The sequence below is a fragment of the Rhamphochromis longiceps genome, linkage group LG17 (genome assembly GCF_057381845.1).
Source record: "Rhamphochromis longiceps isolate RC_006_pf linkage group LG17, R_longiceps_female_GT1.1, whole genome shotgun sequence".
In the NCBI taxonomy this organism is placed as follows: Eukaryota; Metazoa; Chordata; class Actinopteri; order Cichliformes; family Cichlidae; genus Rhamphochromis; species Rhamphochromis longiceps.
In genome coordinates, this window is record NC_140573.1 from 29,947,578 (window position 1) to 30,184,464 (window position 236,887).

The following is a 236,887-nucleotide window of genomic DNA, read 5'->3' on the forward strand; positions in this document are numbered from 1 at the left end:
CCCAGTGCTAGCAAATGAGCAGTGAGTCGAGGTTTCATACTACACCTCGACAAACAAATGTATCATGAATGTGTCTCTTCAGCCAGTACAGATTTAATCAGCACAGATGTTTTCTTTTTCTACTTATCCATGATCCCCTGCCTAGGCTTCTGCCCGTCAAAAATGTGCCTCTTCAAAGACTCAGTCAAAAATATTTTCTAGCATTTGCCTTTTATTAATAAACTCTAGCAGTAATAATACATTCTTTAAAAACGTGTGACGTTTTTGGCTGCAGAAACGGACAAGTGGGATTTCATTTGGACTAAAGGACTGGCTTTTTATTGAGCAGCAGCGATGGTCTGCTTGCCTGTCTGTGCTGCCTATGTTATCTATTTCTGTGATGCAGTAGGTGGGAATAGCAGACCATCAGGACAATCGGTGACACTTGGGCCCAGTGTTTCCTCAGCTCCCTCCCTTGCTTAATCTGTGTTTTCTTTGTGCTATCCAACATCTCGCTCGTCACTAATCCACACTCGCAGCGCCTCGCCACTGACTCAGAATCTCAAGATATTTTCCTTCCCTTTGTGTGCCTTTCCATGGCTTTTCAGCCAGGTCATGACACAGTGATTCAAGCTTTTTCTAGCGCTGGGAATAATGTGGCCGCTTGTTTTGTGAGTTATTTAAACACTAAAATCTGCCCTGAAAATAAATTCCTATGAAATTCAGTGAAAGTGTTGATTTAAAGAGAGCGATGAGGTTTTTTTCTTATGCAGGTCTGGATGCACTTCTTTTAATGACAAACAGAGCTGTCATTAAAAACTTGTAAACCGAAGCCCACTGGAAATCAAGTGTCTGCTTCACAGTTTTCAGTGTGTTAAATACCTATTTTGTCAGGGTGACTGACCTGCTAATGCAAAGCGCTGCTGAATTCTTATTATTGCAGTATCCTTGCTAGGTTTGCTCTTCGGGAAATAGGCTTTAAACCATATGTATGGTGATTTGAGGAGGCAATGATGTGGTTTATGTAAGATTTGGCAAAGCACGAGTGCTTTATGACTAACAGTCATTTAATGTGGAGTAGAGCATTTATTTATATGGCAGGCTAAATTAAATGTTTATGGGCACTGTATTATAGACCCTTTATATTATTTTTTGTCAAGTTGCAGGCAAAAGCCGATAAAGATAACCTCAAGAAAAAAGATCAAAAACAAAGAAGAGTCAGATGAGTATTTCAGGGAGTTTACCGCACAACAACCTCCAGGATTGACAGAGAATTCGCCGAAAAAGGAAAAGAAATTCTGCGTGTGACAGGTGTCTGAGTGGTTCAACCTGCTGCTGATGGTGTCCAACCATGAGGTATACCGACTATTATTTCAATTGTCTATGTTTATATATGCTTTTACAATTTCACTGACTTATTAATGTGGTTTCAAATAATTACGTTGGCATATTTACACTCAAGACCTGTTGTTTTAAGTCCTTTTAAGCATCCTAATCCGTACGTGGAAACTTTAGATGAAAAGAAATGGTTTTCTTCCTTGTGTTGGATTAAAACTGCTGAACTATTGTTACCCGATTATGTGCACATTGATAGCGGTGTTTTTATATTTTTTGGTCTTTCATTTAAGAGATAATAATGATAATATTTGTATTTTTTTCCTTTAGATAATTTTTGTCCGTTTACTTCATGTAACTGTTAATAAGCACACTTTTATTTATTTATTTTGATATTCTTTACCGAAACAGAGTTAATTTAATAAGGGGAATGTAATTTTCTATTTAATTAGTGCCATATATTAGGCATTCTTTAAGTGCATGTGTAATTAATCATTTTAGCTGTTTAGCTCCTAGTAATGAAAGACTAGCTCGCAAGCGCCCCCAGCTGAATGGCAGCTACAGTTATGTGCAATAGGATTAAAAGGGAGTGGAATGACTGCACTGTTTGTGGAAGCCACAAAGGCAGGGTCCCCTTAAAGATCCAGAGCTAAAACTATGAGTCAGGCAAAGACTTACACTGTTAAGAGTCCCGCAATAAAAATAAAAAAGACTATATGGAGCTGAAAATTAATATAATGGATCTACTTTTATAGAAACCTCTGCCTCAGCAAAGATATCAAGTGTTACCTTCATTTCCCATTTAACTCAGACAATTCACCTTTGAACTGATTTTTATTTTATATTTATTTTCAACAGAAGCAGAATATTGTTAAGAGTTTAGTGTCTAGGCTCAGAGCTCATCACTCCCAGCAGATACTTTAGTGACTGATGAGTAAGTACCCCCCCTCCTGTCATTTTTTCAGTGTAACAGTCTCCAAACCATAGATCTTGCTGGCCCCTGTTATTTTACTGCTACCTCTACTTGTGGCTTCCCTGTTATATCCGTCTCGTCTTCATTCGCATGTTTTTTCTCTTGGTTCTGACCTTTCTTCTCTCTCCAGAGCATACCTCCACCTTCTCCCTGCAGGTCAAATGTCACCTGTAAACATCATTATCCACAGACACTCCTGCCTGACCTAATCTGTCAGTCTGTAGCTTAACTTCATCCATCTCTTCTCCACTCTGTCTTCCATACATCTCCTGCACCACCCTCACATACTTCTCTGCCACTCCGGACTTCCTCATACAGTTTGGGTCTTGGCAGCTCATCATATGCTTTCTCTAGATCCACAAACACACCTTTCTGCTTCTCCATCAACTCTCTCAAAGCAAGCATGACATCTGTAGTGCAGTTTCTCAGCACAAAGCTATGCTGCTGCTCTCTCTTTTTTACCTAGTTTTATTAGCGCTTTCTTGTTGTGAAGAGACAGACAGCGCTAACCACCCTGATGTGCTACTAATTTAACTCAAGTAAAACAACAATTTAGAGGTTTTAGTCAATTTTGGTCACATCTGACAAAACACCATGCCTGACGAGGCTTAGACGGACGTTTATTGGAACATATTGGGTAAACTCTTTGTCTAAATTCTGCCCCTGACAAACACCCTCCATGTTCAATAATGAAGAAGAATAAAAATAATGAAAGTAAAATAAAACATTTTAAAAGGATAAAAAAAATAACTTTGGCCTTGATTGTAGATAAATCTTCAAATTGGACTGTTGTCGCAAAGAGGCTACAAATTCTCTTCCAATACAGATATATTTTGTTTCAGCCAATGGGATGGATCCAATCCAGTGCACGAAAAGGTTTTAGTTTAAAAATTATTTTTGAGAATTGTTTTTTGTTTTTAAACGGGCAGGAAACACTTCAAACCTGTACTTAAAAAAAAATCACTTCATGTAAATTCAGTAGCTGTGCTTCTGCACGACTTACATAAACTTTAAACTTTTAAGTGAAAACAGTTGATTTTACAGCCCGTTTGTTAGCAGTAGCTGAGCAGGAAGTGATACATTTGAAAGATTTTGGAGGTGAATGTTAAACAAGCTCAAGCTTAGACAAATTAGCATCGCTAATTGCAAATTTTGTGGTTAAAAAAAGAAATTAAAAAACCCCAAACTGTCAAGCTTTTAGTGAAAGTGGTGTTTTACAGGAAACAAAACCTTTTATCTGCATTGAAGTGCTCTTAAATTTTGGCACAAGTGTTTCATAAAAAAACCTGAAATCCTGAGCTTTATGTCTAAAGGACTTTGTTTCAGGTTGCATTTTCGCATTCTTTCATTTTTATTTGAGGAAAACATAACAAAAACCCACGTTTAATTTGCTTATTTTTTATTCATCAGATTTTTAATAGAATGCAAAGGTCCATTATGTGGAAACAAATTCAAACACTGTATCTGCCATGGCATACAGAGACAGGAAGAGAAGAGACTGCCAGAGACAGGATCATTACCGTTATCAGAATGTAAACTTTACAGAAGAAGAGATGATAAAATGCCACGTGAAGGCATCGATATTTACTGGTCATAAAAGTGTGACAGTGAATAAACGACGAAACACTCCCCACAAAAACATCTGCAAATGTCATAATCACACAGATATACACTGAAGACAAAAATAATTCATCCTTTTTTTTTTTTGTTTGTTTGTTTTTTTCTTTTCAAGTCTGTGTGGCTTCACCTACAGCACTTTTCTAAAACAAAGCAATATACACCTTTCAACATATCCTCACATTTACAAGAAATTCATTAGGGAAGCATTTGTTGCTTAAAAAAACAAAGATTAAAAAAATTGAGCTTTTTCCTGCGAAACAGACGTTCCCTTCCGAGTAAAGAGGAAAGCAGGGCTTGGGCTAGAGTGTCAGAGAGCAAAGTCGATGACTGGCTGAAACACATACGTAGGCATCACTTATTATCATTCACACAGGTACTGCTGAGAGGATAGTGTGGCAAATAACGGACCGGCAATAGTGCAGGCGCTGATTAGGGAAACTAAAGGACGAAAGGAAAGTGATTCTTGCATGATAATTATTTTTTTCTTATAGCTTTGCTAGCATGCTCTATATGGAGCTACTGGGGCTAGCAGGAGGACAAGATGTAAGAGAAGAAGAAAAGCCAGATGGGAGGGTTGAAATGCTAAATATGAGGGAAGAGTGAGTCGCGAGCTTGTTGTTTAGTTCGTCTTCTGTCCAAAGCATCACTTGCCGTCCACGTTGGTCTTTGGAATGGTGTTTAATGGATGGTCTGTTCTCTTTTTTGTGCATCTTCTTTTATCTTTCCTTTCTTTAACGGCTGTAACCAAACTCGTCTGCGTCGTCGGCACGGAAGTCTCCATAGCGCCAAATGTTGAGCTGATGGGAGGACAGAGACAGATCTCATTGACCATACTGACACAGATAACTGCACAATGTGGTGAAAATGCCCCATTGCTTTGAATGGAACTTCCAATAACCTCTCCAGCACATTGCATGTTAAATGGACAAGAAAAAAGAAAAAGAAGCTAAAGGGAAGAGAGAGCTACAGTGCAACACACAGAGAGAGCTCAGTGCTTTCACAGACCAGTGCGAAGAGCCAGCATCATCATCATCTCCATCACCATTTAATCGGACCTGCGTATCCAGGAGGTTCGCAGTGCCTCAAACGCCACCACGTCTATTACTTCTCCTATTCCATTACACTGACAATCCTGCACTGCCCCATAAACCATCTCGTTTGCCTGAATGTCGGCTTTACCGCGACGTGGTTGGCAAAGAGTGTGCGCACTTTGGAACAGCACCCAGTTAGTTACTGCCTTTTTAAAAGCCGTAGAAGCCGTCCGGTCTGGAGGTGTTTGTGTGTATATGTGCAGGTCTGCTGTCTGGGATGCTCCTTTTATGGCTCTCAGAAGCATGCGCGTTCAGCTGTTAATGCTGTGATTCATACCTAATTAGCGACTGTGCTAATTAGCAGTAGTTATTAGGATGAATGAAATGAATGAAGCCGTTTCCCCGTTTCGCACTCCGCTGCCTTTTTTTCCTGCTCCTCCCTGACACCCTGAAAACATGGCAGTAACTCCGATTGTGATTACAGTCAATTCCACCTCTGACTGACTCATTGTCTGGACATGCTGTATAACCGCCGGGTAGCTAAAGCGGCACAGGAGGGACTGATTCTTTTAGAATGTAGAGCCATCATGCTTCACAAGAGTAAACAAAGCGACATCCAAGTGTCTATTGCATGCTCCTGGGGCTCTTGTGAAAGGCTTTTTCTTTTTTGTACGATCCTGTCAAAGTCTCCAGGTTTCAGCCCTTGTCAACAGGACTTATCTGAACAGACCTTTATTACTCCTCTATTATTTTTACATAATGTCTTTTTTTTGTTACTCCTCAACATAAAGACCATAACCATAAATGTGTCCAATTGTTCACATCTCTGTCCTGCTACTAAAAATCAGTTTATTTTTCTTTTAAAGGATGGCCCCGTAGAGCCGTGTTTGACAAGTGAAAGGGTTGATGGTTCAAGTCAAGCTAAAGACACTAATCCCCTTTGCGGTTGTGTCAGGAAGGGCATCTGTTGAAAAACGTGCGGCGCTAACCGCTGGGACGACCCCTTGTCACAAGAGACGAGGTTCAAGTGGCTTCTATTTATTTATGTTTTAAAGGATCAGGATTCAGATTTCCTGAAGAAGTTGGGTAATGTAGTTTAAACTCTTTAATCCTTAAAAATAACTTACTAGGAGAAACCATAGAAGCTCTTTTCTGAATATTTCAGGCCTGCTTATAGAACAAAATGACCCAGTGCGCTTCAGAGATTAGTGACGGTGGTCTCCGCCTGTGCAAACTGTCCAAATAATCGTCAAACCACATATATCTTTGATGTGCTGATATATATGCATTAAGGTACAGGGCAGGTCATCACTCTTATGGAGGAACGAGTCATATATAGTGCACTGGTGACTTTTAAAAGCAGCAGGATGAATATGTTTTAGTTCATTATTGCCAAAAAAAGGCAACGACTTTCTAGTTTCTTGTGCATATTTATGATATCATCAGTACACAGATGCTTTTGGAATGGAGGAAGTAGAAACTTCAGTAGAAAAGGAACCTTTGAGCGTATACAGCACTTGACCTAGACACAAGTGTGGCAATTTGGACATGTTATGAAGTCTAAACATCAGCTGTGTAAGGGGGGAAAAAAACACAACACAACAAAACACAGAAATGAACCATCAATGGTTTCCAGGCTTTATATGTGAAGGAGGAAGTTCAATATGATGTTCACTCTAAGTGAAAATCCCATTTCCACTCACTACCTAAGGAACCCCACACACAGTGAAGCGATGTATAGAGAAAAAGAAATTGAAACAGTATTACGAGAAAGTAAACAATGGCACTCGCAGTGCGTCTGGAGAGCTGGACTCTCGCAGCCCTCCCCGTCCATCTGTGCTACACATAGCGCGAGATAGCACTACACATTAAATTGTAACCCCCCACCAACTAGTCCCTAGAACTCTCTGGTCTGAAAGCACTTATTGTTTTTACATTTCCTGGGTTCCTTTCCAATCTTTTGCTGCCAGTTTCACTTGGCTGGCCGCACAGTTTACTGGTCACAGAATAAATACATTTGCGGCGGATTGTTATGTCAAAACTCCGACTCGACTCATTCCAACATGAGAGCCCAGTGTGCTAGACCCTAAATCCTATTCATTCCTTCCTCACTATCCCCACTGCACTCTTTTGCACAAATCCCCACCCCCTACTTTCAAAGAACGGACCTGCACAGACTGTGGGCAGCAGTCCATATGGGACAATGCGGACTGCCAATGTAATGTGTGACATCTTGAGAAAGAGAAAAAGCAGCGAGGAGAGGATACACTTTCTCTCTGATAGTTTCCAAGGGAGAGTAATTAGTGTTGTAATGTATTCTTGTTTTGGCATCAGTAGATTTCTCAAAGAGGCAGACAAACTACAGGAGGAGGCGACGGAAAAGTGGAAAAAGAAATAGAAAACGACAGACAATAAGATGGTGGCTGGGATGAAGTGACTTACCCTGGCACTCTTGGCAGATTCTTGACTGTTCAGGTACTCTGTCACCTGAGGCAGAAAGAGACAAGTCATTAGCATATCACATCCCTGCGTCACCCGTCGGATTTTAAAGGATTAAGGTGAATCAATGCATCCTTTCAACCTGTTCTGCCCCTGAGACATTTATTTTACCTGCATACATGGAAATTTACAAGTTTTTTTTTTTTTTTTGCACAAAGTTCACTTTTTATAAAGAAGGGTACTCGCTCACCCTCCCCTTCAGCACTAGATGGAAGGAGCGCAATGTTCTCTGAAGATCAACGAGATCGAAACAACACGCAGACACAAAGTGGTTATGCTACTGCGGGCGATGCAGATCACACAAACATGCAAAGGAAGCACACGGAGCTCCCGACGTCATGTTCCAGTGCAACGCTTTCTGTAACTGAGTTAATCCACCAATGGGAGTGGCATCACTTCATGCTAAGTCACTCAAGATAAGAGTGACTCTCATACTCATGCCTTCCAGCCTTGGGCCAACACGTCGATGGTGTGCAGAAGATTTTTTTTTTTAAACAAGTGCATTTGTAAGACACCTTCAAGGTGTTCTCCTTTGGTGTTTTTTTCCTCTTTTTGTACAAAACCAGTTGTCTTGTTTTTGTTTTGTTTTTACAGTAAGGTTGTGGAACAGTGAAAACTAACAAGGAAAGAGTCAGCTATGAGCAGTACTGTATAGCTAACTATAGCAACTGTTTGCTAAACAAAAAGCATTGTAACGGATACTGTAGGTGCTGTGCAATTAATCAGCTACAACTATAAAAACAACACTGCACGGCACTTTGTAACGACAGCCTCACTCACTGACTCTCCGATAGGCTCCGGCAGGTTTAGTTGAATCGAGCTTTTTCTCAACCAGAAGCGCAAAATCAATTCAGCTAATTAGAAACATACAATAGTGTAAAAAGGAACCGAAGATACAGATCTGCTGTTTTCTTTAAAAAAAAAAAAAAAGATGAAAAGGTATCAAGTAATCATAATTATTTGTTATCTCAACTTAGAGCCAAGAGATAACATTGAATCAACTTGTAAATAGCAAATACAGCCAACCTGATGTTTATTCACCAAAGGCTATGCAACAATGAACTATCAAAGTCTGCAAATGAACTTAAATGCTAAAACCCGATGCCTTAAAAAGCGGAATTAAGCTATGACATTATGGTAAAGCAACTGAGTCTAGGCTAGAAACTTGAGCATGTGCCATCTCAGGGTGTATTTTTTTGATAAAATCTTTAAATCTAAACTTTCTAATCTGTGATAAATAAAACTAATATGAAATAAAAACAAAGAGTACAAGTTTAAAGTATTATTCAAGCTGTAAAGTCCCCAGATAGTTCTGCCACATACTGTATATAGAAACTCTTTCCACGCTATCCATTTGCTCAATAGAAGTGCTGCTTTAAAAACATCTACTCAAAGGTAATATGCACATATTGAGAGTATGGAGAGGATTATACAGGAGTTGGAGGAGAGAAGAGCAAACCAATGTGCAGTGTTGAGCATATTGACTGCTTCTGCTAGAACAGCCATTTAGCCTCATTGAATGAACCAGTGATGAGTCATGGGGGGGGGGGGGGATAGAGAGCCAGTTTGCTTAGCTCAAGGAACAGACCCCTGGAACGAGATGTCCTCCACCACTCACAATATTGGATAAAATTATGCACGAGGTACACAAACACAAATAAGAGGTTGCACCACATCTACCGAATAAGCACTATCTGTACGATGCATGCATGAATTTGTTCATTCCTGTCTTTTCTGACATAGTGGCAGACATAACCATGACAGTAAAAAGAAAACAACTTAAATGAAAGAACACAAAGAAATCAAAAGTCAATTGAAAGAGAAGTCATTGTATTTCCACATAAAAGACTCCGTTTTTCAGCATGTTTTGAAGGCGATTATAAGAGCAGAAGAGCTGGTTGGCACATACACATCTAGAACAAGGATGCCAGATGTTAAAACAGTCGAGTGTGGATGAGGCTCTGGAGTTTAATTGCTTAGCTAGCTTGTGCACATAGGTTGATTTGATAGCTGCGCTGCATATGGCACAGCCAAGATAACAGACCTGTCTGTCTGTGTGAGCGCGTGCACATGTAAGTGAGCGGCTGAGGAAAGTGCTGTGGCTGCACAAGTCATCCGTCAAAGCCAGCTAAAGGAGAGATTTTTTTTGTTTTTGGAAGGCATTGGGATCTGGCATCTTGGTCCCATCAGGCAGATGTCACCATATGGAAGACCCAGCCGAAGATATTTCACAGACACAAAAGGCCAGTGATGCCATTTGGGCTTTGGAGGAGAGCTCTCAGTGCTCACAGCAGTCTTTCCCAGTGCAACACTTGGACAGCTAGGGGAAGCTAACATGATGGGGAAGAGGGTCTCATACGCGCCAAAGTAGATTAGGCAATATATAAACACAAAAGAGAGAATTGCATTTGTGAGGACAAATGGCAAACCCCAAAAAGAGCTCAACTTTAGAGGAAATGTATTCCATCTGCACTTTTTCCAAACTCCATAGAGCTGAGAGGCTGAATCCAAATGCTAAGTATTCTGTGAAAGATGCAAAGTCAAGAGCACTACAGCACAATATGCACAGATGATATGCTGCCATACTGAAATGATCATGGTGGGCCTCTTTGTACAGTGGTCGGGAGGGTGCCTTTCCTGGCTCACCCTCATCTTTCACTGTTCCCCTCACTTCACTTCACTGAACACAAATGATGACAGACTTTGGATTTCGAACGGCTGCACGTATCCTGTCCCGGATCCTTCTTTTCATAGCTTTTCTATTGGCTCCAGTAGAGAGGCACAATGGCTCATGTAAAACTCGTCTGGAGAGGCAAAGAAAGGGAATATTTATCTTTATAGCAAACAAGGGTGTCATCATATAGATGGAGGAGGAAGGGAAATGTGGAAATGATGGCAGGGAGGTAGAATAAGTAAAATAATGTGCACGTAAAGTAAAGAAGTCCAATAAGAAAAGGAAAGAAAATGCAGAGTTTGTAGAGGGTTCAGGTAGCTGAAGGCTGCGGGCGACAGTGAGCTTGTCTGGATGACCCTACAGAGCTCCCATATGCCAGACAGATGCCATTAACGGTGAGCAGTGGCTATGGATGCTGGCACCAGAGAATATGTTGTTGGCTAAGGAGGCTGCAGCGTACGTGGGAGTGCTCCTGAATGCATGTGATTTCATTCTTTGCAATTACTTGCAACAAGAAAGTTCTACTGTAAAAGACTGAGACTAAAAACATCTATCTGATACTCGCATTCGCACCAAAGGGGAAGGATCTGAAAATACGTTTTTGACTCAGCGTTAATGTATGCAGGTAACTTTCTCACGCAAGACTTGGTGGGAGACTTTGTGTAAGTGTGATGCTTCTCGTAAGATGAACGACAGGTGGTGTCGGTCTGGCGGTTTGGCACTAATCTGTGTATCTGACTGGCTGTGAATCTGCGAGAGTGAGAGAGGCAGCGAGGGAGGGAGACCGTGCATTTCCCCGCACTGGCCAGCATGCCATGCCCAGGTGGTGTTCTGCTAAATGCGGTGTGAAAGTGGTGGATCGGAGCGAGCGCTAACGCGGCACTTTTGTGACAGGTTGTGCACGTCTGGTGCGTAGGTGAGCTGCGTCGACTTTGAATTTCACAGCACGTGAAAATGCTAAAGTAAAACCAGATTTAGTCAGATTTTTGGATGGCGTGTGTATGAAAAACAAGTGACTAATCGACGTTTCGGTGCCCGGTTGTGTTCACGTGGTCCTCGCTGACGATATGGGATGTCACAGGACTTAAAAACCACCCGAGTGGAAAGGGAACAATGAGGCGTGTCCTCTGTGCATGTTGCACTTTTCTCATTAGCAGCAATGATGATCAGGCGCACAGCCTCTCAGACACATGCAGTCAAACTCCAACATAAAAACTGCCACTAACAGCCTTTTGTCACTATTTCTTTGTTGCTGCTTTGCTCGTTTTTTTTCATCCCACTCTATCAATCCTTATTTCGTCTTGTTTCATGTCCCCCCCGCCTGCCATCACAGCCTCCTTTTGACTACACTGCAAACAAAAAACTCTGCAGCAGACGAATCGTCGTCAGAGCTTCTTCCAGAAAATAATAGCTTTCATGTCCGCAGCTCAGGGTGTTTCCAGTTGAGAATGCTCTGTTAAGCAATGGACTGTCCTATGAGACATCTTTCAATCAACATGTCCACGCATAGCTAACAAGGGAGGGACTCCTTGAAGGTTTGTCATGTGTCAGGACTGAAGGAATACAGTGGTGCTTATGTAAAGACAAGATAGAAAGACACTGAATCAGATTTTTTATTTATTTTCTTAATAATGGATGTAAAACAAAGTAGATCTACAATGTCTGGCAATTAATTTTTTGTGTGTGGCTTTTATTTCTCCTAATCCTTTCTTTACTTTCTACTAGGGCTGCACAAATGATCAAACGCTTACAATTAACTATTTTTGTTGGCTTATTTGTTTATTTTGCCCACAAAGTGAAACTCTTCAGATTCAAATCCTGTCTTTTCCGTGAATGCTCTGGCATTAACTAAGCAGGAGAAATTGAAGCTTCTGAAGTAGACATAACCCAGCTGGGTATTTAACTTAGGTCCCTCATGCTATGAGGCAACAGTGCCAAATAATGAGCTACCAGACTACCCTTGTTGGCCTGCAACACTTATTAAAACCTGATAATCGAGATAAAATGAAATTAGCAAAACTCCATTTTGCGATGACCCATCGTTTTATCTCGTGTTAGAAATCACAGCACACCGCTTTCCTTTCCATCGAGTGCATGAGTGTCATTGCCCCTGTCTGCTGCAAACTAAGACTACGTCCTGTTACATGCTGGTCCCCCCAGCATGGCTGTCGGATGAGATCAGATGCTTTGTTGGGAACGTGGCATGACAAGCCCACCAGCGTAGGTTCGTGGAGTTAAAGAGGACACATTCGTGTACCCCCAGCACATACAACAAATGCAAATGCAAACAGTGTCTAGTGCTCACCCAGATGTTCTGGAAGGAACTGCTCTTGTAAATATGCAATAACACCACTGCATCTCACCCTAACGTGCAAATTTACTCTCATAAAAGTTGTGCAAGAACATTTTGCTCTTCTCCAGTACCATTTTATTTTATATTTTATATATCACAAAACAGAATAAATTAAAACAGCCTGGTGCCTCTGCTCCCCTCCTGTACTCACCCCGGGGTCTTAGGAGGGAGGATGGCGCGTAACAGTGTGTGTGTGTGTGTGTGTACACATCTGCAGAAGGAATGGCATCTGTGAAGTGGCGCGTGTCAGTTAGGACATGTACAAAAAAAAAAAAAAAAAAAAGACCCTCAGAGCAGTGCCAGCAGGGGAGGAAAGTGCATGCTAGTGTGTATGCAGTCAATAACGGGGAGCAGAAAATGTCCATTAAAAGGCCCCATCTCTAACTCTACTTGTAAATTAGGTATTGAGCCATTGGTGGAGCGCGGTTATGCTGTAACACACCCGTGACACTCAGTGGGGGGGTGTTTATGTGTGCCCTGTGGGTTTTGGGGGGATGAAGAGGCTCTTGATGGGCTGTGACAGGCGTTGGGGGTTGAAAAGCGAGGGCATCAACCTGAAAAATCAGTCAACTGGTGGACTGGATATGGCTAAAAGCCATTTATAAATGACACGGTGACGACTTTTTGGGTTGGGGGCGGAGGCGGCGGAAATCTGATACACTGTGGGGTACCTACTTTCTGTACTCGGCCACACAAACTCCAACCTGCTATTTTTTGTTATTCTTCGTTTAATCTTATTGGCATTTTTATTACAATTTCACAAACACAAATTTTACTACATTACTATTTATCTTTGGTATTCATCACCCAGGTTTGCACTTGTGTGTTTTACTATTGTTTTCCTCCTTTCCTCCATGTCAAATACATGAGGGACAGCTACATATGTGACTCCTGTTCTTGGGGAACAGTGTTACATGAAACGTGGTTTGCCCACCAGGCCTCAATTTGTTACAAAGAACCTACTCTACAGAGGCAACAACACTCCCAGGAGGCATATCTTCAATGTCCAAAGCAGTGCCTTAACAGCATGGCAGCAGAGGTGCTCACCACATGAGACCCTTGACTGGAGACTAAAGGGGCAATCGTGGTTTGATAAATGGAAGAGGCGATCCCTGGAGGCAGCCCTCTGCACGTGTGACCCTCTTTCCTGATTTCCCTCTTTATCTACATTTTCAAACTCCATTAACACAATTATTCTGTCCTACTAGCTAACACTGGGGACTATAGCAAGTTGTAAGAAAACTACACTACCCAAGAGGCCCTTTGTGTAAGGAAAAGGGAAAAAAAAAAAGTCTGAATAAACAAACCTCACATCATGTGAGCTTCCGCTTACAGGCGTCTCTTCTGGGCCATCAAAGCTTTTCACAACTATAAAGTCAGCTGCTCAAAATTCATACGGTAAAAGCAAAGCATCAGTGTGAATACGGCAAGAATACAGAGCAAGAAGATAAAAGGCAAAAAATAAAACCATATTTCCTGAGGGGTTCCTGGTAATTATAGCTTTCACTTTGAATAGTCCACCTTCTGCCGACACACTCACGAAAACATTTAGGTAAAGATCTTCTCTCCATCTTTATATACATTAGGTTAAGGTATCTTAATCCTTTCTGTGGGGAACAAGGTGGAAGCGAAGTCGATACTCCAGCTTGGCTGTTGGTGATTGATAATAATTATGGTGGTGAAGGCAGACGCTTCCGTATTTGTAAATGAGTTGTAATTAGTAAACTGGAGATTATTAGCTTGTAACACTAATGAACTTTGGGGGCCAGCACAGACTTCGGTTAGATGAGGTGACCGAGTGAGACAGTCGGCACCGTGGCCCGCCACAGTTTGAATCAGTCATATTTGTTGGCAGCTGCTGACAGAAAACACTGGTGAAAAGCAGCAGAGCACAAACGACAGCGCTCCTAACCACACAGACATCTTCCACTTGAGCTGCCATGACAGGCTCATTACAACTTGGATAAAGAAATATTAAGTGCGAGTGTGAAGTTCTGTGCAGTAGCTAAAAATATCTGCTCCAGGCACTTATTACTTGTGCGCCCAATCAGGTAGAAAGAAAATAATATATCTGTCATGCAACTTGTGGGCATTATTATCGACCTTGTGTGGGTTTGAAGGACAGAAACATCTGAGGTAAGTTGCAAATAATTGCACATAACTGCATTTTGAATCACAGCTCATTATGAGGCCACCAGCAGGTTTGATCTGAGCTCTTCTCCACTATAATTCCCGGGGATTCTTGCTCATCATGACACAGCACTGAAAGACGAAATGCAAATCAGCACATCAGCAAAAGCCAAATGAGGCACCTCGCCATTGACATCTAAATGACATGGCTCGGGCCCAGGATAACATAAATATACTAAAAGTTGAAAACAGAACACATGGGGAGAAATATGACAATCAGAAATGAGGCACTGGTATATACAAGAATTCAGAGGAATGGACTGCGTAGGTGTGGAACAAGAAAGAAGGGATGGAGTGGAAAAAACTAAAAAGATAAGGTGAACAGTGAGTTGAGAAAGACAATAAAAAGGGTGAAAAAAGAAACAGAAGTCTGTTAAGTGGGCACCAGTGTGGAAAGCTGCCCTTCTGCGAGTGGATAGTTGATGGTGCCAGGACGATTTAAGGCTGGCTAAGTATATCTCTTGTGCCTTGAAGTCTGTGTTCAAGTCTCAGGTTAGCGCATGAGAGAGGATCTAAATGTGTGTTTTTTTAAAAAGTCACTTTCTTTGTACACAGAACCTTCCAACAGGACATTTGGCAAACATTCATTATCTCTTGTTTGCCAACGTGAACAGCATTGTCATTCTTAAGCGTTTATAACTGGATGGAAAATTGTTTTCTCGTGCATCCCGATGCCTTTTTCCCTCTACACTTTTACTGTCAGAGAAAATGACACAAATGCTCCATTTTACACTGAAGTAAAGAGATACAAATTTTCTTCATCTCAATGACAGCAGTTGCCAACAGGGGCAATCAGACCAAATGACACATCGCTCTAAATATTGCTACCAAAGGCAACCATAACGTGGCTGTTCAGCTTTACTGCTCATTAATGATACTAATTTGATGAAAACATGTACAGCTGGCTTCTTCTACGAACTGTGGCCAAATTTACCTAACAGTCAGAGCACAGCAGTACACAAACACCTCTTTGTTACCACAGAAGCGTGCACAATGTCGAGCTCTATAGCTGAATTTAAAATGTCAGAACAGTGATAGAGTCCAAGAACAGACAGCTACAAAGATAATCTAAATATAAAAGCTTAATAAAAACACATGAGCAGATGGACTACACATGATATGCCATATGCATGTGACAGATTACACTATGAGATTAAAATCTCTTGATTACGCACATCCAGTATGTTATGAGGGTGAATATTAACAGTTGTTAACAGTTTAAAATATTTACAGCTGTTCTGATTCAGGTTAGTCTGTCGCTTTGGATCATTTTCATATTATATGAATTGGTGCTTTATTTTCCAAGGACATCAGTGGGTAAGTTCTTTATTAAGAACTTTCTATTGATCATAATTAGGCTCAGTATCTTCCATCTGATTTTCCCATTTCCTCTTTCTCGCCTTCCTTTAAAGTGGAACTAGAGATTTAAGATGAAGCAGCTGGTATATGATCATCATTTCACCTACACTTTCACAATGTTTATACCTTTTCATGACACTGCTATACAGCAGATGTGATAGCTGTCCATATGGTGTGCATAGTGAGCATCTACTAAAGAAGGGCTTAAGGCAGAGAGGTATTTGAAAAAAGAAATAAAGACCCAAATGGATGAATTTTCCTTCCTGCTTTTGCTCTATTGCGACACTGCCATCCTCAAAGACTGGTGTTAACCTTCCGTGCACTTATGACTGACTATTAATGGTTGCTGAAGTGCCAGTGAACATTACAGCCCATCTGTTACGTAATGCTTTAGCACTAGAGTACAGATTACAATGACCGTGTTCCAATGCCCAGGCATGGATAATGACTAAAGAACAGAGACAAAATGGAACAGATAGAAAGGACAAAAGTCATTTTTACAAGGAGGCTGATAGTCTAGCTGCATGAAAAGGCAGAAGGGAGGAGTAAAAGAGCACAGAGTGCAAAGCAAGAATGCTTGGATACTACACTACTGAGCTTTGGGAGAATTTCTATATAGGGGAAGAATGATCCAGAGGTCACCAAGAAGTTGTACTTTAGTACATTTTTTTGGCTCTATTGCACCTTCAAGATAACGTTTTCTGTTGTCGTGCTAGCAGCAGGCACAGTTGAGCTCATGAATCTCCCAGCCACAATGCACCTTGCACACAAATTACTCTCCATCAACAGTCCAAGTTCACTGCAGCAAAATGTAAAGTAAGGTGAACACATTCATCCTGAGCAGCCTACAAGAAAGAGGGAAATGGGAACTGTACAACAGTTTGACTTTGAGCAGCTTTGATTTGTGATTAAAACTATAAAAACTAATGGTTCTCTTTCAGGCTAAAACTCATTCATATTTTAATTATCAATTCATTTCCACAATATTTGGTTACTTAACACGTTATTCTTTTTGGCTAAAAAACAAAACAAATGGCCAACCAAAGACATTTAATCAATTGTTGATTTTCTGTCACCCAACAAACCGATAGATGCTCATCATTTCTAATAATGCTATAAAGAGCAGAACAACAAACAGAAGTCTAGCAAATAAGCCCACATATAGTGTGACTCAGACGCACAATTCACCACGTTTAGATGTTTCAGAGGTCGTCTGATCCTACTCGAGTTTGTTTTCACGAAGAAGAGAATGTGGAAGATGGCTTTGAGCTTGGAAGCCGACTTGATGGGTGGAATTATCAACAAGAAAGCTGTAGAGCTTTACTTAACACACACTTGTAAACACTTTGGCAACACTGCTGCTTGTTAGGCTTTCTCCACATCAAAATATTTGTCTGAAGCCAGCACAGAAGAGGCAAATGCATGTGGAGGCACAGCTGTTGCATACTAAAGAGGAACTGTTTGATCCAACAAAACCTAAATCTGTGGAGTCTATAAGCCTATTAGTTGAACTGCTGGGAGGTTTTAATCACCGTCCTTTGTCTAAAGGGACCATTAACCAGAGACTGCATTACGGCTGCTGGCTATTCTTGGGAGGTCAGAGTTCAAAACACTCTCACAACAATGCACAGTGCTTTATTGACTAAGGCGGGATGGGAGAGTAAATAAATTGTTTGAAACACTGCGTTGACAAGTCTCTTCTTCCCAGTAGCTTCTAATTTAGATTAATATAGAATCTGATTATATTTATGAGCGATTACACTCTGGTGGACACATTACTCTGTTCCTTTGTGAGCTTTAATTTTGAAATAAATAAGAGTGACTTCTGCGCTTGTGCAGAAGGAGTAATTGCAGCAGGAATAAATATCCTCCATGTTTCTTTATCTTTCATGTACAGAGTGGCTTTGAGTCTACGAGGAGAATTAGCATAATGAGAGAAAAGCACATGAGTGATGCTTTGTGGTTTGACAAAATGGCCACCGTCTGAGGCAAAGTGTAGGTGTTTTAATGTGTATTGCGAGACTTGCGTTTGACAAGTGAGATGAGATAAGCATTAAGTCCTTTGTGCCACAGTGTTTACATTTAGAAAATCTGCAGCCTTCCAGTGTAGTACTAGCTTTCATGTATCGAGAAATTCTCCATGACAAACTAGCACCAAAACGTGGTGATTACTTAACTGCTAGGAAGCAAAAGACCTCGTAATGTGAAATAATATGCAATCGGGTCATTCGCCAGTGAGAACGCCAAACATTCACTGTGTATCTAAAACTGCAGTCCAACAAACTTGCACTATTGTCAACAGTGAACACTGCTGAGATCCAAATTCAGTGACATCATATTTCTCTCGATGCCTTGTTTCCTGGGAGGCAGTCCATAACTGTTAATTCATCTTAAGCAAAAACACACAATTCACATCTCACCCAAACCACAAACTATGAATAACTGTCGGCCGCTGTTTGCAAAGTTGAACTGCATTGAAACAATTAAAGATGGGCAGCAAGGACTAGTTTTAAACAGGCACAGGGGCTAAATTATTTAAGACTGTATTATTGAAAAGTGGTTCAGATGTCAGCCATGGAGAAATGATGATGCGTTTTTGCTATTCCCAATCTTGAATGGTTCTAGCTTTTTTAGAGAGGTGAAGGCGGCTTTCGGTTTCACATGCTGCGGGATTTTACAGCAGGAAGAAACAAACATTTAAACTTTACTGGCAAAACAAGCAGCCTGTTGAAACACCTAGTGAATTACATCCAGGTGGATAAACGCAGTTTTCAACTGCCTACCTCATTGAATATGGGTAACTAAAATTAAAAGGAACCATTAGTCAGCTGATTATTTGGCTAGAAGTATTTTCAGAAATTCAAATGTGAAAAGGTCAGAGTATCATTCAGCGCGTCAGCTCACTGCACACAAACAGAGGCGGATTTAACTTTTTGATTTCAAACAAAGCTCTTTCAGGTTCTCTCTGTTTAACACATCATGAATGTCTTATTTTCCACAAGAAGAAAAAAAAGTCTAAAAACAAAACACAAACTCAACCCAAACATTACAGTAGTGGAACTGATAAAAGCAGCAGTACTATAAATCTTAACGCTACCTATAAATATCAGCTATGTAATTACACGACTACCACATCTATGGCCCTGTTGAGACCAGAAGACTAATTAACTTAGACTGAGAATAGGTCTGGTTGCCTAAACATAACAGCAGCCAATTCACCAAGGGAGAGAAGCAGCATGGAAACAACAGAAACAACAAGGAATTTGTTTTTTTTTTAATCTAACAGTGAGAGCTTGCGTCACCAGCATCACATCTCCTCTCCTCACTTACCATCTTCTGCAGATGCTTCTCCTTACGGACATCCACCATGACTAAGCCCTCTTTGACCAAGCCGAGGCCCACGTCCTCCTTGGTGTCCCCAAACTGTATTGTGACGTGTGGGCAGGTGGCACCCGAGTACTCCACATTCAACAGGCACTGGCTGTTCTGGATGTCTCGCACCACGCAGTCCACCACATCAGCACGGGCGTCCTCCTGAAGAAGCGAGAAGATTTTAAGAAAAGATGAGGAAGGAATGGAAGGTGGTGCAAGAGGGAAACAATTGGGTAGAAATGGATGTTGGATTAAAGAGTGAAAAAATGAAAATTGAGTTGATAATAGAAGAAATGAATAAGAGGGGACAGAGAAAATAAAAGAAAAAAAGATGAAAGAGATAATTAAGTAGGTTATCACTACTGATAGCTCACAAATGCAATCTAGAGACTGATTGAAGCAGTGTAGATGTGCACCAGCCAAACTGTAACATCATTCTGTTGGAAACAAACACTGGTAAATGGGGGGGAAAAACCCTACTGGACAATAATAACACCACCTCATTCATGTCAGTTATACAAATGACAGTTATCTACTCAACCAGCTGAAGAGGCTTTAGTCTGTCTGAAGCATCTACGGTTAGACTCCTATTGAACCTTTTCCTCATCTAGATCAGTCGTCTTCTCCTTTCTTCTTATTCCTCAGGTAGTTACCTCTTCTAATTCCTAACCTTCTCAAATGTGAAAGGCCAGCATTTGTTTGAACATATGGTAGAGAAGGAGGTGGAACAGCTGCAGATCAATCCTGACCTCACGTCCTCCAGCAATCGGGGTGGGGGGGGGAAAAAAAAAAAAAAAAAGGAGCCACAACTTCAAAGGCAAGAAGACACTTAGAAACAAAAATCAGTCCCTGGCTATCATCCATCTCTCCCCTACTCCATCCATCTCTTCGCTTCCCTTCTTTCTCGCCCTGGTCTTGTCTCCATGGCAACCCCCTTCGAACTAGCCGCCCTTGGGTTATGTGCGTGTGTGTGAGTGTGTGCGTGTGTGTGAGCAGGGAAGCTTGTTCTAGGCACAAAACTAAGGGCCTTTTTTGTCCCCGCTCTCCCCCTGGCCAACTTGTCACAGGCGCTGCAGGGAAGCTCGAGGCAACATTGAGAGAGGGGAAAAGAGGAAGAGCGAGTCAGTGTGTGTCAGAAAGTAAGAGAGTGAGGGAGATAAGAGAGACAGCTGATACAGGAGGAAAGGGAAAAACGCAGAGAGAGACTACTATAGAAGAGGAATTGCACTGACACTCGTGAAGAGACGATACAAAATTAATGAGTGCCTTTCAGTGACCCGCTCTCATCCACTGTGTGTAGAACAGACATTTCTGAAGCACTTGAGGGCAACAATGTTTGCATTTGCACCTCAGCTTACATTCGGATACCAAAACACTTCTTTTTTAAAATGACTTGCTTTGAGCGATATTAAAATGCTATGAAGAAAATGTAATTTTTAATAAAAACAACACAAGCCAAACTTCTCAGACAAGATAATGTTACATCTTGTCCCGGCACAAAGCACCTTTTTTTTCTTTTTTCTTTTTGAAGCAAAAATTATTTGTCTTCTTTGCGAAAATTTTTTGAAGCAAATTTTGAAAAGAATAAAATAGATGCGTAGTGTCAGCAGGTGTTCTACAGTTTTGTCTAATGAGCTTTGCTTTGGAATTTTAGCTCCCCCCCCCCAAAAAAAAGAAAAAGTGTATTTTTTCCACCGCTTAATTTGCACATCTGTTAATGAGAAGAGATCGATAGCAGTCCAGTGTAAGCGATGCAGTTTAGTACGTGATTGAGTAATTGGATGGAATAGTAGGCTTGTTTATAAGCCACTACCATTAGAAAGTGGCTATTTTGGTTGGAGTGCTTCTTTCTGGCATTTGTTAAAAGAAATAACTTGGGTGTTCATCTTTTCTACAAGAACAGTCTTAGCAAAAAAAGTTTTAATTAGCTGAAAAGGCAAACTAAAGAAAATGGCAAGGCAGCTGAGAGTTCATGATGCACACGAGAAAACTGGATTAATTACTGATAAATGTGTGGTAGATGCTGCTGGAGTGAGATGTCATGGAAATAACACGCTGTGCCTCTTTCCAAATAAAAACTTTAAGTTAGAAGTGTTATTCCTTCATAACAGCAGAACAGTGAGAGTGTACCTTGGCATTTCCCCCCCTACAAAGATATTTTCGCTATATGAAAAGGCATTAGGAGGCAGGAGAATGATCTTATGCTACTGGCAGAACTGTGTTAAGAAAGATATACGACTGACAATGAATGACTCGGGATGGTGAACATCTTGTGTAAAGGTGTCAGGTTGCAGATTGCAAGACAAAGGCAGCAAGCTTTTTTCAAGTGCAGCAGCAAAGGTGTGGTACAAAAGGGGTTGTGGGCTGTCACGTGCTGTCAGTTTGAGTGACGTAGTAAAAGGCTTCAGAAAAAACAGATGGCGGACACAAGAGAAGAGGAAAATGAAAAGAGAAATAGGAAAGAACAGATGCAGACTGACAGAGAGGGGTAAGGTGCATGTCAACCTCCAACATGTGGTTTAGCTTTGTGCGCGTATGTGTGTGTGTCTGCAGGCTGTAAGGTGTAGGTGATGCCTCTGTCCCCTGGGCTGGATCAACAGATGGGCCACTTCATCACTGACTCATGAGACAGGTGACAGCATGCACCCTGGTACCACCTGCTTGTGAACACATGCACTTTTTCTTCTTTTTCTTCCTTTTTAGTGAAAGTGATTCTGTTTTCACATCCAACGATATATTAGGTTACGCTTAAATATTGACGATGCCAGGGATATTAAACAAATTTGATACTGTAGGCCACGTCCAGCCCACAGTATAAACAAGTTTAACTACAAATTTAATCCCTGACAAAATTTAATATATATGAAAAAAAAAAAAAAATCAATTTCACACAACGTCTGTTTTTAAAAATTTCTAAATGGAAAAAAATGTTGTTTTGAGCTTTAATTGTGAGGAATAAATATGTGACATGACAAAAAAGAATCTGTTAGCTCATTGCACAGACCGTCCTGTCATTGTATAATCTCTTTTTCTTTCTTTATTTCTGTGAACATTTTTTTTCATCATTTATCTATTATGAGGTTACTTTGGTGAGAGGTCTTCATCAGCAGGAAAAGCTCTAAAACTTTAAATTTTAGACTTATTTATAAACTTATTGTAAACTGTATTTTTATCAGATGTCCACTGGGCCAGACTAGACTATTTGGTGGGTTGATTTTCGCCCCCGGGCCTTATGTTTGACATCCCTGTGCCAATCTATCCAGTGGTTTTTAAAGGGGGTGCCGATGTGGATTTGATTGATACTCTGCTATTTGACTGCTATGTTTCCTCACATTCACAAGCCCATTAAAAATACTTTACGCTACATTTTCAAACATAATGATATCAAATTTGCAATTTGACTGTATAACGCAACAGGCTGTCTCACTGATGCACAAAACAAAACAGTTCCTTCAAAGGGTTGCCATGTTTTAGAATAAATGGAGCCTCTTTTGCTTACACTGTTAAGTGCATTTGATAATCTGCGATGCACTATTAAATGCAAATGCATTTAATAGTGCATCGCAGACTACAGCCTCTAAACTGACCGTAAAAATGATTCCACAGCCGTCCTAAACATTTAGACTCTGTTTACTGTAAATGTGTGTGATCATATTATTTTGTGAAAACACGCAAATGCTCCGCACACTGAGTTAAGTGAAATCCAAACCCTGTAAACACTCACTCGAATGCGCCAATCGGGCACATATCAAACGAAAACATGCTTCTGTTTTATTTCTATTTGGGATGCTGCTCGCTCAAAACGCTACCAATCGGTTGACCCCCCATGACACGCGCAAAACACAGTCACTCACACACATACTGAGACATAAACACACACCAGTGGTCACTGGAGGTTGAGAAAACACACTCAGATGTAAACAAGAAGATTAGTGCCGTGGAGGAGAAAAAATGCACTGGTGCTCTGCTATCAGATGGTCAGATGGACGTCCAAGTACACAAACACACAAAGCAACTGGAAGGCTTTTAATCGCTCTGTAACATGAGAAAGTTCGGGCTGCTGAAGCAGCGTGTATATCGAAATCCATCCTATCAAACTGTTAATAAAACCATGTCTGGGCACCCAATTATATTCAAATCTGGTGCAAACAAGTAAATCAATGACTTGGTGTTTGTCATTGTTGTGTCTGCTTTGTACAATATGCATTATGTATGAGCATAATTTTCACTAACACTCGCCTGGAATGACAACTCAACCCCGTCTGTCAGTTGCAGACTTATCGCCCCGTGTGATAAGTGAAACTCAAACAGTTGTCATGTCTTGCCAGGAAAGTCGACTTTCAAACGCTGGCAGAAAATGAGACTGAAGAAGCCGATATCTCAAAGTTAATTTTGAAGCTTTCAGCTGCGACACATATCTCAGCTCTGCGCGCGTGCTCGTCTGTGCACTTACGTCCTGGGGGACCTGGATGAAGGCGAAGGTATACTCGGTGGCCTGTACTGGCAGGGTCCTGGTGCTGAAGGCCGGAGGTATGGGAGCCAGACGGGTGGATGACACAACTTCCCTCTGAATATGAAAGAAGGACAAAAATAACAATCAATACAAAACAAGTTCATTACAAGCTGCCCCATCAATTGCAATCACATAAAAATGGAGTTTGTTTTATTTCCATTTTTTAAGAAATTAGGTCAGTTACAGGATCAGTGAAGCCTCAATGGTATTTCCAAACAGTACAGATTTTAAACCTTAAACTGTTTATGAGTTTCACATTTTGAGATAGTGAACTGTTACCTATATGACCCACACAAAAAAACATAGCTTGTTATCATTGTCTGCTTATTAATTTCTGGCATTCCAGCCCCCATCTCTCAAATAATATTGTATCAATTGTGCCATCTGTACATCTGTACACTGCAGGTCTTAATGCTCAATTCCAATTTTTTGATCAAATCCGATTTTTGTGTCTGCTTGTTCACACTACAAATAAAATGTGACAGCAAACGCGCCCTAGTGCGAACCCTCAAAGCGGCCCGCATGCGCAAAAGAAGACGTCACACACAACGCGCTCTGTTTAGACCCAGAGCAAACAGTATTGTTTGATAGATGGCCCTTAATATAAAGAGTTCGGACTTTACATTTCCCAATTTTTGCTTTAAGTTATTTTGTTATTTACATAATAATGTAAATAACCTAATAATTATTCTTATTGCTGTTTAAGAGAGGAGCAGGGCTTCAAAGGATAGTTGCAGATTTCTGTCAGAATCTATAAATAAAATGTTCACGTTTCTCCAACGTTGTCTTCCCAGCAGTTTCACTGACATCTACGCTGGATGGCCAGGAAGCGTTCGCGATGTCTTCTCGGGCACTTCTCCAGAGCTGATAATTGGCGTCTGTCTTGTGTCAGTGACGTAAAAGACGGATTTAATGCGACTTGACCGTTCAAACAGCAGCCGCTTTCTAAAACATCGGATATGTATCGGATTCAGTACCACATACGAAAGTGACCCATATCGGATTTGTGCCGTTCACACTGTCATACCATGATTGGATATGGGTCACATAGGGTCAAAATGTAGCGTGAACGTAGCTTAAACTAGATTTGCTCTCTAGTTTAGCTACGAGCTAAGAGTAAAGAAAGCAATACATGTCAAATTGATTGTCACCAACAAATGCTTCCAACACCAAATCACAAAAATGAATCTTTAAAGTGCCTATGATAGGCATTTCAGGTTGAATTCATTTGTTTTGCACTGACATTACATGGGACCTGCTGTATTCATTCCCAAAACCAGATTTTCTATTCTTGAACTCGACTCTAAGCTACTATAGTGGAGTATTGTAAAACAAGCCATTTTACCTCTGTTCCCCTTGCCTTTAAACCAGCTTTCCCCTAATTGGCTAGCCTTCAGAAACAAAAGGTTTGAAGAGTGGGTCGGTGGGGCCAGAGCTGTGCGTGGGAGATCTTTATTAAGTGCATTTGCTCTCACTGACATCATCCAAAGCAAAAAGTAATAATAAGTTGTCTGAAGCCTGAGGTTTTGGCTCACAGTGACTGCTTGTAGATTATTTAAAAACTTTGGCCATGTTTAATATGAACATCCACTAATGTAACAATACATCTATGACAGAAAGCAAGTACAATAGGTCCCCTTTAAAATGTCACAGAAAAGTCCATAAAAACAACAGTTTTATGCATGTTCACAATACCGATTGTTAGTTCAGTGCTGTGCTTTGACTTGGCTCCCAGATCTTTTTAAAAAATGTATAAAAATTAAAAGTATGCACTGTATGTCAATGTTATGAAGCACTAAACTTGATATATCAACACAGGTAGGGCACACGTGAGCAATAACCAATCACTGATCACCACAGGCTACACTGTGGTGGAAAGTCAGACAAATATGGCCGTTAGAAGTGGGGAGTTAATTTAATGACCCCCATATCTTAGGCTAATGTGTTCACTGGTCTGTACAGTCTAGACAGAGAAAACCTTGAACATTTATTATGGCTAAAATGTTAAGATTTATCGCCGCCATATTCTGGTTTGACAGCACTTTGAACGCGGGCTTTAAAAATGAAATGCCAAAAGTGTTCTGCTGTGTTTTCTAATGATCACATAATAATTCAGGTACTGACCTGTTCCCGAGCGAGGTTGCAACATTATCAGCTAATAGCCTGAGCCATAAAAATCAAGGCCAGATTGACCCAAACTGAAATGGCGCAAAACTACAAAGAATGAGGTACATAGCAGCTTGATTTTTTTCCCCTTTCTGTGTGCCGGGTCAGCCTCGGAGAATCACACTTTCAGCAACATGCCAGGATGCATCACATCTGCCAACCAAACCTCGATGTGTCCCCTGCTCTGAGGTCAGTCACACACTGTGCCGCTCCACTGCATCATGGGAAAACTCCGCAGGGTGGTCGCGGGGGTGGGGGTTGGCTGAATGAGCCACTTGGTGGTATGGTGATGCGAAAGCATGTGTACGCACGTGGGCAGAGACGCAATTGTAACGCGTATGTGAGGATGTAGTGCCTTCGTCATCACGGAGTCACTGAATGAGAATCCTCAGAGAGGGGGGCAGCTCTGTTTTTGTCATAGTTACAGAATGAATAAAAGCAGTCTGCTTCAGTCACATCAAAAGAAAAACTCCAGCTGAATAAATATGGGAACAAGCAAACAACTGGTGACTGAATAGATGGATAATAATGGGAAAAAAATCCCTCTTCAGTTACTAAACTCCTTCTGGCTGTTGGGTTTGGCCAGGAAAAAGCACTGCTACTGTGCATATGTTTTGAGCCCTGAACACCAGCACTTTGTTTTATATTCTAATGATGATAATCCATCATTAAGGGACAAAGACAAGAATGTACACGTCAGTCAAATTCATCGTCACAAAGTTACTCACGTTGCCATAGTCAATGTAGAAGACATGGACCTTTGCCGGTGACTCAACTTTCTCCACTCTGGCTCTGTACCTGTAACAGCAAAAAAATAAAAAATAATTGAGAGAGAGACATAGGGAAGGGGTAGCGGGGAGCAGAGAGAGAGAGAGTATACAGCACAGGGGAAACAGATGAAGACAGAGGGCACAAGAGGAAAAGGAGATGAGTAAATGATTCTGTGCTTATTTCCCTGGGGAGAATGTGTTGGAGGATCTGTCTGTTGTGATCGGAGGAGAGGAGTGGAAGAGGAGGCGGGGTGAGGTGGGACAAAGGGGATCTATCAGGACATAGCAGGGCTGTGCGAATTGCACGGGGGGCTCCATGCAATAAAAGAGAGAAATTTAAACCTATTTTTGCCTTGTAGCAAATAACGTCAGTGCATTAGTGCTAATCAAAAAACCCAGCAGTTTCACTTTGTAACGGTTATATTTTCAAGCGTATCCGACAATCCGAATGAAAATAAACTTGTTATTACAAGGACATACTAATCAGGGTTAAATTAAAGGGGGGAAAAAAACCCTTGAAAACAAAACAACAAAATGCCTCAACAGTGGCTAAATCCTTCCTGTGAATTCTTCAATTCATACAGACGCAACATAAGAACTTGTTTTCCCTCACACTTGTGTCGTTTCATCTGACCATCGCTGACTCTTAACTTTAACAAATGAGCGTGAGGAAGAAAAATTGGCTGCACACCAAGGACAGCAGGAAAAAGTCAAATAATTAGGTCCACATGGGCAAAGACAGAAACGAGAGCACAAAGTTAAAACTGAATAAGTGATTAACAGGAAGACAACAGCAATGGGCACAAAGAACAGGAATGAGAAGAGCAAAAGACAAAGTGACGAGTGACTAATGAACAGTTTTTCTTATTCGCTCTTTTTTCCCCCAATTCACTTTGACTCTGTGGTATTCCGAGAGGCCTTGTAAGGCGACAAATTTCTAATTACTCCCCGAATGAAAGGAGGACATTCCGCATGCATCACAAAATACTTCGATACGGATACAGAGAACAATGAATGTAATTAGCTTGCTGATAAATAATAAAAAATGACAAAGATATCAGATATTTTCCACCTAAAGTGGGGTTCCTGACAGACTTTTTTCCACAAAAAACAGGTTAAAGAAGTGAAAGGTTTACAGCAGATGGTTTGCTATAAATTTGAGCCCTGCCCCGAAAAAACAGGACAGGAAGATGGAAGGAGGGATGGAAGAACGAAAGGACAGCACCTGGGTTGGGGGAACATTTGGTTTTTAATCAGTTTTGTGGTCTTTTTTCACCGTCACCTTCTTGACAGACTCCCTCTCCCTCCCTCGATCACTGTGACTTCTATCTGTCCCATAACCATCTGTAAACTACGAACATCCAGTGAGGAGATGATGAAGAAGTGTGTATGTGAGCTACTGTCAAGCTACTGCTGATTCTGAAGGGCCAAAGCAGTGGCATTGAACTAATTACACCCTGTGGGTGTCTGCAGTCGACACAGGCTTAAATAGAGACAAGGTAAAAATGAAATGTCAGGTGTTCCTGTGAGGGAAATAACTACAGTGTGCAAGCACATATTGTACCTCACAAAAATGTATAAAATAAATGTTTAGTTTCGAGTTTCTTCCCTCAGCTGATAAATCACGCGCCACCATCAAGTTCTTTTTTTCTTCCCTCGGGGCATCTGTTGATACCGAGTATTGTGGTAAAATCCATCAATAAGTTGGCCATCCATTGTATTATGTGATGACCGGTGCTGTCAAAATTGGGTGATTATTCATTGAGAAAAGAAAACCTGCACCGATCGAACTATTTATACATGCACTGCATCATTCATATCACTGCCTAGAAAACTGAATGTAATGTTTTTTATAATACTGAAGAACAGCAGCTAATAACCCTTGTGTCAAAGGAGAGACGTCTTAATCCTTCCTGTTTGTCATAAGATGACCTGACAATGTTGATAAGGTTGCTATGAGGCTGCTAACGTCAGAGGAACTATAACGCATGCTCACCATTCACCATCAGCAAACTTGGCTATGCAGTAGTCTCCCCGGCGTGGAGAGTAGGATCCTTCCACTGGTGGCTGGGCGGCGATTTCTGCTCTCATGGTCTCCATCAGATTCTCCAGCTGACTTCCTGATAGGAAATGCATGTGAGATAACAGGTGAGGACTGGAGTTCAACTTACAATTCCAAATGTAATTTGAGTTTTCTTCAAATTATACTCATTACATGCAAGTGGCCAGTTTTTAACATTGTTGTGGTTTCAATCTTTTCTCCATTTGCATTTCACCTGACTAAAAATGGGACTTTCCACTCTTGATGCAGCAGCAACTAAAAATATGTAACATCTGTGTGTAAAATGGACCTAAAATTCATTCAAATCCTATACAGAGGTGCTGTGATTCCTCCCTTCAGCTGCTGGCAGTATGTGACTGATGGAGGGTGGATCCTGAGGCAGCGGCAGAAAATGAACACGTGTATCTTACCCCATGCAGGGCTCCTAAATAATTGTATGAATATAAATGAAATCAAGTCCGGCGCAGCTTTGTGAGGCATTATGATGCTTCTTGTGAGAGTGAGTATTTTTCTGTCGGCTTGTTTATTCCCTTCATAACCGAATGGTGCAACTTCTAATAATCATTTTCCTTTTTGTTATGAATAAATTAAAAGCATTCCTGCATGCTCGAGTACAATAAGATACTTCAGTTCAAGTTAAATTAAATCACTGCTTTAGAGAATGTACTTTATGCCTTGATTCATATAGACAGACACAATAGGTGTGCTCAAAAAGTTCTGAAAACACATAAGACTTTCAGAAATCTTGACCTCTGACCTTGACCTTGAGGTTACCAAAATTCAAACTTCCCTGAGATTTCTAGCAGAACAGATTCTGTATGAATCAGAAAAATAGATGGTATCAATTTGAAAATTGTACGTTGGCTTGTTCTCGAATTATCGCATTCACAAACTTGGGTGTCTGTGCCGCCTGCCTGGCACGACGACGACAATACCGCATCAGCCTTTTTACATTTGAGGAATACAAACAATCTGATTATGGTGGGTTCCAGTCTGCCATCCTATACTCTGAATGCACTGAAAAAGCAGGAATTCTTTTGGCCTTTCAAATGCAATCTTTGCTTCCACTTCTTCAAAATGAAAATCAAGTTGAAGGATAGCCCTTTTTTGACATATTGGAGGTGAATCACAGAGGCAGAAGTGCAAGGGGACATGACTTCTACTGAGAGATCTAAAAATAATAGCCACGCTGAAACCCGTCCAGAGGTGCACAAGACGATGACCTTGAATGTAAGATTAGTCAAATTTAAATCAGGCTTATTTTTTTCAACACTTAAGCACGACTGGTGGCTCAGTGGGGGAAAAAAACAAAAAACAAAAACAAAACATTAACGCCTTCAGATACAGATACCAAAACAACCCAAAAACAACCTGCTTCTCTTGTTATGCCTTGACTCTGTTAGAGAAACAGAATTTTAAATTAAGCAAGCCAGCTCTCCCAGTGGGTCTTTATAGCCTATCAAGCCATTATATCATGCGAGGGAGACCTATTATGGTGGATTCACGGCGAGAATGGGGCTGTCGATATGGCGGGAGCTTGAGAAATCAGATTATGAGTCAGGGCTTCATGGATCCAATGACTGCAGTAAGTGGCAGCCTGATTTGCACCCATCAGTTGCAATTGGGGAGCTGATTGTGAACACCACTAAGTATGTGCATCTCCAAGAGAGCCACTTTTCTGGTGTTTGTGTATTATGTACAGTATATTTATTTGTGTATTGCAGAGCATGTTTACACACGCATGTCTATTAGTGTTCGCAAGTGGCTGTGCGTCTTGTGTGTAGAGCTGTATGAAGAGTGTGGAAGCAATTACAGCAGCTAGTTTAGTAAAGTGGCCCATATAAATTTCCATGGTGGTATTTTTAGAGGCCATTTTCACTGATCTTACCACCTGGAGGGGGTTTGTGGGCAGGAGCACCAGAATCATGTGCAATGGAGCATCTTTAAAAACATAAATTCATACAATGGGAAAGGAAACTGAGGCAAAAACAAAATTGCATTACACATACAGCACTGTGAAAATGTTGGAGGTTATTCAAGGAAAGCAGAGATGCTTTCGAAAATACTGCAAATAGCTTCCTTTCCTCCCCCCAATAAAAATCACGTAGTAAGCGGTAAACATAACATTCATATCAATATTTTGTGTGACAATACTGCATCTACGCATACACTTACTCCCAGTCTTACAATAGCAGATCCGGATATTTTTAAACCGCATGGATAGAAGAACCTAGCATGTCAGCCTTGGGTAGAAACCCAATTTCTCACCTTGTACATGTGTACTTTTATTTTACAGTATAACTGGGGTATTACAAAAACATGTTTTCTCCCACTAACCTGTTTTCTTGTGTGAAAATAAATGCAGTCAGCGTGTGCATGTATCTGCGTGCAAAATTAGTAGGTGCTGCTTATGCATGTTACTATCAAACAGCTTGGAGGCAGGCACTGCACGCACCTTTTTAAAAAAAAAAAAAAATTATTTTTATTTTTTTTTTTTACTTATGTACTGCTGCGAGTTGTCATTAACACCTAAAATTATTTATGCTTGTGGAGAACAAGAAAACACAAATAATGATGCTGTTTTTCCCACGGTTATCTGTGCCGAGACAGGCAGGCAAGCTGCAAACCAACAGCAGACAGGAAACCTTCATTTGCATGCTGTCAAACCTGGAGAAAAACACCAACGAGGGATACAAAGGGATTGTGGGAGTGTGTAAGAAAAGTTGGGAGCTCAGTTTGATTGTGAGGAGGGGGGGTGGGGGGCGGTCAAGGTGGGGGTGTCCGACACATCACTAGCCACCCACTGGTACAGCAATTGCTAATGAATGCAGCAGAGAGGTGGGGAAGAAGCATCAACACACCAAACAGACCCATCCTCAGCATTTTGTAGAGAAAGCAGTTTTTAGAAAACACATCAGATGAATTGCTTTCTAAACAACTTGCATCATATGGACCAAACACACACGCACGCACACACTGTGGCTTGGTGCAGAATAACTAATATTGCAGTGGACTACAGCTTCCACAGTCAGCCACCTCCTTGATTTATTAAGCAAATTAAAAAAGTTAGTGCGTGCGAATGTGTGTGCATTTAATTGAAAATGCTTTATTGATGTAAATGGTATTTACAATACCGAGCAACAGAATGGATTATTTACAGTTTGAACTGGAAGCTGGAGCTTATGAGACCACCATATCACAGATTTTAGCATGAGCATAATTATGCAGACTTCCTAAACAAATCTCACTCTGCAGGTGGGCCTTTTAGTGCCCATCACCTTTATTTCCTCGTGTACACTGCTGTTTGGTACAGTTTGAGCTAAGGGTTCTATTTTCCCTGATGTTTGGAAGAAGAAGAAAATTAACATATTCATATTCACCTCCTGATTCTTATCCTCTAGAAAGAGAATAATGAAGACTATAATACATCCTTATTTACCAGATGCATTTTCTTGCATCACAGTTGAGCTCCAGAACTTTCTTATCTCAGTCTCAACCTGATAGAGTTGCAAACTGACACCGACAGAGCACTCAATAATGTTCATTTCCACATCTGCAGACTGCAAGGTGTGTTCAATTTAGTATGCAGTGTGGGACTCGCGCATTATCATTATTCCGTGTTTGAAGGTCTAATTAGGAGTGCAGAATTCTTGGATCTAAGTTCAGAAACACTCCATCCATATGTCCAGGTTTAAGTCTATGCTTGTCCATAGAAGAGCATCAGTGTACTGTCAAGGTGCAAATCACAACACCAATAATAACAAAAGCAACAACAACAACAACAACAAAATGCACATGGAAATAAGGTGGATGTGCAAGGAATTACACACAAATACCTATAATTAGGTCTCCTCTGACTGCAATCAGTGTGGAAGAAAGCTAAAATGAACTTCATAAACTGCAGGTGAGCACTGACAGAAGTAATTTGCCATCTGGGGTGAATTGAATAAAAGCTTACGCAAGTGCGGAAATTCTGAATGAATAGGAAGAGTCGCATTAGCATGGAAGGACAGCGAGGAAACGCTGCATTACAGCACAAGATTCCCATTTTACGTTGGCATGAAGACAACTAAATATCTGCGTGCAGATTGGGTAAACCATGTCAAGCGTGAGTGCTCATTTTGCGTTGAATGGAGAGCCAAAGTGACGATCTAAAAAGCAGCCAAACCACTGACTGTGTCTTATGGCGGCCAATTTCTTTCTGTCTTCATCTCTTTATTCATCTGTTGTTTATTTCCCACCCCCTCCCTCATTCTGTAATTTGTTTATTCACCGTTATGGATGCAGCTGTTTGTAAATCATATGTAATTACATTTTGAATGCCCACAGAATAGCGAGGGAACAATTAGGCTTTAAAACAAGAAAACAACCAAAAAGGTGAGCGAAAAAGAGAGAGGGGAGAGAGACTGACATGTTACAGGTTAGTTATGATCATATTTTATTTTTTTGTGGCACACGGTGTGTGAACAAAGGCGAGGGAAAACAAAAAACAAAAAAACAAACAAAAACAGCAAATCAAGTGCCCTTTCACTACGCATCCCAAGGCTCCACTGAATTCTATTAAGCTGTTTACAAAAGGCATTAAACCCACAGAACGGTAAATAATCACAATATGAAAGGAGCTCAGGCCAGGAGAGCAATGGCTACCTATGAAAGCCTTCCAATTTCCTGGTTTATAAGAATGACAAAATTAGGAGTCAAAGCCGAGAGCATCTATGAAAAGATAACTGCCAGGGAAATAACTGACTGGAGGAGATCCAGACACATAAACCTAGCTACAGCTCAGTCAGATTTATAAAAGCAAAATGGATGGTAAGATCTAGAGGAGACACACAATTACCCCAAAAGCCTTTTTCCCCCTCAGCATTCTCTTTTTTTTTTTTTTTTTTTACATCAGCATTCTCGCTCATGTTGAAAATGCTGCAGAACCTTTGTTGTGCCCCCTGCCTGGCTAGTCAAAGACTGTGTGGATACATGGATGGTACATCATCTACCATCTGAGAGATTCACAAACACTGAACGGAGCTTAGTTTGCGGTGTTAAATATGCATGAGGTTTGGACAGGCTTCATCCTCTCGGGGTAGAGGAATGGCTGTGTTTCAGGACATGCGAGCAACAATTTCAAGGTAAAAAGGCAGCAATGACAAACAACAAAACACAGCCTCAGTATACAGCGTACTGGCTTGGAAGGCCTGCAGTGAGAGCAAGCACACTGCAAAGCTGTTATGAGATCATTGGCCCCCGTGTTTGGTCAACAAAGAACCTGTAAGGCAATCACCTGCAGACAGTGTGTAAAAGAAAGGCAAAATAGGAAAAAGGCCATTTAATCCCCTTCCTGGCTGATCTTTAAAATATTCTGAGCATCTGCAGCATGTCGAAGGAGGTCAAGCTAGAAAAACAAATGATCGCCCCACCTGACAACTGCTGCTCCACTCCCTCTAGAACGGGATATGGATTATGTCTTGTGATACTCCACCAGCAATAACTCTCTTCCATTTTTCACTTCCTGCCAGACTGGAGTAGTTTTTTTGTTTTTTTTTGAACGGCAAATTACCATTTCTGTAATTGGAAAAGCCATCACTGAGAGAGAAAGCATCTGTGGCTCTCTTTTTGCATCAGTCTCTTCTGTTCTTCTCTCTACCACCTGTCGAGTCTCATTGACTGCAGCTAATGCCTGGATTTGATTGTGGGGAGTTTATATAAGAAGGTCCTTATTCCCCAAATGTGCACATATTTGCACATTTTTGCCCACATTTGGTAGAGTTGATGAGATCCAGATTTAGACCTGCAAGTGGCTCACCACTGTGAAAAGTCCCATTCTGCCATTCGGCTTTAGGTAATCGACCTCGAAGTTGACATTAGTGCAAATCGTGCTTACTATGAGTGTGGACAAACATGCTTATTTTCCACCTGAAAAGCAAATGCACCCCACCTCAAACCGACAGGTGAGCTGACCTTTTAGAAGCTAAGTTGCGCATCTGATTTAATAATGAATGCCTTGGGAGGCGGAAGATCATCTTGGCGGGACTTGACCTCTAAATATTGCATCTGCTGCAGTGGCAGGGAGCTGGAAAAGTGAAAAACAAGCCGCATCGGGTGCTTCTTCTCCTGCAACTTTCATTTCCTAGCTTGGTTACTTTGTTCAGTTTATGGTCGAATTGGACTACAACAAGGTCTTGTACACACTTCAGCTGAATTAAATATTAGACATAAAAAGGGAGGAGAACAGGGATACAGAGGCCACAGAAATAACTACTTTTCTTTTTTCAGAGTATGGTCCATTTTGTTTTAATGGCAAAACTCTAATTAGACTGAATTTGAAATTAAAGCTAGTATTGTATTGGAAACAAGTAGCTGAAGCTCAAACATAGTTGTAGTCACATACACTTAGTATAATTATAAAATCATTTACTTTGTAATTTTATTGAACCAAAAAAAGGTTTACTACAATCATTAATGTACCCATCAGAGTAATGCCTGAAAGTTGTTATTTTCCACTGCTAAATTTCTGCAATTTCTCTACTTCAAACTTTAATAAGACTGTTCAACAGAGAACTCATGCTTAACAAAAATTACTTTGTTAAATCTAATGCTTTGGGGGGGAAAACCCAAACAAACAGTATGATATGGCACTGGCACAGAAGTTAATTATCTTAACCCCTGGCTGACTCTGGCACACAGTGTTAAAATTAGACATTTCATCCAAAACACACACAAAAACCTTTTTCAGTGCACTCTTGCCTTTTTTTTTTTAGTAAGCTGTACTCTGTAGAGTAGTCATCACTTGGCTGCCTTGACATGACATCTAATTATGAGGCCACTCACCCTAATTCATATGAAACGCTATAGTAATTCTTATGTTCTCTTATTGAAATCAACACAGTGAATAAAAAGGGAACTAGCCCAAAAAAAATCTACTTGAACTAAAAAAAAAGCAATGGAAAAAATAAATTGAACCTAAATTGTAAAAATAATGAAATTCCATTTCAAAAAGCAGGAAAGGACTTGGTCTGAAGTCCAGCCAGACAGTGTTGTTCTGCCTGCATTGCTCCAACAGTAGCTGGGTCCAGCATCATTAGGTGATGAACAGCTGCTGTGTGTAAAAGGTAGAAGTGTGAATAATGTGGACGGAGTGGCACCTGGTTGGGGGGAACGACTCCACTCATTATGAGGCTGTATGGGTGCCAGGAAACAAGCGGTAGACAGGATGTACCGCCAACCGCGCTGCAGCTGAGGCTTGGGGTGAGCAGAAAATGTGTGTTTGTCGGTCGGGGCCAGGCCTAGCAGCCCAGTACCGTGGATGTGACAAGTGCGTTAAGGCCAAATCAGGGGGAGGTCACTAGCTAGGCAGAGACAAGTCTTTTGCCCAGTAACACAATCTGTGGCTTGGGAAAACCAATGCAGTAATATTAAACAGTGTGTCACAGATTAAACATCTATTCTACACAAGTTTACAAGACAGAATAAATGGTGTTGTGGCAGCTGTAAGCTGTATGTTCAGGTAGACCCCAGCTTATATAAGCACTGATTTGAAATAACTGTACGGTTCCTGGAATGTCACCTGCAACTTGGCAGCCCCTAAAACTGAGCTCGGTCTCTCCAACACTGCAGTGAAGCATGTGCAAATTTTTCACAGATCATCAGAACTGTCAGCTCTGCTGGATAAAACTCAAGTCAGCTTGCACTTCGTAAAAGGATACAGGTGGAAGACCCAGGTACAGAGTTTCTCCTTCTACCCAGTTCACAAAATCTAAGGAGGAGAACCTGATGACATCGAGTATGATGAGGATGTCATTCTCCCTGCTGCACAGGCGTCATGGTCAGTGGCAGTCCCATCAGTAAGCCGCCGTCTTTCCCAACACCCCATGAAGCCCGCCCACATGTAGTAGTGTAGCTGGGGCTCTATTTGAGTGTGGTTTGGAGAGATGAGACATTTCTGGGATAAACAGTTTGCCACAAAGTTACTGTCAAAGGTTTTAGGGCTGGTTGTGATTGTAGCCTCTTCCATGCCGTGCTCCAAGTCTGGCCAACTGATATGAGCCGATTCATCCACGGCCAAAGACACCGAGATCTAAAGAACCCATACTGGCCCAGTGTGCCACAATAAGCGAGAACTAGCTAGAAATGCCACACTTAGATGGACAGCTTCAGCTCTCTGGGTACCATAGTGCTGATATAGTGTTTGAGAGATGGCGTCATTTCATTGCAGTGCTCTGTTTTAGATGTGTTATGCATCCTACACCATTTGCTATATAGTGGTAAAACATTTTTCACTGCCGATGTGCGTTTGGCTTCAATTTTGGCTGGGCAAGTGGGCTTTGGAAACATGCCAATTGGTCAGCATAGGCTTATGAGAAGGTTTATAAAGGAAGCCCATCAGCTGCACCCTGCTTTTAAGCCTCTAGCATGCCTCCTGCAATTTGCCCATCATTTCAGAGGCTCTCAGGGCTCCTTTGAAGTGTGCTGACTTGAAGGCACATTCTCTCAAAATTATCTTTTTTGCTGGCTTTCTCAGAAGCAAAAGGGATGTGTGAACTACATGTTGTATCTGCCATAGTTCCTGTTTGAAGTTTTCAAATCACTATAGCTACAGTTAGCCTGCTTATATATGCCCCACTCTTGGGGGGTACTGGCTTTTCTCCCCAGCTGTTTGTTGATGAGAGTAGCTTAATTCACTTTGTTATGTACAGCCTTTGTGCATCCAGTTGGATTGGAAAGAAAAGAAAAGAAAAGGAGAAAAAAGGAAAGCAGCTCTTTGTTTCCCAGGTTCCCACTCATTGAGGGAAGCTTCTTACCTTACAGCGGTCAACACAATGGGTGGTGGAGGCTATTATGTTGGCACATTACTGCCGAGGACTGAAGTCTCCTACACGCGCAATGCCCCAGACGTGCAGCTAGCGTATGGGCCCCTTTTCTGTGAAGGATATCTAAGCAGCTGCTGACTGGCCATGGCTACAGATGTTTATTAGGATCTACCAGCTGGATACGCCTGCTCCTTGGAACACTCAGTCCTTAGTATGGGCACTTAAGGTCTCGTTTATGCCACTGTGTTGGTAGAGTGCATTATAAACCTGAGCAGAGCTTTTCAGATCCATGTCTACATCTCCACTTGGTGTCAAAAATACATGGAACAACCAGTAACATGTGCATTTTCTGCTCATGTTTGTGTTTTATTGCTTTTTTAGTTTTGCCACTGACAGAAGTCATATCATGAAAAGGTCTTTGCAATGTAGTGAGTGATAGAAACACTTCAAAATGTCTACTTCTGTCACCATCTTGGTTATGCACATTTGGCTTATTGGAAACCAGCATACAAATATGTCTTTGTAGTCTTTGTATTGCTTGTAATCACATCAATTCCTCTCACTGTGAAAGCTATATGAATGGACAACAATGTAACCAACTTTCCTAGGCTGTAGTGTTTTGGTCAGGTAGATTTTCTGTAAACAAGGTTTGAAATGAAATATTTAGTCACTACGGTGTCCAATATACATTTATACACACATGCCCACTTCATATTCATACCTATCAAGAGTGCAAGAATATATTTAGCAAGTGTTTAAATTACATAGACTCTCCAGCATAGTGGTAAACTAGCAATATTGTACGGCACAGAGTCACTTCCTTCCCCTGTGCCTGGAGTGGCCTTTGTCTTTCAATGTCCAAGGTCACACAGATCTATGCAGGCCCCCCTCTGACAGTAATTACATATAGCCTCCGGAGAGGAAGCAACATGCACAAGGAAAATAGGGGGTGGGGGAAGACACAGCAGTACAAAGCAGAGAGATGTGTGTGTGTGTCTGTGTGTACTGGGAGAGGTGGGGGGCACGAAACAATGAGCGATAAAGACCCTTAAAATAAACTGAGGATTAAAGAGCTTCTTGCTCAAGCTTCTTGGTGACTTGGAAAACCACTCCTAACGTGAAATTAATCACTTATCGAGTCTGTGTAAAGATTTTCATATACTGAAAAGGAGAGAGAAAAAACAAGCCCTTATATCCTTATTTAATTATAAATGGGAATAATTAAAATGGGAAAAGGGGTAAAATACAGTGCAGATACAGAGGGGCCCAGGAGAATAAAAGGAATTATAAACCAAATTTCCTTCGTTTAGGGAAAAAAAAAATCTATATTATATATACACACACATTTTTTTTAAAGTACAGCAACAGCTGTGAAAGCTTTTCAATACCCACTGATCACAGCTGGCCACAATAAATAAATAAATACATTCCATCCTATTAGATAGCCACAACTCCCACAGGGTTAATGGTTTGGAAACTGCATCTAAATATTAATGACTGTAACCCGACCGATTGTGTGTGTGTGTGTGTGTGTGTGTGTGTGTGTGTGTGTGTGTGTGTGTGTGTGTGTGTGTGTGTGTGTGCGTGTGTGTGTGTGTGTGTTCTCTTTCTTTATCTTTTTAATACATGCATCATCTTCTCATTATATTGGACTTAAAACATCTTTTTCTGCCCGACTGTTCATTGGTATTAATATCTACACTACTGCTAAATACTAAAGTCCTACTAGTCCTACTAAAAAAAAAAAAAAAAAAAAAAAAAGTCCTACTAGTCAAAGTCAAAGTCATGTTGTTTTACAGCCCCTGTTATAAAAACGTGTGTGAAACGCTGATGGATGGGAATGTCAGGTATACTACTATGTTAAATTTTAAATACATCTGTTGGTATATATAAATTCAACTCAGTGTTTACTCATCCGGTTAATTCCTGTTTCATATGACCTTACTTGACACATGTTATTACCTATAGATTGGAATCAGGGCAGTAGCGAGCACATATGTAGAAAAAAGCCTGCTATTCCAGATGTTTTCAGACATTGATAGTGGGACAGATGCTATAATCACTCTTTCACTTATGCATTTATGTTAGGTGGTATGTTGTCATCAGTTGCAATCACAAGAATATTAAAAAATTCTGCCTCCACTTCCAAGCTTATCTGAGTATATAAAAGTCCTTTTCAGAAAAATTTTTGGGGTGGAAGTGGGGGCATGTAATGATAAAGCACTCAGCTTGTATGATTTTACAGGCCCTAACACTTTGATGTTCTCTTCAAGAGGTTGGTATGACTTAATGTAGCTTTGAGGGAGCGTCAGCGAAAATGAAAGAAACCAAGGGAGAAAAGGAGATGGAGGAAGGAGGGGAGGGGCAAACAACATGAAGGAGAGGGAGATGAGGAGAGGAAAGCAGAGGGTGAAGACCGGTCAGGTTTTTCTTCCCTGCTGAGAATAACATTTTTTTTAAAGTAGCACGTAAGTCTCTTGGTAGAAGAACACGAGCCAATTAAGAGGGAAAAAAATAAATAAAAAAAAGCCCTAGCACTGCTGGATCATCTAAAAATCAAGGCTTTATATGAGAAAAGATTAAATAACTCAAAGCTCCCCTGTCAAAATGCACTGAGAGCAGCAATGTTTAAAAAAAGAAAAAAGAAAAAAAAAGCAGATTGTGTACAATTTCTTTAAATGCAACACTTTAGATTCTACCCCGTAAAAAAAACGTTGAAGTTGTAAATACCTTGCATCTTCCATTTCCCCAGGTTCGTTTATAGGTATAAAGAACTTATGAGAAATATGCTAAAAATCAATAAAAATGCTTTGATTTGCTCTTTTATGTGTAGCTTGAGTACATTCTGTTTCCCACAAGACCATGAACTCCTACTCAGTTTTAGATATTGTGTAATATATTTTTGCTTCTATCCCACCCCACCCAACTGAAAATAAAGGATGCTGAAAGCATTAACCCTAGTTTCAGGTTAATGTGCCATGTATCATATATTTCAGCATCTTCACAGAGACACCCAATTAAGATCAGTGATAAACAAAAACCCCAAAAACAACTCACTCAACCTGAACATTAGTCCTGACTTGCAGGAAAGTGAAGCTGAAGTAGCCAGAGGCAGTGAAAAGGCTTTAGATTTGAATCTACAGCTGATAGAAAATATTGTTGAGCGCATGTCACAATACCCGAAGCTTTCAATGTACAGAAAGGTTATACAAACAATTGTGAGCTAAATGTTTTTCACAGTCATAAATGATTGGATTATTAAGATGCGTGTGATGCTTAGGCTTAGATTGGCAGTAAATGAAGGCAAATTAATTAATGATGACAGTGAGGCAAATTAAAAGGTGGCCAAAGTCAATTTCATGGCCTCTACCAGGCGACTGCCAGTGAAGACAGATGTGGGGGGCGGCAGAGAGAGAGAGGAAGACCTCAGAATCCTGAGTTGCTCCTACAAACTGGCAGACGATGAAGGGATAGTGATTGGCATAAAGGATTCAGATCTGTTCCAGCTAGTTTGTCAATGCAGCTTTTAATGTATTTGCATGTTTCTAAATGCAAAATTGTGTCATGGCAATAATTAAAGCTACATAGACAGAATTTAAAATAGACAACCCACCCCTGAAGTGCTCTCGCCTCTATTCTAAACCCTTCAAAGCAGATAAGCACATACTTACGTATTTCAAGCCTTTTTTGTGTTTTGATTTGGATCATTATGGCTTATACCTCATTGTAGCCCAAAAAAATGAACTTTTTTGAGATGCACAAGTACAAGTGCCGCGTTTCATATGAACTAAAACAAATTCCATGTTGTTTTTTGGCTTCACACAAGACTTGAAACCCACTACCTCTGCTCATCCAATTGAGCATGTATGCCTTACTTCCTATTCAGACTTTTGTGTTCACACTACTCATCTGATCTGATCTCAAGAGTTCTATGATTGGCTGGATTTTCTAAAGCCCAAAATCAAAGGCCAGCAGGTGTGCTGGAGTCTAGTCCCCCCACATTGCTTCACGGTGGATCATCATAAAAAATTTTTTTTAAAACCACAAAAATTTCAAACAAATTGCCTATCCGAGCTTTAAATGGCAAACTTTTTGTTATCATAGAGAGAGTAGATTAGATTGTAAGACTCCATTTGACTTAAAAAAAAAACTGCAAACATCAATGGTGACAGGAGGGGATGTAGTGATTTATTCCTATCATTTAGTAGTAATAATAAGCGGGACGTCCTTTGTTTTGTCTCCTGGTGGGAGGGATGCTGCAGCAGGGGATGAGCCGAATGTCTGAGTAGTAGAGATAATTGTCATTCATAAAGTCAGTCTGGTGTTAAAAGGGAATAAAATGCAAAGTCCTTGCTTGCCACCGCTGTTGGGAGCTGGTGTAGATAGTGGTATTTAGTGTGAAGCTGCAAAAGCTGACAGAAAAAAATCTGCAGCTTGAAGTAAAACAGCATGTTTATAAAGCAATTTCAACTTTTCTAAACGAATTCTCATTGGTTACTCTATCAAATTTTATATTCACTGGAGTCTGTTTGTCTGGTTTTGCAAGCTGCCGCTTTAGGCCAACTCGAAAATTATATACTTGGAAAACTAAGTGAACAAAAATGAATTTTCACGCACTCCCTCACTCATGCACACGACCATCTCGAGGTACCTGTCTCTACATCCTGGGCGTAGAAGTGCAGGGTGTCGGTGATTTCAGTGACATAGACTGGTTTGTAGTTTGCCACGCGCTCCTTCTCCTCTGAAAGATGCACGACCTCCTCCACTGGTTTCTCCTCATAATTGGCCCAGACCTACAACACATACAAGGAGTAAAAAAATGTTTTAAAAAAAGACATGTCAATGCAACACAAACATGGAGATCAGATAGGTCAAGCTTAATGTGCCAAACATTTTTCAGGGATAGAAATTCATGCAATGAGAATTCGTACATGCTGCACCAGTGGCCCGAGATTTATAACAGCATGAGACTACTGAATGAGACTGGAATGTCATGCTGACATACCCGGTCTTGGTGGCATATTGCACAAGCAACAGCAAAGCAACATTCGTTTTCACTAATTATTTTTGGTCCAATTTCAAACCCTTGATGCTGCCAGCATATGGGACAGTCCATCACTCCTATGACAGATTTCTGACCTCACATAATACTACAAAGATGTTTCTGAACACATATTTGCAAAGATCTTCCTCACGTCTTCCAGCAGTTGTTTTAGGGCAGGGGTGGGCAATTCCAGGCCTCGAGGGCCGGTGTCCTGCAGGTTTTAGATCTCACCTTGGGTCAACACACCTGAATCACATGATTAGTTCGTTACCAGGCCTCTGGGGAACTTCAGGACATGTTGGCTGTATCCCAATTCAGGGTCTGCAGCCTTAAAGGCTGCATTTTAAGGCCAATTACATCACAGCGACGCGACGGAGGCTGTCCCAATTCAAAGGCTGCTCGAAATGCGGCCCTCAAATGCGTCCTTCATTTCACTGAATTTTAAGGATGTGGCGGTGTAGACTTCGTGGCCCAACATATCCCAGAATGCATAGCGCAGCGGTGGGTGTGGATAATTTTTCCGGAGAGAAAAAACGGCGGAAGACGGGCAGCCGAAGAGTAAACTTTTAAAAGTAAGTACTGAATATTATGTCACTTATTTATGTGCGAATGTTTAATAACGAAGAACATTAAAACATTACTGTTGGCCACATGTCAGCAAAGTTATGTGACATTAGCGACGTTTGTACTAACTTGGTTTTAAAGCCTTTACTTTAAAATATACGCCGTTCAATAGTTGATGTTAATCTTACAGAGAATGTGAGGATTTTATGGATATTTAAAGTAAGCACTGAGACAAATTTAGTCATGCCAACATATTAAAAGAACAACATTTGTCTCTCATATATATAACAGTTATATACACAGTGTCAAAGAAACCTGTCTTTGAGTGAAGATTTAAGGTGACAGGAAATATAAATAATATAAATAAATGCAGCTTGAATCTTTACTGAAGCTCAGGATTTGAAACAGAGTTCATTCACTGCTGTAATAACTAATAATGATTGAAATTGTAACTTTAAAATTGGCCATATTAGATTTACATTACCAAAGTGAGATGACTTAAGTCTCATGAACAACATTAGCTAATTGTTATTTACTAGCTAATCTTAAATGACTGTTCAGTACAGAAGTGAAGCCCAATAATCATGATTTCACAGTCCCGTGGTCTCAGCCTCAGATACTTATCAAATCAAAGCTCATGTAGAAACAAACAAACAAATGAACAAAAGATTTTGTCCTTCATTTCTGTCAAACAAAGCTGTATGAAACGTTTCCAGCTGTTAGTGTCATGGTTGCTAGGCAACCTGGGCAGCGCGACAGGGGCTAGACCGTCCCATTTCACAAGCCTCTCACTTCCGGCCTTAGCGGTCTTTGAGTACGCGGCCCGTGTGGACCGTTAAGGCTGCAGACCCTGAATTGGGATACAGCCGTTGAGGAGCTAATTTAGCCATTTAAATCAGCTGTGTTGGTTCAAGGACACATCTAAAACCTGCAGGGACACCAGCCCTCGAGTTGCCCACCCCTGTTTTAGGGTTAAGGGTTAAAGGTGGACCGAGGATCAAGTTAAGATTAGCCATGTAATGTCGGCGATAATATCACTCCCTCGGTAAAGAATGTTGTCAATTAGGTTCCTTCACGAGCACAGCAATTTATGAGGATGCGTGTAAGCAGGTTACATCCTTTCTAAGCTGCATCAAGGTTAGTCCTCTTTCGGCTCCCCAGGAGAAACGGAGGGCAGGAGGCTCATTAGAGAGAAGTGCTTTGCCTTGGGCCACATATCAAACTGCATGGATGTCAGCAAGCCCGCGCGTGTATGTGTGTTTACATAAAGAAGGGGATGCACCAGAAAGAGCAGGCGGCTAAAGGGAAAAGCAGCATGTCTGTATACAGCTTCAGGTACAGTAATAGCATTAAACACATGCATAAACACAAGACTGTTAGGATGAAAACGAGCTAATAAGCTCCCTGTTGATGGATCGTTGTGAAACGGGAGAAGAGGTTACGTGGGGATCTCAAAAGTCAACAAGTACAGCTGAGCTTCATACTGCTCCAACTTCTTGTATAGCTGTAGCCCGACTGCTTGTTACTGCACATTTCTGCAGGCTATTTGGGAACTGTTTACTTTTAAAGGTTACTGAAAAAGAAGAAAATGAAGCAGGCAGATTTTTAACAGCACACTGATATCAGCCAATTAGATTCTGGCTAATTATTTCAGTGCACAGTATCTTTCAGCTAATTAGATTAGCTGGTTTTACTGTTGTCATTTTTTCCACTCTGTCTTGGCTCATCTGCCAAGATGCACGTGGTAATCACACCTGAGGCTTTAGTATAACATGCGCTCCTCTGCGCGCTAAGATGATCCTGTACCTCGTTGATATGGCCCAGGTTTTATTCATGCCGAGGGGACCTAAATCTGTTCACACCATCATACTGTGGGGGGCACATGGTTTCTTTATCGTCTGAAGGCATATTTTAAGGCTGGGGCAATTGATGGTTTTGTTGAGCAAATAGTAAAGGGCCTGAAAAATGGAACATGCAAGTGCCAAAACTGCAGCTCCACGAATGCCCCCAGAGTTAAACTGCCCAACTTGACTGCAGAATTGATGTATTTGCAGCCTGCCACCAGATAACAGTTTTGAAGCACCACACAGTTAATTGTGCATAGCTTACAGCTTTGCAGCTTTGGGAGAAAGGAAATAAGACAGAAAGAATGTAGACAGGTAGAAATTCTGGGGGTAGAGGTTGATTAAGGCCACTTAGGGCTGAAAACAAACCCCCCAAGATCAACCAATATTAGGATAGCATAGCTATTTTAGATATGCAGACTTTATGTGCACACTTACAAATGCTGGAATACACAGAGTCTAGTAATAAACATGATTACCATATTGCAACTGAGCTAGCATGACTTGGCTTTTGATCAAACCTGCAGCACCAATTAGGGAAGACAAAGATTAGAGTGTCACCATTCATTAGCCTGGCAGATGTCACTGCAGCAGTTTTAGGCTGATAGCAAGTTACGGGGGGACTGGACAGAGAGCACAATGAGAAGGCTTCATGTCGACATCCGATTCTATGATGTGTAGAAGCGCAAAGGTTCAAAGTTATAAACTATTAGAAAAAAACATGTTTTATTTAGGATATCCTCAAAGAAACAAAAAGCCACAAAAAAAAAAAATTAAATAAATAAATAAATCGCAACCCTGAGTTAATTAACTGTGTCTCTAGTTTTGATCTTTACACTTCTGATCCTGGTGTCCACTTCGGAAGCAGATTTCTGCTAAAAGAAAACATCAGATCCCCGTTTTTCCCTTTGTTGCTGCATAATTGAATGAGGGCAGAAGGTCATATGTTAACATATTTATTATTTGTGGCCAATACGGATAAAAGACACGAGTGATCAGTGTGATTACAGCAAGATGAAAATTTATTCTGCATCATTCGAGTACATCATTAGAAAGAAGAAAGAGCTCTGTCACTTTTTAAAGCCATAAAAAAATTTTTTTGAAATATATGCACACAAACACACAAGCGTGCACACACTGTGCCCAGGGCTGATGACCTTCCGTGAGCAGCCAACCATCCTGTTTGTTCCACTTGAATGCAGGTATGTGACTGCTGCTTCTGCTGCTGCTCTGCAACTGCAGCCAGACGCTAGAGCCACCAAGCTGCCACAGACAATGAGAGAGTGAAAGAGGGGACGAGAGGAGAGAGATAGAATTATGGGGAAAAGGGATAAAAAAAAGAAAAGAAAAAGAAAAGCGGCAGGCCATTTAGCTCATGTTGAAAGCACAAGTCCTAATAATGGAGCCCAAGCTGAGAGATGGAAGGTTAGGCTGACCTTCACAACTCTTGAATGACAAAACACACTTACACCCAAGTGAGTGACAAGTGAGTCCAGTGGGGTAATGTGGTGATGGGGAAAGGTTGCGCTCAGAGTGACTATCAGAATCACATTTAAAAAAAAGAAAAAAAAAGCTGGAAAAATTGTTGAAGCATGTGTGTTAGGGATTAGCTGATTTCCAATTTCCAGCTGGATTTTTTTGTTGTTTCCTCTAACTTTCATTCTGTTAATCTTCCATTATCCTGCTTCCTTGGTTTTGGCTACAAACGAATATGCCAACTCTTTTATTTTTCTATTCACTTTAACCGCACATGATAAAACTGACCAAAAAAATAAAGAAATTCTGCTTATCGAGCTGAGAAGCTTTGGCATTAGCCAGTGTAATGTTTAATTGCCAAATGCTGATTAAGTAGCGAAAGGCTGTATAAAAAAAAAAAAAAATAACAAAAAGAAAAACCCAAAACGAAACCCCAACAGCTCCGAAGAAAAATGAGCTGTCATGGCCAGGTTTTTACAGCAGTGCAATAGTGGCAAGCCTTATTTTCTAAGCCTGGCACCCAAGACACCTCTCTGGCTGAAGAGTACCTCTTTGACAGTTAAGTGCAGCTCTGCTCTGGATAATTAAGAGGTCTGCTGATTAGCTTAGAGTCAATTTATCTGAATATTTCTAATCTGAAGAAGACTGCCGCAGTCCAGAAAGACTAAGCAATGGTGCAACATTCATAGATTCACACATTCAAGCACAGGTGGATGAATACACAGACAGATGGATGACTGAACACACACGTAGTGCCAGAACGAGGGTGTGAGGGCTGGTTTGAACACTGATTAAATGTGGCAGTGTGTCAATTGTAGTAGAGTGTGTGTGTGTGTGTATGTGATTGTGTATGGTCTGTTAAGACTAAAATCACCATTGCTACAAAGTGTACACTTTTTTTACGCAAACAAACACCCCAAATTTTTATCATAGCAAGGGTCTAATACGCCAGACAAATGCAAATACAAGATTGAGAAGCAAAGAAAAAAAACAAGGCCTCACCTCCAGATGTTAGAAGAAAACAGTGCAGTAACATTAAAAAGTAAACATCTCAAATATGCCTCATTTAGATGCAAATTGCTTGGAAACAAATCTCTAAGAGAAAAAAAGTGTTTCATTTCATACAACTCACTTTCTCCACCAAATTGAGAACATCACACTTATTTGAGGCATAAATGCAATCACATTCGAAAAGAATATTATCTGTGCAACAAATTCAGTAGCTTTACAAGTCTTGTCCTCATATATGGCACTCACAAATACATGACACTCAGAGGAAGCACTGCCATCTGAGTCTAACACACTTCAGGAGACTAGAGGGCTCAGCCCACGCAACCTGGAGCAAACAGGCGTCCCTCGGAAAGAATGCTGCAAACTAGCTGAAGCTAGGGCTAATGTGATTAAGATAATAAAATCTTGGTGGTCTATCTTATTACATGTGTTTTACAAAGTTTCATTATTTATTCATTACCCAATCAGACTTGAAGAACAATTGAAATCAATAGGAGCACGTTGTTCATGCAAGTGCACTTTGTGAATCAATTTAGCCCCATTATATCCCTGATGAATCTCCCTTTAGCGACAAAGGTTCATTAACTCAATTGGAGGGCACGTTTTTTCTCTTTCACATCAAAAGCCTTTATGCTGCACATAAGAAAACAGTTTTGCTTTAAGATTCATTTTCATTTCTTAAGACTGTCAAACAATAATACGTGGATGGTTGTTACTGGATACTGTATTAAAACGAAGAGCTAGATTGTGTTGACAAGATGTTGCCTTAAAACTCTAAAAGCTTGCTCCTAAATTAGGAGCAGAGAGGAATCTGATTTGCATAAAAAGTGAGAAAGAGCTCATTAGAAATCAGCAACAGTCTTATGTTAATGACTGGGTCAGGTTGGCAGAAAGGTGGACAGGCCTGGATTTTCTGTTCTTTAACAATGTTTCTATATTGACAAAGTCATTAGAGCTGGAGAATGACCAACAAGATGGACAGCCGCCACTAGCCTATTCAAGGTGGGGCTGTTCTTCCTCCACCTCGCCGCTTCTGTGTAAAAGGTACTGGGATGGGATTGGGAAGGGTGCTTTTTGTTGCGCCTTAAAGCTAGCAGCAGAGGCAGTCACAAAGCGGAATCATTGTCTGTGTGAAAGGAAAAGCCAGCATGGCAGGACACGCCACACTAGACACCAACACTGTTGAGTTACAATGTCATGCTGGCATGCCATCTTAGGACTGCGGCGGCATTATGCCGGCATCATTTGTGCACGAGCAAAGGCGCTGCAATGAGGGGGTCTTCGCAGCTGAAGTACAGCATGATATGGGGGCAACCGAGATGCAAGCTGCCTCGTCGCATCTGCCATAACTAAACAGAATCCTCCAAAAGAGAGAAGTGAATTTTCAAAAGTATCTAGTTTATAAGCATAAAACGTGTAGTTTTAACCCAAGTTTGTTGTTGTTGTTGCACTTATAGAAGTAAATCAAGAGCAACAAACTCGCATGGTGGTGCAGTGGTCAGCAGTTTGCATGCTCTCCCTGTCCTTTTGTTCACTGGGTAATTAGTATAGCTGTAGTATAACTGGTGACCCTAAATCAGAGTAAATCTGCACATGAATGTGCGTGGTTGTCAGTCTCTGTGTCAGCCTTGTGAGGGACTGGCAATGTGTTCAGCTCACTGCCAGTCCCACTTTTACCTCTATGACAGAATCCTCCTCCATGACCCTGACCTGCACACGCAGTTAAGAAAGTGGATGCATGGATAATGATAATAATAATAATCATGTTTAATACAAAAGGTGAAGTGATGGTCTACTATAGTTAGAACAATCTAATGCCAGTTGGAGGACTTTAAAATGATCTTGAATATGTGTCACCCCGACTTCTTTCCCAGCAGCTGTTTTTAAAAAGACGACTTTACTCACACTCTGAGAATCATTTTGCTGACAGCTGACGCAGTCATCTTGAGCTCATCATCTGTGACAGCTGTAATTCTTGGCTGTCCGACAGATTTTCTGTGGTTGGGAGATGCTATGAATTTGTTCTCATTTGTCACAAATTTCTTTCCTATGTGGCAGCGGAAACAGACTTTCAGAAAGTCCAGCAGTTTGAACTGGGCTGCCTAACACTCTTAGGGCTGATTAACTGTGAAACACCCACTTTAAACAAAAGGGAACTTTAAATACTGGGCTAGCCTCACAGCACAAGACCACAAACATTTCAGCACATTCTGCATAAAGTAGGGTAAATTTTATAGTTCTCAGGAATCTGACAACCCTCTGCTTTATCAAATGCAATCTCCAAATTAAGAAAACTCTTGTTTAATATTGATCTTATTTTAGGGCGACTCCCCCAAAACTTGTACAAAAGACTTGACTCATTTTACGATTATTCAAGGAGAGCAATTTATTTTTGGTATCACTGAAATGGTGAAAGTGCAAACTTTTTTCACTTCTCTTTTCAGAACAATGTCTAACAAGGAGATACTCGGAGCTGATCAAGGTAGAAAACAGCTCGACTGACGGGCATTCTACCAGACTCCACCACTTTGATTTACTGACTGTTTAAGAGTTCATTTGTAGTGCAATGATCATAATGTAAGGCAACACTACAAGTTCAGGGTCACTGCTGTGTCTCTGACAACTTCCAATTCAAATGGAGTAGCCTCCACATGAAAAATGTCATTATTGATCTTGACTGGACAGCTACTTGACTGACAGGTGCTGCGAAAGCTCAATTGCTCTTGAACACTAAACTAAAAAGACACTAACCCAATACATCACATGGAGCATAAAAAAAGACAGTGTTCAAGGTTAAGAGGGGTTGTTGATGGTACATTAACCTTCATGGCTCACCTTGTCTTGGTGGTCTAAGTAAGCAGGACAGGAGAATAAAAAACTGATTTAGAGGTTGAGGGACTTGCTTTGCAATATTCCTTGTCATTTCTTCCTTGCCATACTCAGACATAATACATGACTGTAGCCCTGGGAAAAATTGGTCCAGGTTAAGCTACAATGTGGTAACAACACCGTTTCTGTCACAATGGGCTAATGCAATACGACTGCTTTTGGGCCTGCAAGGCCACGTAAGTGGGTATGGTAACAAAACATGTCAGCTGCATACAGGCGTATGACAAGCTGTAAAAACTGGAGTCATACAGCACCAGTATATTAAGATTGGAGACATATCTTAATATACAATAGTATAAAAGTATAGGAGTCCAACAAAAGTATTCTGCCTTAGGATTCGACATGGCACCTCTTGCAAAGGTTGAAGAATAATCAATAAGATATGTAAATCGATCGTCTAGTTGATGCTTGCCAATAAAGAGGTCAAAATAGGTGTTGCGTGGCTTCTTGTTCTGCTGCCAGAGGTGAAACTGAAGTCTTGTTAAACTGAAGTTCCAAAATTCTTCTTGACTCGAGCTGACACTACTGGCTGCTGATTTCAACACTTGGATACACTGCCCACCAATGAAACCTAATCAATCCTAATCTGCTTTAACGGGAATATTAGGAAACCGGGGTCCACGTCGACATCCCGAGCCAAACCTCAATGAGGGCATAGAGGGAAAGGATGAGACGGATGGAGAGATGAGTCTCTCGGATGTGGTTACTTAGCAGATAAATTATGCATTAAAACTGCACAGGTGGTCTGGGACAGGGTTTTTTACGTGAAGGGAGGGAGCCGAGCAGCTGGGGAATTCATAACAGAAACGGAAGAGCAAGTGAAGGAGAGAGGGAGAGAGAAAGAGATACTCCCAAGCTTCATATCACAGCCAACAGATGTTCTCCCATCAAAGAGGCAGCAGGCAGGCGGCAAGGCTACTCAACCCCAGCTTTACACGGCTAATATGACCCCCACACATACACATACGTGTGCACGGACGTGCAAACAGCAGTCAAGGGCTTGGAGACGACCTAAGGCTATCATGGTGGCAACTTGTTACACTTTTTAAATTGACACAAATTGATCCACTTAGACGTGTGCGTGTGTGTTCGGGTGGGTGGTGGGAGTAGGTCTGTCAGACCGCTGACAAAATACTATTAGCAACAAACACCAAGTTACACCTGACAGAGATTGGTGGTATGAGCATGTAAACTGAAGGGGGGCATGGCGTTACCATAGAAACAGAGGATGTGGGTGCATATGAAATCAAGAGCGATCTGCGTGCACGCACAAAAACCTACACCTGAGCTACCCTACACACGGGTGCCACCCTACTCACCATGTATGAAAAGACAGACAGCTGCGAGATCGATCCAGGCGTTGTTTACAGATGACATTCACAGAAGCGTGTTCGCACACACGCACACACACACACACACACACACACACACACACGAGACGACAACATCAACAAACCCATGGTCCCTGGAGATAGTCCCTCTAGTATATGGAGCCTTATGTCAAGTGGGCTGTTTCTTTAACTCGAGCAGTTTCTGTGTCTTTCGGAGGCCATTAAAAGATGATCAAGCCGCACAAGATCAGAGCAAACAAAGGCATCGCTGGGGAACAGGCATGCAATTAAAGTCAACGAGCTCCAAGAACATGATACAGAAAAATCTTCAAAGGTTTAGACAAAGAGCGAGAAGGGACAGAAAAAAGGGAGTGATACAGTAATTAAGTTGTGAGAAAGACAAACACTTTGTCTCACTATTTCATGATAACTTTGATTTAAAAAAGGAAGAAGTGCTGCTGGAAAAGAGGGCCACAATTACAAATTCTGAGGTTTTGGTTCAGTAAGTTGCCTGAACCATGAATCATGCACTAATTTTGCAATTGTTTGCCAAATGAACTCTGCATCCTCCACAGCTGCCCTGTATCCTTAATGTTGGCTCTATAAAATAGTCTTGTTAATTATAATGAAAAACAAAACAAAACAAAAAATTCCTTCAATAACAATAAGGAAATAATGAGTAATGGTATTTGTTAGTCAAAGACTGGTATTTTCAGGTTGGCAATTTGCACAAACACCACACGAGTATAACAGCATCAGGGTTACGGAGTGGGCAAGAAAGAAACAAACAAGGACAAAGTTACCACGAGGAGGACCAGATAAAAGAAACACATGAAAAAGAAACTGTTGTGAAGACAATGTAACAGTGCCAGCACTGTGCCATGTGAAGCTGCTGGTAGTGCCTTAATGAGGCACCAGCAAAATGGGCATAGTGCTGGATGTAGAGATAATCAACTTAACGATGGAAAATTAATTTATTTTCAAATTATAACAAACCTTTACTTAATGCATCTGTTAACACTAACACTTGAGCTTATACCAAATTTATAAATTAACGTATTACCAACCAAAACGCAAAGTGTTTGCTTTCCTTTCCCTACACTGAACACGCAGTGCTATAGCTACATAATTATGAATACTTAGTAATATAAAATAATATTTTCTAATATATTATATATCTCTAATATCTCTTCTGGCCAGCCCTCCCAGGGCACACAGCTTTCACCTCTCTGTGTTGATTTCCCTAGTAACTGTCCTTGGTATGACCTTGAGGCCAAATGTGTCAAGTTTACTTTCTATAGCATTACCTGCATGGTGCTTCTGTGTGCAGGAAAAAAAAAAGGTGGGGGGTGGGGGTTGAAATTAACAGTGACTGCACATCCTTTCAGCTCATCCCCTCTCCCTGCTCTGTCTTTCAAGCCTCCTCCATAAGATGTTTATAAGCTCAACTGGATTACTGTCCGTGAGAGCATGCTCTCTGCCTGATCACTGGAAACTAGAGATGGCACGATACCACTTTTTTATGTCCGATACCGATATCATAAATTTGGATATCTGCCGATACCGATATGAATCCGATATAGTGTTTTTTAATCAACAAAACTGTTTTTTAAATATCTTGCTGCATTTTGTATAAGTTCATACTCAAGTTTAAAACAACAACTACACTAAAGCTATTCTGTTATACCTATATGCAAAAAAAAATGTTTCATAGTTCAGCAATACTGATCAATCTAATAAACTTAAGCCTACACCATCCTCCCTATTCTGGTATTTTAAAGAGTACTTAGCGTAAATATTGAGCAACCTAACTAATAGGGTTCCAACTCCCAGCAACAAAAATAAATAAATAAAAAATAGGGAACCACCCCTCACGCTCCACCTCATGATGCTTAATCGACGTAATCAACCTTAATTTGATGCAGTGTGAAAAAAAAATGCACAGAAATCAATTATTTTTCAAGAAATATTAAATAGATTCAACATCTTTCTTCAACAAAATTGCAGACTGCACAGATGGTACCTTCCCAAAGGAAAAAGTGCTATAGCTTACTAGGGTATATATATTAGACTTAATAGTCACTATATACAGTAATTGACTTCTATTCATTTTACATCAAATTAAAACTTTGGGTGTAAGATAATTATTTATTAAAAGCTCGACATTTTAAATGAGAATAAGAAAGAAAAGTATGTCTTTGTGCCCCCTTTTCCCTGTTAATGCCCTATCGGCCCCCCTGGCTAAACTTTGCTAGATCCGCCCCTGCACAGTTACCAGCGTCAGCTACGTAGAAAAAGATCCTCGAGTAGAAAGTAATATTAAATACATTCTAACAATAGCTGATCAAGCTTAAACGTGCTGCTGTTGTTCAGCCGCTGGTTTCCTCTTTCTGGTGCAAAGTGGGCCAAAAACAAACCAGAGAGACGGACTCGCGACAGAAAAGCCGATCAGCTGATCATTAAGCAGTTTCACGATTGAAGTAGCAGCAGGAGAGGCAGTCGCTCCATATATCGCTTGTTAAGCTTAACGCAGGAATGCTTTACAAACATTCAGAGATGGACTTACACACTTGCTTTACTTCTCTCGGGATAACTTTGTCGGAGATGAAATGCCGGGTTGCTAGCGAAGCTCCACATGCTATCCAGACCACCGACAGGTCCCGCAGCCGCTCTATCACGTGATGCATACTGCTCCGACGTGCTAACTTTCTGAGGTGAGTTACGGCGTGTTGCAAGTTTTGTGAGGTGCTTTCGTGATATTTAATGGATCGGATTACATTTTTTATTTTTCTCCGATATCCGATCCAGTAATTTAGGTCAGTATCGGACCGATACCGATACGTGATATCGGATCGGTCCATCTCTACTGGAAACTATAGAAAAGCTTAAAGGAACAAGAGCAAGAAGAGAATAAGGAAAGACAAGTATAGAGTGATTAAGAAAAAGGACTACTTTGGTTTTACAGTGTACAAGTATGCAATTAAAAGACAATTAATCAACTTTTTAATTAACAGGCTAGGCCGTCCTGGATTGCCAAAGTGTTGCCATGACAACTGCCTTTACACAGGGTGGCAACATCCTCCCTAGTCTGTTTTTCTCTGTAGAAGAATCCTGATCATTGTTAGTGAGAAATAAGGGAACAGGAGTAATGTAGAGTAGAGACGGAAAGGCGGCGCGGTGAGGAACAGCAATGGAAAGCAAAAAGAGAAGTAAGAACTAGACAGGAGAGAAATAAATTGAAAGGGGGAGGATATTAAGGGCATAACATTCAGATTTGAGTGAAATCAGAGGTAAAAAACGTAAATGTCTCTGAATAACTGTTCTGATGTTGTTCCCCTGAATATCTGATGTTCCATTTACAAAAGTGAGATTATGAGCACTTCTATCAGCAGCGCCATGGCAGGCATTGTCATCTGCACGTGCCAGAGCAAATCTCCAAGCTGACAAAGTGGTAAAAAAGGCATAATACACAACATTCACAGACCCCCCCCCCCATATCTCCTCACATTTTAAACGGGAACGCTTAGTGATTAGGGGATTGGTCAAATAGATTCTGTTGTAAATTCCTTGACTGCATTTATAGCAGTGGAGAAAAAGAACCCGAGTGGCTTGGCCTGATGGCTTGCAGAACACATCACCAGTAAAATACTAAGTGAATGAAAAAGTGGTTGCTAAACACTTTATCTTGTACTACACGACAGGGTTTTTGCCTAATATAAACAAAGCCCGTGCATAACAGCTGAAAATCTATCCTGTGCGTTGTCTGCTCTTTTGGAGAAAACTGTTCATTTGAAGAATTTGGCAGGAAAACTAAATGCTACACCTAAAGCTGACATGGCTGCAGCAAAATACAATTTTAAAACATCATGAAACATTTCTCAGTTTGTGCTCAAGCTACAGAGATCATTCCCATATTACAGTAATATAAAGTGTACGCTTTCTCAGCAGCTGTATGTCTGAATTCCAAGTATACTTTTGAACCATGCAAAGAGCTTCAGGGTGACCCTTACTGGCACACTGAGGAAGTAGGAAATAAACACATAGTGTGTGGAGACATATGGTGAAAAGTCAGTAAATAATTGAAAACGGGAGAGAGAGAGAAAAATGCAGTATGAAAAGAGGCTGGTACAACAGCGGGAATCAAAATGTGGGGATGACAAGAGCCTGTTTATGTAACAGTCTCTCCCTAAGGCAAGAGAGGAGAGAAGGAAAAAAACACACACACACACACACACACACACACACACACACACACACACACACACACACACACACACACACACACACACACACACACACACACACACACACACACACACACACAAACAGCGGGTCCGTAAAATGCACAAAAACTCACTCCCAAAACTAGCAGAGTGTTCCCATTCTCTAGATTTAGAGGGGTTTTCCTGCAGGCTGGCAAGCAAGGATTCTGAACACAGTAGAAGTGGACAGGCCTAAATTACAAAGGAAGACTACTGAGAATTATAATAATTAAAAAGAATGTCCTGGAATGAATCAAAAATTATTTCCAACCTGGGTCTCAAAAAAAAAAAAAAAAAGGTGTCAAGTCTGTAAAATCAGGCAGCAAAGCAAGGTGGGAATAAAGTTATTTCAGGCACCTTGCACACGCTCCAATCCCACGCCTAGTTTAACTGATGAAGCATAATATGCCAGTCATGCCCCTAAGGGTCAGTCAAAGAATAACTACGTGTAAATGCATAGAAAATATGGCAACATTCATGCTCTTGACAGTCATTTGAATAATTATGGTGGTGACATGGATGGGTCTATCAAAAATGTAACACATGGGTTTAAAAAAAAGTTGCTCACAAGTGACAGAAAAGAGGGTGCAGAGAAATAATGACTACAAAAATTTATGAAAGGCGAGAGCAACGGAACGATTATGTTAGGAGTCAATCTGAAGCCACTGATGAGAGCAAAATGCACACAATACCTGGTCTGATAACCTTCAACTTCCCTTCCTATAATTGGTTGCACAATGACAATCAGTATTCATTCAGACAGTCTTAGAGCTGGTAGCGGCAGAAATGTAGCTCAAATTGGCCCTGTACTGATACAGCACAAGTGACAAAACATACAGGAAGTCAACATACAATGGCAGTTAGAGAAACTGTAACCTGGGAAGTGTAGGGATCCAAAATAATATTGTTAGAAATCATCACACATCAAGAAATTAAATCAATTAAAAATAATAGTAATAATGTACTTTGTTAGAGTACGGGTAAAGTAAGGGAGAAATGACAAATAAGATATCTAATTCAGAGCCTAGATTGCAAAAAGTCAAAAGGGGAAGAAGGAAGTCAAAGACAAACAGGTTGAATTAAAGATGAGAAAGATGGGGATGATAGTGTGTAGGCACTGAGGCAAGAGGAAACTACAGACTGTACTGTGAGCGGAACACGTTAGCTGCAAAGCCAGTGAGTTCTTCCAACTCCTTTGATCTCAGTTACACACCTGAAAAGTTTTCTGGTCATCTTGCACAGTACTGACTGTACTGCATTAAGCAAATGCCAAAAGAGCAGTAATTCCCAGTAAAGTAGGTGCCTGTAAGACCATATTTGGTCACAAAGACAGGCTCAGAAATTGACAGTAAAATCAGCTGTGCTGTTGTCGCTGGAAATGAATCAGTGCAACAGAAAAGGAGTAGAAGAGGGGGATAAAGTGAGAGAAATATAGAACTGGGGAGGCGGTCATGAGGCAAATGGAGAAAAAGAATAAGCAAATTCATTTAGGAACAGAATTGGCTGCTCAACCAAGGGGAGTATGCCAATGTGTAGAGGACTCCGTGTCTGTGTGCAGGTAATAAGGAGAACTGATGAGGCGTTTGCTTCCACAGCGGCTATACAGTAAGCTGCTTCTCTCCATTTGTGGCTGAAAAAAACAAAACAAAGACGGCTCTGATCCGTCTCATCCGAGAAGATGCTAAAGGAACACTTTGCATATTGGCATGACAACAGCAGCAACGCAGTAATCAAACACTGATCAGCCACAACATCGAAAATACCGACAAGCAACACGTATAACACCGATATTCTTATTACATTGCAATGTTTTGCTGCAAAACCCTAGTCCTAGCATTTGTGTGAACCTCTGACACAAAAACAGCTAAGGAAAAAGAAAGAGCTCAAGGCACTGACCCTGACCCCAAACTCCCCAGATCCCCAACTTATCAAACATCTGTGGAGTGCACTGAAACCAGCACAACTCACATACCCAGAAGGATCTGCCTCCTGCAAGACACGACAGGACGGGCAAGAACTCCTCTGGTGGAACAAGGGAAGTATTTAGGCAGGTGTTCTTGTTGTGGCTAATATGTGTAAATAGAAATGCAAATTCAGCAAGTCAGAGGTGTCAAAGGGGACAAGTACATGTCATAACCTGTTTGTGTGACAACAAGGCCAGCAGGGAAATGTCAAAAAGTCTCATCTTAATGCTTGGAAACTAATATAACTGGAACTCATTAAGTGGAACAGGATATGCAGATCCCAACCAGCGCAGGACCAGCATTTAAATGCTACCCTCAAGAAACAAATATTTAGCATTTCATTAGACAACAGAAAAAAGCAAGGGAAGCAGAGAGGCAGGCGGGGGGAAACGTAAGGGAGGGGTGTTTCTCTGCCGACCCATAGTAAATAGAGTTAAGTGTGGCTGCGAGCAGGGGCCCTAAAAAATGTCAAAGTGTGTGTAAATGACTATTACTTGCATGTCTTATTTTTAGTGCGATCGTAAATAGCCCACCCTGTTTTGCTCTTTTTCCTGATTAAATAAGGACGATTAGAGAGGACACCTGAAGCGGGGCAAAAAAATGTGCAGCGTAAATCTTTCTGATTAATCTGCCTGATGACTCCCAAAAATACATAAATGTCAGTCATCTACGGAGAAAATGCCAGTGCTGCTAATGGACGTTCAAACGAATGGCATTATCAAAAAACACGATAAGAGTGGTTTGTACAAGGCACAGCAAATCCATGCTCACTTCGGTTATCATCTAACTGAATCCAGTCCTCTAAACTATTCAAAGTATTTAAAGCCTAAAGTTTCTCAAAGAAGACATTTAAAGGGTTCTATAAAAAGGCATAGTTTTACACACGGGTAGTTTGAAGTAAATGCGTAACAGTTAAGGAAACACTCATAATACTGCATTAAGCACAAAGGAAGAACCTCTGCTGCAACTGACCAATCAATGCTCTCCAGTCTAAGGTCAAATATGTCTGCGTTAAAATTCAAGGCTCATTGCTCTTATTGCATGCACTCATTCTGGTGAAGGTAGAAGGCAGTCAGCCACAAGTAGTGCTCGGCAAATCAAGTGGAAAAGTGTCTCCTTACAGTGTCCCAGGAGGGACTAACCCCCCCCCCCCCCAAAAAAAAAAGACAGCAAATAATTCAGTAGCCCAACTGAAGTCAGTGCATGTCCTTCACACTTACTTTAATCAGCAAAGATGGCGGAGTAACTGGGGCAAAGGAGAGGGGAAAAAAAGAAGGGAAGCCCCAAGATATAAGAGGCAGGGAGAGTGCAGAGAGGCAGATGGGTAGACCTTTGTGTTTTTCTATTGCGGGTGACAGAGCTGAGCATGTGTTAATCAGCCATAATGCAACGCACTGTGTCATATCATGTTATGCTCTCTGTCAGTGCATCACCTCCACTCTCCCTTTTGAGCAACCCTCTGTGATCTCATGGCCTCAAACCTTCATCCTAAGACTAGAGCGAAGTGATGGGAGGCTGGGCGCCTGAGTCATTTCTACACTGATGAAGCAGAGGGAGCCGCAAACCTGCCTGCGAGGTCCTCCGCTAGGAGGGCATAAGTATCTTGTGCATGACTGGAGAAAGAAATCGTGTGGCCAATGACACAGAGACAGACGTACATAAACAAATGTATAGGATTACATGCAAAATAATCATCACGAACACAGTTGAAGAAAAGATGCAAACTAATGAAATCACGTGCAGGCTGCTGGAACACAGTTGCACAAATACACATAGAAAATGTTGTGCGAAACAAAAAAGGCCCACTTCCTGTTTATATGCTTCATCAAGTAGAATATTTCATATGAGGGTGTGGGCTCCTTAGGATTGGCCTGATGTCCTGGATGCATTTTTCAGATGACATTTTCAAAGACTGCGTGTTATCCTGCAACTCACGTAAATATATAATTCGCCAAGCAGAAGGTGGGACTGCTCAGATGTCACTGGGGTAGCTTCTTGCTCATTAAAAAAAACGCGAGGGAAAAAAAAAGAAGAAAAAGAAGAATGTGAGCACGGGGTGCAGCCTTTGTGTCAAATGGAGAATGAAGCAAATAAAGATGGAAAGAATGTTAGTATGTGATTTCACAAGACTGCGAGCAGAGCTGACAGAGTGCTGAATTTGCAGCTTTGAATTGGGGAAAAGGAAGATGAAGACCGGGAAAATGAGAAAGAGAGTTAGAGAGAGAGAGAGAGAGAAAACTGGGAGTTGGGGTGTAAATAACACACACATCACTGGGTCCACTGATCTCTTCTTCTGTCTGTCTGTCTCTGCCTCAGGGCACCGAGGGTCCAGCTTGCCGACTAAAGTGGGGGTGGTGTCTCCGGAGAGAGCGTGCATGTGTACATCTGTGCGTGCACCGTCTGTCTGCACGGGCTCAAAGTGTGTTTGACTAAGCAGGAAAGAGACGGTGAGAGTATGGTGCGTGCACGTGTGGCACCTCCCTCCATCTGCAACAAAGTTTGTGTGTATGTGTGCAGATGTGTACACAGCACACTCAATCATATTATGTAATCTCTTAGCTATACAAAAAAAAAGAAAGAAAGAAAGAAAAAAAAAAAGGCTCTGTCAGCTCTTTGCTTTTGTGTGGTAGGTGGTTCATTTTGTGCGTATAGTGCGGAGAGGGAGGATGAAGGCAGCCGTGCACTCACACGGGCATACACACTGGCTTACAGTAGTAAACAAACAAAAAGGAAATGGTATGCAGTCACATTCAAAACGCACATCTGCACACATTGTGCACGTATGAATGTGAAGGCACAATGCAGACAGAGACGGATGCCTGGGAATCTGTAGTAGATAATAGAATGCAAGGTTCGCTCCATCTTATCCAAAGATGGGAGGTCTCAAATGGGTCACTACTCCCATAGTAACCACCCTGCAGGGAATGATGTCCCCCCTGCTGTGATCTTACTGTCCTTTCACACATGCCACCAAAGCCTTCAACCTTCAGTTTGCTTCTATACTGCCCAATCATTTCCAGTATGTGAAATGATATAATAAGTAATTAACATAAAACACTTATTACAGTTGAGTACAGTATATAGTTAAGAATCTGCCGACAGAGGTTGTTTAAAACATGCTATAAAATTAACTTTGACTTGACTTATTACAAACACATTTTTTAGTGCTCAGTTAGATTTATGCAAACTAACACAGAGATGTCAAACTAATAGCTCGGGGTCCAGAACAAGATCACCACAGGATCCAATCTAGCCCACCTGAAATGTGAAACTTCTAAGAGTAAAGTGCAAATACTGGATTTTTCCACAGTACTCTGACCTTAAAAACGAATCACATCACAAGAGTCTAAACAGTTACTTCTATTTGAATCAGTGGTCTGAATAATTGTAGGTTTTACAGCCTTCCTACAGATAAACACATCACCCACACTACACCAAAGAAATTGATAACATAATACAAATAAATAAGTTTTAATTAAAAGCATTAAACATCACAAGTTTGCCTCCCGCACCACTCACTCTACATTTTTAAATTATGGCACAAATTCACAGTAATGAGCTGCCAGTACTTTTAAATGTAGTTTTACAGATTTATTTCTTAGAGAGTGGTTAATCCCAGGAAGCAGTGATGACGGCTTCTTTGACTGATTACAGCAGGATTTCTTTGTAATGCGAAAACACTGAGATGTTTTCCCTTTCCAAAAGAAATATCTCAGCCTGTTTATCTTGAGTTTTATAAATTAGAAAATAGTTTTACTGGTCTGGTCTACTTAAGATCAAATTAGGCTGCAAGTGGACCATGAACTAAAAGGGGGTTTGACACCCCTGCTCTGAGGCCTGTTTATATGATTCCAGTTATTATCCAAGCACACACTTGGTTAGTTTTTAGTACAGATACATTGTGGTGTATAATAAACATGAACACCTTTTGTGAATGGAGCACAAAACACATCTGATTTCCTGAATGAAGACACAAAAGGTGATTTGCCCACAGTAGGCTGAGGACTGCTGCACCATGAGTCATCAAACTGTACTAACTTGGTCATTGCTACTTGCAGCTATGACACTGTGTTCCAAGCAACGGACGTGATGGTGAGGGAAGCAGGGTCCTTGGGGTATAGCAGTTATCGGACAAGGGAGCGCTGTTGTGCTGGACTTTCTAATTCTGTGGACGATATATTACCAGCACAAGCTAGACTTGCATCGATAGTTTGCCCACGGGTGAGATGATGCACTGTGACTTTTGGCACAGTTTTAGCTACTCATCTCTTAAAGAGCAAAAAAAATGCAAATTGCCTGTGACATAATGGTTTCCTGGCCCTCTATCATTGCGATGTCACCACTTCCCCCCCCCCTTTCATTTTTCCATTATTTTTTATTTTATTTTTGGGGGTGATTAAAAGAGCCTCTGTACATTGCTTCATGTATCATATAAATAGAAAACAATACTCACCAGGCAACTGTATATAGATTTTAAATGATTTGTAAATCCCTGCATTCTGATTGCTTGTACGCGACATCCCATGCTCACATTCAAACAGCACTGCAGATTGAAAATGTACTGTTCGCCTCTGTGATTTACTGGTACATAACATGTCTGGGTGCTCACGCAGGTCTTTAAACACCTGCATTATGCATGAGCTGCACATTGTATACAATGCGTTCCTCAAAGTCTTTAGTATAAATCTGAGGCCTTTAAATAGAGTTTAAAAAAAAGCAGAAACAATAAAAAGAGGGGGGGGGGGGGGGGGGGGGGGGGGGGGGGGTGTAACTGCCTCGTAACCAACACTGCCTGAGGTAAAAATGTCTCAAATTAAGATGAGGATGTTTTCTGGCATTTGCGGCATACGACCAGACAAAGTGCCTATCATTCAAGTTCACCCATTGAAATTCTCGTAATGGACTCTTCTGAAATCGTTCTAAAAGCAGCCGAGGAAATGCAAACAAGCTGTAAGCGCTCATGACCTTCACCATATCCCACAAGCTGCAAAGATATATTACACAGCGCTACATAAGTAAAGATTTTAAATTATTTCATTATCATATCGCAGTCTCGAGGCACAAAGTATACTGCACACAAAGAAGACAAGAAATCAGAGAAGAAGAAATGCAAATCCATATGGTACGAACTAAAGTCTTCAGGTATAATCTTTAATAAAACAAACCTTTGTGGGATTACAGGAGACATTTAGAAAAGAAGAAAATTCCATCCACCGAGACAACAAAGAGTATGGATTTTAACATAATTAAAAAGAAGAGACTCAAAAAAAGTGGCGAGAAAAACTTAAAACATCAGCCCGGTAAGAATGACTTCCCTGAAACACAGGTATGTCATTTCTAACCAGGCCCGAGAAGCAGTTTCCTCGGCTGCCATTCTCGTTCCCTCTCAAGTGGTCTGGACAGGTGTCGAGCCCAGTCATTAAGGAAGTATCACTTTCTGTGATTGCCCATGTCATGGTCATTGTTCCCGTCTCGACGCCACACAGCCTTCATTTGTTAAATCACAAGGCAACAATGACAGCAGTAAGCAATACATTGGAGAGATATTCGAGAGGTATGCCTGGAACGGTAATACAGTTGTGCAATCATTCCATGTGCCTCCAAATGCCATTATATTTTAATTCTTTACACACTCTAATGCAACTTGTGAGAGGAATGTAACGGCACTAATTATTTCACATTAGCCAAAAACTCTCTTTGCAGAGACATGACAGCCAGGGACTCGGACCAAAAATGGCTCAAGTTAAGAGGAAATAATTTGCGAGAGCAGCAAAGGGATTTGGCAAAAAAAAAAAAAGACCCAAATTTGAGAAACAATTTTAGAGTCAGTCATAGAAAGAACCAAATTTATTTCACTTCAAGACTCTACAGATGACCTTACTTTAATGTTAATCCCCAGCGTTTTTCCATTATATTGCCTGGTGGCTGCCATAGGTTATTTCACTATGAGAGGCCGAGAAAATGTGAAAGGATAGAGGAAATAAAAAAAAATTCAACCCTGGAAGGATTTCAGTGGCTTCAGGGCTTAAGAAAGCACTGAGCGTGGTATTAATAGAATAGGGACTGTCATCCATGGAAACCAAACAAAGACGGCAGTATGAAATTTTATGTAGATTATTAACAGAAGACTGAGAATTATTATGGTACATAGGTGATAAAAAATCCTTCACACTACAGCAATTTTTTTTTTTTTAAATGCACACATTTTATCTAATTTCACTGAAGGGGAAATATACAACAACATCTAGAATTTTATGCAAACAAACGAGAGAACGCTAACCATATAAATCCTTTGAGTGAATTCAGCCAACTAGAGGTAAACTTCCTACAGCATGAACTCAGGGACAAAAGCTAATTAGCTTTGCTAAAAGCCCAATTATCTTGATTCATCCACAGTGTGTTCCTGTTTAGCCAGGTGTGTGATGTGCTGACTGCAGAGAAGACACAGCTTAGAAAGCAAGACAGGGACAGGTTTTTGCACCGTCTTTGAAAACAGGAGAAAAAAAACAACTCATAAAAAAAGCACACTGAGATGTTTGGCTTCCACTGTGAGCTACCAACTGACCTTTCAGAGTAAGCAAGAAGCAACTGAACCAAAATAAAGATCTAGAAAATTGCACTGTACCAATATAATCAGACATGCAAACAATGTTAGTCAGCCAATAGCAGCAAACTCGAGTTCTGTGATCTGCTTTGCACAGTAAAAACGGATGACCTGGGTCATGTGGTAATCTATACTTGTGAACAGGGCCTTTGGCAAAGTGACAGCTAAGTCGGCTGGACTTCCAAGTCTGGGGACCACTTGGGGTAAAAAAAGAAAAAAAGAAAAGAATGCTGAAACAAGATTATGTACGTCAATCAGGCTGCTCCAAGGACACGTCACCTGGCTCACTGTCAGAATGATGCCGCTTCAAGTGCTTTTGACGGATGCTGTTGATGGACGGGTGAAGTATTAGGAACGGCAGCACCAGATCCTGGGTTTATGTTTCCAAAGGTCCCCCCCCCCCCTTCGAAAAGGGTACAACTGCTGCAGGTCCTGATTCATTCTGAACAGAGTCCAGGCCAAGGAACTGTCCCGCATGATCCAAAAACTGTAAAGCATCTAAAGATGCCAGGGGCATGACTGGAATTTGATTATTAGTTGAAGGACAGAGACGAGAAAAATAAAGCAGAAGGAAGGGTAAGGATGTGAGAAAACAGAAGAGATTAAAAGAAGGAGAGTGGTCTGTGAAGAGGGCCAAGTAGGACTGAAGGAAAGGGGCGGGTAGTGATGAAAGGAGAAGATTCCTATGACATGAAATATCTTTAACAGGGTTTGTCATATCCTCTTTTGCCCTTTTTTCCATGCCTTTTCTTTTCCATCTTCTTTTACCCACTCTGAGAGCCATCGGAGTGTATGAATCTCCTTCAAGGTTGGGTAATTATAGCAGCAAAGAAAAGGGGGGGGAAAAAAACGCTTGCCCAACAGAAAGCACACTTCTGTTTTGTGAGCACCGATTGTTGATTCATCTTTTCATAATGAGGCCACTCCAATTACGAACATGTTTCTGTCCTCGTCCAATTTATAGCTACTTGGTTGCCTTAAAGGTAGGCCTTAATAGAATATTCACAAATAAATACACACACAAAAAATAACACTGCACATCTGCGAAGAGCTCTGACTAGCAGAGCACAGCCAAGAGCTTCTGGGAGTCTAAATTGATTTCCCCTCTCGTGAACCCATCTCTTAATTTCTAAGTATTTTATTTCATTTTTCTGTTTCTGAAATCGGAAAGTCCCGAGGCACAACTACATATCGACGAGCCAGCTCCCACACCTGTTCAGTCTTTAGGGAACTTCAATGAAAGCTACAGCCAACATTTCCCCTGTCAAAGACTCTGCTGTTACCAATCCACCGAGCCAAACTACCATTTTGTACAATTCATTTCTCTGAGCTGCAGAAAGATAGTCGTGGAACATAATATGACTAGCTGCAAAGAGATCTGTCTTATTACAAAGACAAAATGCACCCTCTTTGCAATGAGTCTTGTTTACACAGATGACTGCTGAGCGAGAGTTTGTTTTTATAACCAAAGGAGATTTTGAATATACACCAGACTACTTTGTTAAACCACGGAGGAGATTTAAGGAGGGGGCGTGACCATGGCTTGGCAGCGATCAAATCATTGTTAAAACACCACAAGATAAGTTTATACTGTGTCCCTGGGTCGGTCTTTTTCACTGAATTATAGGAATGTTAGTGCTGATAGCGTGATGATCATTCTTACAGGGGGACACACTTTAGAGATTTATGTAAACAATAGTCGAGGCACAGATAAATGTAATGGGGAAACAGGCTTTGGAGCAATTCCAGGTCTACAACTTAAGCCTTCTGCATGTTGTGTGAGATGGATTTGCTCCCAGGACTGCTCCAGATATTGTTCCAAGAGATGCTGATGTGCAAGATCAAAATGCGCTGAGCTCTGAGAAAAGGAGTCTTCTCCAAACCCTTTGGAAGGCTTCATTTAGAAGACAATCACTTTGTCCCATTGGCCTCATTGTAGCAAAATCTCATATTCGCTTAAGTCACTCGAACTAAGCAGTTTTGGTTCAGGATGCTACTGCAGCAAGCCTGAGTCCCTCCCCCTCGATGTCCTGCTGGACCACCGACGCTTTTCTTAATGAGTGTGTGCATGCATACACGCACACATGGGACCCTCTTCATTATGACAACCTTGTTTTCTCAGAGAGACGCCTGACGCAGCAGTACCAATGATGTCTTCCATATCTACTGCCGCAGGGACAATAAAGAGAGGGCAATGAGAAAAGAGGAAAAGAGGGAGGGTGATGGGAAGGGATACAAGCTACCATACTGAGCCTCAGCCTACACACAAAGACCAACCACCTTAACTTCAAAAGAGAAAGAAAGGCGGGGAAAAAAATGCATGCTCTTAGCTTTTTTTTCCCTCAAGATGGTCTCTATGGGTTAATTAGAACACAAGTCCCACCTTATCTGCCTTCAAGTTGCATAGTATGCATTCACACACAAATACAACTAACTGCCCCGTGCCCTGCTAACACAACACACTTTCCACTACACACATGCACAAACAAATCAGGCTGAGGTTGATTTGTCCACCGGTGCCTTTGGCAAACTAACATCAAACATAATCACCGTCTGTCTGGTCAATTCAGGCCCCATTCTGTTGCCTTTCCTCACGGCCCTGTCCGCGCTCAGGTTAGCTCAAGTCAAAACCTTGTGGTGAAAGTCAATCTGTCTCAACACTGCAAGGGGGTTTGGAAACCGGTAGTGAAATTGTTATCGGAGGTGTCAGGAATGCGCCTTCATGCTGCAGTTAGATTTAACATGGCAGCGTCTGTGTGCTCACATCACTGGCAAGATGTTTTTCCTTTTTTTTGCCTCTTTTTTTTTTTTAAATGTCAGACAAAAGGTTCACCTGCGCACCACTCTATTCAGAGTTGTGAGAAATGGAAGACCTAGACAGAGAGTAATTGGAAGAAAAAGAGGAGAGCTGAGAGCAGGGAAGACACAAGAGTAGGAACACACTCACTGTGAACATGATAGATTCAGAGGAGGGGAAAAAGAACGCAACCCCTTCTTGGCTCCGGCACTACATCACATTTATATGGGGAGAAGATGCATTTGTGTCTCCTCAAGGACCCAAATGGGTGGACGCAAGTGGAAGAGCGAGAGGAGGAGAGGCATGAGCAAAAGAAATAAGTTACACAGATAGAGAGAAAGAGGACAATGATGACAGCTGGCTGGGCACCTCGTGTATCTGCCAGGGGTGAGTCGCGGAGCCATAATGAAAATGCAGGGCGAGATCAGGATCACTGTGAGAGAGGCCTCTATCCATCACAGATTTCCCACTGAGAAAAGACAGCTTCAATGATAACTGCAAATATGTGGCTATTTGCAGAAGCAGACGGAGTATTTTCAGAACACTGTAACTTTAACTTTTAGCACTGCATCTTATTAATGCACTTTAGTCACATTTATATTGCCACCGGGGTGACTTAGTGCAATTTCTCAGCATTATTTGAACAAAAAGCTTTTTATTTTTCTCCACTCACTTCTGAAGGATTATCATTTCTCCAGACAGCACCTCTACTAATAAATGTATTACTGGCACTGATGTTGAAGGCGGAAAAAAGAGCTGCTGGATCTGCGATGGAAGAAATAGCCCACACATGGACACAGGACAATATGGCCACAGGCAGGCAGACCCTAAGTCACTATGGCTCAGAGATGGGAAAGCCAGTAAATCAAGCACTGATGCTGCTGCTAAGCCAGATGACATCTTGAGATTTACTTCCATCAGCAATTTTGAACCTAAAGATAGCTAGCTTTGGTTAAATGAAGTTTACTGTGCAATTAACATTTGAAAGCTTTTTGAGGGCCAGTTTAATGCCATTTGGGACTCATTGTTTTGTAGGTTGTGCAGTAGAGCTCTTGTAGCATTTAAATCAAACCTACCTTCTCTTTCCTCTGTCGGCACCCCTCCTCTGCTGCAACCAGGGTTTTGTAGTAGGCACTGCGCTCCGCTGTGAAGTGCACCTTGGACAGAGCATTTTCTACCAGTGCCACAGACAGATTCACACCTTCAATGTGCAGCCAGCCAATGAAGTTCCCTGCTTTGTCCATGCTTTCCACTTCAACTTCCACCTGGAAAACCACAAGAGGAGAAGGGGGGAGGGAGGGAGGAACAAGAGAAAGAAAAGAGGCTCAGTTAATGTTCTGTATCAAGATTAAGTTTGAGATTCGTTTACAGCAATAGGAGGAAGGGGGTCCCCCTGAGGAGACATCACTGTTCTTAAATAGAAACATGAATGAAGACCTGTGAGCTTTCTATTGATTCAGTACCACACACACACACATATGCAGATCCTGTTTCATTCCACTGTTGTGGACTTCCCAATGAATCTGGTCTTGGTCAGTACTTTTATAACCAGAGAAAGCCCCGCCCGCACCAGCAGCGACTGCTCGTCTAAGTACACTTTCAGAATAACTTGAGTGTTTGACATTTTCAATTAAGCATGACTGTCAGCTTTCAATAACGTGTCTATTTAGAAATCACTGGGCCTGTGATTGGCCTGCACAAACAGTGGAGGCTATTAGAGGCTTTAAATTAGTGTTGCATATGCACTTCAACCTTAATTAAGAGCCCACATTTCTTCATCCTATTTTTTTTTTAAACAACGCAAATCATTTTCAATTAGTGACAGCTAAGTTGCCATTCCCTTAAGTAAACAAATGAGGGCACCCAAATTAGCTAACCCTGCTGACAAAGTAGGAAAGATTTCACAACATTGCCCGTGATGGACTATAACCAAATTCTGCCTATTCAGGCTAATTATCTATTCATTACTTTTTGTTTCATAAATGATGGACGACCAGGAGGCGAAAGAAAAAGGACAAAAAAAAAAATCAATAGCATTTTTCTTTACTCTAAAGCCTAAAGTCAGCGAGAAAGTGAGAGGGCAGGTGTGCTGAGGAGATAGGACGTAGTCAAGCGATTAAGACTTGGACTGCTTAGCCCTGCACTCACAAGGGAAATCTGAGGGGAATTAAGTTTGTAAATTGCTCTGCCTTGTTCTCAGCTGAAGTTAAAAAAAGAAGCTTTTATTACTGAATGTATAATCTGTTCTTTTATTAAGCATAAAATTGACAAGCATTCATATAACAGTGGGACACATATTTCCACTTTCTGGATCCAGTTATATTTGGATAAAGCGTTTTCATCAAGGGTTTGTTCAAAAGCGATATAATGTAATGTAACACCACTTGGTACTAGAGATGGCACGATACCACTTTTTTATGTCCGATACCGATATCATAAATTTGGATATCTGCCGATACCGATATCGGCAGATATAATCGACGTAATCAACCTTAATTTGATGCAGTGTGAAAAAAAAATGCACAGAAATCAATTATTTTTCATCCATCCATCCATCCATCCATTCGCTTCCGCTTATCCTTTTTCAGGGTCGCGGGGGGCGCTGGAGCCTATCCCAGCTGTCATAGGGCGAGAGGCGGGGTACACCCTGGACAGGTCGCCAGTCTGTCACAGGGCTAACACACAGGGACAGACAACCATTCACACTCACATTCATTCGCACATTCACACCTAGTGACAATTTGGATTATCCAATTAACCTATCCCCACAAGCTGCATGTCTTTGGACCAATTATTTTTCAAGAAATATTAAATAGATTCAACATCTTTCTTCAACAAAATTGCAGACTGCACAGATGGTACCTTCCCAAAGGAAAAAGTACTATAGCTTACTAGGGTATATATATTAGACTTAATAGTCACTATATACAGTAATTGACTTCTATTCATTTTACATCAAATTAAAACTTTGTGTGTCAGATAATTATTTATTAAAAGCTAGACATTTTAAATGAGAATAAGAAAGAAAAGTATGTCTTTGTGCCCCCTTTTCCCTGTTAATGCCCTATCGGCCCCCCTGGCTAAACTTTGCTAGATCCGCCCCTGCACAGTTACAGCCGTCAGCTACGTAGAAAAAGATCCTCGAGTAGAAAGTAATATTAAATAAATTCTAACAACAGCTTATCAAGCTTAAACGTGCTGCTGTTGTTCAGCCGCTGGTTTACTCTTTCTGGTGCAAAGTGGGCCAAAAACAAACAAGAGAGACGGACTCGCGACAGAAAAGCCGATCAACTGATCATTAAGCAGTTTCATGATTGAAGTAGCAGCAGGAGAGGCAGTCGCTCCATATATCGCTTGTTAAGCTTAACGCAGGAATGCTTTACAAACATTCAGAGATGGACTTACACACTTGCTTTACTTCTCTCGGGGATAACTTTGTCGGAGATGAAATGCCGGGTTGGTAGCAAAGCTCCACATGCTATCCAGACCACCGACAGGTCCCGCATGCCACAGCCGCTCTATCACGTGATGCATACTGCTCCGACGTGCTAACGTTCTGAGGTGAGTTACGGCGTGTTGCAAGTTTTGTGAGGTGCTTTCGTGATATTTAATGGATCGGATTACATTTTTTATTTTTCTCCGATATCCGATCCAGTAATTTAGGTCAGTATCGGACCGATACCGATACGTAATATCGGATCGGTCCATCTCTACTTGGTACAGTGGCATATCAATGAGGCTCTTGTTTTCAAACTTGGCAAACTATGCTGAACAATTTCATATTTACAGAAAACAACCTGTTTCCTACCAACTAATAAAAACACAGCAGTACTTGTTTTTAACATGTAAAACAAGCAGCTAAAACATTGGCCTGCCCTCCCAGGACAGCAATGGAGTCTAAATTCACTCGTACCTCATCCGCCTCTGTAAAATCTTCATTACTGTCTTTCTGTCTTCCTCGCTGCCATCTCAGATACTAACCCCATTTTATCTTTTTTTTTCCTCCTCTAAGTGGAGAAGCAGTTACATAACTAGGCTATAAGAGCAGCACCGGTCCTCCGAGTATCCAAATGTCAAATGGGGAAGTGGGCGAGTGCTGGAAGAAAAGAGCCAACTTAACTGTTACCAGCTTCCATTAACGCAGCAAATGCAAAAACAAAAATAAAACAATGCTGACAACTAAAAGCAACACTCATAGCTGGGAAAAAATCCAATTTGAAGGAAAAATAGAAACTCGACTAGAAGTTGTCTAGAAGTTATGATCGGAGCACGCAAAGCTCCAAAGCAAAAAGTGTTTATGCTCGCTGTGGGGGGCAAAAAAAACCAAAAAGCACAAACCAGGAGATACTAGGGCAACTCTAGTGTGCTCAACAGAATGAATGAAAGCCTTTTGGCTACCCATTTTTCTTTAACTCTGACCGGTCCTTTACTTGGCAGGAGATTCTAGCAAACATTCAGTTATGAAAAAAAATATCTCGATCTGAGCTATAAAGACAGGCACACTAATAGATGGAATAATATTTCCACGGGGGGAATTATACACTGGAATGTTCTATTGCCTCAGAGAATCATAATCCACAATTATTCTCTAATTATCATATTTTGGAGGAAAATATAATTCTCCAGGCCGTGTAGAAACTATTAAATGTGATGAATATCACCAACGTGAGGAGAAAATACGCAGTCGAGTAAGTCGGATCAACCATCTATAACGAGAACTGATGTTAAAAAAAAAAAAAAAAGCAAAAGGAAAACAAAGTGATCCTAAGAAAACACTTTTTCAGTCACAACAACAAATTCGTCTGTGTGCTTTCCTGGACCACTTACATGGGAAACTTCATTTACCACATACTGCCAACCTTATGCAAAGAAAATGAGCCTGCCTGAGCTGATGACGACAAGATGACTCTTGTCTTTGCCTACAGGGATGCTGTAACAGCACACAGCATTAATAACCACCAAACAGACCTACTGAGAAATGTCAGTAATATTACAGGATACATGAGCTGAATGGAAAGCACCAGCAAAGACAGCAGGCTACAATCACACACGCCAGCCTGTCATAATCAAAAGGACTATACCCGGACAGTTCAACTTTAATTAGTCAATCAATAGAAAATGATTATTAAGAATGTTATTCCCTGACTGAAGTCAAAATAAACAACAAATGCGTATATTGAGTGACCACAAAAACATGAAAGCATATGTAAAACTGAACTGACATTTCACCAGGCAGATCTAAAGCATCAAGAGTTTCACAAAGACACAGACAGAATTCAAAGTTCTTCTTTCCTTCAAAGTAAATAGCTTTGGTCACAATGTGCAGAGGACAGGGGAGGCGGAGTGGAAACTGCTTTGAGTAGAGCCCAGATGGTTCCCAGCGGAGGCCTCATCTGAGCCAAGATGGCTCCCGTCGGAACACAAATGGGCTCTGGTAATCTCATAAACGCTGGGATTGTGTCGACACAGTGGACAGAAAAGAAAAAGCAAACTACGCATACGCACAAAGCTAAGCGTGTGTGTGTGTGTGTGTGTGTGTGTGTGTGTGCGCGTGTGCAAGTAAATACACATGTGCACTCGTTGACCAGTACAAAACACAAAGCCATTTGGTACAACTGAAGTGAAACCATGGCCCAAGGGCATGTTTTAAAACTGCAGAAGATTGAATTCACTTAGCTGTTTGAAAGTGAGGAGAAAAAAAACAACAAAACTAAACCGCAGTTGGTGACACATCATGTCAGGGCCAAACCCACACTAAAAAGAAAATGAAGGAATACAGTGGGCTGGCAGTGTAAAACCTGGCATGCAAAGGGATCCAAACAAAAGATGTTTTAAACACCTGGAGGGAAAAACGCCAGTGGCTAAATAAGCACAAGGTACAGAGAACAGGGTGTGCCCATTTCTCTGTGAGCCGTTTTAGACCCTATGAGGTCGAACGTGGCGGGTAAAAAGCTTGTTTTAGCAATGCATTATGTGCTATGCATCCAAAACAGCTTCCTGTAGGCATTTATGCAAGGCACACAAGAGAATAATCTACTAATCAGAGCTTTCAATCATCACTGACAGCAGCTCTGTCACAACTTACATCTCAGTTTTAGTGCATGATCCAATTACTGAGATCACAGTTATCACCATAGAGATTTACATTTATGAGTGAAATTACCAGTTTTGGTCATAAAAGTTTAAAGCCCGAGGCTTTGTCACTAACAAATATAGTGTATGTTCAGAGTGTACTCTAGGCCGCCGCTGCTGTGTGTGAGCGGCTGCCAGAGAGGAAAATGAGTCAAAAAGTCTGTTTATCAAAGAGGGCTCTGTAATGCACAGAACACCGGAAAACCAAACTGGCAGACATTTAGGAATGTCTTTCTTTATTTTCATTGAGCCACTAGAAGGTGGTTGCTTTTATAGTGGTAGTACTCTACCACTTAGCTGCAGACTCAAGTCTCTGAGTGTCTGTATCTATAAAATATATTCATTGGGGGGGTGGGGGGTGGGGGGGGGGGAGTTAAAAAAAAAAAAACAACCAACCAGAGAAAAAACAAAAAACAATCAATAGTTCTTAAGTAGCAATTCTACTGTAACGTTGATTAATAGCATCACTTTTTGTCCACATATCTTTTAATGTCCCTCGTGACCTTGACTCATAAAGAATGAGGCAAGCAAATGGATAGAATCTGTGTTAGAAACAAAAAGGAACGCTTAAGTCACTCCCACATACCCTTTGCTCATCCAGCAGAATAAGCCATCTATCAAACTGAGCCTTGGTGAAGATTGAAGAAGTGATGTGGAGGTGTGTAATGCGCACGTATGTGTGTTCTCCTTTGTGTGCAGGGGCAAAAACATCAAACCTTCTTAGAGCAATGAGTTGTCCTAAGCCCTACATTGAGGTGCAAAGTGGGCAGGGGGGGAAAGGAGTAATCAGATAATCCCTATACCTTATTTCATATTCCAAACCTTCCCTATTCACTTAAAAGAAATCACAGCCTTCAGACACTTAATTCAGAGTCATGAATGTCACATGAAAAGGACAAACTGTCCTTTTCATGGACACATGAGGATTTAAGGAGAAAAAGCCAAGCTTTGAATTGGTCAGCTTCAGTGCTCCGAGCCCACTCTTGCGTGAAGACTCCATTTGTGGGTAGAGCACCCCAATCCAACAAAAGTCCATCATCTCTCAATAATTCCCCACGCATTCCCGCTTATATTGATCATTTTTCTAAGAGGGCACAAGGAGCTTATATGGCACATGTGCACGGCCAAGCCAGACATACACACAGAAATTTGTTCAGATTTACACCTCAATTAAAGTTTCATAAAGGTATACAGTTTGAGCAGGTCATTTATCAAAACTGCTAACTGAACCCAGCTGTCGACAAATAATGAAAAAGCTGCTACTAAGTTAAATTATACATAATATGTTTTATAGTTGTGATTACTTACTAAAGCAACAGCATGTAAAAGGGAACTTTAACATGTGCGAGCGCAAGTAAGTATGAGACACCTGGGATTAGTATTTTAGTGTGGATAAGCTGTAAACGTGCTAGGATGTGCTAGCATCATGTCTCTAGTGTTGTGGCCACCGTCGACCTGTAAAAAATTATTCCTTAGTCCATTACTGTTAGTACAGTAATGGAGGTCCATAAACTGCTGTTAATGGGAAACAGTAACACAGCATGCCTGGGAAACAGGGGAATTTGCAAAACCCTCAAATTAAATTCTTTTTTTTTTTTTTTTTTTTATTGGCAGGCAATCCTACTACAGTTCTTTACAGATAAATGAGGCAATTTTAAGAAAAGACACCTCTTTTTAGTGTTTAAAACCTATCCACTGGTGAAAACAAAGGTTCCCTGAGTTTAAAACAGGTTATGTATGTTAGCAGGTTACTGTGGTGGAATCAGGAGAGGAAAAAGCTAACTGGTTCCAGGAGAAATCTATAAATATAGATCACCTTTAAAAGAACGACAGCCAGAGAGAGAGAAAGAGAGAGAGAGAGAGCAAGAAAGACAGACAAGAATAAATGAATGAATTAAACAAACCACTATTGATTGCTTAATGGCACCGATCAGGCAGAGATCTAAATACTTTGTTAACGGGGGCCTATAATTTAAAAAAAAAAAAAAAAAAAAAATCGTCACATGGAAAGAACATCAGCCAATTTCAAACACAGGTGAGTGACCAAAGTGATGATTTATGTAGTCCACACTTCATAAAAAAAAATGTAATGAGAGGAAGAGTGGGTAAAATAGGTCTCCAACCATCAAATGTCGGAAACATATTGATGTTACTTCTGTTCTTTTATTAATATCTGCAAATATTAATAGGCTACATTTTTTCTAAACTTACTCTGTTTATTATTTTTTAACATATCCACGGCTGTAATACAGACAATGGTAGCCTGAAAACAACAAACATTTTCTGATGTGGGATGCCTATGGCTGTGGGTTATTGACTGTACAGCTAAAGCTCTGGCACCAACAAATTCCAAACTAGGTTAGTTCAATAATTGTCAGATCACAGGGTCAGGATAAATGGGTAAGAGGAGCATGACAGAAAAACGATTCTGTATTATTAATTGTTTAAATATGTAAACATATCTGTAGTATAAAGGGATCAAAAAAGGAAGGGCTTGTTTGTACAGCTATAAATGACTTGTTTCTGTGCAAGAACTTCAAATAGGTGGAAATGTTAAAAGAAAGAAAGAAACAGTCAATTTGCTGTATGGTGAGGATTGGCTTCACCCTGGCAGGATATTGCTGTCCAGAGTGCTCACTGCAGAGCTCGAGTGAGTCTCAATCTGGCTGTCTAAACAATTTGGTGCCAGAAGGACTTTGGGGACTCACTCACTCTACTTCCTTACATGCCCAGCATCTACAGTTATAGACATAGCTGCTTTGAGGAAAACAAATCTTTTACTGGCACTACAGGAAATCAACTAGCGTACGCTCCGGTCTTTCAGATTTGAGTGCTTCACCCTGGCCTGACATCCTGTTCCTGAAGCAAACAGTCAATTTCTTTCAAATCTAAGGAGAAGCGGGTGAACTTGTGATGCCAGATTCTGAAGCATAAAAGGACACGATTACGACTCCCCGGTGAAAGAAAAGACTAAGAAAAAAGGCCAGGCATCAGCAGACTTCAGAGGACCTTTGCAGCCTTTTGGCTGACTTGGACAGAGATTTTATCATTCGGCCGAACTGGGACTGTGAAGACAGGGTTCACAGAGAGGCAAGTATGAGAAAAATGCATATTTTTGCATGGCTCTCTTCCTCATCTACTGCGTATATCTGAATTAAACCGTGAAGTCATTACCGTAGAAGAATGCTGTCATTTTAACAGACAAGTGAGGTACATGTCTGAAAAGGGCTTTATGCTGCTTTACAATGTCAATGTACAAACTCAGCATCCTGTAGAAATAAAGGTTAACATTTGTTCTTTGGGAGTTGTGACCTATTTCTGCAACGGCTGGTGTTGCTTGCATCGAGCTATAACATACCAGCTGGACAGGAATGTGTTTGTGTGCGTCTTTGTGAGTGTATTGACTCTCCCAAGGGTGATCAATGTGACTCAGGGGGTCCCATGCATCACTGTCAGTGGCAGGCTGCTGTCTATCGGTGAGGAGGTTGGGGAAAAGTCAAACAGTTTTTCAAATGGCCAGAGCCATTAACAGTCAAGCAAGCAAGCATGATCCCCATCATTAAAACCTGCCTGATGCCAATTAAAGAGTTTTCCTTTCATCAATAGATAACTGACATTTCCCATGCATCACTACTCTAATGATAGACGTGAATGAAGGAAAGCTGGTGGAAAGAGTTGAATAGGAGAAACAGAAACATGGGAATAGTAAGCCACGTGATACTAATACTATTCAAGTAAAAAAGATGGGAGAAACGATAACATAGAAGTCTTACATGTTATTTTTTAATGAGTCTGTTATTAGGCCCTGGCATCACTTGCCTTTCAAGCACAGATCAACTCTCTTCACATCATGTGGTATTTGTTGAAAATGGAGAAAAACAAGAACACAGTTTTAACCTATTTCATAAGTAGTCATTTAATAAGGTGATTCTGGATTGTAACTATAAAGCCTCGTGGAAATATAGTAGATACAGCCAACTGAGAAGAGAAGAAGGAGCAGACCCAGGGTATGTTGAAGAGATTATATCTCTCAGCTTGCCTCACTTTCCCCTGAAGAGCTGGAGGCATCTCAACTTAGACTCCTGCCCCCTACCACCTAGATACGAATAAGTGGTAGGAAATGATTTGATTAGCCACAATATAAAAACCACTGACAGATAACATGTTAAACATTGAAAATGTAATCAATGTAAACCTTGATCCAACTTTAATGTGGATCTAACTTTAACATGTTCCACACTTCTCCAAACACAGGCAGTGTCAGCCTCCCCCAGATGGACAACGTGCCCCATCATACACCAAGAACTGCTCAGAAACATCTACCCTCTACAATCCCCAGATCCCAATCCAACTGAGCATACGTAGGATATGCTAGAACAAGCCTAACCCACAGTGGACGTCACCAGAGCAAACTGTTAATGTCTTGGCACCCAACAATACAGGATGCTCCCAGAGGTCCAATGTCAATGCCCCAAAGGGTCAGAGCAATTCTGCCTTTGCATGAATTTCACAAACAATGCATACAGACCGCATTATTGTCTTTGTTTTGTCTACTATACCCCAGTTTAAATGCAGATGGTTCTGTCTATCGTGCATCTCGAAAGGGGAAAAAAAAGTGGGGAGAAAAGGATTAAAGCCAGAGTTCTGTTCACAGTCTAAGTGACTGGCTGCACTGACAAAGTTAATTATAAGAAGAACAGCTTTTCTTTTTAGAGAACGGCTTTGAAAAACTAAGAGTTCATAGAAAACGTGTCAGAGTAAAGACTGAGAGAAAGAAATCAAAGGTCAACAAGGAATCGATCAGGGCAGAATCTGCTGCTGTCCTCCAAAACAATCTACTGTAGACTATCATACTGTGTATTGCTGACTACACATAGCATTTTAACTGAAGTATTATCAAAAACAAATCCATCTTTTTGCCAGCGACTTCACATGAGAAACCAAAGAATGACTTGAATCACTCTATCATGGTGGCAGCTACTTTGCCATAAAGAGCCCTTCAACAAGTAGTAGATCTTACCATTGAATTTAGTGAATCTAAGACCGAATAGTGCCTTTTGTAACATTAATCAGATTCATGAAAAGGTTGTAGTAAACTGCATGAAATTGAAATGCAGCCTGGTTGGAACCTGCAGGCCTTCATGATGCTCGTTGATCTTTGTGATGGTTTTTCTTTGATTTCACCTCAAAGCCAATACATGTGCAACAGTTACAAATCACAGAACCCGTGGCCCCAATACAATCAAAGGGTCAGCAATACTGTGCAGCATAAAACCTTTGCCAGAGTAATGATGACCCAAGAAGGTGCAGCATCAGTGTATGTTGCCAAATCTGGTCTGATAGCTCAGTAATGTTGTCAGGATGGTTGATCCCTTGAGTAACAAACAAATCTTTCAAAATCCACAATCTGAAACAGTTACAAATGAATATTGCATTACTTATAACAAAAAAAAACCATTTTGCTATGAAATTCATTACATTTTTGAATGGAAGGGTTGCTTTTTTGAATTGTGTGTAACGGGGAAAAAGGGTTAACAAAGTATATATGATAAAAGCGACAGCTTCAAAGAGGGCTTGAAGATAAAAAGGTAACACTGCAAGGGTCAGGAAAACTAATCATGCTAAACCTGTAGCTAAATTAGTTTATAGATTATTTGTTATCCAGATGAAAGAACAGCACAGTCCTTGCATAGCACAAGACATAGCTGAGAAAGAGCAAAGCTCCACACTGGCCCTAACAGCCTGGTTATTAAAATCAATAACAGCAATAACTACAATCCATCTCATTTTTAAGGAAGGGGGGACATGGCATTCGGGTCGATGAATATTGAGCTACATTTGTAAAATTGCTAATATCATATAATTCCCCTTAACTGGGTGTCGTGAGGGTACAGGTGGGGAAACAAATTGAACTGAGCTCTAAGTTATTGAATGGTTGTTAAAAGCACACACACACACACACACACACACACACATCTGTGAAAATCATTAGTTTACAACAATTTTCTTTTCTGTCAATATAACACCATGATGTAGCTACCATAGCTGTGAATAGATACAAAGGGGTTTTACAAAAAAAAAAGAGCCTCTCTGCCAACACTGGATATTGTCCTTTTGTTTTTAAGCATTTTTCACTTAGTTCCCAGAGCTACACTGTGCTGTGTGTTGAGATGCTCAGCTTGTCAAGACCCAAGGGTACAGGAAACCCACAGCAGTTCAAATCTTCAAGTCGCTGCCTAAAGCAGTGAAAAGCTTGGCGGGAGCAGTCAAGCCGCATTGAGCACATTCAGGGGTGGTCAAAATGATTGGAGACCACATTAAGCCACATTACCTCAGAAAATGACAGCGTGGTTTTTCCAGATCCATTCACACGTACACCTTTGACTGCATAACCAATGAAGTAAAGCCACTATTCTGCAATCAATGAGCAATGAACAGTATAGCAACAAAGAAATATAGGAGGTTCAAAAAAACCTATAACAATAACAAGGAGAATAAAAGGTAAACGCTAAAGTGGTAGCTCATATTGTTCAGCTGACCAGTGCAGCTCATTGTATAATATAAACTGCAGGTAACGGCTCTAATCATGAAAATGATTTAATGCAACTGTAATTTAATCACATGGAGGTTTTTCTTTTTTTTTCAGCTTTCAAACACACAATTGTAAAGCTGCTCGCTTTACAATGAAAAAAAAAAAAAAAAAAAAACACTCTTTCCTCCACTACATTACAAAACTATGTTTTTTTCTCCCCAGTGTAGTTAACAGTGGATACATTCTCATGGGGGAAGAACCCCCCTACCCCCCACCATAAAAGAAAAAGCCTCAGCACTGGCTCGATTTATAAGCGTGATGTACTCTATGGGGTAGATGACTCATTAACAACACTCAATCAATCCCATTTACTATTTCCACCCAATGCGGCTTATCACTATGGGCGATGACATACATGTAAAAGTAAAAGACAATGACTTATGAAACATCTCTACAGTGATACTCTGCAGTAATATCCATCACACGAGCAGCTGTTTCTTCACTCCACTTGCAGCAGCTTTATGAATCAATTTAAGATTTCATAATGGAATTTTAAATATTTATGATTCTGTGGCTGCAGTGACCCAACTGCAACAGAGTGCAATGATAGTGATCTGTCAGGAAAACAGTGGTGTTACTGGACATCTTAAAGCACTGCCAGTTGTAGACGACGACAGCCTTAAAGAACAGATGAACGGAGGCTAGATGGAAGACAGAAAAAGAGTGCAGACTGACAGCAATAGCAACATCCCCACGAGACCAGGCAACACTTAGACATGGTGATCAACAGAAAGAAATTGTGAGGCGGTTTGGTTCATTATTTATGACTGGCCCAAAGTACCTACTTGAATTTCCTCTCACTTCAAGAGAGATATAATTTCCAAGTAATAACTGAAAAAGTGTTCAGCGTACCGACAAAAAATCTTTAATACAAAGTTATATTGCGAGTGAAGAAGGGAGGGGGAAAAAACCCAACAACAACAACAAAAAAAACCTTCCAAGGCACTGAGACAAACACTTCTACACCTACCGGCATAGTGGCGACGTTATTATGGCTCAATGACCTCAGGGGGGAAGAGATGGCAAGTGACAGAGAGATGGGGCACGGGGCAATCACGGCCAGGCCATCATCATTTGTCTCTACCTCTTTTTCTATCCTCTTTCACTAGTTGACAAGGCAAATGGCATAGCCAGCCTGTGTCACTCAAAAAGCCATTTCTGTCCTCCCAGACCATGCTTGTGCTGACAGAGTATAAGAACGAGAGTGAGAAAAAGGGGAGGAAAAGTGCCGACAGAGGATTTTTCAACATGGCTTTTTGTCAATTTCTGTGTGCTTGTCAAATGGAGAGGCAGTGCCTAGTTGCGGGGCTGGTTGGAGCGTTGTTAGGCAGAGGTTGAAGTTTGAGTGCGAGAAGAGTGGTAGCGATGAGCTGCTGAAGAGGTACTCCTGTTTGCTATAGACTAGTGTTGCATTAAAGAGTCGACATTACAGGTTGGAGGCCACCAGGAGTTGGGCAGAAGGAAGACGTTCCTGCTCTGAACACGTTTATTCTAGATTCACATGTCATTTCTAAACGGCTGCCATAAAAGCACAGTCAGGTTTAAGTGGAAAATTATACACAAGACTGCAGTGTGGCAACTATTAGAGATCACATTAAAGCCAGTTAAAATGAATCTTTCGTGGAAACAGGTAGCCAGAGATCACATATATAAAATCGGAAATGATATGACGCCATTCAGCCGCATAAAAGAGAGCACCTCTTGAGACAAATCATTGCATAATCATCCGTCAGTTTTGCCAATCCAATTCAAGCTCGTCGCATATTCAATCACATAAATGGCAAGTGACGATCAAACAAATTAGATAGGGAATTGAGGTGGGTGTTGGTGTGTGATTGTGTGTGAGCGCAAGATGGAGGGGGTAGGACAGATTGAATCAAGTCATGCTTACTTATGAGCCATGCAGTTAGTCTGCTGCTGGCCTGCAAACGATGATTCATTGGCAAATATAATTTGTTCTCAATTTTCCATCTTCAGCTGTGCGGTTTGACCAGTCTGACTAGTACCCTGCACACAGGAGTTTATCTAATCAGCGTGTGTCAAATAAATGAGATAAGAGCCACCCTTGCACCTGGACTTCATTAGCAGTTCCACCTTTAGGTACACAGTACTCAAAGACAGATCAGCTAAATGGAAGGTTAGGTTATCTCATGCTAGTAACTTTGCTCATATTGAGTTAGCACATATAGTAAATATTTGGGCCATACTTGGAAAAGCACAAATTCTTGGACAACAGTGCTTTTTTTTTTTTTTTTTTTTTAAATCGCCAATTTGAGTTTGAACCCGTTACAACTGCTTACCGCCTGCACTCCCGAACACACTGCATAGGGAACTATGCAACTATAGCAACTATATCCACAGAAAGACAATTTAGCTTCTCCGGGCGATTCTTAATATTTAAGGTAAGTTTCAGGCTGACATCATTTTATTGCTGTGACTTTTGTCCAATCATCACTTTCCTCATTTTTTTTTTTTTTTTAAACTGCTATAGGGGAGACCGGGGATAGCCCAATCAGGGCTAAGTTTCAAATGATGTGACTCATCCTGTGCATGCCCAACTCAGTTCTGCTATCACATGTGAAAAATCAGCACATTTTGTCAAACACAGACAATTTAACATGAAAAAAAAAGTAATTTGTATGCCAAAAAGTAAGTTTTTCTACTTTATTTCAATTTGTAATAGCATTATCTGCTTTGCAGCTAAACTCATCAAACTTAAATTATGTTATTTGTATGTCTATGGGGATATATTCTGTGTAGGTCTTTAGTGCTAATGTTTTAGCCATTGGCTGTAATGTTAGCTAGTTCATGGCTATAGGAGTCTGGGTCAGTTGTAACAATAACGCAGATGTTAAAACGTACCACACTATTACTTTAACTTCTATTAAACAAGTTGGGGCAACGACATCAGCAGAGAGAGGTTCACTGGTCGCATTTGTATATGCGGTTAATGCCATTGGCAAGACAATTCCTCCACTGTTTGTGTTCCCACACATACATTATGCAGACCTCTGTGTCAGAGATGGACCAGTAGGAAGTACTGGTAATGGAAATAAATCAGGATGGGTGCAAGAAACAGATTTCCTCATCTTTCTGAAGCACTCTGCAAACCACACCAAGGTAAGCCATGATAAAAAGTAATGGAATTGCGATGCTGGTGAACAACTACATTTTTTCAGCTTCATTGTTATGTTCAAAATTGGTGCAAGAGTTGTAGGTTATAATGCCCACTGAGCCAATGAGGCCAAACTCAAGGAAGACCAACCAAAATTAATGAAATATTCAGTTGCAGAAAATTCCATAATATGTATATATGGAATATGTTCAAAAGCTAGATTTCTGCATTCTGTCACACACACACACAGAGCTACATAAATGGATGTAAGTGCATTCATGTGTTGAATAAACAAAGATTACATGTTAATGTTTTGTTAGTACCCTTATTTCATTGTGTTACATTTCACCCCAGGATATGTTACAACTAACCCAGACTATGGGGTTAATTGTAACATTTCACTCTTTGTGTTTGAGACCATACCATGCAATGGGTAATTGTGTTGCAGAGAAAATAGCTGCACCATTTAATAGCAGAGACATGTAAATACTTTGCATTACACTTTGAATCCACTACCTTAAAAGAGCTTCAATTTACAGACAGAAATGTCAAAAATGTTACAACTATCCCCGGTCTCCCCTATTCCATATTCTTTCGCGATATTTCTTTTTTTTTTTTTTATCATTGCCTTACATTATATCGGTATTACCGTGAACGGTATAATATGGCCAGGCCCTAGCTGGTTTGACTTAAAGTATATACCAGAGTATCAGTAATATTACTATTATTAATTATTAATCAATTTTAAATCATGCTTTTTATTTGTTCTTGTTTCTAATGTCTCTGTAAAGCACTTTGAATCACCTTGTTGTTGAATTGTGCTATACAAATAAACTTGCCTTGCCTTGCCTTATTAGTAATATATAGCATGAGTTTATGGACTGCACATAGTTCAGTTTAATATACAGCTGTTAGGTATCAGAAAAATAATAGTGTAAAAAATTATTATTATTATTGTAATTCCATAAAAATGTATGCTGTACTGTCATTTCACCCTGGAAGAACAACAGTTCAAAGAAGTGATTAAAAGCTGAAAATTACCATCACATCCATGTCCATGATAAGTGTATGTAAACTTCTGACTGCAACTGTATGTTTAAAAAAAAAAAAAAATCCATTATTTATAGTAAAAATCTATTAAACTCTGCAGAAAACAATACGAACAGCACACAATTATGCACTTTGAAACACTTGGCTTACAAGGTACCATTTCCAGCAGAAGTGCTTTTAACACCACCAGGTGTGTGATATTACAATTATGCTTCCAAACAGGATGGATAACACTTGATTCAAAACAGACAGTAGTGCACACACTCTTCAAATTCAATTTCAACAATGCGGCCACAGGCAAAAGCAGACACCAAACTACCATTCCACAGTGTCAGAGTCACAAGCAGTGTTGGGATGGTTACTTTTAAAATGTATTTCACTCCAGATTACAGAATACATACCTCAAAATGTATTTTGTAACATATTCCGTTACATTACTCAATGAGAGTAACGTATTCTGAATACTTCGGATTACTTAATATATTATCATGCTTTTTACAACTACATGAATGTACTCTTGCTGTGTAATTTATTACTATTACTGAAGGTTACTTGCCATACCAATACCAACTAGATTTTTAAATCTTACTATAATATGAGTAACAGTGGGGTGGACATTAGGTAAGGCTGCACTTTTCTCGCGCATATATAAAACAGGTCCGCAGCTCCGAACTGTAGTAAAGGGACCTCTGGCTGATAACTCGGGTCAGGCTCGTAGCCAAAAACTAGCTTTACTTTGTTGTCTGGGTCAACTTTGCTAGCGAGAGAGAGAGAGGCGTTGAAAGGCTGCTCCAACCGAACTTATTGTTTCGGAGGAAAACACGAACATAGTATACAATCGAGTCTTAATAGCTTACTTACAACTGGACTCATCAGGCACTCTTTTTGGCTGCAGTGGTTATTATTATATTTACATGCTTGCTCTTGACATGGGCTGTGAGATTGAGACCCAGGCATTAGAGCCTCTTAATGCGTGTTTTGTTTGGGTTTCCACCGGCGTGTTACCAAAAATAGAGAGGGCATAGCCTAACATATGAAACAGGAAAAGACCGCCGTGTAATCCATTTATTTCAACAAAGTAACTGTATTCTGAATACCACCTTTTTAAACAGTAACTGTAACAGAATACAGTTACTCATATTTCGTATTTTAAATACGTAACGCCAGTCCATGTATTCGGTTACTCCCCAACACTGATCACAAGCTATTTAGGCAATTTTGTGGCCAGGTCAACACTCATGCTTCCCAGACTTACTGGTTGAGCTACATTTTAAGAAGACCCCATGTACATAGGCATTTGGTTTATGTTATTTTTAATTGATGGGGGGAACAAAAGTGGTGAGATCAAATATTTTCTCCTAAGAAAATTAGAACTTCGGCATCTTAGTGGCTTTATTCATTTTATTTACTCAGTAATTTATTCCTGAGTAAAGCTGAGCAACAAACTAATGGATGGCAGAAAAGTGTCAGGAAACTAGAGCAGTTCGAGTGTCAGCAAAGCCATGTGTGGAAAAAAAACAAAAAAACATCTGCAGGCCCCTCATTTAAAACTTACATACATACATCTGAGTTAACATTTTATAGCCAGTTAGATGTAAGAGAGGTCAGTGGCATGTGCACGTGTTCCTTTATGGACTGTGATAATGACATTACGCATCTCAAAAGCAGAAACTTACTGAGAACCCCTGTAGCATTTCTAATCACTACAATTTTTTTTTGCCCTTATCACTATATGAAATTCAGATCTTTCATATTATACAGTAAATTAAAATAATAGAAAAAGGCCTGCTTGGAATGAGGTAAATTTTTCAATTCAAAATGATAACTTTCAGCGAGATGCCAAACAAAGAGAGACGAGAAAATGAAAGTTAAATCAATGTCCACCTTGGGAAATTACCACTGTTCATCCATGTGTCAAACCAGGTCTCTATGTTAGTGTAGTGTGTGTGTGTGTGTGTGTGTGTGTGTGTGTGTGTGTGTGTGTGTGTGTGTGTGTGTGGTGGGGAGGGGGGGGGGGGGGGGGAGAGAGAGAGAGAGAGAGAATAACAGGGCCACCCACCAATAAACACAACCAGGGTGTGAGTGACCTAGACTGATGCTATCATTCAAAGGCCTGACAGAGCAGACAGAATGCAACCTGGTAGGGGGACTAGTAGGCAGTGGCCCGTGTACAACGTGGATCTATAATATATCTGGATGTTTAAAAAGAGCAAAAACAAACCAAACCCTCCAAGAACTACAAGAGACAAAAGCACGAGATAATGGTATGCACGCTAGTATGACATAGTAAGCATGACAGCTTTACATGTGCAATGGTAACATCCAAAGGCAATTCTCAGCATGCTTAAAAAGTCAAAATCCCCATGGTTAAAGAAAAGCCTCACTCTTCAGTAAGCCTATTCCCCCGCTATCATGCGAAATTTAAACATCTCATTGCATCACTGTATGTGATTGTGTTTGAGACAGAATCCACCACACGGATAACCTTTAGCTAACAACACATTCTGTCACACAAGGATGAAATAAAATAAAATAACCCTCAAACAAGCAGTATTTATATGCATGCACTTAAAATTCTGACATACCAGAAACTGAAAATTGGCCTGCAAAACACGCATATGCACTTCAGCACACTACTGGGAACACAGGGTATTAAAACTGCTGTTAACCGACTCTTTTTTAGCGTTCTGCTCAGCAAAAGTGAACAAAAAGTGCTAGCTCCCAAACAAATCGTGCTCGTTCCATGCTGTGCAAATATGTCAGTAACATTACGTAGCCGTCATCAGATTCATAAGCATGTAAGCTTAGCACACTTGCATCGACACACTGGCACGTCATGTCAGCCAGATGTCTACCATTTACCAGTCACCCATTTCGCTTTCCTACACATGCTAAGGGAAAGCTAGCCATACCCGTTTTAATCCCCTAAAGCTATGTAGAAGTGCTAACATGTGAAAAGGGATTAAAGGCAAAATAAAGCTGTGTGTGCATGTGTCTCAAATATGGCTGCATTAGCAAGATTTCGTACGAGGGCCAGATGTAGAGTGAAATCACTTGCGTGTAGAAGGCTTGAGCATTTGGTTGAGCTTGTTAATTTATCCCAATGTTTCCAAGTTCTGCAGATTTTCTTCTTACTCAAGACCACAACGCTACTTAAGATTCAAGTACTGTTGAAAAAATGTCAAACCTGAGTGGGAGATTGAGATTTTGTTTTCTTGGACATCAAATTTCTGACGTGCACACCAACATTTCCTCACTTGCTTTTACCTATATAAACACATGTTGCCATGGGTTGTGGTAATTTCAAGCACTCAAATTGGCACCCTAACCTCAGCTCTTCTTACTGGCTGTAAGTGGACTGTGTGGGAGGACCTGGTTCTGACAGAACTGACTGTTGTGTTATTGACTTCAGTTTAGAAAGTGCTGCCTGATGCTTCCTCCCTCCCTATTTTCATAGCCAAGACCCCTCACCACCACCACCACTACCACCACCCCAGCTTACCTTTGGGGGAAGTCCCTGATTGCATTGCTAAAGAAAACAAATTTAAGCAATGCCACGGGAACGGGAGTTTAGATGGGACCAAGTCCATTTGTACAGTGTGTATGAGCTGGATGTGGTTTTTCCTTGAAACAGTATTCCTTTCCATTTTTTCCCCCAGCGTTCTTTCTTTCATCCCAAATATTTGCTTTTCCTCTCATTACTTTTTCTCTCTAATGCTTCCACGCTCATTTAGCAATAATGTTAACGTCCACTCAGGTGTCCCTTTCTCAATTTTCAGCCCTTCCCATCCAGCATTGTCTCCAACCTGCTTGGGCAAACAGCTGCTTAAGTATTGCATTGTTGGATGCCGCAGGTACACCAAGCATTTGATGCTGTGCTGGATGCACTCATAGATTAGACACACTTAGCTAGGCTTCTCAAATCCTCCGTACCAAGAGGAAAAAAATGCAAAGAAAAAAAAAAAAAAAAAAAAAGAGGGCAGAGAGACAGAATGCTCCACGGGAAAAATACTTGGCTTGGTGGCGAGTTGTCAACATTCAAGACAACACACAAAAATCATCTCCTGTACACACACTCATTCTAACATACCACTTTTCTTTTCTACAAGTAAAATGACTCCCTCACAACAATGACCTCAGAGCTCCTTAAAGTATACTTAAATATATAAAGTGTGTGATTCTCATTATGTTCACATGGCAGATCAGGGTTCATTTGAACACAGATAAAGTAGAATGGCAACTATCGGTAATGAAATCCAAATTGGATGCATATTAGAAACAGACTGTGTTTACTCCCTACCTACCTATCATCTGCTTTCCATCGCTGGAAAGCCACTGAAAAGCAGCCTTTAATATCATGTGTAGTCTGCACCAAGATATCTGGTGTGGGGCAAAATGAAAAGGTTTGTAAACACAAACACAGAACTAGAAAACCATTGGGGGAAAAAGGAATACTGGCCTCAACATGGACACCTTTTATCTGCTGGATAAATGAAAACTTGTTTGTTTTTTTGCCATCACTCGGTCTGTACTGTAACAGACTTTAGTAGGAATAAAAGCAATTGTTATGGTCATCATGGCACCGTGTCCACATCATCCGCTTGAAGCACACTGCAGCCGCCTTGCAAACAATACGTGCTGTTCCTCCTGCTCAGAAAAACCACTGCTTCACCACTGAAGCAGGAAGTCGAAAAGAGTGACCGTGGAAGTTTTTCCCAAGTTTTCTGCACAACTGATCTTACCCGAGTCTTGCATCAAAATTCCCTCTGCACCATGAAGGGCTACCTGTGCTTCTGGCATTGATGTATCATGAAGACGCCTACAGAGACTGACCTGTTTGCACACGTGTGCCTCCACCCTGACCCCGCCAGCTACACTGCACACGTAAGATTCCAAAAATTGGCAGAAAAACGACAAGGCGGCAGTGGCGAGTTTATTTTGGGGCATGATGCTGTGCACTATGATGACAATGGTGAACATAAACTGCCTGTAATTCTCCCTTAGAGCGCTACACAGATCCTTGTGATTACCCCTGTCGTAGATCAACATCAAAGACAGCAGCAGCTACTATGATTTTAAGAAGAGGGGCACCGCAGAAAACAAATGCAGCTACTTTGTAATTGGAGATGAAATTTTAATAAAGTATGACTCAGATGATGGCATAGTCGTTCATGACCACATTACATGTTAGTAATGGATTTATTTCGATCATATAGAGAGATATGTGCATTTAAAGGCAAACTATTTTCAGTATGTTATATGCTATAAATACAGTGCATAATTCCTGGTATAGCTCTAATTTGATTTTAAAACCAAAACAATTTAATGAACAACAACTAATTCAAAATCCAAAATAGGAGAATGTAATGTTTCACAATAACATCTTACAACACTGTTTCTGTTTTGACCTAAGTAATGGAGGAGAGGGAGGTGGATCTCAGGGTCTTTAGAAGTAAAATATTATAGGATATTAAGCTCATCTCTCTGTGGTGAATTAGTATGTTTTTTACCTTCACATTGCTCAGAGAAATCAATTTCTTTCACCTGGCAGTTGGCAAGGCAACACTGTGATGAACGCGCATACAGGGATGCTCTATGAATCCTAATGGGGCCAGCTGACTAATGACGTGGCCAAGGCGGGTCATGGAGGGCATTAGCATATGGTGAGGAAAACATGGGGAACCAAGGGCATTTTAGCTCATGCTTGGCACATTATACTAAGACAAGTTTAATATGGAATATCAGTATTTATAATTAGCACTTAATTAAAAATTCTATTCTGAGTGAATATGGCTTTAACCGGTAAAATGAAATGAAAAATCAAAATTAAAAAGGTTCAACAGTCGTATCCAAATGTGCATGAAGCATCTCCTGCTATCTATCCTATAGCTATCTTGGCTCACGCTGATTGGGTTACCAGTGCTAACCTAACAATATCTTCTCTTCTGCTTCCAGCTATCACAGCACTAGGGCTAATCCCTGCTCTGGCAGCCAGTACGAACACAGCTAACCATAATGAAGCCCATTAGTCTGGAGACAATGGCTGCTAGCAAAGCTCAAATGCTGAAAAACACTGGATCATAAAAAAGCCCATCTTTTACTCTGTGCCTTCAGTTGCTATGACCTGATATTGCCCTCGCTTGAGAGAGCACCCACAATGTCACAGACACATATAGAGCATAAAATGAATGAGCAAACACAATTAATGTGAGACAAGCCTGCAAATACCAGTCGTGAAAAACACTGTAAACTGTATTCATTTAGAGTAGGAGAGTGAGAGCAAAAGCAAAACAGGGAGAAATAAGACTTCCAGGAAACATAAAAAGAACAAAAGCAGTGTTAAAAGTAACAAAGAAAATGAGAAGCAGGACAGGTAGAAAGAAAAGAGTGATTAAAAGTAGCCAGAAAAGTCAAAAACAGTAAAAGTCTAATGTCTTAAAGTAAAAGCAAAATGGTTACTAAGAAAAAAATGTTCAACCACTTTTCTTTGCTTGATTAAGTTCCCTGCCTGCTTAAACCGTTTCAAAGAAATATGCCACCAAACCATATTCCATGAAAATGCAACAGTGTTAATATGTGGGATACAGCACAAGGTGATCAATATTCCTATGCTGTATTGACTGGAGGCCACACAAGGTCAGTGAAAGCAAATTAGCAAGACAGATCAGGTACTGCGATGAAACAACGACCTGAACAGATGGAAGAGGAAGCCACTAATAAACCCTACTGCCTATTATAATCTCTTGATACGCTGGCATGTGATTTGTGTGTGTCTCTTTGTGATGAGAAAACCAATAAACTGAAAAGAAAAAAAAAATCCCCACCAAGCAGTTTAAGCCTTCACTGGGACACTGATAGCACTGCATGTGTGTGTGCGTGTGTGTGTGTGAGAGAGAGAGTGTGCAAGTGTATTGCACGTAATCTCTAGCAGAATTAATTCCTAGAAATTAAAATGAAAATGGAAAACAAACTGCCCAATAATAGGGCCTTTATCTCAAGGTCAGCATCACAGAGTTTAGGGTGTCCTTATGAGCACATACTAAGGTACAGGATGATGGCCTAGAATAAACTGACTTAAAACTAATACTATGTTAGGGTGGTCACTACTATGATATAGATCACTGGGACATTACTCAATACTCAGAGGACATGCCCATTCATAAACACAGAGAAATAAATGAATAAAATTTATAATAGCTCTCAAGCACAAAGCAAATTGTAAAAACAGTGTGCCCCTTGTCTCCTTGAGAAATGTTTTCTGACTTACACGTGCTGACAGAAAAACATATGTGGATTACAAAGGGCTGTGAATTGTTGATCCCAGCAATGACACAGGCAATGCTATTGTCATTAGATCTATCAATCAACCTTTAATCCCATTGTGATTGTTGCTACACCATACTGCAGGTCATTCATCCAAACAGGGTTGACACACACACACACACACACACACACACACACACGCACGCACGCACGCACGCACGCACGCACGCACGCACGCACGCTAACAGACAGGCTGCCGACCTACATGTGACTGGCCGTAGCCCAGATTTGCTAGCACTAACCCCAGGGGATGGGTTCTGTACTGATTACATATACCCCTTGAATATGCTGGCGGACAAACTGCACCAAAGTAGGTCGTGCAGCACCCTAAACTACAACCAGTGCCCTCCTGGCCTGGTGCAGCGCTTGGCTCCATAGAGCTTTGTGTGAAGCAGTTAGGGCAGGGGTCGCACACTAGGCGATTGGGCCTGGCATGACAGCGTGAAGGTCCCACGTATCTGACAGCTCATCAAAATGTAATCGTTCGGCAAGTCCAGAAGGTGAGGCCTGACAACACCCATCTTGTCAAGTCAGTGCATGTTAAACTGTGAACATATGAGACCACTATATGACCTGGATGTTAGCTACTATCCACCATGGATATCCTGGCATAATCTGAACCGCAAAAAGAGAGTTTTGCAATTTCAACATTGGCTTGCACCACCAAACAACTGATTTAGATTCAAGTATACTACTAAACTCGATTCAGCTTGAGAAAAATACACATATAGATTGTTTTTTCGGGGGGGGACTTGGGGAAAACCTTGCAGTGATTGCAGAGCTGGGCCGGCTATCAGGCTGTTTTGGCCATTCTGGGGCAGAATCAAACTATAACGCAAAAGGCTGCCCGCTTTTGGTCAGTGGAGCATTACAGCATTTGGCAGGGCATGACCCAGGCTCCATCAGTACTGAGAAAGCGGCATATCCACGGAAAGACAAAAATTGAGCAGGAACTTTTTTTTAAAAGACAGCTAAGAGAGAAATGGACAAGATAAGGGCCAAGAGGCGAGAGCTGCCCTTGCAGTGGTGGTCACTCTACGGGTCAGTGGATGATTTTGGTTAGACATTAGTCCAAGAAGTACTGTCCTGGGTGGGTTAAACGCAACCTGAACCCATTCTGGGTCACTTGCTCATGAAACAGTGGTACACCACACTTATGAACAGTGCAGAGGCAGCACCCGACACAAACAAAGGAGTGCCGTTATGCACACAGTAGTAAATTTAACTTCTGTACCTAAAAATCACATCTGCGAGCTTCCATGTCCAGCTTACTGCTCCAGCATGCTTGTTTAAATGCAAGTGCATTATCTCACATTATCAGTTGCTTGGAGAATGCACTAAAGAAGCTGCAGTACACCTGCGATATCATGCTCTGCAAGCCTGCGATGCTATGCAATCCCAGAGGAAAGGAGACGAAATAGCTTTTCTTTCATAATACTGGAAAATCTCCCCTATACTCCTGTGGCTGCCACCTCGCTGTTACATGTGCTTCATTGAAGCCTGTTCATATTCAACTGCAGTGAAGTCAAGGAGAAAGTCTGTGTGTGTATAATATAGGAGTTGGCTCTATACTCCTGTGCCAGTGGGAATAACGTACTGCGCTACAGGCAGTGTGACCTTTTCTAGCTCGTGTGCCTTCTCTCCTCCCTCTTTTTGTCTCTCTTTTTTCACACGCTTACTCTCTACCTTGGACACGAATGCACACACCTAGCAGCAGTGTCACAGCTAGCTTTACCAAGCATAAATTACCCACACTGCTACCTTGTTTAATGGGCATGAGGCTGGTGCAAATCATTTGAGGTAGAGGGTTACAGGACAGTCTGCTTCATTTGTTCTACCTCTCCCACTTCCATCAGGAAGGTAAAGCTTGTCTTGTTTTCTCTATTGTGCCTCTTTTAACATGACCTTTATGGCTGTGTGCTTTCCGGGGCGACAGTTTGTGCTCAAATTGAGGGTTAAGGCCTGCCTGTTTAAAGTGCTCTAACTACCTTCAGAGGCGTATGACGTGGAAGAGGATGGAGAGTCTCCATTATATACAATGTACTTCACTTTCCAGTATTTATTTTCCAGTATTCTTTTAAAGAAATTCTTTGATTTTAGAGTCACTTCTGAAGTCCTACTGCAGTCCCGAGTTGAGTAAAAGTATCTGATTATGGATTTAACAAAGTAAACTTTTAATTTCCTGGAGCTGAAGCAAGAAATGGGGATTATACTTCATTCCAACCTGTGAAACAAAACTAAAGATGGAATTTGGTGACCAAAAAAGTTGTGTAAACTTGAACTTCTAAGAGGCTTCATGTAAAAAAAAAAAATAGCCAGCCAGAAGAGTGACACAATGACAGATCAGGAGTGAGCAAAGTGGGAAAGATAGTGAGGAGGGTGAGGGTGGAGTGGGTGGAGGGAGTTAATGCACATAACACACTGCATCAAACCCAAGCACCGCTCTAAGCAGGATGCGTCAGCAGTCCATTCATGTTCCTCTATTTTTCACGAAAGGACGAGGCAAAAAGAGTGAGAGCAAAGAGAGCTCAAGTGAAAGGAAAACAAAGATAAAGAGTGAGGGGGCTGAGAAAAGATAGAGAGAGCATGATAAAAGAGAGGAAACCAGAAAGTGAGAGAAGCGGTGACCCATCAGCCTTTCCTTACCACCAAAGCAAAACTGGAAAGCTTTGCCAGAGTCGTTGGAATGTTTGGAGTACTGCTGGGTACGAGGGGGTTAAAATATGGTTGCTGTGGGGATGCCACTGTCCATCTCTGACTTGTGCTTGGACAGCCTGTCCATTCCCCTAAGCCACAAAAGCCACAGAAAGCCACAGAACAAGAGACTATGAGCATTAAAAAAAAAAAAAAAAAAAAAAAAGGAGAGCGAAGGACAGCAGGAGCAAACTGGTTTTTGAAGAGGTAGATCTCTAAAAAGGTCTGAGTGCTTTGAGCTCACCCAAATACCTCAGGACACTGCAGAGAGTGTGAGGGAGGCAGGGAGAGAAAGAGGGTGTGAGGGAGAGCAAGAGAGGGTGTGTGTGAGAGAAAGAGAGAGAGAGTGGGAGATAGAGAGACGGTGCACGCTCTCTCTTTCGCTGCTACAACGGATCCTTTCCACATCGACGCTGCTGTTAACGTCACGCCTGTAAGCCGCGCTTGCCCAGCGCTTGCCTTCTCTGCCTTGCTCCTCTCCCAGTTGGACGCTGCATTTGCGAGGGGGTGCTGATCACCACAAGAAAAGGAGGGGGAGAAAAAAAAAGAAAGAAAAGAACTGGAAACAAGAAGAAAAAAGAAACAACCCAGAGAGAGGAAGGAGAAACTGCGCGCCATCCCTCCTCCCTCTAACCCACCTCGATCAACCCAGCTACAATACCCCCACTCCTCCCAGCACCCCCTTCCATCCCCCACCCCACTCCCCCTCTGAAGAAACTGACGGATTATTGGGAAGTGCACAGGAGGCAGGCTGCAGCTGCTGCTGTGTGTGTGCTCGCTACTGCTGCTGTATGCTTCGTGGGGATGGTGTGTGTGCGTTCGCAATTGCTGCTGTCGCCACCGCGGCTGCCGAGGCTGGAGCATGTGGCTAGTTAAGAGGAGAAAGAAGATAATGAAGGCTGTGTGTGTCGCCTAGCCTTTTCAACTGCTGCCAAGAGCTCCCCAGGAGGAAAGGAGAGAAAAAATAAAATAAAGAAGAATCAAGTGGACATGACACTGCGTTGAAAAGGGGAGCAAAGAAAAGAGTGCAAGAGAGGGAGAAGGGCTGTCAGACTGACCAACCGACCAACTGATTGACTACTAAAAAGTGAAAAGAGGAATACAGATAAGGAGGACTGTTTTTTTTCCTGTTTTTTTAACCCCTCCTTTCCACTACAAACAAAAAACATAGAACACTGGAAAGGACTGGATTTTTTTTTGTTTTTTTTATCCTTCTGTAATTGTAATTTCTTCTACCTCCCTCCCTCCTTTTGTTGTTTCCTGCCTTGGGTTTTGTTGCACAAAACAAAAAACAATAGTGCGTGTGCATCTCTGTGGTTGCCTGGACTATGGAGACCTGGCTAAGGTGTTTAACGGGGGGATCAACTGTCGGATTCCAAGGACAAGCAAGAGAAGAGGAGCCGACAGCGAAGAGCGAGCAAGGGAGCACTGCTGCTTTGGGAGCCTGACTGGATTCCTAGCTACAGTCGTTTCCCCCCTCCTTTTTTTTTTTTCTTGGTAATCGGCACGTAAAGGAAGAAAAACATTCACAAAAGGGCCTTCGAACCTTTCTCTTTGGATGTATGGATTTACAAAAGGGCTCATCTTGTTTAAGCTCTTTGGCACTGATGCCCGTTTTGACAGGGCAAACATAAAAGGTTTTCTTTGCTGCTCTTGGATATAAATACATCTGATGCGAATACATCAGCTCTTTCTGATTGCAAAAAGGAGGGAAGCTATATATCTCAGTTCAAGGACCTGTAATAATAACTTGAGGTAGGTGTCTAGTGTTTCAAACCCTCTCTGCATCAATTTGTAACACCCTCCCCTCCCCTCTGTCTTGTAATACGGTTTTTGGTTGCTTAATTTGCCATCATGTTCTTCTCATACACATATTTCAGAAAAGCCAGTCCTCTCCACCACCCCATTTCTTTCTGCCCCTGAGCACAGTTCATGGAAATAAAATCACCCCTTAACTGAGGACAGGTCAAGTCCTCTTGCCCCTTAGCAACCACCTAAACCCTTGCTCTCCCCTTGCCCACATCAGTTCCCTTAACCTTATTACTTTGGCCCCATAAACAGTACTGCTAGCCAAACAGCTAATTTCCTTGCACCCACACCCCCAAAACACCAGCCCCAAACATCCCCATCCTCCCCCCCAGATGATGCTGAATTATGAACGTGCCACATCATGAGTCTCCTGGGGCGGGTAGCTGTGCATCGTGCCAGGAAAGCCGCCCTGCTCTGTGTAGTCTTCCTGATGGTGCAAGCGTGGAGCAGCGCCTCCCTGGCCTTGGCGGGGGCGGCGGTGTCTCAAGGACCCCAGGGCTGTCCACCGCAGTGTTCTTGTAGTAATCAGCAGGGGAAAGTGGTTTGCACCCGTCGTGGCCTCACCCGTGTCCCCCCTGGGATTCCTGCCAACACGCGACACCTCAATCTAATGGAAAACGCCATTGAGGCGGTGCAGGCTGACTCCTTCCGCCATCTGCACCACCTTGAGGTGCTCCAGCTTGGGCGAAATGCCATTCGGCAGATTGAGGTGGGCGCGTTTAATGGACTCACCAGCCTCAACACACTGGAGCTGTTTGACAACCGGTTGACGGTGGTGCCCAGTGGGGCCTTTGAATACCTATCCAAACTAAGAGAACTATGGTTGAGGAACAACCCCATTGAAAGTATTCCTTCCTATGCCTTCAACCGGGTACCCTCACTCATGCGACTGGACCTGGGAGAGTTAAGGAAACTGGAGTACATCTCAGAAGGAGCTTTTGAGGGCCTACAAAATCTCAAGTACCTCAACCTGGGAATGTGCAACATAAGGGGTGATATGCCAAACCTAAGTCCCCTCAAAGGCCTCGAGGAGCTAGAGATTTCTGAAAATCTCTTTCCAATGATAAAACCAGGCTCTTTCAAAGGTCTGCGCTCATTGAAAAAGCTATGGGTGATGAACTCTCAAATCACAGTAATAGAGCGCAATGCTTTCGATGACCTATCTTCACTGGTGGAGCTTAATCTTGCCCATAACAATCTGAGCGCTGTGCCACATGATTTGTTCTCCCCGCTCAGGTACCTGGTGGAGCTCCACCTCCACCATAACCCTTGGAACTGTGGTTGTGAGGCTGTATGGTTAGCACGCTGGCTAAGGGAGTACATCCCTACTAATTCAACTTGCTGTGGACGTTGTCACTCCCCTGCAAGCATGAGAGGTCGACAGCTGGTGGACGTGGACCGAGGTGAGGGTGCTGCAGTCCAGTGTTCTGCACCATTCATTGCTGATGCACCAAGGGACTTGAACATCTCAGCAGGGCGAGTGGCTGAGCTTCGATGCCGCACAGCTCCAATGTCTTCAGTGCGCTGGCTCCTACCCAACGGCACTATACTGACACATGCCTCTAGTCACCCGAGAATATCAGTCCTCAATGATGGTACCCTTAATTTCTCAAATGTCCTTGCAGTAGACACAGGCACCTATACCTGCATGGTCTCCAATGCAGCTGGGAACTCTAATGCCTCAGCCTACCTCAATGTGAGTGCAGCTGAGCTTAATACATCCAACTTAAGTTACTTTACCACAGTGACCGTGGAGGTCTTGGGGCCAACCACTGAGATGCCCAAACCTAAAACTACAACAACCACTGCAGCTGCTGCAGGCGCTGGTGTTGCTGGGGGAGGAGTAGGCCTAGGGACAACAACTACAACTGCCTCTCCTTCTGTCTTTCAACCAGTCTTCATCTCCACCCCAACTGTACTGTTACAAAACACCGACAGTCCACCAGGGGCAGCTAAACCATCTGTGTTGCCAGGAATTCAATCGACTAACAAACCAGGCAAGTCTGGGCCTAGCCTTGATGAAGTGATGAAGACTACTAAGATTATAATAGGCTGCTTTGTGGCAGTGACACTATTGGCTGCTGTCATGCTCATTGCCTTCTACAAATTGAGAAAGCGCCACCAGCAGAGGAGCACTGTGGCAGCTGCCCGCACTGTTGAGATTATTCAGGTGGATGAGGAGGACCTTCCACCACCAGCATCTGCAGCCCAAGAGTCAGCTCTCACATTGCCTGAAATCCGAGACCATAACAGCATACACAAGTTGGACTTTATCAGCCACAAGACTGACTACAGCTTTCACAAACCCAAGGCTGAATACAAACCCCAGCCTGATTTCACACTTCACAAGCCAAAGGCTGAGTATACCACATATAAGCCAAATATGGACTTTAGCAGCCACAAAACCATCACAGATTACAACACACACAAATCTACGCCGGATTTTAGCCTTCACAGACCAAAGCCTGACTGCAGCCCATTTAGACCAGAATATAGCACCCACAAACCTAAAGCAGAATACAGCCCTTTCAAGCCAGACTTTGGTACTCATCCAAAAACTAAATCAGACTACAGCCCATTCAAACTAGATTATAGCACTCATCCCAGGCAGAAGAGTGACTTCAGTCCATTCAAACGGGACTATAGCACTCAGCCGAAACCTAAACATGACTACAGCCCATTAAAATCAGACTACAACACACAACATAGACCTAAAACTGAATATAGTCCATTCAAACCTGATTTTGGTACACACCCAAGACCTAAACCTGATTACAGCCCATTTAAACCCGACTACAGCACTCAGCCTAAATCCAAAACAGAGTACAGTGCCCAGAGATCTAAAACAGACAGTACCTACAAAGCTAAGGACCACTACACCCCACATAAAACTGCAACAGATTACAGCGCCTTCAAGACTGACTTCAGCCCCCACAAAGTGGATTACAGCGCCTTCAAGTCTGACTTCAGTCCACAAACTCAGAGACCTAAACTGGATTACAGTCCACATAAACTGGACTACAGCTCTCATATGGTGGACTACAGCACTCTAAAGCCCAAATATAATACCTATAAACCGACTGGCCATGGGGCTAAATGGACAGACAACAATGTTGGGAACTCTTTGCCGCGAACCTTGCCCAGTGCCATCACAGCAATGGCTGAGCCCTATGTCGTAAAAACTCACAACAAGGAGAAGGTACAGGAGACTCAGATTTAAAAAGGCCCCTCCAAAAGGATCTCACCCCTTTTCCCAGTTTCCTAGCTCCTACTCACCCCTCTTTCACACGCCCCTTGTCCTTTCCTCATTTAAAATCATGCAATAGAATGCACAACGAAAAAAGGACAGGACATACTTTTGTACAGAGTGCAAAACTTAAAAGACTGATGATTTCTTGTTGTACATGCTTATAAATAAATATATATATATATATGGACGAACTAAAATTACCATGGGTTGGTGATAGAGAAACGTATATTAAAAAGAAATTGAAACTATTTTCTAACTTGTAACTTCTATTTAAAATAATGAGTTGTTTAAGATGCTGTCTTGACTTTGAAAAATGAGGGTAGTCTTGTTTTAACAGAGGGCATTCTGTGTGATTTTTACACCATGCTACAGAGAATGCAGTGATAAGAAAAAAGAATATTTATACAGAGAAGACTTTCTTTAACAAAATCCGGGGAGAAAAAAAAAAAGGTCAGTGTTGATCTTTACAGGTTTATCTTGTAAAAGCACCAAGAATTTGTACTGTGCCAAATGTTATAAATGCAATAAAAAGGATTTTTGGAAGAAAAAAAAAAAGTATTAGAAAGAGATGTTTTTCCCCCCCCCCCCCTTTCTCTTCTTTTCCTGGCGTATACTGTAACAATCAGCCAAATGCTTTAGACACTGCAGTAAGATGCTGCAGCTATACTTTAACTCTAAGTGTGCTGAATGAGTCAGGCAGAATGAATCATGGTGCACAAGTGGATGGGTTTTTTTAAAATATCCCTCCACACGTCCCATTATATTATTTACAGCAACAATCTGCTTTTTTTTATTTTTCGCTTACTTTTACATGAGTGACTGTCATGATGCTTTTATCAGCCTGTGGCTGATCAAAGCACGCATTTGATGAAAGTTTAAGTTCAACAAACATGTTAACAGGTTAAAAAGAACTGATGGTCTAGTCAAAGAGACATACAGCAGTGCCATTACAAATACTTTAATTGAAATGCTCATGATATAATGCTTCAAGAATCCAATCTGTGTTACCTACCTCATTTTCTCTATTGCAAGGTAGTCTTATTAATCACAAACGTAATGAGTGAAAAAGGTGCACTTTGCCAAAAAATATAGATCTTCATATCTCTTTTCATTACATTTCCAGCTGTTGGGGCTTCATCAATCAGTATGGGGTCTTTTTATGGTGACAAATGCATTTGGGTCTCACTGTTAACTGTGCATTTTTCATCTTCAACAATATCACCCCTCTCAATCATAATAAAGCCACACAGTTCGAACAAAAAATGATACACCGTGGATAGGAAACACCGCCTGTAGTATTGTGAGACAGGTAAACCACGTATTTTGTCTTTCTGGAATTCGGCCGAGGGGCATTAAAGACCCGCCAACATTTTCTGTGAATGTTTCTTTTTCCTCTTATTTAATGACAATACTGTGTCTCGAGCTCTGTTTGTTAAAATGTAAAAGAGAAGGTGGTGTGCAGTACACTGGGAGAACATTTCAGTAAACAGCAACATACCATGCTTGGAGTGGGCAACATGTGGGTGAGAGATGACCAAGAGAATACTACAAAAGATCTCCGTGGGAGTTGTGTTGATCATAATCATCACAACCAGCATAGATACTCCTTAGCTAATCAAAACATTATTAGAACGAAGACGTGAAAAGATCCACAGTCACAGATGTGTACTGGGAGCGAAGCTTATGGCTGGTAGTGAAGTTCACAACACCTGTTTACATAATAAGTAAGCGTGGCAAATAAAAAGCTGGTTAAAAGTAGTACTTGTGAGGTGAGCACCTAAAATATCTGAACTTGTCTCTTCGACAATGTGACATTTCAAACTTTGTGTCACAGGAAGTATAGCGACAGAGGTTAAATATTAAACAAAAAAAAGGAGTGTGACAAAAGCTGAGAGCATATCAGCTCAATATGCAATAGAGGCTAACAGAAGAGCAGACTGATGTTTATTTGAAGGGGTAAAAAGTCCAGTTCCTAAAAATTTGAAACGGACAAGATGGAGATGAAGTGTGCTGGTGTAAGAAATGGAGGTCAAAAAAGACTGCTGAAGGACACAGCAAAGCACACCTTTTTACAAATGTTTTAGCAGATGTCTTGTGCTTGGAAACATCAAATTGTTGTAGAATAGGAGCATGTATAATTTAGAGGTCTAACATTGTACATTACAGGGGTATGATATAACCATCCCAATGAAAAGAGACATCTGGAGAAAAAAAATAAAACAAGACAAAAACGATGAGAGCTGGAAATATTTAGAGGCAGCCCAAAAGGAAAGAATCTCCTGATACACAATGCAAAAAAATAGATTTTATGTTCCGATATGACTAACTTGAGAAAAACTAACCTACTGCAGTGCATCCAGGGCTGTCCAGACAGGCCACCTGGACAAAAATGAGATCAAATCAGCAACAGTTCTTGCTATCCTACCCCGCTTTTTCTGCCATATATTCATTTTGTAGTGTGCTGGGATACGTATAGAAATGCAACAGAAAGAAAAGATAGCAAGTTGAATTATTTAAATTGAAGAGTTAATGTGACCACTTCATCTTGTACTGACCATTTCTAGCTAATTCTCATATCTCAGTTTGCATGCCGTTGTCTCCCACATCTTTTGTTTACTTGTAATTGTTTTGATAACTATGCAAATCCAGACAATGAGCTCCCGATTGTCTCTAATGGGACACGTGTGAGAGGAATGTTCAAACAAGTGTAAGAAAGCAGGATCAGCACGCTCTTTTTAAATAGATAATGTTGTGGGATTAGATGGATTGTAACTAACTGGACAGATGTAAGCACCATATTACGCATTTAGCTCTGTTATGACAGTCTATCATATGCTTGGCAGTGCTATATTACACCTCCTTTGCCCCAGTGAGGTATAGCAGGATGGGGCTTATGCTTCATCACACTGTTCAACCCAGAAGTAGAAAGAGAAAGTATGCTGTGCAATGTGATCACATATTAGGCTGCACTGTGCTATAAAAGGCTCCATCATGCTAATCGGTCAAAATGGCTACAGGGTCATCAATCAGCCAATCAGCTTGCCAGTCGGTGAAGAGCCCGTCTCCATGGAAAACACTTCTCCACATCCCTTCCTCCTCCACATCATGTTCTTCCTTTTCCTGTTTATGAGCTTCATTAGCAATCATGAAGCCATTTGAAAGAGGAAGCAGGGTAAGATGAACCTATTTAACCACAGCTCACCGAGCCTGTAGGGCAGGGAGGGAGATGACTTAGAGGACAAAGAAGAGGTAATGATATAGAAACTAAGATATATCAAAGACATTTTAAGTGAGATTTCGTGACAGATTACTTAAAATAAGTTATTGGGAAGGTGGAAATTTGGTAAAAATTGATAAACAGACAAGTATAATAAGCAAAGAGCAGAAAGCAATCACAGAAAATAAGTACGCAGAAAAATGTGGCAGAACTCGATGTGGTGGGAGACTAAAAGAAATACAGAAGACAACATGGAAGTGATGAGAAGAGGTTAATTAAAAGACACAAAGAAAGATAAGCATGGTGGGAGAAAGGAAAAAAAATGGAGGAAAAGCAATTGAAAAAAAAACTAACCTGAAAATGAGGAAAAGATGGAAATGGAGCTACCAAAAGAGGGGAAAGGAATTCAGGAAGAGTGAAAGAAAGCAAAAGCAAAGGCACTTGGGGAAGAGGAAACAGAGCAAATGTGATGCAAGAGTGCCAGCTACAGATGGAATAGGGGATATATAACTTGGCCGTCATGGCTCTCGCATGATTGGTGAATGGCCTGATCTGCACCACAAGGAGAGTATGTGTGTGTGAGGAGGGGGGGTGGGTTACGTAGCAGAGTGCAGCAGATGAGAAGTGCTGATACAAGAAATGGACCACTGTGCTTGAGTAAGAGATACTCAGGAATATAAAAGCAGAAAGGAATGAAATGGAATAGCAGGGACGAGGTGTGTATGCTTTCAGTGTCAAAGGTCAAAGTACTTAAACCTGCTGGAAAGTAAACATACTCGCTCCTCTATTCAATTAAAAAAAAAAAGACTAAAGGAGTTCATTTTAAACTAAAAGGGGATTGCAGGACATTTCAAAAACCCAATTATTTTGATGCAGTCTTTTAATTAGGTTTTTTCCCTCATGTTAATTACCGTGCAGTATAGAAGCTGGGACGAGTAAAAGTATTTCTTTAATTTTAACCTACACCTACAGCCATTGTAATCAACAGCATCAGCCATGCAAAAGCCAACTCCTCAAAAACATATCTGCAAAATGTCTCCCAAAAAACAACAACAACAAAAAATCCAAAGGTGTTGCTTCTTAACGTTCAAGTGTTGTTTTTTGTGATAACTCCATAATTTGCATATCCATAAGCGCAACATTTAACCATGCATTTTTCTTTTATGGATTAGTTAGTACTAAAAAATATACTCCTGTTAATAACCGAGTATGCAAACTGCCTTGAATCCCCGGTTGAAGCGAAGGATGTGTGCTGCACGGTGCATACTCTAGGATTTCTGTGTGAACACTAGCCACTGTGCTAGTGGAGCAGAGGAGAGGATATTCTAAGCAGGCCTGTGAGCGTGCTGCCTTGTGAGTCAACATGAGTCAGGGCCAAAGAGTTGTTGGGTCCTAATGTCAAATAGAGAGACTGTAACAGAGAGCAGAGTCAAAGGTGGAAACGGCAAACCACAGCACAAAGACAGAAGAATAAAGCAGGGACGTGCTTATTATGACAAAATTTTGATGGTTTAAGGGAGTTGGATTATTGACTTACTCTGTGTTAATCATTTGGCTTTACTGCATTATCCTTACTAATAACATTACTACACGAAGAATGCATGCTACACTGAGAATACATTTTACGAGCTTTGCAGATATTCATTTTGAAAAATCAAGGAACGTTTAAGGAAGGTAATGGTGACAGTTGTGCATGTGGATTAGAGGAAAGGCAAGTGGATGCGTGCCGGTGCATCTGCTTCAGCTGTGTGAAAATTGATGCAAATAGCCATATTCAGTGACCAGCTGGTGATATGATTTGTTGTTACTGAGGTCAACAGAGGCAGAAGAAGAAATTTCATCGCAGTATCCTGCTGGCAATGTGCCTAGTGCAGTTGAGGCTGTAATGTTGAATAGGTGTATGCCAATAGACTGACATACACCGTGGTCGAATTCCCACAGATTTTGCTGCCGTAACCGAGAGTGAATGACAGGTGGGCTGCTTTTTTTTTTTTTTCCTCCTCCCCCCACGAGCTAACCGCTCAAGTGTGTTACTCCCTGTGAGACAGAGTTTATTGCCCTTTTGGTGGGTGAAAAACATCCCTGTTTTCTTAACAGCAAGAGACGATGAAGCCTTACTTTTATGATCCCATCCAACAGTTGAGTCTTAGGTGTGTGTGTGTGTGTTTTTGTGTGTGTACTAAATCATGTCCACTGAGAGCAACAAACAGGGGACTGAGACATATGTGAGGTGGGGTATGCTGAGGTGTTTGTGCGCACACTAAACACAAATAAAGACATAAATACACACACGCGTGCACACATAGACACCAAAGAGAGGGGGGAAGAAAAAAAAAAAAGAATGAAGCCACTGACCATTAATTTCACTGCTTGTTGAGATTTACGCCCTGGAGAGAAATCATCATCACAGGCACAGTATCACCAAGGAGACTGCACTCAGGATCAAACCTCATTCACTCACCCACACAAACACGTTTATACAGAAACGCACAAGAGCAGCCAAAGCCACGCGGTTCAGATGCCTTTATGTCATCTTTACTGGACTGCTTTGATATGTTTACCCTGAAATGTATTAACGAGCTCCGGCTCCCCGTTTAGCGCTGAAATATGCACAAGCTGCCAAGCAAATGTTCTGACCGCTGACCTCCTTTATAATCAATATTCTTGATCTTCTGAAAATGACGTTTGTACTACTTTGACACTTTTATTATCAACCCAAAGAGAACACCACATGTATACTGTAGCATAGATGTGTTGTGAAGTGACTGCAGTGAGACGTCCTTCACTTCTTCTAATTTTCTTAGCCATTTAGGCATTCATTTAGATTCATGCTGTCATGTGTGGACCACACAACTAGAACACCAATGTGACTTTTCAGAACTGCATTTGTGTTTTTGCCCTCCATCTTTGTACGTTTCCACGCAAAAGAGTCCATGAAAGACCAGAAGAAGCCCATACACAAAGTGTTACTGAGAAAATCTCTGCTTTTATGCTGCATGGGAAGAAATGAGGACAAAGGAAGCTTTTCTTGCAAACCAGAAGACTGATACTCAATGCAACTAGCAGTGCATGGAGTTTATGGAGAGTATTCTGGGACTTCATCTTTTCAAGGGTGACAATGTGTGTATCTGAGCATAGACATTTTGGTGATCGTGGAGGGGTGGGAGCGGGGTTACAAAATGGTGCCCTGTACTGAACAAGAAAAAGAAGAAACTGAGGAGGGGGGAAGAAAACAAAACAACAACAACGGACAAGGGAGAGAGAATGAACTGAGCTCAACGGTGAGGGCAAAAAATCCAAATTATCTATGACACTCCAATTTGGCATGTCAGAGGACAGCAGCGTCGTATGTAAGAAGGAACGTAGGGGAAGAAGAAGAAAAGGAGTGTGAAAAAGAGGCAGACAGAGGGGAGGGATAAGAACACAGAGCAATGAAGCTGAAAGGAGAATTTACAATGTGATTGCAATAAATAAGAAGCCCCTATTGTGCCCCTATTGTGTACTTTAAAGAAGAGCTCAGAGTTCACTGTGTAGTAACTGTAGGCTCATGCATTTACTCTGATCTGGACTTCAAGATGACAAGCAGTGTGCTAATGTGAAAGACTTGCTGAGAAAATGTGCACCGCTGAGCACAGAATGGAAAAGGAAAGCAACGTCAAGAGGAAAGCACTGACAAGCTGCGTCGTGCAACAACGGGGCTGAAACACAGCTTTCACGTGGAGCCAAAATTATTCAGTCGCTGCAGCAAAATACAGCATGTGTTTAAGTGTGTGTGTGCGGTTGGGTCAGCAGTGATCTTTAAAGATCAAACTAATCAATAGCCAGTCTCTGTTTGCAGTCTATAGCTTAAGCCCCACTGCACTGTACAAAGTGGCGTCCAACCCACCCCTCCCCCCTCACTTGAGTTTTTAACATTTAGTAGGGGGTATTTGAAAAATTGTCAGACTTTGCTAAGAACTTAATCTAAGTGGAATAAAATGTAAATGCAGCTCCTGTATACTCAAAAAAAGAAAGGGGGGGGAATAAGCTCGCAAGCTGTTTTCATGGGGAAGTGGATTCAGGCACTAATGCCATCCAAAAGATTTAATGCAGCCCAAATAAACATCATCTCCAAGCATGCCTACTTAAAATGCAGCCCTTACTTTGAAGAAAAAAAATATCTAATGGCAGATCTGATGTGGCAGGGAAACAATGCCATATTTTTGCAAACATCTCTCTCTCCCCTTTAATTCGGATTTCAAATAAATCTGTTTAGCGTTCGGTCTAAAGAGGGAAAAGAGCAGTGACGTGTTCTGCAAAGCTGTGATGTCCAGTGTGTTTTTGCTCTCTTATCTTAGGGCTGAATTTGGCTCCCTGTAACAACTGAAACACAGATGCGTGACAGCATGTTTGTCTATGTGAAAGTGCTTGTGTAGGAGTGATTGTAGGAGTGAACCTGTGGCAGTCTAACTATGCCACCTCCACATAAAAACTGATCAGAGCATATGTCATCTCAGAAAACAGGCAAAAAGACCCAGTGGCAGTTTATTGAAGTCAGAAGACACACAAAAACTTAAGTTTGTAAGATCTTCTGCAGTGGGACCAGCCTAAGTGAACGTCAGCGGAAGGTGAAAAAAAAATCAATGTAATTTTTAACATTTTGATGTTTAAGAAATAACATTAACACGTGGAAGGAAAAAGAAGTGGTTTGATTTAATTATCTAATAAATAACTAAAGTGGACTGAACCATCAGAGTCAGGAAAGACCCTAGATTGGCATTTTCTGCAGTATTGCCACTCCAGCACTAAACGTGACGTATAAAGATGGGACGAAGCTACTTGGAAAAAGTTAACCAATATGAAATGATCTCAAACCTGCATCATTTATAAAGGAGGCGACTCCTTTGGTTACAAAAGTAAGTCAAACTGTAAAGAAGCCAAAGAGAAAATGACCACACTGCTAACCTAATCTCCCCAAACACTTTCCTGATGAGTTTATGGCTTCAGTCGCCAGTTTCAATGTGATGTTCACGTTGTAAATAATGACCCCCCCCCCCCAATTAGAGCCAAAAAAGGACAGTAAAGCAGAGCATGCTTTAGGGTAGCGACCCAACACGTGAAGTTTCAAAGCACCAAGAAGGGCTTCAAAGTGAAACGTCTCCACCCAGCGGGTGATGCCATGTTGGATATGTCCACCTTTTATATACAGTCTATCCGGTTGTTCAGTCTGACGTCACTAGCCGTGTCTGGGTCTAAACTCCGCTGCAGGTCAAACTATCACTATGGCATTACTGAGAGTTGAAAAACTGTCTAAAGTCTTTCATCTTTAATAAAATGATCAGTGTTCTGCTCTACCAGGTGTAACAATTGAGCTTAACATCCAGGCATCCATGAAAACGGAATTTATGACATTTAACGGAGTTAGAAGTTAGCAGGGAGTTAGCTCGCTAGCTTCTATCTAAATACAATATAGCATGTCCTGACTGCGGGGTTTTGGAAACAAATTAAAACGTACAGCTCTGTTATCACTTCCAGCATAAATGAAGACAGAAAACTAAACAGCAGTGACGTTTGTAGGGTTACTGAAGTTGGGCTAGCTGGTATATAATGATGTGCTACGTGACTGCTAGCGACACAGGTATGTTAGCATAATATAAACAAGCTAACTTTTTTCCCCACTCGATAAAAGTTAACGTGAGTTTTCTCGGTGGTCAGAAACAAATGTAATCGCATGGCAGGATGCTGTAAAAGGACCAAACTTCAGCCAGGAGAACAACTGAGATAATCCATCCACAATACGAGGTTAGTCATTCATATACTGCTGCATGGGCTGGGCTGTAGTTACATCCTAAGGTTTTAAAAACTGAGCTTAAATAAATGATTAGCGGTAATAAAAGCCAAGGGAGGTCAACAGTGATCACTGACTGTTTTAGGAGCTTTTTGAGATCAAATAGAAGAAAATACATAACATTAAACATGTTAACAACACAAAAGCCATATTAAACGCAGACTATTTAGACCCGGAAGTAGGATTCGTCGCGTCATCACTGAACAACCAGATTGTCAGCACTGCAGATACCTTGAACAGTGATTCTTTTTTCAGGGACTTCTAAAGCACTTCAGATCAAAGATGTTTTCGAGAGCAGGTGAATCGAGGGCAATGTGGCCCGAAGCTGTACGTGACCTCGACAGCCCGGCTGATATGAGAGTTCCTGCCCGACGGGGGAGCCAATAATTAGCGAGGGAGTTATATTTCTCTTTCCCCCTCGCCACTAACTCCAGCTAATTAAACATGACCGGACACATCAAAGGCGTATATGTGCAGACAGGCTTGTGTTTGTCCATCAATTATAGTTTTGTTGTTATCGCAACAAAAACAACTTCAAACCAAGTTTGTGCTCGAAGAGTGTAAACATCAGAGCCTGGTGAGCCCAGGAAAGGGAAAAAAACTGAAAAAATCACAGAGTGGTAATGTGCAAAGGGGATTTGAGAAGAAAAAAAAAAAAAGAGGATGTGGTTCAGCCCATGGGAAGAATATACAGAGTGAGAAGAGGAAAATGATTAAAGTAAAGATTAAAACAGAAATGGGAGGCACAGAAAGGTTAGGGTTTTTGTTGGGGAGAGGAGAAATAGAGGAGGCTCAGGGTAGAGGAGATTTGGCAACTATTCACCATCCTACTCTGTTGGCAGCAGAGGCACAAACTGTTTGCTCACAGCAGTACATGCATCTATTAGTATTGTTCCAGGAGATAATAACTGTGTGTGTGATTGTGTGTGTTCTATGTGTTCCTGGATGTCAATTCTCAGCCAAAAGTGGCTAACAAGTTGTGATGAGGTGACAAATTAACAATATGGAGTGGCAGTATAACATGTATGTGGAAATAAGCGTTTGTCTGTGGGTGTGTCAGGCTAATAAATGAAGGAGTCTCTGTAGATGTGCCTGCTTTTCTCAATTGTTCCTCTGAGCTACTTAGCATGTGTAGTGCCATCGTCACACTTTGGGTAAAAGCTGTTTACTGTTAGCTTTTCTCTACTAATGACCGCCTGCATGCGGGGTTACTTACACCCTCGGTAAACTGCATGACTCTGTGTGGACATCAGTCATACTCTGTGCTGCCGCCCACCACCATCACCATAACCACCACCGCCGCAGGTAAATTCAAAACCTGTGGGGAACTCGGCATTGAAATTTGGGCACGACAACACCACTAAAGGATCGCACATCAGATTGTTAGCAAACGCTAAACGCTCACTGCATTTGACATTTTGTCTAATTGAGATCAAACTGTATGCTATGTTTGTAACTATAAACTACCCCTATAGTCCATGTTATCACAGCCGTAGTCATGTCAAAGCAAGCATGCAATCTGCCCGTTCCAAACAGGCATTATTTGAGGGGCCACTGTAATAGTGGTGCTAAATGTCAGCAGTGTAGAAACACCAGAGGCCACTGCGCTAACAAGACCACAGCTCCCTAACAACTACAGCCTTCATTAGTCTCAGATGCAGAACTACCAAAGGCTAACAAAACATTACATAGTAGGAGAATGCTAAACCTATTTCAATCTAGTTTTTTTTTTCGTTTGTTTGTTTTTCTGGAGTATGAACAGGGAACCCAGCTGTTGATAATGTGCAATGAAAGAAAACTTTTGGGAAAACACACTGAGAACTGAAAATCAGTAGAACAGAAGATAACCTGGGAGAGGCGGGACTTCATCAGGGAATAAGAGGAATATAAGCACTCCATGTCTTCCTAATTCAATTTCTGACTCCCAACCTCTGTCTAACTGTACATCTGGTATACATCCGGCCACCACTAAGATTAATAAAATGACTTAATGAATGTCAGAAAAAGATAAATTACCATAGGCTTTGGAAGCAGTACAAGCATCAGCAAATACTCTCTCTTTAAGGGAAATTCTGCTGGAAAAGGGAGCATTTTAAGAAACTGCAGCGCTATCGCCAGCCTTTCTGGGAACTTACTCCGCATACACCCCTGCACATTCAGAGAGAGAGAGAGAGATTCAGCCAGAAAAGGGGTTTAAAGAAACTACATTTCTATAGTTGGCCTCAATCGAAGTATGCTTATACACACAGCCTCCTGCCTGTCGCCCACTTCTACCATTAGCTTTATCTGGCTGAATTTAAAGCTGAGAGCCCAATCTCCGTTCGGATTTTGAATAGATTTTGCAAGGCTTGTTCTTCCCTTTATGCCCCCGACTGTCCTCTGGGAAACATAGAAAAAGAGGGAAAGGGAGGGGGAGGGAAGAGCTGCTGATCGCTGACACAGCCACTGAGATAGCCTCTCTGTTGTTGGTAAGGGATATAAAGAAATGGAATGAGAGGAGAGGTAGATGTAAGGCGATGCTGAGATGGGGATAAAGGTGCAGGTGTGCCGACATTATGCTGGGGTAAGCTGGTGAAGGATTACTTCTTCAAGTCTCTCCTCTTTATGGCCTTTATTTGCCGTTTACTTATTCAGATCATTTGGAGCTACCTTCCTTCTCATGCCAGGGTACACAGACACACGCACAGATAAATGGTAGCTTTGTGAAGGCAGAGGAAAAGGCCAGAGGGAAAAGAAAAGAGGAAACGGTTGGTCGAGATACGTATGACCTCAATGAAGCAGGAGACAGGTGTTTAGAAACTTTTTAAAGGAAGCAAGCAACATACAACTGGCATGAACCGCTGACACAAAAATACTAATGGCGTGTGGAAGGTTACAAGCGGATTGTATGTGTGTGTGAATGTCAGTAAGTGCTCAGCTCTTCCAGTTTCGAAGTCTCACAAGGACTGAATGTCTCTTTTTATAATGGCTGCTGATTTCTGCGCCTGTACGTCCTTGTGGTTAAACCTAAAGCCAGGATGATGTCGATGTGTAGCAACTGCTGTGTTGTCAAGGGAACCATTAGCACAGAGACCAGAGTCGCACGCACACAAAAACTGCATTGATCTTGGTGATTTATGGGCATTTTCTACGCAAATGATTACTTGTCAAAACCCCTACACATGGCATGGATTGCAAAACGCTGCAAGAGTTGATACATGCACTACTAGTCTATATATTTGATGTATGTATGGCGGAGAAACAAAGATAAATACGCATCCGTCTCTCAACCTGTTAATATGTTATGAATCAACAGAATAGGATCAATCTGACCATCAATAAACCATAGGCACCCGAAGCCATTTCCTCAGGCAGGCTCATCTGTGATTCATCTGACACACGGTGAAGGACACGGAGTATAAACCATTTTTAGAACTGTACACTATCAAGAGCAAACTGCAGCACAGAAAACTGCAAGACGACCCAAACAAATTATAGTATTATTCCAGGTGCAAATGTCAATAAGACATTTATTTCAGGAGTGCTTCAGAAGGAAATGGCTTCAGAATTCTCCCAACTGTGAGCATAATATATTTGCTGATAAGAAATGTGACACTATTAATTTTGCCTCCGATGCCAACTGCGTGTCATTTTTGCTACAGTGTCAACCAATGTTCGCGTTTAGGTAAGCGCCTAGCAACCCAGCAGCTCAGAAGGCAATGCAGCATGAGGATTTGGGCGTTTGTGTGTGTTCAAAGTGAGCGAATGAAACTAGCAGCATTAAAACAAAACCCTATTAACCTTCTTAAAATGACCCAGAGATGCCACGCCTATCACTTCACCTTACAAATATCATCTCAGGATCATGTTTAAGTTTCGCACTTTTGTCTATTGCTTTGATTACCAGCATCCAAGAAAGATCAAAAGGTATTCATATATTTCATCAGCTCTGTTCTGAGTTTTAAACAGCAAGCCCTATTTTTGAATTTCAATCAGTCAGTCTGCTCTTATTATCATTTTCTTTATTTGCCATATCTGAATATCCCTGACAGCGCTGCATAGACAGGTGGGATATAATAACAAATTCAAACAAGCTGGAAGGCAAACAATAAGAAGCCAAACAATAAGACGAGTAGTGACGTGTTTATTGACACAGCCGCTGGCTATCTGGCTGGCTGCCTCGGGTATTCACAGCCAGACCAAAATCCAATATGTAGTTTGGCTATTTTCCTTTTAAGTGAGATGGACCAGTACAAGTAGAGAAAGGGCAAATAAAGACACAACAAAGACAACCGAAGCCTCCCCCCCCCTTCCTTTTCCTGCTGCTTCTATTCCTTATGAAACACATCCAGTCTTCTGTCCTTAGGTTCAGTAATAATTCAAGGAATGTGTCTATGAATGTGAGCACTCACACTGATACTCCATGTCCTATACCTTCATTTTGCCCAACTCTATGTTTAAAAATCCAGAAGCAGCAAAATGTAGTGTGGGAATAAAAAGAAGTGGAGTGTAGAGAAAGACAATAAGAGAGTGCATTATACCATTGCCCTCACTGACGTGGAAGAGCACTGCAGTGCCCTTCATGTAGGGGATAGGCTAAACGGATTCAGTGGGTCCCTGTGTGCACCGTGTTGCAGTCTTAGCACAGTTTGCACGTTATACTTATCAGGGTGGACGATGAAGTTGCAATTTCATCACACTGACTCGCACACACACACTAAACACAAGGTCGCCCTTGTAAACGAGTTGTGACCATAAAGCAGAGAGAAGGTTTCTACCTCTCTCTCCATCTCCATTCAAGCCCATTTATCTCCCCGTCTGCGATGGCGCGAATGCACCGTAATTCACTACTTTCAGGGAACAAAGAGGCAGAGCGGTACTTAAATTCCAAACTGCTGCAAAAGTAAAAGCTGGACTCTGCCTGTGACACCAATTAGTCCAATATAATGCAGACAAGCTTTTGTGGGCAACAAAATTTATGGTCAGAAGTTAACTAAAACCAAGAATAATAGCATTATGCTCATAATGTGGGATTCAAGCTTGAACTTTTCCTCTTTCTTTTTTTTTTGGGAATTGCAAACTTGCATGGTTTGCAGAGGTCATGCAGCTAGAGCTATTGGTTTGTTTGTTTTTTCAAGTAAGAAACTTATCTGCTATCAGAACCGAAACAAAATAATCGCACTGAGATCGGATTGGTTTTAAATATCTATGTCAAATTTAAATACAACATTAACACTTTGTGCTTCCTTTCAGATTTATTTTACTGTCATCTCTTAAATGAAAACCATTAAAAACGCCACATGGGTCGTTCGCTACTCTTTGCTAATAAAACACACTCGTGTGCAACCGCTTTTGGCAACAAGCTACCATATGATAGGAGAAGCATTAAATATTTCTTGTATGGATATAGTCCAAACTGGTCATGCTGCTAGGCTAGTGCCAGAGTTATGAATGGATGGGGACAGATCCTGTCTGTGGTTATGAAGCAGCAGTAATCTGGATATGGGGCTGCCTTCTGCAATCATGGTTTGTTTAACTACAGTATGTGATGGGGAAAAAGGACCTGAGGGCCAGTTCACCGTCCCCACCGTCTGTCTCGCTGACCAGGAAACCACACCATGAATTATTCATCGTGTATACTTCTTCTCCATCTCTCACGCTCACACGCGCACACGCAGCACGAGTATGCCGAAGTATGACAAAGAAACTCGAGTCAAAAATAGATAGCAAAGGCAAGGCCAATATAAACAACAGAACAGTTGTGGGGGGGCAGTTGTGTGTGAGAGCGCACAAGAGAGGAGCAGACATGGTCAAAGGCTGTGAGATCCAGCACTTGTGTAATCGACCTCTCGCCAAAATAATTCAAGCTTGATCGGAAATCAATGTGAGAGCATGGAAGACGTGAAGAAATTCGATGGTGTCCTGCGGCGCTGTGTGGCAAAATAGGACATATAAAAAAGGGGTCAGATCCACGAAGGGGTTGTATGTGTGAGGAATGCTAAATTAAGTGGTCACAGTTGCAATGATCACAGATGTACAGGGACAAATAGAAAAGGCACACTAAGAAACACTTCAATAAACCAATTGCCACAGTGTGCCTTTATACGCGAGCAGAAGGCAAAAATCCTCTTGATATTACAAAGGCATTGGGTTTATTAGCATTTAATCAAAATGCTCACCAAGAACAGTTATTAAAGCAGAGAGATCTGCACAGGCAGGCATTAGCAAGGCATCTGTGCTGCCACGCTGGCACAGTGACTCATCAACGCTCCACAACACAACCTCCTGCAGGTCTGAAGGCAGCCTTTGCCAACCCCCACCCATGGCAGCCTGATGCACACAGTGCTCGTGTCACAAGGTGGAAAATGCGGGTGGGGGGTTTGGGGGACCTCTTTTAGGCACGAGGGGGCCACGTTTAGGACCGCATGCGACACCACGTGAAACCAAGGGAATGAACCCCTACACAGAAACTGAAGTAAGTGCTCTGTGTGTGTGTGTCTGTGTGTGTGTGAGCACTTTGGATGTTAAAGAGCTGGTTCATTTTTCAAATTTCTTTTGCTAAAATTACTGATATCTTCCTATGTTTTCAGCTATTTTTTATTGTCAAATACAGCTCAAGTACAAGATGAAAATAAGGCTTCTCTTAAACTGCAAAGTATCTAGTAATTCAAGCTCAGAAGAAAGAAGATGTGCAATCACTTGGAATAATGATGTGTAGCTTTTACTGTGTGTTATTTCAGGTTTAGTCAAACAGAAGGCAATTCATCCGAGTGAATAAAACTGTAGTATTTGAATGCTGTATCTATTGTGGATGGTTACTGAAACTATGGTAGGTACTTTGGTTTCCCAAGAAGTCGCCAGGGAGGATGGCACAGACGTTATGTGGGACGCCCTGCCTGGCACAACCCTCGCTTTTCTCCAGGCTTTGGCTCTGGCAATACACATGGTTGTGACCACTGATATTGGGTGTGTGTTTCCTTATTCACCTCAGGTTAATCTAGAGTATGATTTTTTTTTTTTTTTTTGGCAGAGAGGTTACACACTACGATAGGGACCTTTTTTATGTCAATGTGCATGTTTTTCTCAACTTGATATATGTGAGAAAAGGCTATTAAAATGTATGCAAAACAGAGGTAAGTGTTATTGAGTAGGCAGTCAGCGGTATACACTAGATGAGAACACCCAGACTGAATGAGGTCAATAGAAGTGACAGTATACGTAGGCAGAAGAGAGCATCACATATTACTGTCCACTTAGCCTGCTCTTATCCCTGCTCAAACACGCCATCCCTGCACCCCCCTCCCGTCTTATTCTTGCCTCCTCTCCCACCTGGTGAGGCAGTTATGCAACACCAACAGTTCCAATCAGGGATCCTTTCTGTGTTGATTACTCCAAACACACTGAAAGATAAAATAAAAAGAAGAAAAAAAGAACACAAGTAGATGCGTTTTAACAGAAACAAATGGTTCAATCCTCAGAGCCTAAGAGCTAGTAGCCTTAAAATACAATGCATCATCTAATGTATCAAGCAGATGATCACACGGCAGCCATCTCACTGGAATGATCACTGGGCCTGCAGCATTTTAATGAGCCACCGAGATGGTTCAAATATTATTTCACTAACTAATATCTTGTTTATTAACACTACAACACTAAATATATCCCAAGACTAGCTGAGTCATCCCAGAAAACCAACGTCAATGCAGTAAAATTCTTCCGTTCCCCTGCCTCCTGGTTAGGTTGAGCTTTTGAAGATGCCACGCAAAAACAACAAAGAAAAATCAGCGACTCGTGAATTGACTTTTTTCCCTTTTTTTTGTCAATGGAAGGTGGGAGGTGAGACAAATTAAATGGAAGACATCAGAAAAGAAAAAGGAAATGTCTGGGGAGTGCTGTTTACCGATGCATTTTTTTTTTTGCCCCTGCTCAGAATTCTATGCTGCTGTTTTGGTCCCACGCTGGGAACGGGAGCAGTGTCTGTCAGAGATTAACACTACACAGAGTATGAGGAAGGGAGAGGGATAAAGGAAGACAGAGCTGATAAACACAAAAGTCTTCTTTTTATTTTTATTTTTTAAACAAGGGGAATCAGAAAGCGCAAGAAATCTTTTTCTTTTTTTTAAAGAAAACAACTGAGAGACACAGAGGCAAATCTGTGACGATGGTGGCAGCGGTAGTTGTAGTGGTGAGGGGGTAAATAGACTAAGATGGAAGCCAAGGCCTCTCCCCTCACTGGGTGCCACATTAATTATGCATGTCTGTATCAAGAGAAATTAAAACATAGCCGTGTAGCAGTTTAAAGATAAATTGAGGAAAGGAGGGGGTAGAGGGAAATGGGCGTTAAGCAGAGAAAAAGCTGGGAGCAAATGTCAGGCAAAGATTTCAAACTGGACGCTGAAGACAAGAAAGGATTTATTTTATTTCTTGAAAGGGGACCAGAAGAGTGGTACAACAGAAAAAAAGAGACAGAGAGCACTGCGTGCTCATTCCAGCAACCAAACTCAATTTCAAGGCCACAAAGAGAAAGAAATAGCTAATTAGAGCAAAAAACGGAGGTGTCGGAGTGAGAGAACGTAGTGGCCACTGAGTCAACATATCGTTAGCTCAACAAAGCCCTAGAAAACTAAAATTGGCTGTCGAGCAGCGTAAGCAGGAAAAATATTTTATGAATGCAAATGACTGCGCCACCGAGACCCAAAATCAAATGGTATTCACGTGAGGCCACCTTAGGAGGAGCCTCAAAAGCCGCTGCAATCAGATGCTATTCAGAGATGAACCAACAGCAGAATCTCATGCTAATGAAATCAAATGATCCACATTCACGTTGGAGTGAGACACACCTTAATAACCAGTTTCATTTAGACTCGCTGCGATCTGCAGGGATGGGAAAGATGGAGAAAAAGATGGATTCAAGGGCAAGGACCAGTTCTTCGTTCTGTCTATCATCGGTTTAATTCTGTAGCTACTCACTTGCCTCAATAAAGCGACTCCATTTCCTGTCACCTCTTCATTCCAGCTTTCTCTCACATGTGTTCTCTAACAGCTAGATGTGCACTTGAGCCAATTTGTTCACCGAAATGTAACGATTTTTTTCCCCTCAAGGTATTCAAGAGACATCATGAGACTGCGTCATTAAAATACTTTTCTACTCAGTGATTCATCATCTACTAACTTTCTTTCTAATAAGTGACAGCTTTCGTATGTGTGAATGCTTAACTCTATTGTTAGCTAATTGAATGTGTCCCTCTCAAGAGTTTGACTGGGTTTGTGTTCATGTTAGCCCAAACAGGAGGTCGGTGCAGCCAGCCAAACAGCCGGCCCCCACACTGGGCTCGAGACTCATTATATGGCTCGGTCTTTCCTGCTAACTCCCACCTACCTGTGAAAAACTTGCTGACACCACCAATGACTGGCAAGGGAGAAAATGTGTGTCAGAGTGTGTGCACGAGCTTGTATGTATGGATGGATGAGGTTATGTACATGATGGCAAATCCTCAAAGTCAATTTTTCTTCCCCAACCAAAATAAGCATTTCATGTCTTAAAACAGCTTTGATAGGCAGCTGACTTTGGCATCATTTGGGCATACAAATGTCCACGGTGTCAATGAACCAGATGCGCGCACACACACACACACACGGTTGGACAGAGAGTGCAGGAAAGCACCAAAACAGCACACCTGCACTGCAGCTTGATGGTAAAAATGTTCAGATGTGGGGAGTTTAAAAAAAAAAAGGGGGGGGGGGCCATATGGATATGTGAACGAGGTTAAAAACTCTATTTTCATTCCAGGGGGACTTTAATTTAATCTGTAAAGAAAACGTAATCTCCGAAGACCGTGTGCCTCTTGTAGATTTAATCATACATGCATCTGTAAAAACAATAAAAATTCAGATCATATACTTGCTCCTCAACTTCTGCGCTTCTGTTACCAAATTCCCCAGTTGTTTGCATCACTTTTTCAACAGTCCAGGCATTCTGAAAAATCTAGGTTTCTCAAACGCATACAAACACACACACGGGTCCACCTGTGACGGTGGCTACTGGCTCCATTTTCATTACAATTAAACATCAGAGGACAGTGGCGTTAGCCACCCTACGCAAAAAAAAAAACCCTTTAAGACTGAGATAAGAATAGAGAGGAGTAGTTTAAAAAAAAAAAGAGAGAGGAGAGACTGTGTGTGTGTGTGTGTGTGTGTGTGTGTGTGTGTGTGTGTGTGTCCTGGATAAGTGGTGGCAGGATTATAGCTATTTCCATCATGGCTTTGGTCCGTTCACTGCCTCCTATAAAAACCTATTAGCATGTGAATGAAGAGGCACACAGTGGATGGAGTTTTCTAAAGCCCAGGAGCACTGATCCACTATCAGGTGAGTTTTCCGTAAACTGGAATAAGCACTGGAGGATGGTGTGTGTGTGTGTGTGTAGGTGCTTTTGAGGGTAGTGGATTGGGATTGTGTCCACTTCTGTCAAAATTCTTGTTGAGATTTGCCAACACTTTAATGCACCTGTAATAAAGCTCATTTGGGAGTAAACAATTTAATCAGCTTATTAAAGCTAGTGGCCCTATCTATGGACAAACTGCCTTCATATTAGGTTTGACAGAAGGAAGGAAAAACTTGGATTTTTCGATAGCAGAATTCAGCTAAAAGAGCTGCTCTCCCATCTGCTGTTTAAAGCACAACACACATTCTTCTCACATCTCTGAACCAAAATGATCTTATGTTCAAAGTAAAGTAAAACTAAAGTGTGAGTGTGAAACTAAAATGCTGCAAAGTGGATACTGAAACTCAGACTGTGAATAAGAGAGCGAAACAGAGGAAGTTAAGCGCCAGAACAGCAGAATATCAAAAGTGCCCAACATGGAGCTGGGCTTTGAAACAATAAGAACTGGGGCCAAAATGTTCCACTTCATTGCTTACCTCCCTTTGCAGCACCAGCTCTTTGGTGAACAGCATGGCCTCGTCACTAAAGGGTTCAGCCACCTGCACGCCTCCGGGCGTATTCCGGGAACTGCGTGGACATTCAATACCTGGCCAAAGACAAAACAGTTGCAGGAGTTAAAGGTGAGCACAGCTGCTACTCAAAAGAACAGCAAGATGCCAAAAATTGGTTTAACATTATTTGGTTCGCAGAGCCAGAACAATAAAATAAAATTTTTTTAAAAAGGCATGACTGAGTCAAATTATCATTTGGAGGAAAAAAGAAGGAAAAACCCATCAAATTACATCCACATTTTCCAGCCGCTCCTGACAGCTTAGACCACATTAAGCACGTTCCTCGTCCCTCTTAAAAAGGTCAAAAATTGTTTGGCTGCTCAATTGTACAAATGCACGTCAGAGGAAAAACAGAGATTAACCAGCGGCACTATGATCTGCGCTAAATGGATAATTGGTTGTCAGAGGTCATACCTGAGTGCATGAAGCACTTCTGTAGAAAAACATTTACACTAATAAATTTTTGTCTTTGGATCCTATGACATGAACTTTACTATATTTCCAAAGGCTTCTTTGTTGTTGTTGTTTTTAAATAGAAGAGAGAAGGGAACGAATAAGCCTGAGAGCAGAGGTGAAGGGAAAGAGCAGGTATAAAGGTGCTTGTACTGTAGAATATCTACATCAACCAGTATGAAACTAAAAAGATATGTATGCATGCAACAGAGAATTTATGTATTTAAAGGTGCCCCAAAAACGGCCTTCAGTTCATGAGTATGCGAGGATCTTAGTCTTATAAAAAAAAAATTTAAAAAATTTAAAAAAAAAAAAAAAGGCTCGGTTCACATACTGAATTATACATGTATAACCTGTACTGGAGAAGATATGTTTCATTGACTGAGACGCCTCCTCCTCCTTTTATTCCCTTTCATACATGATGATGTGAACGCTCATGGAATCTCTTTCAGATGAAGATTCAAATGGAAACGGTGAATATAAAAACACAACAGCTTTATTTATTTATTTTCGTATTCGTTTGCATCCAGTTTTCTCCAAATACTTCAATTAATAAGCAATTAGTGTCACTTAACCACTAAAACAAGCAGGTTGGTGCTCTATTGTTTTATGCAGAGTAGCCTAATGATAGATTCGGTTGGGAGTTCAACCCTCGAGCACTGTGCTAATAAAGCAACAGCTCTCTCCTACGGTCTTTTCTTCCCTCTTTGACTCAAGGTTTAATTTAATGAGCTTCACTCGAGTGACAGATATACTGCCTCAGGATGGACTCACAAATACATGACAGAAGAGTAAAATCAGATGCGCTAGGGAATCCTGGTGACTTAGTGCTCAGCGTTGGCCATCTCCCTCTAATACTATCCTGGGATTTGAATCTCACTCCTCGTCCTCGTAAGTATTATTTATGGTCTCCTTGTGTTCCCTTGGAGAACTTCTGAATGATGATGTATTTCTATAAGAGGCATTTGAGATTCGCAGAGGTATATGCTGCTGAGATTGTGTGCAAAACTGAAGGGGGGGAAAGTGTGTATGGAACAGAAAAGCTCATGTGTGTTAGATTAAGGGAGGAATTGCATACGGTGAATAAAGCCTTCAAATTTAAAGATTTATTATATCCATTTTTTTTATAAATGTTTTCAAATTCATATATACAAAAATGCATTATTTCAGAGACTATTTGTTTTTAAATATTCAATCAGCAGCTACTTTATTAGGTATACCTGCTTAAAAGCTAGTTAATATAAATATGTAGTTAACGTATTTCTTGATGCAGACACGGTCAAGAAAGGGGATTTAAGTGACTTTGAACGTGACATGGTTGTTGGTGCCAGATTAGCTTGTATGAGTATTTCAACGGATAGCTTTGAGCTTATACGAAAACAAAAGTAAGTGCAATAACTACTTGTTACAGCCAAGGTAGGCAGAAGACCAGCTTGTTGCAGCAGCAGCAGAAGACCACTCCTGAATAAGAACAGTCTCACCAAGATTGGAAAAATGTTGGCTTGTCTGGTAAGTCTTAATTTCTGCTGCAGTATTCAGATGGTCAGAATTAAGCATAAACAACATGAACGTATGAATCCATCTAGTGTTGTATCAGTTCCCACTGAGGGTGGTGGTGTAAAGGTCTGCATGAGTATTGTTGCTGATAATGTCCATCCCTTTAAGACCACAACACACCCTGAACATAGCACGTCACAAAGCTCACATTATCCAACCTGGTAGAAAGTTCTATCTAATAAAGTGGTCAGTGAGTTTATATTCTTCCTACCTCTACCACTTAAAGGTGGCGGTAACACATAGAGAAGCTGTTTTTGGACTACTGTTTAACAATAAAAAAAAGAAGAATGTGTTTCTCTGCTAACTACCAGACCCCAGACCAATAAAACGTGTGGGCCACAGCGAGAGCCATTTAACAGCTTTTAAAATGAACAAAATTACATCCAGCGTGAACTCCACCAGCTTAAGATAGCATGCTGCAAGTCTATCGCAACTATGGCCAATTATATTAGAGGGGTGTTAAGTCTTCAAAGAATAATGATGTTACTTGAAATGCCCATCCCTAGTTTACAGGGTCATTAATCTAAGACACTATGAACCTATAAAGTGTGTAAACACTGGCTACTGCAGTTTATAAGGTTATTTTATTTATTTGTCCTTTCTAAGAAGTCATTATAAACTTTCTAACTGCCAAAAGATTAACATTACTGTTCATGTATAGAAGTAGAAAAAGACTGGACTGAAGGACCAACTGACTTTTTCTTAATCTCATTTTTTGTTTAGTACTTTCTGTTCCCTGTGTGACCATGTCCCATTTATGAGAACAAGAACAGAAGACATCAGCGCATTCACACTGGCAGGGAAGGGAAAATGGCCCAGGAAAGGCAAAAATGAGGCCACAGGACAGTCAGCACCCAAGGGTTACGAAGAACTGTTGAGTCAACCTTCTGCAAGACTTAAAGTGTCCAACAGCTAGCTTTAAAGCCAAACAGACACGTGAGAATTTCTCTTTTACAGTGAAGTTTGCATCGTTTCACTGCAGCTCAAATATCATGTTCCTGAGTAATTCAAAGTCATGATGTTTAAATTACAATATACTTGACTGTCAGACAGTTTAAAGCTATGAAATGCCAAAGACTAACAATAAATATATTTAAAATTAAGAAACATCTGGGGTTTTTTTTAAATTATAGCATACAATAGTTCAGTAGTATCATAGTTGTTGTGCATATTCTCCAAAGTATTTGTCTATTTTCAAACATTAACAAGAACATAAAGAAAATAAAGCCTCCAGTAAAATAGAGAGAAGGAGTAGGAGGAGGAGACACTGATAGCCAAGATCATTTGAAAGTATTTATAGAAGTGGACCAGGACAGGACTTCCACAAGGGACACTGTAGCTACAACACTGCCTGAACAAAGACAGGAGGAGAGGTAAGGGATGCCGGGGGGGGGGGGGGGGGGGGGGGGGGGGGGGAGAAAAAGACAAGAGGAAAGGTTGTTAACAGCTTGCAAATACTGCAAGCCGTTAGCAAAAATTGGTATATGAAATAATTGGAGAGGGAGAGATATTTGAGTTTCTGCTCGAATTGGCCGAAGCTATGATAAGGGCTGGAAATGTAGGGTTTTACCCCCACCCCCCTAGCATAATCCACAGAAAAGACGACACATTAATGTAACAGACAAAGAAGTCTGGTTTAATTGTATAAGTACACAAAGTACAAGGAATTTCCAGGCATGCAGGGAAGACGATTTCAAACCAACTAAAGAGCTTAAAAAACATTAATACTCAAAGAAAAGCAAACCTCTAACAAGTAGCTAGAATTTCTTAAACACTAATCATGCATCCTGAATGAGAAGTCCCCCTAATCGAGTCAGACGTATCTGCAAACAAATACACACTGCATTGTCCCCTCAAATGACCTAACTGCACTCAATATCCTGCGACTTACTCACACATACTGTAGTCTCCTCCCTGCAGCATTTAGACCGAACCAGGGAGTCACTTAGCATAGCCAATTTTAACCTGCGCCACGATACATAACTCACGCCTGACACCCCGATAAACATCTAGGTCAAACTGCAGGATATCCATCTTATCTCCGAGACAAACAAGACATACACTGATCGTCCTGACATCACACTATATACGAAAGCAAAAAAAAAAAAACACACACACACACACACACACACACACACACACACACACACACACAGATTCTGCTGTACAGCTGCTCCTCATTATTGCCTGCAGTGCCTGCCTACTTGTCAATCCACCATCAATCATTAGATTTGATGTGTAAGACACGGGCATTGGATTTTGCATTTTTAAATGTCTCAGCCAGACTTTAGAGACAGATCTGGAAGGACTGTTAGTAATGAATGACTGGTTCATTTTGGAACAAATTAACGCACAATCGAATGAGCAGATTAAAGAATTAATTTGTCGTTTCCAAATGCTGCAACTCGACTCGTAAAAGATGACAAGCTATCAGCAGTTTCATTTAGTAATGCTGTGGTTTTGTATCACCCCCAATCCCTGCCCACCCCACCCCCCGCCTCGCTTCCTCCTCCTTCCCTTCTGCAGAGCTCAGGCTCAGAGACGGGTGGGGTGGCCCTGTGGTGAAGATGTTTTTAATCTGTGATTTGGGGTGAGCAACATGACTGATGAAATACTGCCTGCCCCCTTAGCTAAAAACACCTTTCCTGCTTAGTCATATACACACACACACACACACACACACACACACACACACACACACACACGCTTTAAGCTCCTTTGCCTCGCACCAAAACACTATCCCTCCATCCAGACAGGTCCTCACAAATTCTCCATCATTCTCTGCCACAATCATTCTCCACACGAGGCGCAACTGTTTCTATACGTTCTGCTATAAATCGATAAAAAGGGCTCGCACATAAGATGTATGGAACCAAAGTCAATCTTCTAACCTTGTGGCAGAAACGTACACACGCAAGCTAAACCACTTCAGCTTTCTCTTGACAACTGTTTGTCGTACAACCAAGAAAGATGACAATCTCATTCGTTTAAGCATTAACAGTACTCTCTGTGCCCACTGTCATTTCAGAGAAGAAGAAGAAGAAAAAATAAAAATAAAAATCACGAGTCGCTTACATTAAAGCCAAGATATTAAAACTTCAACATATGTTTGTGTTGCTGTGTGGGCTGTGCATACTAAACAAAATACAACCACAGACTGTAGATCTGAAAAATGAATCCACTGCTCAAGTGCTTTGAACCTGTATTCTTTCCAAGGGGTCGCTGCACTAGTTTAAAATAGCCAGATTAAAGATAGAGCTTGAATTAAAGGCAGATTGTTTATGGTTTAGATCGAATCATTAAAAGCAAAATAAACTGTAAACAGACTTTTGTGTATTTTGTAAAGTGGTTTTGAGCAACAGTTCTCCAGCCAATCTCAACGAAAGAAAGCAGGGAGAAAAAAGGCTGAGGAGTGCCAAATTACACAAGGACGGAACTGAAAATCGGTGGCAATCGATCTTGTGGAGTGATTAATCCAAATGTAAACATTTTTGGTCCAAATAGCTATCAGTAAGTATGGACAACATCAGGAGAGAAGTACAAAAGTGAGGGTCAAATGCCATCTGGTAAACATGGTGGAGGCTCTGTCGCGGTTTGGGGCTTAGAATAGAATTAGGAATGCATAAAAGTTCAGTCAAATGTCTGGAAAGGGCCTAATTGGCAATGATTTAATTTTCAAATTTTTAACTTGCTGCCGATGCAGTGAAAGCAAACCTGGACAATGTAATAGTCATGGATTGACCTCCCCACCCTGGACCTTAACAATGTTAAAGCAGTGTGGAATCAAAAGGCAGCAAACATCTAAAGAAGAGTTGCATATCCTTCAAAAAGCCTTGTAAATCCGTCCTAAAGACTACTTAAATTACAAGAAAGCCTGCCTAAGAGACTTTAAGATGTCAAGGTGGTCTTACCAAATATTGACTTTCCAGTTTGTTAGAACTTATACTTCTATACTTTATTTCTATCTCTTTTCCATTTTCCTAGCAAAATACAAAGAAATGACGTGAGGCTCAAGACTTTTGCACAGTACAGAGAAAATGACTACTTCTCTCCTGATGCATTACCTCAGTAAAAACCCACCCTACTGAGTTTATAGTCTCAGTCTCTAGTTTAAATTCATATTCACTATAGAATAACTTACTTAAAAAAAAAACTATTATCCTAACTACAGCAAAATGGATTTGGCAGCTTTGTAAAGGATTAAAGTAACTTATGAGTGATCAGTTTCCTTTGCTTCACATCCAAACCTTGCTCATCGTCATGCTTAAAAAAAAACAAACAAACAAGCTGAACACTGTCAAAATGTCACACTTAAAGACTCAAAAACAGGATAAAAACAAATGTGAGGGTCACAGTGGCTACATCTATCTTTTATATAAAGCTAAGCATTTACCCTGCTTTAAATCTTTGTTATAAACCAAGCTAACGACCTTGAACCAATCTCATTCTTCACAGGAAGACATGAAGGTAATAGTGATCCTGTCGTACAGCGTACAACAACAACAAGATTAACGTAATTTCAAAAATGTCAAACTTTAGCTGCGTATTTGTTTAATATGAACACTTAAAAGAATAATTATTATTTCCAAATCATTACAGTTCACCTAAAAGTACCAATCTGGATATATAAGTGACAAATATTATGTACACTGCCAGCATCTAGTAACCTAGTTAAAATTCCTCCCAAAAACTTTACTGTGGAATTCGGTGAGCTTTCAGGTGACTAGAGATCACAGTGGTGGATCAACTTCTCTTCCACTGGTAATGATGAAAAATGACAAGTATCTTCCTAAAGACATGTGCCTCTCGTGGCTGTCATGCACTAGTGTCATCATGCAGTTTATGCAAACAAATAACACGCCACAAATCCCTAAGCTGGTAACCGGCATGCTGATTAGCCTTCGACTTTTTACACATACCCTGCCAGATGTACTGTTTTTGGCATGTCTGCAGGTATAAATGGATGCTTAAAAGATAAAGGCAGCTCAGTATGAATGCTATTACTGTCTATCGTTTTATTTTATGAAGTCACTAATTCTTAATTTTTGACAGGCTCTTGGCAGGTTATAATTACAGTGGGGCAAAAAAGTATTTAGTCAGCCACCGATTGTGCAAGTTCCCCCACCTAAAATGATGACAGAGGTCAGTAATTTACACCAGAGGTACACTTCAACTGTGAGAGACAGAATGTGAAAAAAAAAATCCATGAATTCACATGGTAGGATTTGTAAAGAATTTATTCGTAAATTAGGGTGGAAAATAAGTATTTGGTCACCTCAAACAAGGAAAATCTCTGGCTCTCACAGACCTGTAACGTCTTCTGTAAGACGCTTTTCTGTCCCCCACTTGTTACCTGTATGAATGGCACCTGTTTGAACTCATCATCTGTATAAAAGACACCTGTCCACAGCCTCAAACAGTCAGACTCCAAACTCCGCCATGGCCAAGACCAAAGAGCTTTCAAAGGACACCAGGAAAAGTATTGTAGACCTGCACCAGACTGGGAAGAGTGAATCTACAATAGGCAAGCAGCTTGGTGTGAAAAAATCAACTGTGGGAGCAATCATCAGAAAATGGAAGACATACAAGACCACTGATAATCTCCCTCGATCTGGGGCTCCACGCAAGATCTCATCCCGTGGGGTCAAAATGATCATGAGAACGGTGAGCAAAGATCCCAGAACCACACGGGGGGACCTGGTGAATGACCTGCAGAGAGCTGGGACCAAAGTAACAAAGGTCACCATCAGTAACACACTACAACGGCAGGGAATCAAATCCCGCAGTGCCAGACGTGTTCCGCTGCTGAAGCCAGTGCATGTCCAGGCCCGTCTGAAGTTTGCCAGAGAGCACATGGATGATACAGCAGAGGATTGGGAGAATGTCATGTGGTCAGATGAAACCAAAGTAGAACTTTTTGGTATAAACTCAACTTGTCGTGTTTGGAGGAAGAAGAATACTGAGTTGCATCCCAAGAACACCATACCTACTGTGAAGCATGGGGGTGGAAACATCATGCTATGGGGCTGTTTTTCTGCCAAGGGGACAGGACGACTGATCCGTGTTAAGGACAGAATGAATGGGGCCATGTATCGTGAGATTTTGAGCCAAAACCTCCTTCCATCAGTGAGAACTTTGAAGATGAAACGAGGCTGGGTCTTCCAACATGACAATGATCCAAAACACACCGCCCGGGCAACAAAGGAGTGGCTCCGTAAGAAGCATTTGAAAGTCCTGGAGTGGCCTAGCCAGTCTCCAGACCTCAACCCCATAGAAAATCTGTGGCGGGAGTTGAAAGTCCGTGTTGCTCGGCGACAGCCCAAAACATCACTGCTCTCGAGAAGATCTGCATGGAGGAATGGGCCAAAATACCAGCTACTGTGTGTGCAAACCTGGTAAAGACCTATAGTAAACGTTTGACCTCTGTTATTGCCAACAAAGGTTATGTTACAAAGTATTGAGTTGTATTTTTGTTATTGACCAAATACTTATTTTCCACCCTGATTTACGAATAAATTCTTTACAAATCCTACCATGTGGATTCATGGATTTTTTTTTCCACATTCTGTCTCTCACAGTTGAAGTGTACCTCTGGTGCAAATTACTGACCTCTGTCATCATTTTAGGTGGGGGAACTTGCACAATCGGTGGCTGACTAAATACTTTTTTGCCCCACTGTAGCCTTGCAACAGGCAAACAAACAACTAGGAGGTTCATGCCTAAGCGTGTGTGTGAATTTAGCTCTAAAATCCTTTCCTCAATAACCCCTTTTATCATCTCATTAATCCTTGCTGTCCGTCCCCGTGTGCAACTATAAGGTAAAATTCTCCTATTTGAATATGTCCACCTCATCCTTCACTTCCATTAATGCAAAAAAGCCAAGCCAAAGTTTACCTGAGGGTAAACACACAGGTGGCCAAGCCACAGAGTGCAGGCAGCTGATGGTAAGATCACGAGAGCGTGCTATTAGGGAAAATCTTTGGATTGTTTGACTCTCTTTCATCCTCTGAATCCGTCTTTCCGCCTCACCACGGCTTTCAAATGTAAGGCCTCATTACCTCAGACAAAGCTTAGGCAGTGTTAGAGCCGTTCCTCTAGAGCACACATTCCATTTTGCATGGATCAGTTAGGATTTAGGAAATTTAGTATGTATAATTATATTTTATATTTGTTTGTGTACAATAAACAATGTTGTCCCTCCATTTACAGGCAGAGGGTCTTCTTCATAGCATGTTTGCACCACCATGCTTCCATAGCAGCAAGTGTCTTTATCTGTGTTTTCGGGGCCTTCAGATCAATACAGTTCTATTTATAAAGCGCTGATTTACAATAGCAGTCGCCTCAAGATGCTTTATATTGTAAGGTGGAGACCCTACCTTAGTACAGAGAACAGCCCTACAATCAAACAACCCCCTCTGAGCAAGCATTTAGCAACAGTTGGAAGGAAAAAACTCCCTTTTAATAAGAAGAAACCTCCTGCAGAACCAGGCTCAGGGAAGGGCAGCCATCTACCTGATCCATAGTAAAGCCTGATCACTGCTGCATTGTTAAAATTGATACCAATATTTGGTGATTTAAAAATATATAGACATATTAGCTGATCTTTTCTTTCCTTATCAGATACACAAATTGGTTTCACTAAAATGTTATAGCTTTTCATGAATCTTACTAAGATGATGTGACAATGCTGTTGCTTTTGTGATATTTCAAGCATGTGATGCAACATCAGGAAAATCACTGTTTCATGCTGATAACCAGGTTAAAGAGTGTTTCTTCCATATCTTCTTTGGTTTTTTCCTTTTTAATTTATGTGTCGCTAGAAATGCTGATACCAACATACTGGCAAGTAGCTAATATTAGCCAATATATCGGTTGGGTTCTACTGAAGGGCACAACAGCATTTTATTGTGCATACTCTCCTGACTATGTTGGGATTATGTTTCTTTTTTTTTTTTTCACATTTTAAGATAGTGTGTCTTGAAATTTTCTACCTCATTTATTTTTCTGTTTTTATTTATTTTTATAAATCTGCCCTCAGACAATGCCTAAAGTGTACCACCAACACACGGGTGTTTAGGGCAGTCTTTGTCTGCACTAAACCAAACACTGTGTGATGGCTAATGTTCCTTGCTGACACTGGAAATCTTTGTGCCCGTCTGATCGCTGGTTCATCTTTTTGACAGTCTGCTGCTCATAACTTTACAACAAGTAACTCTGGAAGTGCACTTCACCTGCTCTGAACTCAAACTCTGAAATCCACTGAAGACAATGAACTTTTACATCCTTTTCACCACTTTGTCCACCTTTGTTTAAACCATCTTTTACTCCCATTCACCTTACATGAATTGCTTTTTTATGTCTCCTTTTTACCGTATCCCCTTTTTGTTAACCTCCATGTCCTTCCAGCCTCCACATCTTACTTCTGCTCTTCCTTTCATCATCCATCGAGACCCCCTCACCACACCCTTAAATCCCTTTCCTATACAGTACCCCCATCTCTTAGAAACTGGATGACTCCTTTACCCTTTATCAAACTTACATATTGGAGTGACAGTGCCCAGCCAGAGAGTGAAAGAAGAAGAAAAGTAAGGCAAAGTGCTTCAGGAGACTAAAGGGGAACTACCCCTGAAGCACACCTCCGGTCTTGTTTGAAGCATGGGCTTCACTTGCTGCTGTACTTTCTTTCCTCAACTGTCTTTCTACATCAAGGAAAACTCTGGAAAAGGAAGGAGACACCGGGCCTTTTGAGGCACCTCGCTGGGGAACCAATTTCCTTGCAGTAGTCAGCAGGGTTCCGTGTTAAACCGGGACAAATAAGTATGGCTAAAACAAAAGAATAAAAATGCTGCTGGCTAAGCAGGCCGGGAGATCTTAAATTGTGTTTTGGTATTGTAATATTGAATTGCGGCGTTACATCACTTACTGCCTTGGGATGATTTCATTTGCAGTGCTACTGTAAACACTTTGTTCTTAAATGCCCTCCCACAACACTGTTAAAGAATAAAAATTTGGCCTTGATGAATACAGTATGAAGAAAATGCAGCTAATGAAACAGATGACTAATGCAGGGCAGGTTTTAAAAGCAGCATCCTTTGAATGATTTCCTTTTTATTTGCATGTAGTGAATATTTACATAGCACTCGGAGCAAATTACTAAACAAGGGGACTCTGCATATAGAAAACATACTTTAACCTTTTATCCATAATTAATGGGGTGATGAGTAATGATGATACTTAACCCTACGAAAGCATAAAATGACACAGCTGTAAAACTTTATGGTTATGGTAATGAGACATAATAGACTATAAAGGCTTAGAGTAACTGTTCCGACACATCACATATGTACCATGCAGCATAAATAGGAGCTTAAATTTCGATATCAAGTTACAACTTCCAATCGCACAGCTTTAAAATATAAATATTAAATCTGTACAAATTAGTGCCAGAAAGGCTTTTGTCATGTATACAATTATCTCCTTTTATGAACGACTCTTACGTGACATACATTAACGGTAAGTCCTTTCAAACTAGCTGAACATATTGGAAAAATGAATAAAGATTTCCTCTGAAAATTTTATTTTCCGTCACAAATATGCAATAGCCTGAAGAAAAAAGGTCCAAAGGGCCCCTGCATTTTCATACACAGATAAACACGACAGGCTTGAGGGCAGCCAATTTATTGTGCGTGTCATTTTCCACAGCCCTTGGTGCAGATGTGCGAATAAAACATTGCAAGATAACTTTGACAGGAAAGAGAAAGAGGAAAGAGATATGACGCACTTGGAGATTAAAAGGTACTGCGATAATAAGGTGTCCTTTGTGCTGTGGGGCTTCATTTCATGTATGGCTAACTGTTTAAAATTTGTTATCGCATAAAGAAAACCATGCACAACATAGATGAAAGGAACTGGTGCCCACCATTAAAGATGAGGAGAAAAATAATATGAAATAGAAGAAACAGAATAGAAATGAGACAACAAGAATAAGTACACATGTAAGCTCTTGAATTCATGCAGAGGACTAAATGAAAGAGAAGCTAAATACATTAACTAGGCAGGGAAATGAATCATTTTTATCAATCAGGGTTAATCCAACCAAATGTGTGTATTAAAGACATCATGGGTCATCTTCTGGGAACAGCTTTAATCAAGTCAGCTCAGTGCCCATCAGCACTAATGCAGTTCCTAAGATTTTCTAATAATCTTTGATTGAATAAAATCATTTCAAAAGTATACCATGTAAACATCAGTCTGAGTTTACATTATGGGCATTTAGCTAGCGAGAAAAGCAAGACCAAAACAACAAACACACGGTCCTGTGTACAGATGGCTTCTTTTGATGGGGTCATTTACATGTATCCTGGTGCAGGCAGTGGACAGAACAATGCAATTTAAAAAGCCATCAGTGGATCGCAAGACAATCAGACACAAAATTACAAAATTAATGAATGCATCAACAAGTCAGCCACGCATAATTAAACTGAATCTGGCTGTCTTGACAGAAATATATTGTGTTTGTTCTACTGGAAATGAAGAGGAACTGTTTAGCGAGTAAATGTCTGCCTGAAATGAAGATGGACTGAAACACAGTTTGATTGCAAAAAGAGCATTATCTGTGTAAAGGGTAAGCCTTCTTGCTACCACCCATGATCTGGAAGGATGCACAAATCATTGGTGGCTGCTAGAGATACAGTCTCTGTGTTTTTATTACTAGCACCAACTGTCAACACCGTCGGGGAACTGAAATAAATGACTGGACCTGCTATCAAGCAGTCCCTATTTCATCCCATCTGCATCTGCTGTTCTCACTGAAAATAATATAAAGGTCTACAAAAGGTAGGACACGTGAGATTAATCTCTGAATTTTATTCTCTATAAAATGTCAAACAATAGCGATATTTGTGGGATAGCTGTGGGATATTTTTCACATGTATTTTTACTTTTATTATCTGAGACGCCAAAAGATTTGTGATATTTGCAAAGAAATCCGCCACATCCTTACATGTTAGCAGAAAGAACCAGCAAAATTCTCTGTTTTTCTCCCCTTGGTCACTCTTCTGTATATACCGTACTTTCTGGACCATAAGCCGCTACTTTTTCCCTAGGTTTTGAGCCATGAGGCTTATACAAAGGTGCGGCTATTCTGTGGATTTTTCTTCCACCACTAGGGGGACTCTAACCAGAATTAGAATAAAAAACAAGATAGATGAAAAAATCAATGCAAAGAAGAATACACTACTTTTTCTTTAGCAGATAGAACACGCACAACAAATTACCAACTAATTATTTTCAAATCCTCGCCCCTTCATCATGGAAACCACACGAAGAAGTTCGTATGATGCAAGTTTTAAGTTGAAGGCCATCGATCTTGCTATCCAGGAGGGAAACCGCGCTGCTGCACGCAAGCTTAGCGTCAATGAGTCTATGGTGAGACGTTGGAGGCGGCAGCGGGAAGAGCTCATGCAATGCCAAAAGTCGAGAAAAGCTTTCAGAGGACATAAAAGCAGGTGGCCTGAACTTGAAAATGTCCTGGAGGAATGGGTGAACACACTGAGAGCAGGTGGCCGAGGTGTATCCACTGTACAGATCCGACTGAAAGCCAAAACAATCGCCCGCGAAATGAATATTAAAGATTTCAAAGGTGGGCCGTCATGGTGTTTCAGATTTATGAAACGTAAAAACCTGTCCGGCAGGGCACAGACCACTCTCTGTCAGCAACTCCCCCCTGACTATCAGGAAAAAGTTGAAAACTTCCACAAATTCGTTGAAAAAAAGATACAAGAAAACTCCATCGGACCAGACGACATAATCAATATGGATGAAGTACCTTTAACATTTGATCTGCCTCTGACCAGGACCGTTAACAAGACAGGTGCATCATCCGTGTTGTTGAAAACAACAGGCCATGAGAGGACGCACTTCACCTGCGTTCTGGCATGCACGGCATCCGGACAAAAACTTCCACCAATGGTGATTTTTAAGCGCATAACTATGCCGAAAGAACAACTCCCGAAAGGCATAGTGGTCAAAGTTAACACCAAAGGGTGGATGATAGAAGGTCTAATGAAGGAATGGTTAACGGAGTGCTATGGGAAGCGCCCGGGAGGATTTTTTCACCGGAAAAAAGCACTGCTTGTTTTGGATAGCATGAGGGCCCACATCACAGATTCTGTGAAAGCAGCGATCAAGAAAACAAACTCCATTCCAGCTGTGATTCCTGGAGGTACAACAAAGTTTTTGCAGCCACTTGACATCAGTGTAAATCGGGCATTTAAAGCTGCACTACGGGTTGAGTGGGAGACTTGGATGACAAGCGGTGAAAAGTCATTCACAAAAACTGGCCGCATGCGAAAAGCATCCTTTTCTGATGTCTGTCAGTGGATCCTAACAGCGTGGAGTGCTGTGAAAGAATCCACCATCACCAATGGGTTCCGAAAGGCTGGACTGCTGCGCGAAGAGAGCGGCGCACCTTCAGAGCCAACTTCACCGGAGGATGACAGTGACACGGAGAGCGAGACTGATGGAGACAGATGTGATGAAGCGCTTCTGAGCCTGTTCAACTCCGACACTGAAGAAGACGACTTCATGGGTTTCAGCGAAGATGATTAAAGTGACATGTGGTTTCAAATACAGGAAAAATGGAGGTAAATAAATAGCGGTTATTTTCTCTTGGTTCTGTTACGTTTTAATCAGCAAAGTTGCTGCCGTGTTAAAAGGCATTGTTCGGAAAGAATCTGTTCAGGTACATACTTGTACATTTGCACTACAAGATTGTTCTGTACATGCAGTAAATATCTATTTTTTCATCATAGATATCTGCGGCTTATAGCTGGGTGCGGCTTGTATATCTTTTTTTTTTTAATTTTTTAAAAATAGAGCGGATGCGGCTTATATACAGGTGCGCTCTATTGTCCAGAAAGTACGGTAGTTTAGTTTCATATATTGGGATTAATCAGTCAATGAAGCAACTGCAGCAGCAGTTTATTTATTTTCGATTCTTCTCTGTGTTGCTGCTTTTCAGGTTAGTTTATTCTTCGTTTACCACTTCTTCTTTTTTTCTAACTGTGAACATATACTGCAGTTTTCACAACATACCTTGCCACATACTTAAGGTAAAAGAGGACGACAAAAAGGCGTGTTTTGTACTTGAAGCACGGAAGAAATTATAAAGTGTAGCACTAAAAACCTGGAGTTCAAACCTCACTTCATCTTGAAACAGTAGCCAGTTTCTAATGAAGATTACTACCAAGTGGAGAGCAGAGAGGGAGTCCATTTCAAACTTGGCAGAACACCAGAAGGGGGGAGGCGAGGCTAAAGGGGGCACATGTTTCACGCCAACACTGGTGTTCTGAAAGATGGTGGGCTGGGGCTGGAACACACCCAGCTACCTCTGTGCCCTCTCAAGGTTGGCTGCTGAGAGGAGTGGGAAGAGCCTAAACCTTTGCCCCCTGCATCATCCGGTGTCCTAATGTGACGCTGACTATCTGCACTGGCTGCAATCTAAATGAAAATAATTCTTCTCTGTTACTGAAAGACATGGTGAGGAATTTTATCATAGAAGAAACTAATACCCACCAAGACCCAGATGTGACTCAATTAGATGACACAAAATTAAATGACCTTCACGGCAGAAAGGTAAAAGATACCCACCGGCAAGGAGGAATGTGATGAGGCAGGTTTCTTTTGGCATGTACAGCTTTAAGCGCGAGCCGCTGAAGACGTATTCTACCACAGCCTCTGACCGGCCAGCCCTCTGCAGGAAGGGCAGGAACTGCTTGGCTTTCTGTGTCTCCTGACCAGCAAAGAAAGAAAGAGAAATGGCATCGTCAATTTAAGTCACAGCGGGACTTTTTGAGAAGGAATAAAAAAACCAAAACATTTCAAATTTGAAATAGCTATGTAGTCAAGACACAGCGTAAATAGGTTAATAGACAACATAATGTGTGTGCTTAATTCAGATATTTTTACACGTCGATCAGATCCACCCAATTAAAAAAATAAATAAATAAAAAATACTCTCTTTTCCCGTTTCAGTCTCTGTTCTCAAGGGTGAGTCACTAGCTTAGTGGTGTGCTTGGGCCAAAATTACAAGCAGAGCCAAATCATGTGTATTGAAGCCGGTTCAGTGATGTAGTGGCGGCGGAAGATTTGTAAACGATAAAAAAAAATATTTAATATGCGTCTACTCCAGGCATGAGCATGTAGGCACAACAGACCAGTGAGTCACTGCCCAGTGTGTGGCAGTGTGGACATGGGAGTAGGCACGAAGCCTCAGAGGAAAGGACGGAGCTAAAACGAGTAAAGTCAGAGCGAAAACATGTGTTCTCCCACTGTTATTGCGAGTTTATGCGAGGGTCAGAGCGGTTCAAAACCACAAATATCAATAATCCCGTTCCTTTTTTAGAGAATGCTACACTAGACATAAAGCAGCAACAGAAAAGACGGACGAGAAAAACCATGCAACGCGCGTCACCGGGGTTTTTGAGTATTCGAGTAAAGGGTATGTGCTTCAGTCATAAGATGTACCACCTGAACTGCACCCACTGCAATCCAAAATAACCCCCTCGGTGGGAGACGTCAGAACTGCACGCTTGCTCGTACACACATTTACAGCACCTGCAGTGTGTGGGCTGTGCAGTCTAACTTGGTTCCGAAAAAGAAAGAAAGAAATGAAGAGACATGGGAAAGGAGAGGACCTCATTATGCAACCTTTAAAGGCATGAGGTGAGTCAAGTGCTGTATCTACTCTCCTCCCACTACCTCTGTACATCTCCTACACAATACATTTATAAACCCATCCTTGCTCTATTTGTGACTGCATCCCACTCAATGTACATAATCCCTTTCAGTAAACCTGTACCACCAAAGGATGCTGACGTATAGAAGCGTGTAAGAAGTGTGTGAGTGCTTGTGTGTGTGAGGGTGCCCGTGTATGTCCGCAGTTGCATGTAGGCGTATACCAAATTAAAAAGAAAAAAAAAAAAAAAAACAGCGTGAAGAAAGTGGATGGATGCTGAGGTGTGGAGTTGCAATGTTGCTATTTTGGTCCTTTTATTAGAATGCTCATTACATTAGCCTAGCCAAACAACTGTGCATGTGCATGTGCATGCACGCGCGTGCGCTCACGCCCACTGGCATCAATCCTAGCTGGTGCTGCAAATCATGCATCTCTTATTTGAAAGTGACAGAAATGCTATAGAGGGGCTCTGCACAGCACTCATGTGCATGTCACACATAAACACATGATGGAGCACAATCGCGCTAAAAATGCAAGGACGGCTACGACCTTTGTGGGCTTAATGGGACAGAATTTAACGAGTGTGATGTGCAATTCTCTGTGTGGCCTATAATAATTTTCTTACTACTGTTATAGTTAATTATTGAGCACCTCCCCGTGCAACCACTTCCAAGTCATTGCCACATATTAAATGTGGTCAGTTTAGCCAGTTAAGTTGGGTGGAGGTTTATAAGCAGGAATTGCATTAAACTTCCCAGATGAAATATAAGAGCTGCTCAGTCAGCACAACAATTCCCTGTCATAATTATTTTTACAGGGACTGCCGGTAATTTATTTGTGCTGCTGACACAATGAGCCTACAATGATGACAACGTAGAAGAGCAAAACATCTGAGAGCACTTATACACAGCCACATATTAATGACTTATTAGCCAGACTCTGAAGTCCAGTTGGCGTTAAAGAGCTTTAATGATTCGTTCAAATGCATCATTAGAGCAGAGCTTATACCCTCACTGGCCACTTGGTTAGGTATAGCTTTTTAACTACTGCTCGTTGCCACAAATATCTAAATCAGCCAATCACATGGCGGCAACTTAATTCATTTAGCTATGTAAACAAGGAGAAGGTGACTGAATGGGGATGAAAGTTGATGTAAGTCACGAGACGGGCTGGTGTGCGTAATTCAAGAACTTCTGATCTACTGGGATTTTACTGCACAGCTACCTTTGGGGTTTAAAAAGCTTCCATGTGAAAGCAGTAATTTAAATAGCCAACGTTAATTTAAGGTATGCAGAAGAGAATATCTGAAGAGACAATACAAGCAGTTGGGCTACAGCAGCAGACGACCACACTGGCAGCTCCTGACAGCTATGAACAGGTAACTGAAGCTACAATTTGCACTGGCTCACTAAACAGAAGATTGGGGGGGTGAAAAGTTACTTGGCTCGGTAAGTCTTGATTGCCTATTGTGCGATTCAGGCAACAGGAGGGGAGAATTTGGTGTAAACAACATGAAAGCATAGATCCCTCCTACCCTGTATCAGTGGTTCAGGCTGCTATTCTATGAATAGAATTTTGGGCACACTTTGGTCCCTTTATTATCTTTTATGACTACAGTGTTCCCATCTCCTGATGGCTGCTCCCAGCAAGATAATGGATCAAGCGACAAGGCTCAAATCATCTCAAACTGGTTTCTTGAACATGATAATGACCTCCACAGCCACCAAGAGAGAACCTCCAGGATGTGGCGAACAAATCTGCACCAACTGTGATATTCCATCATGTGAAAATGAACCAAAATTTCAGAGGAACGCTTCTAACATCTTGTTGAATCTGCGCCAAAGAGTGAAGGTAGTTCTGAAGATAAAGAAGGATACAACCGGGCATTAGCAAGTGAACTTGAAGTGTCCAATGAGTGTGTCTGGCCAAATCTATATAAACACAGTTGTCTGCAGATACAGAATAAACTGGGTAACTGCATCACAGCCCATTATAAGATAAATAGGCATGATTTTGAACTGTGAATCATGCAAAGCTACTCTAGAGTCCAAGAATAAAAATACAGAATCTATGAGTAAGAAAAAAAAGAAAAGAAATACAGACTAATTAATTTAACAAAATGTCTCTCCGGAGCAAACAAGAGTACTACAATAGTGAGAGAGACAATGAGGTGTTAATGTTTCTGAAGTTCAGTTTCCACTTGTTAAGTGTCTTGTCAAAATCTATAAGAGACGGGGAGTCGACAAGCACAGTGTTAAGAATTTTGCTTCTATACACACAATGGGTTTCAAATGAGGCAATCAAAATGTGATTGCTTTCAGCTTTAATTAAAAGGGTTTAACAAAAAGAAGAATTAACCCTTTCAATTACAGCCATTTTTGCATAGTCTGAATCCTGTACTTAAAAGCAATCGGACAAACACAATCATAAATGAAAGGATGATTGCCATAAACTCCACATAAATAAAACTACATATCTTTAATGAATAAAATACAAAAAAATCTATTTTTATATTAAAGTGAGCGCGACAGCGACGACAGGGTGAACAGAAAACAGAAAGACGTGATGATAAAAATTTGAAAAACTGCGAGGAAAAATGCATGATTTTTAAAAAGAAAAGAAAAACAGGGGGGGAAAGTGCACCAATCACCCATCACTTGTTACTGAAATACTTTTCCTCACACTGATGCTCATTTGGTAAGCACTCTCAATCAGGCTTCATTAGCCAAACGATGCCTCTATCAAGCCCCTGGGCACACGTAAACAAGCTAGGACGACCAAGTCTCGCTGATGATTCTATTAATGATGCTGCATATTTTTAGAGGACACTTATAGGGGTGAGTCAAGGATTAGAGAGCGTCTTCTGAGAATCACTGGCCTGATGTATCTTCAGGTTGTATGCAAATGAGTCTGCATGACTACATGTTAATCAGCGTACATACATTTTTATTCCGCTTTACACAGAATCTGCCAATCTGTATCCATTTATACACAAAAACATACTCACCCCAGAGATGTCAGCCACTCTGTGGATGGGAACCTCCTTCTTGCTGTGCAGCCCTTTCCCATTTTTGATGGCCCTGCAGTAAAAGGGTTAAGCTATAAACACATGTCTCTCAAGCATAGCTCAATGGCTTTATTAGATGGAAAAAGCATAAGACTGGAGGTTTATTAGACCTGGAGAAACAAAAGCTCTTTCTTTGTCATCACTGTAGATACATGGAGAGCTACTGTGGATTTGTAGAAGTAGAATATAAATTCATTCAGTTTTCTTTCCCTGAACTGCCATTACAGCACAACTGAAAGCACTAGTGGGAGGATTTTTTTCCTCCTCTCAGCCAGATAATCTATATGTTTGAGATGAAAAGTCAAAATGATGGCAGAAGAATAATAATGGAAGAAAAATTACAGTTATACCAGCGAAAATGAGGAGAAATTGAGAGATGCTTTTATAGAGAGTCAGCTAGCAGTTTTTAGTGATGGTTACCACAGCTCCAGGGACAAATAAAATGAAGATGGCCTGAGGCTGCAACTGCGAAGTGGGGGCGAACATGCCACAACTGGGTCACTGGGATGCAAAAGCACTGCCTTTAAGGATTGACTGTGTACATTCATATGAGCATGTATACATGTGCATTTAACAGCCAGGAGGAGGTTCCTTTGAAGGCTCTGGGCCACTAGCCTTGTGCAGTGGAAACTAAAAATAAAGTCAAGGCCACAGAAAGAAACCTCCCATCAACTCTAATAGAACCCCACCAGGGACAGAGAGAAAGGGAGAGAAGAAGAAAAAGAGAAGGGGTAGAGAGAAAAGGAAATGGGAAAAGAGGAGAGCTAGACCAAAGAAGGACAAAACTAGCTAAGGTGCAGAAATAAGGACAAAATGCGCAAAGGAAGAAGGAAAGCGGGAATCAGGTGAGAAAGGAGAAAAACAGGGCAACTGGGCAGTGACACACGAAAGAAAGAGGAGAAAGAGTTAAACCAAGAGGCTGTGGCTGCATTTGCTCTACCTATAGCAAGCAGATCCTAATCTGTGGCAGAGTAATAAAGCCTGTACTAAATCTCTCCTCAGCATCTCCATATAATTATTCTTAGGCCCTGTGTAAAGAGCCTCTGATTTAATGTCTAGCACATGGGAAGACGTGTGTTTATGTCCCTTGGCATGTAAAATAAAAAAGGAAAGGGCAAAAATGCATGCATGATTCAATATGTGAGGGTAATGACATGTTTCTGCAGGAAAAAGCAGCAATAGCTGTGACATGCTGGAACTTATGACGGTGGTGACGCTAAAATACACTCTGAGAAATTGAATTACTTCACCTTTGCAGTGCAGCATTTAACAGCAAATTCAAAAGAAAACTGAAGGAGGAAAAAAGCCTCAAGGTCATTTTTTTTAGTCTCCTACATTTCACAAAAGCAAAATCTCTCAAGGTCAAAAGAGAGAGTGCACACATGTGCGTCACAAGCATGTTTCGTTTGAAGCAAAAAATGTGTATTTCTGAGAATTAATCATTTCAAAGACCCCCCAGCCCCCCTTCATGCCACGTGCACAGCAGCGTTAAGTTCAAGTAAAAGGTAGACGGAGAGTGCTTTGTGTGAAGGAGCGTGTGTTCCTCACCGTGCCTCTGCGGCAAGCAGTTCGTCATAGTGGGAGGAGCGCTGGTCATCATCTTGTCTGTATCTGATGACTGTGGCAAGGCCTTTACTTACGAGAGCCTCTGCTATGTTGCTGGGGAACAGAACAGAGAAAGAAAGATTACTTTAATTAAAAACAAAAAAACAAGCAAAACCCCTCGGCTTCACAAAGGAGCTCTAAAGGGAGCTAGCTCAACGGGGGGGGGGGGGGGGGGGGGGGGGGGGGGTTGCTTACAAACAAAGGTCACTTAAATGTTGACAATGCACACTTGACTAACCCCTTCTACCGTGTGATACTGATGTAGGGAAGAGAGGATTGAAGGCAGAAAGACGGGGACATTGTGCTGCTTAATGTAGCACTTAGTTGCTAGCCCTTGGACATCAGTGTTCTAGCTAAACCATGGGAGAAAGAAATGAAGGGACAGAAAGAAACTCTTCAGAGTATTTGTCAACATGGTGCAGGCATGGAGACTGACGCAATCATTCAGCCCTTGTTGATGCCAGTTAAACGGTTCCTTTTCTATATTTTAAAATTCTTCTGTTGGAAATAATGCCGCTAAATGGGCGATAACCTGAAAGCAATCGTCTTTAAACTATGTATGAAAAGGTTTTAGGCATTTGATCCCCATTTTACTTTCTGCAAGCAATAGCGACACAAGAAACAAAGCCACAGAAAAACATTTTCATGGACAAAGGGAACAAAAGGTCCCTCAACAGATGGTCTTATAATCGAATTGATATTGGATGACGTGAAACGATGGAAGCACTTTAGACAATCTTAACTCGCACAAGACTCCAAAAGTTCTCCAAGACTGTTAGATCTTAAGTGTACTGTGCATGAGTGTCTCGTGGAGTGATTTCGAACAAATAGCCACCCGCTAAGTTTCCAGCAAAACGCAATTCTTCGTAAACAAGCTACCGAGTCTCGAGTCCATTACCACAAGAATAGCTCATACAAGGTCAAAATCCTCTGCCCTGCTGACCAAATCAGGCCCTGACCTCAGGCCTCATGGGGAGCCTCACCAACTGTTCCATCTGAAGCAGAGTTGCTGGTTCTGGTTTGACCTGACCTCTGTACGGACATGCACTACCAAACACAGGACGGCTGGTTTGATGAAAAGAAGGCATCTACGTCTCCATGTGCGCATGTGCTTGATGTGTTGAGTGATATAAACAGAGGGAACCAGAAGATAAGTGTGGCTTTTAACTTTTTTTTTTATTATTTATTTTTTTTGAGTGAGAACAGGCTTCTGACGTTTCATTTCAAGCACTGCGGCATTAAAGCGCCTCTCTGATTAAATTTGAACCTCTGAACAGTTGTAGTAGTAGGTATGTGTCCTCATATCTTTGGTACTGTGTAAAATACATGTTTCAGACGGATGACCCGAATTCCTTCAAAGCAGAGTTTGTAGATAGAAAATAATTGCTTGCACTGAGGTGACCTTTTTCTTCTTTTTTTTAATATGAACTTAAAAGACAAAGAAACACTTTCAGGTTACTTTATGATTGATGGTGAGATTACGAGTAATATGGATTTAAAAATGAATATTTTGTGTCATTTTACAACAGATTAACCTGACTTTTAAAGGGTTTAATAGGGAAGCAGCTGTACTAACAAAATAGAAATGTGTTAGTGAAATAATTTACACTGATAAATTACGTGCTGTGTGATCTCCCAATAAGGTTGGCTCAGTGGTCTCCTACTGCACACTAAAGACAACCGAACAAACCTAAAGTATTTTGATTTGCAGTTTTTCTATACTTCCATGTTTTACTTAGCCTTTCTTGTTTCATATTGCTGGATTATCTCGAGCCATTCTCCATCAGTACCAACTCGGATTGATTCGGCGTGACTCGATGCGGCACGGCACGGCACGGCTCGCCTCAACTCGTTTTCCATTGCAATTGAGTACCACCTAATGTGTGTGGGTTTGTTATAGTAACGCAGCCGAGTGTGTCCTATGACATAATTAGTACACAACGCGAACGCCTCATCCAAAAGGTGGACGTCGAGACATCAATATACCTCTCATACTGTGGCTTTTCCTGAGACTCTGAGACCACAGTGTTGTTTCTGTGTATCCATTTCCATGTGAAGCCATGATTCATCGAGTGATGACACTGACTAGCCAATCGGTGGCATACTCTGGTGATCGCCTCAGATTGCTTGGAACCCCAGGGGAGAAGGTACCTGGTACCAGGTACTATCACCTAATGGAAAACCCTGAAAACCGTGGCGAGCCGACCCGAGTAGGTATTAATGGAAAAGGGGATTAAAACGGTAGAAAAGAATATAAAGCAGGCGACTCAGTGTGGTGCATGACTTACATGCCGCCAATTGTGACTGTAGCACAGGTACGCTCTGGGAAGGCAGGCGTGCCTTCTCCTGGACCAGTAGCTGCTCTGATGTAGTCCACTGTCACGTTGACCTGAAAGGGGGAACATAAGGCAGAGGTCAAACAATATACCAAGAGTAGAGAGACAAAGTGATGGCAACAACGGTTATGGTAATAATTAGTGTGAGAAGTGTGTTCTGGCTTATGTATGTGTATCAGGGTCTTTTCATTTGTCCCAGTTCTCAAGGTCACCCCTAGTCAGTGTGAATCACATCAGCAAGTACTGCAGATCTCCCCAGAGGAGGAGTATTAACACACAGTGGGTGTTTGGGACAACACGCACGCACACACACACACACACACACACACACACACACACACACACACACACACACACACACACAACAGTGATAGAACCCAAATGACCCCACACTGTGTGTTCTCAACACAGCTCCCTGGGGATAGACTCCAATCCACCCACCCCGAAGATACAATTTTGTCACTCAGCTGCGTGCATGTGCAGGCAGGAGACAGGGAAAGCCTGCTTTGCGGGCTAGACACAGGCAGACAGCAGTAACAGCAGGGATGTAGCCATACCAGTATACACCATCGGTAGTTTAAGAGCTACGTCTCAACCTTGTCAGACAAGTGTGATAAGACGGAGGAATATTAAAAAAAGGAAAAAAGAATGTGGGAATTTGACTTTGCATCACAGCGCCAAAGCATAGACATGAGTCCAACAGACAATGGAGGCAGGCCTATTACAGGGACATGAAAGAACAACGTTGGCCTGTCGTTAGATGGACAGAACGAGTATGTAGCGACGTGAACAGGGGAAAAGAAGAGTGCCGTGCTGTTCAACAGTAACTGCAACTGTAATTTCAGAAAGGAGAAAATAAAAAAATAATAAAATAAAAAAAAATAGAAAATAAAAATTTTGTACTGGTTTTGTGTGAAATTGTTCTTAATGACCATGCCCATATCCATGGTTAGGCGTGGGAGAAGAAGAATAAAAGCCAAAGCAATGTGACACAAGACCCCGGGTGCAGGAATCAGAAGAAACAGGAAATAGTAAAAAGGAGAAATCCAACACAGAAAGAGGAGACTGGGGGAGATTTCAACATCCAAGCAAAATGTAATGCTGGATGCTATAAGCTCTGTATCTGAAATTCCAGTGGTTCCCCATTAAGCAAGGTGATGACAGATTATAACTCTGACCAGCGATGTTAGATTAGAGGAGTTCCAGGCCTATTCTCCACAGGCCATCTACCAGATCTTCTGATAAGGCAGAGCCATCTATAAGAACCCCCCAGAGGAGAGTGAAACAGAGGGGGAGAGGCAGTGGATGGATTAGAAAGTGGGGGAGTGATAAGGACAGTAGGAGAAGTGAGAGACAAAATGCGTTTGTTCTGCAGAGGCGACAAGCAACATGGGAATATTCAGTCAACTCTGCCAAAGGAACAAAATACTTGTTTTTCTTTTTACTATATACTGGCGTTTCTGCGTGTATACTGGCAAAGGGTTTAGCGTGAAGAGGATTTCAAAAAGACTTCGAGTAATAGTTGTTGTTTTTTTGTTTTTTGCAAATTTGTATTCTGCAGTAAAAAAAAAAAAAAATTGGCTTATCAAATGTGAGTTCTGTGTTCACATGCCTAGCCAATGAGGTCATTCTGAAACAACGTAAGGCTGTAGCCACAAGAGAGAGGGGAAAAATGGATGTTGCTGCAAAAATTTTGCATCTTCAACCTTGCGGCACAGAAAAACTACACCGCAATCCCCTAAGTCTAAAGACGGGTCACTAGTTCAGTACGAAAAATCAAATCTTCCTTTCTGCTTCTGAGTTACGATGTTGAATAATGGCCAACACAGTGGGCTTAAAGAACATTCGGAATTCACAATGATCAAATGTCACAGCTTCATTCTGTGTCTAAGGGTATAAGAAAGGTCTTTTTAATACCACTTTAATTTTAATATAATGCCAAATTTTCAATGGAGAGATGTCGACAGTGAAGAAGTTTGGAAAACCTTTGGCATACAAAGCAGTTTGTTTTCTAAGGATTTCCAGGCATCGACTTTAACCACCAAGAGAAATTCTTATTCTCGAGCTATTTATCTTTAAACTTGCATCTTAGACTGAGCAGTCTGGCTAGCAAAGCCTTCTCCTACTGTTATCATCATGTATGGGCTTTACACCAGTGTGCTGTAAGCCTGGTGGCCCACTGGGCCTAAACCAGGCCTGCTGAGAATTTCTGTAATTCTAATATTTTTTTAAACGGGTAAGCTACAACTGTTAAGTTAGCAATGTCCTTTATCTTATCATCTTGCTGTTACCGTTTACTGTATTTTTCCCTTTATACATTTTCATAAACATTTAAAAAAAAAAAAAAAAAAAACAACCCACTGTGACCGATTAAGTTGAAGTAGCAAGCAAGCAAGCAAGCAGTTATTAATGCAGTCATTGTGTAAGCTAAATGTATAGAGATGGCTAAAATAGCAGCACTGTGTGCTGTAAAATCTTGTGGGGTCATGACTAAAATATTCAAGACTCATATCCAAGTGAATTTAAGACATTTTATTGATTTTAAGGACATAGGATTTATCATTTCATCCTATTATCTATCATAAGCATATGAATTGGTAAGTTTTGACCAGCTCAGTGAACTTAACCTTAAATACCTGAATCTAATGATTTCATCTGCCCAAATGGATCTTTGTGCAAATAATAAAAAATAATGCCTTATGCCATGACTGTTACCGGCACGGATGCATGAAGACTAAGTCGAATTAGCATTCAGTGCAAACAACCTTTGCCAATAACGCAACATAATGACAGGCTCGTGACTGTGGGGTTGTCGAGCTTCCTAGAATGAGCTCCATTTGCGATGGTCTTAAGTGAAAGGCTATTACAGATAACTTATGCTAAGCTGTGATATGGGAAAGGTACCATGTTGTGAGAAGCCCAGTATGGGTTCTGCATGATGGGGTTTCCAGACAGGAGCACAGTGACAGGCAGCTTATCCCAATAGCATGTAGGTGATTAATTTTTGCTCTAGCTAAAAAAAGAAAAGAAAAGAAAAAAAACATGTCGTTGCTTGCACGGTCTATCTACCCAGCTCCTCACAGCTTGTTCTTTTTGCAACTATTTAAAATGGACATGGCAACAAATACACACTTAAAAACTTGTAAAGATTCATTTGTAATCAAAGACTGCATTTAACAGTGCTAAAGCTTTTAGTGGAAATTTCACAGTTCAGTTGTTGCAGCATGCATACCAAGGTGATAAAAAAAAAGAAAGTGGTGGGTGTGGGGTTGTTCGACATGCAGGAATACACACAGGTGTTAGAACAGCCTCACCTGCACCTGGATGTTGGCAACACACAAGAGACTATCGTATATAAAAGACTGGACATTTTTAAGCTTCGAAGAGAAAAAATGGAGGAGAAAGAAAGAGGGATAATTAAGAAAATTAGTGCAATACGGAAAAAAATGAGGTATGAAGGTACTGTAAGAGAAGGGAGACTGTGTGGGTGAGTGAACAACCGTTTGTGTGCAAGAGAGTTGCTTAGGTTGCTGCTGTGTTTTAGCAGGCTATAATCACAGCTGGCTATCATTTAATGAAGTGAGCTGTGCTGAAAAAAAAGAAAGAAAGAAAATACTGGGACAGCACAATACAGAGAGGACGAGGGGGGAGTAAAGGAAGAGGAAGAGGGAGCCCCATCTGGGTTTTCAGCCATGGGACCTGATGACGCTTTGACTACCTGCTTTGCGTCTGCTTGAACACACATACCTCAAGCTTTTCCCAAACCAACTTTCACATTCACTCACACACACTGCATCAAATACCACATTGCGCGCGCGCGCACACACACACACACACACACACACAACATTCTCAATTCATTCACACACTGATGTGCACACCAATAAGAGGGGGAAACTCTGTCGCTAACAGTACTACACAATCAGCTGCATAACAGGAGCCACTTTGAGCACGCAGGATTATCCGAATGTGCTCAACCCTGATAAGTGGCTTAATGCAACATTTCCATTCTACTTTTTTTCTGCTGAGGCTGAGACCCAGGCGCACAAGAAGCACTACTTATAAAGTTAGCCACATCAAGCTTTTTGGGATTATGTCACCATGCAAGCACTGCCATTTCAATGGGGGTGGCGATATAAATGAGAAAGACCAAGACAGTCAGTCAGAAAGACGTAGAGTGACATCAAGAAAGGAGAAAAAGAAAATGCCTTAGTGTATTTATAGCCTACCATAAAGGGATAGCTCAGAAGAAGTTCTTGGATATGAGATAGAAGGAGTTACTGAAAAATTCCAACACCTTCTACTATTTGTCACATTTAAAAAACAAAAATCATCAAGTTTTAGTTTCAAAGTCTTAATGTAAACATGATTAAAATTAAAGGAAATTAGCATGTGTCAATATGAAACTCAAAAATGTCTAGTTGCAGGAGCTGCTCAAAAGGTATTGAACCAATTCATTTTTGCCTCAGAGAGTTATAGCCTCTGCTTGGGCAAAAAAAAAAAGAAGGGAAAAAAGCAGTCTTTTGAATATGGATATTAGATATGCTTTATAAAAGATCAAAAGCCCCACGCTCGCCTTATAGAGATGAGGAATAGGGGTTTAACAGAAAGAAGGGGGGAAAAAAGCATTTAATATAGCTTTATTCTCCTAAACCAGAGCGCTGGCATTAGGGTATTGAGCTGAGCACACTGAGACTGCTGGTTAATGCTTAGTCACGTTCTAGCAGGTTTAGTCACAGGGAAATCTGCTTGTTTTCCAATTCCCGTAATGTATTGCGCTCTTGGGCTTAAAGGAGAAGCAGAGGTCGATATGATAGTTCAACCTTGTGACTGGAAGGGACCATTAGCGTTGGTCAACACCTGTTCGAGATGATGCTGAAATACACCTACTGTTATCTGACAGATCTGCAGTTAGAGGGAATCACATCCTCTGCTTCTTTCAGGGAAGACATGAAGCAGGAACTTCCAATTTACCCCCCAACAATATTGAGGTCAAATCTTTGTCTGCATTTGTGTCAGAAAGCAAAAGGAAGACAGGATAAAAGTGGGGCTTTCTCGAGCAAAATTTCAAGGGAAACTGTGGTCTTGGAGTCTGCTCCAAATCTGTCTCCTTGGAGCTCATTGTTCTGAGACAGGATGACAATAAGTGGGTCGACTAAACTCCTCTCCTTGCTGGATCGCAGCATGCATCTGCACACTTGCATACCTGCATCCAACTTGACACCACAAGTAGGCCAGGGTAACATGGATTAACATTAAAGCCTCGTGGGTTGGATTTGTGCTCAAAAATATTCCCCCATCATCATTTTTGGGGGGTTCAACACAGCAGGTAAAGAACAACTCTTGTTCCTTCAAAAGTCAGGTACGGCTGAGTAACTATTTCTAAAAATGATACAATGTGACAAACGGTTTAACCTTGTGTCTTTGGAACAATAAAGAAACAGGAGGAAGGCAACATTCCAGAGTTGCTCTGTTATTGATTCACTAGTGAGGAGAGAGGAAGCTGTAGTGCTGGCAAATGGGCTAGAGCTCTCCACTTAAACCTAACTCACTTCAAAGAGCCTATAAGTACATACTTGGGGGAATCTAACGTCAATACTAATCAAATGGTGAGGAATATGGTGGCATATGCTATATATACAGTTCTAAATTCATTCAGCAGTATGAAAAACATGCAGTCAAAGTCATAAAGGGATGTCTTCAGAGTAGGGACGTGCATGATTAGTTGTCTAGGCAACGGAAATATAAGTCGGTTAAAGTAATTATTCATACTCCATACATCCATTTTAGCATATTTATCCAATTTATTATATATTTTATTAAGGCACGATGGCAGTTGTCTACCCTGGTCTCTGAATCTCTTCAGTACTCTAATATAGAAGTAAAAGCTTTTATGTAGGCTATGTCAGCAGATATTCAACCACTCAGCTGCAGCAATGCGTAACCACATTCTGCACCTGCTAAGAAACAAGGCTACTGGTGTTAGTACTGCTAGCATTAGTCACAATGTACAAGCTAATCTGGCACTATATGTTTGCAAACTGCCACAGATTTCAAGCTGGGGGAAATTATTTTTTTGTTACAGTGCTCCATTATAAACCAACATAAACCAACATTAAGACAAGACAGACAATACGCTAACTAAGAATATGTCACTTAACTGCACTTTCTATGAAGTTAACTCTTTGAAATGATCTTCAACTTAACAGAGAAGGGAAGCACGAGGGCAGATCTTAAGAGAAATGCCATGTAGCGAAAGCTATTGGATGATACTGTAGCAAGAGAGATGGTAATTTGCCTCGGGTATTAAATGTTCTGTGGGAGTTCTTTGCGCCCTGCACATATTATAGCACTGATTAAGTGGTCAAGGTTGATTTTGCATGCAGACAAACAGATCCTTAATGGCCACCACTTCCAGCTATACCTTGAGTGATCAAATCTTTCAACGTGAAGCGGTGCTTCCACCTGCATTTAGAGCTGTGTACATGTGATTGGATCAGCCAGGATTCATTTGAATACACTGGGCAAACAGAGCCAGTGATTCAATCCTGTGAAAACATGCATAGTCAACACACTTAAGACACTAACTCCTTTTGACGCACACACAATCATGCGTACTTTCCTCTGCGATAAATACTACAAAATAGCGATTTGCCAGAGGCTTAGAGAGAAACAGTAAGGCTTTAGCTGAGTTGACTTTTGAAACACCCGTGGGTCTAAGCAAGAAACACCGTGAAATCAAACTTAGTATAAAGACAGTGCAGACTGATATGAGTAATGTCACATGTTCTGAGTTGCATGCCATTTGTACTTGCATGACTAAACAGTTAAAGGCTACAGCGCACGAGTGAGGGTTCTGATGCATGTTTACATATACGTCATAAGCTCTAAATTAAGTGTATATGTATTGTGACATCATCTATATGCATGTCCATGCACCATAAACACATGAGCCACTGTTTGGTAGACACGCCCTACAGACAAGCCTTTATAGTCAACATGACACGTGCATATTTATCACAACACTGTCACATCTTTTTATTCCCCCTACCCGCACGCTCATCTTTCCAAACACAAACACCACAAATAAACAGCGCGATCATTATTCGCACTTCAGTCGCAGAAGCCGGCTTACGGCTGAATTTTCTGTCATTAAAAAAAAAAAAAAAAAAAAAAAAAAAACATTAATGAGTATGATTAAAATGACTGTGATGAGAGGCTGGGACAGAGATATGAATCTCACTCTCACACGGAATGCCAAAAGTAACTCTATTGGCTTTTGGCTTTGAGTGGGTGCGTGTTTTTGTGTTTATCAGCCTGCACTGCCATTTTTTATTTTATTTTTTAACTCAGTTGAACAAGTATGAAGGTGTGGGTGACATGTTGGCTCCATTTATTGTAAGGCTGTTGTAGTTTGGCCCCATTAAATCGCTACAATTGTTTGGTACATTCTCGTACCACTGGAAATACATGCTGAGACTTCACAAAGCACACAACGGATGGATTTGTTGAGGTCTAAGCTCCAAAATTTTGGAAGTCAATTGCAAAACAGTATTGAATTTATGAGTTAACTTCTATCTGGGGAAGTCATTTTGTCAGGGTGATTGCGCATAATGACAGTTTCCATCAATCTGTGCTCGCAACTGCATTTCCATGTAAATTTCTGCAATCTTTTCCATCATGGCCCTATTATTATATGGCCCCTGTGCATCTGACAAGTTTTAAACTTATCTTTATGGGAAAACATAAACCATTATTTGGCTCAGGCAATGGACAAAAGCTCTGGGTCTGCCGCCTTCTCTCCATGCATTACTGCCACTGGAGGTGGGAAAATTGCCACTGTAGCACAATGAAAACAATGTAGGTGTAGCGTACATATGAAAGATGCAGAGTTATACACTAAAAGGCAAAAATGGAGAACAATTCCAATCTTACAGACCAATCATTTAGCATAAAGACATAAAACTAACCTAGTGTTTTAATTACATAAGTAAAAAAGGCAGATGCGAGAAGGGCTGTGAATCTGAATCATGAAGGAATTAGGATGGACTGTGAAGGACATCCAGGTCACAGATTTTTGGTTAAATGTAAAATGCAAGTCCTGAAAAGAACTGCATTTGTTAGTGACATTAATGTCTAAAGAAATCGGCAATTAGGAAGATGAATGATTCTTTGGTCATCCTTGTTTCCACGCTTTATCTAATCCCTCACCCTTCTGGTCTTTGCTTCTTGAGTTTAATAATCAAATCACTATTCCGTCTCCTGATATGGTAACCATGACGTCGCAATGGTCAAACAGACTGAAGCACTGAAAATCTCTGAAATGTTATTTATGTTGCAACACAATTTCAATCTTCTCTGTCTACACATAAGAACTTTTTTGTGCTATTCTTGGAATCATTTTATTTGCATTTCATCATGGTGAAAATGAAGAATGTGGCTCATGCGTCCAATAAAAAAAAACAAAAAAAAAACTAATCATCGCCAGAGAAGAAAGTTAGAGTTCCACAAGCAAATTGCTGGCATGCAAACTTCGCGTGTAAAGTTGATGTAAATACAGCTCCGCTTGGAGTCTACTATACACCTCTTTATACAAGTCCTCTGAGGCGCAGCTGTAGTAAAGCTCATTCAGAAATATGCTCAAGCTTCCAAAATTGATAAGTTCAATGCAATTGTTTGTGGAATTTGATGTATGAATAATGTCATTTAATTATTTGCATTTTTAAAAAAGTCATAATCTGGTTCCTGAGAGTGTCCAAGACAATAACTGCCATCTTTATGGTGTTTAATTCATTAATTGAGATGGACTTGTGTGTCTAAAAGAGTAAAGTATAAGCTTTATACAAAGGAGTTGAGAGGAGACCAGCACAAAAGTCCTTAACCACACCTAAGAGGATGTCCCGGCAAGCCCTGTACATGTTCACAAATGTTTGCTTTTCATTAAGTTTGTGAAAATTAAATGTGACAGAGTGAAAAAAAAGGGCAGATGAATTAGTTCTTTATTTTGAAAAAGTTAAAAGATGCGCTACACAGATTCTTAAGCCATATTAAGTTAATGACTTTAATCAACAACATTTAAAGCTGCCCAGGGAACAATAAAAGTCTTTTTTTTTTCTTGATGACCTCTAACTGCATAACTGCATCACTAATATCGCCTGACTCTACCCGTCTGAACGTGCTTCGATGTTGCTGGCAGATCACCTGAAAAGTAGGGTAACACCCCAAAATAGCAGCTTGTGCTGGGGCGCAGCAGAGCCGTGTTGACTCTAACTGAGACGAGCCGACAAAAAAAAAGAAAAAAAAGAAAGAAAAATCAGATGCCTTAGGATCGCAGTTGATGTCGCTGGTACTCTGAATTGCTGTGAATTAGTCTGAATGTGTCCCGGTTAGAATTAATTAAGTCTTACAGACGTTTATTAGCTCCCCGCTCAGTCGCTATTTATCGATAGACTGATAATTAAATCCAACATCTTCCCTTTCATCATTATTAAAAGCGCCCGTGTGCCATTTGAACCTCAAGCATTCATTTGTTTGTCAGTTCTGAGGCTGGCAATATCTCCATTTAATACGCTTTCTTTCTTTCTTGATAGGTACTTTGAATAAACCTCTTCATTCACTGGAAGGTTTTGGGTGTTGCGTGGAGTCTTGAGCAGGTATATTACGCTTCATAGATCTAATTACACGGTTTTACTTAGGGGACCCTTCTCCAAAAACTAACCTGTACGTATGAGACGGATAAAAATGTCATTTTGGTAAGATTCACAAAACCATCTTTCATTTATCAGCTCAATTTCACTTTAATAAACTAGATAAAATGCTCAAGCGATGGTGCGTTCTCTGGAGTGCTCTTCAGTTCACTGCTGGTTTCTGCTGGGTCAGATGTGTGTAAATCATAGCAGCCCCAGCTCCCTCCCCCAGGGTGTACAGACCCGGTGGATCAATAGACACAAGAGGGGGAAATCAACATTGCTTGTTTAAATGGAGCAACACCAAGCCCTAGGGCAATAGCCCTGATCAATGTAAATAGCTGACCTGACTGGATACCTCCCTGGACTTTTTAGGGGGAGGTAACAAGGTTTAAAACGATAACAATAATATTTATATTTATAACAAGGTGCAATAATAATTAATGTGCAATAATAACAGTGTGCAATACACATACACTTATTCTTCTTTTTTATACTAAGTTAATATACTGTGTTGTGTTGTTTGTTACGTTGTGATGTGTCATATCGTGTCGTGTTGTGTTATATGTAGTGCCGACGTAGGACAGTTTTTCCAATTTCATTGTACTACTGTACTATGTATGACTGTGCAATGACAATAAAGAGTTATCTTATCTTATCTTATCTTATCTACCAGGAGTATTTGGTATTCACACTAAGAGATTGAGAGAAATAGCTATCTAACTTGAAATGTATTTGGATACCACTGGGAGGGAAAGGGTGTTGGAGCAGCTACATTACAACTATTGTTTAATTTCTTAAAGCTGATAAGAGGTATTCATTTTGATTCACACAATATCTCACACACACACACACACATACACAAGGCAAAACTGGTGAATGCAGGTGTGTTTGTGTGACTCTCAGTGGTTCTTACCTTTTTACCAATGAGCTTCTTCCTGAGGAACTCCCGGGCCTCAAACATGTAGGGGATGTCATAGAGCGGGCGGAAGCGTTTGTCTTTGTCCTTGTTCTTCTCCTGAAGAGATTGATAAGTGATGAAGGAGGTCAGGATCAAGATGAGGGGAGGACAGGAGAAAATGAAAAGAGAAAGAAGGATGGGGAAGGAGAAAGTTATTCATATTGCACTTTCTACAACCTCTCATAAAAGAACATGCACCAACTCTGATCTCAAGCATACAGACAGAGAGAAAACATTTTTTCCACAAGGTCAACTTATTTGTCTCTTTTTCACTTTCCATTACAGTCCCCGGAACTAATGGAAAAATTAAGAGTGTTGCACATCTTCCTCTTGACAAAAGCATCTGCTACTTTCAGTGCTGACACATTACACAAAGAAATAATCAAATGTAGCGTTATCAAAGTAAAAAGACACGAAAGTACCAAGACAAAGAGAAACATGTTCAGAGGTGAGCTGGAACATTTTCATTTACACGAACTTGCAAAAGTTTGGGCACCACAGGTAAAAACACCTGTTACTTGTTAAAAATAAAACATTATTCGCACCTTTTTAAAGGTAAATGAATGTTCAGAATATTTGTTTTTTGTTTATTACACTTTAGAAATACTGATTCTTCAAACCCTATCAAAACAATGACCACATGCTTTTTACTCAGATAAAAAAAGTATTCTAATAAGGTGGTCTTTTAATCATTTGCGCATTCACACAAAGATATTTTGACCAATGGAGCCCAATTCTTGCAAACACACTTACACACACAGCTGCAGACAAAAACTTCCCTCAACACGATCGCCCACTCTGTGACAGCAGCCGGCCACAAATAGAACCCATTTGCATTTTCAAAGGAGGCTGAGGTTTTGTGTTGCTCCCAGAGTGAATAAATGCACGTGTGTAATAGAAACGGACGCACAAACGCAGAGTGACAGGTGTAGTTTTTGTGAGGGTATGAGAAAAAGAAGAGGGAAAAAACTGAATGCACAAAATGACAATGATGCAGTGGGAAAGTACGACAGACACTAACAGGAGAAAGGAGGCTATGAATGACAATACCAGTGTGCTCGCCACCCCTGCCCCTCCCACGCTCTTCTATGAGCGCCATCATTATCTGTCATACAAACAGAACTGAGTCTCCTTCAAATGAGCACACAGGCTTGGATTAATTCCTCATTTCCGTCTGTCTTCAATGGGGTTCATTCATTTTTAATGACTCTCCAGTTGTTCCGAGCTGCCAGGTGTGGCACACAGCTGGGCAGATGGATGTGGAATGAGACACATGGGGAGCAAAGGATGTATGAGAATGCGTGCATGCCTATGGCACTAAGGCATTACGGTGTTTAAAACTAGTCTTGTTAGAGGGTGGGGCAAACTTTACTGGTGAAAAGGAAGAAAAAAATCAAAACGTCCTCAAAAGAAATACGCTCAACTGCCCTGGCACATAATGGGAATAACCTAATCTACCTTCAAATAGCCTTTCTTTAACCATAATGGAATTTCAATATTTGTTGCTTCCTTCCCTTCTACTTTCACTAGTGGAGTCTGTGCAGGATCAAACTTCAGGGCTAATCTCAAGTATTCCAAGTGGAAATCCCTTTACCACTCAGACAGGAGCCAATGTCTTTCATTTTGTGTCAGTCGGGGCAAATCGCCTGGGAATTTCATCCCTACCAAGTCAGTTGCACTGGGATAATGGGGCCTCTTAGGACCATTGCCAGCCAAGCCTCCTGCATTTAGTGCCTGAGCTGCAGACACAGTCATCCAACTTCTGGGGATGAGAATGACTGACGTTGCTGGGGTGAAATAAATCATTTGGAGCATATTTTCCTTAATGTCATATCACGCCACATTAACTCAACATTAAGACAGTTCCAAGATAATGGTGTTTACACTGGGATTCTGATAGAGACGGATACAAAACAACAAGATAACTTCAATGGAGAAGAGCAAAGAATGGGCTTGAGAAGAGTGAGAAAGGAGGAAGACTCATTTCTAACTAATAAGCTGTTTCACGGTGTAAAGGTAGCCATGTCACTGAGGGCCAAGAGTGTAAATGTCAGCACTCTATGCCAATTAGGCACAAGGACTGAAGAAGTAGACCAAGAGGACAAAAGGTACTTCTCCTGCATCTTTTAGAACGTCTACGGGGAACAGAGCTAGACTGAGTGGAATGTGGAAAGGTGAAAGAGTCGGAAAACAAGAAGATGAGACAATCAGAGGAAATGTTACAACTAAAAAAAAAAACCACAAACAGGCGGTAGTGAAGAACACACAGGCAATCATTCTCCAAACCAATGCCCATGTCCGGCATTATCCACTGGACAACTTTAACCTTGCCTTAAAACTCACCTTGGCTGATAGTATTCTTGTCACCACCATGCTAAGCGAGAAATTGAAGGGGAAAGCTATTTCTTAAACAAAAACAGCCAGGGCTTTAGTGAGACAAGGAAGCGCTAATGCCTAATGACTGCAACAACTGCCCAGTATTATCAGTGCGGTCCAACGTTACTGCAGTCTAACTTGTGCTATGCTGCACAACAAGGCCTAACAACTTTGTGGACAATTTTAGCGCAATTCAAAGATTTTCAAAATAAATGTCTCTCCCTGCCAAACAAGCATAACATAAAGCTATTTGCCTTGATGAGTACAAGTCTTCAACTTTGGAGTGGAGAAACCGACATCACCCACACCCAAACAATCTAATATTATCATTTGATATTCAAATGATAACAATAGCAGGCTACAGAGATACAGGTGTCTTCATAAATACAACTCAAATACAGAAACATTTATTTAATCATTTATGCAGTTATTCACAGAAGACGATGCTTAACTATTAAAAAAAAAAAAAAAGTATATCCATCCATCTTTCTCCCACTTATCCAACTGGGCCAGAGCCCATCCCAGCTGTCATTCCCAGATTAATTTGGAAAATGCGTGATCTCATAGATTTTCCAATCGAGCAGCTACTACACCAATGTTTATAACATTCTCAGTGCTGCCCACAGCACATTCAGCTGTCAACTGAAAATAAAGTGGTGTGGAATGAAGCACTGCCTTAGTGGGTAAAGTTGCTTTAATAAAAGTTCACAAAATGTATTTTCAATATCCCATATATTGAAAGTGCAATATGTAGACAGTGGTGGCATCTACACAGTACTGTTTTTATTCCCCATAAATACTGTATTGGCCTCAAAAGTCCACTACTGGTCAGACTCTACCATAAACCGCTATTATGCAGCTGCAGGAAGGTTGCAGAGAGAGGAGAGTGTCACTGCTTTGTCTCAGCCATAACCCACTAAGAACAGTTTGCTCTCAGTGTCCTCGGGGGGAGTTTTGTTCTATTTGGGGTAAATTCCCTTCATTCTAAATTACCCGCTACAGCTCAGGAATCGTGTCTGACGATTGCAGAGGCATGGCTCTGGCTGACTTGTACAGTGTCACAGGGCTGCAGAGTACTGGGCTGCAAATGTGTGGATGCTCGTGCTGGGAGCATCTGCAGCTTCTGGGGTGAAATCATGACTCAGGAGCATGTCACACTTTGTGATGCTTGGCTTTGGTGTTGGGGGAAGTGTACAGTATTGGGCTTGGGGCCCTTTCTTCATGAACACTTGGTTTTTTTTCTGGGTTTTGTGTGTTTTTATAACACCATTGTTTCTCTTTTTCCCCTCCCCTGCATTTTGGCCTTTCTTCCACACGCCAAAACAATTTTAGGTCACTGAAAACAGACCTTTTGGATAACTCCTTCCGGGGTTAAGATAATCAGAAACTCTGCAGCGTTGACATGTTGACAGGCTTCTGATTGGCCAACATGGCTTTAGGGTTTAGATTATATCGCCGCCTGTTGGTTTGGCAGGCTCTTGACAGCACTTCAATTTTGTTTACGGGTTCTCTTATGTGGGAGGGATTATTTAGTTTGTTTTCAGATCGCTGTTTTAAAAATCTTTTGTACGTGATCTCTGGGGCTTAGTTTTTGGGGGTTTGCATGTGTGTCCCAGACAAGATGGGCACTGTTTTTTTTATTAAGCACTGCACAGGGAGGCTTAGACAAACAGTCAGCATTTAATATTGTATGCCCATTAACATTACTAAAATATGCATGCATAAACAATAAATTGCTGAGGTAGGCTGGGGTGGAGAGATAGCACTACAAAAAAAAAAGAGAGAGAGAGAGAGAGAAAGAAAAATTATTGCTCGTTATAGTGTACAATCCAAAATTCATGCAGGATATGAATAAGTCATTGCTAAACCGACTTGAATTGATTTCACAACAGACACAACAAACAAACCTGTATTTCACAGTGAAATTACCCGCAGAGCCACCAAAACAAACAGCCTCTCGACTCATGATTAGCTGCTACCACACGGGTAAATATACTGGGACAGGTTTCAGCCCATGTTCAGATTGTTCTGCTATTAATAAGAATGTCAAACACCAACTGCAACTTAACAACTTAAATCATCACACTTGCTGCCTGAATAAGAGAGCTACACTGCAACTTAATGTGCTTTTGTTTAAAAAAAAAAAAAAAAAAAAGCTTCTGAAGCAGACGGTCGAACTTGCCCTGCAGACGGACAGAGTGATGGACAGACTGAGTAGCTGGAGCTCTCCATGTCTTTTTTCCACTTTTTTTTTTAAGCCAATAAAGCCAAAGTCATTCAACTTCGAAAAGTTCAGCGCCAGATAACACTGCACCTATCTCAAAGAGAAAGCCCCACAAAGCTTATAAATGACTCTTATCTAAACAAATCCTGTTCAAGAGGTGCAAATCAGTACTTTAACCTACATCTTTCAGATAATCTTCTAATGCAGCTTTTTAAATATCGCCCCCTCTTGTGCTCACACAGAAACAAAAGGAAGCTAAGCCTCTACTTTTAAAGTACAGACATCTAAAAAGTAGGAAAAGCAAAATAAATAAATAATTAAATAAATAATAAAAGAGAAGAAGGGTACTAGCAGTTCCCGGTGTGCCTCACCCAGCCAGTGGCGCATAAGTGAATCACGGGTGGGGTGACCCTCCTCCCTTGTCATCATGCTACCAATCTTGAGGTCAAAGCATTTCTTGCTAGGCTTTTAGGCACGCTCCGAGCGCACACACTGCTTGACACAAGATTTTGAGGATGAGGACAGAAGTCAGGAGGAGGGAGAGAGGGAGGAAACCAAAACAATGAGCCGAGTGGGAGAAGATAAAGTGTCGAACACAAAAACACAGCCAACAGCAAATGAGCCTTTATGCTGAAAGATTTGGTAATTATACAGCTGTATCTCTGTAATTCTTTACAAAATCTGTACGAGCATGACTTTTTTTAAAGAATCTGTATCTAATTTTCAAAAATTATGTGCGGTTCTGGAAAACCAATGAAAATCAACAAACACTCCCATATAGGCCTCATCTCCACATACACTTTGAATAATTAATTGAATTCTCAAGCTTCCTTTGAAATTGTGTCTTTTTTTTATTGAACAATCATTATGCTACAATTGGTAATTAGTTTAACAACTGTAACTTTTTTTTTTAAAGACCTCGACATTCTGACTGTCATTGTCATGTCAATCAGTGGTAAACCACTCTGCCTTCTAAGTATTGTTCAAAAATAGTACGTCAAATAACTCTGACTATAACTGTGACTTCCAAGTACTTCAAAGGTCATATTCTGCCCACATGTTTTGCATGTACTGAATTTTTAGAGAAACAAGCCACAGTGATTAGCACTTTGGTAAATATGGCGGTTTCACCACAGGTTTGAACAATCTGGCTGAGGTGAACTGCGGAGAGGTTGGACAAGTAGGGAGAGCTGTATGTAAGAGCCATATTCATCATGCTGCTGTATACAGTATAAGAACAGTGAGTTAACTGCTCTCTGTGCTCCGTCAACACCGTCCTTAACCCTACTTAAACTGCATAAGCACACAGATACATTAAAATGAACAAAGAGACACGCATACGCAAACATTTGAGACTTGATGCACGTATCATCGAAGCAGAAACACACAAACACATCCAAACACAATGAGTGTGAGTGAGTGGGCGTAACAGTGAGTCACTCTGTGGTACAGACGTATCTCCCCACTCGTGTTTACACTGGGTTTGTCCTACTGCACATGAAAGGAAATGGAGAAAGAAAGCCAAAAAAAGGAAAGAGAAAGGAGAGAGGAAAATAGAGAGAAGAAAAAGCTGACTCCAACTCCCAAGCTCAAAATAACACTGGGGAGGAAAGGAACCAAAATCAAACAAAGAAAGAAAAGAAGAAGAAAAAAACAAGTGAGGAACTCTGTATCCTATTTTTTTCTGCAAACAGACGCCATTGGTCAACTAATCTGTCAGTCTGAGCACAATTAGCATAGTCATCAGAGAGGACAGGGGGAGATGTGGCATTAGGACACTAAAGCGACCCACAGAAGATGGGAGGAGGAGAGGGACTTGGCAGGAACTGTCACAGTTCATCAGTGCACTGGTACATCGCATCTGGTCTCCATACTCCAATAAAGTACACACAACCTGACACACAAACATAAATGGCATTGTTGCAGAATACCAAGTTCAACAGGGCACATACACATCCAGACAGACAAAGATAATAATGACAACTGGCACGACACAATCCCGACAGACCTCTACAGAACACAACACTCATACGGTGTATGAACGACAAAAACAAGCACATCCCTGTGCAACATCACTTAAATGCCAAATGATTCAAACCGTATCACCTCTTAATAACTGTATTATTTCTAAGTTGTTGCAGATTTCCTGTTATGAGAAATCAAAAACAAACATTTCAGAATGACTACAGTGAAAATACAGGTCGCAAAGTAGTAAGTGAATGCAACTAAAGTGTATCTGTGAGCACTGAAAAAAAAGAGAAGAAAACTGATCATTTAAACACAATTTCCCATCATGCCATCTGCATAGACATGGTTATATACTAACCTTTGAATATTCTCACTTATCTAAAATGACCAGCAGAAAAATGCCTGCACAATCTAGCTCCAAAAGATTCTTTGCACTCAAAGGTGCAAATCTCTTTGGATGACATCAACAGTAAAATAAGAACATGAAAAGAAGCCGATAACAATTGGTAGCATGACTTTTATCATAGTCTGATCTGAACATGGAGAGCTTGGAGATGGGATCGTGATGACAAGAGGCTGCAGAAGTGCAAAAGGTGCTAGGGAAATTACATTTAAAAATGGTGGGATGAATGCCTGTGGATATAGTGAAAAACTGGGTGATGAGATGACTCTCGGTCTCCAGAAGCTTGGCTGAAGAGAAATATTCCAGCATAATAACGATCCAAAGCACACTGCCAAAAATCACACAAGAGTTCCTAAGGAAGAAAAATGTGAAAACTCGGGCTGGGCCAAGCACGCTTGAATCTAATAGTAAATCTCTTCAAAAAATTTTTAGTTTGGTAATATGGGATGACATCGTAAGTACTTAAGAAGAAAAACAACATCAAAGTAATGAAAAGCAAGCTAAATTTAAAGCATGTTCACTCACAATGAATTGTTCTGCCAGGTAAATATAGGCCATGGTCACGATTTGAGAACGACTGTAATAAATCTAAAGAACCTATAAGCAAATATCCTACTCGTCGGTTTAGATACAATATCATGTCAACATTATATAGTAATGAATAATGTGACATTTAAGTTACAATGTATGAGTGTAACTGCTGAGTTTGTTTCCTTGAAGCTTGCAGACTGCAGTGCTAACACAGCCATATATATCACTTCTTATTATAATCAGTTTGCAGACACTCTGACGCCAATTTCCAAGATGTTTCCTGACATAGGCTAATGCAGCTTAACCAAGCATGTCTGTTTGTGTGTGTGTTTTGAAGCTGCACCTCAAACTGTGGCAATGTCTTTATGACTGCCTGCTGCACTGTAAGCAAGAAGACAGTTCACTGGTGATGTTAGCCAACATGATGTCAGTGTGCGTGGACCTGATTGAGACATACCTGCCCTGACGTCTCCCTTTACAAATCTAAAGCTAAGAATCACCTCCACAGGTAAGAAGTTGACAAAATTAGGCTTTTTCAGTGTGGATCCATCCTCCTGGCAACTTTTAGCTATGAGCTTGAGAATACAGATGAGCACCGGTATTCTGAGGTGTCAAACAGTATTTTTGGGGCTTTCTAAATCATTCAAGCAACAGTAATGAATGTAAAATTACAATGTCCAGAATGGCTTCTAATAAGTGAAGGGGAACTGCTACATCTGCGTCTGTAAAGGTGTGTGGACAGGGCATGAAATTAAGTTCTCCTGCTCACTTAAGATAACAGCTTACTTGCCTAATTTAGTGGTCAGACACAGGGGCCAGTTTGCAAATGAGACAGGACATAAAATTCCCTATTGCATGCACAGGCATTTTTTTCCCTTACTTGCTATATTCTACCTTAAAGTCAAAGGGCTCATCAAAGTCTCTGCAAACCTATCAAAACTCTGTATTGCTGCCATAGCGACAACATTCAAAGCTAAGTCAACAGCATTAGAGACATGCAGGCAGCTCTTTAGCTCACAGACAGAAATAACAACCTAACAAATGACACCAGCAGCTGCACCGCAAACTACCCTCATTTAAAACTAAAACATAGCAGCAGTTTACATGCAACAACATCAAAACTGAGAATATGGTCCGACTTTTCCACATAGACGGCTTCGTGTGTGACAAAACAACTCTGACATATACAATTCAATTAAAAAAAAATCTCCATGTTTTTAACATGGAAAGGAATTTTTAGGTAGTTCTTACTTTATTGTTTAGATTAGGAAGACTAAGTTTAAGTGTAATTATTGTGTTATTATATAATCCTTCTATAAACAACAGGAGACAATAATCTAATGGGTAATAACAAGTACTCTGAGCTAGTACATTATACTCAGTCAAATTTTATCCAGCCTGCTACAAATTTCACTCTAGTAGCTCAGTGAGGCAAGACCCAAACCAAACAAATTTTGATGAATATGGGTATTTGCACAATAATCTGACACACAACCACACAATTAAACATGCATGAAGTGCGATAAAAGCAATACAGCACTGTGCCGATGTAACACCAATACAATGCACACAAACGTTCACATCTGGGCTCACTCTCCCAGGCTCCCTGTAACATACGACAGTGTAATGAAGCACAAAACACATACTGTTGAAGCATCTGGTGCAGGCAAAAAAAGAGGAAAAAAAGAGCGACAGACAAGAGTAAAGAGAGACACTGAGAAAAGTTAGGAGCAAATGCTGTGTAATGCAGGAAACGAGAGAAGAGGAGAGAGACAAAATGGAGAAGCTTTTGCCCACAAGCTTGTTACAACCACAGATAACTAAGGAGAATAAATACACACGAAGGGCAACGGCACAGGTCAACAATCTGACCACACTGAGCACACCCGGAGGGAAAGGACAGCAGAAAGTGACTGTGGAGAAGAGGGAGAAGAGAGCAGAAGGAAGACGGGAGGGAGGGAAGACACAAAGTACTAGTGTCTTAATGATGGGAGGCACCAACAATGCCAGGGGTGGGGAGAGAGAGCGAGTTGCGAGAATAGGACGAGGACAGAGAATAAAAACCAAACTTAGAAGACAATAAAAAGGGAAAAGACAGGAAAGCACACGCCATAAAACAGACAGAATGCACAAAGAGGGAGTCAATAAAAACCAAAACAACCAAAACAGAAGAAAAACAAAAGGGTTATTGCAGATAGTCTGTAAGCTGACTTTTACAACCGCTGCCTAGACAAAAGCGCCACACCCCCTTTGCCTCGTACCTTTAGAGGAGGAAAATGTAATACAAGCTTATATAAAAGGATATGACACGAAACGGTGTGCTGACTGAAAGCACGATGGTCAAACCTGTGATAAGTAAGCGCAGTCAAATAAAATGCTTTGATTGGTTCTTTCTCAAAAATAAATGCACGTCAGTCACCTGGAAATATAAGCAATGCATGTTTTTGTTGCACAGTAATGCAAAAGATTTCATCTCCAACACTAATTTCCCTGATGAGTGCTCAGGAGGTAAGGAATGAGAGACATCGAGCACAACAGACTCCAGGTCATTGCAGTCTTTGTTTTGTTTCGTCTTTTAAGGACACCATATATTGTATCAATTAGTATTTTTCCCAGGTGTCCCCAAGTATACGTGTGTAAGCATGTACTTGTGTGTTTTCAGTCTTGAAGTGATTCTGAGGAAAGCGAGTGTGGAAGGGGAAAAAGAAAAAAGAAAAAAAAATCGATCTGCCTCACTCTCTGCAGTGCTGCAACCACTGGGTGTGTACTACTGTTTCACTGTATCTGCTTATGCCCCAACTGCAGGGGCGCCACCAAGTGGTCAGACTTAAATCCACAGTCTTTTGGAAAGAATTTAGACTGACGTGCAAGAAAAGAAGAGAGGCCACGAGAACACAAAGAGGCGGACAGATATTTATAGTTGTGCAGCTTTTAAGTAACTAAGCTTAGGTGGAAAATACCTTGACACCAGATGCTGGCTGACCACAAAGCTCTCACTCATTCAACTACATTCACTCACTCCTTCAATTTCAAGTAGCTCCTCATTGCAAGCAAAGCTGTGCAAACTTTAAAAGCAGATAGATTTTTTTTTTTTGTACCTCTCCCTCATTCCTTGGGGGCCGAATGCTGGACAGGTGGATGGTCTTGTATTCGCCAGAGTTGAGCTTGACTACCATGGCGTCAGCGTTGACCACCTGCATCACCTACAAGGAATAGAAGAACAGAGGAGCGGGAACGATTAAAATAAAAACAACCACCCAAAAAAAAAAAAAACTTCGGGAATGTGATTAGGTGAGCATACAGCACAAAAATAAGAACATGAAACTCAATTAGAAATCAATTTAAGGGTCCAAAAACTTAAAACCTTGGGGTAATTACAAACCTATGTGCAGGGCAGTGGGGGTGCTGGAGTAAGAAAAAGAATGGCATTGCATTTTGTTGAGTGAGTAAGCAGATAGACTGACAGAAAGATGGGAAGTGAAGGAGCAGGTAAAGGATAAATGGAGAGGAAGAGATCTGTTCAAAGGCAGAGAGAGAGTGACAGAGCACACTGTGTGCTGTCATGAGCAGGAGGCAACAAGAGGGAGGTAAGAAAGAGCGATCCTTGAGTGAATGAGTAAGTTAGCAAGCTAAGGCATCCCAGTAGGCCAGCTAGGTTTGGAGGACAGAGCGAGGACGTTCTGCAATCTGGGGGATTGACAGCAGGCAAGGAGGGAGGGTAGAGGAGGGAGACAAGAGTGCGTGTGGAAAAAAAGCTCTAAACCACAAACATCGTGTTTAAGATAGACTGGCAGAGCATTACGCAGTTGTCTACTCGACTACTGGCTGGCAGCATTTTGTTCTGCAGACCTTTAGAAGTGTAACTAAATACACAGACTAATTTATGTCTGGCATTTAAATGTTATTTCTCTCTGTTCCAATGGGAGTTTAGGGAAGTACAGTTCCGAAGTATGTGTGGATGTTCAAAAGTGATAGCTTAGAACTACAGCATTTCTTCCCAATGACAGAACATCACAAAAGCACTCAGAACTTCAGAGGGAAATCTGAAATCTACTGACATAGATGATAAATTATGAATCTCAGAGAAATGTGTACTCATGTCAAGTCATTAAAAATGAAGGGTGAAGCAAATATTTCTAACACAGCACAGTCTATATATGTGGCGTCCAATGTGCTCACTTTAGTTGGAAGACAGATTGAGGGTATAATGTGATTTAGACGGAGAAGGCATCCAAACCCAGAGCCTTTAAGTAGGCCACTTGCAACAGACTGAGAAATCAATCGCCCTACACATGTAGCCACCCACACATGCATTAAATGGCCTCATCATCACTCAAAGTGGAGTTCATATGTAGGCCGGGCACAAAAGTCCTCAAAATGAGAGATGCAGGTCTGAGCGATGTATCAACCACAATTTGGACTGCGTGGGTGTTTGTGTGGCTGCAGCTGTGGTAGAAAAACAAACCAACCAAAAACTGAGAAAAAGTTGAAACTTTATGTCGATACTGCAGACACAAATCCAGGTATATTAGGCTCATTGGGAGATTCATTATTCCATAAAAACAAATCAGACTGCCGTTGCATTTTGCCACCAGAGAACAGAAATTAGACCAGCCCACATGCTAAATAGGCTGCCTGCAAAAGCAGCCAAAATACATCATACACTAATCACTGAGCTGAGTGGGAGAGATACAGAGACTTAGGGAGCAGGAGGGAGAGAGACGGAGAAGGGGAGAGGTGTAATGAGTAAGTGCGAGGGGACGCGTGCGTGCACATAGACGCGCGCACACATACCAGCCTACATGCATTCACACTGTAACAAGGTCATTTTGTGGCCTGCCCAAGTAAATAAAGTGCAAGAGAGAGAACGTGGCGGGAGCAGAATAAAAATGGCTCAGCATTTACTGGCTAATTATCAGCTGGAGGAGGTGAGAGGAGCGAGGCGAAGGAGGACAGATCAACACACACCAAGATAGACGAACAGAAAGCTGGAGCGAGCCAGGGAGATAGAGTGTAATCTCACAGCAAATATCACAGGAACAGAGACAGCGGAAAAGATGGAGAATAGATCGAAAAATAGAGCAAAAACTCTTTGGAAAGTTAGCTGCCACGAGGGTTGAGCGAGCAGGCAGAAGAGACAAACAGGCTGGCAGCATGACTCACTGGTCTATTCTGCTACTCGAACGGTGGGGATCTACTGCCACCCTCTGCCTAGTAATGACATGACATCTGCAGTGGTCAAGATCAGTCATAGCGCAAGGAGAATCTTGGCTACTATCGGGGAAAGTGCTGGTTGACTCTCACGTTTATTCAGTTGGTTTTAACCACATGGCCACATGTGGGCTTAGCCAGGACTTGGTCATTACTTGCCTCACATCACCAATGCACTGTGTTCCATGTGGACACCAGTGGATTTGATCCAAATGCCATGGTTTAACATAAAGGTTTAAATGCCATCAAAGCTGCATATAGGGATAACAAGCATATCACATAGATATGACAAGCACTTAATTTGCACAATGCTGTTAAACAAAAACACTAAACAGCAGGGGTAGGGAACTCCAGGCCTCGAGGGCCGGTGTCCTTAGATGTGTCCTTCATCCAAAACAGCTGATTTAAGTGGCTAAACGACCTCCTCAACATGTCTTGAAGTTCTCCAGAGGCCTGGTAATGAACTAATCATGTGATTCAGGTGTGTTGACCCAGGGTGAGATCTAAAACCTGCAGGACACCGGCTCTCGAGGCCTGGAGTTCCCAACCCCTGCTTTAGAGGGACTCTAGCCCAGGGGTGTGCAATCTCAGTCCACGAGGGCCGGTGTCCCTGCAGGTTTTAGATCTCACCTTGGGTCAACACACCTGAATCACATGATTAGTTCGTTACCAGGCCTCTGGAGAACTTCAGGACATGTTGAGGAGCTAATTTAGCCATTTAAATCAGCTGTGTTGGTTCGAGGACACATCTAAAACCTGTAGAGACACCGGCCCTCGTGGACTGAGATTGCCCACCCCTGCTCTAGCAGGGATGTTTTTTTGTTTTCTTACTTTACTGCTGCTCAACTTTAGAGTTTAACCTGCAAGCCTTTCTCTCCAAATGTGTCATTTTGTTTTGTTATTTTAAGAAGCTGTCAGATATTAAGCCCAGTTTGTCTGACTTGGTTTAAAGGCAGTGCACATGTCACCTTTCTGTCTTACACACAGTATTAAGCCATACTTACTAATTGTATTTTGCACCTATGCCTCATTACATTTAACAGCACACGCATAAGCCTTTTTACTCCCAACACCGATCAGAAAATCTTTATGCAACTACTAAAACTCCCAGCTGGAGAGCAGTAAATCCAGATACCTTATACATATGATTCTTATGGATTTGGATGAGCTCATCACCAGCAGTCTTCCTGACAAGCCGCTGATGAGCTTGGCAAAGGGCTTTACAGTACGTCACCCTTTGTCTATCACCTTGCAAGTCAGTGGTTACCTGGTGGAGAAAGGGGGTACTACTGGGACATGGCCTACATTCCTATTCTTTAGTCCCAGCAGAGGAGGGGGAGAAAGAGTCGAGACAGTCAAAAAGGAAGATGCGTCAGCAGGATTGACTTGTGGGGATTGGACCCGCTGCGTCTCTCCACTCTATCCATCACTCAGGTAATAAGAAGTGAAAAGCAGAGTGGATGAGGAGAGGGGAGGAGTGTATGATGATGGGATTGATGGATAAAAGTGTCCTTGTGAGAGTGGCTGCACTGCAGCATTAGGTGCCGACAAAAGTAACAGGGACGAGTGCAGAAGGGGAGTGACGGGCCTGCGTAACTTTAGCCTGCCCGGTATGTACTTAGCGTTAAAACAGTTCAACTAGCTGCAGGGTCAACAAGACACTTTCCATCAAATCAATTTTTAAGGGAACATTTTTAGACCTGCGTGGTCCTCCTGCCATCTCAGAGGCTTATCACTCACTGGAATTACTTTGCAAGCTATAACAGACAGCATTTTAAGTTATAGAAAGAAGTTGCACTTTAAAGGAGATCACCCAGACGAGTCACCACATCCACAAAGTACGATATCTAAACTAATGCCCAAATAAACTGGCTAACATAGCAGCAGCTGACACTGAGCAAGCTTAAGCTGCAAGGTAAGTAAAGGACAAAGAAACATCCTGAGAAAAAATTCAAAAGTGCATCAAAGTTTAACTGGGGGCATGAGCAGTGCACTGCAGGAGGCCAAAATAAATAAATAAATAAAAAGAAAAAAAGACTGACTACTCATTTCCTTTTCATCCTATACACATCCACACAAACCTACCCTTTCAGTGTCTTCTTTAACCCTCTACCTCTCACTTTTTTATATTCTCTGTGCCTGCTTTTCATACACTCCCCTGAGCTCACCACCAAATGTTCCCTCACTTGCACACTGCCCACATTCAGCCCTCTTTTACTGAGGGGGTTCACAGAGATCTAAACGCAGCTCGCACCGATAATATAAATGTTTTATCCTCTCTCAATCCTCTTCCCTCTGACTCAGGAAAAAAAATATACATGCTCATAGTTTTCTTTTGGTGCCTTCTATATGCTTGTGCAGTTTATCAAATTCATTCTGTAAGCAGATTGCCAAAGCAACACCTTTTATGTAACCCTTAGGCCGGGTATGAATTTTTAAGGGTCTTAAAAGTTTGGGGTCTGGAGGGAGCAAATGCAGACAAAAGAAACTTCCAAAAGGCTCAACTTTTTTCTTTTTATTAAGCGTTTCCAGAGAGAAAAATATATATATTTACTAAGGGGAAGGTATGGGGGCAACTAGCCAAAATGCTCAGAAGGGGCCACATTTAAAGCTGACGCTTTAAGGCTAGAGTTGCTTTACTGCATTAAAGTGCCCTGTAATGTGTTATCTCATTGTGACAACAAGGTTAAGCTATATTACCAAATGTATCAAGGAGTCAATCTTATTTGGTTTGAACCGGTATGTGCTGACATTTAGGATGGACTGCACCCCCACTGTACTTGATATTATGGATGTTTCTTTTCTCCCGAGGGCCGGGCCAATAACCTCCAAAGCTAATATCTCTAGTTGTTGGCTTTTGGGGTCGTTCTGTGCCGCTGCTACAGCACACGCCAGCAATTTGGCACTAATTTGCCTGGGGATTGCTTCAAGGTTGCTGTTAAGCATTCCTTGTGCCTTTACTGAGGGGATCTTTTCTCCCTATATATTCATTGGGGTGTGTAAACGTGAAAGCAAGAAGTGTCAGGAAGAGATAATTCATTACAAGCATCAGAGTGCTCGTGCTTTTGCTGCGATACCGAGAGAAAATTGGAAATGCAGCAGAAGGCATCAACTTGTGAATCCAAGTGAAGCTGCCTTTCTCGCTTCCTTTTACAACCAAATTTAAGTCTTACACATACTTAACAATGCCTTCATGTCATGCACAAAGATTTACACTCTACACATGCTCTCGCTCCCCCCCCCGATGAAGCAAAATGATCCTCATAACAAGCCCCTTCTTAATAAGACTACAAATTACCACTTTAAGTCCTCACCTTAGCTACAAATTGCCTGTCCTTCTGATCCAAGTTGGCTGTCGGCGCAACATAGTCTTTCCAGATCCGAACCTTGCGCTCTTTAGCAGATCTGGAAAGACAACAACAAATAAAATTTCAAATAAAAATATAAAATACTCATCATTAGTCAGATATCAGGAGATATGATTTAATCAAGTGACTAGAAATATCCAGTTGGCTGGAAAACACTAAAAACAGGTGATTAAATCGAATTTGGCTTGTGTCAAAATGTATTTTCTGTTGCGTACCGTTCAGCAGCTCTGAGTTTTTCAGCTCCCTGGGTGTAAACAGCCATGGACCAGTCCACACAGCGTGCAAACCCTTCTTTCAGCAGGAGTTCTGTGATGTTACCATTCTGAGACAAAATCAAATGAGCACGGTCAAAAAAAACCCAAAAGGAATAAAACGAAAAGCCAAGAATTAACAATGTCACCACTAGGTACTGATTCCGGTGTTTTACCGGGTGAAGGATGGTGCCCAGTATGATCTGGTTGGGGCAGCTCTCCAGGATGATTTGAACGTCTCGCTGAAGAAGACGGGATTCAGTGAAGAATCTGGCCTCTGCTGCGAATGGCTCTGGCGTTTCTGTACCATCTCCTTCCCTCTTGAATGTGGGACACTGAGAGGAAGAGAAACGGAAAAAGAAATATAGATTACCCATGCACTAATCAGTGTATGTTTTCCAAGTATTTGTGCATTAAAATGTATAACTGATTAAATACACTTTGCAAGAAACTCTTTTCACTGTGCCTGCCGTCTTCTTAACTGTTGTCACCTTGATGTGCATGTTATCTCTAATCATGTCTGAAGCGTGGCAAAATACCAGACAAATATAAGCGCCATGGGCGACACAAGCAGACAAGTCTTTGAACAATGAGGCGAAGAACACCTTGAAATGAATGAAATGTCTTCAAGTGGGGGATGAAAAACATTATTTATCTTAAGTGATCTATTGGCAAAGCTGGACTTGATGAAAGAGACTAATGGGCAAATGTGCAAGAACACCACTGCTAGAATAAACAGACTAAAGGAAGTGACAGAAAGAGACATTACTTATGTAAAAAAAAAAAAAAAAAAAAAAAAAAGAAATAAAAAAGGGTGGGGGTTTTGGAAGGAACCGTCAAAAACCACCAAAAAAAATAGCTGGGTGGCTTTTATTTAACTACATGTTGTTACTTCAATCTCCTTGCAGAAACTGCAGAGACTTAATTGTTTAAAGCAAATAAAACCACACTATGTAACATGTAATTGTATGTGCAGCAAATAAGTGGTGGTTACCTTAATACCAGACAGCATAACAGTGACCAGATAGTAGTCTGGGAGCAGCAAGGCACGAACAACGCTTCCATCCCGCACGTGCTCGATGATGGCTAAAGGGACAACATAATGTAAAATCAAAGATTGTGTGTCAAATTATGATGTGCTTAAATACCTCAAGTTCTTAAAGTTAAATGTAACTGTTGTGAACTACACAAAACTAAATCACGCAACTGCTGGCTTAGGAAAATGTAGAGTTTAAAAGATGGAAATCTAGGAGTGAATTATTAGTGATCCAGGGTGCAATCCAATTGCTTTTAGAAAGCTCAATGAGTGATTGTTATTGAACTCAAAACAGGAACCAGGCACACACAACCCAATGATTTAATGAACAGTGTGACTGAAAAGAGTTGTCCTCTGAGAGGAGAAAGTCACAGACTGAACTCCACATCAAAGTCACATTTCATCCAAAACCCACTACTCTAGATTTAAAGGAAGAACACTTCCTTCTTTTTGACATCAAAAGGCTGTGATCAGTTTGAGCTCATGTTGGTTAAAATGAACTGGAATACTTTTCACACCCTTAAAAGTAACATCGTGTTCATAAACTGCTGCTTCGAATGATTTTGCAAAAAATATAATTAACATGATATGACAACTTTGTGGAATCTTGGAGTCAAGTTTGACCAGCATATGTTCCCTGATACACACATTTAACAAATCACTAGAAATACCTTCTTTCATCTGTGCAATGCTGTCAAAATTAGGAACATCCTGTTTCGGAGGGACGCTGAAAAACTACTCTATCATTACTTATTTTCACTGCTGTAATTCCCAGTCATCTGGTTGTCCTAAAAATCTTTAGTTAACTCAACATGCTGTACAAAAAGTACTAACCGGAAAAAGGAGATCACATTTCTCCCATATTACCATCTCTTCTAATGTTAAATTGAGAACTGAATTTAAGAGCTTTTCTCATCACAAACCTAACCTTTGGAAACAGCTTCTCATGTCAGCTCAGGAGACAGACGCACTAACCTTAAAACTTTTTTCTTTTATAAACCTTGAAGTTAGGGGCTAGGTCAGGTGACTCTGAACAATCTTGAATTTAGAAAGCGCTGTAAGTTCAGGCTGCAGAGGGACGTCTCATTCACCTCTCCTTCACGCCATAGTGTGGTAATAGAGCAATTAATTCGCTTTTTTTTTTTTAAATTATGTGTTCTGTATTATTTACCTTTTCTCTAAGTTGTGTATGAATGAACTAAACCCTTTAAAAGACACTTTTGTTAGGCGCCCATTTAGCTCAGAGAGCAGCGGCCCAGGTTTGAGTCCCGCCCGTGGCCCTTTGCAGCATGTCTTGCACCCCTCTTTCCTCATCTTCCTGTCTATCTTCACTGTTTCACTATCCAACAAAGGCAAAAATGCCAACAAATTATCTTATAAAACACACTTTTGTTTAATAAATGTATGATAAGCTAATGAAGAGTCATGTAAATAATCAAGAATACAAAACTGCTTGAAATAATAACAATGATAATAATAATACTAAAGTTATAATTAACCAGCTTTAATCCACTGTCTCTCGCAGTCTGTTTTTTAATCCTCTTTATTTCGAGTATTTGCAAAAAATGAGAGCCTGTTCTGTCTGTCTGCTCTTCCTTGTTAAGAGTTCTTCTTCTCCACTGTCACCACATGTCACTTCATGGGGGACTGTCTGATGATTGGTGTTTTTACCTTATAATTTAAACTAGGGGTGGGGGAAAAAAATCGATACTGTGTAGTATCGTGATACTTTGTTTGCTAATAATGTATCGATACAGGTACAGCAGAAATCGATATTTTAGTTTAAAACTTTTTTATTTAATGTAAAATTATGTAACTTTACATTATGTAAAATGTAAAATTATATTTTGTTTTAATTTACTTTCAAATTCTTCAGTTGCTGAAGGGGCTGCATAGTTTTCACAAATTGCATAGTTCAGAATAGCTATAATCGTTCGTGGTTCGTGGCTCAAGAGTTGGGAGTTCGCCTTGTAATCGGAAGGTTGCCGGTTCGAGCCCCGGCTTGGACAGTCTCGGTCGTTGTGTCCTTGGGCAAGACACTTCACCCGTTGCCTACTGGTGGTGGTCAGATGGCCCGGTGGCGCCAGTGTCCGGCAGCCTCGCCTCTGTCAGTGCGCCCCAGGGTGGCTGTGGCTACAATGTAGCTTGCTATCACCAGTGTGTGAATGAATGGGTGGATGACTGGATATGTAAAGCGCTTTGGGGTCCTTAGGGACTAGAAAAGCGCTATATAAATACAGGCCATTTACCATTTAATTGTACCAGATGGTTGCATTCAGTTAAGTTGGACTAGACTGTAATACAAACCGTTCAGTTTGTCAACAATAAAACTGACTGAAATGAGAGAAAGACTGAGTGTGAGACTTTGTTATTAGATAAAATGAATATTGATAAAGTTTACCTTTATGTACAGAATCTGAATATCGCAAAATATTTTTAAAAAATTGCAATAATATCGTATCGTGCATTAAGTATTGTGATAATATCGTATCGTGGGATGTATGGTGATTCCCACCTCTAATTTAAACTCCCTTGAGATCACTTTTGTTGTTGAACTGACACTACATGAATAAAGCACTTTGACTGTGGTCAGCTTGAATGTATGCTTCATAATTTCCCAGTACATACTTCTTTCATAATTCTTTGTGTGGGGGGAAAAAAAACAACCAATTTATATGCATTACAACAGACTTCAATGCAGGGGCATTTAATCTAGACAGGTTTTTAGGTAACTGTTAAAAAAAGGAATTTCACACCTAAATAATCTTCTGCGATCGGCTCACTCAGTGTCTTAAAGGTTTCTCTCTATAGAACATGTGAATGTACAGGTGTTACATGCATGTCAATGGGAACAGGGAGTAGCATGAGCAGATGAGAGAAACTGGCATACCCATTTTTAAACAGCTATTTTTTGTGTGTAGAATACTTCAACTGGATTGCTGCCTCCAATTTTAAAATAGCCCTGAGATTCTCATAAATGGCAAGAATAAGAAATGAAAGAAAGAAAAAGTGCCCCTTGTTCATTTTTCTATTCCGCAGAAGGGTGGTGAAATGAGCTTAACCACTGTTACCGGCACTCTTCTCGAAATAGAGTGGCACATTACACCTCAAATAGGTCGAGATGAGGGCCAAAGGAATGAGCTGGTGAAGAGCGAGACAGTGTGTGCCCTTACATGCCATGAAGTGGATATTCAGGACAAAACATCCAAGCCCACATCAACTGATTTCTGCTGCCTTATAAAGATATGATCTAAGAGTCTTAACTTTAAATAAGATCAGTTTTTCTGAAGAATCTTACAGATCACAATATTAAAGGGAAAAAACAGCACTGCCCAAACTTTCCTGCTCTAAAGTTATTTAGTACAATTCAACATGTAGTGCTCATGAGGCCCATGATCCAAATAAACAAACAGAGGTTATGTATGTAATCTCTTTTTACATTTTCATGTATTGTTTTTCTTCATAGGCCAAACATTCATTTTTCAAGAGTGAGGTAAAAGTCCATCTAATATTCCTTACCATTGATAGGTTTCTGGTGCAAGGAGTCGACAAAGTTGCGGGGATTCTCTATGGTGTACTTGATGTTGCGGATAGTCTGCGCGCCACCACCCTCGCTCCACAAACCCTTCTTAGAGGCCTTTGACTGGTCCTCCAAGTCACACAGTCTGGCCTGCTCTGGACTGAAAAAAACCAAAACCAAAAAATGAACACCCACAAAAAACACTTTTCAAAATTTTGACCGCTCTTAAAGCTGTAAAATCTGTATGGTGCTAAATGTATATGCAAGAAATAACATCGCTAACTTTTCTCTATATGAGCTTTGTGATGCAATTTTAAATATGTGGAAAACTATGGGAGAGATATTTTGCCAATTGACAAGCCCTCTATTCTATGAGAACTTGAATGCAGCCGCAGTGTGTGGGCTCATCACTGCAGGGGCAGTTGAGTTTCTCTAATTTTAACAAACCGCGAGACCAAAACGAAAAACTCCATGGCAACTATAAAAGATTCCCTTCGGTGAAAACGCAATGCAGCATGAAACCTTGCCACTGCGGCACTACTTTATATGTGGCTTCTCACCAACCTTGAAATTTAAATGATTTCTGTTAAAGAACACAGGTGCATTAAAGCTGTAACAGCTTGAGTTAAATATTGTTACATGTTACAAACAGCACCTACAAAGATTAACGGGTCTTTGAGCACCATAAAACCGTTCTGACAACCACCACTGGCTCAGCGTGTTAACAAGCTGCAATTAATTTCACACTGGTTAGAGAGACACACACACACACACATTGTATTTAACAAGCAGGAAAAGGTTTTGATTGTAGAGTCGCTACCCTTGTTAAGTTCAACATGCTTCTCTTATGCCGGCTGTCGATTCAAAGCTCTATACCAGTAGGCCAAAAAATTACCATAACAATAACTACAATTACAACAACTGACTTCTGTCATGTTGGCTTCATCGCAAATTCACAGAACTACAGCCCCAACTGGAGGTTTTTTATTCCCACACAACAAAACTGTCACAAGCTATGCAAAAGTGATAATTAAAAAAAAGAAAAGGACCGTATGTGCTTGCAATGGTTTTTAGCTTTGTTAAATTAAGTGCCGGTTCCAAAAAAAACTGCACTCTTGTATTATTGGCAACCAGCTGATGACCAGATTACAACTGCTTAAAAATGTATCTGAGCATTTTGTGAAGCGACAATAACAGTGTTTAACAGCTCCTTCAAAAGCAGCCACGCAGCTGGCTACAAACGCCATAATTAATTCCATGCTGGCTTCCTAAATTGTGCAGCCTAATGCCATTTGAGAGGCCTCGCACAACTTTAATTATTCAGAACTTCAATTGGCCGGCGGGTTTTTGTTTTTCCAAGAAGCAAAGGCCGACCGACTGGGAGTTGCGGTCTGTGACAAGAGGTTTTTAAAAATAAACAGAGAAATTGAAATTTTTCGCATCTTGCTTCACTTTGCAGAGCCAACAAAGTGGCTCGCATTTAAAATGCCACACACATACGGACAAAAAATCCCCCCCCCCCCCTCCATCTCCAGCTGTGTGCACTTAATTGGGCTTTTGGCCACGCGCCCAAAATGCAGTCAAGTTCACTTTCCCCTCTACACTGATTTAGCTACAAACTTCAGATTGAATTGAAACAGTTTCTTGCTTACTGAGCAACAATGGTGAAACTTTTCTGTAAGAAGTCCATTTTGTTTAAGCTACTTAGTATTTAAGAACCAGACGGGAACAGAAACCTACAAAGATACAGAAAGAGAAACTAAGAATGCAATCAAGGAATGCAGACTGAAGAAAAATAATAAAGCCACAAAATAAAAGGAGAGCAACTCATAAGCAGAGATTGGTTAAGATATAGAAATAACTTCATGTGTGGAGGAAGACGATAGCAAACTTATCCATGTCTCCAAATAGACCGCTTTCTTTTTAGGTCAGCAACTCTTCCAACCAACACTACTTCAAATCAAAACAGATATTGACGGGTGAGAGAGCGAAATACTGAGCAAGACTGCTGGAGAAACAAGGGCCAAGGAGAAGCTTTCCAATTCCCTTATATTTGAACATGCTGTAGGCTAAATCTTTCATCACCTCATGTCTCCCTTGTGCAACCCAAAATACCATAAACAGATACAAAAATGCGGAACTTTAGTAAACGGTTCCCTCTAGTCTTCATACAGTTCGAAGAGGTTATAGTAAGTCGTGTTCCCTGGTGTACTTGACTGGAAGGGTTCCACTCCCTGTGAATAGTGAGACCTAGAAGAAAAACAGCTTATCCCTCAGACAGTTACACCCCTCAACCAGTACTCCTCTGGGGCTCCAGTTAAAAAGAAGCAACGGGAGGGGGGGGGGGGGCTCTGATGGGTGGGCTTTATAAACCAATAAGTCGAGCTCCCCCTTCATCCTGTGGCTTTAATATTTCACAAGGAAAGTGCAACACACTGGAATCTAACCAATTTTCAGGGTCTAGCTTTTCTTTGTAAACAGATTACCAATTTACAAAGAAAAAGCAGGCAGACATAGTGACAGAGGCTAAGATGCAACACTAAAAAGACGAGACTGATGACTGAACTCAATACAGTCCCCTTATGGTTCAGCACTACAGACAGCATTTTCTACGACTGATCAAGTCAAAGCAAAAATCATTCAAATGATGAATCTGTTAGCTTCGATATGAAAGCTAAACACATATTTCAATTCTAACTTCTAAAGGAGAAAAAGAAAGGAAAAAAAACAGAATAGTCATAGTTTTCTTATAAATGGCGCTGGTAGCATTACAAAAAGTGTCATTAAATACAGTACCATCCTAACACGGTGTACTGCTGTGCACCAAATTTGTGAACAGGCTAAGCTGCAGCTTCAGTTTCTGAGCACATGTTTAACTGCACTGTCCAAAGCCATCATCATTATCATCAGCTCCATAATTATCACACCATAGTTTGTATGATCAATGTAGCCAGTCATGAAGAGCAATGATACTGTTGGTTAGTGCACTCGCAAAAAACTGAGGCCTCGAGTCCTTCCTGAATAATGGGTTCCCCCTTTGGCCAAATGATGCCAGCTTACACTTTAAGCATAATTTACATTAGTGCTTGTTCTAGGCCATTGCGCAGAATGCTTGAAATAGGTCATTAGTTGCAAAATAGTCACATCATCTCTGTTCATATTGGAAGATATAAATGTAGCAGTGTGAGTCAAATTGCTTGTAATGTGTGTAATGTGCAAATACTGCCACTGGGGGGGATATACAGCACTCTGTCCTATAGCTCTGCATGTGCAAGTGTATTTAGAGAATTACTGCCTAAGGGCAATGTGGCAGAAAAGAGTTTCAGAGGGACACTGATATAGCAGCAGGGTAATGCTGCCACCATCTGGGATACTTTGGCTCCATCTCAATTCTCTACAGTCTATAACTAGTTGAGGACTTATGTATATCTCCCTACGGATTTTCCAGTTTTGTACTGCGATAAGCCTTAGCAAGAAGATTACCTCATGTTGCCAAAAGTGATTTCCTCCCTGTTCCAAGTGCGAAGTGTTTAGATGCAAATTAAACTCTCTGACATCAAAATTACTTTAATAGCACTGACTGAGCCGGCAATCTTTAAGTGGAACAAATCTACAATATCAGTTACATATATAATGACCCACTTATGGTTTGTTGTGCCAACATATTTGATTATGGCACCCTAACACATAAAATACAACCAACTAAAATTGTACATAGCACGCACTCTATGCAGATGCCACCTGAAAGCTTCATGTATGCAAAAATGTTACTACATCTGACATCATAGGATAGTCTATGCTACTGTTATGGCAAAGTTACCAGGGTGCTCAGTCACTTTCAGCACAGCAAACATCTAAACCGCCTGCAGTCACAGCAGCAGATAAAATGCACAAGACTGGGACTGAACATGTCTCTCGTGTATCTTTGAGATGCCAACCACCTTGGAGAACACCCTAAGTGGCAAAAGCATGTACACCCTAACGTTCTACCTCGTCATTTAGATAAAAACATTCATCTCTTGTATGCTTCTGATTTCCCTGTCTTAAAGCGCTGTTGTATAAACATACACACTTTCGTTTTGTCTTGATGACAAAGCCATAAAGACCTAATGTTTGAAAGTCTGTCTACTCTTTACTGGAGCCAGTGTTATATAATGCATGTTGCCACGGATCATTTGCATGTAAGCAATGAAGCTGAAAGGACTAAAAGTGACCCAGTCTGAATGACAATGCTGTCATGTTAGCAGACTGATGATGCCAGTAATGTTTCTCTCAGTTAATAAAACAAATGGCCACATTATTTTTAAAACATCCTCATTTTAGTTTCTAGTTCCTAGTTTTAGTCTCTGCACATAGATGACATCTTTATCTTATAAAGGATATCTTATATCCATCCAGATCAAATTAGACCATGTCTTTGAAAAAAACAAAACCATTCATTAGAATTGTGAAATTACCAACTTGGATCAGGTCTAGACCTGCTGTGCTGTCATCTGGCTGGAGAAGATTCTGAGTAATTATTTACTTTTGCTTTCACTACCAAGCTAAAGCTTTCATAGACGTAACATAGGGTTTAGAGATGTAGAGCACTCATTGATACAACAATTATAATCAATAACCAGACAAGACAAGACAAAACAAGCCTCAAAACAATTTGAGCACAGAAGAAGGATGTATCAGGTACATTTCTATCTGGTCTTTCTGAATAGGCCGTCTGCACTGACCTTGACAGACTCGAGTAACTCCTGCTACCATCACCCTGACATTTTAACCATATCACATCCCAAACATATGTTGTATAAACAAAACATTCTTGAAAGCAGTCGAAGAACTCATTGTGAGTGGATAGTTTTCTTGAATCTTATTTCTGCAGGTGTGTCTTCCCTCACTCACTTACATACTGCACTTTTTAAACAATAACAGAAAAGTTTATTACTCATTATGGGCGATTTGTTTTTCAAATATTCTGATTTAAAAAAAATACATATATTATCCAGTAAGTGTACTTTTTAAACTCTTATTATAAATTCTGCATCAGCCACAATGCAATGGGATCGGATGGGCAGCAACACCTAAACGTGTTGACACTGTGTCCCACGAGAAGTATTCACGAGTACTGTCTAATCATGTGTCAGCCATGCCTGTGATCTCAACTACATACTTACATACTTTTATGACAATTACTTTTACACAGCTGCAATGCTATGGTGCCTTTTTTTTCCTCAACATAATTAAAACATACACAGAAGCTACATGCAAAAAAAAAAAAAGTCTCCCAACTGGTTAAAAAAAACAACTATGTTTAAGATTCCAAAAATCATAAAAAATGAAACTCTTAAAACAAACACTAATACATAACAGAAAGAATAGAACCAAAAATCTTACTTGTTCCCTCTGAATCCTTCCCTGCGGACTGTGGCAAGGCCTTCGGACACTAAGGACTCAGCAATGTTTTCACCTGTTGTGTCTAAAATAAAAAGAAAGACAAAGAAAATGTATTACCATCACTAGTCTACCGCAATGTACCATCAGAAAATTGCAAGGGTAAAAAGAAAGGCAGGGCATCCGGTTCCTAGGGAGGTCCCAGGAGTTAGAAAAAAAGCAACCTATGTTTTCCACATAATGACATGGCTTTATAATAGAAATACAAACTAAAGTTACAATTTTAAAAAGAAGCATAATTGTAGTTTAAGAAATGGCACTACACCTTTCCCCAGGTAGACCATGCCGTATTCCCTGTGCATATTCTTGTATTCCACTGTGAAGCACACTTCTTTGCCGATTAGCTTCTTCCGCAGGAACTCTCTGGCTTGGAAGGCCCATGGCTACATTGCAGACAAGAAAAGGTGACATTTGACTCATCAGTAGATGTCAGTATCAGTAGATGTAAACAAATAGTAAAGACATACTGGCTCAGGTACAAATCCAATCCTTTCTTTTGGATAAAACATGTTGGGGAACCACCTACAGCTTAAACTTCCTTTAGCCTCCAAGGTTCACAGCCACAAGACCAGCATAAAGGTGTGTTGTATTGACATGAAAATAGCCACACTAATGCTGGCCCCTTCTTAAATATGTCACTGAAACAATTAAAATTGTGTACTAATGCTATGTCCCTGATGCACATGCAAATGACTTGATTCATTTGGTCAATGTCTCAGCAAGTGTGCACATTTCCTTTATGTGAGAAACCAGCCAAATCAACAAATGCAGGTCCTTTAAATTTCATTAAGCATATGACCTGCACTTACTCTGATTTTTCCACGACACACCATTATTGGTAACATACTGACACTGATATGTGTCAAACATAAATATAAACACAAACCAACAGAACCACTCACCTCATCAGGGGTGTCCTTGCTGTCGGGCTGGCCCTGTGCGGCTCGGCGGGCCAAGGCCCCAGCTCGGATATTGCTGAGATTGATCTGACGCTCTGGGGGTGGGCCACCTCGAGGCTGACCCCGAACTATGATGGCACAGCCTGACAAGACCTGGCAAAGAAGACAATATAAATGGTCAGTTCGGTACGACAGAAGCAAAAGTACGAATATTGGTTAAAAACACCACAGATTCTGCTCTTAAACCATAATAATTTCACACACACACAGATGTGAATAAAAGCTGTGGAATTATTTAAATTGGTGTGACATTAAATACAATTAGTCAGCAAAAGAGGAAATCAACAGTGTGGATGCTAATGTGCCTGTACAATTGACTGGAAAGGAGCTTCGTACTACGTTACTATGGTGACTGTCATTCAAATGCAAGGCGAGATCAGCCCATGTGATGGCACAGACGATATATTTTTTAAATAAAGATAACCTCCTGTCGGGTTTGACAACCATGGCATTTACACAAATCTGAGCAAACAACCTTTATCTGCTAACTCCCCAGGGTGTCTGCAGGAAGCATCACTGGGTGTTGTTGATCTAAGATCTGCTCTAGATAAATCAAATCAAAGGTGCTCCCACTAACCGACTCCACTCCCTACAAGTAAAGGCAAAACAGAGGTGTAGCTGTAACGAGTAACAGACAGTTACACCCTGAATTTTCTGCCTGACTCACTGATCACCTTTCTCAAATACAAACTCCTTCATAACAAAAAAACACTTGTTCAGACTTCTTGTCATGCACCATAATGCATCAACTTCTTTCAGTGTTTTCAAAGGCTGTTGTTGTGATTTGGTCCTATTTAAATAAATTAAAAGACTGGGAAGCATCATTCTTTAATAGAGTGCAGAAATTGGACAGTAGTTTTTTGTCTGTTTGTTTCAAGTACGGAGGTCTGTATGGGCCACAAAGGGCAGTTGAAAAAACAAACAAACAACAACACTAACTTATTAATTTTGTCAGCTCATTCAAATGTTAAATGACTTAATTGAAACACACCATGAAACTGTCATCATGAGAGGTGCTTAAACGGATCTGTATGTACCAATTATATATATGAAAATTGTTTTAAACAAAGTAAGATAGCAGAAGTGCCCAGGCTGAAACTGAAAATACACGAGAAAAAAAAACTGACACTGAATAAAGTTTCCCATGACTCAACCCTAAGCAACATATGGACAAACATAGGTTACACACAACCGAGATGAATGGCAGATTATAGGGGGCAAGAAAACTGCAGCTACGTGTCAGTTTTCTCTGGCTGGTTTTAACCAGCACACCGAGAAAATCCCTCGTCTGTGGCTTCAGCTGACGGGACACATCAGCCAGCTACTATCTTACAATGTCTGGAGCCCCGCCGTTATTAACAGACACTTTGAAGCTAGAAGATGTTTCAGCGGAACCCGCAGGAAACCGTGACAAAACGCGAAACGGCAACTAGAGGACAGGAGTTTCTCAACTTAGTTTATACGCTAGTCTGGGAAGCATTGATTAAACTGGTTTAGTCTGCGCTACTGCTCAACACAAAGTGGACAGTGTTTACAGACACAACGAACTTTGTTCATATAAGTAACCAGTTGCTTTAAAGTAAATATAAGTTAGCTATTGGCTAGCATAGCCGTTAGCTGAGAAACTAAACATCTGGTGTCGTTACAGCTCCCACGTTACTAAAATGCAGTAGTTCCTAGGTAATTCGTCTACAAGAAAATGTGACTCAAACCAGTCAGTGGGTTTTAAAACAACTCAATTCCAATAAACTTTGAATTTCTAACCAAATAGTTTCCAGCTAACTATCAAGATAGCGACCATGCTAATGTTTCCTTCTGCTTACTAGCAGGCTAACAGATTTAGTGGCGAATCGCCTAAGATAGTTATTTAAACTTGTCAGCACCACATTGTCAACAGATGCATTCAACAGATCGTATTATTTGTAACGTCAAATAAGATCACTTAAGGCTATATGAGTTTTATGAGCCTTTATTAGCCCTTGGGTCCCTGAGCTAACTAGCTGCCTCCCTACACTCACGCAGTGTGTACACATATCCACGTTAGGCTCTTTACCATCTTCACGATTCCTCTTTGCAGAGGAGGAGCCGAAGCAGAGGCTGTCTGAGCTGGTCCCGAAACAGATGCCATGTCCACCGGTTTGAGATTCAACGCCGTTAACGGGTAACCAGGCAAGTGAGCTGGGACTCTGAGGTGAGTGACTGTTCTAATGAAAGCCAAGAGAAAAAGGCTGAACACCGATCAACACACACGTTATACCGGAAACACACTTTGCCACGCACGTGAAAATACTTCCGGGTCTGGAGACCAGCGTCAATGGAAGTTAATGGAGATGCTTTTTGACCGCGTAAGCGACTTGAAATAAAGACTTCCGGTGCAAGAGGTACGACACGTCAGCACAGTGTTACCCCAGTTAACGCTGCCTTCAAGCCGTGTCGGAAAAACGTAAATTTCGTCACACACCTCCAAAGCGACAAATAAAATACATTAAAGGTTGGTCGATGGAAACAAAGAATATGTATTATAAACAATAATAACAGTGAAATAACGCAGATATATTCACAAATTTTAGCTTTAGAGTGGCAAGACTGAGAAGGTTTGGGCATTTGCAGAGGAAGGATAGTGGATATACTGGAGATATTGAATATGAAGCTGACAGGCAGGAGGAACAGAGGAAAACCAAAGAGAAGGTTTGTGGATGTCGTGAAGGACATGCTTAGTCTTGGTGTGATAGTGGTCTGTGTAAGTGATATTTCAAATAAAAGGCCAAACTGCCTGTATTGATTCTCCAGTTTAATCATACTGGAAGAAACCATCAGAATATCTGAATATATCACATCCTTCAATTACATCAATGAATAAACACAATCTCTCAGAAATTCCTTGTACTGATTTGCAGTAGGGAGGGAAGAAGTGGAATCAAACTATGCTGCTAAAATGTCTCCAACAGAATGCCAAGCATAAAGGTTTTGTTTTTTTCACTTCGGTTTGTCACCTGTGTTCTGTATATGAGCAGTGTGATATAGGCAGTTATGAAATTGCATACTTTAATGACTGATTATGCAGATCTAGAGAGTGCTTTTCCATTTGTAAACACTCTTCATTTTCATCACTATCATGATAGTTTTGGGCTTTAACTGTTTGAACTGTTCTTTTTTTCAGAGGGGAATGATTGTACAGCAAACATGTTTTATGACTAAAATAAGAATTGGGTGTTTCGTTTAGACATTGGAAAGGTTTCTTGGAGCTAATTCTAAACAACTGTAGATTTGAAGATCATCAGTTCAAACAGCTGTACATAAGTACAAGTTAGTTGGTTGTTTCACCACTTTGTCAAAGTCTGGAGGAAGACCTGGACTCTCACCCTTAGATGGAAGGGCATTTGTTAGGATGTTCGGGAACATCCCACAAACAATCAGAGCTCAAGGCTGCCATGAACTGGAAACTGCTGGAACACTAGGGTCACTGTCCACACTGAAGCAAGTTTTCCATGGGCTGTATCGACCAAGAAAGGAGACTCTGGTCTAAAATCAACACCGCCAAGCTTGACTGAATGTTGCAGCTGCACATGTGGACAAGCAATATGCCTTTTAGAGAAAAGTTTTACTGGTACATTGCACAAAGTGGATGGAGTAATGAAGAAGGAGGACTACCCCCAGATTCTTTAACTTTACCTCAATTCAAAATCTAGATGGGTGAAACTTGAACACATTTGGGTGTTCCAACAACACATCAAAACTGGTTTTGAAATAAGTAATGCAGTCTAGCATTACATTTCTGGAATGGATGTCTCAAAGCTCCAGCTTCAGCACAACTGAAAATCTGTGCTTAAAAGTTAAGTCCATGTCAGGAAACCAACCAATTTGAATGAACTTGACCAATTTAGACAAGAAGGGTAGTCAAATATCCAGCCAGAATGTTGCCATTAGCTTGTTTGAGGTATGTACATATTTAAGCCCGCATGTATAATTTTACTGTAAAGAACTATATGTATACTGTGGATTAGTGAAAATCTAAAATATAGTCAAATAGTCAAACTTGTACACCACATTCTTGCTTTCTAATGTTAAAGATGTAAGCTGAGCAAACATTTCATGCTGGAAAAAAGCAGTTCAAAGAAACCATTTAAAGCCCAGAATTACCATGACATTCATGCTCATGATGAGTGTGGGTGACCACAGCTGGATTTTCCCTCTAAGTAACATGAATACTGGGCTATGCTGATGCATTGGTGTATATGTAGACTGAGTTATACTGACATGACGTCCTTTTTAAATAAATAAAGGAGTATTATTTGAAAAAACATACGGGGTAATTTAGAAATGATCTCCCCAACAGCGATGCTGACTCCATTATTTAAAATACTGTCAGCAGTCTGCAGGATGTGCAGCAGAGTAAAAAAATGTCTTGAAGATAAGTTTTTAACAGTTTTCAAGGTATTGCTAGAAACTTGGACAATTACCCCATTATTCTCACTTTTCACTATAATTATAATTCATGCATTTACGTATATTTATATATTTCATGTAAAGGTTAATCTCCGTTATGGGCTTTTTAAAACTCTAGTTAGTATTCAAGTTGGCAGGACAGTCATCCTTCTCCATAGATAGATAGATAGACAGTGGTCCAAAGTCAGCATTGTTTAGGTAAGTAGTGTAAGTAGTGTGTGGTGATATTAATGTAAAATCCACATGAATGGGAGAAACTAATATTTCCTAACCTAACATTGCCTCAAAATAGATCAGTGCTTACTTCCCCTATCAGTAGTTTTAATGCTGTGTTTGATTCATGTATATCTGATTTCAATTTGTATTCATCTTCTTGTATGTTGTGTGTACATATATACACATTTCACGTTCATTTTACGTCCTATAAATAGTATCACCAAGTCTTAAACCTGGTAGTCTGTATGTTCAGGTCAGTCAATCAGTGATTGCAAGGGAAGTTTTTACTAGCTTGTTGACAGCTAAATATTGTCCAACACACACACACGAGCTCACCCAAGCATAGAACATATAAAGGTTCAACTGGTTTATTGACAAAACAGAACAAAACAAAGGCAGGCCAGCGCCAGAACACTGTGTTCTTGGGCAGCTGGTGACCGTTAAATTGGAGCTGCTAATAAAACTTTTGATGCTTTAAACCATTGTGAAATCAAACCCTTTGAACTAAATCAAATCATAGAATTGACGATCTAAAAATGCTTGTATTTTTGTTGTTATTTTTAATCGTTTAGGTATATTACAATTTAAAAAAAAAAAATCAAATGTTATTGAGCATGCTTTGATATGGCAAAGCTGCACAAGGTTTAAGGGGGAAATCCAGATAAAAATATATTTATCATTTTCTGTGTCCGTGCTGCAGAACACAGAAGAAACAAAGCGCAAAATGTATATTTATATTAAAACGTGTTTAAAAAAGGATAAATAGTGATTTATTTTCGTTTGCATAAAGTTTGGTTTGGGGATCTATGAAAATGTAAAAAAAATAAATAAATCAAATCCTAATGATTAAAAAGTGGGGGGGTTAGGTTGCGACTAAATGTTGGGAAGCCTGGTCATGTGGAACATGAAGCATTGCAAGAATGACTTACCTTGCATAAAATGTGTGAATAACGCGTGTATTTTCCAAATTTAAGCTGTTAAAAATATAATCAGCATTAGTTTTTTTTTAGTTCCGTCAAGTAAAAAATCAAATCAAATAAAAATAAGCATTTAAGTCACATTTACACTTAATGCCATGTTAAGACAGACTGTTTCCGTCTTTTATCCTGCTATCTGCGGCCATGCAACCGCATGTAGGATATCTAACAATGATTAAAAACTAAAACAATCACCTCCATTCACAGAATGCGGGAACATTTACGATCTTAAAATTCAAAAAGGTCAACATTCCTTGAATCGCGTTGCCATCTCGTAACAGGATGGAGGAAACTGACCATGAAAACGAGTTCGTTGCGCACACAGCTACTCGGTGCGCTTTGGAGAGGTTGTGGTAACCTTTTTACGCGGCTGAGTTTTTCACAGTTCTAAACGCTTTAGGACACAGTAAAGCAGTAAAGCACCAATACGCAAGTTTTTATACACAAGACAAAGATCTATGGCATATAACTACAACGTATATATTGTCCGTGGCACTATTTAAGCGCTGAAACTCACCCCTTCCCCTGGCGAGCACATACTAAAATTTACGCACAACGAAAACGTGTTGCTGTCTTAACAACACAGCATAAGTTCTTTAATTATTCTCGTTTGGCACACACTGTATGTGCAGTAAAGTACTATAAATCAATGACCACGCTGACTCGCTGGTAATAAATAGAAACCGTCGCCCTGGTCGTTCTTTGTGTCGGTTGGCAAGGAGATGATGGTGTCCAAAAATGGCTGTCCTCTATCCAACCTGGCTGATTGTACACACAGTATTATTATCCTCTAACTCGTGGTTAATGTATAATTTGGGCCATATGGCATTTTAAAATCTAAGCCTTTATTTCGGTGGCACTTCGATCTGTGTGGACCCAACTAATGATTCAATTAGTCATTAAACAGACCAAAAGACGAGCCTCGTGTGGGTTTTCACATAGGCTAATATTTGCTCGTCAAATATTTCCCTTTGAAACGTTTACAACGTATTTTTATCTGCTGGCTGCCCAAGGAACATCTGTGAGGGTTGTTTTAGCCTCCCTCTTCTGCATAAAAAGAGGTCCCCCAATTGGCCCTTTCCTTGCGCCCATATAGGAGTCTATTTGTTCACGTTTTGAAAGAAAATGTAATAAAGAGACTTTGTGATGGATTTATGATTTATCAAAAGCACTTTACCATATGGCAGTCGTCATAGGAGCAGATTTCCAAATGTTTGTTTTATGAAAGGAGACCAGAGATCATTTTAATCTGAGCCACTTAACCTAGGAGAGGATGTTCAAGTCACGTGACCCACTAAAGTATGAGAAACACACTGATGTTGACCATGTAGTTTCTTTGAAACAAGACGGTTAGGTATGTATTTTCGTTACATTAAGAAGAGCCAAAGCAGAAAAGAGAAGGACTGAAGTGTGCTGCGCTGAAAACTGCATTGTCTAATTAAGACTGCAACCAGCTACTGCGCAAAAGGAAGCTCTTTGAGTTCCCAAGCTCGGATATTACTCTTTTGTGTGTCAGCTGCTGGAGCAGTGCACGGGCTACTAGACGTTAAAAACAGACTTAATCTATTTGTTTGTGACGCTTTAGATGATCAGACATTGCCAAGAAATTTAGTAAAGTGCGCTCAGGTGGCATCAGCTTTGCCCAAGTGTGCAGTGTGTAATATCCCACTAGTAGATGGTGCAAAGATGCTGACATGATGTGGGGGTAGGTTATATCTGATTGGATGTTTCACACTATGACATGTCTAGATGTTATTATAACAACAAAAACCGAGCTCTAATTTTGGCTTGCCGGAACGCTTTGTGGGAAATTCTTCTACAAAATACATTCCTATCACTCACTTGGTCTTCCCCCGTCTGCATTTGCTTTTAAAATAGGCTACTTGAAACGTGCTTTGTGAATCGCCGAAAAGGATCAGAATACAGGTGGTTTTAAAGCTAGGATATTGTTCTATGTCCGAAGATTCTGGCCGCTTAAACGCACCAACTTGAAGCACATGTCCAGCCTTTAACACGCACATTCTCTTTCAAAGCAGTAGACTATTTACATTTCAGGAATCGGATCACCACGTCATGTTGAGGTGTGCAGGTCTATAAATTGCTGCTGAAGGGTGGGATTCCTCTCACTGTAATTCGTTCACCAGACTGGAGTGGCGTTACCGCGACAATTTCGTTAATTCTAATTTATCGCATTCTTCACATTGCAGTCCAAGGTCTCCCCCCTCTCTGGAAAAAAGTTCTTATAGTTTTGACTTCAGTTTCATCATCAAGGCTGGGAGCAAGGAGAGATGTGCGGAACGAACACTGATCTGGAAAATAAAGGTTCATTTTCATTTTTTAACCACTTATTTATATTCGTTACAAATCAGTGAATATGGATTAGATATGAACGACAGTAAGACATTTTAGTGGACTCGTTGTATTCGGTTAATTAGAAAAAATAACCAATTTAGTATGTGTTGTGATAAGGTGGTGGAAATGTCAACCAGTTAGGAGGAATGTTTCTCAACGGAAGACCGCTCCCACAACCCAAGAGACGAAAAATGATTCAGCTGGCCTTGGAGGGAGTCCGTCCAAGCCAGATCTCCAGGATACTCAGGGTACGGTAACCTGAATAGTGATAAACAAAAACAACAACAAAAAAAAAAAACAACAACTTTGGATTTCGAAAAAATAAGCTTTTCCGATGTTATGTTAAATGCAGCATCAACGGATTATTCTTGTTTAACACAGTGGAGCTCACTTGCATCTTTAGGTGTCCAACGGGTGCGTCAGTAAGATCCTGAGCCGCTACCGGCGCACAGGACTCCTGGAACCCAAGACCATCGGTGGGAGCCGCCCCCGACTTCTCACCCCCGGTGTCATCTCCACGATCATCCAGTGCAAAAGGGAAAATCCGACTATTTTTGCTTGGGAAATCCGAAAACGTCTCGCAGCGGCGCGGATATGCAAGGCCTCCAACGTCCCCAGCGTAAGTAAGATTCAAATTCAAATGTACTTTAACTACACTGAAACGATTCCAGCACTTGATGGTGTTTTGTGCACACTGTGTTCTGCAAGGTGTCGTCCATAAATAGGATTTTAAGAAAGATCCACTTGGACCGCGGACCATCGTGGATGGACCTCAACGCTGATGTCAGGGTTGAGCAGGGTAAGTAACTTGGTCCTTGGAGAAGTCATTTATAACGGTTTAGGAAGACTATCGAGTTTGATCAGAATTTTTATCACTGAACATGACAATTTAACACATAAATGTATAAATATTAACTGCATGTAGTCTGTGTGTTTCCATATGTGCAGATTTGTATTCTCTGGCTCAAGAAGAAGCAAAGAAGTTTGAGAAGTTTGAGACAGAGTGCAGTAAAAAACAGAAATCCAAAGGTGTGCAGCACAGAATCCGCACCACCTTTACGCCAGAGCAGAGCAGAGCACTTGAGCAAGGTGACTTAAAACCTCTACAGCTATTTCAAACTAACACAATGCATAATTTTTAGACTCAGTAATAGTTAAAGATCTATTTCTCTGTGTTGAATCAGAATTCTCTCGCAGCCAGTATGCTGACATGTACACAAGAGAGAAGCTATCTGCTGAAATTAAACTTCCCGAGGACACCATCAAGGTAGACTTTTCATCAATTTTAGCATCACGAAATTCATATACATTTAAGCTGTCTGTTCCTGAGGTGTGGCTTCTGTCCCTCAAAGGTCTGGTTTTCTAACAGACGTGCTAAATGGAGAAGAGAAGCCAAGCAGAGAGGTAGTACGCAGAGTAAGTGTGAGTGTGTGTCTGTGTGTGATGCACACATACTTGGGAGCTGAGTGTGGGTGGCAAGGATGTGTTAAGAATGTGTATAATTTGACCACTGGACAATAATAAATGGAGCTGAACACACTGGTAATGGAAAGTCCTCCTGAACACATCGATTCTTGCCTCATAGATGTTAAAATGTGTTTCTTTGTAGCAGCTGAAGACTTTGAAAAGCAAAGTGACTTTGTTCCTGTGAATCCAACAATGACATACAGCTTCACATCTCAACAGGTACTGTGCAAACCAGTGATATCTACTTTAGAGCCCTTAAAACATGCCGCTGTGAATGTTTTTCCGAGCATAGTTTTCTAGGCAATTTCTAGGCAATGCTAGGCAATTTCCAAATGAGATTTCTGTGTTTTTAACAAACGTCTGGTGACATTGTGGTATTTAAACTTTGTTTATGTGGTTTCCAAGGCTACTGGAATGGCAAAAATCAATGCGGACAGCTCCTCGTACAGCACTGTTGCAAGGAAGCTGCAAAATTGCTGCTTCTTCCCAACAGAAACAGGTGAGATCCAGGAAAACTGTCTTTGACCAAATCACTGTCTTTAATAATCTTTCTCTCTGTTTGATTATGAGGATTTTCATTCAATTTAATTTTTATTCATATTGATAGAGAGTATTTAAGAATGATGTTAAAGAAGCTGGAGATTAGCTTGATTGTAGTTTAGCTGAATATGATATAAAGGTCAGTGATGAGAGTACATGTTATAAAAAGTTTCATTCCCTGTGATGGGCTTGGGTTTGAATTTACTAAACTGCTAAAAATCTATTAAGAATCCAATGATCCTGATTATGAACTAATTTAAGGTTGCACAAAAAAGGTATTATTCTAATATTTTCCCTCCTACCTGTCTGTTGGTCATCATATAAAGTTGCCTATCTATGAAGCCATATGTTAAACATGTAATAAATTTATGTCGATTTCACAAGTCATTTGGGATTTGTAGGGATGGTAAACTCTATTCACTATTTATGTGTTTATTCGTTTAAATATGAACAATAGGGTAGGTGTAGGGTAAAGCCTGCCTGTTGGATCACAATATCACTTAAAATCACTACTCTCAATTGTTCCTAAGTACATACTGTACTATCTTAATTTCTATGCAATAACTTTTCAGAAATTAAAGAAAATAATCTTTTCCCCCTTGACGTACAGCCGTGAGGAATTCTGAATGTCCGACATCCTCATTTCCCCATCTGCCGAGTGACATGCAAAACATAGACAAAACTCCTCTGGATCTCCACAGAGATGGATACAGTTTTCCACTGGTTCCCCACCACACAGACATGAGGAGAACCTGCCCTTTGGCAACAAAGACAGGGGGGGCAGACTGCCCTGTGATTCAACAGTGGAACCAGCAGGGAATGCCGTTTACCTGGAGTCAGTTTCAAACAAATGAGCAGTTTCTGTTGGTCCCGGATGTGAATCAGCATCTCTATATGGACTGATAATGAGACCAGTGGATCAGCGGGAAGAGCTTTTGACTGCTGCTTAATTGCTCGACTGAAGGGACACTTTTCAACCAGTAGAGGGAGACAAAGTATGGACCCAACAATGTTGTCCTTTCCACCCTTTGCCTCTTAATTGCACTGCAGCTCGACTCATCACTTTTCCTTAGGTCTGTGCTGTTAGCATGCAATGTAATTTTTGATTGGTAAGATAATTAAATTAATTCACTAAACCCATTTGCAATGAAGCAAACTTAATGTGACTTTATAGCACCAGAAGGGATGAGAAAATAGATAAGATGAGGATGATAATAAACTTTTTCTTGGAAGAAAGCTTTATTGTTCTTGTTGCTGGGCAACAAGGACAATAAAGTTAGGTTCAAGTTAAAGAAGGTAGAGTTTAGTACTGACAGAGATTATTAAGAGATACATTTTAATCTCTGAGTATAATCTTTAATGAATACTTTGCTGTGCTCCTCAGTTATATATCAGTTTTAAAGACTTCTTGACTCCTACATAAACGATTGCTCCATGGATCATTTAAGGTTACCACACGATGATATGGACGTGATCTCCTTTATATTGTTAGGCTTGACATTTGTGTCAGTGTAGGAGCGTAAGGAACACTTCCAAGATTTCAGTCCAGGAAAAGCCGGTGGGAGAATCCCTAAAAAAAACCCTAAAGTTTAAATGCGACCTGATATCTGCTCCGCTCGGTATCACTTTTTACGACTGCAACAGGGCAGAGGCATTGAGTTCCTTTATATCCCTTTACTACAGTGAGGAGACAGTAAGTCTCTGAGTTTCCTGATAATTGGTCAGCAGGGGAAAGATTGGGTTCAGAATACAAAAAGCTTGGTCAGCAGCATGGAAGTGGCCTACTGGCGAAATGACCCCCACTGGAATATAACATCACGAAGCCAGATAGTCAAATGATATCTCCACGTTTGTGTTGTGACTGTTTCTGAAACATCCACCAATCTTGCATAAATTGAGGCAAGTTTTAGGATGACTGCATATGAATTTTTAACAGCAGGTACTGAACACATGTATTTAATTTACATGCAGTTTTCAAGTGTTTTTATGCTAATTTATGACACATTTCAGAGATCAGTATTTGACCTTTTATAAGAGTTTTTTTTTTTCAGCTCCAGTGATTTCTTTACAGTTTGTGCTTATATAGTAAAATATCCTATGGTTTTCTTACAAGATACATTTTTATATGGATTGCACCCATTGTGCCCTTGTGCTTCCCAATATTTTTGGTTGCTAGCATTTCCTCTTCTAAACTCTTCAGCTGTTTTAACCTTTTCTGGATGGAGAAATGTATCCATGAATTCAGGATCTCATAGATTACTTATCTACTGATATTTAATGAAAAATAAAACTAAATCCATTCTGACCTCCTACAGTATTACAAAGTGAATAGTATGTAAAGTCTACAGCAGCGGGCATGCCCAATTCTTGTTACAAGGCTTTCATGTGGTAGTTTTATCTGTTGTACTGCTTTCTTTTTCTTAAGCAATAAACCTGAATACTTAGTGCACTACTTTAAAAGCCTTCATATACTAATTTGACAGAAATATTAATCTTACATCTGGAGGATTCTCTGTATCTTATCTCATATTGAGCAACTAAAACTTTAGGAATTGCTGAAAAGCACATCCAAGTTCAACTGAACCTCACTCTAGTCTGGGATGTCCAAATTTGTTATCCAAATGTTCCTGACATGTTATTATTTATCTCCTTCCCTTGTTGTATGTATGACCCCCGTTGCTTTAGCCACTTAAGAGTATTTATTATACACTAGAATTTGCTTCTCTGACTGATATAAGGACCAAACTGCCAAAAGATGGAGTAAACAGACTCAGAGATGGTGTTTCTGGCATGTTCCTCGCAACATATTCCGCAAAGGAATATGTCAAGCGCTAAGACGGATACAGCTTAGTGTAATGTTAAGGTGTTTATTAAAATAGGAAAATTACAAAGGGTTACAAATTTTGGGAAAGATCACCAATATGAAACAAATCACTAACACAAAATAGCAGCTGTTATATTTTACAGTATACAAACATTTGAACAGAATGATCAAGGAATAAAAATACTCAAGTATGATATTTACAAAAATTACAATTTGTATGAGGCTTTTTATATTAGGGAAAATTAAATAACAGCAACGGCACCTTAAGAGCATTCGTTGTGGTTCATGATCTGCCACATGAGTATTGGTTTTAGCTGTTTAATCAGCCTTTCAGGAAGTTACCTTTCCATAAATTAGCCACTTTACAGACCTTCACTTTGATTGGAAACCTGTGTGAGACTATTAAAGGCTTGCATTCATACAATGATACTGAATACCGTTTGTTTCTTTACAAGAATTCCTGTGAATCCTGGCCAAATGACTTACTCACTGGTTAGAACATAAAACCCATTGACTTACAGCCAAATATATCATTTTTTGTGACTCTACTGTAACATTTCCAACATGATATTTACAGCAGTTATCTTAGAACTGAGAGTTAGAATTTTAGGTTTTAAATGCTGTTGCGACATGCACAAACATCCCCACAGCTACTTTGCTGCTGATAGCTGAGAAACACAAGGCCACTTGGGGCATCATTAGGTTAGGTTCTGGTTATTCTAAAGTTGTGGGAATGAGAGTCTTGTAAGCACATATTTATTTTTTCTAATCTGTGTAATGCTAAGTTGAAAGTGTCAAAAGTCAATTATGCTCTGATTTTTTATGTAGGGATTTTCCCCTCCCCTGATGATTTTGTTCATCTTGTTTATCCCTTTGCGTGGAACACCATTAATAACTAATATCAATGTTAAAGAAAAAAATGTGACTAACATATTCACCTAACAGACAAAAGATCACTGGTTTGAGCTTGAGAGGACACACAAATCCCTCAGAGGGTGCAGGAAAATGTGTCAAATCAGATATGCATATCCATCCGCTGTAGTGACCCCTTATAAGGGATCAGCCCAAAGAAGCTTTATTAATATGAGCGAAAACTGGATTAATCGGCAACTCTTGTCTCTTGTCAGGTCCTTTTATGAGCTAAAATAAAGTATAGAAGAGTGGTTGCAGTAGTTGTGCTACAGCAAGAACATCCCAGGTTCAAATCAACCAGCCAGCCTGTACCTGAGTAGGTTTTCGCCGTGTGCTCCAGCTTCCTCTTCCTCCATATTAGGTTAACTGGAGATGCTAAATTGGCTGTAGGAGTGAATGTGAACTTAAATTGTAGTCTGTCTCCTTCACCCCATTTCAACTATCACTGCCTTAAGAAAATATCCCCCATCCTCCTAGATTCAAAATTTACCTGTGGGCAAAATAATACCATGAAACAAAGATCCTTGATTTTAAAGTTTGGCCATATGAGGCATATTGTACCTAATATTCTGCTCTGGTCTGTGTTATTTAAATGTCAGGTTTACGCCACAGTTATTTAAAAGTCTGTAATTCTTCGAAACAAGAAATTATCATCAAAATATCATGTGGAATTACAAATTCGTTTTGGAACAGTTTTTTTCATTTAGAAAAATAAATATACATTACTTAGAAGCAACCAGTCTCTTTAAATATTAAACATACTTAAGCACAAATAAGCCAATCTGACATTACCGAGTGACCCAAAAATATTCCAGATCTATAAGACCTATAAATTTATACAGCACAGCAGAAACAAAACAAATCTGCAGGTATCCACATACAGAGTCGCTTTCCATGAAACAAAAAAACCCCAAAACCTATAAAATATCCTACTGACCACACACAGCCCGCCAGGGGCCACAGTTCCCTCCAAACTGGAGACCAAATAGCCATGTTATATTTGGCATGGCTCTTCTTTCTCTCATGCTACAAATATTAGCATAAGATTTGGAGCGGTTTGCTCAGTCTTACTTAGACCCTCTCATGGGGAAAACTAATAGTTACAGCTAACTGGGGAAAAGGTAGTTCAGCTACTGCACACAATTAGCACTGCCAGGCTGAAAGGCTATTTTCACAAAGGGAACATAATAGGCAGATTGTAATGACATTTTCACGCATATATTTTCTTTTCTGGGACATGGACACCTTTAGTTGCTGTGATAATCACCTTAATACCAGATAAGTACCTTTTTATGTCATGAAGGCCACATTTATGTCAATCCACATCGCTTGTGTTTAAGGTAAAAAGACCAGCTCGACACTTAAAAAAATTCTTCTTCTTCATCTAAAAAAAAGAAAAGGTCCCAGTCAATGAAGGCTACCTAAAGTGATAACCACCAAAGAGTTGGGTTCAAGTATATTCCAGGAGATAATACTGAATCACAAGTGTCCTCCTCACTGTCATTGTTTGCATGGCTTCAGAAATTCTGAACATGTCAAAAAAAACAATTTGCACTCCGTTTATGTGCACAAGACTTTGATTTCGAAAATGCCGAGATCTCCTCATTTGCAAAATCGAAGAATGGGTGAGAACCAATTAGATGCATCCAGTCTCCAATTTCTAGTTTATGTCATCTACAGATGGCGACAGATTCCACCATAAAATCCAAACTTGTCACTATCATACAGTCGTTTTCTGTATGCCACCCAATAATCCATGTTGGAGATTTGTGGCCCAAGTTCCTCTGTCAGCTCTTGCAAGCTATGGTAGTCCCCTGTGGGTTGCTTTTCACACCACTCCATTAGTTTCTTTACACATTCGGGTAAAGTCTGAAGACTTTGTATATCCACTCTGAGTAGAAAGCAACATTAACAAAAAGTGCTGGCTGTGATGAGGCACATTTTGTCCTTTGGATGCTCACACCAATTATGACTTTGCGCTCATGTTCCTGGCAAACCAGTGGGCCACCGTAGTCCCTCTGCAAGAACAAAATAAAGACAGACTGTGGATTAGCAATAATTACACCAAAGCAAGTCTATAGTAATAATAATAATAATGATAATAATATAATGCTTAAAATATCAGTTCACCCACAAAACAAACATATTTTTCCATTTAAGCCTTACTGGCTTCAAAAGGCTTAGGTGTTATTTGGCTCTTTAAAACACCTGCTGCTCAACAAAGGGAACTATTTCTTCAGTAGAAAGTAGTTCCAATAAATGGTGTTTGTTACACAATTGTGGTGAAATGATCCTTTAAGCACCGAGCATTCAGTTCACATCCATGTTGTTTTGCTTCAGGATGCATTTGGCGATTTGAGATCCTTACATCACACACGCCTTCTCCCCTTTTCCCGCCAGCACATATTCTGCTTTCCCCGGCGTCTTCTTTGATGTGCGAGCACATGTCGTTGTCCACCATCGGCATGATTACAGAGTTAAGGGCTTCATCGTGTCCAGTATCTGCACAGAGAAGGATACAAAAAACACAATAAGCAATTTGTAAAAGGAACAGTGGGTTTTTTTGTCATTAAAAAATAACATGGTAAAACAGCATGTGGTTGAAAGAAGGCAGTACTTTTGGTTTCCCCCCATCCATACATGGTGCAGTTGGTGCCTTCAGGGATGCGACAGTCTTTCACGGGAAGATGAATGGTGGATGCACCTTCAGACACAGGGGCAGGACTAGAACCAACAGAAATCATCACAAATAAAAGCCAAAGCAAGTTGCACGACCTTTCTTTTTAAATTTAAAGCACTCACAGTATTTTCTATCACTGTCTTTTTCTTTAACTAGAAGCATAAATCAGCTGACACTAGCCACTAACTGAGCACTTACTCTGCTAGCTTCAACATTACTAGGTTGGAGCCGTCTGGGCCACAGATCAGGCGAGAGACTCGTAGTCGCGGTCGGTTTTTAGACTCATCGAGGTGATGCAGACCGACCTGCACACTGTAATCCCGGAGATCTGGAACGCTGATGATTACAAGAGTCAGTGTAAGACAGAGTCATACAGTTTTTTTGAGTCGTACAGTGGATTACAGCCAAACGATGATTCAACTGACCGGATTCAATAGGAAATCCTGCCCAGATCTAGAGCAGCCTCTCTTTTAAACAAATCTCACAAAACTGTCTTTACAAATACTACTTTTTTTTTTAGTTAACACATTCCACTAGCTCTTGATATTTTTCAAAAATACACTTACTTTCTTAAAATAACATTTCCTGAATGGCAAATGTGTATTTTTTTCATAGAGAAAAAAGCCAAAAAAAAGGCAAGGCCTCAAGCACCTCGAGGCTCCCCGCTAAATCAAAATATCTGCTAAAAGCTGCTGATCTACACCATATGTATTACTTGCAGCATTGCAGATTACTACAGAAAAAAGGGATCTTTTTTTTTTTAAATCAAAGCCAGTACTACACATGACAGAGACATTGCAAAAGGACAATATGATTAGTTCTGACATAAGCAACTGCAGGTTAAACAGCAGTCCAAAACATGCGGTCCCTATCTCAGGTCAAGTCTGTCTGGCAGTACGCTGTGCAGCCTTTAAGCAATTATAGATAGAAGCAGCAATGGAAGCATTTTTAAAGAAAGAAAGTAAAGTAAAGTCTGAAAAGGGAGAGAAATTACCAGGAGGTGAAGCACTGCTGGTCTGTCAAAACCCAGTTCTCTCTGATTAGTGAGCCACCACACAAATGGACCTTCCTAGGAAAAGGTAAGAAGGAAAAATGGATCAATCACAGTACACAGCATAAACATGGATGAAGGTCTAGGCTTCTAAAGAACAAAGACTGGAAAACACTTACTGTCTTTGGATGCTTACAACCCAGCTGCCATCTGTACCTCGCACTTGATGTCCTCCAACTATTCTGGTGTTTATGTGCACAAAGCATGATATCTTGGGCCTCGTTTGAACTAAGCAAGGAGATATAATTGATACTGTGTGTTAGACAGATGTAGTTTTTTTAACATTTCCATTGGAAAATATTTATTAAAACTTCAAAAGGAAACTATTTGTTCAGTTAGGTAAATATCAACAGACTGACTTGATCTACAGAGAGAGAGAGAGTTACAGAGGAAAGGAAGGAGATCAGAGATAAGCACATGAGAAAGAGGACCATTTTTGGTAAAAAGAAAGAAAAAGACATACTCACTATTTGTCTGAGGAGCCTTTGTAGCTGAATCACCTGATGTAAGTAAAGCAAAGTACAATATGAACATACACCCCACAGCAGCAGGGAACATACAAAACATGAAACCTGAGTAAATATGACAGCCTTTTATACTTTATAAAGGCTTATCTCTGGATCTAAATAATTGCTGGAGGCTATATTAGTCAGCAACCGCAACAAATAGATTTGCTCGAGACCTTAAAACTTCACGGAAGACGTGTTTTACATTATGGAAAATATTCAATGCAGCTTCACTGAAACCAGCCAAAGAACATGCAGGGTCCAGTGGCCCAAGTGTGTGTTTTCTCAAATGAAATGGCAACAGACTTTCGCATCTGTTTGCTGTTTGAGCATCGTGTATTCTCTGCCAATTGGACTAAACCACAGCGAACAGATTACGTAAGCCGCCCAGAAAGCTGTGCAAGAAAACAATTATGATATTTTGGTTGAAGTCAGTAAACGCTACGAAGCTAAATCACTTGTGTTATTTCAATGTACTACACCCACATATCAGCACTTCTTCTGTTCTAAATGTCATTACATGTTCTTTCAGATGTCCCATTTAAACAGTCCCAAAGGCTCTGAAAACTTCTTCTTTGTTTGATAAAAAGGAAGCACATTTAGTACCCCTCAGTTTCATAACAAGCTTCTCTGCCTTTAAAGACAGCCATGTTATTGATTTGCGAGCAATGCTTCTCTCCTGGGTGTTACAGGCTACCTAACACAGCCTTGCTGGTTAGCTTAGCACAAAATTAAATAGGGACATATATTCCTAAGCAGCCTTTAAAGCTTTTAAAAGAAGGTAATGCCCAAGTGCCAAAAACTGCAGTTGCTCTAATGGCCACTTAAGACAGGTTCAGAAAGCCAATCAATCCGCAAAGGCCAAAGAGGGTACAAAACATGGATGTAGCTTCTGGGTATGAAAAATGAACCCAGTACAGAAAGTCATTAGCTAAAACTTTTTAGCCAATAAGCTTGTGGTTTAAGTCAGACCCACCCTTTATAATCACATCTTTTTTCATAACCAAGATGGTGATCACTCATCTTGAGGTTTCAAAAGTGATCCATCTATTACATTGTGCAAGCATACACTCCCATGTTAAATGCCCAACTTTGAAGCTAAAATAAACACATTTACAGCAAAGAATGAAAATGATTTGATGGCTAATAGCTAACATTTACACTGACTGTATGGCGGTGTTTCTTTTTATATATTACCCAAGTTATAAACATCAAATTTATGACTTAAATGTAAGCATTAGGAAGGAGTTGGCTGCCAGAAATGATGCTGTTTTGCTATGTTTGGGTTTGGCTGCAGTTAAAGTCACTCGGGTACATAGTTTTTACTTTAAGCTTGTTGTCATTAGCCAAATAATAGCATCTCATTTAATATAGTGAATTACAGAACCAATTACAAACCAAGCTAGTGTTAGCTGGCAGCTCTGCAGGTCTGCCTTCTCATCCAAATATCATCACATCCAACATCAAAAAGCCCAATATGGCAAAATTAAATATTTGTGGCTTCAAAGCTGTGGCCTCCAAACCACCGGATGATATAATAAACATCCATCTGTTCTGGAAAGTCAACAGTTATATCACACTTGTTTAGTATGTGTGAGTATTTAGTATTAGTATGGATGAGTTGTGGTCCTGTTGGTCTTTGGCTCTCAAAGCTTATCAGATATTGGCACTGACTACACATTTACATACACACATACACAGATATCTTTCATTCTCATTCTACTTGGGTAAACACAGATATTATCTACTTACCGAAACTTACATAGGGTAAATGTTTATTTAAGGAACTCACAGTGTTTTAGTTTACAGTAATCCCAGGCCAGGCGGTTATTTGGACTGGTGTAACACCAAGCGCCGTGTCTGTCGCGATCTGGGTTCCTGCAGTAGTTCTTCTCCAGCCCTACATGGGACACCGTAGAGTGAGAATCCCCACTGTAAAACACACAAATACAGATTATCATATCCCATGTGTTATTTTGCAGAAAGACAAAAACTAATACTGGGTCATATCGCATAAAGGTGGGCACATGTGTACACGGAGTTGCACAAATGCTGTCAGGCACATATATTACATACACACGAAAGTAACCATGGAATGCCTAGAAAATTCTGACTCTGGCTCTCCTATAATGCAATGAATCCTCAACATTTGCTGCTTAGCCTGTAGAAGGAAACGCAGAGTTTTGCGAAGAGTGCTCATGGGAGTTCAAAAGTATGCAGTCTAAGCGTTCAGCAGGGTTCAGACCAGCAGGAACCACATCCTCTATGGAATGATGCAGTTTTGCTTCTGATTTGTAGGAATTTATATCTAATTGTGTGTCATCTAAGCCATCCACAATACCCGTAAAAAAACAGTTACTTGGTAAGAGTTCAGACACGCGCACACAAAAAGGATTCTAATCAACTGATAATTTGTAAGGGGGTGAAGACAATTCTACTTCCCAGGAGAATGTTAAACAATGTTGTAGCTCTGAGCATGTTTCCTAGTATGACCCTGAGCCTTGAACAGAGTAGACTCGCTGGCTGCATTCTACGGGAGGGAGCTGATTGGCTTTGATCTACTTTCCTAAGAAAGCACTTCCTGGGGTCAAGGGTCGGCTCTGGAACATGTCCATCTGTCTGTGCCATTTTGGCTTTTAAAATTCCTGTAAATTAAGTAATTCCAACAGGCTGACTTCAGCGTGAAGTAACGGCCTTGGAGCGGGCAGTCTTTCCCCCAGTATGGGTCACTTTGAGAGCACCCTCGGGTTTCCTCTCGTCAGCTAGATGAATAATAATTGGACCTGGTATTGACCCCTGTGGAACCCCTGATTTCCTCTTGCTGTTTGTTTTCAGTGCTTAGCCTCATTCATTTGAAAGGGATTTTCACAAGGCAATGGGAGCTAAGTTATCAACAAACACTCATCAAGTGAGCTGAAAAGAATGTCAATCTCTCTAGGAAACAGTTGCAGGGTTGCTCGGTACGGCTGGAGTTGCACTGGGAGCCAACAACAGAAATGCAACAAAAGTCTTTGCAGAACAAATTATTTCATTACCTGTTTATGTGATGTGACCAGTCTGCACAGGGAATCCCCGATCGAGTTATGGATAAAGTGCCCCGATAAGTCTCTCCATTCTCTTCATAACACTCTGAGATAGAACAGGATAAAATTATTCAGATGACTTTGTTAAAGCGCTGAAGCTTAGTGAGTCCAACAGCTGGTTAAACACCTCTTCATGTTGGTGGAATACTCACAAACACAAATTCATGTACTTGCAGAGACAGAGAAAGAATTTGGGTCTATGCTTGTCTTTGTGGTTTGGACCATTTAATATTATGGGTCTCTGTGTAAACGGTGTCTCCCAAATCTCATTATTTCTGGTCTTAAATAGAATCAGAGAAGGGTCTTTAGTTGCAAACTGACTGGCTGCTTTGAGACGTGTGTGTTCTACAAAATGCAAAGCAGAGAAACATGGGAAATGACAACGAGCAGCTATTGCCAAAGTCTGGTGTTGTTATTCTTGCATGAAATGGAATTCGTTGGGCAGCCCTTTGCCAAGTGGCTCAGTCTTATGAGAGCAGTATTCTTCTACTTTACAAAAGCATGACATCTCTTTTAAAACATCTGTAGTTTGGAATTCAACATGGAAATTTCCTAGTAATTGATTGAATGTACTTTGTTATTTACTTTTAAAATATTCTAGTAATTTTAGAAGAAAAGATCGACACTTTTGCAAATATATATTCTCAAAATTAAAGACTGAAGAAAGCAATCTGGCCCTGTCTAAAAGCAACAACATTGAACACTTTAGAATGTATTTCTTTAAACTGATATAACAAAAAAAGATTTAACAAAGCCGATTTTGGCTTTATGTCAAATGAACCGGGCTTTGAGCCATAACCTTTACTCAAAAGTGATGACAAGACTCTAAGTTGTTTTTACAATACATTTTTTAAAACACTAAATAAACACGATTGGCTGTGCTCGCTGTTACTCCCTTTTTTTATACAACGCAAACAACTGCATTCCCCAAAACACTGAGCAATTCTCAGAAATTAATTTTCATAGAATTTACCTGCTTTTTGTGTAGCCTCTGCACCACATCTGGGGATGTGGGTGCAATTGGCTATCCTCTGATTAGGGTTTGTAGTGAAGCACCATGGGTAATCTGCACCATCAGGATTGCGACAGTAATTCTCTCTGAGGTCTCTATAACACACACACAAACTACAATTTAAATGATGATGCCAATGATCAAGTACTCTTCTTGACATTCCTGAGAGAAGTGAATCCATGTTGTCAGCAGCTATGAAGCAGCTGTTACTCACTTGCATTTGTAGTTCTGCGGAAGAAATGAGTGGCTATGTGGGAACTGGGAATCCCAGCGCTGGCATGTCACACCTTCCGGGGTGACATTCATTGTGCCTTGGTAGTCTGTGCCCTTTCCCTGGACACAGGAAGTTGTTACTTCAACATCGGAGTCCTCGGTAGGGTCTGAACCTGAAACAGATAAATGTCATTGTAAGGTGGAAGCATGCAAAAAAAGAGAAAGTCACTGAAAAAGCAAACTGTAGTCAGGAATGAGGGAGGAAGAGAAGGAGGAGAATATTAATCCCTACAAGAATGTGTCATGTTTAACCTAGAGGCAGATGATCAAAAACAGTAGCCCTTCCCCCTGCTTGTATAGTAATAGAAACTTACTGTGTGTTCATACCAGTGGTGCCTGACATTCTTTCACGTATGGACATCCACAACAATGAGAAGTTGGTTAACTTGCTGACAGAACAAGTCGCAGAGCTCGAAGCCTGATCTTATTTATACCTTTGCTTCAAAATTAAACACTGACATTATGATTCCTGTGAATTTCTCTATTGCAGGCCAACTAAAGAAAATGGCAACAAACCCAGTCTGATTTGGTCGATATTATCCACTGGCAGACTATTCCAAACATCTTTAGATGGAATTCTGGTGTTCCGCATAGCAGTGCAGGGGTAGCACTACACAGTGAGCAATTTCCAGATTTCTGTCTTTGTTTCTTTAGCCTTTGACAAATGGGATGGGGGAAGATGGAGGAGGCGAGGGAATGTTTCGAGGTTGAAACGAGAAGGCGTGTGCAAAAGGATTCTTTGGCTTGATGTAATGCATGCCAGTATCTGTGTGCACAGTGTAGCACAGGTCAGTGGTTTTTATCTTTCTAAGGGCAGGCATTGAGGGATACACACATCTGGACAAATGCAGATGCTCGCTGTAAATCATAACCTGTACAGTAAAGTCAATGCGTGTATGTGTCTGACAGAGACAAAGAGAGATGCTCTGTGAGGTTGTGGGTGTGCATATGGGAATATTTCAATGCAAATTCTCCAATTTCGCAACATCTTTTCTAATTTCCATTGATTTCATTTTCCCTCTGTCTTTTCAATTATATATAAAGGCAACATGTTATATATACTTGTCCCCGTATGGGACAAAACTAAAAAAAAAAAGTTTAACTAACATCCAGAATACAACAGTGTATAACAGACACATACTTTAATTACTGAATTATATATACATATATTTATAGGGAGAGAGAGTGGGTGGAACAACGTGCAATAAAGGGTCCAGCGTGGACTATAACCCAGGCCCCTGGAGAAGACTTTGGGCAAATGGTTCATCTGCACAACCCAGTTAGCTATACCTGTCTGTTATAAAATGCACATTCATACCTAGTATCACTCAGATTTCCACCTTCTCCATCTTCCAGGACAGTCATTTTTGATCAGAGAATGACCCCAGAAGGGTTTCCTTAGTGCAAAACCTGGAATCAGTAGGAACTGTCAAAGCAAATATCTCTACTAGCACCTCTTAAGCTCACTGTTTAACATTTTAGATCCAACTTCTGGAGGCAACGCAAAGATGCCAAAAACTGCAATTCCTGGGTCCAAAAATGAATCAGTCAAAGGCACACATGTTAACATGCTTAACGTCATGTTTACTGCCTGGTGTAAAAAAACAAAAACAAACTTTATATATATAATTTTCCCCTTTGTGACAAATATATGGGCCTTTTTTTAAAAATATAACTCCATTCATCCATCCATTCTCTTTGGCTCGCCGAGGGGATGGGGGGGAGCCTGTCCCACTTGTCTTAGGGCGAGAGGCAGTGTACACCCTGGACAGGTCGCCAGTGCTGCAGGGCTAACATAGACAGACAACAATTTGCACTCACATTCACACCTATGGGCTATTTAGAGTTACTAATTAACCTAACCCCACTAACTGCATGTCGTTGGACTGAGGCAGGAAGCCAGAGTACCCGGAGAGAAGACCATGCAAACATGAGAAAAACATGCAAACTCCACACAGAAAGACCCCGGCCTGACGGTGGAAGGACCTTCTTGCTGTGAGGCAACGATTCCACCGTGCTGCTCATCTGTTTAAATTGTATAAAGGCTCAAGGTTATGCATTACAAGGGGCTTGGCCGATGTAAGCCACAAACAGGTGCCAAGTACACTTCTATCTGTCTGCTAGAGTTTGGGAGGACCTTTTTTTTTTAACATAATCTTTATGCAAATATCTGACAACAAATATGTTTCGGAGTGTGCTTACTTGTACTAAAAGACTGTACAAGAAGTCTGTTCTAAGTATATTGTATTTACCACCAAGAACAAAGATACTACTGTCTGTTAGATGCACTCATACGAATGTGCTTTGCTAGCGTAAAACTACGATCTCTTGTCTAATCTTGGATTGTGGGAAATCACGGCAGATGGCAACAGCCATAATGTGAAAGTTAAGGCATCAAAATAAGAGCCCACCAAAAAAGTGTTACTTTTATGGCCACGCAATATAATTCACATCCATCATTCTCCTGTTCAACAAATCATCCCTTTACCCAACATGCCCTGTAAGGAAGCATATGCAACTGTTTTGCTCTTTGTGCATTATTTCAGGTCTTTTCTCTAATTTCTCTATAAAATTGCATCATTTTGCAATCAATGTTTACACCACTGAAACAACTTTTAGACTTTCCGATTGCAATGTGCGGTATTTTGGCATAACAGCCTCTATTGTAGTCCTCCACTTTATAGCCCTAAATGGCTTCAGTAAAACACTTCAAGCTTTGTGAAGTTATAACTGCCCTCTTGCAAACAGCCTATTTAATGTCCCTTGCTGAGGTAGAATGACTTGGAGCAAACGCCCACATGAAAACACCATCCGGATAAACAAAAGTCTCCTGAGACTTTGCTGGGGAGAAGGGGACCATTTTTTTTTTTTTAGCTCAGTTGACCACAACTGCTCCAAAGACACCAAAACTTGTATGTATCGATTCCCTGTTGAACATTTAAACAACTTGCTTGTGGTAAAAACCAAATCCAAAAACCAAAGCTTGCTCAATCATATGTTCACTTCTGAATCCTGTATTACATTCTTACATGTGTGACACATAAATGCTGCAAGGGTAATGCATTTTGAACCAATATAAAGTCATAAATCCGAGTAAAACAATAATTTGTTGCTCTCAGTTTGTTTGAAGACTTTGTCCTCAAAGCCCTAGCCTCAGATTTGGAGTATATACAGTGCACAGTCTCTTACCACACACAGTGATGTTACAGTACTCCCATGGAGTTTTGGGATCCATGGTGTAACACCAAGGACGGAGGCGGTTATTCGGGTTCCTACAGTAGTTGTCCTTTAAATCTTTGTCCCGATACCTGAAAAGAGGGACAGAGAATGTTAAAAAAAGAAGGTGGATTTAAGTAAGCCATAACAAATCATGAGATTTACCTCTCTTTTTTAAGCCTGTGTCATGGATGTGTGCTGTTGTTATCTGTGAGAAAGATTACTATGTGATCTGCAGCTTACTTCTTGGGCTGGAAGGGGTGTTTGTGAGGCCTTGCCGAGTCCCATCTCTGGCACTCTTTGCCACTCTCTGTATGGTCCATTTTGCCCCGGTAATCCTCCCCGTTACATGTCATGCAGACATCTGTCAACAAAGAAGCAACAGTTATCAAAATGTTCTTTTGCCTATGAAGGAAATCGAAAAAGAATCGTGTCTTTTAGAAAAAAATGAACCACGCAACGGATAAATCTCCTTTGGTTTTATTTGTTTAAATCTTATTTTCTAGTGCTAATACTTCATGGGTCTCACCTTCTGAACACTGTGGTATGCCACACTCCTCAGCTCGTACATTGGGATCTGTGGTGTAGCACCACGGACCACCGGGATCGTTGTTAGGATTCCGACAGAAGTTGTGCCTCAGGTCTTGCGTTGGGTACCTATCTGGATAAAACCTACAGGGGTGTAGACACACATAACTGAAAGTGTTACCTGATACTGTAAGCTGTATAAATACATTTCTGGGAGTACTTGCACACTTGACTGCTCTGGTTTTGTTTACAGTACCACACCTGCACGCTAGTGCTCTCAGTAACAACCCAAATAAATTCAAAAGGCATTTACATTACGGCGTATGCCTCCGCTCTGTGAAATACGATAGCAAGGTTACATTTTACATCCTCTCGCAGCAATCTTATGCAAATAAGGCATCAATATGCCTGCTTTAGCCAGATTTGCACCTCCTGCACAATCACCTTAGTGACTCCAACCACATCTCCCCTCCTTCAAGTATGAAGCAGCGAAACTGTCACAGCACAGCAATCTCCAATAGCACAGAACACCGTTATGCACCACTTGGAGCATCCCATGCAGGTCTTTTGCTGGCTGCCCTGTGAACATGTTTAAACCTAATCCCCAATGGCTCCATGTAGTGAACAAGACTTTAAGAAACAGAACCCGGACCGTCCAAGCAAGTCTGTACAGTCCGGGGATTCCCATACTAAATCGACAGTGTGGGAAATTTGTCTTCTTTCGTGGCAAGGCGACCAAAAGCCGGTATGTCAGCAACTCCCTGATACATGCCGACCACTATCCCCCCTCCCACCCAGGGAGACATTGAAGCAAGGCAGAAGAAAAGGTGAAAAGAAACAAGTGAAGAGACTGATTCCAGTACACACAAAAATCTTAATGGAGTGAGCAAAAGGGAATAAGTTCATTGTTTAACTAATGACGTAAGAAACAACTTGCAGGAACAATTAAAAAAAGTAAAAGAGGTAGAGGCCACCCTCCCTTTAGCAGCTTGTCTAAAAACTACCTCAGGCAATGACTCTTAAGGGAGTCTGCTCTGCTTTCCCCTTTGTGCCCAGAGGCTTATGCAAGATTTCTCTAATAATGTACAACATCAGTCAGCCCAGAGGTGGGAGAAATCACAGGCATCTGACTTGGTCAAGAGAAGCTGAGTGCAAAGGAGAACGAAAGGGAGGACCATTAAAATGCATAGTTTTACCTACATGTGTCAAAATATAACAGGCCATACACCAAGTTCTCACTTATGCATGTAGCCCAAACTAAAACAAAAACACTTGTTCCCCTCCAAAGCAGCAGTTTCCACGGGCCAAAACTCACATCTGCTGAGTGTAAATCAAAAGCTCAATAGACTGTATCTCGATCATAATACAACATCCTTAATTTATAAATGGAATTACAAGGTTACTCACTTTGCAAAAAGAAAGAAAAGTCTGCATCTGCTGAAGCTCCGTAAAAAGGACCCAGCATGGGAGCAAGTTAGTCATAATGATGTTGTGCTAACAGATGTTGACCAGCTATTCATCTCCTTGCCAAAATCTGTTCCCAGCGGAGCACAGGCAGACACTATGTGCACATGCTTCATTCTCGGGGACGACTAAACATATTGGCTGGATTTGGGATAACGCTCAAGATGAAATCTAGACCTGAAGTAACTGCTGCAAAATGTCTATCAATACCCACACCTGGTGGAACAATGCTGTGATTTAGTACTAGAGCATCCGAAGAATAAAGCAGTCGGAGATTAAAGCAAGCAGACCAAGACACAATTTATCTTTGTGCATAAATAATTACTTCTGGAAGCAAGGTGCAACGGGAAACTCTGTGCCGAAAGGAAATGATATAAAATTAAAGAAATTTGCTACTTCAGAGAGGGTATGAGAACTCAGTCTCATCTTTTAAATATGGCTACAGCTTAGTCTGGCTTGGCCTGACGCTATCCAAATGTGACAACATCTGTGAACCAGCACATCTACGCCTACAGCATTGCTCATTAATTAATAATTAAATCAACCATGCACAGCTGTATTTTTCTGTTTCCAATTTGTATGGTAAGCAAACTCACTGTAGTCACAAGAATCTATGCAGTCTTGTGAAAAACTAACTACACTCCACCATTAAGTAGCTTGCAGAACCACCTTTAGCAACAACAACTCTGTATAACTTTATCAGTCTCTCATATTGTTGTGGAGGAATTTTGGCTCACCCTTCTTTACAGTGTTGCTTCACTTCATTGAGTTTTGCAGTTTATGTACAGCTCTCTTAAGGACTCGCCACAGCATTTCACTCAGGTTGAGATCTGGACTTTGACTGGGCCATGGTAACACCTTGATTTTTTTTTCTTTTTCAGCTTTTCTGTTGTAGATTTGCTGCTATGCTTCAGATTGTTGTTGTTGTTTCAGACAAGCATTGGCTGTCATACAGATGGTCTCATATTTGACTCTTGAATTAATTGATATACTGAGAAGTTCATAGTTGAGTCGCAGCCTGCAAGGTGCCTAGGTGCTGTGGCTTCAAGAGCCCCCATCATCACCACCATTTTGCTTGGCAATCAGTATGAGGTTTTGTTGCTAGTTTCTTGCTAGCTTGCATTTTGGACAAAGTCTCCTCTTTGGTCTCAGATGCCTTTTAAGAAGTCTTGTTGTTTGTTCAGATACCCCTTTGCAAAACCACTGCGGTTTCCATATGATTAGCTAACAATTTTAGCTGCTAGCCATACTTGTTCAGTCTTTCTGTAATAGCACTATCATGAAATGTATAATTTAACATTCTAACTGACGCCTATTAATTTTTACTTTGTGGATAGGTCTACTGTTAGCCAACTACTAATGCATACTTTTATCCATTTCAACCAAAGACTATTTTGTACTCTCACTGGTTTAATCGGTTTCCATATTATTAGCTAATAATTTTAGCTGCTAGCCATACTTGTTCAGTCTTTCTTTAATAATAGCACTATCATGAAATGTATCATTTAGCATTCTAACTGACGCCTATTAATTTTTACTTCGTGGATAGGTCTACTGTTAGCCAACTACTAATGCATACTTTTATCTATTTCAGCCAAAGACTATTTTTTACTCTCACTGGTTTTATCAGTTTCCATATGATTAGCCAAAATGTGATGTCCACATTTATGGATGCCAGGTCCTAGAAGGTTAAATAAATGTTTTCGAAAACAGAAAAATAGTTCCCTGTTTTTTAGAATAATTAATCTCTGTGCAGCGTGTTGCTAATCTCTTTTTCCCTATGTTTTGAAAGGTTAAACTTTCAAAGGTTAAACTACTAAGATGCTAAATATTTTCCATTCAAGAAAATCATAAATCAAAGCTGTAACTATGCGTGTGCCTGTAGCTGAGAGCATTCACTGACATCCCATTGGAAAAATTAGTAGAAAAACAAAAGAAAGTCCCTAGGGGTACAGATAAATGATTACAATATTATCTATTATTATTAATACGAAGAAAAATATTCCATTCTCCACGCTTGGCTGGACATCAGTGCACATTTCTTTCGGAGCCTTGGTTCAAACACTAAATATAGATAACAGGTGGAAGTCCCTTTCCGGGAAGGGAACCTCCTGAGAAATCACCCCTGCCCCACACTGATCAGTCAAGCGTGAAAATAATAGTTACCTGAAACTCAAATGGTGCGTGGTTCATTATGGTGGTAATTCTCACACAGCGGGATAGTCCCATGTTAGGTAACCCACTAAATCTTCCTTAAGTAAGCTCCCTGTGACCCTCCGAAAGTCAAAACGGTAGAAGTCCCCTTCTAACTGAGAAGGAGACTGGGACCATGTGCCAAATAAACAATGACAAAGGATTCAGAATGTGAATAACTGCTTCTTGAAATGAAAATAGGACTTAAGGGGAATGTGGAAGAAGGGGGGTAAAAATGGATCAACATTTCATTCTCTTGATTGTATTACTGACCTTGTATTTTCTCTCAGTAATATTGTGGCTTTGTGAGCTCAGCTGGACATCAGACAGAACATGACTTCAGTCTATAAGTCTTTGCACCTTCTTTCTTTCATTTTTACCTCCATTCTACTTTTTTTCACACTGCACTTCTTCAAACGGTTATTATTACCCCCACCCCGCCGCCTTAGCTGCAGTTAAAATATCTTATAACTAACGAGCACCACTAATGAGGCCCTGGCACAGAACCATCTTTGCAAATTCACTGATTTTGCCTTGCTGTGCCTGGGAGAAAACATCTTCGGGGATACACCTGATGGTCTGGAGTGCTCCAAAAAAAATAAACAGCCCCACCGGGGAGGAGGTGGCTACATGTGTTGAAAGAAATCTGACTTAACTCTGGATAAACGTTCAACTGTCTCTGAGCCTCCGCCTTCCCTTAACCCCAGAGGTGCAAGGGGATGAACTGAACATCAATAAATCAGCTTCCGAGGCCTGTTCAGTGTCAGACACAGAGAAGGAGCATCCAGGAAGGTGGTGGAAGCATGGAGATTAGAGACGCAAGCTTTGAAGCCTGTTGTTTCAAATCTACAAGAATCTGGTAAGGGGAAGTGAATGATTAACATGTTCTCTTCCTTAAAAAAAACCCTCTGGTGTACAGCTGAGTAAGGCATCACAAGTAACTCTTCTTCCTCGAACACGATCTGAATGGAAAAATGCACTTGCTATTGACTTCCCTGTGTAAAAGACGGGACTCGGAGCATCCCAATTATAGCGTAAATCACATCAGCCGAAATGGTAGGTTCCAGATGGGGCTGCGCTGCTCCCTTTCAGTTGCATTTCCTTCTCTGTATCTGTGATTGCTCACCAATAAAGGCATAAATTTAAAAAAAGAGAGATGACTTACGTGTGCTCATTGATGTTATTATCTGACCAAGCTTGGCAAGTGATATTTGACTTTGTCCATGACCTCCTTCCTCTGTAGTTGTCCATGGTGCCAGTGATACACTCCCTTATGTAATCTAAATAACAGCAAAGGCATAAAAAAGTATATGTGTTAATTCAGATATAATTCCTGCAATTAAAAGTTAATTTGCCTTTACAGCCTTGACCTCCTGGAATTTATTTTCCCATATATGGTACATTTTGTATTTTTGTTTTTTCACAGCCAGCATTTAGTAGATCCCAGCTTGTGTGTTATTCCCTAAACAGACGACTCCCTAAAGTTCATTAAATGTCACCGGGGGGAGCTTTTGTAAATTCTGTAGCACAGTCTAAAGTGCTAGATTCCATAGCTGACTCTTGAGAGAGCTTTGCGCTCTGACTGTAAGCAATGATTTTTTGTTGTTTATATTCCACTTAGGTCTTTGACGTGCTTTTGCATGCGACTTTCCCCGCTGGGGTGATTAAACAGCGGGGGGGAGAGGTGGCTCGGTTCCTTTTATTGCATCAACAGAGAAACCAAAGACTTAAAAAACTGAGGAGCAATCAGCAATTACACATTTTGCCCGTGTAAATACCTCCCCGCACCTGAATGTTCTCATGAGAAAAAAACAAAAAAACAAAAGCGAATTACATCGAATTATTTTTGGGGCTTTGCCATTTACCTTTTTTTTCGTATAAAGTAAAGTTGATGCTGGCCTGCTTCTGCACATTGTTGGTGAAACGGTCAAAAGGAAGCAAGTGGCATTTCTTGCTGTGCCGTTGAAAGTTAAAGGCTCTGAAAAACACCCAGGAAGTAGTTGAGAGATAAACAACTGATAAAACAAGAAAAATGTGTAAATACCAGAAGGACAACAAGAGGATTGAGGAAACCTGGTTATAAAAAAAACCATGTGCGGGAAATCAGATAAACACAGGAACAAAATATAATTCACCTGCAGTTGAAGTTTTTCTTCACTTTGCATTTCCGGGCACAGCGTTCCTCTGAGTTGCTGGTTCGTATCAATGGGAGCTGAGGACAGTCTGTGCAAACCAGCATGTGGCTTTCAGTCTTTTCATACCTCTGTAATAACTGACGAGACTTTCTGCAGCAACCTGCAAAACACAAGGACACAACATGAGATCTGCACATGTTAAAACATCCATTAGATCAGATAATAAGCCTGTTTACGCCAAGGATCACCTCATAATGGAGTTGCTCTTTGGTTTTTAACGTCTTTTTAAGCATCCTCGATTAAAAGCCAAGGCTTTTAATTTACAATGACAACATTTCATAGTTTAGCATCTGGCTGAAACCTTATCCTTAACCCTAGATGAAATCACTGCTCATCTTTTGGATTTTAAGAGGTTAAATATCATTAATATCGCCATAAAAGTTGCATATCTAACTTGTAAACCAATTTTGTTTTATTGTTGGACTTTGATAATATATAGCTGGCAACTACTTTTGCCCCAGAGATTTTTTTTCAGGGTCTTCTAATATGACTGCACGTAAGCCTTAAACATTGGCGTCCTTGTGAACACTGTATAAGTGCTGGCTGGCAAGGACTGATTTAATCAATGGTCAGTCTGGGAACCCATCAGCCCATCATCAGGAGTCATCAGTCCGATGACCCCTGGGGATAATACTATTTTAGGGCTGGCAAATGTAATCCCTCTTTTGTTGTCTACATTGAATATTTACCTGCCTGTAACCAAGGTCCACTTAAAGGTGATGCTCAGTACTGCTTGGACTACAAGCAGAAAACACAAAGCTTCTAGCACCACATATTTTGTTCTGCACCTGAAGACTGGTCACAGATATCTTCGTATGAGAATGCACAATGTTCAGCTCTGTGAAAGCTGCTTATAAGACATTGAGGTGGCATTGTTCTTTGAAGCCATTAGCATTTAAAGCCTCACTCCACTCAGGGGTATTAATAGCATTTGGGCCGTTCTGGTAATCGGATGGATCACAAATTGTGTATGCCAATTTGTAACCACTGTTTTTGATGTGGGCCAGGGATCTTGGTTTCTATACTGCATCTTCATTAACAAAGTATAAAACCTTAGTCATGCACTGCTCTAATATTAGTGCTGTTATTAAGGAGCTACTGCCAAGAACTAAAGTTTTCTCATGGTGTCACCATTGAGGTTATCAGGCAGCGTGACTGCTGGTTTCAGCGAGTTGGCATCAAACAGGGAGAAAAGATGAAATTATTTCCCCATCATCCAGTAAACTGGGTGGCCAGCTGATGATGAAAACATCCTTCAAATATAGTTTGCTTCAAGCCTTGTGTTTGCTGGCACGTCAGCATCCACACACTGAAGTGTTTTGTGCAAGTCCGGAGCTGTTCCAAGCTCAGCTGTTCTGCAATTCTTTAGATACAATGTGCAGCCTCAGCTGAAGTAACAGGTAAGTCAGGTTATGTTTCAGGATAAAAAATCAGTACGAAAAGTGGCCGGAAGCAAAGCCCTGCATCAGTCTGAGGTGCTTTAAATGAGCAGATTGGGCAGCCAAAAAAACAAAACCAACGGGGGTGGGGCAGATCTTGTGTCATAGGAAAACTTTAACATCACTCATAATTTCTACAATACAGTAAAATTTTATGTATCAAATTTTATGCATAGTCTCTCAGCTATTGGCAATTGACTGGATGCTCATGTGGAAAAATGGAAACGCTTCAAATACACAATTCATTCTTGCTTTATTTATAGGCATTTGTTGAGAGCTTTTTCCTAGAAAGAAGTACATCAAAAGGAAATTCTACTATCGGAACAATGTGGCATGATGCATATGAGCTCCAACTGGGTTCAAAAGCAGGACAAAACCATATTTTAAAGCCTAAATCCCCCTAGTGATGCAAATCATTCATTTTTACGGACTGGAAAAAGTTAAGATCCCGTCTTTCAGCGGTATGAAACCTTTCTGTAAAAGACGCTTCTGAACATCTTTAGATGGGTTGTGTGTCTGCTCACAATAGTTTCGAGTTTACAATTAAGAGCAAGTGCAACATAAATCACACCGGAAGATCTTATGCTACTGAATTACAGCTACACGCTCCTGTGCCAAGATCCGACACATGGCGCTGTGTGTGTACTTAGGATATTGTAAACTGTGGAGCGTTTAGAGGCTCCTCGTGGTTGAAAATGGTTTTCGGGGAGGACGTGTTATTAATGTTTTTGGGCTCCACTGGACCACATCTGGCACGCATCACAGTGTTGTTTCAGCCCTGATGTCTGGCCAAGCTGCTCAATTAGATTTCACTTAGTCTCTTCCTCTCCTTGCACTCAGCTTTCTGCTATCTCCAAATCCTAAACATTTGCTGAGGTTGAAGATTATAATAAAAGGTGCTCAGTGAGTGAAAGACATCAGATTTAATAAGAAGAGGCAGCTGCAGGTTAGAGGAACAGCTCGGAGTATCTAGCTGAGCTTGAAAAATGCAGATAGCTAAGGTGAAATGCCGACACTCTGACCTCAGAAACTTCCACTTAGGTGCCCTTGAGCAAAGAATTTAACTCTCAGCTGGATAAGCGTTTTAGTCACGCTTTCCTGTGTAACAATACCTCACTTTGTAATAATAATAATCATTATAAAGAATATAAATGTTAGGACAGTGCAGACGAAAATCTGTATTACATGAACAACAGGAAAGTAACAGGTTAAAGGTGCGCCTCTGTCTGGGAATTACGCAGACATTACATCTGCTTCAGAGAGCGCAAAATGTGGTAGTGGGCTCAGCAGCCAGATGTTAAACCCTCCACACACACACACACCTCCCCTCCCTCACACATATACGCACACACACCTTTTCCATCTCTCTCTCTAGAAACGCACGAAAGGGCCAGCCAAAGTCCGGGCCGCGCATTACTTTCCCCTCACCTCCGGGCCGGTCAGATGTCAGGGTCGGCACCCCTGGAGGTGGTAACTACGGATTCAGTGGTCAGATGTCAGCGGGGCGGATGTGACTCTGGACAGCCCCCAGATAATCAGCGCTTGGTGAACATAGGAGCAGCCCGCACGGTGCTCGTTTACAAGACCGGTTGCCGTGTGTGAACCCCAGGCTGTCTGGCATCCTCTCTATAGCTGGCATAAGCCCAACAGACACAGGAGTGTCTATTACTAAAAGGACCACGACCAATGAAAGATTTTCATGACAAAGAAGCAGAGTCATTCCAAAAAAGTGCGCTGGAACGGGTTTGAAGCTGGAATTTAGAACCGTGCACGTCCTCAATGTGGAGGCAGAAACTTGTAGATCCCGTCTTAATTACAGAAACTTTAATCACACCAATGTGAACTCTTGAACTATTTGCTGTTAGAGCAGCAGGTAAAGTGAAAAGAGTGATGATTTCATTCAAAGTCTTAAAGAGCGCAAAGGTTATAAAAAGTTGATTCCTTCTAAAAACCAACAACAACAACAAATAAACAAACCAAAAAACAACAACGTAAGTCATTATTATTTTCTCAGGAACTTTTCTGAAGGAGGTCTGTGATCAAGGTCATTCAATAGCACGAAGTGTCATGGTGTGCAATTAAAAACTGATTATTTGTACAAAACGAAGTGCAGCTACAAACTTCAAGCAAAAATCACGACTGTCAGAATCCCCCTTTTAAAAAAAATAACATAGAATTTCTCCACCTTTCCCATTTCCAACTTTTAATTTTTCCCCTGCAAGTTTCTTCACTCTCACTAATTAATTCTCAATTTCTCTATTCATTTCTCACTTGAAAGCATGAAAAGCAGAGACGGAAAACAATCAGATTTCAGCCAGTTCGTGCAGATATTTATCATCCACTGGAACCGTTCAAGTCCTACCTGTATCCACAATAGTGAGCAGAACACAGAGCAAAGCCTGATAAATCCAAACGTATGTCCTCATGGTTAAAGATTTGGGTGCAAGTTAGAATCCGGATTAAGAGAGCGACGCACTCGGAGCTTGTTTGAAGTTCTGAGTGGCTGATGGTGAGCAGAAGACTTATCTTCCTCACACAGATGTCACCTTCCCAAAAACCCACACGTCCTCGGGTCAACCCCCTTTTTCTCAAGTTTGTACTATCAGCGTCTCTCTGCTGTCAAGCGCAGCAGGGCAAATAGCACGACTTCCGGTTAATCATTTCAAATTAAAACCAGATGCCGTTCTTTTTTTAATTTCCAATTTTAAACGGAAGCAATGGATTACATTCATTCTACTGTCAACCAATAAATAAGGAAAAGAAAAACGAATTAATGTTACATATAATCCGTTTTTGGCAACTCATTTGGTGGTTGCTGTGTAGAATTTAACCTTTAACTTTAAAAAGAAGTTTATAAATTGTAAAGAAATAACTTAATATTGCTTTATATAGATCTGCTGTTAATCTGCCATCGACATGCAGGATGCAGTCTATTTTTATTTATTTATAAGTTCATATAAACTACTTATTACTCGACTACATTAAACTCATTTATTAACAATTTTTTAGTAGCTACATTTAAAAATACTTTATGCATCATTTCCAAAAACAGACAACTCACTAACTTTTGCACTTGGACCATCTGCTGCTGAGAAATCCGTGACTGCAACTAATTATGATCTAACACTACTCTGCATGGCCAAGGTGAGGACCTTTATTCATGATCTATGGCTAAATTGTTGTGATTAAGGTAAAAGATAAAATGATACAAATTCAAATTCAAATTCAAATTTTATTTGTCACGTACACAGTCATACACAGTACGATATGTAGTGAAATGCTTGGACAACTGCTCGTGACCTAAAGAAAACAAAAAAGGAAAAGGCTATGAATAAGATAGGAAATAAACATGAAAAATTAAAAAGGGTAAATTTAACTAGGAAGGAATAAAATATAAATTAAGGTTAAAAATGAAATAACTGTACAACACAAATTAGAATGAAGGGTAAATTTAACTGGGAAGAATAAGATAAAGATAAATATATAAATTAAAGTTGAAAATAAAATAACTGTACAACAAAATACACAATACACAATATAGAACTATATAAGAATGTATGAAGAAATCTAAATATAAATAAATATATACACAATAACAGCAGCTGTACAAGCATTAACCGGAAATGAAGAATATAGTGACCAGTGTTGTGCAAAACCAAAGTCCAGAAAGTCCAGTGTGTGTGTAAGAACTGTATGTGTGGGTCAGTACTGTGTGGTGGTGTGATTGAGAGACTGTATCGCCTGCGGGAAGAAGCTCCTCCTCAGTCTCTCTGTGTTGGTCTTCAGGGAGCGGAATCGCTTTCCTGACCTCAACAGAGAGAACAGTCCATTGTTGGGATGGCTGAGGTCCTTCACGATCTTCCTGGCCTTGGTCCAGCACCGCCTGCTGTAGATTGAGTGCAGGTCAGGGAGCTCGGAGCGGATGGTGCGCTCAGCTGACCGCACAACCCTCTGTAGAGCTCGTCTGTCCTGCATGGTGCTGTTCCCGAACCAGGTTAAGCTGTTTCCCGCCAGGATGCTCTCTATGGTGCACGAGTAAAAGTTCCTGAGCACCTTGGAGGGCAGTTGGAAGTCTCTCAAGCGTCTGAGGTGGTAGAGACGCTGTCGGGCCTTTTTCACCACGGTGTTGATGTGACAGGACCATGACAGGTCCTGCGTGATGTGAACTCCGAGGTATTTGAAGCTGTCCACTCTCTCCACTGGGCACTCGTTGATGACGGGGGTCTGGTAGTTCCTCTCCTGCTTAGTGCTGAAGTCCACTATCAGCTCCTTTGTCTTACTGACGTTTAGAAGGAGGTTGTTCCTCTGGCACCAGTTCTCCAGATTCCTAATCTCCTTCAGGTAGGCCGTCTCGTTGTTATCAGAGATCAGGCCCACCACGACGGTGTCGTCAGCAAACTTGATGATGGTGGTGGAGCTGGTAGTGGCCACACAGTCATATGTGTACAGAGAGTACAGCAGGGGGCTCAGAACACACCCCTGGGGGGCTCCAGTGCTACTTGGTAGAAGCTGTTCACCCTTTTACATCAGTGGAGCACTGAGGCTGAAGTGGCCATAGTGTGTTGTCTTGAGGCCATGCAAAAATAATTAAAGGACCTTTATTGGTCTGGTGATCATGAGGCAAGAGCTTTTTCTTGAAAGATCCCCTTTTCTGTCCCTCCTCACTTGCCTCAGTGTGGCTCAGCCAAAAAGGCAGATGGGATTCTTTACATGTTGCGTCAAAGAGATCTTGGCACAAGGTATTGATTGCATCCTCTGTGGATTAGCCAGTTGCAAAATACCTAATGTACCAGACACAGTGCACAGACATAAAAGAATACATAAAACAAGGAAGAAATAGTTCACTTAAATTCCCTGAAGCAAGACACTGAAACTGCAGCAAATACTTTATCTCTGAACTCCAGCCAATTGATACAAAAACACTGAGTTTCTTCAGTCATTCAGCGTGTCAGTGCATGTCCGTATCATAACTGTCTCTATGATGAATGTGCTCCTCACAGTGACAAACATGCCACCAAATTTGCACGGACTCGCCATCACGGGAGAGCATCTTCTTTCAAAGGCATACAGGGTCAATTGTTCTCAGGGAAGTCAAATGACAAAAATGAAAAATATCTGTCAGGGACTGAGCGAATCAGACAGGATAAAAATATATATGAGGTGAAAACAGTTCCAAGAGTCATGGCGTATGGTAATAGCACATTGTAAAGTGACCTTACACAGTCCTAACAACTATATTATTTGCTTTATAAAGGGATACGATTGGCTGGAGCAAAATGCAGCATAGAACTTTCTAATGTTCTCTATCTTTATTATTGTTGCACTGATCACTGGAGTTTAAAAGTGCCATAAAGGTACAATAAGGTCACTATAAAGACAACACTGAGCACCACAGGAACAGTATAAATCCCTATAGGGACGTTATAAGACATGAAATGTGTGTGTTTAGGTGGGGCAGCTGGAAGTGATCCTATTTAGGTACTAGAGTACAGAACTTTTGTTGGGCTCTAACCCTTATTTGACAGGAAATCCACACTTCAGCCGTTAACAGGCGGCAGACTTAAAGCCCTCCAGAGAGAGCAGGAGGGGGAAGAAATGGTTTGAGGTAAATGCCAGACGCCCAGCCCTCCCTCATTAAGACGCGTGCAGGTCATTTTATTTCTCTTTGGTCCCTTTGCTTGCCTTTCGTATGCGTATGTGGTACAAAAGTGTACCAGCAGGTGTAGAGGTGTGTGTATGCGTGCGCTCAGGGGGCTTCAAACTGGAACTCTGTAGGCCCTGGCAGCAGGCGTGTAGGTGCGCTGTTCAGCATGCACACAACCTGTCAATCAGTGGTAGAGCAAAGAAGAAATCCAGACACTCGAAATCTGTCTTGGAGGAAATTTCTGTAGATTGGTACCTTTTGAATTACAGCGCGCCCTGTCCCATGTGCTTCACAAGCCTTGCGTGAATAAGTTAGGTTTGACAGCTGATTATGCATCGAGGGAGGAGATGTTGGAAGTTGGAGTGCGCTTTCATAACAGACCAAAGCAATGGGAGTATTGCCTTCCACAATTTATTTTTTTCACTCCAGGCCTGGTGCTGAGGAATCCAAGATGTCAGTCATTCTGCAGCACTGTTAATGAGAGCAGGAGATGTTATGTATGATGTATATGATCGTTTTATTTAAATACAAGTTTAAGACGCAATCAGTGTAACTGACATAAACTTCACAACTGCCAGAAACTACATGGCCCAGTTCATGACAGCGTGTTCACAAGCTACTTTTTTTTATCTGATAGCAAGATAATTCTCAGATGACTTCAAGCTGATGTGAGATCGCCCTTAAATTCCAGCAGGCCAATGTCATCCAGGGGCGATAACGATAATAATTGCAACCTTGATCTTTCTCGAGTCCTTTGGTTCTGCCACATTAAGAAAATACGCTTCCAGGCAGAAAAGAAACAAATGTGATTATTGATTGAAACAATTTTCTTCTTCCTATTAGATCTCAATCTCTACTTTTGTTTAAAAAAAAAAACCCAAACACCAAATGGGCTTATTTTCCCGATCAAACGCTGAGGTTGAAATGGTAAAATTTTATTTTTATTTTCCTATATGGAGGATTGAACGTGTCAAATCAAAAAAGGGGGGAAAGTTAGAAAATTACTTAATAAATAAACTCATCTTTCATTAAACTGAGCGTAATTGAAATTAAAATTTATTTAGGCACAGATGCCTTTATATAATGTGACAGAAATTGATTCATTTTTGTCTGTAAATAAATTTTTCATTTGTTAATTCTAATTTTTGCAGAGTTAAACATCGCCATACACATAGATGCATATAGTGAAAATTATACCACTTAGGTATCAAAGACGTAGTTTTCTTACATGTTACATATTATTTACATATCACGTGTGAGTATATACGGCTGTCTTTTTTGTTTTTTACTCTTGCTCTCTCCATTTATGCCTACATAAACACACATCCATTTAATGGCCTGCTGAGTCAAGTAAAGAGGTGTGGACAGGGGAAGTGCAGAGCAGAGAGACCTTCAGAGATTGGTAGCGTTGCTCATCAAGTGGATTCAGGGAGGAAAGGTGCTTTTTTAAATTGTCTGCTCACACTGCATTCGTTAAAAGGAGACTCATTCGACTGCTTGCAGCATAATGCCAGCACACTGCTGTCTAAGATAAATGCTTTTTAAACACAGCTAATTTGCTTATCCAGCTGGAAGCTCCAGGTCTCTGATTACTGATATTCTGAGCATTTGGGAGGAAGTAGTTCAAAGGGCTACAATAGCAATATTAATAACCCTTTTTCAGTGAACTGCTACATGAAATCTCACAGTGTTAAAGTTTTTAGTGGGAATAAAGTGCTCAGTGATGCACACTTTGATCATATGTGTACATATGCATGCAAATATTTGGTGTTCATAGTTTGGCTTGGATTATTCTTGCTTTTATCTGTACCTGGACTCAACTTATCAGCGTTGAGCCTCATCAGCCATCACCTCTGTTATTTACAACCCCGTGCCCTGAACCAGGGCGGTATCATTTGCTGCACTGGCCATGCTTATTGCAGGGCTTTACCCATTTCTCTCTAATTACTTTACACCCCAGCTGCTCAACAAACACTCCCCCTGTCCATGCTTCCCTCCATTCCTGCACATGAAGGAGGCTAATCACCGGTGTGATCACCCCCTTTTCACCTCTGACCCCGCCAACACTAGAATAACAACCTCCATACCAGCCCCACAACCCCTCAACGCTTTTCCCCAATTAGGAGGGTGCTTTTCCCCTTGCAGATGACAGATGAGGGGTCAGGGGGCTGTCAGACCCCCTTGCTAGTTTCTCCTCATGCTCACCATGGGATTAAACAGAAGGACGTCCTTGCCCTGGGGAGTGACAAGAAGAAAGAGATGGAAGTAATGTCGACATAGATAAATAGCTATCGAAAAACTAGACACTGAAGCTCACAGAGTTGGGAAGCGGGTGTGGGAAATAAGAGCTGTTTGATGAAAATAGGAAGACAATATAGGTGTGAAAAGTTGATGGTTGAGACTCGCAAAATGGGTAGATTCTCAAAGAGGATTGGCTGCACCTGAGGAGAAAAGACTGGTGCAGGAACTCTAATTTCAAGATAAAGAGAGCAAGATGTTGTTCATGGGAATAGCAAATAGATAGAAAGATTAAATGTCCAAAATAAAATTGAATAAATAAATGAACAAAAAACCAGATGAAATAGAGAACTGGGGAGGAAGAAATAGAGATGGGTAATGCAGCGTTCGTTGTGTTGCAGCGAGCCTTTTTTTCTCTGCTGCAATAAAAGTCGGGCTGCGGTCCAATGAATCAATGGGTTGGGGGCTTTCCTCTCTCTGTTGTGTGTTATGTCCACCGCTAATGGGCAGCAGATGTGGAGGTATTTCACAAGTGTGGCTTTGGAAAACATTCCCGCACATAAACCCAATTAGGTCGGACCCTGAACACGAGCTAGCTGGTGAGCAGGCGAGCGTGCTCACGACCGCCCAAACTCTCCACAGACTCAGTTGACTTAAATTATCTGATTTTTTCACTGCAGGAAAAAAGAAGCTGTAGAGTTAATTATGCTTAAAGACTACGTTTGAGTTAGCCAGTGTTCTAATGCAGAATTTTCCAATTCTTTTCAAACAAATTTTTTTCAGTTTGTCTGCTTTTATAAAAATGGGTCGATTAATAAGCTCTGACGGCTCAGTATCTGCTGTCAGGTTTTTCGTTATCTAGGTGGTTCAAAATAACCAAGAAAAAACAAATCAAAACAAAACATAAAACCAGTTAAGCCACCATGGAGAACGACATGTATGAGAAAAAAAATTACTGATTGGATCTAACAACATAGCACGCTTTGATCTTAAAACTCAGGCCGACGTGCAATAAAAAAAATTTGCATAAGTGGAAGACATATATCTTCCTGATCACAGAAAGATAAATAGCTTTAAGCGCTTGTTTGCATGCTGCAGGCATTATTTCAAACTGTCACTCAGACATCAGCACAAGTATTTCCCACTGACTCAGTGTTCCCTCGAGTTCATTCTTTCCATTCTAGCACAAGACAGTGAAATTCAAACTGAAAATAGTTACAAATTTACCAGTGAATATTTATCTAATGAACTACATGCTTATTGTATATATCATACTACCTACAGTATGTAGAGATTTCCCAAAGAAGAAGAGGCAGTAACAGGTGCCCTTGAGCAAAAAATCAAAAGTGCCTCACAGCAAGAGGATCCTGTGTTCCTTTGAAATGTTATGTTTTAACATAAAGGTATTCTCATTCGGATGAGGTCTAATCAGGGTTAGGGCTGTGTTTGTGTACCTAGTTTTGCCTGTGGACTACCAACATCATCCCAGCAGCTTCAGCAGGACACATTATCTGACCTGGAGTCAGCATTTAGCAACAGAGAGAGAAAATTTACGCGGAAAATATCAGCAATTGCATTTAACAAAAACATTTTGAAAGCACACCCAAACTGTCACAAGTTGTATCAGCAGTTGGAAACACCACCCAGATTACTTGCCCCAGGATAAAATGCACAATTATAATTATGGGATCTCTATGCCAAAATATCTTAATGCTGGGCTTACACTGTGCGATTTTTGGCCCATTTTGAGCCGATTTTTGAGTCGTGCGACCGTTTTGGCGATCGGCCCGATTTTGGCCTTCATCGTGCGTCGTGCATCGTATAGTATACGTGGGGTAACGAGATGCGATTAACACCCCACGACCAGCTCCCGATCATCAATCGCTTGGTCGTGAGGGTGTCACGACCGTTGCGACCGTCGTGAGGGTGTCACCGCAGTTTGTCACACTGCGCACGCGCAAACACAAATGTCAGCGAAAAAGACGGAGCAGCACGGCAGTGCAGCGTGTGATCTGGACACAAGCGATGGAGGCACATCTTGTAGAACTTTGGAAAGCTCATCCGAGCCTTTTCGATGTGGCCTCACAAAATTATCACGACCACAACAACCGTGAAAATAGTTGGAACTACACTGCTGCTCAATCACAGCTGCCTGATCAATGTTTTTCATTAGCAATTTAGCAAAGTTGATGGTGGTGGTGTGCGTGTCTGTGTGATTGAAAGACAGAGAGGGAGAGCGAGCGACAGAATTTCTGTTATAACCTTCATTTTATGGACGCACAGTGTGAGCACTTAGGTCACATCAGAGCATCGGGCCGTATAGTGTGAGACCCTGCATCATGACCTATGAACATCTAACCCCTGCGAGTCAACCGTACAGTTTGAGTAGGAGCTGAATCGCGCGACTGAAAAAATCGCACAGTGTCTGCCCAGCATTAGGCAGAAAAATCTTTTTCATTTGACCCTCATCTGAGGCTTCATCTTAGAAAACGTTATGAGCCATGTGAGTACAAAGTGACAGACACATACCTTAGTGATTACAATAAGTGAAACAGTTTTGAGTGACTGGCATTCGGTATAACTGAAAAGATAACACCTTTATTAATTAAAGTTAACTCACAAATGCCTTGTTTATGTATTTAAGCGAGGTGTGCTTGCTTATTGGCATGTTGCAGGTGCAAAGTCTGACTCAGACACGAGCACAAACATTTCCCAATGGATGACTCAGTCTTCCCTAGTTTTCAAGCGTTCCATTTTAACACGTGACAATGCAGTTCATACTGAAAACAGTTGAAAATTTACTAGTGAAAATGTATTTAATGAACCGTGCACTCATTATTTACACTATGTGATGTATGTTGAGTGTTTCCCCCCAAAAAGAAATTGATTTTCAGGTAATAAAGGGTCCGGAGTGCCTTCCTGTGTGGAGTGTGCATGTTCTGCCCAACATGCATGTTAAGTTAAATGGTGCCTGGGTACTCTGACTTCCTCCCACAGTCCAGAGAAATAAATAAAAAGTGTGAATGGGTATTTGTCTCTGGAGTGGATCGTGAAATAGATGGAAATGCGTTGCATGGCTCTGATCATTAGGATTAGGTCTAACCGATGGGTTTGTAAGAATATCTAACAAGTTCTGTTGGAATTGCTTGAGTGCAGAAGAAGATTTGGCATGAGTATCATAAATATTTCCATATTTTCTCATCTAAATGTTTAATGTGAAATCCAGTTGTTATGAAAAAACAGTGTGACATTTTTTTCTCCTCCTTTGAGCATCTAGCTGTATATTTGTGGTGAAGCTGACCATAATTCTCTTTCCCCCGACACTACGAACATCGTCCCACCAGGTTTAGCAGGACATCTTATCTGACCTAGAGTCAGCATTCAGCAGTGACAGCAACCTACTGTGCCTGCATCATGAGCTATTGTTTCTCATGTGGCAGCTGCTGCATGCTTGTCTGGCACCTCATTCCCTGCTAACTGGCTCCACGTGTGTAAAAAAGACAGGTCCAGATACATTACATGCTCTTTTTGAGGTCCACATATTACAGGCATTAAATGCATGCTTTGCCACACGCCACAGACAGACACATGTGCACAAGCACACACTCACTAATCCCCTGGCTTTAGTGGCACAGCAGGAGTGTGGTGGTCTTGTGTGGCTTTATTAACTAGGGTGGAGAGTGGAGAGGTGAGGCGGCAGAGTAAGGGATAGAAGGAGGTAGGGAGGGGGAGCGGGGATGGAGTAGGGTGTGCGGAGAGTCCCACCAGGTGCTAATAGATTTCCTGCAGCTTTGAAACGTTTACTTGCACTCGTCCCCTGGACTGGAATCAAGTTTCATCTGTGGCAAATTACCCGGACCGAGGTTTGACCTCCCTTCAACACAGATCCCCAGACGCATGCCTGTGATACACACTTACCAAGAGGGGACAGACATGTGTGCACACACCCACTGTTAGATCTGCTTACATACATCCTCAGTGTTGACGTGGCCTTACAAATTCATATTTATGTTCATTTATAAAATCAAAATAGTTCAAAAGCTTTGAGAAATGCGCTCATTTGGTATGGTTCCAAACGTTAGACGCGAGAATTAATGTCACTGTCGTGTCTGCAGCTGGAATCGCAGCTAGCTTGTAATTAACATGAGATGCAGGGAGGAACAGCATGTCCTCACTATGTCCAAAGTTAAAAAAATGCTCCTAATCTTGTTGCACTAACTTTTGGAAGATGGAAACAGAGTAACAGTTGTGTGTTTGATACTTCTATGCTTATAAATGCCTAAGCTAAACAAAAATATGGAAAAGTAAGAGAACAGATTAGCTGTTGTTCCGATACACAAGAGAACATAAGAGCCAGATGAAGAACAGGTAGAGCTACGCTACGTCAAAGAGCTGGGAAGGTTAGCTAAAAACAAAAGAATAGAAAAGGGGATAAGGTCCAAGGGATTTTACTCAGTGGATCTGGTCCATACCAAATCCGCTGAGTAAAATAAAACAGTTTTTGGTACTTATTTAATGTGACAATACAGTTTTAGCCACATGGACAGTGATGAATAATACTGAGATGGACTCAGAAGATAGAATCTTTTTTCTTTAACATCGTATTTGTCCTGGTAATAATCCCGATTAACAGAAGGCAGTTACTTACTCACCGTAGTCTTTGACTGTTAGATTCTATCACCTTTGTTTTAACTGTACAAATCCTTGATATTGTCAACTTGTTGTTGTATGCTATATATTTTGTCCCTATTTGACACCTACATGAGAAGCATGTCTCCACTTTAAATGCCAAAAATGTCAATTGTCTTTTCAGTGGTTCAATGTCATTCATTCGCCTTAGATGAAAAAGAACCCGGTTCAAGGCCGGGTGGAGTCACAATTCAAACCTCAGGGGAGTCACAATAGTGTACTCCTAGTGCCACTCCCAGTCCTTGCTAAAAGGAAGGGTTGTTCCAAGAAGGGCATCCACCCTAATATCTGTACCAAATCAAACATGCAAGCCACTGTGGGAATCTCTTTAGGAACAAAGGGAGCAGCCAAAAGTACATAGGGTTCCCTTGCTTTTCAAGGCCCCCCAGGGAGTGGGCCTGTAAGAAGAATACATGCATGTCACCGCAGCAAACCCTAAGAAACGGGATTCATTTTGTCAACACTAGTGAGCTAGATGTTAAACTACTAATTTCTTCAGCACAATAGTGCTGCAGAAACATAAACAACACCCAAGACTAAGAGTAATTACATTAAATACATAAATAAATTCTAAAATATATCAGAATGCGAAAACTAATGTAAAATAATCAGGATAACATAAAACATCAAAACATGAGGCGGCTTGGTTGGTCTGCTGCATATCATGTCAGAGTTTTAGTTTAAGGCTGCTAAGACACCTGAATAATTATTCAGTATCTGTAAAGTTAATCAGAAGCAGTTTAAACATTTGCGTAAGACAAGCTTTCTGGGAGGTGACACAAATTCCTTGAAGTTGCATCAGGAAAAGCATTTGATCTGCCAAAATCAACATGTGAAGCTACCTTTGAGAACAAGGGAGCAGCCCAAAGTAGTTATCTGTAAAGTTCATCGGGACCTGACACCTGACTCTTTCCAATCAAACAAAGTTAAGGTTTGGAAGTATAATCTACAAGCATGAGAAAGAAAGTTCATTTATATCGTGTTAAAGCTGATAAAAACAGCAAACGACAATGTTGTAGTTCTTAAAGAGGTGGGATGACAACAACAGCCATGCATTACATGAAGTTTTAAAACAGGTAAAAGGGGGGAACACGGTAGCAGAGAGGTAGTAATCCTCTTTTGAAGAGGTGAAAGTGTGTGTAAAATAGTTGACCGGGATGACTGGGAAAAGTTTGTCATCCAGGAGACATTTGGGAGCTTCCTTTTCCCACTTTGTTTGCTCTGTTTTCTCCTTTTGGTTTAGGAAAAAATTGCTGTTTACTTTAAATATGCCTCCTCGCAACATAAACCCTGGACGAGTCTGTTTAAATATCAAGACAAGTGGACCTTTGCGATTTTACGCATTTGAAAGACCCACTTCACAACTGCCATACACCTGGTGAGTCATGACACAGATGTCAAAGGACAACTTGTGTGGAATTCTGATATGCCAAAAGACATGTATGACACCCTGGGAATGAGAACAGGCTGAGCGTACTGTTGCTGGTTGCAACAGTACGCTGGACCGCTTCATGCTTTGCACAGACAGATGCGATGCAACAAGAAATTCAAGGAAAGAATAGTAGTTCATCTATCCTCACTCCATATCAACAATATTAGCTTATATCTATTTCTAAAAACAAAAAAACCCCAATAACACTTACACTGCCCTGAGCTGCTCACGCACTTTCATTGCACTAATTATTTATTAACGCCATTTTTTCACTTACTCAGCATCTAATGGACTTCCTGCAAGTTCCCACATGCGAGCTTTTCACTTTCTCGTCTTGAATGCTTCTAATTTTTTCTTCGAACTATGAATGTGGGTGGCATGGATGTTTGCGTGAGTGCTCCACGGCGGTTTGCAAATGAGTAAGAGGAGTCACCTGCGCTTTGGAAAGTCGTGTGTTTTGTTTTTGCTTTCAAGTATGTGTAAAGACGGAGAAGGTTGTTTATCTTTTGCACAGCTTTTGTGTATTAATGTGTCTGTGTGTGCTTGTGTGTATGCCTGGAGAAATGGGAGCATCTGCATATAGTTCCAGCTGTGAGATCCAGCTGTAGGTTAATTTAGCCACAGTAGTTGGAGGGCTTGGCGTGTCAGAAGATCTTTAAGAGAGTCGACTTTCTGTGTGTGCCAGACTCTGGCGGTTAATTACGCTGTGTTATGACACACAGTTGATATGCTGACTCGCTATTGTGATCAGACACCTGGGGCTCGCACACTGGAGGAAATAACTCACGGTCTAACAACAAAAATGTCTGGTCTGACTATATGTCTGGGTTATGTAACTGAGATGCAGCTGATGTATCTGATATGTGCCTTAGTAAGGAGAAAACCTATAAGTCATCAGAAGTGCTAGCTTAGTAGAGTGACTCATTGTTTGTGACTCTGAGGAATTTGTCCGTTTGGACTGTCAGTCACTAAGGCAGTTAGACAACCAGTTGAACAACAGTTATAGCAAGACAAATCCAGATAGTCACACAATCATAAACAATCTGATTTACTTTCACAATTTTCTCAGAACGCACAACTGACTTATGCTGCATCACCAGTTTGCCAGGAAATTGCTCTTATCTTTAAATAAACAATCTTCTGGTGAGCTGGTTCACACTAAAACTGGTTGCTCACTTACCTTTATTCCTGTTAAGGTAGATACATTTGTGATCAGATGATTACACACAGTTATCATAGGGATTCATATCAAGGTAATTTAGGGCTGTCAATTATTTCTTTGAAGCATTATTCTTCTAGGGTGTCTTGATTGTTCAGCATATACAGGGAGTGCAGAATTATTAGGCAAGTTGTATTTTTGAGGAATAATTTTATTATTGAACAACAACCATGTTCTCAATGAACCCAAAAAACTCATTAATATCAAAGCTGAATGTTTTTGGAAGTAGTTTTTAGTTTGTTTTTAGTTTTAGCTATTTTAGGGGGATATCTGTGTGTGCAGGTGACTATTACTGTGCATAATTATTAGGCAACTTAACAAAAAACAAATATATACCCATTTCAATTATTTATTTTTACCAGTGACACCAATATAACATCTCCACATTCACAAATATACATTTCTGACATTCAAAAACAAAACAAAAACAAATCAGCGACCATTATAGCCACCTTTCTTTGCAAGGACACTCAAAAGCCTGCCATCCATGGATTCTGTCAGTGTTTTGATCTGTTCACCATCAACATTGCGTGCAGCAGCAACCACAGCCTCCCAGACACTGTTCAGAGAGGTGTACTGTTTTCCCTCCTTGTAAATCTCACATTTGATGATGGACCACAGGTTCTCAATGGGGTTCAGATCAGGTGAACAAGGTGGCCATGTCATTAGTTTTTCTTCTTTTATACCCTTTCTTGCCAGCCACGCTGTGGAGTACTTGGACGCGTGTGATGGAGCATTGTCCTGCATGAAAGTCATGTTTTTCTTGAAGGATGCAGACTTCTTCCTGTACCACTGCTTGAAGAAGTGTCTTCCAGAAACTGGCAGTAGGACTGGGAGTTGAGCTTGACTCCATCCTCAACCCGAAAAGGCCCCACAAGCTCATCTTTGATGATACCAGCCCAAACCAGTACTCCACCTCCACCTTGCTGGCGTCTGAGTCGGACTGGAGCTCTCTGCCCTTTACCAATCCAGCCACGGGCCCATCCATCTGGCCCATCAAGACTCACTCTCATTTCATCAGTCCATAAAACCTTAGAAAAATCAGTCTTGAGATATTTCTTGGCCCAGTCTTGATGTTTCAGCTTGTGCGTCTTGTTCAGTGGTGGTCGTCTTTCAGCCTTTCTTACCTTGGCCATGTCTCTGAGTATTGCACACCTTGTGCTTTTGGGCACTCCAGTGATGTTGCAGCTCTGAAATATGGCCAAACTGGTGGCAAGTGGCATCTTGGCAGCTGCACGCTTGACTTTTCTCAGTTCATGGGCAGTTATTTTGCACCTTGGTTTTTCCACACGCTTCTTGCGACCCTGTTGACTATTTTGAATGAAACGCTTGATTGTTCGATGATCACGCTTCAGAAGCTTTGCAATGTTGAGACTGCTGCATCCCTCTGCAAGATATTTCACTATTTTTGACTTTTCTGAGCCTGTCAAGTCCTTCTTTTGACCCATTTTGCCAAAGGAAAGGACGTTGCCTAATAATTATGCACACCTGATATAGGGTGTTGATGTCATTAGACCACACCCCTTCTCATTACAGAGATGCACATCACCTAATATGCTTAATTGGTAGTAGGCTTTCGAGCCTATACAGCTTGGAGTAAGACAACATGCATGAAGAGGATGATGTGGACAAAATACTCATTTGCCTAATAATTCTGCACTCCCTGTATCTTTAATGACTTCAGAGGTTCAGAAATATGCATGCATTCACTTTCTACAATGTATTTTAACCATATTAACTACTTGTTAGTGATCATGATTAAGTACGACTGGTATTTTCTCTTTGACAGGATTAAAAAAAAGATTTATTTGACTAGACTCGTTGGATTGATCGATACTCAGAACAATGGGAAAGTCCAAAGAACTCAGTGATAAGCCAAGAAGGAGAATTGTAGATTTGCATGAGTTGGGGAGGCCTTTTGGAGCCATTTCTAAACAACTAATTGCAGATTCAAAGATCATTTCAAACAACTGTAAATAAGTACAAGTTGTTTGGCTGTGTCAGCACTTTTGCTGTGGTCTAGTAGAAGGCTCACACTATCACCTTTATATGAGAGAAAATTAGTTAGGATGTTTAGGAACAACCCAGGAACCACCAAGAATCAAGCCTGCCATGAACTGGAAACTGTCACGGTCCTGTGTTGTGTGACCCAGTGTTTTGAGTTTCTTGTATTTTGACATTCATTGTTTATGCTCAAGTCATGTAGTTATTTAAAGCTCTTTCTCTTCTGTCTAGTTTGCCATGTTAGTTGCTTTTTGATTTAGTTCCCCTTGTGTTTTCACCCTGTGTTCCTCTCTTAGTTATGTTCATATCTCCAGTTCCTTTCCCCCTCTGTATGTTTCTACAATGTTCACGCTCCTCGTCAGTCCACCATTTTAAATCCACATCTTAAGCTACGTTCACACTGCAGGTCTTAATGCTTAATTCCGATTTTTTTGATCGAATCCGATTTTTTTTTTGTCTGGTTGTTCACACTACAAATAAAATGTGACACCAAACCCGCTCTAGAGTGAACGGTTCATGGCCTTCAAAGCAACCCGCATGTGCAAAAGACGACATCACACACAACGCTCTCTGTTTATGGAACTAAAAATGACGGCCACAGAGCTAGTAGGTGTTGTTGCAGCAGTCTATCAATTTCTGCATAGTCGTAATCGACAGAATTTTGACAAATTAATTAGAGAAAGAAGGACACTGAGAAAAAAGAGAGCCCGTGCTTTAACAATGGCTTTGTTTGGAGCAGTGGCTGCTACCTCTGTGCAGAGGTTTGTCTTCTCCGGCGCTGATAATTGGCGTCCGTCTTGTGTCAATGATGTAAAAGACGGATTTAATGCGACATGACCATTCAAACAGCAGTCGCTTTCTAAAACATCAGATATTTATTGGATTCAGTACCACATACGAAAGTGACCTAGGTCAGATTTGAAAATATTGGATTTGTGCTTTTCAAACTGTCATACCATGATCGGATATGGGTCGCATAGGGTCAAAAAAGTTGGATTTGATGTGCTTTCTCCTGCAGTGTGAATGTAGCCACAGTCAGAGTCAGGTGTCTCCATGTTCACTGTATTTAGTTTCACTTTCCCTGTGTATTTAAGTTCTCTGTCTTTCTCTGTTTGGTGTCAGTCTGTCTATCCAGAAAACTGCTTTGACACTTACCTCACTGTCCACAGTAAAGTGAGATTTACATCACCATCCAACCTAAAAAGTAGCCATTGTTTTAAAATGGATTCCTTTAAGGTTGACTGAAATTAAAGTTACACATGGACAAGCCAAATGGTTGCTGGAGACCTGACAGAGATCAAGCTATTTGGCCACAATGACAAGAGGTATCTTTGGAGGAGTAAAGGTCAAACCCAAGAACACTATCCGGTCGTTAAGTGATGACGTGACGGATCCTACTTCCGGGCCTAAAGTAGTCTGCGTTTAATATGGCTTTTGTGTTGTTAACGTGTTTAATGTTATGTATTTTCTTCTATTTAATCTCAAAAAGCTCCTAAAACAGTCAGTGATCACTGTTGACCTCCCTCGGCTTTTATTACTGCTAATCATTTATTTAAGCTCAGTTTTTAAAACCGATGTAACTACAGCCCAGCCCATGCAGCAGTATATGAATGACTAACCTCGTATTGAGGATGGATTATCTCAGTTGTTCTCCTGGCTGAAGTTTGGTCCTTTTACAGCATCCAGCCATGCGATTGCATTTGTTCCTGACCACCGAGAAAACTCACGTTAACTTTTATCGAGTGGGAAAAAAGTTAGCTTGTTTATATTATGCTAACATACCTGTGTCGCTAGCGGTCACGTAGCACATCATTATATACCAGCTAGCCCAACTTCAGTAACCCTACAAACGTCACTGCTGTTTAGTTTTCTGTCTTCATTTATGTTGGAAGTGATAACAGAGCTGTACGTTTTAATTTGTTTCCAAAACCCCGCAGTCAGGACATGCTATATTGTATTTAGATAGAAGCTAGCGAGCTAACTTCCTGCTAACTTCTAACTCCGTTAAATGTCATAAATTCCGTTTTCATGGATGCCTGGATGTTAAACTCAATTGTTACACCTGGTAGAGCAGAACGCTGATCATTTTATTAAAGACGAAAGACTTTAGACAGTTTTTCAACTCTCAGTAGTGCCATAGTGATCGTTTGATATATGGACCTGCAGCGGAGTTTAGGCCCAGACACGGCTAGTGACGTCAGACTTAACAACCGGATAGCAGCCATTAGGCACGGTGGTAGTAACATTATGCTCTGGAGCTGTTCTGCTGCTAATGATACTGGAATAATGAAGAAGGACGACTACCTCCAGATTCTTCAACTTTACCTCAAATAAACAGCTAAATGCTTGAAACAGGAATTATATCAAAAGCACAAAACCTGGTTTTGGAATGGATAAAGCAGGCTAACGTCAAGTTTTTTGCTCTCCCAATGCCCCTATTGAAATTTTTGGACTATGTTTAAAAGCTACACCAGGAAACCAAACAATTATGCATAGAAGAATTATGCCAGAAGCTTGCTGAGGGATAGCAAAAACACCTGGTTGAGGTGTTACACACATACACTTGTACAATCATTCCATCTTAGAAAACACTTCAAAGAAATGATTAAAACTGTGATATTCATGCCCATTATAAATGTATGTAACCATCTGACAGCTGTATATTTTATTTTATTTTATTTGTCTTTGTGAATGATAGTAACAATTTATAAAACTTTCTATCCTAATGATTTTGACCAGAACAGGCTAACCCACACAGGTTTCTATCTGCAAAATCTGTAATACATAAAGAAATATTTTTTACGACTTTCGATGGCCGGGAATGTGCAATGTATTTTCCGTCTTCAAGAGCAGCTGAACATTTATTTGTCTTATCCCTGGCACCATCATTTAAAGGCAACGTTTTGACAGCTTGTTTATTTTTCACCTCCAAGCTGTGCGCAAATCTTTGTAAGTGCTCTTCTGTTTTCTCTCCTCTCCTGCTCTTTTCTCCCCTGAGATAAACACCACTCATATTTCCAGTCAAAGACAGCTGATACAAAACTGTGGGTGTTGCTGGTGATTCAAAAACCACATCAGACCTCTGGTATTGGTCACTGTATAGCCCGCTGAGGAAGAGCATCCCACATCTGTACTCGTTATGTTTCTGGTTTCCTGATACAGCTGGGGCCTCTGCTTTAGCCTCACTTTCTCTGTGGCCAAAAAAACACATGAAAGGAACATGAAAAGCCAATGTTACCAGACAGCATTTACAACAAAGTGAGTACTTTAATAACCAGCAGATGAGTCACAAAGTAACAGAACTCCCAACGTGGATCCGAGGCAGTGCAGAGACAACGAAGCAGGTGGAGGATATTTGGAATTTAAGCTGTTTTGGATATGCCGGGGTAAGGCTAGAACATTGCCAAGCCAATTATGTAAACCTCTGTTTTTATTTAGGAACCTCATTTGGTTCAAGCTTTGAATGACTATGTATCTGGTTTGTATGATTGCTGAAAGTAATGTTAAGCCTATAACTGTGGCTTCTGATATCTGTAATGACTGTAATTTAAATTTTAATTGTTTTATTTTTTGAATGGGAGTCTATAGGATTTATGTGTACTGCCAAAAGTATATATTCTTTTCTCCACCAGGATAAGATTTGGTTGGTTGATTTAACTAGAAACCCCTCAGTTAATGCTTAATGCTAAAGAGAGGGTGATTATTATTATTATTTTATTGATTTTTATTTTATTTATTCTGACTCGGGATGTACTTTTCGATTTTTGGCTATGTGCAGAGATTAAAATCATATAAGGTCGTATAACAATGCCTTGTAAGGTAAATAAAGTAGTGTCATTTAATGTAAATGGTTTGGGGAGTCATATTAAAAGAAGTAAAATTATGTCAAAAATAAAAAGAGAAGGAATAGAAGTTGCCTTTCTACAGGAATCTCACCTACCGAAGTTTGAGCATGAAAAACTAAAGAAATGGAAATTGAACCAGTATTCTTCTTCCTGTCCTCAGAGTTCAAAAAGGGGTGTGGTAATTTTAATTTCGAGTAGGTTAAATTTTGAATGCATTCAAGAAATCGGTGATAAGGAGGGGAGGTTTGTGTTAGTTAAGGGGTATCTGGAGGGTACACTGACTACTCTTATAAATGCTCCCCCAGGATCAGAGTTAAAAAATTTTAAACAGGTTTTTGAAATGATTGTTGTAGAGGCACAAGGTACTCTAATTTTGGGAGGAGATTGGAATGTTCGACTCAATCCGTCTATGGACTCATCAAACCCACACGCCCCGGGATTAAATAAAATAACCAAAAATATTAAATTAATTTTAAAGTATTTAGGGCTTATAGATGTATGGAGAGAATTAAACCTCATCAAGAAGGACTATACCTTTTTTTCTCACCCACATTCATTTTATTCTAGATTGGATTATTTCTTTATGTGTCAAAAAGACTTTAACAGTGTGGTCAATTGCAGGATAGGAGTGATGGATTTATCGGATCATGCCCCACTGTATCTGTAAGTAGTGCTTGGACACGAAAGAAGAGTTACATCTTGGAGATTAAATACAAGTACTCTATGTCCGTTGAAAGAGCAAATTAGCCAAGATATAATAGATTATGTAGCGGAAAATGACAATGAAGAAGTCTCTCCGAGTATTTTATGGGATGCCCTAAAAGCGGTTATACGAGGAAAACTTATAGGCTACAGTACTAACTTAAAAAAAGAAGAGAAATGAGCATTTAAGAAAACTCCAGGCGCAACTACAATATCTTGAAGATGCCCATAAAATAAGCACAAATATAAATTTGAAATTAGAAATACAAAAGAAGAAAAATGAAATTGATGAAATTTTTTCAAGTGAAATACAAAAATATATGGCTTTTTTTTTACAACAAAGATACTATGAGGTAGGAGGCAAATCTGCAAAATTACTGGCCTATAAATTAAAAAAACAACAATCAGAAAATATAATACATGAAATAAAGGATCCTCAAACAAATAACATTGTGTATAAATTGGAAGACATTCCGTTAGCTTTTCTAAAATTTTACAAAGAACTATACACACAATCTGGATGTTAAAGGTATGATATCTTTCTTGGACTCACTTTGCTTACCAAAGCTGAATGAAAACCAG

The 236,887-nt window shown here is 40.8% G+C and overlaps 4 protein-coding genes across 5 annotated transcripts; 2 read left to right on the forward strand and 2 right to left on the reverse strand.

The window, feature by feature from the left end:
* Positions 1-3,669: 3,669 nt before the first annotated feature.
* Positions 3,670-183,430, reverse strand: snd1 (staphylococcal nuclease and tudor domain containing 1). The gene is made up of 24 exons (XM_085386845.1): positions 183,212-183,430; positions 181,102-181,251; positions 180,465-180,582; positions 180,143-180,224; positions 174,757-174,917; positions 171,196-171,287; positions 170,378-170,536; positions 170,166-170,272; positions 169,897-169,987; positions 164,470-164,574; positions 153,825-153,926; positions 143,175-143,275; positions 140,830-140,940; positions 139,222-139,294; positions 135,128-135,269; positions 119,393-119,502; positions 68,563-68,751; positions 42,352-42,493; positions 28,831-28,954; positions 26,793-26,862; positions 23,839-23,952; positions 19,344-19,547; positions 7,381-7,425; positions 3,670-4,704 (listed from the first exon to the last, which is right to left on the reverse strand). The coding sequence occupies exons 1-24, from the start codon at positions 183,284-183,286 to the stop codon at positions 4,639-4,641; spliced, it is 2,733 nt and encodes a 910-aa protein (XP_085242971.1). The 5' UTR covers positions 183,287-183,430; the 3' UTR covers positions 3,670-4,638.
* On the forward strand, positions 96,560-99,870 carry lrrc4.1 (leucine rich repeat containing 4.1). Its single transcript, XM_085386994.1, has one exon. It carries the CDS (start codon positions 96,563-96,565, stop codon positions 99,419-99,421), a length of 2,859 nt encoding a protein of 952 aa, XP_085243120.1. The 5' UTR covers positions 96,560-96,562; the 3' UTR covers positions 99,422-99,870.
* A 5,282-nt stretch (positions 183,431-188,712) lies between the features above and the next one.
* Positions 188,713-193,868, forward strand: pax4 (paired box 4). Of its 2 annotated transcripts, none has more exons than XM_085386687.1 (10): positions 188,713-189,119; positions 189,267-189,397; positions 189,553-189,768; positions 189,858-189,948; positions 190,098-190,238; positions 190,334-190,416; positions 190,502-190,565; positions 190,762-190,835; positions 191,022-191,115; positions 191,767-193,868. In XM_085386687.1, exons 1-10 carry the CDS (start codon positions 189,086-189,088, stop codon positions 192,057-192,059), a joined length of 1,221 nt encoding a protein of 406 aa, XP_085242813.1. In that variant the 5' UTR covers positions 188,713-189,085; the 3' UTR covers positions 192,060-193,868. The 2 variants fall into 2 exon arrangements, with proteins under 2 accessions (XP_085242813.1, XP_085242812.1); XM_085386686.1 differs by having other exon boundaries at positions 190,759-190,835; positions 191,767-193,863.
* A 166-nt stretch (positions 193,869-194,034) lies between these two features.
* Positions 194,035-217,078, reverse strand: hgfa (hepatocyte growth factor a). Its single transcript, XM_085386685.1, has 18 exons — positions 216,895-217,078; positions 213,034-213,193; positions 212,764-212,876; positions 212,064-212,178; positions 207,243-207,385; positions 206,957-207,077; positions 206,687-206,805; positions 203,439-203,610; positions 203,186-203,337; positions 202,165-202,258; positions 200,922-201,061; positions 199,091-199,123; positions 198,743-198,851; positions 198,567-198,641; positions 197,771-197,908; positions 197,510-197,616; positions 197,261-197,394; positions 194,035-196,910 (listed from the first exon to the last, which is right to left on the reverse strand). The coding sequence occupies exons 1-18, from the start codon at positions 216,956-216,958 to the stop codon at positions 196,743-196,745; spliced, it is 2,157 nt and encodes a 718-aa protein (XP_085242811.1). The 5' UTR covers positions 216,959-217,078; the 3' UTR covers positions 194,035-196,742.
* Between the last annotated feature and the right edge of the window lie 19,809 nt (positions 217,079-236,887).

Excerpts from the sequence above, each read along its gene's own strand:
- snd1 (XM_085386845.1), bottom strand. The coding sequence starts at position 183,286 with ATGGCATCTGTTTCGGGACCAGCTCAGACAGCCTCTGCTTCGGCTCCT. Across the intron at positions 170,273-170,377 it reads TGGGCACCATCCTTCACCCG|AATGGTAACATCACAGAACT; the intron begins GTAAAACACCGG and ends ATTTTGTCTCAG. Across the intron at positions 140,941-143,174 it reads ACAGTCACAATTGGCGGCAT|CAACATAGCAGAGGCTCTCG; the intron begins GTAAGTCATGCA and ends TCTGTTCCCCAG.
- hgfa (XM_085386685.1), bottom strand. The coding sequence starts at position 216,958 with ATGAGGACATACGTTTGGATTTATCAGGCTTTGCTCTGTGTTCTGCTC. Across the intron at positions 199,124-200,921 it reads TTACTGTAAACTAAAACACT|GTGATTCAGCTACAAAGGCT; the intron begins GTGAGTTCCTTA and ends TACTTACATCAG. Across the intron at positions 198,852-199,090 it reads AAAGGCTCCTCAGACAAATA|TTCAAACGAGGCCCAAGATA; the intron begins GTGAGTATGTCT and ends CTCCTTGCTTAG.
- lrrc4.1 (XM_085386994.1), top strand. The coding sequence starts at position 96,563 with ATGAGTCTCCTGGGGCGGGTAGCTGTGCATCGTGCCAGGAAAGCCGCC.
- pax4 (XM_085386686.1), top strand. The coding sequence starts at position 189,086 with ATGTGCGGAACGAACACTGATCTGGAAAATAAAG. Across the intron at positions 189,769-189,857 it reads AGGCCTCCAACGTCCCCAGC|GTGTCGTCCATAAATAGGAT; the intron begins GTAAGTAAGATT and ends GTGTTCTGCAAG. Across the intron at positions 190,836-191,021 it reads ACAGCTTCACATCTCAACAG|GCTACTGGAATGGCAAAAAT; the intron begins GTACTGTGCAAA and ends GTGGTTTCCAAG.